The following is a 288,358-nucleotide window of genomic DNA, read 5'->3' as shown; positions in this document are numbered from 1 at the left end:
GTACATGCATACAACACTGCCCCGCAGCCCATTGTAATCCATCAAGAAATCTGAATGCCAGTGGTGCTGATAGGCACCATACTGGCTGTTGTCCTTGTTCTCCCTCCAAAGGCAAACCTCCCAAAGCATGGGGTCAATTCCAAGGGGCCAACGGGTAACATCAGCAGAAGGTGGTTTAAGAAGAGTTGAATCTGCTGCAGAAACTTTGGGAGCGATTGCTCTCCAGGATTTGGCCAGTTCAGATGTTGCAGACAAAGTAGGCATTAAGGGCTGGGCAGAGGATGCCATGGGCATGATGGGCTGGACTGGGGCAGGCATGATGGGCTGGACCAGTGAGGGTATGACGGGCTGGACTGGGGCAGGCATGATGGGCTGGACCAGGGAGGGTATGATGGGCTGGACCGCGGAGGGTATGATGGGCTGGACTGGGGCAGGCATAATAGGCTGAAGGGTTGATGACTTCCAAGGCTTCATGAGGCAAGGTTTCAAGGGATGAATAACGGAGGAATCTGGTATGACAGATACACGAGCAATGATGAGTGGTGTTTGAGAGTCCACTGGGAATTAGTAGGAAGAAAAAAAAAACACATTATGCTGTCTATAGATCTATATAACTTTTGTTTACAGTCTACATGGGTCTTACCCGTGCTTTTCAATGTTAAATTTCTCCTCCCATCTCTTCTTTATCTTTCCACTCATGTAAGGGCTTATAGTCAAGGGTGTTTTGCTAACATATCAGTATTTTGTGTCCATAAACCTAAAGCTGAGAACAGGTTATTTAATTTGTCAGGCCATCCAAACCCTATAAGTTCTCCACCATCTCTGTGGGTGGAATACGGGGCTCCTGCTAATTAAGCCTATGAGGGGGAATGAGGGAGCCAAAAAAAAAAAGAAAACAGGTATAGGACCCATGTATAGGACCCATTATCCAGAATGTTCGGGACCAAGGGTATTCCGGATAAGGTGTCTTTCTGTAATTTTGATCTCCATACCTTAAGTCTACTAAAAACTTAATAAAGCATTATATAAACCCAATAAGTTTGTTTTGCATCCAATAAGGGTTAATTATACCTTAGTTGGGATCAATTACAAGGTACTGTTTTATTACTACAGAGAAATAGAAAATCAGTTTGAAAATTCTGAATTATTTGATAAAAATGGAGTCTATGGATAACGGGTTTCCGGATAAGGGATCCCATACCTGTACTATATTGTGCTTATACTGTGCCCACACTACAGTCAGTGAACTAACTCCTTCTCCTATTACATTCTAGGCAGGCCTGCCATGCCTAGAAACACTGCACACCATAAACCAGTGCACAGTGGTATTTCACTATATAAATCTTCCTCTCCACCCATTTTCTCAATTAAGAAGCCTCACCTTTTAGAACAGGCAGCCCAATGCCCAGAACTGCCTTTCCGTTGAGATCCATATGCTGCGTTTGTACTGTCTGTTTGTTTTTTGCATCCAAGAGCAGCTTCTTTCCATCATCCACTGTTATCTGAGCCCGCACTGTTGTTTGCACCTTCCCTTTATTCAGTTCTGTTCCATGTCCCTCCTCTATTGCCTGTGAAGTATCTTTTTGCAGATTTCTTCCCTGTAGCTGATCTGCTTCAGCAATTGTGTCATCCTCACTTGGGGGATCTTCACTTTTCTTTTGCACCTTTAATGACTTATGGAATTTATTTAAAGGCTCTTCCTGTCTCTTCTGGTCCTCCTTATGCTTTGCATTGTCTGACTCAAGAGCAGGTCTTGGCTTAGTGTCTTTACTGTCCCATAACTGAGCCTCTTTCTTGTTTAAGTGCTTTCCTTCCAATAGTGGAGACTTTCCTGATTTTATGGCCTCTTCTTCTGGCCCTGGCGCTTCTTGCTTTTCATCTGTTGGGTGTCGAGATTTTCTTGTCTTTTGTTTATCACATTCTAGTCTTTGATCATTTATCTCCTTAAGCTTCTCCTGCTCCAGCCGTGGTACACTACTCAGCTTAAGCTGATCTTTCTCCGTTTGGGACTCATTATCACTGGAAACATCCTCTTCCATTACCTCAAATGTAGAAGCACTGTTTTGTTTTTCAAGCCCTTCTGAAATATCCTTGTCATCATTAACAACCACATTAGGTTCCTTGACAAATTCATTACTTTCCTCAATGTCTCTTTTTTCCAAATCATCATCTTCCTCATCCTCCTCCTCCTCCTCATCATCATCTTCTTCTAATTCATCTTCCACCTCTTCCTCTATGTTCTCTCCACGATTTGCCCAAGCTTCAAGGATCACACTTTTCTGAGTAGGAGTAAGTTGTAAGGATGTAGGGTGTGTTTGCAGTATGTGGTTTTTTATGTCAGCCAGGTTAAGGCTGGGTAGGACTGTAGCACACATCATGCAGTGAAGCTGGTTGCCCTGACAATCATAATCCATGAGAAATTCAACTCTGAACCACTGCTGAAGTGACTCATTTAAATACTGCTCTAAATGGCTAGTGTCCGGTGAAGAAGGTTGTATAATTTCAGGTCCCGCTAAGGGCCGCCAGGTTCCTTTACTAACAGGGGGGAGGCGTCGTCGCCTTTTCTTAGGAATGGGGATGCCAGGGTCCTCTGCAAGAAAAGAGCAGACTTGATAAGCAGATACCTCAAACAGGCTTGTGTGAGGGTCAGTTTATGCAACAAAATCTAAGGATATTAGCATTCAGTTGTATTATGACAAACACACTGTTATTCAAGACAATCTGCAATTTGTTTCTGTTTCTTGTGGCTGAACTGTCTAAAATTCAGTCTGATTCCAACGCATTTCAAATACTTTGATTAGATTCTCAGTGGGCATTCAAATATTGATGACTTCTTCTCTCACTTCGCCATGCAGAAGTTCTTCATCCTCCCATAGGAAATAAAGAGATTTCGCCAGGTCTATGCTAGTGGAAAAGGTCACCATTATATTAGCAGATGTAGAAGTTGCTTATAAATTGGGCAAAAACAAATTTAAAAAAGTTCAAACTTCTGTTGAGGTTGTACCAGAGGGAAACATTTTCAAAGTTGCAAAAATGTCTAATTTTTCAAACTTCAATGCTTTATAAACGAGCCCCTAAACTCCAGACTGAAGAGCTGCAAAACAAAAGCAAAAATAAATAAACTACAAATTTTCTTAGCGCTCTAAAAATGAATAGAGCAGTTCACCTTTAAATTGACTTTTAGCATGATGGAGACAGTAACATTCTGAGACAATTTACAACTGGTTTCCATTTTTTTTTTTTTTTAATTTATTTAGCAGCTTTACAGTTTGAAATTTCAGCAGCTGGTAGATATGGTCCAATGCAGTGCTATGAAACTGGAATATAAATAACAGAAGGCCTGATAAGTAAAAAGTTACAATAGTCTTACAAACTTTTAGCTTTTTAGATGCCAGGGTTAGTTATTCTCATTTAAAAGCTACAAAGAGGCATAAAAAAGCAAATACTGCAAAAACTATAAAACATAAAAACCAATTAAAAAGTAGTTATGAACAGGATATAATATAATAAACTAAAGCATAACTTAAAGGTCAACCACCCCTTCAATTGTAAACATCATATGAGAGCAGGAGTGGTCTGAGGGTGGGAAATATGAGGTGGTCTTTAACTATACACCTGAAAGCTGAAATAGTGCATACTAAGATGCATACTAAGGCTTGGAGGGGAAATGACTACAGGAAACAGTAGGTAGAGAGGAGTCACCCAGTGACTGTGAGGGGAACCAAACTGCAGTTGGAGATGAGGAAGCAAATAAAAGCTTTAAGTTATTGCACACATCCATCAGTTGAGGAGTCAGATAAAGTGAGACAAATAATAGCTGAGGGTATAGAAAATGGAAGAAACCAAAGGCAAGGAACAGGGGTCTGCAGTAAACCTGGGCAAGCCCTATGGAACACATGGCATTTTCTTTACCGGTGTAAAAACGCAGGACAATAGGTGGGCGGCCTGCATATAAAAAGTGACAGAAAGGAATAGGACACATCTGTTACTGCAGATGTTGGTCAGGACACATCGCCCATTTCTATGTTGCCATTTTTTTTTTTCAAAAGTGGAGAAAAATCTGTGCCTTAAGCCCAATAATAATGGAAAGTCATGGTTTATTACCTGCAGTTGTCAGCGTTTGAGCATCCACAGAAAGGTGTGCATCCCAGCTGCCAATAATGACCTCTTTTTCACTGGATGTCCAGTTTAGGGAATAGGGGTGTTTCTGCAGAATATGACGTTTGATGGTGCTAAGTTTCAAAGTAGCTAATGAACTTCCACACACCATGCAGATCATGCTGTGACTGCGAGCATTGAAGTCCATCAGGTATTCAAGCCTCCAGTGATTGTGGTAATAACGGCGGTGGTCCTTCCCAGGAATGCGGCTGTTCCCAGGCCTGGAAGCCCTCTCTTCACAATGGTCAGGTGCTACTCCTCCTCCAAGTATCTGGCCATCTCCACTAATATCTGGGGAACTCCAGCAACCAGGACGAGAGGATGAAAAGAGTCCTGCCCCTTGTGACTGAGATAGGTCTGGGTACAAAACATCTGTAAAGCTGCTGTCTAAAAAATAAACATATAGTTAAGGTTAAAAAGGAAAAGCATAACAGATTAAAGGAGAAGTCAAATCAATATATAATTTTTTGCCTCAGAAAAGAAAACATAATTCTAAGCAACTTTGCAATATACATTCATCACAAATTTGCAATGGGTTTTTACTTATTTGTAGATATAATTGCTATTAGAAGCAGTGTTTGCCAGTCTTCTTCTATTCTCTGTCCTGGTGGCTCTGACTGTTGAACCAATATAAAACAAGCCAGCAGACTGACAGACCTGACCTGCTGGAGGAGACTCACCTTGGCAACATTGTTTGAAAAGTAACAACCAGGAGTTCAGCAAATGTTGCTTTCAATAGAAGTTACATTTACAAATAACTATTGAAGCACGAAAAATTTTCAATACATTTACACTGGAAAGCAAACTGAGCAAACTGTCATTCCATTATCCCATTAGTGTTCTGTGGTCCCCTAGTGCAGTTTTAGCTCTGTGACAAGGTGCAAACACAGCAAAAATGAACCACAAGGTGTCAAACTGCCAGATGTTTCTTTTCCCCACTTTATGTGCTTTGTCTTCCTATGACCACGATCTTTGTTTTTAAGAGCCCTCGAAAGTTCCCTCATTAAGCCATAATTTTGGGAGTTTTATTAAAAAATGCCTCAAACAATTACCTTTCCTTACATTTCCCCCAGTCCCCAGCAACCAATGTTCTCTTGTACACAGACATTATTAGGCCAGTGGACACAACAAATTGTGGTGTGACAAAGAACTCTGCATGATGTGCATGTAACAGGGGTAGGCTGATCAGAGCATAGGGGCTGGTCTCGGCCTGTGCTATTTGACAGAAAAAAAATGTTTTTTGCACTCAAAAGTAAATGCGACAAAAACGCCCGCTCAATCCAATGCATATGGTGCGAGGAAAAAAAGTGATAAAAGAACACCCACTGATTTTATGCATTTGGCATGAAAAAATTAGCGAAAAATGTCAACTGACTCCAATGCATATAGCATGAGAAAAAAACACAAGGAATAAATGCCCATGGTAAGAGAAAAAACACATGACCAATGCATTTGGTTAATTTTTCCATGGTTTTTCGGATTTTTTGGGCAAAACACAACAGTATCAGTGATCACTAGTGGCAATCCTATTCCCACTCTCCATAAGAGGACATTAAAATGCAGAAGGGTTCGCTAAAGGCAAATCCCCTACCCGAGTGTGCCTTAAGTGCTCATACACATGGTGCAATTGCTGCATGGTAGAGTTTACATGTGTTCTATTTACATGATAACATCATGTAACTCAATTACATCCACATTCACATGCCCTCGGTTACAGACCCACGGACACACTCACATCAGTTCACACCTCGAACTTAAAAAAAACCATCACAGAACAAATGCAGATACAAACACATGTGTAAAGGTGGCCATACACGCACCGATATTATCGTACGAAACCTCGTTTCGTACGATAATCGGTGCGTGTATGGCATGTCAGCGAGCCGACCGATATCGCAGGAAGCTGCTGAAATCGGTCGGCTCCCTGATCGGCCAAGTTAGAAAATTTTGATCGGGCGCCATAGAAGGCGCCTGACCAAAATTCTCCCTTCAGAGCTGAATCGGCAGAAGGAGGTAGAAATCCTATTGTTTCTACCTCCTTACCTGCCGATTCAGCCCTGAATGGTGTGTGGCGGATCTGACGATGTTTCGTGCGACCGATGGTCGTACGAAACATCGTCGGATCGCCACGTGTATGGCCAGCTTAAGGCACTGGTGAGCAATTATATCTGTTTGCTTTGCATTAGAATTGCAAAAGTCAATATGCATTTTTTCTTTTTTTGGGGGGAATGCAAAATGCATTGAACTCAAAGGGTTTTTTTTCATGCATTTTGTGCTGCATTTTTCTCACAGTGAAAATTTTTATGACAAAATGTAGGCATGGTTTCATGAAAAAAACTGAAAAGCATAATTTCCCTGCAAATCTGTGCCTGCTGAATAACTTTTCTCATCTCTAGTGTAATGAATAGGGTTGCTAACTTTTCTGGAAAAAAATACTGGCCTTCCTATATTTTCGCCTTTCCTCCCTATTAATAACCTTGGCATCAAGCATAATTATTTGGGCCAGGGTGGCATTATATTTGTAGCCAGGGGGGAAAAACTACATGTGGCAGATCACCCTCAGGATTGCCGTTAACCTTTACAGTCCCACGCTCTAGCACTGAGCTATCAAAGGCATCACCAACTGCAACAGTCTCTGGCAGGCTTATAACTATGCCATATTTGCCTATTAAGTAGCAGAGAAAACCAATTATAAAAAGCAAGACAACCCCAAGCAATGACTTTAGGTGAGGTAAGAAAACCAAAACACGTTTTAACTTTAATAGGGACTTTCTTTTAGTGTATTTTATTGCCTGTTTCTTCTACTATAAGGTTACGAGACCACTTGAAAATTTAGGGACAAGTCTAAAAGTCAAGCTTTAACATGCAATCAGTGCAGCCCTGCAACATACATGCAGTAGATGTACTACCACAAGGCAAATGCATATACAAAAATAAAGAGAATAAAGAATCCTACACCAGGGAAGGGTCAAGAATGGGCTGTGGGGGTAGTGTGGTAAAATTATAGTAATGCCGACTAAGTCCTCACATAACTTAGGGGCATATTTATAACAGTGTGTAAGCCAACATCAATGGTGATGTTGCCAATAGCAACCAATCAGATATTTGCTTTTGTTGTCAAAAAAAATCTAATTGCTGATTGGTTGCTATGGACAACATCACTGGTGATGCTGGCTTACACACTGTAATAAATATGCTTCTGCTGTAAACACACCCTAGTTTAGCACATGTATAGCAAACACTATATTCAACCATAAGAACCTTATCACATATGTAAACCATAGTCATGACAGTTTCAAAGTTTGGGCCTGCTTTGCGGTCTCTGAACCAGGACTGATGGCCATTATCAACAAAACTATGAATTCTGAATTGTACCAGCAAATTCTACTGAAAAATGAGAAGAGTATCTGACTGTGAACTTTCAACAGAAAGTGGGTCATGCAGCAAGACAAGTCCATCTACCAAAACAATGGTTAAAGCAGAAACAGTTAATGTTTTGTAAAGGATGAGTTACGTCCTGCACTTTATCCTATAGAAATAGTGTGGGGGGCCTGAAGCGGGCACTTCATACAAGGAAGCCCACTAACAGTGGTCTAATGGTTTAAAGATGGCCATACACAAGCCTATAAAAACTGCCGATTCAGTCCTCCAAGCTGATGTTCAAGACTGATAAGCAGTTATCAGAAATGTTTAGTTGTAGTTATTGCTGCCCAAGAAGGGTAACTCCAGTTTGTTACTGGAAACAAAGGTTTACATCTTTTTGCCAACCAGAAATAAGTTACTTTGGTCATTTTCCTCAATAAATGAACAAGCATTATATTTTGACTCATTTTAAGACATCCCAAAAAACATCATATGTTTGTAAAAATACAGAAAATTCAAACCCTTCATAAGCTTTCAAGAGTCACTGTAAGTATTCAGTATGTCTGGAGAGGCAAAAACCCTTATAACCTATGGCCAAAACTGTTGCAAGGCTGACCAGATATCAAAAAAGTTGCAGAAAATGTCTTTAGTGCCAGATGGATATTCTTATAGTGCATGTGAATCGGAATGTCTTGGCTTTGCAACAAAAAAATAATAATGGTAAATACCCAATACTTATTTAATGTATCATTAAATCATTGTCCCACTGGTGACAAAAAGTAAAAAGGAGACTCCTTCTCCCCCCCCCCCCATTGTGGATAAATCTGCTCTTATGCACAAAGTTTATCCAGGGACTGGCTCGCCTGCCCTTTTGGAATCAGAATAAGAATCAGAAATGTCAGCTCCTCACCTACTGATGGAAGCCACCAGATTTTAGACAGTGGGGGGGCAGAATGGGGGTGTAACTGGGTGGAATACTTGGGCAGAGTTTGGTGTGGTCAGGGCGGATCATGGGGTGTGGCTTAATAGCTCCAGACATATGATGTAGGTTAGGGATTGAAATGGTTGGAAAGAATGGGATAAAGGTGAAAGTACTTCAGTAAAACCCCTAAAACAGTTTGCAGCTCTCTAGTCCTCTAGCAAATGTCCTTTTCTCCCCAGGGAACAAGCTAAATCTCCTCTGTTGTTTCTGCACCCCGAGGCCCTTATCCCACCCCCCCATCACATTATCCCGCATAAAGGTGCTCATCTGTTCTCCAAAGTAGCACCACCCTCTGCTTCTCAGGTACCACTTTCCTAACAGCAATGGCTGCCCACTGGTGCCATGAATTCCATTCATTTCAGATGTGGCCCAATTCTAAGCTTGTCCCATTTAAATCCTTGTGTCCCACCTCCAGGTGTGAGCCACTAATGAGTTGCCCCAGGTACCCCATATACCCTCATTTATTTCCCTCACACACCAGTCTCCCCTGTGTGGCATGGGGGGGGGGGGGGGGTAAGCCCCGAGCAGAAGGTAATATTAATCACGTGATGAATAAAGAGCAGCCCGGGGGAATAGCGGAAGCGCCCTATCAGGAGTAGCTGAGTTGGTGGGCAGCTTGCAGAAGCAGCCCGCACTCTATGTATTTGATACTACCGCCTCTTTGTGCAAAGGCTAATTCCCATCGCTAGGTGTCACCCATTGGTATATAGGCTCCGCCACTTACCCCCCGTGGCCTCCTCCTTCATGCTAATCACCGAGCTTTCCTGCTCCAGGAGACCGCTCCTCGATGCTTGTTCTTCTTCTGGGCCCACTTGGGGCCCCCCTGTCACTTCATGCCCTTCTATCGCAGTTGTCGCCTCCTGCACAGCGGACACTGCCTCCCGCGCTTCTTTTACCTTCTTTCTTTTCTGTGCCCCCCGTCGGAACATTGGGACCTGAGACATCACAGGGCCAGCTTTACACAGCGCTCAGCACCGCACAGGAGGGCGGGGCTTACCGGAGACGTAACAAGGGGGCGTGGCCAGGCATATCCAAGCGCCGCACAGGACTGAGAGGCGGCGATGCTGTTTGGCAGAGAGAGAGGCGGGGTCTGCCCGCCGCGCCGCACAGGACTGAGGAGTTGTGGGCAGAGGCCATGTACGGAGGCGGGGCCGAGATCCAGCGCCGCACAGGACTTTATGGGTGGCGCTAGGATCGTCATCAGGGGGCCTAGGGGCAGATGGAGCCCAGATGTGTGTGCGTTGCTGCCCTCAGTTTCTAATGATTGTATTGCGCTTACCACACGAATAAAGCCCTTGTGCAGAAAACTCACACACTATCTGTACTGTACTTAGCGTTACAGTATATTGCAAGTGAGGAGAGTTGTAATGACTGTGAGATCCGTTATACAGCGCTAAAGGCACATAGTGGGATATGTAGTTCTACTGAAATGTGACGGCTTGGGAGGGATGTGTCCCTGGGTGAGCGGAATGGTAGGTTTATTCCTACAGGCAAGTGAGGGCTACCCCATTAGTGTAACTGAGCAGCCACAGGCTTCTACTCATCAACCTCCTCTTGTGGAATGTACTCCCCTTACCCTGCACTCACACTGCCCTTACCCTGCACTCACACTGCCCTTACCCTGCACTCACACTGCCCTTACCCTGCACTCACACTGCACTCACACTCCCCTTACCCTGCACTCACACTGCACTCACACTCCCCTTACCCTGCACTCACACTGCACTCACACTCCCCTTACCCTGCACTCACACTGCACTCACACTCCCCTTACCCTGCACTCACACTCCCCTTACCCTGCACTCACACTGCCCTTACCCTGCACTCACACTGCCCTTACACTGCACTCACACTGCGGCCAGTTCCCAAGCTGGGCGGCCCCGCCCCCGGGCGGTAGAGCTGATGAGGGGCCCCAGTGAGGAGGCCAGCTAGGGTGGGATCTGGCTAAATGGTGCAATTAGCTAGGTATTTTCCTCATGGCCAATTGTGCTACAACTAGGGATAATTCTCATATATTCTATGTGATAATGCCTGATCTACAGCAGGATGGTTGCTAGGGGACAATGGTTACCTATATCCTATTGCAAGATATGAGAGAGAGTCATAGAGTAAAATGGGCAATACAGTGATACAGCTGTGCTTTCTCCTCTCAGCATCCAAATTCAGCCTGTGCCATGCCTTGTGCAACCCTGAGCATGAAAGCCCACCTTAAAATTTTCAGCTTTGTAGTACAGTTCATTCTGTCGCTATGGTAACGGGGCCCAAGAAAGGGACTGGGAGTAAAGCAAAATTTAACTGTTCTGCTGCCAAGCAAGTATAAAACTTTGTCACGCTTCCTTTTCACTCCTGCATTGTGTTAAGCCCTGTTGCCAATTCAGTTCATGTATTATATGATGAACATTTAAAAAATAAGTCTATGTACATACAAATAAATGGGTGCTTACGTGAGTTTTTGATGGGTTTAGGGGCATTTTTAAGTTAAATGCTTAAAAGATATTTGCTCATAGATTTATTTTGGGTCCAGTGCTGCCCTATATATTCATATATATATATTTGTATGAATACACGAGGGCCACTCCCTAAAGGTGCTATATAGAAAATACAGGCCCGTAGCTGTTGTTGAACTGCAGCTTTCAAAATATTTAGGTCTGTATGTACCAAATAGGTACTTAATGGCCTGTGCCTAGGGCAGCAGTTTTAGAAAGATGGTTCTTGGTGCCTAATAAAAAATTTCCCAAACCAGCAGAGCTGAGGGGGTTCCTTTGTCATTGCAAATGCACAGTACAACAGGACCACCTGAGCATGCGTCAGTGACCTAGAGCAGTGCTCTCCAACTTCTGTGGTAGCGAGGGCTGGAATTTTTCTAGCCTACATGGTGGAGGGACAATAATGGAAGCCAGTTTTGACCACTCCCCTTTTTAAAACCACACCCACTTCAAACCACACCCATGTTGTTATCACAACAGCTTTTAAGACCAAACCCACATTAATGGAGAAGGAAAGGCTAAGTCACTTGGGGGTGCCAACATGTTAGGCACCACAAAGTGACTTTAATCACTTACCTTGTACCCCGGGCTGGTCCCCCTTTTCGGAGAAAACCGCACCAGCCTGGGGTAACTGCAGCTTCCTCCTTCCATATTTCTTCTGCCGACAAAATCCCTGGGCCTTGTTAAAGTTCAGCTTTTCACTCTACTGCGCAATCGCAAAGAAGGAAGAGTTGAGACGCATGCTACAGCTACCCGGGCTGGTGCGTTTTTCTCCGAACAGGGGCACCAGCCCAGGGTACAAGGTAAGTGATTAAAGTCACTTGGGGGTGCCTAACATTTTGGCATCCCCATGTGACTTAGTCTTTCCTTTTCCTTTAATGGTGGTAGCACAGCAAAAACCCAAATGGTTGGTGCTCACTTTAGGGACTTTTACAGTCTAAGCCTGAGGTGTGAACAATGCAGGGACTAATAAGTGTGAAACAGTACAGGGGATTACATGTTCAAACAATACAGGAGTTTAGAGCCTGAATATAAGATGTGAACAATACAGGCCAGGCAGAGTATGTTATACACAAGCAGAGTAGAGCAGGCAGAGTATGACATATACAGGCAGCATAGGACAGGCAGAGTATAGCACACACAGGCAGCATAGGGCAGGCAGACTGTGGCATACACAGGCAGCATAGAGCAGGCAGAGTATGGCATATTCAGGCAGGGTAGAGCAGGCAGAGTATGGCATATGCAGGCAGGGTAGAGCAGGCAGAGTATGGCACACACAGGCAGAATAGGACAGGCAGAGTATGGCTCACGCAGGCAGCATAGGACAGGCAGAGTATGGCACACACAGGCAGCATAGGACAGGCAGAGTATGGTACACACAGGCAGCATAGGACAGGCAGAGTATGACACACACAGGCAGCATAGGACAGGCAGAGTATGGCACACACAGGCAGAGTGCATGGCACACAAGAAGAGTAGAGCAGGCAGAGTATGGCACACACAGACAGCGTAGGGCAGGCAGAGTATGGCATACACAGGCAGCATAAGGCAGGCAGAGTATGACACACACAGGCAGCGTAGGGCAGGCAGAGTATGGCACACATGCAGCATTGGGCAGTCAGAGAATAGCATACACAGGCAGCTAGGGCAGGCAGAGTATGGCACACAGGCAGGGTAGAGCAGGCAGAGTATGGCATACACAGGCAGGGTAGGGCAGGCAGAGTATGACACACACAGGCAGCATAGGGCAGGCAGAGTATGGCACATACAGGCAGCATAGGGTAGGCAGAGAATAGCATACACAAGCAGCTAGGGCAGGCAGAGTATGGCACACAGGCAGCATAGGGCAGACAGAGTATTGCATACAGGCATAGGGCATAGGGCAGTCAGAGAATAGCACACAGGCAAGGTAGAGCAGGCAGAGTATGGCACACACAGGCAGCATAGGGCAGGCAGAGAATGGCACACACCGGTACGCTAGGCCAGTCAGAGTATGGCACACACAAGAAGATTGGAGCAGGCAAAGTATGGCACAGGCAGTGTAGGACCGGCAGAGTATGGCCATTACCCCCTCTTTCTAGTGGGGACAAGTGACATGGTACTTCACTGTACTTTTTCTGAGAAGTACCATGGTTAATGTGAAGAATCTCCGAAGACATGTTATTCCCAGAAATATATATGCATGCCCTTTATAATCGTCCCTCCTCCTTTTATTTATTTTGTACTAAATAGTAAATGAGGCCCAGCATATACCAGAGAAGTAGATAGACTTGGACAATCCCCTGCCAACAAAACAAGGTGACTTCCACAAACAAAGGTGATACAGTTCAACTACAGTTCCAAATATGCCCTAAAATTCTTATACAAGTGAATATACAAGGCAATGCAATGTGTATAGCATCAGGAGTATGTACATAACCTCTACTACATACAAAGGCTTTCACTGAATCTCTTCTTATCATAATCAACACATACTGAGAACACCACTAAACAAATGACCATAAGGCTAATGTCAATATGTGTTTTCTCCACTGATGGAGAAAATGCTGTCTCGGCCTGGTGCCTCCCAATGTGTGTAATAAATGACATGATGGATATCTGCCTGTCAATGCACACACGGGGGCCAGAAATGCTAACTTATGGATAAATCACATAGTGTGACAGCCTAAGGGTGCAGGTATAAAATAAATAATGCATTTAACTCTGCTGCTGCTCATTCACATATTTATCTACCGTACATGTTGTGACAAATCTATATAAACAGCAATACTTGCCATTGTAATGCTCTTCATAGACCCCAATATTATCTTGACCACATGTCAAATGAGCAGTTCCACAGCTGAACTTTTTTTTTGTTTGTTTTCATGATATAACATTTTTACTGCAAATATCCTGAATGCGTAACATAATTTGAGTGCCCCCTGCTGCTCTGTTTGGGTAGCTGGAAAGATGCAGAAAAAATCTTAAAGGAGAACTAAAGCTTATCTCATTAAGCAGGGCAGAAATGTAGTACATTTTGGGGTCCTGTAACAACCCAAGGCACCACAGCCCTTTATCAGGGAAGATCTGTGCCCCCAAATATGCGCCCAGTAGCCCCCCATCTTCTTCTCTGCTGATTCACTGCATATGCTCTGTGCTGCTGTCACTTACCTGAGCTTAGGGACAAACTCACAATATACTGTATATATAGAATATAAACGTAACAATATAAGGCTGATAATTAAATAATGCAGATTATTACTGCATGGCAGCTCTGAAACCAGTGCAATTAGCATCAGAATTGAATAATTAGCCCTGTATCACCACCCTCTTTGACAGACAAACCTCTTCTGCTTGATCATTTGCTATGACCCCTAAGCTTAGCTTCTCAACAACTGCTCAGAGCACACTGAGCATGTGAGTGTTGCAGACACTTCTAACAGATTCCAGTATGGTGACTCCCTGTGACAAATATGAAGGCCTGGATCATTACTACTATAGAGATGCTGAATCTTTAGGCTGTTGCAATAAGTATGGTAAATAAAATATGGCATTTCTAGCCATATTCATTTTTATGGTTTAGTTCCTCCTTTAACTAACTGATAAGGGAAGGGTTGCTTCATGCTTTTCTGCTCAGTTTTGTCTCTTAACATGACAGGAGCAGAGAAGCATCAGGAGACTCTTCAAGCATCAGTAATGTAAGCGCTTTCACCAATCTGTTCTGCCAGCCTCATAGACAGAATAGCAGGGAGCATGTGTTACACTTTCATGATATTAGCAGTTTAAAAGTTACAAACCTCATGAAAACAAAAGAAAAAAATAAGGTGGATTGCAAACTGCTAAAGTTACATTATATTATTATAATTATAAAGCAGCAACATTTTCTTCAGTGATGTTCATAAGTGTACATGGTTTACCAACAACCTGATACATGAGGGCCCTGCCCACAGGCTTACAGTCTATACATAAAGTTGCCGTTCTTTAATAGATTAAGACCTTATTTTTGTTTCCTTATTTGTGCTGGTCTGCATCTAGAGCAGGGATCTTTAACCCATGGGTAAATAAACAAAAGTGGATTTCCAAAACCATTTAGGGTGGGTCTTTTTTAATAATGTGAAAATTACTTCAACATGAGAAAATAGTAATTAAAATATGGTATGTGGCCATACATAAATTGCTTATTTAATCCTTCTGGACTCAGCTTTTTTTTGTCCCTTGTATGGGCCCCTCTGACCATTATCTGGCTGAAAATGGGACAGACATTGATTGGCCAAGTTTAAAAGTCACGGAAAAAGATCAATACCAGCATGTTTGCCCTGCCCTAGAGACTCCACTATGACTGTGCATGTCTGCATAAGAACAATAAGTTTAGCCAGCAGAGGGAGATAATTCAGCACTAGAGGCTAAACGTTTGCACGGGTACGCATAAGAACAGCACAGAGGTGATGGGTGGGATGGCCACCAAGGAGAGCATTGGTGCTTTTGGATCTATTACAATGCCATCATCCCTCAACCCATGCATTTACATCCAATGCTAGGATGGCACCTATGTGGGTTTGTAAAAATCCCAGCGATAACCCATGCATTGGGTAATTATCCGGACTCCTTGTTTGGCCCAACAATCCTTGCCCGAAACAACTACAATAAGTCCCATGCCTCACTGTGTAAATAGTTCATTTATTACATAACTAGCAGCAGAATGAGATTTCACTCTTCCAGAAATTAGTGGATAAAATGTTCAATCCCTAGGGGATTGTTGGTCAGGAGCTGGACACTAATATAATGAAAAATAAAAATAAGGATAATGGGGTTGATTAACTAAAGTGCGCTAAATTTTATCGCACGTTTTTTTGCGATAATTAGCGCGTGATTCACAACAGTATTAAAGTGGTATTAAATTTTGCGCTACCACATGCGTTAGTTTTAACGCATGCGTTAATTTTCGCGCAGAAATTAATACGAACGCATGATTCACAAACACTTAGGCGCGCTAAATATCACATTGGTCAATGCGAAAATTAACACCTACTTCAGGCAGGCGATAATTATAGAAAAGTACAGTTAATGAGTTTTTGGCAATAAAATATGGACTTAGCAGTGTTATTTATTCAAGTATGTGTTTTTTTTACGAAATTTTACTAAAGTCTTGGCATGTATGGAATTTCGCCATAATATGCAGTACTATAGCGGTAAATATTTAGTCGCCATAATATGCAGTACTATAGCGGTAAATATTTAGTCCCCATAAATACTTTATTAGGTATATTTTGGCGACTCATTTGTCGCGACTTTGTAATCTCGCGACTTGCGGACATTTTGTAGTGACTTTGTAATCTCGTGACACGTGCGACTTGCGGCCATTTTGTGTTATTGAGCCTGCAGTCACACTACAGAGAGCATCATGCCTGGGGTTTCTGATCTGCTACCAGGGGAGAGGCGCTATATTGTGACCTTTTTCCTGCGCTCAGGATATGACATCCTGCCGCTGGGGCCCTTAGGGGTCCACGAGAGGAAGAGGGCGATCCTGCGCGAGCTCAAAGATGGGTTGCTCACCAGGTTTGCCCTTGATGTGAACCTCCGCCTGCTCCAGCGCATATGGTCGGACCTGAAGCGTAGGAATTCAGATCTGGTCGCTGAAATAGCGGAAGGTAATTATTGTACTTTATTATGCTTTTACAGAATACGTTCAAGTAATTTGAACTAAAAGTACAAATGTAAGAAATGTCAGGGATGACAAAATAACATAGTAACATAGTAAGTAAGTAAGAAAAAAGACATACGTCCATCACGTTCAACCATAATGCCAGTGAGGAACTGAAACGTTGGTCACAATAAACCTCTGAATATTATTTCACATCTTCGTGACTCCTTGTGAAAATCCTGTGTGTGCCATCACCCCATGCCTGTCTAGATTTTGATTTGCCACAGGCACCCAGGTATTATTGTTCCTTATGGTGTGCAGCTTCCCAGCACTTCGTATTGTATATATATATATGCATAAATAAGTTTAAAGCAGGGGGGAAGCAGCAGGGAGCGGCCCATAGTATGAGTCATTTGGGGAAGGGCCACAAATGTTTTAGGGGGCCCTGGCTAACAATGTCTGTGTGTCCTTTGTATTGATGTGAGGGTTCACAGGGGGAGGGGCCAGTGGGGGCGTGGGAGGAGGGGGGCCCAAAAAATGTTGTTGTGAGGGGCCCCGTTATTTATGATGGTGTATGAATGTATATATATATATACTGTATGTATAATATATTACACAAAATAACATCTTGCAATACTATCTCACAGAACTTCAGCTGGACGTAGCGCCTCATCCCCAGGCTCAACCCCAGGCACCCCAGGCTGCAGAGGCTCTTCAGGCCCCCGAGGCCCCACAGACCCCTGAGGCACCACAGGCCCCCGAGGCCTTACAGGCCCCCGAGGCACCACAGGACCCCGAGGACCCACAGTCCCCCGAGGACCCCCAGGCACCCGAGGATCCACAGTCCCCTGAGGACCCCCAGGCACCCGAGGACCCCCACGCTGCAGAGTCCCCCCCGGCTAAACCACCAGGTCTGGACTCTCCCCAGGCCAAACACTGAGCACCAGGTGCTCCACCCTCATGACAGACCGAAGATGTGGGGACCCAAACAACACCTGGATGGACTGACCCCACACTTCGGTCAGTGCAGGAGGACCTGAACACTATAAAGGCCCAGTTGGCCAAGCTCCGGGGGGACATGGCCCAGCTGCAGCAGGATGTGGGGGAAATCAAGGCCAGCAAGGCCTAAGTTTTTAATGTTTTAAATTTTATTGTTAAAATAAAACTTGTTATTTTTCTACTTTTGAACTGGGTAATGTCTAATTATTTAGCCTTCCTTGATATTGTATTCTATACTTTCATGTAGTTTCTCCTACACTCTTACATTTATCAGTATATCAATATGCTATATGGTTTAAATGTTTGCAAATAATCTGGCAACAATTTTGTCTTTAGCCCATTTTGCTGAATAGTAAAACTTGCGTTAATTAGTATGTAGCGTATTTTCTGGCGAGTGTGATAACTGCCAATCAAATGTTTTGTTGCCAGAATAATTGCAATATTATATTTGTTCCCATTTAATAAAGTGCCCATAACAAATTTGCCATTTATTCTGTGTCTAAAATCTCCCACTTAATTTAAGCCACTTTAGCAAACGGACCCCTAAGTATTTGGCTAAATATTCTTAAATACCCCCCCTATTTTATTATCTCTAGCACTTCTTTTTTTTTCTTACTTCTATTTTTATTGTTTTTTTTTTTTTTTTTTGCAAATAAACATTTATACAGCACCTCTCTAGCACTCTGTGCTCTCCCAGGGCAAAATGTCGCCAGTTTTATGCTGCCGATTGTCGCGTGCGTAATGTCGCGACAATTAGCGCTTGCGATAAATAGCGTGCATGCGAAAAATACCACGCACGCTATTTATCGCGACAAAATTATCGCATGAAATACCGCGCGTAAAATAGCGCAAGTATGCTTATAGTGAATTGTGCGAAAAGTTGCGAAAATTAAGACGCGATAAAATTTTTACCACACGCTATAAATATTGCACGTTTTATCACACTTTAGTGAATCGGCCCCAAGGTATGTTAAATACAATGTCAGTTTCTTGCATAATAAACCCAGAACAAATAGCAGGATACATCTGAAAATGCCAGCTTCATGTACAATACATCCTTATGTAGAAAATTAATTGGTGTTGGTTTAGGGTCTGTGGAGTCTCCCCAAGCCTTATTTATAATCCTCCTATGATAATGAGTCAGAACATTTGAAAATCTCACTGACCACCAATAACATGGAGAAATTGGGACTCGACTGTTGAGTTAACATTTTATGAAGTTTACCAGAGGTGGCAAAAAGCAGCTCCTGGTATCTTAAAGAGCAGAAATTCATATTTTTAAATCCAAATGTCGTCTCTTCTAGTGCAGAGTGTGCTATTGCGCTCCCCTAGTAATGAAAGGAAGTCAGGATTGTATAAATCTTTTTTTTTTTTTTCAATTCTTTATTTTAGATTTTACGATTATGGGAAGGGGTACAGAAAGGAAAAAGGGGGTGGGGGAGGGAAACAATGCTCTTATACAATATGTCATTGCTTAACAATATAAAATGTAGGGAACAGCTGTCAACAAGTCATTGTTAGTAAAAATATAATAATATAGAAAAGTAGATAGGATTGTATAAATCTTTAAACTGATATTTTATTATCTAGATCAGTGCTGTCCAAATGGCGGCCCGCGACTCCCCTCTGTGTGGCCCCCCACCTGTCTGGCTGCTTTGATGGCTTACCTTTGTGTAAGCTTTAAATGGTATTAGTACTGTGATTAACTGCCCCCCCCGCATGGTTATCACCTCAGATTCAGGCTGTAATCCCCCTGTATTGTTAAAATATGTAATCCCCTGTATTGTTCACACTTTTTAATCCCTGCATTGTTCACCCTCTGCATTGTTCACACCTCAGGCTCAGATTGTAATCACCCACATTGTTCCCCTGTTCACACCTCAGACAGACTGTAGGAGCAGTAAAAAACACACAAATAAACCCTGCACACTATAAAAAGAACATATACTGAGGTGGTACTGCAATTAAAAGTTTTTAATATATAGTTATTGTGCAGACTGTAGGAGCAGTGCCAGCAATGCGTTACTGTATGCTCTCTGTGTGTGCCATACTCTGCCTGCCCTATGCTGCCTGTGTGTGCCATACTCTGCTTGCCCTATGCTGCCTGTGTGTGCCATACTCTGCCTGCATATGCTTCCTGTGTGTGCCATATTCTGCCTGCCCTACCCTGCCTGTGTGTGCCATACTTTGCCTGCCCTATGCTTCCTGTGTGTGCCATACTCTGTCTGCCATATGCTGCCTGTGTGTGCCATACTCTGCCTGCCCTACCCTGCCTGTGTGTGCCATACTCTGCCTGCCCTATGTTGCTTGTATGTATGGCACACACAGGCAGCATAGGGCAGGCAGAGTATGGCACACACAGGCAGCATAGGGCAGGCACAGTATGGCACACACAGGCAGTATTTACGATTTTAAAAGCGATCCCTCAAATTGCGTTTTAAAATATATATATATATTATGTGCAAGCTGCAGTAGAGAGAAAGAGCAGACCATGTGGTCTTAGATAACTGAACTGATTCTAACAACATACCAATGAACATATGTTGTATAAAGGGAACTAATAGACTGGACAAAATGATACCTCTCCTATATAGATAAAGCAACCACAAAATGGAGCAGTCAAATGACCAGGCAGGAATAGCATGTGGAGACAATGCCAACCCGAAATATCCTGTTCCTTTCATCCATTCTTGAATGAGACAAGTAAGAAAGGAACCATCTTTTACATTTCACTGTAAAATAGGCTTTCTTGCTCTCCTTTTCACACTGAATAAAGCCAGTGTCGGACTGGCCCACAGGAATACCAGGAAAATACCCGGTGGGCCCAGGGGTCAGTGGGCCCTCCTGCTTGTAGCCATTTGGCCTAATTCATGGTCACTACTTATTTTTCTATGGGAACAAAGCAATATATAGAAGAATAGATTATAGTATATAAAGAAAAAAAAACTAAGAAAGTACAGAAACTGAGTTGGAAGTTGATAAAAAATAGTTTGGACAGCGGGCCTATGGTCTATGGGGGTTTTCTGGTGGGCCCCTGGCATCCCAGCCCAACACAGAATACAGCTGCATTTGTGCTTATACCTAGTCAAAAGTAGAGGCCTGCATCATAAACTGACCTGCAGATGCTGTCCTAAGCAACTTTGTTGCTGAATCCTTATGGGTTGAGCTTCTCATATAGTCATATCATCATAGATAGTAAAGAATCTACCAAACTAATTGTAGGCGTATGCTATAGACCCCCTAATGTAAGTGAAGAGGAAGAGGCTCAGCTCCTGTTGCAAATAGAAAAGGCTGCTAGTTTGGGGCAAGTGATAATAATGGAGGATTTTAATTACCCTGATATTGACTGGGGCAATAGTACTGCCAGGACAGTAAATGGGAACAAGTTTATAAACTTGCTGCATGACAACTTTATGTTATAGGTTGTAGAGGAGCCAACCAGGAACCATGCTATACTGGATCTAGTGATCTCTAATGACCCAGAACGTATAGCAAATGTGCAAGTGGTTGAACCCCTGGGTAATAGTGACCATAATGTTATTTCATTTGATGTTTGGTGCAGGAAACAAATTTACACGGGGGCAACAAAGACACTGAATTTTAGGAAGGCAAATTTTAGCTCCTTAAGGGCAGCGCTTCAGGGCATAGATTGGGGCATTATGTTTTCTGATAAAAACACAGAGCAGAAATGGTTGTCATTTAAAATGATATTAAATCATTACTGTTCTCAATTCATTCCATTAATAAGAAAAAGTAGAAGTGTTAAGAATCACCCTATGTGGCTTAACTCTGAGGTAAAGAAGTTAATAGGGAGGAAAAGGAAAGCTTTTAAGAAATATAAGTCAGAGGGGACAGTAGCTGTGTTTAATGATTATAAACACTATAACAAGTGTTGTAAAACAGCAATCCGGAAGGCAAAGATAGAAAATGAGGAGCGCATCGCGGCCGAGGCCAAGACTAACCCCAAAAAGTTTTTTAAGTATATTAATAGTAAAAAGATGCAGGTTGAGGGTGTGGCCCCATTGAGTTATAGTAACAATATGGTTACAGCGGATACAGAAAAGGCAGATGTGCTTAACCAGTTCTTTTCTTCTGTGTATACAGTAGAGGAGTCAGAGGGCCAAGTCCCACCCAATAGCTGCACTGTTGCCTCAGCTCCAACTACACAGTGGTTGGCACAGGATATGGTGCTTAAAGGGTTACACAAGATAAATGTAAACAAGGCACCTGGGCCAGATGGAATACACCCTCGGGTACTGAGAGAGCTAGGGGCAGAATTACAGTGGCCCTTGTTTCTGATATTCTCAGACTCTCTTTCATCAGGTATGGTACCTACGGATTGGAAGAAGGCGAAGGTCATTCCTATATTTAAAAAGGGAGTAAGGTCTCAGCCTGGCAATTATAGGCCTGTAAGTTTGACATCCGTGGTGGGCAAGTTATTTGAAGGCTTGTTAAGGGATCACATTCAAAATTATGTAGTGGAGAATGCCATTATGAGCAGTAATCAGCATGGCTTTATGAAGGACAGGTCATGTCAGACCAATTTAATTGCTTTTTATGATGAGGTAAGTAAGAAGCTGGACAGTGGGGATGCAGTAGATATAATCTATTTGGATTTTGCCAAAGCATTTGATACCGTTCCCCACAAACGACTGCTTTCTAAGCTAAGGTCTATTGGTCTTAGTGAAGTCTTTTGCACATGGATAGAAAACTGGCTACAGGATCGGGTACAGAGGGTGGTTGTTAATGGCACATTCTCTACTTGGAATAAGGTTCTCAGTGGGGTCCCTCAGGGTTCTGTACTGGGTCCACTTTTGTTTAATTTGTTCATAAATGACTTAGGGGAGGGTATTATGAGCAATGTATCAGTGTTTGCAGATGACACAAAACTCTGCAGACCAGTCAATTCTATCCAGGATGTGACATCCCTGCAGCAGGATCTTGACCAACTGGCAATCTGGGCAGCTAAGTGGCAGATGAAATTTAATGTGGATAAATGTAAGGTCATGCACCTGGGATGTAAAAATATGCAAGCCCCGTATACCCTTAATGGGACTGCACTAGGCAAATCCATAATGGAGAAGGACCTTGGAGTCCTTGTAGATAATAAACTTGGCTGTAGCAAGCAATGCCAGGCAGCAGCTGCAAGGGCAAACAAGGTTTTGAGCTGTATTAAAAGAGGTATAGATTCACGGGAGGAGGGGGTTATTCTTCCCCTTTACAGAGCGCTGGTAAAGCCCCATCTAGAATATGCTGTTCAGTTTTGGTCTCCAGTGCTCAAACGGGACATTATTGAGTTAGAGAGGGTCCAGAGAAGGGCAACTAAGCTGGTAAAGGGTATGGAAAGTCTCAGTTATGAAGAAAGACTGGCCAAGTTGGGTCTGTTTACACTGGAGAAGAGGCGCTTAAGAGGTGACATGATAACTATGTATAAATATATAAGGAGATCATATAATAACCTTTCTAATGTTTTATTTACCAGTAGGTCCTTCCAACGGACACGAGGGCACCCACTCTGTTTAGAAGAAGGGAGGTTCCATTTAAATATTCAGAAAGGATTTTTTACTGTAAGAGCTGTGAAGTTGTGGAATTCCCTCCCCGAATCAGTCGTGCTGGCTGATACATTATATAACTTTAAGAAGGGGCTGGATGGATTCTTAGCAAGTGAGGGAATACAGGGTTATGGGAGATAGCTCTTAGTACAAGTTGATCCAGGGACTGGTCCGATTGCCATCTTGGAGTCAGGAAGGAATTTTTTCCCCTCTGCGGCAAATTAGAGAGGCTTCAGATGGGGTTTTTTGCCTTCCTCTGGATCAACTAGTAGTTAGGTAGGTTATATATAGGCATTATGGTTGAACTTGATGGACGTATGTCTTTTTTCAACCCAACTTACTATGTTACTATGTAATATACATTAACAATTTTGAAATGCTGTAAAATGATTTGTAAATGTTATTGCAGTTGAAAGCTGTTTCAAAAAAGAGAACTTCCAGGGCAGAGAATAGAAAAAGGTAGAAAAATACTACTCTCATTAGCAATTACATTTACAAATAACTTCAGGCTAATGCCTGATAGGTCTAATTCTCTAATGTCATGTGTCTGCACTAGGAGCCACTGAATCAGCCCAGTGCAGGAACATAGAGAGTGTTTCAGGACCGAAACACGCGAGTATGCATTTCAGCAGCAAATTCCATTCCATGTGTCTGCATCTGGGCCGACGCAGTGACTACTGAAAGATTATAATCAATGTATATTGGAAAATTGCATAAAATTATAATTTTTTTTTAGCATGCAAAATTTTATTTTTGGATTTACATTTAAACAATAACCTTTATTCCTACCATTGCAGAATGAATTCATCAAGCTATAAACCCTATTGCTAGGTAGCATAAAAGCAGGAAAGTTGCACCTAGCCTTGGCCCCCCCTCAACCCCCCATCTACATCTTAACCCCCCACAAACATGCGGATGCACATCCATTTAACTCAGATATGGAGCAGTGGAGACAGGACATGCTGAAGTTCCTGCGTGTCCTGTCCCCATTGGTCCACATGTGAGCAAAGTTTAAGTTCGGCTTGGGTGGCATGCCACCCCTAAATTTGTGCTGCCCTAGGCCTAGGCCTTTGTAGCCTTGGCACAAATCTGGGCCTGAAACTGCCTACAGACAGTACTGATGGACTCTGGTTTAAGCTGCCCATTCACTCCCTTTAGATCGAGTTGGCAACTTATCTGCCCATTTATGGAACCTACAAATGGTCTTACCCAGATATCAGTGGGGTATGTGTTTAAAAATCTCATCGGCAGAAGAGTGCATTGACACGTTGATGCAGTCCTTGTCCAACAGGTCTCCATAGGTCCCAGTAGATGGAAGACTACACATGTCTGGCAAGAAACAAATATACCTCCCAATATTGTAGATTTAAAAAATGCACATTTACGCCCAGATGTTTCCAAATCTGCCCAAAGCAGCACAAATTTTCTATAAAAGACACAATTTGGGACTTCCGGGGGGCGGACCCAAGAGATGGCCGCGTTTTAGATGAGCTCCGAAACCAGGACCTACGCCATCAGAAATTAGCTCTCAAATTGAGCCCAACCAAAGCTCAAACTAAAAGCTTGGTGAGTGGATAGTGAGGGGACCCGGACCGGACAAACTAGCGCCAGCAATACCCGGCTCACACAATAAAACAACATCAAAGCGGTACAGAGCAGCCCGCACCACTAAACATCACCACTCACAGTAAGTCACAGGAAGTGCAAGCCAGACCTTCCTCGCGCCAAGTGCGCCGCACACAGCAGCGCCCGCACGGCGAAATTAACCTACATTTGCCACGCTATATCTCCCCCAAAAAAATAAAGCACCCTGCTAAAGTCAGGTGTAAAAACTTGAACCTACTCACCTTAAGGCCGCCCATACAATAAGTGTAATAGACTGAGACTCTGTACACTGAATAAATTCTGCACAAACGGATCTCCATAACAAAGCCTAACGAAGAGGCCTTACATATACAATAGCAGAATTATAAAAAAACAAACTCTACTGACTTCAGTCCGGAAATCATATCTACCAACTTGGTGACAAGAAAGCCAACCCCACATCAAAGTGTGCTGAAATACAGTCTAACATAAAAACAAAAACTCTATCCCTTCACATTGGAGTAATCACTTCAGCTGCACAAATCTAAATATAAATAATCATTCACTGCCTAGGCAGAGGGACACACTCATCTGACTGAACAAATCAAGGGCAACGGAAACATCTAAACATAAGAAGATCATAAACAACAAACCAACAAAACTACTTACCTATCTACCATCTAAAACAATTACATTAGCCTGGTATGGAAAAATACAGTACCTAGGCCCAACGACCACCATGCCGCAAAGACAACCGAAACAAAAACCAAAAGAAAAAAAGACAACACAAGACCCAGAACAAATGGAGACATAACAATGAAACAACAAACCAACAACCACAAACTACTCAAGCTCAAGATTTAGCACAACTATTAGGCCCACTGCTAGACCAAAAATTAGCGAGTATAAAAGAATCCATGGCAGAAATTCTGCAACAAGTCACCAACCAAACACAAAGAATGTCAGAGGCAGAACAACGAATCTCCACATTGGAAGACGAACTCGACAAAGCCCAGAAATCAATAGATCTGCAACAACACAAAATTATTATAATGGCAGACAAAATTGACGATCTGGAAAACAGGAGTAGCCGAAACAATCTACGGTTGGTAGGCTTACCAGAATCTGTTAAAGGCCCAGAACTCGAACAACTATTAAAAACAGAACTTCCAAAACTGCTTAAAATGGAAGAAACACAATCTCAATATCTAATTGAAGGATTTCATAGAATCGGACCTCCACCATCCAAACACATAAACAGACCAAGACAAACAATATTTAAACTACTTAACTATGAAAACAAAATGAATATCCTAACAGCATACCGGAAAACAAAAGATCTTCATTACCAAGGGCATCGCCTCCTGCTCTTCCAAGACTTTTCGGCTACAGTAGCAGCAAAGCGCAAGGAATTCTCACCAGTATGCAGACTTCTATATGCCTCAGGACACTGATTCTCCCTACTGTTCCCAGCAAAACTGAAAATAATGGACAAAACCACTGGAAAAAACGTCTTTTTTGAAAACCCAAAACAAGCCATGGACTACTACAATGCGACAACACTAAGAGAAGACGAACAAAACTAAACATTTTTTAAATAATAAAATGATCTCTTGACCCAAGAACACACATTACCAGCCCCTACCAACTGGTTAGAAAAACGGAAAACCTGAACTCAATATTGTTCTTCAGCATATCAAAACTTAACCAATAGCACGGCTTCCGTAAAGGATCGGCCAGAACTCAACTGACACTTCGGAAACAGGCAGATCCCCACCCCTTCCCTTACCTTCTCTCCCCCTCCCCTCTTCCCCCCCCCTTTTTTTTTTTCTTTTTTTTTTTCTCTCCCCTTTTTCCGCTTCCTTTTACCCTCCCCCACCCACCATACCCCCCCAGCCTGTATTGCATAACTTACAATGTCCCTTCTTATAAAACATTCGTTTACGTTAATAACATGAAAATCTAGGCAACTAGAAATGTTTCTTTCTTTCTTTTTTTTTTTTCTTTATCTGTGTAAATATGAAATTGTTTATTCATATTAATGCAAAATCCCAACCCCAGCTAACTAATTTTGCTCATATGCTTAACATACAATCCCTTTATAAACAAATTATCTTAAAGTCTCGTGAGAATAAATACCGGAGTGACAAGCCTGCTCACTGGGACAGGATAACCCTCCACATAACCTGTATAATCGCAATCATATGCCCTAAAAAGGGCATTGGGTAAATCTCCCCCTGTTTTCTTCAGATGGCAACTGTCACTGAAACGTTAAATGCTCCAACCCAACCTATCACCGAATTTAAGGTACTCTCCTGGAACGTAGGGGGCCTAAATGCCCCAATAAAAAGACGGAAGGTTCTAGTCCGAATACGCAGAGAAAAGGCCCAAATTATCCTCCTACAGGAAACTCACTGGCGCCGAAAAGAAAAGCAAACACTTAAAGATAAATGGCTACATACTGTAATAGAAGCATCTTATAAAACTAAATCTAGAGGAGTAGCAATTCTAATAAGCAAAGACCTTCAATGTACTCTTTCAAAAATCTATAAAGACAAAAATGGTCGTTATATAATTGCTGACTTAGAGATATATGGTATAAAATACACAATAGTAAATACATATGCGCCAAATAATGAAAACAAATATTTCTTTACAGATGTACTACAAAAGATTGACTCCTGGGGGGCCACCAATATCATACTAGGAGGCGATATGAACTTAACCTGGGATGACTTCATGGATAAATCAGGTAAAGCCACCACACACTCCAAAAACAGAGCGAAATCTCTACACAACTTATTGACATTTTATGTGACACTACACTACACATATCGATATCTACATCCCATAGCTAAAGATTACACTTTCTACTCGGGAGTACATAAATCCCATTCGAGACTGGACTACATCTTTGTCTCCCGGGCAATGCTGCCGACGATCTAAGCGGCTAAAATAGACACAATTGACGTATCAGATCACGCCTTAATTTTTACTGGATTAAAATTACCAACGCCCCAGCCACGCTCATATAATTGGAGATTCCCGTCATATCTGTGTTCCAGTGGGGACTTCTTAAAAACTAACTGGGCAAATTACATTGACGATAACATTAATCACTGGGACAATCCACAGCTACTTTGGGCAGCGGCAAAACCAGTCCTGAGAGGACACATAACATCATACCTAATACGACAAAGAAAACAATATAACGACAAATACAACCTCCTCCACAAACAACTAACATCACATTACACAGCCTTCAAACTCACAAACTCACAAGATGATAAAAATAAATACACAGAAACCAAACTACTTTTTAATACTTTATTGACGGAAAAAGCATATCAATCATTGAGTTACACAACACATAAATTCTATAGACACGGGAACAAATCAGGAAAGCTTCTAGCACTTTTAGCGAAAAACTCAAAACACCTGAGGGTTGGACACAGGATCCGAATCAAATAACAAATATAATAACCAATCATTTCAAAAAATGATATCAGACAGTAGAAAACGATCCACAGGAAGGCTTACAATTCTTGAGAGAAGCTGAACTCCACAAACTCTCAGTGCAGGACCGCGACATCTTAGACGCACCTATTACAAAAACAGAGATATTAGAGACAATTAAAACATTAAAAAATGGGAAATCGCCATGACCAGACGGTCTCCCAGTAGAATTCTACAAACAATTGGCATCTGACATAGTCCCCACTTTAGAAACATTATATAAGACCACTCTACAGGGACACCCACTATGGCACGAAGCCAATGTTGCTAGAATAATACTAATCCTCAAAGAGGGCAGGGACATAACCGAACCAAACTCATATAGACCCATATCACTGCTAAACCAAGACATAAAAATAATATCCAAAATAATGGCCGGCAGACTACAACAGATCCTACCAAAAATACTTACATCAAACCGGATTCCTCAGACAACGACATCCCGTCCAAGCACTCAGGAAAATACTCACTGTAGTCTACCAAAATAACCTAGAGAAAAGAAAACAAGAAATGTTAATAAACTTAGATGCCGACAAAGCCTTCGATAGAATATCACATGCACACCTACGTCGCCTATTAAAATTCCAACACTTTGGTATTCAAACATTTAACTTATACAAAAGCCTATATAGCTCACCTAGCACATTCATAACAGTTAACAATTGCAACTCGCATAGATTTATCATTGGAAGAGGGACACGTCAGGGGTGTCCCTTATCCCCCCTCCTATTCAATCTAGCCATAGACCCCTTGCTGAGACACATAATGAAGACCCCTGAACTGAAAGGAATCCACATAGGCCGAACAATTCTCAAAGCAACAGCATTTGCAGATGACATCCTACTATTCCTAAGCCAGCCCCAAACGGAAACACAAGTAATTCTATCCATAATACAAAGATTTGGAAAAGTAGCAGGCTTTCAAATAAACCTTGAGAAATCGGAAGTCCTACAACTTACCCAAACGACAGCCTTTGCATGGCCCACACAATTCCCGTTCAAAAAAGCTAATCACAGTATAAAATATCTAGGCATAACCATACCTTCAGACCATAAAAAGACATATGCACTAAACATAAGAAAAACAACACGCCTTACAACAAGAAACACAAGAATGGAAACACATCAACCTGACCTTCTCTGGCAGAATACATTTCATAAAAATGTTCCTTTTCCCAAAACTATTATACCCAATGCAAATGCTGCCATATTATATTAAAACCACAGACTTAAAGAGGCTGAATAATATCTTTAGAACCTTCATCTGGAACAAAAAACGTCCCAGAATAAATCTCGCCAAACTGGAACAGCCTAAACACTTAGGGGGACTCAACCTTCCCAATATCAAAGAATATAACGAAGCAGCCCTCCTTAGATATGCAGGAGACTGGGTATCAAACAGAAATCTCTACACAACAACAACATTAGACCAACATTTAATCTGAAGCTATTCCATCAACTACCTACTACACACACCCCCAATACAACTTCCACATACTATACAAAATAATCCCCTATTCATAGATACCCACAAAGCATGGCATGCGGTAAGATGAAGACATAACATATCATCGAACATCTCGCCATATCTATCATGGACAGGAAATAAAGACTTACCTACGTGACTTAATAACCCCACTCTAACTCAATGGAGTAGAAACGGACTCTATAACATCCAGATCTATTGGGAAAGGACTATACAATCATATCACAAACCGACTTCAAAATCAAAACATATCCATTGACTGCTCCATATATGTACCTACGCATACAAATAGTCCATTACGCAACACAAATTGTAAAACAACTAACAGACAAAGATAAAAACAGCCCAATAAATAGAATCTGGAAAGATAAAAATACAAAACAAAACATTTCCGTTATATACCAAACTATTAGAACACTAATGAACATAGACAAAGAAAAACAACACACTTTCAAATGGACAACCAACATCCCAAACACAAATACATCTGACATCTTAAAACAACATACAGGTGCCATGAAATTGATCTCCGTTAGTAAATACCAAGACATGACAATACAAATTCTCCACAACGCTTATCTTACCCCAGACAGGAGACACAAAATGGGCAGTTTACCATCAAATGAATGTCTCAGATGCCACTCCCCAAATGCCAATTTAATACATAATCTATGGTTGTGTCCCAAAATACCAATTTTTTGGAAAGAAATAGCTTCATACTGGACGCAGATGACGAGAAAACCCTTTCAAATAAAACTAGAATGGGCACTATTTAGCACTACTACAACCTACACACAACTAACCAAATCTGAGAAATCACTGGCGGGAAAACTGTCGGCAGCAGCTCGGAAGACAATATTACATCAATAGCTAACCTCAGATGTCCCATCTATAGCACTAGCAAAACAAAAATGACACCACATTTTTTACATGGACTGGCTCGAAGCAACAACTAGGAAAGAACAAATCACCGAAAAATTTTTCAACACATGGCTTATATACATATCCCTCTTACCCCAAACAACTAAATATCTTACAATCTACACATTTAGACAAACCACATGGTATGACACAGAAATACTTAAGGAACATCCACTTTTAGTCGAAGCATCCCAGTACTTTCAAAACCTACAGCACCAAGAAACTGACCAGCAAAACTACAGACCCCCCAGGAGCCAACAAATAAACAGAATGTTGGCCATGCACCAACAAGAGAACTAACCCTCACGAGGCTCAGGTAAATTAGCTATGAGCAGAATGTTCTAATTTTGTTATACTGTAAATGTTAAACTTAAATGTTTTTATTACCAATATCCTATTACTACCAAGATGTATGTAAGACAATATTTCATCACAAATGTTGTAATAGATATATTTGAAAAGATGCAAATAAAAACAATATATAAAAAAAAAAAAAAAAAAGACACCATTTGTGACTGCTCTGCAGAAATCAGGAACACTGCAATATATTAAGAGTAAATGCTTTTGGTATGTTCAATATCAAGGATGTAGTGCCCTGAATGCAAGTATATTTATCTTTATTGTTTACACAGAATTTAAACAACTCAGTTTTTAACAATTGTAATTATATGTATGTATAACCCATATTACTCCTGTATGGCTATACATGCATTTGGTCTACATTTAACCATTTCAGCAGTCCCACACACCTCTATGTGTACATTTAACCAATACTTCTAGTTATGCCATAGCTGGCTTACCTTGCTCACCTATCTCTGCCATTCCTTCCAATTCAGTCATCAGCCACATGCAGACATCACCCATGAGCAGACATCAGGCGTGCATATGGATTAACAAACAAGGTAGTAGTGCTGTATTTTTTACGGACTTAACCAGGAACAGTTCCAGAGACTTCCCTTTTAGTGAACGCACTGTCCTGGGAAATTAGAAAAATTTAGTCATCTTAACTTCATCAAAAATCACAATGTTTTACTTATCCAGATTTTTTTAGCCCACAAAATCAACTATCATATAGTGACACCTACTGGCCTAGGAAACACTAGTACATTTACTAGTATTTCTAGAGACTACAAATAGAAAAGTAAGGGATTTAAATTGACAGTGATTTCCAGAGCACACATGGGGTCCAGGCACCTAATCACAACCCCACATCTGGACTGATAAAACAACTATAAGATTATTATTCAGTAATCAATAGAAAGCCTTATCCATTTTGTGCTATAAGTAGCACTTAATCATAGCTGCGCTACTACAGAATATTTATTATAAAACGTGCAATGACCAATGGGGGAACCATAAATAAAAAGGTAAATGCTAACACTTAAATATTAATTATACATTAACAAATTATATACATTATGGAAAATTACTAATTGTAGCATGTGTGTTAGTTTGTGCCCAAGGCTGCAATGGGCGTGCGTACTTTGATTGTCTTGGCGCACACTTTGTTGCAGTCGTGTACACGTTCTGACACATATGCACAGTGCGTAAATAGATACCAAGGCCTGCAGTTCACTGCAAAGTGATTGTACTTTCTGGCCTGACACAAGTGCTGTTGTTCCTCTTCTGATTCCTGTTGTGACCTCGGCCTGTTTTGGGACTCTCCTTGGTTGCTGCCTGTCCTGACCCTTGCCTGTTCTATGGTTTCAATTTCTGCCTCACCACTACTCGACACTACTGGTGATTTTGGTGCCAAGTATCATTCCTTGCTGGCATCTCTGCTACTCTTCATCTGGGCTCTTCCTGTTCACATTACTAGGCGTTCCATGAGAGGCAAAGGGGAAGCTACTTTTCCTCAGTGACTTCTATCAAGTCAAGTAAGAAAGTATCACTTCACCAAAGTATGGAATCTGATGAAGGACATTCTACTGCTTTGCTGAATCTCCTGACTCAACAATTAGCAGGCCTTACACAAACGGTTCAGGATTTAAAAGGAATCATCAACAGTGCTGAGTGCTAATCCTTCTGCCTAATCCTTTGGCTCCAACAGTTCTCCAGCCACACCACCCTGAACCATAGGTTCCCCTTCCTGAGGAACAGATGCCAGTTTTAGACTTTTTTATTATAGCTGCCCCCTACTATTCTCATTACATCCACCAGGGCCGGATCTAGGGGTAGGCAGAAGAGGCAGCTGCCTAGGGCGCAACGATTGGGGGGCGCCAGGCAGGAGCCTCTCCTGCCTACCCCTAGGGGCTGATTTACTTACCCACGAATCCGACCCGAATTGGAAAAGTTCCGACTTGAAAACTAATATTTTGCGACTTTTTCGTATGTTTTGCGATTTTTTCAGATTCTGTACGAATTTTTCGGATCCAATACGATTTTTGCGTAAAAACGTGAGTTTTTCGTATCCATTACGAAAGTTGCGTAAAAAGTTGCGCATTTTGCGTAGCGTTAAAACTTACGCGGAAAATGCGCAACTTTTCGCGTAAGTTTTAACGCTACGCAAAATGCGCAACTTTTTACGCAACTTTCGTAATGGATAGGAAAACTCGCGTTTTTACGCAAAAATCGTATTGGATCCGAAAAATTCGTAAAGAATCCGAAAAAATCGCAAACCATACGAAAAAATCGCAAAGTACCGATCATTACGAAAAAAACGCAATCGGACTCCATTCGACCCGTTCGTGGGTAAGTAAATCAGCCCCCTAGTCTGTGCTACTTTGTCATTGCCCCCGCCGCTTGTAATTAGTGGTGGAGGCAATGACCGATCGGGGGAGAGAGAGAGAGTGCCGAACACCAAAACACAGACGCGGGGGGGGTGCAAGGGGGAGGTGGCCGACCGGTTTGCCTAGGGCGCCCGGTCGGCTTGGCCCGCCCCTGACGTCCACAGACCCATGTATCTGTATAGACCAAGGTGGGAGTAATGATCTCATTGCTTCCAAGGGAACCCCAATAATGGGCCCATCACCTTTTAGACTGCCAAAGTCCCATTCTGAATGATTTCAATACATTCTTTCAAACCATGGCCCAACTTTATGATGCTCATAGAAGAGGTCGTGGTCGGAAGCTTCCCTTCGGGGCCTATCTTAAGGATGGCGTTGTAAACTTGCGGGATTCACACTCTGTTCACTTTAAGGCAGTTTATTTACCACAGGGCTGAGCAATTCAGCATACAAAACACAAATCATAAAAATAAACCCAGCCCTCTGGGCACTACCTTCACACATTAGATGAGCTCCCTTACTAAACTGGGCCCCTTGTGGACTACCGGTAAAAACACAAATGGTTGGAGTCACCCCTGTACTCATGATACTTCTTTGGGGGGAATTTCTCAGCCTTCTGGCTTTTCTTTCAGTTACTCAGACACTCAGGCTCTCAGTCATTTTGTAAAGGGCTCCCTCTACTCCTTGCAGTGGCAGCAACTCCATCCCCTTCTGGGAATTTCAAACATAGACAGCTAGCCTTCCTTACACACATTCTCCATACAATTAAATACTTTCCACAAGACAGCCTTTCTGTGGAAAGTGAGCTCCAATATGTGAGCTGGACTAGTGAAATGGATCCCCAATCTGCCAGTTCCTTCCAGAATACTGTAGGTTCCCAAACCAGACTGCACACAGGGAAATCATCATCTCCCATGAAGCTTACATCTCCCACTATGGAGGGAAAACTCACATTTTTACTTATTTGTTTTTTACCACAGCGTCCAGTTGAAAATTATGTTTCCAACTCTCGCAAATATGCTTCAGACAGTGAGTGGAACGATAGGGCTTTGAAACACCAATTTTGTATTTCTGCCTCTCAGGACCTAGAAGGCCTTATTGATTTTTCTATCCAAATTGATTGAGGTCTAAGGGAGAGATGGTCTGAAAAAGCAAATCCAGCTCTGTAACCTTGTCCTGTTGCCTCTACTTCTTCCTTCACTTCTGCCTCTGATACGCCTGAACCAATGCAGATTGGTCTATGAAAACCCGACTCCCGAGGAGAAAGCCCATAGACGTCAACTTAACCTGTGCCTTTACGCTCAGGACATTTTCTAAAAGACTGTCCTACTCGTCCAACAGCATTCCTACCAACTGTCCCGATTTTTGCGAGACAGTCCCCTCTTTTGACAGCTTAACCCGCAGTCCCGGACTCTTACTGAAAAGTCCCTCATTTTCCTTTGATCTCCTGCACTGAAGCTAAAAAAGATACAAATTTAATTAAAAAGTAGCTTTTGGCAGAGAGCCCAGAAAGTTAACAAGCTTCACCTGCACTTAGATACATTGTTTCTCACATTTAATTAAAAAGTAGCTTTTGGCAGAGAGCCAAGCTCAATCAGCCTAGAATTTCTTTGTTTCTGCACCCATCCTTAAACACCCATTTCCTTCTCTGCCATATTTTCTGGAACAGTGATACCCAACCTGTGGCACATGGACAACCTGTTGCTCACCACCCCTTTGATGTTGCTCCCAGTGGCCTAAAAGTAGGTGCCCATTTTTAAATTTCTGGCTTGGAGGCAAGTTTTGGAAGCCCAGAGACACAGTTTTAGTCCAAGTAGAACCTCCTGCAGGCTAGCAGTCCACCTGGGGCTACCAAACATCCAATCACAGCCCTGGACCCCAAAATTTCTCCATCCTATACAGTGGCATAACAATAGAGGTCAAGGGAGCCCAGGGAACTTGCTAAGAGACTTATGGGGTCAATCTCTCTTAATTTAATTGTGGATTTACCTCTTTCTCAAAGAAATAACACCATTTTTGTGGTTATAGATCGATTGTCCAAAATGGCTCATTTTATTCCTCTTTCTAACAATCCATCTGCTATAATTACTGCTAAAATATTTATCAAAGAAGTGGTCCAGTTACACAGAGTACCTGATGAAATATTTCAGATTGTAGAGTTCAATTCACCTCTAAATTTTGTAGAAGTCTTTGTCAATCTTTGAGGATTAAGCTCTTTCCACCACTTTTCAGCCACAGTGCCTCCTTTCTTTAGCTGAATTTGCTTATAATAATTCTGTTCATTTCTCCAGGAAACTTCATTGTTCTCTAATTATGGTCTTCACCCACAGATTCTGCCTAACTTCCCCAAAGAAGTTTTAGCACCTGCAGTTCAAGATTGTCTTTCTTTTATTTCAAAGTGATTAAGGAAACTATGAAGCAAGCTCAAGAAAATTTAAAGTCTTTGCTGACTGAAAACTGAAGAATGATACTGAATATAAAGTCGGTGATCTTGCTTGTTGTCGACTCATCACGTCAAACTACCTGTTCGGGCAGGAGTTCCCTTTATTCATTGAACAATGTAGCTTTCAAACTTAAGTTTCCTCTTTCCTACATGATTTATCCTGTTTTCATTGCTGCTTTATTGAAACCAGTTGTGAAGAATACTTTTGTGGGTCGATCTTCTCCTCCTTTGGTTCCTGTCGTTGAGGAATTTGAGGTAGAAGCAATTTTGGACTCTAGAATTAGAAGAGGTCACTTGCAATGTCTGGTTTGTTGGAAGGGTTATCCCCCTGAAAAGAGTTCTTTGGAATCCACATCTGACATGCATACTTCCACTTTTTAGAATGATGTTTTCTTAGGTTTATACCTAAGCAAGTCGATTAATCAAAACCCCAGCATTCAGATATTTACAAACTTCACAATGGTCCTCAGTCCAAGAAAGGGCCGTAAAGGCAGCTCTTTGGACAAATCATGCCTAGCTAGGGTGGGAGGGCATACTGAGACATGTACACCTCTTGGTCACCCATGATTTCCTGACACAGCATGGCCTCCAGCATTTTATGACAGGCACAGAGGGGTCCTAGCATTTTATGAAAGGAATAGCATGTTTTCATTCAGTGACAGGCACAGAGTGGCCCCTAGCATTTTGTGACAGGCACAGTATGATCTCCAGCATTTCGTGACAGGCATAGCGTGTCCCCTAGTGTTTAGTGACAGGCATAGCGTGTCCCCTAGTGTTTAGTGACAGGCATAGCGTGTCCCCTAGTGTTTAGTTAGCACAAGAAGAAAGGGGGGAAAAAGGCACACAAAACGAATTGCTGGTGTAAAAAAATACCTCCAACCTGTTTATTGCGGAGTGCACATACAGACCAAACGTTTCAAGAGCTACATGCTCTCTTCATCAGTGGAAAAAGTACACACTGTCTTTTTCCCCCTTTCTTCTTGTGCTAATTATTATAGGCACCTGGCCAGGTGCATCAGGAGGATTTGCACCAGTGGATAACGGACTGAGTTTACAAGGAACCGTCAGTGTATGGACTTACTTTGTTTGCCCTGGTGTTTAGTTACAGGCATAGCGTGTCCTCCAGCGTTTAGTGACAGGCATAGTGTGTCCCCCAGTGTTTAGTGACAGGTACAGAATGTCCCCCAACATTTAGTGACAGACACAGAGTGGCCTCCAGCATTTTGCGACAGGCACAGAGTGGCCTCCAGCATTCAGTGACTGGCACAGCATGGCCTCCAGCATTCAGTGACAGGCACAGCATGGCCTCCAGCATTCAGTGACAGGCACAGAGTGGCCTCCAGCATTCAGTGACAGGCACAGCATGGCCTCCAGCATTCAGTGACAGGCACAGCATGGCCTCCAGCATTCAGTGACAGGCACAGCATGGCCTCCAGCATTTCATGACATGACAGAGCATAGTCCCCTGCATTTTGTGACAGGCACAGCCCATTGTGTCTATTGCACAATGTTGGGAAATGGATGGGAATTGCTCCACTTGTGGGTACTTGTGGCAGGGAAGAGATATCCTCATGCCGTATTGTAGATAACTGCCCCAAGTTGGAAATAATGGAACATGGATAGGGTATCATGATGTGGCAGGTTATTGCCTCAGGTTGGAGTATGCTGGGACAGGGAATGGATAATATTATGCTCTGTGTTAGGTTAGTGGTGCAGGCATAGGATAGCATAGATCTGTATAATAGTTTATTGCCAAGGGATGGGGTAGGTGTATTGCTATGGTCTATGGAAGGTTATTTCCCCAGGTTTGAATTACTTGCTTCAGGGATGGGTTATTATTATTAAACAATAAGTTATTGCCCTTTTTGGCATATTCTGTTGCAGGCCCAAGCTGGGGTGGTTATAGGAAAGAAGAAACATCCTATAATATACCTTGTTTATTTCTGTATGTGCCAAACACAAGTTAAGAATCTAGCCTGTGGGCAGCAAAAGGCCACTCCCGATAACTTTCAGGAACAAAATTCTGTTTTTAAAATCAGAACAGAGGTCTAGTACAGAGAGCTCAATTAAGTTTTCTGTACTACTAATTCAGCCTCCCCCGACCCACTCTGAGGTAAAAAAGTTTAGTGCAGAGCGGTAAGGCTGCCTCTGGGTGGAACAGTGGCCAGAATGATCCCTGTTCAAGCATGTCTCCCCCAGAGGGGAACCCATAACAGTTTTGGATATTTACATACCTTTCCAAGACTTGCTGTTTAGGCTATTTAATTGCACAGCAGCAAGCCCTCAGAGCCCAGAAGAGAGAGCCAGAGGCATAATGACAATTGCGGCCAGTTTGCAGCAAGTGTAATTGAGTTAATATTGACACATTGCCCACAATTGTGTCAGCTGCACTAAACCCTTGTGAATGCAACAATCTGAATTCAGGGGGAAAATGCTGCATTAAGGGGAAAAAAAATGAGATTGCGTTTGAAATTGCACATGAATGACCCCTAATATGAGAATAACTCAAAAAATGGTGGTAGGTCCTTGGCAGATTCAACTTTTGCCCATTTATTAAAGCATCCCTGACTAAAGATTCATACCAAAGTACTTTTTTTTAGAAGTAGAAATCCACCTTATACCAGTGAATTTCCTGGTTTCGCCAGTGGTTCTCTTTTGCAGTAAAAAACACAGAAAAATTGCCAATGTCATTATTATATGCCCCTTGCCTACCACAAGAAAAAATAAGTTAGAGATCTGAACTCTCCCTGTCTATATACAGAAAGGAACTGACTGAGGGACCATGTTTGTAAGAAACTGAAAACATGGGAGCCATTTTCCCATAAAGAATAGTTGTAGCAAAGTGAAAAGGAGCTTCTCTAACAAGGTAGGGAAATGTATATGTCATTGCACCGCTAAAAATGCCTTGCAATATAATTTCACTTTTTGATTCCCATTGATTTCAGTGAACTTTTTCTGGAAAAGCAAAATGGGAACATGTTTTTCTCTTCACTGCCTAAATCTCTTGCAAGTACAGTAAGATCAAGTATATGCATTTTGCATCTAGAAACTGAAACATTCAAACAAAGTTCCATATAAAAAGGTTTTATTCAATAAATAGCTTAGTTTCACAATAAATAAAAGCTAATTGTTCCCACAGAAAATATTGAGAGCAATAAAGAGTTTGGGGTGCAAGGGGCCACTTGTAACTGCCCTCCAGATGGGATACAATGGAGGCAGCCCCTATATCACAGTGTAAATAGGGATTTAATGCCCGAGGTAATCCGGTCTCCCTCATGGAAGAGATTTAAGACACAGGTAAAAGGAAGAAAACACATGGAAATACACCCAAAAGGGGATGAAGAAAGAGGGTGCTACATACCAGGCAATACCCATTCCCGCACATTTCCCCATTATAAAACACGTCACAATTTTAGCATTTCTTATTGCACATGATCAGTTTGTTGCAAAATACTTTTTAAAAAATATTGTTCATTTTCCCCTTTAAAAAAAACCCTGGCGTATTTGAGCTTTCATATTTCAACTTCTTTTTGTTTTACAAAAACATGAATAAAAATAAACAGAAATGACGGTTCTCTTCTTGATTCATTCCCTTAAACATGAAGACAATTCTGAGATTCAGAGTGAAACAACGAAGCAGCAGAGTCAAATGTTTCCTCAAATGGGCTCAGTGAAACAATACCCCCATCAAAATATCCACCTCTCTCAGCATGGATATCTGGCCTGATCATAGACCTTGGGGTTTGATGACCACCTCATCATCACCTTTAAAGGGGTGGTTCTCCTTTAAGTTAACTTTTAGCATGTTATAGAAAGGCCAATTCTAAGCAACTTTTCAATTAGTCTTCATTATTTGTTTATGAATTATTTGCCTTCTTCTTCTAACTCATTGCAGCTTTCAATTGGGGGTCACTGACCCCCGCACCAAAAACGATTGATCCATGAAGCTACACTTTAATTGTTATATTACTTATTTTTCTGTTCAGGTCCTCTCCTATTCATATATTGATCTTCCATTTAAACCATACCTTGGTTGCTAAGGTAATTTGGATCTTAGCAACCAAATGTTGCTGAAACTTCAAGCTGGAGAGCTGCTGAACAAAAAATGAAATTAAAAAACTACAAATAATAGAAAATGAAGACCAACTACAAATTGTCTCAGAATATTTCTCTCTACATTATACGTAAAGTTAACTCAAAAGTGGACAACAACATTGAAATGGCTCAATATGATATCAATAAAACATTTGTGCAATTCTTAGTAGGAGTATGCTTTAGCTTTATATCATGGATATGGGTTGTTTCAGGGCAGGCCCAGATTGGCAAAACAATGGATACTGGCAGTTGATCCAAATTACATAAAAATGTCATAGACAGTCACTATTTATTGTGCTGATGGGCCTCTGTACATTGAAATGCCATTATATCCCAGGTACCTGGTTCAGGTACTGGACATGTCGGATGGTGCTGATACACCATATCTGCTAATTATGAGGCACTGACAAATGAGAAAGTGAAGAGCAACCATAGCTCCACTTCCTGAGGTTCTGACAATTCGGGATTTTGCCCAGTTTTGCGGTCAGTCTATTCTGCCAATGGTATCAGCCAGTTTATAGCAAACTTCAGGCAGCATAATGTTACACAAAAACAGAGTGGCTTAATGCATACCTGTAAAATGATATGTAGATGATGCGTTCAACTGTATGCACCATTAAAGCCTGCACTATTTGTTTACAGTAGCAGTTGTCTTTCTAGGTTGGGGACAAGGTCAGTCGTCATCTGTTGAACTTCAATGTCCATTTGTACAGCTAAAAAGCACAAAGGTCAGCCATAGGCAAAATAGCTACAAAGACACACTTCAACTGGAATGTCGATCAACTCAATGACCATTCATTCTCTTGAATTTAAAGTTGTAGCAGAACTGAACACACCAAAGTCCAGAGGTCCAGGAACTTTCACTTCTATTCATAAATGGTGCTTAATGTTTGAAACTAACTCTTGCCATGCATAGTTCAGTATTGGCATTACTCAGATTTACTGCTACACAGACCTTGGCAGAGGCCTATGAGCAGACTGACTGCCATTACATTCACAGTGATTAGCTGCATGAATTTTAAAGCTTCTATGTAAAAAGCATGCCTATTGTAGGCCACAGGCCATAGGAAATTATGCATTCTGTTGGACCCCTGATTCCAATGATATTCCCAACCAGGCATTTGCCAAAAAGTTCTTATAGGTCAAAAACCCACATACCATGTGTATGGTTCTAAAATGTCTGCCTACAGAATGCAGTTTTATATATATATATATATATATATATATATATATATATATATATATATATATATATATATATACAGATTGCCAATAAGCTGCACACCATAAAGATAGACAATACCTGGGTGCCTGTGCAGAGAGTCAGATATCCAGGGATGGGGTGACGGCACTCTCAGGGATTTACACAACGAAGTCTTTGAATTTTGCAAAAAATGTGAGGCTTTATTTAATCCAACGTTTCAGTTCCAAAATGGAACTTTCATCAGGGATAGCAACACCACACTGTGCTACAAACTTATATAGACCCAAAAAAGGCGCCCAGAAGCCCCTTATGGGCTACAAAAGGGGTAACAGCCTACGGGACCTACTAGTCAAAACTGACTTTAAAAACCCAGAGGTCAATTCAAAAAACTGGCTCTCTGGTTATAAAAAACTTGGGTGCTACAAATGCCCTGACTGTGTCACGTGCAGGTGCCTACTTGTTGGTCCGGATTTCCCACACCCACATACGGGTAAGAGACTAAAAATTTTGCACCGACTAGGCTGCCTCTCCACCTTTGTTGTGTACATCATTACCTGCCCCTGCGGTTTATACTATGTAGGCAAGACCATTACCACCTTGAGAGAACGCATTGGCAACCATCGCTCGGCGATTAGTAAAGCTCTTAAAGAAGGCGAATCCAATCAACCGGTCGCCAGACATTTCTTACACATGAGACACTCTCTGCCCACCTTTAAGTGTATGGCAATAGACTACCAACCCCCCCTATCTAGGGGTGGTAACAGAGACCTGGCCCTGCTGAGGAGGGAATCCCGTTGGATCCATAGATTGGACTGCGTGGCCCCAAGGGGACTTAATGAGACTTTACCACTTGGATGTTTTACTTAAATTTGCCTCTACAGCACTTCTAATAAAGTGTTCTTCTGATAGCTTTGATGCTGATCAGATTCCCTTCTACAGTTGTTCAAATAATGATAGATTGTATATATCAATTTGGATACTTTGTATGTTTCTTTTTTCTTTTTTGGTTTTTTTCCCTCTGTTACCATGTATCTTTTCCCTAGTAACTATGTAACAGTTCTCTCGCTGGCTATAGCTCCAACCTTTTAAGTGTTTCTCTGACCTCTAGTGGCAACCTCTGGCTACACCATGTCTCCTCGTACGAGCCTTTCCCATGGGTAGCAGGTGTACCCTAGCCCAAAGACTTCGTTGTGTAAATCCCTGAGAGTGCCATCACCCCATCCCTGGATATATATATATATATATATATATATAAAATTAGTTTGGTCTTAATACCAACTCATAATGGAAAAATACACTTTATATGGGTTATCTTCTATGTCAGTCATTGCTGTCTAACTTGTTCAATGTAGTGGGCTGATTAATTCTTATACAATGTGAACTAGGACCAGAATATATTAAAATGGCAATGGCAAATTAATACGTATGTGGATCCCTAAAGCAAACTGGGGGGCATCAAAATCCTTGGGCCTCCAGTTGGACAGCCCTGTTCTATACAGGACACATCCTCTATACTGTATGCTTGATTGATTTAGTAAGATCTTATTGCAGTTGTGTCCAATGGAGAATCGCCTTGCTAAGGCTAACAATATGAAAACATGCACAAGTCCATGTACATTCAAATATGTACAGGAGGATATGTTATGTGCACATTAAGTTGTTTTCTCATACTGTACTCCTACTCATACTATATTTTTATGGGGAAAAATATAAAGATATCAATCTACGTATATTATATTGAGGAGAAATATAATAATTACCTTTCTTCATTCCCCTTTCTCCTTTAGCCTTTATCTTTAGTTTTTAAATAAATTACATTTTATTTTAAATCATCTCATAGTTGTATTCTTGTGTGTGTATATTATATATATATATATATATATATATATATATATATATATATATATATATATATATATATATATATATATATATAATGTGAATGCATGAACTCATTTATTCCTTATCTGCTACATATGAATTTTATAATATAACTGGTTCACCAAGGAGTCAGAGGCTTTAGGAAAAGGTTGGTATAGGTTTAGTCTCTGTGGTTATACAAGCCCCTGTTATAAAATAAATATCTCTGTTTCTTACTTGTTTCTTTTTTCCCCCACAAATTATTCAGCCTCAGAGGCCTTTTCCCCTGTGTCTTTCCAGTGCCTCAATTCATTTCTCACCCCCATTCTCTTTTACTGTTATCATGACTCCATTCACACATCTGTCTCAAGACCCCGCAGCTTGGGGACCAAGATCCTTGGGGTGACTCCAGCATTCAGATCTGATTCAAACTCCAGCAGCTGTCCCATGAAGTTTAAGTTGGGGGAGATGATTGGTCGCTTCCCTTTGACAAATTTATAAGCGTCCCCCACTGTCATCAAGGTGTGCTTCATAAGGTATGCAATAACAATGGTGGCAGATCGTGAGACCCCTGCCTGGCAGTGGATCAGTACTCCTTTTCCTTCCTGCTGGGCCTCTTCTACAAATATAAAAAAAAGGAAAATGTGTTACATACTGTACATATACTAGTATAAAAGGTCAGCTTCACCAATAAGTAGTTCATAATTATGGAATATGGAATAATATATTGGGGTTCTTTTGCCAACCCCCCTTAAGACCACTGACGGAGCCCTTGCCCAAACAGAATTGGTGATACAAACTGAATTCTGCACCTTGATATAGATTAACAATACAGAACACAGTGTAAAGTGCAGGACTAGGAACCCTGTATTTAATGACATAAGCAGTAAATACTGTGCTTCTCAGCACCTTGCAGACCATGGCACTCCCTAGTTTACACAGGGGATACCCATGTGCCTTTACCTTCTGTCCCCTCGGGCCATCATCATTAATGAGTAAAAAAAATAGGTTAACACAGGATGTTTTATGCCCCAGTACAAACACCCTTTACAGCAGAAAGGTGTTTGGCTGCTTAAATCAGCAGAAACTGTGACCAGTTGACACACACGCTTTCCTGACAATGATCCTAACCAGTGGTATCATTTTTTTGTGCCCCTTTTAAGTCATTATCATGCATCTGACCCACATAAAGCCCCATTCCCACTCATTGTCTTCTGACAGTTATTCCAAAGTTTACAACAGTCAGGAAATTGTTGATAAATGGAAAAAGTAGTGAACTGATGGGAGTCCTTCAGAATTCCACAATTTGATACTTAATAAACCATAGTGTTGATCACTAAGCATGGAAATTGATTTCTGCTTTGTATAATAAGCACAGAAATAAACAGCATATAGGCGATTTAAACTACAACCCTATTAAATTAAGGTGTGTAAACATACGGGCAGGTTAATTTGCCTAATTAAGTGTATATAGTGTGTTGTGTAAATGTGATAAGAACCTTAGACCAGGGTCGGACTGAGCTGGTGGGACACCGTAAAAAAGCCAGTGGGCCCCAGTCTCCACGGGCCAGCGACCCAGGCCTGCTCCCACGTGGCACTATAGATGCTCCATCACCTCTTGTAAAGAGGGAAGGAGTGTACATCAGGTGGGGGGCCCTTGATGTTGCAACAGGGGCTCTTGAAGTCAGAGCCCTGGTGGGTCCCCACTCTCCAGTTCGATGCTGCCCTAGACTGTAAGCTCCATTGGGACCAATCTAAATTCCTACAGTGTTGGTGTTATTTATTAATTAAGAATAATATCAGCAGTTCTAAATCTATTATCATTTGTAAGGAGAAATGGCCATATATGGGCAGATTTAAGCTGCCAGTCCGGGGGCTACATCAGCTCATTGATGTGGACCACACCAAACAAGTAAATCTTAACGTGTATGGTCACCTTTACACAGTAGACTTGCATTTATAGAACATAATCTCATGGTTAATGTTGTTCTATAATAGATCAATCTCTTACCTATGAACTCAAACGCTTCCTCGAAGTACTGCCGAAGGTCCTGCTTGCTGTTATCTGTGGCTGGCAGTCTCTTGTACCGGAGGGCCCCAGACTCAACATGATATAGGGGCAGATGGGTTGTGACATTTAAAACATGGCCAATGTTGAGGTTAACCATACGATTTAAATCTTGAGCATCTTTCTCATTGCCAAGAAAGAGGAAAGGCAAGATGGAACTCAGCTCTGCTTTCTCCAGGTCAGGAGACAGTGGTGCAGCAAGTGATAATTCTGTTGGCAAAGTGCATTCATCAGCTGGGGGCTCAGGCAGAGCTGCAAGAAAAAGGGCAAATGATATAGGTTAGAGGGCTAATTACATACTTTGTAATATTTTGGATACTTGGAATTTCCAGCCATACCAGACTATTGTAACATTTTGAAGGCTATTCTGCATTCCATCCCTAATAAATTTGTTAATTTCTCTTTGGAGAATATTGATGTACTGAGTTGGGAGAGTTATTTGTAGCATTATGAAAAGACTCTCCAAAAGAATTATTGGGAGAGCATTCCACACTAAAGACTCTTGTAGACTCTTCTGTAGTGAATAAAATTTCTATTTATGAATGTATAAATACATTAAATAAATAATTGTAATGAGTTTGCTTTACAAAATATTGTGACTGACCCTAAAGGATATATATATATATGAAATAGAGATTTCTAGATTGCTCCTTTGCAGCATATTAATAAATAAGTCTGTTATATTCTAGTGGGGCAAACTACAAGAATTACACAAATAAGCAAATAAGCTCCCTAATTAAACCTTCAAACTGTTTGTGTTGCTCTTCTTCATGGGTCCCCTCTACCTGCTACCATGCAGGGGGAATGACAGGTTACATTTCCGAAATGAGCTGACTTTGTGCAAAACAATTGGCAGAATTGCTTTTTATAACTGGGATATGCCATTAATGGAAGCACTGGGAAATAGGAATAGAAAATTGTGTACAAGTGACATTACCCCTTAGTCACATTTACATTCAGATGCGCTTGTCATACAAATTATTAACTATGTGTCACCCATCCTGCATGCTTCACTGGTGTGTAAGGAAGATTCTCAGAGCATGAGGTAGAGAATAGGGAGTCCACGTACACATCAAAAGATGGCAATCCACAGATTGCCAGTCCAGGCCTGGTGTTAATAACAGCTGACATTCTAAAGGTTGGAAGCTTCTGATGAATATAAAAGTATAGGATCTATGCTTGGAACCTGGAGAAAAGAAATATTTCTGTAATTTGGATCACCATACCTTAAGTCTACTAAAAAATGTTAAAACATTAAATAAACCTGATTGGATTGCTTTGATACCAATATAGATCCATGCAGCTTAGTTAGGATCAATACAATGCACTGTTTTATTATTACAGAAGAATAGGAAATCAGTTTTAAAAAATGAGAATTATTTTCTTAACATGGGAGATTCTGATATTGGGATTTTGGTTTCTAGAGAAGAAATCCCAACACCTGTATTATAATTAACAAATTATTCAACAGGATCGCAAGCTAATATAAACTTTAATACTCTTATCTATATTTTTAAATCTAAAGGGCCCTTGTATATCTGGGGGCCCATGGTAAATCATGTTTCTACAATACCCTAAGGGCTCTGGCACACGGGGGAGATTAGTCGCCTGCGACAAAACTCCCTGTTCGCGGGCGACTAATCTCCCCGAGTTGCCATGACCCGCCATCCCACCGGCGAAACATGTAAGTCGCGGGCGGGATGGCACACGCAGCTGGGCGATTTGCACGAAATCCCGCCGCCGCGAACAGGGAGTTTTGTCGCGGGCGACTAATCTCCCCCGTGTGCCAGAGCCCTAAATCAGTGCTGTCCAACTGGCCCCCAATCTGTCTGGCTGCTGTGACTGTTTACCTTTGTGTAAGCTATAAATGGTATCAGTACCGAGATTAACTGGCCGCTCCCTAATTGTTTACACCTTAGATTTAGATTTAGGCTGTAAAGAAACAGCCTAAAGATACAGTAATTCTAAAAAAATTATAAAGTGTTTTAAAGTAATTAAAATATAATGTAGTGTTGCCCTGCACTGGTAAAACTGGTGTGTTTGCTACAGAAACACTACTATAGTTTATATAAATCAGCTGCTGTGTAGTCATGGGGCAGGCATTCAAACTGGAATAAAGAAGAAAAGGCACAGGTTACATAGCAAATAACAGATAAGCTCTGTAGAATATAGTGGTATCTGTTATCTGTATCTGTAACCTGTGCCTTTCTCCTTTGAATGGCTGCCCCAATGGCTACACAGCAGCTTTGTTTATATAAACTATAGTAATGTTTCTAAGGCAAACACACTAGTTGTATCATTGCAGGGTAAGGGCTCTGGCACACGGGGAGATTAGTCGCCCGCAACAAATTTCCCTGTTCGCGGGCGACTAATCTCCCCGAAATGCCATACGCGGCGCTGCGATTTCACAGAAATCACGGAGGTTTCCTCTCAAGGCAACTTCAGCGATTTCACTGAAATCGCGCCGCCGTGTATGCCATCCCACCGGCAATTTACATTTTCGCTGGTGGGATGGCATTTCGACTAATCTCCCCGTGTGCCAGAGCCCTAACAGTACATTATATTATTTTTTTAATACAATTTCATTTTTTTGGTGTTTACTGTTCCTTTAACCAGGCATTATCAAAATTACAAGTTTTAATTTGTTCCAGGAATATGATGTTTCATAGAGCTTGGCAGGGAAGATATGATTCACAGTGATGAAAATGTTCTAGTCACGTTTGTGCTTGTATAGAGCAATGTATTTCCTGTTAGTCATGGTGTCATGCCTACTTCCTTCCTTACAAATCACAGTACAACTGTCATGTATTACACCTGACATTCAAACTCTAAAACTGTGTGAGAGAGGAGACATAATCAAAGGCAGTGGAACAAAACCCACCGGTGGGTCCCCCACACCCCAGTCCAACTCTGGATACCTTAAAGGGTTAGTGCCACCACTTATCTATTTCAAATATGCAAGGGTTGTTTCACCTGACTATGAAGAAGTGACTTCAGCAGTTAGATTGGTGAACCATTTACAGCCATAGGGGTCTCCAAAAAGCTTCTGTTGTGGACACTGCCCCTTTCAGGTGTCAACCTGCCAGATCTGAGTGTGCCCAATGGCATTACTGCAATGCAGCAGACTCTGTTACTGCTAGGGGGCCTGGGTAGAGGGGGCCAATAAGGACTGTTTCTAATAAGGATTGTTACCCTGCACCCCCATTCCTTTTCAGAACTGTGTTACCTTTCTTTTCACAACTGTTTTCCTTGTCATTGAATGGTTCCAGAAGGAGATACAAACTTTGCAAGTTACGGTTTGATCCTCTAATTGGAGACAAAGGTGGAGATGATGATGGTGGTGGTGGAGGAGGTGGAGTCACTGATTCATCTCCCCGTATAGTTGTCAGCCCCCTGCAGTCTAGAAGCATTGGTGCCCCCCCAAGTGTCCCTCCTCTGGTTTGTGACATCATCTTTCGGGCAAGTTCATCTGGCCAAATGGCTCGCACACTGTAATCATCATCTTCATCATAGCTAACCCTTGAACCACCAGTAAACTGGGGGTCAAATGTCACAATGGGGTCACAGCTGCAAGATGAGCCCACAGATTTCCTGGATGGACGCAGAAGACGCCAGCAACCTTTGCAACCACATTTTAGGGGATGAAGAGCCCAACGAAAGCAAGATGGGGAACGGGGAGAAGGTGAAGGAGGAGAACACCTTCTCCGGGAGCAGAGTTCCCGAGTCCATCGTGCAGAGTGAAGATGGGGTAGGGGTCCAGGAAGTGTAAGGTCAGCATGAGAGGGTGCACGGTGTCCAAGTTGGAGTCCTCTGACTTCTGGGGCTAAGCGAGGGTTAGGAGGAGGTCGCAGAGGAAGAGAACGGGGACGGGGCAAGGGGGCTGAACGCTCTTCTAAAGGCACAGGAGGCATAGTGCTGAGGGCAAAAAAATAGGATAAATAGATTGATATAATATGGTCCTTTTATCCCACCTTCCTATATCTTTCTATTTTCCTTTTTAAAAGGGAGTTATGAATGAAAGGGTAATATAAGTTTCATCTCATGGGAATAAAAAACTTTCTACATACAACCCATTATCCCGTTTCTGAAATATTCAAGTTACTCTTCAGTATCCCCCTCTCAGCAATCTGGTTCTCTTCATGAAGAAGTGTAAGTCAGATTTCGATTGAAGGCTCTAAAACATATTATAGGTTGGGGGAGCTCCATTTACCTAATACATATATTAGAGCTAAATGAAATGAAGACTCCAACACAGAGTCTGTCTTTCTTTATACAGGATTGGTGTCAGAGTCTGTTATTTTTTGGGTTTGTTTTTGAGTTAAAAAATTGTATGCTTTCCTAAGTAAATATCACCTAAACTAAGATTCAGATCTCTACAGGTACAGTGGTACTGCTGCTGCTTCTTCTACTATAGATTTGCTGAGTATTACAATTCAGGTCTCTGTACTTTCCTCCTCTGCCCATTTTCCTGTCTCTCCCTATTACCCCTTCCTTCCCCCTTCCTTCTGAAGCCCAGCCATAGACTGCAGTGCCTGTCTCCCAGCATCTTATTATTGCTATAAGCCTTGCCACAATAACGCATACAGATATCCAGAACATACTGCAGGGGAAGTGCAGCTTCCCTGCCTGCAATTCAACCCAGTAAATCAAATACCAAAGATGTAAACATACAATGACAAACAATGCATGCATAATTGAACCCTTCCTATATATTGCTCAGGATAACTCAGGATAACATGACTTCATCATGCAAAATTATTTCAATGCTAAATCTTTTTAGGACCTCCACAACAAAAACAAAGATTACCATTTCCCCACAGTTAATGATATTAGACATTAATCTTCATCCCCTTGGGGAGCCCGTTGTACGTGAGGATCCCCCAGCTATCTCGCCACCGCTACTCCCCTGTATGTATGTGTGCACATTTGTTGATATTTATATATATATATATATATATATATATATATTGTGTTATATCAAATGTATGATCACAACAGCCAGTGTTGAAGAACATTCAGAGGTTATGGAGTGACAGCTTGCCTGAGTACACATGCCTATGTGTGTATATTAAGCTGTATCAGCACATTTGGCAGTGCATAGACACAAAGCACAAAGCGCGCTATTATGCATTTCATGTTTCTTTTAAACACACACCACAATATGACTGTTATGTGTGTATGTTTGTATATGCTCAGACAGGCATAAAGGGTTACAGTAAGTGGCTGTTACATTCTACTATACATGTACACACGCACACATACACCCAGGGGAGCAGAAATGCATAGCATAGGTACATACCTTTGTCAGCTTCTCCCTTGCTCGGTAAATATGGGTCCCTGTGTAATTCTCCTCATTTGTGCATGACTGGCTTTTGTGTGTCACAGAGTGTGTATGTCCTTTGTGTGTGAGCCTGTGTCAGCGTGTGTGGAGAGGGTGACACTGAATGACGAGGAAGGTATCCCCCTCCTCCTCCTCCTGCACAAGGGATGACATCACCTCCAGCCAATCACAGGCAGCCTACATTATACAAATAACCAGACCGGTCTGAGCTAATTACTGCCTCTCTGTTGGCTGATTGTATATATAGTTATATGAGTGTCTTTGTGGGTTTCTCTGGAATGGCTTTCTGTATATTTGAAACACAGGCAGTATCGCCCATCAGACTCTTGGGTAAAACATAGAGACCAGCCCAATTCCCCCAGTCCCTAAAGAATAATCAATGAAGTAGAAAATGTAGTAAAGGGATGTGAATAAGATGTCCAAATTAAGCAGGAAATGGATTTATTGTTAATAATGTTGGCAATTTATTCACCTCCCTTTACTACATTTGCTCCTCTTGTATATTTGTAAAAAATAAAACCAATAAGGATTATGCTGTGATTCACAGTGTGTGTGTGTTTAGTACAGATTTTGTGTATAGGAACTGTACTGTAGGATTGTTTTGCCTCCAATAAGGATTAATTATATATTTGTTGGAATCAAGTACAAGATACTGTTTTATTATTACAAAGAAAATGGAAATCATTTTTAGAAATCAGAATTATTTGATTAAAGTGGTGTCTATGGGAGGTGGCATTTTGATAATTTGAAGCTTTCTGGATAACAGGTTTCCAAATAACAGATCCCATACCTGTACAGGTATAGGACCTGTTATCCAGAATGCTCGGGACCAAGGGTATTCCGGATAAGGGGTCTTTCCGTAATTTGGATCTTCATACCTTAAGTCTACTAAGAAATCAATAAAACATTAATTAAACCCAATAGGATTATTTTACATCCAATAAGGATTAATTATATCTTAATTGGAATCAAATACAAAGCACTGTTTTATTTTTACAGAGAAAAAGGAAATCAATTTTAAAAAATCTGAATTATTTGATTAAAATGGGGTCTATGGGAGACAGGCTTTCCGTAATTCGGAGCTTTCTGGATATTGGGTTTCCGGATAAGGGAACCCATACCTGTAATAAGAATAACAATAACTTGTGCAGGCATAAAAGCACATTTATGAAGGAAATACAAAAAGCAGTAATTGGACAATCTCCATTTTTTTTTACCAATAATGTAGGGTAATCCCCAAGATTAAAGATAAATACAATATTGGTACCAAGAAAAATAGCTACAAGTTACTTAAGGTAGGTGAAATTTGGAGTCTCTTTTCCTACCCGTCAACCCACCCCACCCACTTTCTTTAATGGGGATGTTTTGTAATGCTGTAATTTCCAGAGCTGCCAAGTGTGTTGTCATCCATGGGCAGCGGTGCTGCAGCCACGAGGCGAGTTGAGACACTTGCCTCATGCGGCAGCGCGCAGCAAGTTACCAGGGGCGGCTTCATGTACCTGCACGTGGGCAATTGTGTGCTCACGTACCTGCACGTGGGCACACAATTGCCCACGTGCAGGTACATGCAGCCGCTATCCAACAACAAATGCCAATTCTCGCGGATATCAGTTGCGTGTACCTGCACCCAGAAGCAGCGAAACTAGAAGATTTTTTTAAGCATAGAGGTGGATTGTCAGCCTTTGCTTATGAACAGGTTGAATATTTGCCCCTTGTGCCATTGCCCCAAGTGTCTCATATGCTTTTCTTGCTGCTATACCCCCAAGTGACTAGGAAAAACCTGGGTTCATTAGTTTATGGGGTCTATGGGAGACAGGCTTTCCGTAATTCAGAGCTTTCTGGATATTGGGTTTCCGGATAAGGGATCCCATACCTATAATAAGAATAACAATAACTTGTGCAGGCATAAAAGCACATTTATGAAGGAAATACAAAAAGCAGTAATTGGACAATCTCCATTTTTTTTTACCAATAATGTGGGTAATCCCCAAGATTAAAGATAAATACAATATTGGTACCAAGAAAAATAGCTACAAGTTACTTAAGGTAGGTGAAATTTGGAGTCTCTTTTCCTACCCGTCAACCCACCCCACCCACTTTCTTTAATGGGGATGTTTTGTAATGCTGTAATTTCCAGAGCTGCCGAGTGTGTTGTCATCCATGGGCAGCGGTGCTGCAGCCACGAGGCGAGTTGAGACACTTGCCTCAGGCGGCAGCGCGCAGCAAGTTACCAGGGGCGGCTTCATGTACCTGCACGTGGGCAATTGTGTGCTCGCGTACCTGCACGTAGGCACACAATTGCCCACGTGCAGGTACATGCAGCCGCTATCCAACAACAAATGCCAATTCTCGCGGATATCAGTTGCGTGTACCTGCACCCAGAAGCAGCGAAACTAGAAGATTTTTTTAAGCATAGAGGTGGATTGTCAGCCTGTGCTTATGAGCAGGTTGAATATTTGCCCCTTGTGCCATTGCCCCAAGTGTCTCATATGCTTTTCTTGCTGCTATACCCCCAAGTGACTAGGAAAAACCTGGGTTCATTAGCTTATTTTGCTATATTGTTTCAAAAGTCAGAGCTAGATCTACAGAGCAGATAAATAAAACAATAAACAAATACTGGTTTCAACAGCAATTACATTTACAAATAACTTTGATTCCATTTAATTATTTTAACAAATGTACTTTGGAATGTTGCTTAGAATTACATAACCCTTCATTATGCAAAAGAGAGCTTTAGGTAGAGGGCCCCTTTAGGAAACGCTTACCAATTATGAATTGTTGGTAGCGCAATATTATGTAAAAGACCAGTTAACATGGTGCTGTGTTACCAGAACAAACAAAGAAAAGAAATTCTGTAGATGTTGTGTGCAACTGTGCTGTTGCTGTCGTACATATGTTATGCTAAGGGTAAGAACCCACAGAGCGGTTGAGTCACCCACGATTGATCTCTGCTATCACGGGCGACCAACCGCTCAATAATGGCTTTCCACTGGCAATGATAGAAGTCACTGGTGGAAAGTCTTTGCATTGCTCCTGAAGGGAACTTAGTGCGACTTCAGATTACCGAAGCGAGGTGAAGGTCTATCCACCAGCGACTCATATTGTTGCCGGTGGAAAGCTTTTTCAGAGCGGTTTACCACCCGCGATAGCAGAGATCTAATGCGGGCGACTCAAATGCTCCATGGGTTCTTACCCTTAACTTACCTATGTAAATTGGATGCAAATCTTCAGTGTCAGGGAGGTCTTTTCATTGAAATTACATTTGTTCATAACTCATAAGTGCAAGTATGTTGTCTTTATTGATGTGGACCATTGTGGGACCCTGGAGCTATCGCCACTTCAATGGGTCCCGACTTTAAAAAGATGCACTTGTATCGTACCACAAACTGGCAAGGGCCCTTACCTCTCAATCTGCCCGCTCCAACATTTCGGTAGCCAAGTCTTCAATAATAGACACTTTATTATTACCAGCTCACAAGGGCAAAATCTCGAGCTTGTATAAACAACTGTATAAACCACAACATGTAGACCCTGAAGTGCGAGCATGTGATGCCTGGGAGGGCGAGTTGGGGGCCCTCTTTGATGTTCAGTGGGAATGGATACTCTCCACCCCAAAACTGGTCTCATTCGCTAATAGACACAGCCTGCTACAATTGTATCTTATCCATAGAGCCTACTACACAGTACAAAGAATGTATGCTATGAAAGTACTGGACTCACCTCTGTGCCCAAGATGTGGCTCTGAGACCTCTACACTAGTACATACCCTATGGAGTTGCCCAAGTCTAAAAAAATATTGGGGTGAAATAACAGGGTGGCTTACCGCTGCAATCCCGGGCTGGGCAGCGGGTACTGCTAGAAACTTCTTATTAACAGTGGACCTAAATGACACTCTGGACAATCATACAAAATTGTTTATTTTGAAAGCCATGTTCCATGCCAGGAGAATACTCACCTTGCACTGAAAGGACCAGACACCCCCTAAATCGCAAGAGTGGAAAAAAGCCATGGATGACACTGCTGCTTTGGACCAGACTATACTGGACAAAAGAGGGAAACTGCTCACCTACATGCAAATTTGGCGTCACTGGACAGACTGCCTTGGTACCCCAGTCCCCTTCCCCCTACGGGATCCTCCATAGAAAATAATCCACCCCCCTAAACCCTTCACAGCTCATATTTTCTGTACGACTTCTAGGTCTTGGATTTCTTTTGGATTTTTTTACTAATACCAATGCACAACTTATGCCAATGTTGTACTTGATTATCTTGCTGTTCAATAAAGATATTGGTTTAAAAAAAAAAAAATGCACTTGTGCACAATTCAGAACAGGGGGTGGATATTATATGTATTCCATATGTATTTTGTTTGCTAAAAATATATCCAACCTTTTCTTCATATGATTACTTGTACCTTTACAATACACTTTTCTTGGTGTTAGGCCTATTTATATTGGTGTATCAGGATATAATAGAATAACAAGCACCTTTTACCCTTATCAATTCCTTATTATCTATATTGTAACTCTGCATAGTTTTGGATTGTTTTATAGACAGTTATAGAATGGCTGGGACATAAGGCCAATGCCAGATGTAATGTTTTTCTGATGTATTCAGCAGGTGGAAATGCACTTATGCCTCTGTGCCACCTGTCATGGATAAATGGAAAACCTCCTGTCACTGCTAGTGACAGGTGGTGATCAGCACAAAAAATATATTAATGCTACTTGGGTATCTGATGGGCACATGTTGGCATTTATACCCATGTTCCTTATTTCTCAGTTAAAATAAAAGTTCCACCAGCACACCCATGCCTCCCCCAGTAGTAAACTTGGTGCACAACCCCTAGAACTTCCACTATTTACACAGCATGATAAATATACCCCTTAGTGTCCAGTCTATTCAGCTCACACATAGGGGCCCATTTATCAAAGTCCAAATTGTGGACGTTTAAAAGTACAATTCTAAAAATTCGAATTAAATCTGATAATTTCTGATGTGCGTTAAAAGCACGCAAATTTTGTGGTCATACAAAAATACTGTGGTACAATCTGAAAGTTCCAAAATTTTTGTATCTGAATGATTGTAAATGGCGCAAAAACCTTTCTGACTTTGAACCTTCAGTGCATTATTTTGAAGCCTCCCATAGGGCTCAATGGCACTCTGCAGCTCCAACCCGGCCCAAGGAAAGTCTCCCATAGGACTCAATGGCACTCTGCAGCTCCAACCCGACCCAAGGAAAGTCTCCCATAGGGCTCAATGGCACGCTGCAGCTCCAACCCGGCCCAAGGAAAGTCTCCCATAGGGCTCAATGGCACTCTGCAGCTCCAACCTGGCCCAAGGAAAGTCTCCCATAGGGCTCAATGGCACTCTGCAGCTCCAACCTGGCCCAAGGAAAGCCTCCCATAGGACTCACTGGCACTCTGCAGCTCCAACCTGGCCCAAGGAAAGTCACCCATAGGACTCAATGGCACTCTGCAGCTCCAACCTGGCCCAAGGAAAGTCTCCCATAGGGCTCAATGGCACTCTGCAGCTCCAACCTGGCCCAAGGAAAGCCTCCCATAGGACTCAATGGCACTCTGCAGCTCCAACCCGGCCCAAGGAAAGTCTCCCATAGGGCTCAATGGCACTCTGCAGCTCCAACCTGGCCCAAGGAAATTCACAATACCGAAGCTTGAATGAATTCCGAAACTTTCGTACTCGTTGCAACAAATACGTTTTTGTTGTACAAATTGTCTCAATGTACGGAAAAGTTGCGTAAATTAACTAAAAAATTGCAGAAAATACGCACAGTTCTAAAACGTAGAAAAAAGATGAATATTTAGGGGGAGATTTACTAATCCACGAATCCAAATCTCGAAAGGGGAAAAATCGGATTGGAAACGAATATTTTGCGACTTTTTCGTCGCCGTCGTGATTTTTTCGTATTTGACGCGACTTTTTCGTCGCCGCCGTGGCTTTATCGTATTTTGTGCGACTATTTAGTCGCCATCACGATTTTTTCTTACTGAGCAATTGTAAACGGCGGAAAAACCAATCCGATTTTTTCACGACGGTGACGAAAAAGTCGCGGAAAATATACGAAAAAGTCGCGGAACATACGAAAAAGTCGTGACGGTGACGAAAAAGTCGCAAAAATACCAATCATTACGAAAAAACGCATTCGGGCGCCTTTGGACCGTTCGTGGATTAGTAAATCTCCCCCTTAGTATTCGGACCCAATCGTACTTTGATAAATCAGCCCCTTAGCCTCATTTGATAACTCTGGTGTAAACTGCATATATGGTTGCAACCTAACACCAGCCTAGCCACTCATACCTACACGTGGAACAGACTTGACTCTAATGCCTTTATTAACTTTACATGCTGAAAGTAACACCATTCATGCATAAAACCAGGAAGAAAATCAGTGGTGTAGCTAGAGGCCTATGGACCCTTATGCAAAATTAGAACTGGGGCTTCAAGCTTTCAAGCAACCATATGAGTCTTAGTGACTGTGACAAAGGAAAATCATGGCCCTGCTTCCAACATCACAACCCACCCCCCTGAAATGACATCACACATACACCTATTAGATCCAGTGACTAGGGCAACACCGGACCTAAATACACCCCTTCCTCTCCACTGTGTGCGTGGGGTTATTCTTGGCCCAATTCTGATTTCAATTTAAGAGAGAAAGGGGAATGTGCAGGTCTGGACTGAGATTCAAAATAAATGTAGGGACCCAAAGGGTTAACATGCCCTTATGGCTTTATACCCTTCAACTTCCTAGTTTATGCTGTTACTGGGCAAAGACCCAAGTATCCAGTTTATAGTTTGCACATGTGCCTTATTGGTTTACAGGTTGACTCCACCCTCTGCACTCCAATATAGTGTTTAGCAAAGGGGTGAGTCTTCCTCTTTGGCTGCCTCTGGTGTCTCAGGTGGAAGGTTCATTGCGCCTGGGATCAACAAGGCCCCAGTAAAGCCATTTCTACCCTTGAGTACCCATCTATACTCTAGAGAAGTCGGGGACAGGGACCCCATGAATGAGGACCAGCTAGACAGTTACACTCCATAGAGCACTTTTTAGGAAAGTGAGGTAGTTAGGCAAGGAAGCAAGAGCAGTTTCAGGCTCCAACCAGGAGGTTAGCTGGAAGTACTCTACCAGTGTTACTGAAGTTCAGTGGTGACGTCACTGAAAGAACAGCGCAAAGCCGAGTGCGCGGAGTCCACGTCTCTTTCACTCAAAACCTCTAAGTAAGTTCCCGGCCGGGACTGGGGGGTTGTTGGTATGAGGCAAGTCTCTTAGCAGGCTCTCACCTTAACTATAACATTAGCGATAGCAACTGGTGCACATTATTTATCAATTATAAGTTAATAGATAAGTAAAGGTTTTTGGGTTTTTTCTTCCCTTCCTTTCTTTCTCACATCGGTCCCTCAATGATAATAAATCCATTTTTACATTGATAAACTATATGAAGCGCGGATAAGGGTCACACATATGGAAGTACCCTACCAAACAAGCAATGTTGCCTTAGCATTGGCCACGGTTAAGACACAGGATAGAGGCTAGTACCTAAACCCTGATCCATAGTTGGCTGTAGGACTTGTTAAAGCTAAAGGTATTCAATATTTGAAAGGTATCTATCCAGACTGCCCTCCATAGTGGTACCGAGCTGACCAGGTGCCTTTACCCTGCCCAGACTCCCAAAAGAGGTGGGATAAACTGGTGGGCATCCTCTCTTGTTGTCCACAGAGTGTACTACTGTTGTTTCTGCACTTGTGAGTATTATCAACCCTGCATACCAATTGTCTTTGACAATAAACTAAGTTATCGTTTGTTCATCAGCAAGAACCTTCTGGCATCCTTTATTTTCTATTTTACTTTGCACACCGCATCAGTGAGTTGTAGTTGCACGTCACCCACAGAATATTTCCACTAAGTGAGGGATTGAGTGCTATGTACAGCCAAATAGCATACCCCCCAACTGTCCCGCTTTTCGCGGGACAGTCCCGGTTTTTACAGCGCGTCCCGCTGTCCCGGATTGTTTAATGAATGTCCCGCATTACAGAAATGCAGAACATTCTTTAAACTAAACAGGCCAGCGGGACGCGCTGACGTCACACGTACGCACGGGCGCAACCTTATAAAAGGGCCTGTTGCCGCCGTAAAAGGAGCCGCATAAGGAGCAGGAGCCACAAGGAGCAGCAGCGTCTATTGGGGGCACTGTGTATGGGGGGCATTTACTATTGGAGGTACTCTCTATGGCAGCGTTTTTCAACCACTGTTCCGCGGCACACTAGTGTACCGCGAGATGTTGCCTGGTGTGCCGTAGGCAGGGCACCAATGTACTAGGGGGGCACTGCTCTTGGCACCAATGTACTAGGGGGGCACTGATGCTGGGCACCAATGTACTAGGGGGGCACTGCTCTTGGCACCAATGTACTAGGGGGCACTGCTGCTGGGCACCAATGTACTAGGGGGGCACTGCTGCTGGGCACAGAGTTAAATTTTTTAACATTTTCTAATGGTGGTGTGCCTCGTGATTTTTTTCATGAAACAAGTGTGCCTTTGCCCAAAAAAGGTTGAAAAACACTGCTCTATGGGGCAATTGGGGGCTACTGCGTATGGGGGAAACTGTGTATGGGGGAAACTGTGTATGGCGGGGCACTGTGTATGGGGGAGCACTGTGTATGGGGGGCATTGTGTATGGGGGGCATTTACTATTGGAGGTACTCTCTATGGGGCAATTGGGGGCTACTGTGTATATGGGGGCACTGTGTATGGGGGGCTACTGTGTATGGGGGGCTACTGTGTATGGGGGACACTGTGTAAGGAGGGCTACTGTGTATGGGGGGCACTGTGTATGGGGGAATTGGGGGCACTTTCTATGGGGGCATTTAAAAATGAATTTTAAAAAAGGGGTGTGGTAATTGGGGCGTGGCCACAGAGACCCAAAAAGACCCCCAGCCAACTAAATAGTGACAGTGCAATGTCCATGGGTGGCAGCAGCCCCAGCAACAGCAAAGGTCACAACAAAATGGGTGACTTTTTACAGGACTGTTAGTGGTGCAATGTACATAGCACAGAATGACTGGATGTTCCACTGATATGAAAGCAGTGCTGCATGAATACAAACTCTTCCCTTTTACAATATTAGGGGAAATTTCGTTAAATATTTTCAATAACAAATTTATAACACATTAACTATTTACTCCTAATACTAGTTTTATTACGCTAAAACAAATTTCCCACAACGGTGAGAATACACATTCTAGGTCATACACAAAGCACAGACTGGGATTATTATGGAAACCGTAAATACAGTCCACTTTAACGCCTCCTATAAACGCTGGTTGGCGGGAATATGATTAACGAGCCATTTGGCAGATACCTAGAGGCGTGGCTTACGCTTACTAAGCAGTCAAGGCAAGGGCGGGCGTAATTTATTTTTTAGGGCGTGGCCTTGCGATACAGGCGCCGATAGAGCGGAGGGGGTGGGGATAGGAGGCGGAGGGTTGGGAGGCGTGGCTTTGTGGGACTGGCGCCGATAGAGCGGAGGGGGTGGGGATAGGAGGCGTGGCCCTCGGGTGTCAGGAAGTCACGGAGCGCGGGATTTTTCAATCAGACTGATGAACAGATGAATACGACGAAGAGCATGGAGGCAATTCTGGAATTTTTTGTGCTGTGTGATCCAAAGAAGCGGCCAGTCAGACTGAACCGGTAACCATAGCATTCGGGCTGATAATATTTCCTCGCTAATGCTGTATTTATGTCTTTTCACAGCGCCATGCATACTGCACAGAGTAGTATGGGCCTGCTCTGGCAACCTGCTGTCCTATTGCTCCATCTGTTTTATAACTTTGCTGGATTTTATTTGATTATATGCCTTATTTGGGGTTGCACCAACTTTAAAGGAGAAAGTAACTTAAAGTTTAGTCGGGGGTTTTCTCTACTTCTCTCCCCTCCCTATTAAGACACAAGATGATATCCCCACTGAGCAGCTGAGATGCAAAATAACAGTGGCACCTGATATACAGTGATGCCCCAACAGGCCTAATAATGAGTGACTATGGCAGTTTACAGCAACCTCTCTGGGACATACCAGAATATCCAGATTGCCAGCCCCTGTACCCCATCAGGGATCAAGGAACTAGACATTCAGAGGCCAGTCAGGGCTCTGCCAACTCTGTGTTCATGTAATGGGCGGAAATCGGAATATTCTGGCAATAGCAAGCGTGGCTGTAAGATGTCACGGATCAAGGTTTGTTATTGGGTCCTATACCATTGTATTTATGCACCTGTCTATTTGAATTAGGGCTATCCTGCCAGGTTACAATTCCGGGGTGACCAGTAGATGGTGCTCCCAGTTAAACATTTAATCTCTTTTAATTACATTTGACTCTGCTGATTAAATTATATCTGGTTGCTAGGTCTGTGAGTACACCATCAGAAAGCGGCAGATTATGAGGCAAGACTTTGTAATTAATTAACTTTTGATTTGTGTCCTCATTCATTTAGCAGTTTTTCTCTAAACCATTGCCACACAGTAAAATATAATGTGCTTGAGCCGTGTTTGTATGTTTATTGCTAATGCTGCACCGTAGTGTTTGTGATAAGCTATAAAATTAACATTAATACGGAAGTAAAATAATCTGTTAAAAAAAAGTGCATTTTTAAGACTACTATACTATCATCTCCAGGTTGCCTTCTGTACCAAAGGATGCACTGTGTTATTCTGCCCTGCTGCCATCTCCTCTACCATCCCAGCTGTTGATCTTTGGCTTAGGTGACTGGTCAGGGTTATCTGGAGGAAGCACAGTAGAAGTGAAATTGGAAGGAAGTGGAACCAAAGAGCACAGACTGGGAACGCTGACTCCTGAGTCAAGGTGAGCAAAACCATATCTTTTAAAAAATGTCATATCTTTTTACTGCCATATAAATTTTCTGCACTGACATGTTGTTTAATAGAGTATTTTATATTGCTGTGGATCATCTGCCCACATCTGTCCCTTACAGTAATGGAGCATGGAACGTTTTGTCACCTACTTTATTTCTCACCTGCAGATGGGAGACAAATCATTGGATATTGCTTAAAAATAGACTGCATAGCAGGGCCATCACAAGCATGAAATCACATGAGAGAAAATAAATGCACCATATGTCATTGTCTTTAAGGACATTTTATGTTGAGGCTAGTACCAGCAATGCTGCATTCTGCAGCTGTTAGGGAGGTGACAGCCGGGAGATTAGTTGCCTTGGGCGACTAATCTCCCCGCAATGCCATCACACCGGCAAGAATGTAAATCGCCAATGGGATGGCACATGTGTCGCTTGAGAGTTTCCTCTCAAGGCAACTTCCGATGCGTATTCCATCCCACCGGTGATATACAAGGTAAAAGTTCTTGGACCTTAGTTATTGGTCTGATAACCTGATTAAAGCCTATTAATTCTCTGACAAGCTAGTAGCACTGGCCCATAATCAGCATGGCAGTTGAGATACACTATAAGCAAAGTCTACTCTTTAAACAGTATCCACTGCCTTGCTGTTATTACTGGTCTTAAACAGGGATTAATTAGTTCATTTTTGGCATTTTTCACTTTGTGGTTACACAGGAGTGCTGTAAGTAATTGGTAAAAAAAAAAAAAATAGTTGAAATCTCTATGTCATGCTGGTGTGATTAGCTTTTCCCTAGAGTTCACTATCGCAAATCTATATAGATTTCTACTTGATATATATTTAAGAGACCCCCTATCCATGGAACAAAGACTTTAAAACTACCATTACCATTAAATGGTTTCAGATATGGGGATCCACTGCCAGCTGCTCTAGAAATATTTTATCTTCCTGGCAGCCAAGATGGCAATTGCAGATTTCTGAAAATCAACTTGTATCCCCATTTCCCATTTTAAAGAAACTTTAAACTGGGTTATGATTAATGAAAGGCTAACCAGTATACTTACAAATAAACGTGAGAAATTCATGAAAATATAGGAACCCTGGTATACCTATTCTATTTCTGAAGATGAGTCCATGTCTTCCTTCTCACTCTAGATCAGTCTTTGAAATAAAAGCCATCATGTAATACAAAATGTCAATAAAAACTTTATCAAGGCCATACATAAACCGCTCTCCCACAGCTGCCCTTAGAATTTCTCATTCTCTGTACCATGGGACCTCAAAGGCATCATCAGATCATAAATGTAAGATAACTCTCATCTCTAATTCTAGTTTGAATAAACCATCGAGTTAACTTCATAGTTCTTTACTCAGTTCCTCCATTTTCACAAACCCAGTGAGCTTTACTTGAATTGTCCTCATTATAACAAGCCATCATGAGAGGGTATATGTAACCAATGACCTAAGTAGATAAAGTATCCTTCCCTATCACATGCCTGATATAAAGGGTATATTTGAAGAGATACCATACGATACTGTTAGACAAGGGTAAAATTACCCTACTATAACAAAAAGTACAAAATCTTACTCACAAGGCAACAAATATTCTTCTGTGAAAGATTTTCTGCTATTTTTGCAGTCAATGCAACCATCAAACTGTGCCTTATATCTACAGTCCTCAGCAGTCCTGTCTCCTGTCTTCCTTACAGATGCTTCCTGTGGGAATCTGACCAAAACCCCGACACCAGCATAATGTTACAAGAGGGAAAGCTGCATATCTGCATGTCGGTTAAAGGGCAGGTAAGGTATAGGGGAGCTGTATGAAGAAGATATTTGTCATTTTCTATAACTGGAGTGTGTGAATAATGCTTGCTATTTTATTTTTTAGGTCAATATTAATTCTACTAACAGGAAAAAAGAGCATGGAAAGCGCAAGAGAATTAAAGAGGAAGAGGAAAATGTTTGTCCAAATAGTGGACATGTAAAAGTGCCTGCTCAAAAACAGAAGAACAGTAGTCCTAAGAGTCCAGCACCAGCAAAGCAACTTGCTCATTCTAAGGCCTTTTTAGCAGCACCAGGTGAGAAACTGCAGTGCAACCCTTGCATTTTCCCTTTTCACAAAATATGGCCTCGGAACCCCTATGGATTCTTGTCAAACACAACCACTGGCAATTCTCATATAATTCTTGCTTTAAAACCCAGAAAAAAGTCCTTACTCAAGAATCACATGATAACCTTTTCATACAAACATCATATTGCATCCATTACTGCTTTGCCTTTATTGTTTCTGATACTTGGCAAAATCTTGACTTCCTAGCTGAGACAAAGGAAGCTGCTGGTCAGGTTTGTGTGTGACTGACCAATGCGTGATAATGTAAAATGACCAATCTTCTACACTAAATATTTCACAGATTACATGTCATTTAAGTTATGTGCATCCCAACGTTTATTAGAAGTGTCCTTGATATTGATCATGTAACCTTATCTTTTGCTGACTGAGGGCCTGAGGTTCTGCCTCTTTACACAACCAACTTTTAAAATGCTGGGTCTGACAGTTTTTTGCTTTTTGATATCTGCTTTTAAAAGAAGTCAATAAGGTATTTGTTTAACTTTACTCCTTCTTTAATGATTCCCCCAGTAAGTCAAATTCTATTCTTGTGGTTCAGGCCGGTGTGTTTCTTTCATATACCTAACCTGCCTGGGGTACTTGCATGCAAAGACTTGAAGTGTGCAAGTGCATATATTTTTAAAAACGGGGTTTTTAGGGGTTCTGGTCATGCAATTGTCAAGCTACCATACCATGTCTGGGTAAACCCCTTACCAGGGCACTGGTTTCAGTCACAGAATTGATCCTCCCCACCAATGGCTTTTATAGGAGAGATTGCCAAGACCAAACGGTTGGTTTTATATTGTTAAACCTTTCCTACTTGTGGCTTTTAAAGTAGAGAGGTTGCCTAGACTAGGATCCCCAACCTTTTTTTAGCCACATTCAAATATAAAAAAAAAAAAAAAAAGATAGCAGCACAAGCATGCATTTGGTAGGCCCTATCTGGACTGGCAGCTCTGTTTGGCAGTACATAAGTTTTTTATGCAACTAAAACTTGCCTTCAAGCCAGGAATTCAAAAATAAGAACCTGCTTTGAGGCCCTGGAAGCAACATGTTGCTTGCGAGCCCCTGGTTGGGGGATCACAGTCCTAGACAAACACCCATTTTTAAAGGCACAAGACCCCGATTAAAGGAACAGGAGCAGGGTTCTACCATCATATGGAAGTTTGTCAAGCCACCATACCACGTCAAGGTAAACCATGTATGGTGGTGCTGTGTATATAGTCCTGCACCTTTCTTTGGGATGAGGGCATTGGTCTCAGTCACAGGATTTATTTCCTCCCCACCCCCAGCTAATCTGAACAGATCAGTTGCACAATTGTCTATATATAGTTAAATTCCATCTTGTATCATATGCAGGCCCATTATATAATAGCATGAGATTTTAGGCGAATGTTGGCTAGGCCTGTACGATCTGTTGCTACAACAGTGTTGTACAATACAGGAGAACTGTTTTAATACAGTGGCCTATCTCCTAAATGTCCCCATACATGGGCCGATAGTAGCTGCCGATATCGGTCCCTTGGAGCATTTTGGCAGCTAATCGGACTGTGTATGGGCACTCCCGACGGGCCTGCCCAACTGATATCTGGTCTGAAATTGGCCAGATCTCGATTGGGCAGGTTAGAAAATCTAGTCTGATCGGGGACCGCATCGGCTCGTTGATGCGGTCCCCGCACCTATTTTGCCTATGCCCATCATTATAATTCGATCGTTTGGCCCCAGGGATTCTCCCGATATTGCCCACCCGTAGGTGGGGGGATATCGGGAGAAGATCCGCTCGCTGGGCGACATCGCTGGCACAGGCATCGCAGGCACTATCTTGTGCCTCCTTTGTGTTCTCCTGACAGGAGCTGACCCAGTTAAAGTTAAGCCAGAACTGGCTTTAACTGTGCATGCTTGCTTTTGGTGATCAGAGAGGAGAGGACCTGAAGAAGCAAGATACTTGCCAACCCCTCTTGGCTACTGCAAAACAGGAATGTTTAGGGGGGGCCCCAGTGGTGCAATTCCGGAGAGGGTCCAATTTACTATGCAGGCTTTAATTCTCTAACTGTATTCCAAGGGACCGATATCGGCAGCTATAGTCGGCCCGTGTATGGGCACCTTTAGCGAGGGCAACTCAATTTCCATTTCTATATTAACCAAATACAAATTGGTAGTGGACCATTGTGTGTGGAATGGTAGCATTATCTACTCTTTTTGAACAGGGACTATAAAAACCTTAATGGGCATGCAAAATTTTACCAACTTGCCATAAAGAACAGAACAGTGTTTATATCTCAAAAACCTTTTATTTGTGTGTTTTTTTTTTGTTTTTGTTTTTTTTATATTAGCTGTGCCAACTGCACGCTGGGGTCAAGCGCTCTGTCCTGTCAACTCTGAGACAGTAATCTTGATTGGTGGACAGGGAACACGTATGCAGTTCTGTAAGGATTCCATGTGGAAACTGAATACAGGTAACACATGCCAGATTTTTAAATTTTTCCTTTATTCTACTTCATAATCCATTTTAAAATTGTGTTTAAGCATGCTAGTAAGTCATATTAATTTCAGATAGGAGCACATGGACTCCAGCTGAGGCATTGGCAGATGGCCTTTCACCAGAAGCTCGTACTGGGCACACAGCAACCTTCGATCCTGAGAACAACCGTATTTATGTGTTTGGAGGTTCTAAGAACAGAAAATGGTTCAATGATGTACATATTTTGGACATTGAGGCCTGGCGATGGAGGAGCGTGGAAGTAAGTAAACTAAGTAGTTGATATCTGATCATGTTATTTGTTTTTAATTCACTTACAAGGTATGTTGCACTGCACCATCCACTCCTTGTTCTACTTTTGTATTTTCTCTTCATCTCAGGCACAGGGCAAAGTTCCCCCTCTCTCTTATCATACGTGCTCTCTGTTTCGAGGAGAGCTCTTTGTGTTTGGTGGGGTCTTTCCACGTCCTAATCCTGAACCTGATGGCTGCAGCAATTTACTCTACATTTTTGATCCGCAACATGAGATTTGGTACCAGCCTATTGTCCTAGGAAAGACCCCTTCGTCACGCTCAGGGTAAGCAGGAGAGGCATTTAGAGCAGAACAGAGTCTATAATCCTTTGGGAAATGAGTCAGGAGAGCATGTGGTTCATTTTCACAAGTGATGATGCCACCCTTAAATCAATCTGTAACTATAAGTTTTAGAGGAGATGCAAGTGCCTATTTATATTAATAACTAAATCTTTTTTGTGTTTTGTGTATAAAAACATAGTAAGTTAGGTTGAAAAAAAGATGTACGTACTGTTACCCTCCCCCCCCTTTTTTTTTTGTTACCCAAAATCAATAAAAACCATATTAAGAAAAAAAGATGTACGTCCATGATGTTCAACCATAATGCCCATATATAACCTTCCTAACTGCTAGTTGATCCAGAGGAAGGCAAAAAACCCATCTGGAGCCTCTAATTCGCCGCATAGGAGAAAAAATTCCTTCCTGACTCCAACATGGCAATCGAACCAGTCCCTGGATCAACTTGTACTAAGAGCTATTGCCCATAACCATGTTCCCTCACTTGCTAAAAAGCCATCCAGACCCTTCTTAAAGCTCTCTAATGTATCAGCCAGTACGACTGGTTCAGGGAGGGAATTCCACAACTTCACAGCTCTCACAGTAAAAAAAATCCTTTCAGAATATTTAAATGGAACCTCCCTTCTTCTAAACTGAGTGGGTGCCCTTGTGTCTGTTGGAAGGACCTACTGGTAAATAAGGTTATTATATGATCCCCTTATATATTTATACATAGTTATGTCGCCTCTTAAGCGCCTCTTCTCCAGTGTAAACAAACCCGACTTGGCCAGTCTTTCTTCATAACTAAGACATCCCATACCCTTTACCAGCTTAGTTGCCCTTCTCTGGACCCTCTTTAATTCAATAATGTCCCGTTTGAGCACTGGAGACCAACACTGAACAGCATATTCTAGATTGGGCCTTACCAGCGCTCTGTAAAGGGGGAGAATAACACCCTTCTCCTGTGAAAATCATGTATAATTTTTATTGTGTTATTGTGTCCATAATTTGTCAACATGCCTGTGGGTGATGTCTGTGACAGCATCTCTTCCTCTTTACTAGGCACTCTGCCTGTCTGTTAAACAGAGAGCTGTATGTTTTTGGTGGATGGGATACTCCTGTTTGTTACAATGACCTCTACGTACTGGATCTGGGTAAGTAACCCATCTATGTAGACACACAGAGCACCTGTTTAGTGATCATTCTTAAAGCAGGATGAAGATTACCACCATAGTGGATGTTATGTCCAGTAATAAGCAAGAGAAGCCTGTTTATTAGATCTTGCTTCATTCTAATTATATGTCATCCTAATCCTTTAGTGCAGCTGATAAATAAGTCCTAAATGCAATGCAAATGTTTTTTATTAACACCATTTTATACTTCTGCTCCCTCCCCAATTTTCCTGGCAGGACTCATGGAGTTCTCTCTTGTTGAGGTCACAGGATCCTCACCCTCTCCTCGTTGGTAAGGAAATTACCCTAATGATAAAGTTTAAATAATACCAAGGGTCTGTTTTTTTTTTTTCAAAGCTCTATTATACATAAATGAAAGGATAATTTGATATTTCTGTTGGTACGTTCTTCCACATGCAATATTGATGTGGCACACAGCATAGGTGGTGTAATAATTGCCAGGTAATACCCACTCCAGGCATATGTAACATCCCCTCACAAGATCAAAAGTGCAACACCATATCCTCAGACTTATGCAGGCAGATTTGCTTCATGTTAAAATAAAACAGATGAACAAAGTTGGCACTTATGTCATAAGTAGGTACAGTCACTTACATCATATACAGTTTTAAGATTGAAATGCAGTTTTGCATCAAGTTATCAGAGTACACAAAGAGTTATGTGTGAGTTAAGGTGGCCATACACGGACCGATTTTTTACTTACAAACGACCGATTCCCGAACGATCCGATGCTATCGTTAAGTTATTGTATAGTTGGTGGTGTACGAACGATCGTCGGCCCACTAAACGAGCCGACATTATCGTCCCCAAAATCGATCGGCCAGGTTTAAAAATTTTGGTCGTTTAACGATAAAATCTGCCAGTTGGTGTGAGTGTCAGACATTTGTCTTTCAACAATTGTTCTCTGCGCATGTCACGATTGCCAGCAGCGGAAGTCAACGACATCGATCGTACGTAGATGTACGATCGTAGGTATTTTACGATAATGATGCGACAAAATCTTTCCCGAATTATCGTTGCCCGTGGATGGCATATCGTATGGGAACTCGATCGCCATACGATCGTTTGTCGATATAATCGTTCATCGCACAACGAGCGAAATCGCCTCGTGTATGGCCACCTTTAGTCATCCAGTGGGGATACGGGGGTTGGCGTCTAGCTAGGGTTCCCATAATTTCTCAAATTTCCCAGGTCCCCCGGGCATTGTATGTCAGTTTGATCAGTGGCAATGTACCGGTTAATAGTTCAGCCCATTGTTGAAGTGTGGGAGAAATGGGACTCATCCACTTCATTACTAGCTTTTTTGCATAAAACATGAGAGAGTGTAATAATGTTCTAAATTTCTGAAGGGGCACTAATTTGTCTACTATTTTTAACAAGCAGGTCTCAGAAGACCTGATGTCAGAGAAACGGGTATTCATTTATATAGTGGGTGACTTCTGCCTAGTATGTTGTTAATTTAGGACAATCCCAGATCAAATGGAGGAAACCTGCCTCTGCCATATCATATTTCATACATTTAGATCTTTCTAGTTTTCCCATGGACTTAAGTTTCGGAGGGGTCTTGAGTGATGCAAAACAATTCTTGGTTTGTATCTTTGCCCAGACTGGGGGTGGTAATTACTTCTGGCAAAGGAGGGTGATCCTTCTTCAGTCTGTATGGCTTCTAATGAGCCCACAATTGCTGAATGCAGTACAGTTAGAAAGTTACTGTGGTCTGGATTGAACCAGTTATGTATGTAGGATAACTGGGATGCAAAGTAATAATTTTGTAAGTGAGGCAGAGCAAGCCCCCCTTTTTCTTTTGGAGCAGCAAGCTTCAGCTATGATATTCTTGAGGCTTTGTTGGCTAAGATGAAGGAGATTAGTTCACTGTTTAGTTTTTTACTTATGTATATTATAGAGTTCCACAGTGGATACAGAAATTTAGGCAAATATAACATTTTAAAGAGATTAATTCTGCCCCATAGCGTCAGCGGTTGTTTATTCAAGTGAGGGATTACAGATTTGAACTTGGGATGGGCTCTAAATTCTCATTTACGTACATTGATAGATATCTGTTGTAACTATACTACCGAGGTAGCGGAATTTGGATATTAATGTAAGTTTAGGGGTGTTTTCATCATGTTCATTTTAACTAGGGGAACAGATTTAATAACTAGGCTTATTCAATAGGAGAGAGGAGTAAGGCTTTGGTCTTAAAGGAGGCACATCCAAGCGAATATAGGCAGCACTCCGTCTGAATTCATTAAAATGTCTTAATTGTCACAATGCGGGCAGCAGCAGCAACGTTTCAAGCCTAATTGGCTCTTTATCATGCTAGAATGGGTTTAATGACTATGCTTATTCGATAGACAAGGGGAGTGAGGCTTGAGTCTTAAAGGAGGCATATCATTACTTAAAGGAGAAGGGAAAGTCATTTTGGCATTTTACTGCTAATAGATTCACCACATTAGTGCCACCTAGAACACTATATTTATTCTGCAGAAAGCTTTACTATACCTAGGTAAAGAGCCATAGAAGCCCCCTTTGATAACAGCTGCCATTTTAGCTTGGTCTTGGTAGCTTCCTGCTGCAGTTCTAGCCATTGGAAGCTAAGATCACACATTCCTAAGGGTGGGGGAAGTGAGTTATGCATTCTTATGGGAGTGGGGAGCAGGAGAAGGGAGGGGGAGAGAGGGAGAACTGAGCAGACTCAAGCCCCAAACCTGACGGAGCCCTAAAAGAGGAAGTCTGATACCAAAGAACATGTTCCCAAAAAAGGAGACAAGAAATCCTGTATTTATTTTGATAGAATGAAGAAGAGTGGCTGTATTTACATATACCTTTCTGATAAAGCTTACTTAGTTTTTTTTTTTACCTTTCCTTCTCCTTTATAACCTTGTAGGCATAAAGTCTTGTAGGCAATAATAAGTAATATATGGTGATGGTTTTACTCTGGAAAAAAACTCATCATTATCTTTAAAAATGAGTCCTTTACTGGAGCTCCACATAGATCTGCTATGGTCCCTGTTTGTGTTTCTAAAGATGGGTAGACATGTTCTAATTTTCCCTACCAGAAGCACAGTAGGAGGAGGGTGGCCAATCGCATCCCTGCAGTCACCCAAGCAAAGAAAGGCATCAGGTCCACCTACAGTGCTGAGTGCTGCTGGTTCACCTCACAGCCTGGGAAAGGAGTCAGCAAACTAGAACTGATGGATGGGACTATTAGGGTTTTTGGACATATTTTCAATAAATCAGCCCAAAAAAGGAAGCACATTCCTTCTTTATTTAAAAGTGTATAATGCACTGGCATAATTTAGTTTTTTACACAATATGTCCCCTTTAAAAATAAATATCAAAACTGTATACTTTGTAAGGATGTGAGTCATTTTTAACTCATAACAGCTAGAGCTCTTGTCATCCTAGGGCAAGTAAATGGTTTGCTCAAGTACTCTATGGCTCTGTATTAGGGTACAGTACCATTATTGCTTATTTATCACTCAACATCAGTGAGAAATATTTAGTCAAGATGGAAGGTGTATTGTTTCCTTGCTATTATAAACAGAAATCTATTTTTATTATGGTGTATCATTTGTAATATAAAAGTATAAACCCATTTAATGTGTGATTTTCTGACATTTACTTATCTGTGCCCAACCATAAAATAAAATATGCATATCATTTAGAAACTCTTGATGTCTGCTTCCCTGACTGATACTCCTATTGCTGTTATGTTCTGCCTAGTATGTAGTTTTCCCTAGAAAGCTGCAGAATAAAAAGCAGTAAAATGGTGGTAGTACTTTTTTCATTAATACTAATATTCTCTCTATTTCCACAGCTGGCATTCTGCTGCCCCTGTGTCAGATTTCCAGTTCTTGATTCACGGAGGTTATGATGGAAACCAGGCTCTGAGTGACACCTACCTATTCAACACTGGTAACTGCATGTTTTTCTTTAGTCACTCATACATCCCATTTGATTAATTTACAAATGCAAAATTAACCGTTAGTGACTTGTAGACTCAGGGAAACCAAGCAACTCAGCATTTCTTTAATCTTGAAATATTGTAATATTCCTTTTGGTTGCAAGTTACCAACGGTTCATTCTGCTTGGTTGAATACATGAATATGCATTTTCATTAATAGCTATAACTTTACACAGTCACAAAGACATGGACTTGCCTGGATCATAGTTCCTTGCCCAAGTCCCCTCGGGCCGGACACTCCATGCTATCACTGCCAGCAGTAAAAGAAGAACAAAGTGAAGAGTGCAACCCTCGGGAACTGCTGATCTTTGGGGGAGGAGACAATGAAGGAAATTTTTATAGCGATGCTGTTAGACTAGACCTGACAGATCTTCTGCCATAGAGAATATGGTGTCAGGGTATACATCCCTAAACGCTATGCTTCTGTATATAATAATGTTTGTATATAACCGTATTTTATATATTGAAATTAATCTTTGAGTACGAAATGTAGATTTAGTTTACTACATAATGGTATGGGTGAGATTTCCAACTATTAGATTTTTATTTCTATATTGTGTTGTCCTTTTTTTATGTGTAACTCTTAAATGTATATAATAAAAATTAAAAAGGAAACAAATTGTATAACGAAAAATGTTTTGTTTTTTTAAAGTAGACCTCACAAATAATAGGCCCAGACTGTTAATCAAAATAGGCCTGGCATTTTAAGTACACAAGAGCCCCCCACCAGCCCACTAAATAGTGACTGTCTGGCATCTTATAGGAGCCCCTCTGCCACTGGCCAGAATCCACAGATCCAGTCCAGGCCTGCACTAACAGATTTTGGAGTACACCATACTGGGAACACTCCTCGCTACTACCGAAGGCCACACATTCTACATCAGCTGGAAGGGACTGTGCAGCAGGATCCAAGACTGTTGTTTTTTATTTAAAAACAATATGCATGGTTAAGAGCATTACTTTAGGTCAAAATGTTACCTGGTATAAATTGGCCTATCCTAACCAATTTGTTTTGTGTAACCAAAGCATATGATTAGGCGTATCCCTAACTTGTCTTGTAAAGCCCACTATAATCCAGATGTATAACTGAAAAGAGGTGAAATGATCCTTTTTAATAGCACTAACATATTTCATAGAGCTTCATAGCACCCTCTCAAAACACAAACTATAAACAAGCTACAAACATTTTCTGCCAATAAACCTCCTTTCTCAAAATGGTAGTGCTCTAGCCATGTGCCCCCATTGCTTAACCTTTAGTTCTGGCCCAAGTTTAAGTTATACAGTGCTTTTAATGGAGCTTTGCAAAATGTATTTAACCCTGAAATAATTGTTCTCATAAGGTTCATGGCGGCAGAGAATGTGTCTGGCTAATGTCCTGTGTGCCTTGATACAAAGACAACTTAGCCTGGGCTGATGCACGTATAACAAGCCTTCCCTCAATTGCATTTAGCAGCATCTCTATGTGGGTGCCATGGAGACATTTAATATGTGGGAGGGAAAGGTCTGCAACTCTTCAGCCATCACTTAAAACATTTGGGAACATTTGTACTGACCAAGTAGAAGATTTTTGCTACTTTGTTATACGTTATTAGTGCACAGTGTTAATATAAGCAATCTTTTTTTTGCTGTATAATACGAACGAATGTGCTGGTCAGTTTGTGACTAGCAGAACAGGGACTGTAAATACTCACAGTGCAGAATTCCAGCAGCAGGGGGCACTGTTTACCTGGAGATCACTCCTAGCAAACATATTGCTCATCGTGTGCAGAGATCTTATACTTATTGCAAATACACGTTTGATAATGTGAGTTAACCTGATGCAGAGTTAGTACTTATCTATAATAGATTATTATTGGAAATCTCCTGGATATTTATTACATACTTCAAGGTGGAAGGCTTGTCTTGATTGGAGAAAGTCTATGAATCAGGATGGAGCACCATGTTGCTGGTCGACCACGATCTGCACCACAATATACAGTATTATACCTGGGCTCTGTGGTATTTTGTAGATTGTAAGCTCTTTTGGGCAGGGCCCTCTTCACCTCTTGTATCGGTTATTGGTTGCTTTATATGTTACTCTCTATAAACAATATATGAAACCCACTTATTGTACAGCGCTGTGGAATATGTTGGCGCTTTATAAATAAACGATAATTATATAATAACCATTCTGCAGTGTCTACTGAGAGCCTGTAACTGGCAGCCCATCCCATGCAGAGTCCCGGAATTTAGGGTTAGGCACAAGGGATTAGGGATGTGCGGGTCAGCCTGAAACCCACGGGACCCATGGGATGTGGCATCCATACAACTTTCACAGGATTTGGGCTGAACTTTACTATGCTCCCACCCTGCCTGCAACCCTACTATGCCCCACTTCCACCTTCACACCTCTGTATTTATAGATTTGCTTCTGTGCACTCCACCCATTTTGTGACATTAACATATGGCAAACTGAATACATTAGAAAGCAGGCATTCTGCCTTAGATGTGCATACATACAGTCCATAAAATAACATGAATAAGTCTTGTGAGTGGGATAATCTGTTGTTCCTTATATTTCTTCTCTTTGTTCCCTTATAGAAATAGGAAATGCCCATAAAATAGGCCAGATAGTTAGAATTGAGGGACCCACTGGGAGTTTTTTTCTGAAATCCTTCATTTTTTATTATTTGTAGTTTTTTAGTTATTTCATTTTCAGTTCCGCTTCTCTCCAGTGGAGTTTTGGCAGCTATTTGGTTGCTAGTGTCCAAGTTACCTTAGCAACCAGGGAGTGGTTTGGATGAGAGACTGGTATATGAATAGGAGAGGGCCTGAATAGAAAAGTTACAAAATAAGAAGTAAGAATAACAATAAAACTGTAGCCTCATCGAGCAATAGTTTGTTGGCTGCCAGGGTCAGTGACCCCCGTTTAAAACAGTTGGAAGAAGGAAGCAAATAAATAAAAAAAACTATAATAAATAAATAATGCCGACCAAGTTGCTTAGAAATGGTCATTCTATAACATACTAAAACAGCTTAAAGGTGAACCACCCATTTAATATGATATTTCATTGAGTGTGATGGCGTGTAAATCAAAAAATCCACTTGGTGGGTCAGAACCTCCTGAAAGCTTCAGAGCTATTTCAAGAGGACAGTGTGCCATGTCCATGGCCTTTCTAGTATAGCAAGGTGAGTAGTTAGCCTACAATTGGCTGATGAGTCCCACCACTATTGTTTATGATTGGCTGGCAATGCTTCAATGCAACATGCTGAGATCCACTGGCTCTCCTGAATGGGCATGGGAAGTAGGTGTATAAAGCAATGGGGAATAACTGAGACTATGGGGCTCCATAAAACCAGGAGGTAGAGCTTAGTGCTGCCTGGGAAAGGCCATGATTTCCCATGGGATACGTGCAGTGTCTGGAGTCCCTGGGTAGAAACACTGTTCAGAGAAGCCTGACATTTGGGTGAGAATCTTGTCATTTGTGACATTTTGCACTGACACAGTCCCACAGCAATTGTCTACTACACAGCAATGTCACACCCAAGAAAAACACTAATCCTTTAAGTGCTAGGGTTTAGCCAATTCTTTTATTCTATTTAAAGCATTCAGCTTTAGATTCACTTTTAGCATGGAGCTGAGTTTTCTAAGGCAAGTTCTTTTCATGTTAAATAAACCTTACAACCAACCTTCGCTCTGGTTACCGGGGGTCACACACCCTAGCGACTAAATTACAATTAACAGTTGAGAACAGAAATGAGTTATGGAACGAAAAACGCTAAGGGGCAGATTTAGCAATTTTTTGTTTCAAAAAACTTTTTATTAGTAATTAGGAAGGCATATAGTAATACAGGCATTGCATTTGGTAGTTGGTGTTACATTAAACTGTCAATAAAATATTTCTAAATCTCACCGTCTCTTTTCTCAATACAGGAGTATAGTTTTCTAAAGCATTAGGTACAGGTTATAGCATAGGCAGGAAACCTTTTGGACATTAATTGTACTGCAGCCTATTGCAATGGAACTTAGATTTCAATAGTTTTCAATAGTTCATTTTGCCAATATTTGTGCCTGTTGAATCACAATGCTTTTATGATCTTTTGCCCTGCAATTTACATGAATTGCAGCAGACCATGATTTTATAATAATTAAATCAGCCCCTAAATTTGCCCATGTGCAGTAACCCATAGCAACCAATCAGCAGGTAGCTTTTACTGGTCACCAGATCAAAAGCAACCATATTATTGGTTACTATGGGTTACTGCACCCGGACGAACATAGTGGGGGTCATGTACAATCCAAGTACAGTAAGTGAAGGGCAATTTCAAATGCAATTACTATGTTGTATGTATGTATAACTTTATTTATAAAGCGCCACAAGGTTACGCAGCGCTGTACAATCTTACAATATACAAAATTACACACAGGGAGGACAAGTGTTATAATAAATAAATACAATAAATATATATAAATACACAGGGAATAAGTGCCATGTGGTATGACACACAGTAGGAAGGAGGTCCCTGTCCCGTAGAGCTTACAATCTAAGTGGTTGGGTAACATATGTTTTTTCCCTTAATTCAGCATTTCCCCCAGAATTCCAGCTTTGTTGCATTTATCAGCATCTTGACTGTTTTCCAAGTCCTGTTGGCATCATTTGCAGTGTTTGGACACAGAGTGCTGAGGGAACCCTTAAGCTACCACTTGGTCCAGAGTTGGTAGTAGCTCCAAGGTTCCTCTGCATCAATAGGTACAACTGTGCTCGATACAGAATGGAAGGCAGGAAGGACTGAGCGGCACTGAAAGCAACTATGCGGAAGTACAAAGAGAGCATTTTGACACCTTTAGTTAACTGGGTTTTGAGTGCAACTGACTGTGGGGAAATTTGTGCAAATGCAAGTGCGCTTGCAGTAGTAAATGACACTAGTGCCTTTTATTACATATGGGGCATAGACTCTATATCAGTGTAAAATGACCAGTGTACTGTAGCTGTGGCAGCTGTGTGGCCAGCATAGCGCCTATAAACATGACATGCCATAGAGCATTGCCATAGCTCAAATGCAGGGCATGTAACTGATGGACTGAAACTTTAAACCTGATTGGACATTACCTGAGTTGATCACAACTCAGTGGCCTATATACTATATATGGTTGATAAAGTATTAAAAACACAAGGGCTGTGAGATTTCTCTGGGATGGCCAAGCTGTCCAGGTGCCCTAGGCAGCCTGGTCGGCCACCTCGCCCCCCCCCCCCGCCTTTGGTGCGGAGGAGAGGGGCGTTGGGTTGCGATGGGTCATTGTCCCCGCCACTAATGACAAGCGGCGGGGCCAATGACAAAGGAGGAGGAAGACTAGCGGGCACATTTACTAATCCACAAACGTCTGAAAAGCGTCCGAATGCATTTTTTTCATAATGATCGGTATTTTGCGACTTATTCGAGCGCTCAATACGAAAAAGTCGCGACAATTCGCGAAAGTCGTAATGGCTATGAAAAAGTCGCAACAATTCCCGAAAGTCATAATGGCTATGAAAAAGTCGCGACAATTCCCGAAAGTCATAATGGCTATGAAAAAGTCGCGACAATTCACAAAATTTGTAATGGCTATGAAAAAGTCGCGACAGTTTGCACAAGTCGTAACGGCTACGAAAAAGTAGCAAAAAATACAAAAAAGTCGCATAATGTTCGTTTACCAATCCGAATTTTTCCCATTCGGATTCGTGGATTAGTAAATCAGCCCCTGAGGGTAGGCAGGTGAGGCTCCTGCCCGGCGCCCCCATTAGTTGTGCCATAGGCAGCTGCCTCTTCTGCCTACCCATAGTACATGCTTGTCATAGTATAGCTTATATATTCCAAAAACTGTAATTAGGTGACTGATATGACTGCAGCTTACTATAGTTGTAATCTTAGTGAGAGGTAACTGAGGCCACCCAAAAACTGAACAAAAATGGGATTTTTTTTTTTTTTTACAGGTATAGGTCCCATTATCCAGAATGCTCAGGACTAAGAGTATTCCGGATAAGGGGTCTTTCCATAATTTGGATCTCCATACCTTAAGTCGACTAAAAAAATTTTAAAAAATGAATTAAACCCAATAGGATTGTTTTGCATCCAATAAGGATTATTTATATCTTAATTGGGATCAGTTGCAAGGTACAGTTTTACTACTACAGAGAAAAAGGAAATCAGTTTTAAAATTATCAATTATTTGATTAAAATGGAGTCTATGGGAGACAGGCTTTCCATAATTCGGAGCTTTCTTGATAACGGGTTTCCTGATAAGGGATCCTATACCTGTATATTTAATTATTAATCGTGTATTATACAGTAACCAGTAAAAACAAGGGTAATGAATCAGCAAATAGTAATAAGTCAACTGCTAGAAGACTACAGGAAGCAAAACTTTGCTACGATTCAAAACTACTTTTCTAAAATCCTCCATTGTAAACCAGAAAAATGTTCTTATACCAAATTCACAAATATTTAAGACTATGCTAAAGGCATAGCATTTATTACCAGAATGATTGGGGACCTGGCGTTTACCCATTTATATATGAAATAAACCCAACAGGATTGTTTTGCCCCTAATATGGATTCATGCAGTTTAGTTACCATTACGTACAAACTACTGTTTTATTATTACAGAGTAACTGGAAATCATTGTTACAAGAATTATTTGCTTTAAATGGGCTCTATGAGAGATGGCCTTCCTTTAATTTGAAGCTTTCTGGATAACAGATCCCATACTTGTATACAGCTTATCATACGTCGTGGCACAGGATGAGGACAGAAGAAAACATTTTCTCTAAACAGCTATAAAAACAAAAGCCATGATTCACTAATTGCTCATTACTCATATGTACATGAAGTGTTCTCTTTCAGACAGAATTTGCTTATCTCTCCTGCTCTTATTCCTTATTACAATTATTTTTTTTTGTGAATATCTCAGTGTGTCAGGATAAAAATTAAAATCACCATAATTTCCTTTTCATTCAAACAGCTGCGCCCAGAAAGGATTTCTCACCCCTTTCCATCAGTGATAAAGATAGAAACTAGGGATGCGCCCAAGATTCAGCCTTTTTTCAGAAGGATTCAGATTTGGCCGAATCCATGCCCCTGGTCAAACCGAATCCTTAAAATCACGTGAATTTTTGTCACATAAACATAGCCCTTCCTTGATTCGGTCCAGATTCGGCCAAATCTTTCACAAAGGATTCAGAGTTTGGCCAGATCCTAAAATAGTGGATTTGGTGCATCCCTAATGGGGACCAATGTCCCTCATCCATGCAGTGTTAAGGCTAATAGCACACAGGGCATATTTACATTGCATACTTATGAAGTGTATAAACACAAGCAGATTCAAGTCGATTTCAGGATTTTCTTTTTACTTTCCTGTACTCCATTGCAATTATCTGCATTGCATCATTGAGTTTGCCTAAATACATAAACATAATAAACATGTGGTGGTTACCATTGTGTTTCCATTGCCATCAATACTCACGGAACGTTAATTCCCTTTTTCAGCCCATCAAAAATAAATGTGTTTTCCATTTGGCTGATACAATGGATTTCAATCTGAATTAACTATTGGTGTAATTACACAGTTATGGGAATTTTTTAAAAACACCACATATGGCATTAGTCTAAATAGATGTTAACCCAAACAGTGTCATACTGGGGATCTGGGGCTCTCCGGGGCTGCCACTTCTGAGCACCCGACCACCAGCAGGCATGCTCTGACCTGAACCCACCCTCTGCCAACTCAGACTTGGTCCAAATTGGCATGCTGTGATCTCATATAGCAACCATGTCTGATATCACTGAAGGCAGGGTGGGCAATTGTGCATGAGAGATTGACAGATAAAGGCAAGTGAGTTTGGGCTGGAGGGGCTCATAAGGACAAGTGCCAGACAGATTTTTTCGTGGTACCCCAGTGGACTAGTCCGACCAGCACTGCCTCTTTGCTGCTCTGAAGCAGGCAAGTTGATGTTTACCCTCTTTACCCTCTCCGCCCCCGTTTTTCACATCGAAGAAGGCAGAGGGGCCCAAATCTATATCCCTGAATACTGCAGGTTTCTATTAAAATTATATCAAAGAAAACAGCCGGCTTTTTTGTGTACCCATTGAGAAGAAAGAAAAAGCAGGAAGAAGAGGAGCGCTTTGTGGTGCTCGCTAGTAAGTATCACGGGGGAGGGGGGGGGTTGGTCTAACATTTGGCAACCAGAGATTTTAAATTTAGTTCCCCTTTAAATAAGGAATAGCAGTTTCCCTTATATCAAGCATTGACACACGTGTGCAAAATTATTAAAGAACGCAATAAAACTGTTGAGATGAATTGTGTGTCTGGGATTTCAACAAATTAAATAAATAGAATCTTCTCTCTCTTGTGGTACAAGTGCTTATGAAGTGGCAGATAATCAGGGAGATCAGTTCTGTATCTGTGGGAACACATCTGCCTAATGAGCATCAAATTAATATGCTGCATAAAGTATCATCATGTAGAAAAACTACAGCTGCCTGATGCCTCCAAACCTAAATGTATAGTGAAAGGCAAGACTTGTTTACATATCTAATGTGGTACATCTAACATGCAGTATTCAATATGCTATCCTAATAAATGCTAAAGCATTTATGTGTACAGGTATGAGACCCATTATCCAGAATGCTTGGGACCTGGCGTATGCCGGATAAGGGGCCTTTCATTAATTCAGATCTCCTACCTGCTTAAAAAATTATTTATAAAGTAATTAAACCCAATAGGATTGTTTTAGCTCCAGTAAGGATTAACTATAACTTAGTTGGGATCAAGTACAAGGTGCTGTTTTATTATTATGGAGAAAAAGGAAACCATTTTTAAAAATGTGAATTATTTGATAAAAATGGAGTCTATGGAAGATGGCCTTTCCGTAATTTGGAACTTTCTGGATAATGGGTTTCATAAGGGGTCCAATACCTGTATATTTTATATCATTGTACAGTGGCATAACTACAGAGGAAGCAGACCCTGAGGCTGGGGGAAGGGGGTGGAGATGCAGGGGACACGGGGGGATGAAATTGTGTCCCAGACCCCTCTTTACTTTTAGCACTAACAGGATTATACTATTTTTGCTTCACTCACTCTGACACCCTCTTCACACTCAGTATATGGTCCCTGCTTGTATACGCAGGTTAGCTCAGACAATTTTGTCATAGAACTTAACACACACTTGCACAGGGTGGTTTCAGCCTATATATACAGGATACTAGTAAACAGAATTACACTTTGGGCTGAAATTGACATGAGTGTGTCTATTTCTGTACTGAAGGTTATTTTGGGCCTCCCTAGAAAATTTATATTTATTCTCTGGCTCCAGTACCTCAGCAGGTGCAAAGGAAAAGAGAAATGATGAAATGATAAAAGACTGTAGGGGTCATTTAAGAATGCAGTCACAAGTGACACAATAAACTCCACTATTGTGCTTACTGATGACGTTCACACAAGGTACTTGCATTCAAACACACTCGTACAGTTTTGGCAAATGCCAAAGTTCACCTGTCTACCCTTATCCTTAACATGGCACTAATCAAAAAAAACACACACCACCCTAAGTGAGTGACCCAATGTTAACTGCAATTTGTGTCCAATTTACTACTGCTAGGGATGCCACAGCCTGGCTTAACCCCCCCCCCCCCCTTCCAAATTCCCAAATTAAAACATGTATCACCGCTATTACAATTAATGAAAATTTGACTTCTAATTAGGGTTTCTGGATAACGGATCCCATACCTGTATATTTTCCCACACACTGACTATTATGTAACAAAAGACAGCAATATGTTTTATTTGTAAATTATTATATGTATTTCAAAGCACATCTTATGCATATTTTCCATGATGGTATATTTTTCCTTTTGCTTAAGTATATTCCTGTATTTCTTGTGCTTTTAAAATAAAAAACAAAACAAAACAATAAAAGGTTATTGTAAAAAAATCATTTAGACATTGTGAGAGATGCAATGGGAAAGATCATTATTTGGCGTGTTTGCCAGTGTTGAAGGTGGGATAAACTGCCTGGTTCTGCAGCAGGTAATGCTGTGTTTAAGTTACTGGCTTAGGAAAAGCCAAATTAATAGGTCCCTGAAGTGAATGGAGGGAAAGCAGGAGAGACCCTCCCATTCCATACTCCACTTAACATATTTTGATTTGGCCAGCTGTAGGTAGCTGTTGGGAAGAATTGGCCCTAAAATAAACCTGTGTTTTGCCTGAAGATGTGGTATCCCTGTCTCTATGCTCCAGATCCTCTGCATGCCTGCCTACCATTGATAATTCCCCCAGAATTGCGTGTACAGGCAGTCAGCATGTCACAATATGTAATAAACACAGTAAGATTGTTTGACAACCAATAGGGATGTAGTTTAGTTACCATCAAAAGCTACTGGGAAAAAGGATATAAAAAAAAAAAAGAAAAAAATAGAATTATTTTGTTAGAATGGACTCTTTGGTAGATGGACTTTCCATAATTGTGACCTTTCTGGTATTGTGTTTCACACACCTATTGTTATCCTGTATTTTTATAGCAGCAGCAGAGCCTGCATTTTTTTTCACGCTGCGCATGCGATTTCAGCAAATCGCCGAAGTTGCCACGCGAGGCATTTTCGGCGATTTGCCGAAATCGCGCCGCCGCGTGTGCCATCCCACTGGCGACTTACATTTTCGCCGGTGGGATGGCAATTCAGGGAGATTAGTTGCCCGCGAACAGGGAGATTTGTCACCTCTAATAGAGGCGTGTGCCATCCCACCGGCGACTTACCCCCCTCTGTGTGGCCCCCCACCTGTCTGGCTGCTTTGATGGCTTACTCTTGTGTAAACTTTAAATGGTATCAGTACTGTGGTTAACTGCCCCCCCTGCATGGTTCTCACCTCAGATACAGGCTGTATTGTTAAAATATGTAATCCCCTGTGTTGTTCACACCTGTTAATCTCTGCATTGTTCACCCCCTGCAGTGTTCACACCTCAGGCTCAGGCTGTAATCACCCCCATTGTTCCCCTGTTCACACCTCAGACCCACAAATAATCCCGCACACTACAAAAAGAACATATACTGAGGTGGTACTGCAATTAAAAAGTTTTTTGATATATAGTTATTGTGCAGACTGTAGGAGCAGTGCCAGCATTGTGTCACTGTATGCTGTCTGTGTGTGCCATACACATAGGGCAAGCAGAGTATGGCACACACAGGCAGCACAGGGCAGGCAGAGTATGGCACACACAGGCAGCACAGGGCAGGCAGAGTATGGCACACACAGGCCAAGTATGGCACAAACAAGCCAAGAATGGCACACACAGTCAAAGTATGGCACATGCAGGCAGGGAAGGCAGAGTATGGCACACACAGGCAGGGTAGGGAAGGCAGAGTATGGCACACACAGGCAGGGTAGGGAAGGCAGAGTATGGAAGGTTTTTGCTGTACTACAACCATTAATATGGGTGTGGTCATGTGATAACATGGGTGTGGTTTCAAGTGGGTGCGGTTTCAAAAAGGAGAGTGGTCAAAACTGGCTTCCATTATCGGCCCTCCACCAGGTAGATCGGAAAAATTCCGGCCCTCGGTACCACAGAAGTTGGACAGCACTGCTCTATGTTATCTTCAGGTGCTGTTGGCTAAAGACAAGCCCAACTGCAAAAAGGTTGCCATAAAGATAGTAAAGAAAAGGAAGCTGCTATCAAGCATTACAGGCAATGCAGCTGCGACTGTTGAGGGTCAGGTATGGAAGTTGCCATTATTACACTGAAGTCTGCGTATTTAACATGCCAGTATAGATAAAGGAAGACGTCAAGGTCACAGGGAGTTCCATGAATCTAATAAATGTGACTATATCAGAGCTGGGGTGGGGACAAAGCTGCGTTCATGGTTGGGCTGTATCTGGGCATTGTTGGGCAAAACTGGGAATGGGCCACTTTGATACAAACTTTGGCAGGCTGACATCTCTACTTTGTATGATTAGTCTAGTGCCAGATTCTGGTGACTTCCCCAGTTTTATATTACAATTCTTATTTTTTTGTTACAGGATTATCTTTTCTTTGTCTTGGATTATTTTGTCGGGACATTACATCATTTTATGTCTCAAAGAGCACCCCCGGACAAAGAGCAGCACAGTGTAAGTATTTGGGATAAGGATGTAGATATCCAATCAGCCCAGTTAAGAAAGTCCCTATATCTTCTGCAAATCCTAGGCTAAGTTTATGGTGAAAATAATGAACCTACATGGACCCATTAGGCACATTTTGTTATATGAGTGCCACATATGCAGCCAGGAAGAACTAGAACAAGTATATATCTTATTTGCTGATTTTGTACAGCTGAATTCTTTGTTCGTCGCCTCTACCTCCCGCAGATGCGTATGGGAATTCTTTCCCGCCGGCCAGAGAATGATTAGCGCTGCTCTGCATTATGAAGGCAGGGAAGTGCAGGGTTGTTTCTCACTAAGATTTGCCTCAACAATATATAATACAAAAAAATAAAACAACCCCGCTCTGCTTCCCTGCGCTTGGGAATGCAGAGCAGCGCTGATCGTTTCCTTAGGCTGATGCCAGACGTGGCGTTTTTACGCTGCGTATTTTCTCCGCCTAAAAACGCCGCACAACCCACACAGCCCCTGAGTATGGCGTTTTTCAGCCTGGCCTTTTGCCTAGTACTGGTGACGCGGCAAATCCCGTTTCCCATGGTGCTAATAGTGCAAAATAGTAAAAACACTGCGTATTTCCGCAAGGTCTGGCAGCTGCCTTTGTGTACACATAGGAATAGGTTGCTTTGCAAATAACGGCGTATTTCGGCAAACACATGAAAAGTCCGCGGTGACGCGTTTTCTAGCGTATTTACGCATAGTGTGTTTTCCATCGAGACTGTTTAAGTTATTACTATGGATGATGATATTGTGCGTTTTTCAGCCGCCAGAGAATTAGAAAATACGCAGCGTAAAAACGCCACGTCTGGCATTAGCCTTACTACTCTGGCCGGCCAGCCAGCTGGGAAAGGATTCCTGTATGCAGCTTCAGAAGGGAGAGGAGACAAATGGAGTTTCATTTGGATCCTACCAATTTAAGGTATTTTAATTTTTTTTTCTCAATTTATCAGATTCTTTGCTGCTGAAATTTCTCCGGATTGAAATTCTTGCACGACAGTGGAATCATTTACAAGTAAATAACTGTTTTCCTATATTAACTATATAAGTATATCATTAATGATATTATCCCTTAAACCAGGAGTACCCTATTAGTCTTATGTTTCTGTTTCCTGTGGAGACCTATGCAGGAACATGGTGCTATAAACACCTGTGGCCTGCCAATCCCATACCCAATAAATATAACTGAAGACTATTATTTCTTGCATACGCTTATCACTTTTGGACAGTACAACCATTAGATATAAAATGTACTAAATGGTACCTATATCACACAACTCTAAGGTAGAAAGAAAAGAGCTGATGAGATGTGTCATACTGTTGGGCCCACTGGGACATTCCCTGGTATCCTGGCCAACCCCGACGCTCATCTCTGCTTAGCGGCTCTCCAAATCCTACCCACTCATTAGCCATGCTCCAATGTTTTGCACTGATAAGATCTAAAAGATCACAACAGACTGCCTGCAAGTTTGGATCTATGGTCCTGAAATATCATGCTGTATCTGAGCTATTAAACCAGCGTTTTCAGGTGCATATTTGGCCCAGGCACATCAAGAAGCAATTTGCATGCCTCCAACCATAACTTTTTATGTGAGTAAAAACCTCTCAATTTTGGTCTAGAAGGCAGTGCTATGTGTATACTATGAGGCATTCTGTTTTCAGATGGCTCGCTTTGTTAAGGGCTTTTTGGCTCCTTTAAGCCCTTCTCATCCTTACCAGGTCGGCTTTTGCTTTGTTCATCCTTTTGTTAGATATGCAGATAAACCTCCCAATTTTTGTCTTTGCAGAGACCTAAAAACCATCAAACATCCTGCTGGACACTCAAGGTCACATTAAAATCGTTGATTTTGGACTGGCTGTTGAAAATGTGTTTATGTTGATAAATCTAGAAAATTTGGCGGAAACCCTGTATTATATGGCTCCTGAGGTAAGAAATACATAATTTACTAAATCAGCACAAAAAAGTACTAATTGTAACATTTCCTCCAGAGTGACTATGCCCGAAACATTCAACATGACACAAATTAGAGGTTCAAGAACTTCCTTATAATTTTCCTTGTCCATGACTGTTAATATTTTTTTCTTGCCATTGTTTTGACAGATGCTTAAGAAAGAGGCATTTAATTTTGCTGTGGACTGGTGGGCACTTGGCGTGATACTGTATAAGATGGTCACTGCCAAGTTTCCATTTTTCACAGAGCAAAAGAATATAGAATTTGCAAAGTTAGTGGTGAGAGATACACCAGAGTATCTGGAAGAATTAAGCAATGACACAAATGACATCATTAGTAAGGTGAGTATGGGAAGGAAAAAGTTATACAGAGCCCTAGTAGTAGATGAGGTAGGAAGCTGAGGTTTTGTGGACAGGCAAGTAGAACTGTAATTGTAGTGGGAACTGGCCAAGTACAAGGGGTACTTTTGGACTTGGAAGAGAGTGTGATGGTGCCGATATGAAGAAATTTGATTGAGGATTTCACAAGGGTGGAATGGCAATCCTAAAGCTAAATAGAGATGTCCATGTCTCCATAACAGGCTGTACAATTTCATGCTATCACCAAACGTGAAGTGAAAACTTTTCTGCTTTTTCCCCATAGCTTTTTGTTAAAAGCCCATGTGATCTGCTGGGACAGCTCAATCTACAGCCATCCTTTTTTTTTTTTTTACTCCGTTGACTAGATGAAGCTAGAGGATGGTGATATTAGTCCCTCTTTTTCAATGGTAAGTGTTTAGGTAGAATCAGATTCCAACATATCTACAGAATTCTGTTACTTGGTAAGTACAAGGGGTTGAACATGTGTGAAACAATCAATTTTAATTCCTAATTTTTATGTGATACAGTCTGTTCCCATGGAGCTGAAGAAATTCAACTCATTGCAGCCACCAGAGGAGGAAATAGAATTTATACCATGGGAGAGCCCATTCACATGTGTTGAAACCAAAGAGGCACCTATATCTCCTGATGTCCAAAAGGAATTTGAGTGCTTTAACTTTGTGAGTCCAGAGTGGAACAACAACTAACGGCAGTAGCATGAAGAATTCTCACCAGGATAGATGCAAACAACCTTGCACTGGTGCCTATATTGACAATCAGAGGTAGGATATGGGGGATCAAATGTAATTAAATCATTGGTAATTGTAAGAGAAGCCCTCTGGGCCACTGAGCTTAGTTGCATCCTTCTGGTCATCAAACAGGTTCAGATTTGTTTCCTAAAATTGTACTATTATCTCTTATATGTGAATATAAAACTACAAGAATATTTTCCATCACAAACCTTATGGCTTTCTCTGTTATGTTTTCCACGGTACCTTATTGGTACTAATCCTTTCTGGCACCATGGTGAAAGAGGAACTGTACGGACGCCCACTACAGAAAATTCCCTGTAGATACACCCTGTGCAGAGACAGAGGCCGCAGCTACATGCAGCAATGCATTCAATACAAACAGCATCTGTATCACACATCCTTCCATCCAAAACAATGACTTTTTTGTGCAATGCCTACACAAGCATTGCACCAAACTTCAATAAATTAGTCCAAAGTGCCCTCTTCTGCTTTAGACTTAACGATGAGGTCTTATGAGGAAAAGAAAAAAAAAATATATAATGTAATACTTTTATTACTTCACCATGTGCACTCCCATGTGCTGTTTAACACCAGTGATGACTTTTACTTATATCACCCTTTTGTGCCCAGTTGTGATATCCCTTTCCGATTGCCAATCTACTTACAGACCCCCTTAGGTTTATATGGCATCCAATTGGTTTGCTTGTAGCTCACGACTCTGCTTTCCCACCTCTTAATTTCAGGCAGTATTAGGAACCCCTGAGGGCACTTTGGAGTATTTTATTAAACTATTTGACCTGGGACACAAGGTATCTGAAGTGAGGAGCATACACTGACATTTATATTTGTCCAATGTATGAAACCCACTTATTGTACAGCTCTGCGGAATATGTTGGGGCTTTATAAATTAATGTTAATTATAACAATAATTTGTAAAAATTGCACCAAAGTGTCAGCGAGTCTAGTTGATGTTAAAAGGATGGGCCAATGCAGGTTTTTTTTTTTTTTTTTTTTAAAATGTAATAAACAAACAATAAAAGAACATCTCACAATTGATTTCTACACATGTAGCCAGTCATAAGGCGGCAAAATTAAATGAAATTTAACTATAGAGAACATAATAAAGAACACATTTGGAACTGAAAGTCAACATGGGTAAACTGTTCTAAAAAGGTTGGTTGTGCTTAGAATGCTGGATATTTAAAAACCTAGCCTTTCATGGGAAGTCAAATTAGTCAGATAAGCTTATTGAACCAAACAATGGCAAATTCCTTAGAATTTGCAGTAGCAATAAGTGAGTTTGATGCTATTTTCAAAACACTTATATGAAGTGTGAGCTATAATGAACATCTTGGGAGCTCAACACAAAATTATATAATCCAGTTACTAGTTCTTCAAATCATGAAGATATTAGCACATTTATATGTAGAAAAATACTACTCGGTCATTCTGGATTATACCCCCAACATAAAAGCACCTTGCTACACTTTGTCACAGTAAGAGAAAGTAATTTAAAAGGACCCTGTCATTTTCCATAAAATGAACACATTTTGGGATACATTAAATGACATAAGATCCACCTTCAACATCTGCAAAGGTTATAATAATGACTCCAATATAAAAGCCCAAGTCAGTGGTGTATAAGTTCATTTATGAGGGATTCAACTATTTGTCCCTTGCAGTTGCAATCTATGAAATCTTATTGCTGCTTCTGCTTGTGTGGAAAAAGTGGTGATTTTGGTCAGTCTCCATGTTTTTTCTCTGCATTTACAAACTGGTGTAATAATTCTTAAAATCACCGGGGTTTAAACTGTTAAGTGCAACACACTGGGCAAGTCAGTTTGATGCTGTGAAGCAGGGGTCCCCAACCTTTCCTTCTCATGAGCCACAGTCAAATGTAAAAAGACTTGGAGAGCAACACAAGCACAATTAAAGTTCATGGAGGTGCCAAATAAGGGCTAAGATTGGCTATTAGGCAGCCTCTATGCACACTATCAGCTTACAGGAGGCTTTATTTGGTAGCAAATCTTGTTTTTATACAACCAAAACTTGCCACCAAGTCAGAAATTCAAAAATAACTACCTGGTTTGGGGGCACTGAGAGCAACATCCAAGGGGTTGGTGAGCAACATGTTGCCCCTGAGCCACTGGTTGGGGATCACTGATATGAAGGATATCTAGAACCAAGCTGGAAAGATTAAAGATACCCTTACTAGAGATGAAGAAACATAACTTATATTTTATGTGGATCGGTTTTATGCTATTAAATATTATCTGAATTCAATAGATACACAAATAAAAGACTGCAAGGAATAAAACTTGATCTTTCTGGTGCAATTGAGCAGTTGGAAAGAACAAAGTTGTTTCTGCAAAGGTAACTGGACTGATAAAGAATATGAAAAGACAGCACAGATCTTGGCAGAGGAGCTGCATCTTCAGACTCATTTTTCCACTTGCAAAGGAAAGAAGAACTCACCACAGGATAAAAAACAATTTCATTATCAAGCAGATGTTGAATAAATTGCTGACCCAAAACAAAAGTTAAACATGGATTTCTTTTACTATGTTCTAGATTGTGCCATCCAGTCCATGGAAGAACAATACCTGCAGCTGAAAGAACAAAGCCGTTCAGGTTCCTCCTCAATGGCCCAAATCTCAAGACTTTAAAATTAGAACTTCAGCAGTAGTGTGATGGGCTTGAGAAAGTGTTCTCTGATGGTGGACTGATACTGATGCAGCTGACCCAAGTTATGAACTAAAAGCACAGAACAAATATTTGCTTTTAAAGTCACTGCACCAAAAGGAGTTCTTGAGTACATCTGCAACAGCAAAAAGGACTGCATCTTTTCCAATAGCTGCACTACTCTTTTAATCCTTCTTACACTTTCTGTACCGATTGGCGAATTAATCTTTTAAAAGTAATAAAAATATACCTATGTGCAGCAATGACACAGGAAAGGCACGTTGGCTTTTCTGCTAGATCTGTTGAGCATGAATTCACCCAGAAACTGAATCTTAAAGAATCAACTGCTGCATTTGCCACTCAGAAAGCTAAAAAGAAAAGCATGCTATCCAGGCTGTTTGAATTATCTTGCTGTATCACAGCTTTTACAAAATTAAGAGTTGTGCAAGTTTTAAAAAAATTGTTCTGATGCATTTCATCCTTCGAAAAATCCTGCTGCACATTCCTGTGGTAAGTCTTTATTTAGTTGTGAAATATGTAACTATCAAACGGGGATTTACTGTCAAATTATTTTTTTAACATGACAAATGCAAAGTAAAAATATAGTACTGTGTTTATCATTTTCTTTATAGCCGTGATTTTTATCCAGTCAGAGCCAGTGTCCCACAAGACAAATGGCAATTTGGGTACCCTTTATTTGAAAGGCTCTTCACTGCTGCCTTTTGATGGAATCTTTCTTATGGAACTGAGCAAAATGAGTTGTACTCCTGAACTTTTCATATACAGAAATACACTTTTTTAAACCTCTGATCTGATAGAATATTACACAGCACAATAGAAAACTTTGTATTAAATAAAAAATTAATTATATAGGCACCCGAGGACTGCCCCCACTGAATCTGCCACCCTAGGAACAAGCCCATGGGTGCCTAAATATCAATATGGCCCTGCCTGCAGTGCATTCCACACCCTCACCTTGTGGTCCCGGTTCTTTATTCTTTTCTATGGGAAATAAGATTTTGTATCTGTAAATAGCAGACAAAGAAAAATAATAAGTGCTGCAATTTACAGCAGTTCAACCATTGCCTCAGAAGGGAAAAGACTTTATACTTAATATATAGTTTGAATGTAGCCAATTGTGGCACTGAGATACATACTGCATATCAATAACAATCACAAACAACACTGTGTGTCAATATTTTGGTTTTAAGTTGTTTGTGCTACCTCCATTTTCTCTCCCTCAGGACTGGGCACAGTTATATAACAGTCTATTTAATCACACTCCTTTTCACAGTCTATCGCTCCACCCTGGATCCACATACTAATTATATGGCAGCATGCAAAGAACAGGCTTCTAAAGTATTTCCCATGAATATTTCTGTATCTAATTGTAGGTTGTACAGACATAGCCTAGGTGACTAATATACAATTAAGCAAGGAATGCAATGCATGAAAAATCAATTAAGCAGCCTCTAGCATGATAGCATAGGGTCTACATTACCCATACCATCTCTATACTACGGGTATGTATAAGTGCTGGAGCACTAGGGGCATAAATATGTACCCCTTAGAGTGTCATACACTAAGCAATTGCAGCTACTAGTGATGAGCAAAATTTTTTTGGCAGGCATGGATTCGAGGCAAATTTTGCGTAAAATTTTCTGCGTAAAAATCGGCACAGTGACAACTCAATTAACCACAGTAAGAACACTGCATAATGGATTTATGAAAACTATAAAAAAATGGGATAGTTATATTGGATTTGGCCCCAATTCCCATGTTCACCCAAGATTCCAAGAAACAACAATATAAGGAAAGCCAAGGTCCAAGGTAAAACATAAAACAAGGTACAAACAATTTAATAAATTAAAAACAGAGTCTGTGACTAATTACTGCAATAGTTAACAGGTGAAGGCGGGAGGTAAGGACCAGACCAGAAAGCATGATTCCCAGTCATGATATTACATCATCCAATAATTAAAAGATAAATAAACTGATGACTGACTTCTCAATCAAGGCTCTCAGCCATGATTGACTATAGTAAGTCAGTTATCAGTAGAGTCACACTGTGACCCTCCCCCCCGGCTTACTACTTAAACAATGCGGACTGTGGAGGCCTGGAGGTGCCTAAACACTGGACAGAGATGCCAACAGGCCAGGTGAGCGCCAATTTCCAATTGCAAATTGTTGGTACGGCACAGAGGCAGCAGGCCAGGCAGCCAGTACGACTGTAGCAGCTGGCCGTGAGCTAACAGGGCTGGTACGGTACAGGTAACACAGAGTGCCCAGCATCATCCTCGTCCTCCATCTTGCGTGTGCAGGCACTGGCAACTCAGGCACGTATACGTATATCTGCTCGGACCACTCCATTTGAAACATTTAATGGGGGTGGCCTGTGTGGCACTGGAAGGAAACAGGTTCCAGGGTGCAAAAAAGGGCAAGGAAAACGGGTTCCGGTGTTCGGGGCCCCCATTGGTGCGGGGCCCAATTGGCCTAGGGCCGGCACTGAGGGGAGGTCTCTGATCCTGCCCTCCCCCTTTCTTACAGAGCGAGGAGGGGGGCAGGTATCTTCCTCCCGGGGCCTAAGTAAGATGTTAAATAAGTAAGACGTTAAATTCAAACCCCAAAACTCATCAGCACCCTTTAACCCAAAAAATGCAAACCACACAAAGCGTAAATACGCTAGAAAACGCCTTAGCGCGGAATTTTCAAGTGTAGGCCGAAATACGCCAGTATTTGCAAAGCAAGCTATTCCTATGTATATGCAAAGGCAGCTGCCAGACCTAGAGGAAATACGCGGCGTTTTTTGCTATTTCACACTATTAGCACCATGGAAACGGGATTTGCTATGTCACCAGTACTAGGCTGAAAAACTCCATAGTCAGGGGCTGTGTGGCTTGTGCGGCGTTTTTAGGCTGAGAAAAAATGCAGCGGAAAAACGTCACGTCTGGCATCAGCCTTAAGGGCACACACCTTACAGAGACCAGCAAGTGCGTAAAAGATCCCCAGCCTCCACTGAACAGCAAGTGCCCCAGTATTCAGGCAAGAACTGAATAAACTCCTGCATTTAATCCTGTACAAAGAAAAGAATAATGCTTCCCAGCGCATCCCAATATTCACTCTGTGGCACACTGTCCCACTACCTGTAACCAGCCATCCTCTCCATAGCAACCCAATACTCACTCAGCACTGTGCCACTACCTGTAACCAGCCATCCTCTCCATAGCAACCCAATACTCACTCAGCACTGTGCCACTACCTGTAACCAGCCATCCTCTCCATAGCAACCCAATACTCACTCAGCACTGTGCCACTACCTGTAACCAGCCATCCTCTCCATAGCAACCCAATACTCACTCAGCACTGTGCCACTACCTGTAACCAGCCATCCTCTCCATAGCAACCCAATACTCACTCAGCACTGTGCCACTACCTGTAACCAGCCATCCTCTCCATAGCAACCCAATACTCACTCAGCACTGTGCCACTACCTGTAACCAGCCATCCTCTCCATAGCAACCCAATACTCACTCAGCACTGTGCCACTACCTGTAACCAGCCATCCTCTCCATAGCAACCGAATACTCACTCAGCACTGTGCCACTACCTGTAACCAGCCATCCTCTCCATAGCAACCCAATACTCACTCAGCACTGTGCCACTACCTGTAACCAGCCATCCTCTCCATAGCAACCCAATACTCACTCAGCACTGTGCCACTACCTGTAACCAGCCATCCTCTCCATAGCAACCCAATACTCACTCAGCACTGTGCCACTACCTGTAACCAGCCATCCTCTCCATAGCAACCGAATACTCACTCAGCATTGTGCCACTACCTGTAACCAGCCATCCTCTCCATAGCATCCCAATACTCACTCAGCACTGTGCCACTACCTGTAACCAGCCATCCTCTCCATAGCAACCCAATACTCACTCTGCGGCACACTGTGCCACTACCTGTAACCAGCCATCCTCTCCATCCCGAGAAACCACTGAGGAGCGCACTCACCTATGATAAGTCATTCGAAAAAGGCGCCGAAAGTTACGTGTTGGAGACGTCGCCACGTCTTTACGTGTCTGTGACGTCACGCGCGGCCCCTTCGCCACTAGGAACTAGCAGCTACCCTGCCAAGACGTTAGGTGGCTTTCCTGCTTTTGGGGGGGGCGTGCAGGCTGCTAGCAGCAAAACGTGAATGTGTCAGATGTTGTCCTTGGCCTAGTGCGGGGCCGAGATACGGGGCTCCCAATCTGCCCCTGGGGCTTGTTTCTTTCCTGCCATGGTTGTGTCTGCATTCCTTACTACATAAGCAGTATCTTTACTGGGCATGAATATGCCCTAAATTTCTCTTTTCCAACATGTGTGTGTGTTGGAAGTAAAAGCCAGTCCCCTAGGGGATCACATTGGTAGGCAACAGTTCAGTTGCTTTTTTTTTTATTTTTTGGGCTTCTTTTCTGCCAGTAATACTGTAGGTGTGCCTTGTGAGGGCTTATTGGAAGGTAGTGGTCTCTCTCTGTTCCCAGGCACTGCTCTTCCTTGTGCAGAGAGGTCTAACCAAACAGTTCACTTCATTATTAGAAATTATTGGTAATTGTATTATCGGGATGTTCTGCCTGAGGCAACTGTAAGGTAAAATGACCACCAGGACTCCGCTGCCGACTGTAAATGAACGAGATGCTGACCAGGTACGTGTTGAGCCCAACCATCTATTTCTTTATGTTGTGCATTTTGTTTACATGCTCATGTGATACTTCTTTCCAGCTGTAATCTTAGTGGTTTTGCACATTTTGTGTAATTTGCATGTCGTTCTTTGTTAATTATTAATGTTAATGCAAATATGTATGTATGTTGCACGCTATGGGGTAATACATTAAAAAGGGAACTTTACTTTTACATGTACGTTTAGTATACATGGATCCATTACTTAGTGCCTTTTCACTTGGCCTTGATTATCTAGTTTGTATCGGTTTTGAATCCTCAGTCTCTGTTTTCTGGTTCTGCAGCTTTACTGCAGCTTAAGATTCTATCTTGTTGTCATGGTCACTGACCCCAGCAACCAAACATCAGATTGACTTTGAGGCTTGAGCTACGGTGTTCTTATTTTTCTTTTTAGACCCTGAACAATTTCTCCACCACTGTGATTTCAAGACTGACCCCTGGTTGTTAGGGTAATTAAACTCTAGCAGCTAGAAAACAATTTAAAATTCCAGAAAGTTGCAGAACAAAAAAACTGTAAATTTAAAAAAAAAAAAATTATGAATAGTAAATAAATACAAAATAAACTGCAATTGCAAGTTGTCTTGGTGTTCTCTCTACAGCAAACTAAAGTTTTAATTAAGATGAGGCCTCAGCCTAATGATTTTCTGATCGGTTTTCTTATTTGCATGCTCCTTCCCTTTAAAACAGTTATCAATCAATCAATCTACTGGTCCATTAATCTTTCCCATTAACATTTTTTTGATAAAAGGGGCTTCATGGTGAAATTTCTGTGTCCCAACCCATGCACAATTGTTGTAGTTGTGTCGTTGTTTCAGGCCACCCCCCACTTGAGCATGTTATTTGATCTGTAGCCTAGCTGCCATGCATTTTCTCACATTTAAAATTGATAAGGAAGGTAAGATGGATGAAACATTGGAAGTTTAGGCACTTAAATGTTTAAATTGTTGCTACCTTACCAAACTGATGGCAAACAGTGCTTTTGTTTTTATAATATGTGAATGCTTTAGGTAGCTTTAAGGTACCAGTGCTTCAAATGGTACAATTACCCTGGGTCCAAAGCATTCATGGTAATAGAGCCTATACCCGTACCACTTAATGGTAATTGCCTGCCTTCGCATTTTCCCACGGTTAAGCCATATTGCCATGAGTACTAGGTCTTACTTGCAGTGATCTTAATGTTATGCTATGGAAGTTTTTTTTGGGAGATATGTCACCTGTGAAAGTGGAGATTTAACTATGGGCTTTAACCATGGGCAACACATTTTCTCATGTGCCATCACCCTTAATTGTAATTTTTGTAGTATCCATTCATGACTTTGTTGCACAATTCCACCTCCATGATATACATATATGCACTATGAAGTTGAAAGGGGTTAATTTGGCAAATAGTGTAGGGGTAAAATGGTGACATGATGCAGAACATATATAGTTATTGTGGACATCAATATTTGTAAAAGATACACTTAATGGGCAAAAGCATATAAAAGATACATTTTAACCTAAAGTATTCAGGTACCCTGTCTAACAATGGTTTAAGTTCTAAACTCTCTTCAGAAGCCTATCAACCCAATGTGGTTTTCTTGTCTTATTATCATTACATAATTTTTGTAAGACACACTTTTTGTGTAGACACACTTTTATTGTTGGCCATTACTGCAGCTTTCCTATAGACTTGTCCATTGTTGTCCCCCAAAAAGTTGGCCATGCATGGAGTGATATGGCAATTTGGATGTTTTTAAATGAATGATGTTTGACCAAGAGGCAGTCGTGACCTACTTTGGGTCTTTTAGGGTAGTAATGGGGCAATAAGAGCAAAAAATATTTTCTGCTGGTGCTTCCAACTGGGTATTGTATAAGGCTTGTGAAACACAAGGTGGTTTCTGTGCCAGCAGACAAAAGGTCAATCCTGTGCCTTCTGATTTCAGCACAGAAACACAATATATTTTTTGCGCTGAAATCTGACCCATATGTCTGCAGTGCATGCAGAAAATGAGGTGGAAGGTAGTGGCTTTTTCCCACTGGCATTTTACATAGGTGAAGAAAACACAAAGGGGCACATTCATTAAAGTACGACAGGTCCGTTTACAAAAAAATTGTATTTTTTCTATAGTTTACAACTTTAATGTATTTTCTGCAACATTTTTGTTAATTTGTGCAACTTTTTCATACTTTGACAATTTGTGGGACAAAATCGTATTTGTTGCAACGAGTACGAAAGTTTCGGATTCATTTAGGCTTTGGTATCGTGACTTTCCTAGGGCCAGGTTGGAGCTGCAGAGTGCCATTGAGTCCTATAGGAGGCTTCCAAAATCATGCACTGAACGCTCAAAGTCAGAAAGGTTTCGCGCCGTTTACAATTGTTCGGAAATATCGTAACTTTCGGATCGTAATACAATATTTTCGTCCACAACGCGACTTTTCGCAAAATTAATGCACATCAGAAATTATTATATTTAACGCAAATTTTCGCAAATCGTACTCGTCATTCGTACTTTAATGAATCTGGTCCAAAGTGTGTCACTAGCCATAGAACCAAAAGTTACAGGATACCACAAATATTACATTTTCTATGCTTTCTGGTGTCTCCTTGAATACCTTTGAAACAGTAACCATTCCTAACAATAGGAAATTTCAACCGCTCTGTATGTTGAGTTCTAGCACTTTTATATGCATGTAACTTCCGGGTGATGCCCATGTTTTTCTGCTAATGCCCTTTGATTGCTCCTGGTGGCTCCATGAATAACTTTGAAACCTTCCTAACAGACAAAAACCCATGCTGCTGCTGAACAATTGCCAGCATCTCACCATCATTTCAAGGACCTGGAATACTGAAGATAGACCATAATATTTAGTATAGTTATATATATAATCATATTATAATTGTGTGTTTGACTTGAGAATCAGTGAGTTGCTTGGTCTCACATCACCAGTCTCTAAATTGTGTGATAAATGCAGTTGTAGCAAGTTGCAAATGTAATGCATTAGTACAAGTCACAGCAGCAGTACTTGTTCATGTAATCTCTCTGTTTGTTATTTGATGTTGCTAGGTAATTACTCCAAAACTGCCTAAAATATTCTCCAGTCTTCTAAAGCAATGTTAATAAATTGAATCCAGCTGATTCATTTTTCTGGCAGTTAATTGGAACCTGGTCTTATGTTGGGGAGTCACTTATAATTTTGGGATGTCTACAAGATCTCGCCTCCAACGTATACATTTTTTTTTGATGAGGCTGTTCATTTTTTAAATCAAATGTTGTTCGCAATTATTGGCTATGATTGTCAGTAGCTAGCACTAAAATAAGTGATTAAGGAGAAGGAAAGGTACAATACCCTGGGTCGGTGGAAAGCTACACTTGCCCAGGTACCTGTGAGCGATCCAGTTTCTTTTTCTGTATTCGTGCCACTTGAGCATGTGCAGTGAAGTAAAAAGCTGAACTTTTTTTTAAAAAAAAAGCCAGAGGAAGAGGATTGCTCGCTCACAGGTTCCCCGGACTGGTGCAGTTTTCTCCTTTAAAAAAAAAAAAAAAAAAAAAAGGACCAGACCGGAGAATTGGGTAAGTGATTACAACCAGGGAGGGTGCCTAACAGTTTGCACCCACAATGAATGCACCTTTTCTGCTATTTTAAGGTACAGGTATGGGACCTGTTATCCAGAATGCTCGGGACCTGGGGTTTTCCGGATAAGGGGTCTTTCCATAATTTGGATCTTCTACCTTAAGTCTACTGAAAAAAAATATTTATACAGTAATTAAACCCAATAGGATTGTTTTGCCTCCTAAAAGGATTAATTATATCTTAGTTGGGATCAAGTACAGGTACTGTTTTATTTCTACAGAGAAAAAGGAAATTATTTGTAAAAATGTGATTTATTTGATTAAAATGGAGTCTATGGGAGATTGCCTTTCTGTAATTTGGAACTTATTGGATAATGGGTTTCCAGATAACGGGTCCGATATCTGTACTGCCACTTATAATTTTGTTATTCAGTATAGGAAGCATGAGTTACACTGGACTGTTCATGCTATTTAAAAGGCAGCTAAAGTGGGGGGAAAAAAGACAGTCTCTAGGTTTATTATTAGTTGCATAAAATTGTTGTATATAGGAAATTGTACAACAGCTCTGTATATTGAGTTCTAGCACTTTTATATGCATGTAACTACCTGTTGTTCAGATGGCCTTATTTTTCTACTAATGCCTTTTGATTGCACCTAGACTGATGTCATGGAAGCTTCATACTGAGCATGAGTGACTTTATGAGCAGGGTGGCCCCAAAAGGGCTATTTATAGGGTTGCTGATCTTTGCAAAATCTGTCGGTAAGCTTTATTTAGGAATAAGGTACAGCTTTTTTTTCTTCATGTAGTGTGAAATTGTTCAACAGGATCTTCAAGATAAAATCATTTGAATATAGATGGCACACACAGGATATGAGACATCACACTCTGCTGTCAGTTGTAAAGTTCTCGTCCTCACCCTGCCCTGCGTCAGCACAGTCAGGCACATTTTTATACCAATGGTGAATTAAATATTTTATAAGCTGGAAGTACTTGTCCTTGGAATGTGGCATAACTAGACTGACTTATGGACATAAAATTTGGTTCCCAAGTAAAGCTATAATATATAAAAGGAAGATGTGCTGTCAAGTTTCTGGCAATTCTCTGCCATATCAAAAAACAATTTGGGGAGGGGGGAGAATATATAGTATAAAATGGATTCCTTACTCCAGTGACTAGCAGGCCTAGACTGGTCATAGTCAGTCACGATTTATTGGACCTCTGTGTACTGTGCTTGTTTTGTATCCCTGTCTGGACCTGGTGACTGGTGCAGCTATAGCTGGCAGATACTTCTCTGCCCCTCTATTGTGTACATTGAGCACTAACAGCATATATATAATTATTAAACAGCTGTTTAATCATTAGTTAATACTCTGCACTGAATATCTGCTGCTTGCCTTTGTTTTTTTAAGTGTTGGTTGGAAAGGGGCAAATTTAGGAACAGAGATCTCGGAGATTAACATAGGGCAAAAACTAAAAGTACATTGGAGGAAATTAGATTGCTGGAAAGCTGATGTAATACCAATATTTGAGAAGTGGTAATGGCACTGTAAGAGCTGTATTTATTAACGCAGCAACCAGTCAGATCTTTGCTTTTGTTTTCTTGTAGGTGACTGTTCATATCTAATTGGTGATTGTTTGCTATGTGCAACATCTCCAGTGAAGTGTGTCTCCTATGTGTGCCAGTTGTTGAAATTTATTAAAACTCACATTTTTCAGACTTTTTTTTTAAACTTCCATAAAACTAATTTCTGCGAATGTCAGACATTTATCAAACATCTGATCAGAAAAAGCTTGATCGCATGATAATTGCAACTTTTTTGTATTGTTGCACAAAAGCAGCCGGCAAAAATTTGAAAACCTCTAAAGATTTGAAGCAAAAAAAGATCTTCCAAGGAAGGGAAGGGACATCTGCTATTGACTTCTACATGATCTCGACAAGTTTTAGATGGAGTATTTTAAGATTTGAAATTGTTTGCCGTTTTGTTGTGTAATAAGTTTTGGAAAATGTTGACTTGAAGGACAGATCACGTCACTTGCTTTTTTTGATGTGGTTCACTGGATAGTGGTGTTGCAGTAGGAATGGTCTACTTCAGTCTTTTGCAGTCTTTTTTCACCTAGTGTAATCAGCTTCCAGACCAGGAAGTGCAGCAGAATGTAGAATCTACCATCTGTGGCACTTACGTACTTTTGTCCATAGAACGTAGATTCTACATTCTGTGGCACTTAAAGGGTTAATGTTACCTTACCCAACCTCCTTTTAAAGGAGAAGGAAAGGCTAGGTCACTTGTACTCCAGGCTGGTGCCCCTGTTCGGAGAAAACTGCACCAGCCCAGGGTACCTGTAGCGAACACTTCCTCATTCCGTGTTTGTTCTGCCGGCAAAATCCCTGGGCCGGAGTATGCGAATTAGACTTTCTTTTTAAAGTTCAGCTTCTCAGTGTACTGCGCAAGCGTGAACACGGAAGAGGAAGCGCTCGCTGCAGGTACCCTGGGCTGGTGTAGTTTTCTCCTAACAGGGGCACCAGCCCGGGGTACAAGGTAAGCGCTCAAAGTCACTTGGGGGTGCCTAACATTTTGGTTCCCCCAAGTGACTTAGCCTTTCCTTTTCCTTTAAGGAAACTTTTAAATTCGATATATGATTACTTCCCTACACTCAATGACATTAAGATATAATCCAAAGAAGACCAACAAAAGTACCTTCAATGTTTTATTGATATATTCTTAAGATATTTTGTTCTGTATGAAGAAAGTCATTTTGCCATTGTTTACATCAGAAAAAAAAAATCACTTTGGGAGTATTATAATTATTTATAAATATATGGGGGGAACAAACAATAAACTCTCAGATGTCTTATTCACCAGTAGAACTGTACAAGGAAGGACAGTGTTTCATTGACATTTCAGTAAAACGGACCAAAGTTGTTGAATGCCTGGGCACTCCCTGAACACATGGAAGAAAGAGCCTACTGACAAGTTGCATTTGGGGGTCCAATACGGCAAGTCTGTGGGGTGTTAGGTAGGCACGGTTAATACATTAGATTTGAATGAACCTGTCTCTGACATTGTAAGTTCTGGGATTTGCTCTAGGCTAGGGCACACATTGTCCCACATTTTGTCTTGAAGATCTGGTATATCACTTTGCCATTTCCTTTTTAGGGCCCTCTGAACCCATCTTTATTCTGCAACTTTTGCTTGTTAAATCATTTGTAATAAATGTGTAAAGTGCTTATGATGATGGCATTGCTTTAATAAAAGAATGTTATGTTGAGAATGTAAAATGTATTTTCCTTAACTTTGACCTCATATATAGTTAAAGGCACTGAGTTTTCTAGAGCAGTAACCACTAGCAAACAATTAGATATTTGCCTTTAAAGGAGACATATTGGATATATGGAATAAACACCTAACCCTGTAGGCAATTATGAATAATATCCGGTGCTGGTTTCCCTTTGGGCTAAACATTAATCCTCTCTGTAACAATGGCCCCTTTATTGGAGCTCCCTATAGATCCTCTCACTTCTCTGTCCGAGTTTGAAATGAAGAGTGGGCGTGTCTTAACGGTCCCTGCCAGAAGCACAGTAGGAGAGGGACAGCCAATCCCAGCCCTGCACTCACACAAGCACAGAGAGGCTTCAGTTCCCTATCAGGTCAGCCTAGCTGCTGATTGGTTCCTATCCTACAGTGCAGTGTACGGAGGGCCGCCGGCTCCCCAGCTCATCCAGAGAATTCAGCCAGCAGGAAGTGGAACTGATGGGCGGGGCTAGTGGGGTTTTGGGGGAATTTCTCAAAAAATCAGTCCAAAACACAACATTTTTAAGCACAATCCTTCTATATCTAGAGGAGTATAATTCACTGGTACATTCATAATTTTTATAGGATATGTCTCCTTTAACAGGTGACCAGTAAATGTGTTCTGCTGATTGGTTGCTAGGAGTTACTACTACTGGGCAAACTAAGTATCTTTTTTTTTTTTTTTTTATATAATTTAACCCCCTAAGTATGATGTAGGCTATTTTATTGTTTTGTGTTTTTATGTATCTATTTTATTGGGCAGTTCTCCAGTTCAGAATTTCAGCAGCTATCTGGTTGCTAGGGTCTAATTTACCAGTGGTTTGAATGAAACTTAAGAAGATGAATAGGAGAGGACCTGAATAGAAAGATTTAGTAATAAAAAGTAACTAAGTATACAATTTTAGCCTCAGCAAAGCAATCATTTTTTGGCTGCTGGGTCAGTGACCCTGATTTGGCAGTTTTAAAGAAGCATAGGAAGAAAGCATAACAATTTAACTTTAAATAGAGACACTTTGCAACAGAAACATTTCACTTAGATTTCACAGTTGGTATAATATACTATTATAAGCTTGGTGGTGAATGTGGGATCTCTGTCAGTAAAGTTGTAACTAGACAAAAGTCAAAAATATAAAGTTCTTCAAGGTGGCTAAAGGGCATGGCTAAGAGGAGGATAAAGTACATGTGAAGCCTACAGTCTTACCCTGATTAAACAATCATGGACATGTCTCATAAGCTGATTTCTACTATAGATGAGCGATAGATTCAGTTTTTTGGCCAGGATTCTGTCACTGCCTGGTTTGACAGTGAAGAAAGAAATTATTTTTAACCCCTTGGTCTATATTTCTATAGAAGAAAGCCAATAAGTATATCTTCAAAATGTATTAGGAATGAGGTAAATTAACTGTATATTCATTGTATATACTCACCTCATTATTTTGGTACTGTGTACTACTGTTTGCAGCAGCTTCATCTTTGCATATGTGATAAACACAAAGCATGTCTACAGAACCACATATTAAACTGAGTATATAATTCAATGAGCAATAAGTAACTGCTGTGCCTATTCACAAATTGACAGCATACAATGACAAGTTTTTCGCACAATTGCAAATAGTGTACCTGTCAAAGGCCTCTTGAAAAATCAGTGTGTATCATGTGTGTTGTACATAGGTACAGCCTTGTAAGTCTGGTATTAGCCAGTTGAGGCCCCATTCTATCTTTCTACATAACTAGTAAATGGTTAAGGGATGCCCTATAGTGTTTTTGTTCCATAGATTACAGAATTTACCTGTGTGCCAGTTCACTAGATTTCCAGGCTAGCATGTGTGTTCTCTGCACTACTGGTTATGACTCCTTGAACAAGGTAGCAGTAACTAGTTTATTAACAGACCTGAAGGGGAATTGACTTATGTTAAAATGTTTCAGGATTCAGGACTGGACAATAGAAAGGAGTAGACAAATACCTGCACTGCATTCAAAAGCACATTTTAAACCGTATACTGGAAAGTTGCTGTTTTTGGGTGGAGGACTTCTTGAAAATAGTAACTTAAGTCTCTCAGACTGTGAGAGGTGTTTGTGAATTTGGTGAGACCTGAATGTGGGACTCTTTGCTTTTCTTAGATTTCTCCTTAGATTATAGGATAAAACATTTATTCGTATTGCTTCCGTTACAACCTTTCAGTTGTGACTGTGGCATTGTAAACATGTATTATGCAACAGTCATGTTTGTAGCCAGCTTCTGCCCTAATTGTCATTTAATTACCAATGCTTTAACTGGACGAGGAGTTTGTGTTGATTGCACGAGGCCTTGTTGGCCCACTAATAAGGACTTGACCAGGGGTTTCCAGTGCAGCATGCTTGTGTGTCTTGATTGCCAGCTTTCCCATAGACCAGTGATTAACCTACCCCCACCAGTGAGTTGAGAGGAACTTGATGCTTACCACTCCCTCCTCAAAGGGCACCTCAATGTAGGTGCCCATTTTTAAATTTCTGGCTTGGATGTAAGTTTTGGAAGCACTCAGACACAGTTACTCCAAACAGAGCCTCTTGCAGTCCACATGGGGCACCAAATAGCCAATAACAGCCCTTGGTTTGGCATTCTCTAGTAACTTTTTTCATGCTTCTGTGGGCTTACCAACACTATTTACGTCTAAGGGGTATATATGTCATTCTGTGTAAAAAGTAGAGTGAAGCATTACCAGTGATGTTACCCAGGTCAACCAATCAGCAATTGGATTAGAACAGTTAGAAAACCAAAGCAAAGCATCTGATTGGCTGCTATGAGCAACATCACCAGTAATGTTTTACTCCTCTATTTAAACAGTATGATAGATATCCCCCTTGCTGTCACTCATGAGTGAAAAGGTTGGGGATCCCTGCCATAGACTGTACTTAGAGATATCTAGGAATTTTTTATAATACCTTTTCTGTGGAAAGCTCCACGTATGATGTGTATTAAAACATAATAGACATTATAGTAGCAATTTGTGGCATCCTTATAGCCACTACAGATTAATGTGAAGGCATCTGCTTTATTTTGTCCTAGAGGTCATCAGTCTTATCATATTTCATTGGCAACAGCAGCTTGGGTCTCTCTGGCTCTTAACGGCCAGTGCCCTCAGCATGGAGGACAGTCTGTGCCTAAGGTCTAAAAAGAAGGAATTGGCTTCAGAGATGTTATGCATGATATGAACAAAGTCAAATCAATTGTTGGATGGCGACTAAAATTTTCACAATGTGCGGAATGATAGGTAAGACAATGAGATTTCCAATAGAACATTTGGGATTACTATTTTTTGAAGCAACAAGTTTAGCATACAAAGTGGTGTGTATAAGGTACTATGGTACATAGTGGTATTAATGAATTTATAGGTAGAATTGTTGGTATATCCAAAGTCGCAGGAATGTATATTAGTTTACATTCGTTCATTGTGGCAATCATGCATTCTCTACCCCAAAAACTAATTGGGGAAATAGCTGGGAGCCTTCACCCATACTTTTGTGGTTCATGCTTAGCATGTTATAGAACGGCCAATTCTTAGCAACTTTTCAATTTTTTCATTATTTTATTTTTTTTAATAGTACACTGTATTTAAATTATTGGCCACCTTATTATGACTCCAGCTTTTAAATGGGGATCACTGACTCCAGCAGTCAAAAAAAACTTTTTTTGGCAATTTTGGGTACCTGGAGTCGGAGAATTTATCTACCGACTCCAGAGCCCTGGTTACTAGGGATGCACCGAACCCACATTTTTGGGTTCGGCCAAATCCCCTATGGATTCAGCTGAATACTGAACCGTATCTGAATCCTAATTAGCATAGGATTCGGATTTGCTTCGGTGCAGAGCAAGGATTCGGCCGTAACCGAATACTTTGAAAAAGGCTGGATTAGGCCCGAATCCCGAACCAAATCTGGGATATGGTGCATCCCTAATTGTTACTTTTTATCGTCTTTCTATTCAGGCCCTCTTCTATTCATTTTCCACTCTTTCATTCAAACCGCTCTCAGGTTGCTAAAGTAATTTGGACTGTAGCAACCAGAAAGCTACTGAAATTACAAACTGGAGAGTTGCTGAACAAAAAATTAAAAACAAATTAAATTGTTCACCTTTACACATTTGGGACATCTTACTATAGTGGGTAGGGTGGGGAAGCTAACAAAAAGTGAACACTCATGAAAAACATAACTTTTTAAAAAATCCAGTAACACTGAAAAATACTTTATAAACTGTTTTTGATTTTATTTATATTCTCAGTGTTATCTGTGGGGGTGTTTAAAACCCTGAATAACTGGCAGCATGCATTTTAAGTAATTGTATATACAGGGCTTATAGCACTTCCCAAGCGAAATGGTAGAACGGTTTTGATTGCAACAGAAATCATGTGCATGGTACGTATGCCTTATCCCTAAGAAGTGTTCATCCCATTGGGAGCGGTGAATAAGCTTGATGTGTTCGAGGCTATGTAATGATCTTATGACAGTCTTTATTAGTTTGAGCTAAGCTGTAGGTACAAGCACTGGCATTGTAATGATAGAGTTCCTTTATAAATGCTGCCGATAACTCTTTCTACGAGAGTTTATTACTTAATTTATGTAATGGAAAACATCCAGAATACGTTCTCTCACATTCCTCTTTCCCAGGGGTGACAATAAGCTTTAAGTGAGTTATCTGTAACCTGGACCTTGTATCTGCATATCCTCTTCCTGTTTACTTTTTTGTAATTTCCTCTCTTGCACTAACTATGCAGGCTTGACTTGCTCTTTGCAGTACACGCTTGCTAGAAATGCTCTAGGTCGTGTAAGCTAATGCCGTTATTACGCTTCATAGACAAGGTGGTTTGTTTCATCAATAATTTATAGTAATGCATGATTCCTTTCTTTCAGAAACCCTTATTTATTTTTTAAAATGAAAATGTTATTGATATTCTGCCTGCATGCTCTGACAACATCCTCTTGTACTGCTTGGTCTGCCGGTTGCATTGTTTGCCTGTGCTAGTTATCTAACTAGCTAATAAGATGTTAGCTGGGGACAGCTCCTGAACAGTTTATAATACCACCACCACACATGCAATAAAAACTCAATTTTACATCACCTGAATTTAGATTTTCCCCTCATTGAACATTGTTTTTATGTGGCCCCACCAAAATATAATGCATTTGCCTGATTTTATATTCTTCTGGATGTTTTCTGGCCCCCTGAACTGTAGTGAAACTAGGAAGGTGTAACATAGTGTAATCTTATTAAATAGACCTCATGCTAAACTTACTTTTTGCCCTGTGTTTTGATTAGGAAATATATATGGCTTTCATTTTTTTTTTTTTGCCCTAAACAAAGCAAAATCTGAAACTGAAAGTAAAGTCACATTTGTGTTCTTTTGAGCACAATAAACAACCCCCCCCCCCTCCCCTAGCTTCCTACCATTGGTAAGTTTTGAGGGCTTCTCAGTGGACTCCTATTTTGTTTTGATTGTGGTCATACAAACAGGAAGTAAAATTTGACTTTCCTTTGAATATAAGATTTTGCCCCATTATTATTAACATTATTATTAACATTTATTTATAGAGCACCAACATATTCCGCAGCACTGTACAATAAGTGGGTTTCATACATTGGACATACAAAGTAACATATAAAGCAATCATTAACCGATACAAGAGGTGAAGAGAGCCCTGCCCAAAAGAGCTTACAATCTACACTGCAAGAAATATTAGAAATCATAGATTTTTTTAATTAAAACAATAGGCAGGACCGTATCCACCGTATAGACACCCATGGCCATCTGTCTGGGCGGGGAGCTGCATTAGGGGGCGGCTAATGGTAACTATATGGTAGAGATGCTGGCAGGGTGTGGTACCCGTTGCTCTTTTGGTCAGAAACATGTGCAAAACAGATGGACTGTCTTTCCACGCGCCAGTTATGGGAGTTGGGGCAGGCTCTTACAATAGCCAAAAAGTATGTTCGGCACAAGTCCTATTTTGAAGAAGTAGATTATTTATGTTTCTTTAAATGTTTTCCTGTGTTCCCTTGTTGAAATGCATTATGCATTTTCTACAAATATCAATTTGCTTACAATGCTTTTGGCAATAAAAATGTGCTTTCATTCATTTTACTTTTTTCCCTGCATTAATAAGCAGTCAAAATGTGTTTATAACTCCATTATCGTAGAAGAGAAAGGTATGATGATTGTGTTACAAATGCATTGAAAATGCAATACTTAATATTATAATACACTTCCTAAGACTGCAATATTCATTCTTAAGCATGGCAAACACAAGAAATTGGACATGCTGTTTTTAGGAAAATAAATTCAGACTCTTAAATAATGCTTCCTTAATTCATGGAATTAGCGCCAGTGTGTATCAGCCCTAACTACTAATACAGTGTGACCTGCTCTTTTGTGATATCAATGTTGACTATGTGTGTGTTCTGTATTTTTGTGTGTCTTTTTCTTATTAGTGTGCATTGCGGCGGTGTTTACAAGCAAGTACTGAATTATTCAGCATTCTTGTGTGCAAATATTACAGTGCTTTGTTGGGTATATCAGTGATCATAGCAACAAGACAGCAGTTTAGTTTACAGCATCTTTGTCACCTGAATGCACAGCTCCTGGCAGTGCACAGGTTGGGTAGCCTGGCAGGGTGTGTAGCTAGTGGTAATAAACAACAAAGGAGAAAATAAGAAACTTCTGTTTACCTGACCCTGTTATTCTGGTTTTGGGGAATTAGCAGTATCCTTCTGTCTAGCATTGGTACATTTATGCAAATGTGCCTGCTTAAATATTTTGAGTGTTGATGATGAACCAGCAATTGTCCCCACACTCTTGTAAGTTTACATCAGAATCCAATAAGATTGCACATAAACAGAAGTGTTTGACTTCCAGCTCCCCCGGCCCATTAGTAAAATTGGTTTGTTTTAAGCACCAGAAAACAAAGGCAAGTAGAGAACTGTCCTGAAGGCTATAAATGGGCAATTAGAGCTTACATATCATAAATAAGAATGTATGGATTTTCTGCTAATTCTAACCTTGCATCTTTGCTATTTTGTGGCATCGATATTTGTACTGTGCCCCACTTTGCTTCTAGGGTACACCCCAAGCTGACATTTTCACTGTAAGTGGAAGAAAGTCTATGGCGTTATAAAGAAAGCTGACAGTAGCAGTTTTATAAATTCTAAGGAAAATCAAGATAGTAGCATTTAGTAGCTGTGACAAATATCTGCTACTAAATAACTCTGTCTGTCTTTGCCCTAAAGCAACAAGTTTACAATGGTTTACAGTTTACAACATTTTACAGAGCTTTGGTACCAACTGCTCGTAAGGCACAGTTGATGAGAACTATTTTAACTCCTGATATGGAGTTCTTTTCATACTTTGATTCAGCAATGCAGTCTAGGTGTTAAAATTGAAAGCTTACAGCAAATCTGTTATTACATGATTTGAGATAAGAAGGAAAGAGGTATTATTTTTTCTTACCTGTTTAATATTACTTTTACTTTAAAGCAGCATGAATTTTTTGCCCCATCTTTTTAGTATCTTGTATGTGGCATTTTGTATTTGAGGGCTGGGTTTTATAGATATGTGTGGCCCTTTCTCTGCATGTACAGCATTACAAATGAAGAGAGAATGAGGTAAGAATAAACGTATCTTTTCCTTTTTTACCTAAGCCAATTTTTATTTATTTTGTATTGCTTATTAACTTTTCTAAAGCAGTACCTCCAAGTGATTTTTATGGCCTTCGGCTTGCCAAAAAAGCCCCAGTCAATTAATTTTTATGACTTTTTTACATGAGCTCATTTAGCTGGGTTTGTGTACACTATCAGAACTTTAAAAAATAAATTAAAATGTATTATTATTATTTTTATACAGGCATACCTGAAAGGAAACCATAAAAGCCTGTCAATGTGTTTTAATTGTGTGTGTTTTTCAGTGCCGGATCCCCTCTAGAGTCTCACTGAAATTTAACCCAACTCATTGTTCCATTGTGAAGTGGTGGATTCTGGGACTTAAAGTCCCTCTTCTTTTTTTCAGAAAATGTGCACACAGCCCATCATGGTTAAGTACATGGACTACAAGTTCCAGAATTCATTACTTTACAATGGAACAATGTAATGGGGGGGGGGGTTGCATCATACTTTCACCACAAGGGAACTTGGGAAACAGCTCATTGGAGTTATGATGGTGTCCTTTAAACTGTGGAATCAAGTATGTTTGTGTAAAACAAAAATGCATTTATATTTATTTCAAGTTCAGATACAGTTTATGCACCTTTTCTACATAAACCCAAATTAATGGACTTTTTTTTTTTTTTTTTTGCTAAACTTAATGAAAGCTGGCCATCGAAAGTGTGTGAGTAACTATACCAAATAGAAACTTTGTACTTGTATTGCTTTTTGTGTGCTGCTCCTTGCATTCACCTAAACTGCTTTCTGTACAACCACTCTGCTATTAAAATAAAATAAACTGTATGTGTTTTCTCATTAGCCGATTAGAAGCTGCGATCTCAGCCCCTAGACTGATTAAAGGTCCCCATACACGGTAAGATCCACTCGCTTGGCGAGATCGCCAATCGAGCGGATCTTCCCCCGATATCCCCACCTACGGGTGGGCGATATCGGGGAGCTTGAAGTTAAAAAAAAAAAAAATAATCCGGCAATGGGGCAGTCGGTTCGGGGACCGCATCAACGAGTCGATGCGGCCCCTGATCCGACTGAATCTTTTAACCTGGCCGATCGATATCTGGCCAATTTCAGGCCAGATATCGGTCGGCCAGCCCGCTCGTTTCTGCCCCTACACGGGCAGATAAGCTGCCGAGTTGGTCCAAGGGACCGATATCGGCAGCTTCTATCGGCTTGTGTATGGGGGCATTAAGCAGCTTTTTGGCCTGTGTGGCCCGGCTCGTAAAATTATTGGCCCGTTAAGGTCCCCAAACACCTTAAGATCCGCTTGCTTGGCGATGTCACCAAGCGAGCATATCTTCTCCCGATATCCCCCACCTATGGGTGGGCAATATTGGGAGAATCCAGGCTAATTCGATCCTGGGGCCAAACGATCGAATTATAACGATGGGTATAGGCAAAGTCGGTTCGGGAGCCGCATCAACAAGCTGATGCGGTCCCCGATACAACTAGATTTTTAAACCTGCCCGATCAAGATCTAGCCGATTTCAGGCCAGATATCGGTCGGGCAGGCACGTCGGTAGTGCCCATACACGGGCTGATTAGCTGCCGAATCGATCTAAGGGACCGATATCGGCAGCTCGAATCTGCCCGTGTATGGGGACCTTTAGGGTCCATTGTGTCCAAATCAGGCAAAGGTTGCCATCAAGCGGCTCTCAAAGAGTCTTTAGTCGCAAGTACCTCTATGGCAGTGATCCCCAACCAGTGGCTTGGGGCAACATATTGCTCACCAACCCCTTGGATGCTGCTCTCAGTGCCGCCAAACGAGGTAGTTATTTTTAAATTCCTGACTTGGTGGAAGTTTTGGTTGAATAAAAACAAGATTTACTCTGAATACAAAAAAAAAACAAGATTTACTACCAAATAAAGCCTCCTGTAAGCTGATAGTGTGCATAGAGGCTGCCTAATAGCCAATCTTAGCCTTTATTTGGCACCTCCATGAACTTTTATGGTGCTTGTGTTGCTCTCCAAGTCTCTTTACATTTGACTGTGGCTCACGAGAAGGAAAGGCTGGGGATCCCTTGCAGCCAACTTCCCTGGGTTTCCTGTCTGTTTGACTGATAACCTCTATTGATGTATGTTGACTAATAACTCCCTACATCAAATATTGTGCCAATTCCCCTTATGATGCAAGTCAGGAATATCCGCACTGAAAACCTGAAAATCCCTTAGGAAATCTGCAGACCAGCTATAGCTGGCAAGGGGAAAATCCATAGCTTGCCCAGTTTTTGTGAGCTTGGTATTGAAATACCAGACTGACTTTTACATATGTTACATATTTCATGTAACATTCACTAAAATAAATAAATAAATTCAAGCAACTGGCTTCTAATACCTTGTACTATTTTTATTAACCCATAAATGAAGCCACTCCTATTTTGTTTCTTCATTCCCAGGCATGCTAGGGGTGTTTTAATGTAGGCATGTCATACCTGAAAAATATATTGTTTGCTTCAGGCTAAGGATAAAAATGTAGCTGTTTGCTTAGATGTTCAATGGTGTGTTTTTATTCTCTATGTTCTAATGGGGTGTGCTATGAACATTTTTATGCAAAAGAAAATCTAAGAATGCAAATAAAACAAGCTTTTCCAGTTGTCATGAAACATGTCTTAAAAAGCTTTTGCTCTTCCATGCCGTGTGAATGTTTACAAATATCTGAGAATGTAGATGCAATAAGATAACAACCATAAGCATTTCTATACAGTGGGGCTTTTCACATTGTCTCCCATATTTATCACCTTACTGTATTATCAGTGAATACAAATATAGCAATGTTACCTCCTTAACCCCCCCCCCTTTTTAATGAAGACTGATAGTCATATATCACTAACATCATTTTATATTGGATAATGATACCTTACAGAAAACATAAATTATTTAGCACAGTGGTTTTTACTTTATACCCAGGGCACCATTCATTTTACGGTACTACAGGTACTAATATCAGTCTTTTGTTTTACACTTTGCTTTACAAAGAAGTCTCTGTCCTATTGGTCTAATTTTGTGTTTTGAGGTTTAGGGGTAACTAAATCTTAAGTGGATTTCACTACAGTAACTGTTGCTGCATCCTCAGACTATGGGTAGGTTCAGGGGACTTGAGACTTCCATACACACATTTACCCCTGACAAAGGCATGTGTGTTGTAAAGGTGCCCAAGGGTATTACGCACCCTGCATCTGTGTACATGGTATGGTTGTAAGGGGTCCAATTTGACTTTAGTGATTACACTTTACCTTCTACTAACGGATTGAGCATGGACTCCTTGTGTCACATGGCATAGCAGAGGGGTTCCATAGAACTCCAGTGGTTGAGTTTTAAGCTTAGTTTTCTCTGAAATCTGCTTGATTGTTGGTTTTTCCTGGTGAACTAATTTCCTCCCACACTTAAACACACATGAACTTACAGATACTGTAGGTTAATTGACTCTTGATGAAACCTTGATGGTGTGAGGCACATACATACGTATGTACATAGGAGTGACTGTGATATGAGACTACAAAGGGGGTTTTGTATAACAGATATTGGACTGTAAACTCTTCTGAAGCAGGAACAGATGTGAATACAAAGCCCTATGTAATATGTGGGCATGATTTAAATATTTAAATCCTGTGTGCACAGAAAATTTCTTATCTGCATAGATAGTGAAAACTGCTATGTTGTATGTTATTGTAGACATAAGGAAATCTTGACCTGGACAGTGAAGAGGATCTGTTTGTGACAAAGTATTAAAGTGTAATTATTATTATTATTTTTATTTATAGGGAATCTTTAGGTTACACATAGACAAAAGCATAAATACAAATACACCAATAAGGATTAATCTGTGTGGAAAATAAAGCTTGCTGAGTTGCTTCTTTAGTGATGCAGATGTTAAAAGGGGAAGTAAAGGCCTCCCCCAAAATCAGACATGAAGAGTGTAATTCTATATTAATGTAAAATTATTAATCTTTGGGTTACCTTTTCAGTTCCCTTTTCTATAGAAGACCATGGACACATGGGACATTGTGGACCACTGTCCAAATAAAGTGTCCTCTACCAGTAGGTAATATCAATGTTCCCTGTGAAGGTGGCCATATTGGCCATACGCAGGCAGAGTCAAGCTGCCAACCTATGTGTGTGTGCCGACAGGCCTCTCTGACAAATATCTGGCCAAAAATTGGCCAGATATTGATTGGGCAGGCTTGATTTTTAAATCTGATTTTGGACCTCGTTGGCTCTTATCCCTGTAGTTGTAATTGATGACCAAGTGATCTAATTGGCGCGTTATTTCCCATCTCAAGGTTGGCATATCTTTGAAAGATCTGCTACGAGTGGATCTTACCGTTTGTGACCACCATTAGTTTGTACAGTGGGTGCACAGACAATTTATCATGCAGAAACAAAATGGAACATGTCAGCACACTACAGTTTTGTTGATGAAATATGCAGCTAAACTGAAACATAAGTTTCAAACAGTTTCTGAAAGTTTTATTTATTGGTACAAACAATGCAATTGAATATAATGTATTATATAAATGAATATCATATAATGTAATATATAATTGAATATAATGTATAATAAGAGCTGGTGTTTTACACTTTTACAAACATCGTCAGATCTGCCACACACCATTCAGGGCTGAATCGGCAGGTAAGGAGGTAGAAACAATAGGATTTTTACCTCCTTCTGCCGATTCAGCGCTGAAGGGAGATTTTGGTCAGGCGCCTTCTATGGCGCCCGATCAAAATTTTCAAACTGGTCCGATCGGCGAATCGGACGATATCAGCAGCTTCCTGCAATATCGGTCGACTCGCCGACATACCATACACACACCGAATATCGTACGAAACGAGGTTTTGTACGATATTATCGGTGCGTGTATGGCCACCTTAAGGGGGGCCATTTACTAAAGCTTGAAAAAAATATTGTTAGTCTTGATTCGGATTTTTCAGCTCCAGAAGCCGCAGAAAAAAAAAAAACCGTGAATTATTCAAGAATTACTATGCATAAAAATAGATAAAATTCTGAATCCAGCAGATGTTTTTTGCCTTCCCTAGAGGATCCTTCTTTTGCTTCAAACTGTAGAGATTTCAGATTTTTTATGCTTGTATTTTGTGTGAAAAGTAGAGGCTTGGGTGGGAAAATTTTAAATATTTGGAGTTTTGTGACTTTTCTACAGTCTTTCTCCATTCAGACTTTTTAGTAAATATAAGGCATTCATAGAAACAATTTTATTTGAACTTTAAATAAAAAAAATGAAATGAGTTTTAGTAAATCTGCCTCCATGTGACGCTGCTATGGAGAATGGTAATTACGCCCATATAGGGTGCTAGGATTGGAAGTGCCAGCAGGTGCAGACCTGTGAAAGTTTAAAATTGGGCATACAACCTGCACCTAAACTCACAACCATTTTTACTGGTTTTAACCTACTACCTGGTGTGATGTATGTATGTATATCTGCAGTGGCTCAACCTGACCAGCCACCCGCCATGGAAGCTTATTTTTTTTTTTTTTTTCTTGTAACTTGACCACTTAACCATTGACCTGATATTTCTCCACCTGCCCAATATCCACATTTTTGGTGTATGTTCAACCTACTGCAGGACTACCAGCTGCAATTATCAATTTACATAGAGATTTTATATGGGCTATACTTGCTCCTTAATATACACACACACATATGGGATCCATATCCAGAAAGCTCTGAATTATGGAAGGGTCATCTCCCATAGACTTCATTTTAATCAAGTAATCCCCATTTTTAAAAATGATTTCATGTAATAATAAAGCAGTACTTTGTACTTGATCCAAACAAACATATAATTAATCTGTATTGGAGGCAAAACAATCTTATTGGGTTTACTTAATGTTTTAATTGTTTTTTTTTGTAAAATTTAAGGTTTGGAGATCCAAATTATTATTGAGATCCCTTATCCGGAAAACCCCAGGTCCCTAGCATTCTGGATCCCATACCTATATGCATAGATAGTTAAAATGTTGTGTAGGGAAAGGGATAGATTTAGTAATATTAATTATTATTACTATATGATGTAAAACTGTAACATGGGTGTGTGTGTGTAATGGTGATTTTTTTTTTTTTCATGGTGCATTGTGTGCCAATGCTAACCTGTACTTGGAAAACTCCTGATTGTCTGTTTTTGTTTTTATAGCCCAATCCTCTTACATTACAGTTCATAATGGAGATAAACACTGGCATTTTTACAACCTATAGCTTAAGGGCTGTGGCACACGGGGAGATTAGTCACATACGTGGCGCCGTGATTTCCCCGAAATCGCGGAAGTTGCCTTGAGAGGAAACTTCTGTGATTTCGGGGAAATCACATCGCCGCGTATGCCATCCCACCGGCTATTTACATTTTCACCGGTGGGATGGCATTTAGGGGAGATTAGTCACCCGCAACAAGGGAGATTGGTCGCGGGCGACTAATCTCCCTGTGTGCCAGAGCCCTAAAGGTGTGGTGCTTATTCCATTGTATTGTAAAGACTTGCTCTTACTATAGAAAAATATCCATGCTGATATAGATTTAGGTTCTGAGTTAAACAAATGTGAAAACCTAAGGATTAATGTCTGCATTGACAACAGTCATGTATAGTCTGTTTAGGTGACAATGCTGTGCAACTTGTCTGCGGATATTTATACACACACACACTTCTGTGGAGTCACTGGGAATCCTGTTTGGGGGTGCATGTGTGCATACATAGGCATGTCATTTAGTCAGTGTTGGTGTTTATTGAACAGTGACAGTGTTCAAACAAGACTGGCGAGTGTTTGGTTAGCATTTTTCATTCTGTATTTTACAGAATCTTTAATAGGTATTTATGAACAGTTTCCTGTTGTGCTGAACATACTCAATAAAAATACAGGTATGGGATCTGTTATGCGGAATGCTCTTTACATTAGATTTACATTGATTTTGTTAATAAGTGGCGTACATGTACTAGAAATTATATATAAATTATGTATTATACATCCTGACGATGGTCCCAGGTGGATCGAAACGTGTCAAGTTAATGGCTACTTAATGGAACAGTAAATATTTTTATAAATATATATATATTTTTTTAATGGTATTTATTTTTGATTTCCCTTTCAAGTTAATTTTTACTGTGTTATAATCGCGAGTCTTTTTCGGCGATTTGCGCGAAATCGCGCCGCCGCGTCTGCCATCCCACCGGCGACTTACATGTTCGCCGGTGGGATGGCAGGGGGAAGGCAACTCAGGGAGATTAGTCGCCCGCGAGCAGGGAGTTTTGCCGCGGGCGACTAATCTCCCCGTGTACCAGAGCCCTAAGGCTACAGTTTTACTTTTATTGTTACTTTGTTACTTATCTTTCTACTTAGGCCCCCTTCTATTAATTTTCCAGCTTATTCTAAAAATAAATGGTTGCTAGGATAAATGGGTATTAGCAACCTGGTAGCTGCTGCAATTCCAAACTGAAGGAGCTTGTTTATAAAAAGCTAACTTGTTAAAAAAAAAAAAAAAAAAAAGTGAAAAATAAAAGTTTACTACAGTATTGAAGCCGTTGGATTCCTGCAGATGATAAGCTTTAAAGCGAGAATACAATTCTGGATATAATTTACCAAATTGTTTTCTTGGCTGTGTTGTGAGGTTATCTAGTCCAGAGAACTGGTTTCTCTTGTAATGTTTCACTGTGTTTGGGGGCAGGGAATTTTCAGTCCAGCATTCTTTAGGTCTTTACAGAAAGGGGGTGGAGGGAGCTGATCACCGCTGCATGCTTTTTTGTTATTCCTAAACACACTGTGAAATACTTTGCCTCCTAAGTATTTATTGCTTTGTCTACTCTCCCCCTATCATTTTCCATTTTATTTTTATTTATGCTTTCACTTTATATGCGGTTTATCACCATTTACTTGCTGTCAGATCCTTGTGGCTGATGGAAATTACATTTGAAAGACATTTTATTCTAGTGTTTAAAGTACTTTTTAAAAGCCAATTACATTTGAAACTTTATTGGGGGAGAAACTGTAATTTATAGGTTTTGAACTTGTTGCATGAACTTGGATTTTATTTAAGGGTAAAGACACACTGAGCTACTAGTAGCAGCTACTTGTTGTGGCTACTAAAATAGACAATTTACTGATAATTGTCTCTACGTGTGTTTTAGCAGAGGCAATTCTCAGTATTGTCTATGCATGCTGTATGTCTTTTTTTATAAAGCGCTACTTATGTACGCAGTGCTGTACAGTAGAATACATTAATACAAACGGGGTTATTGAGATAATAGATAAATACAAAGTATAACAATAAATACAAGATACAGTTGCAATATGTTAAAGGTGGCCATACACGCACCGATAATATCGTACGAAACCTCGTTTCGTACGATATTCGGTGCGTGTATGGTATGTCGGTGAGTCGACCGATATCGCAGGAAGCTGCTGATATCGGCCGACTCGCCGATCGGACCAGTTTGAAAATTTTGATCGGGCGCCATAGAAGGCGCCTGATCAAAATCTCCCTTCAGCGCTGAATCGGCAGAAGGAGGTAGAAATCCTATTGTTTCTACCTCCTTACCTGCCGATTCAGCCCTGAATGGTGTGTGGCGGATCTGACGATGTTTCGTGCGCCAGCTTAAGACACAAGAGGATGGAGGCCCCTGCCCCATAGAGCTTACAGTCTAGATAGTCTATGGCAGGGGATTTTCTGGAGTTTAGTAGCTGTAAAAAGTAGCTGCTACTAGTAGCTCAGTGTGTCTTCCTCCTTATAGTCTTCTAAACTACGATCATTCTAAACATAGATTAGTATATTTAATGGTAAAATATTTTTATTTCTAGCACTTTTTTTTATTACACATGCACTGCTATCCCTGCACTGTTATGCCTGACTACTGAATTGTTATAGCAGTTTTCCAGCTTTGATTATGCATGCAGTTGCTAAGCATGACAGGAGTTGTGAGGGAATTGTTTCCAGTGGCACAATAGAATACAGATAAAGAAACGTCCCTGTGCCCTCCCCATACTCACTGCAGCAGTAGCAGCCCGGGCAGGCAGAGCTATAGTGGCTTTAGTAGGAAGAGGAGGAGCAGAGCATGCTTGCATAGGGGGAGGAGGAATTCACTTGTGTCTGAAGCAGGCTAGCTTTGCAACACTTGCATCCTCTCGGCTGCCAAGCAATCTTTCCGAATGCTATGATGTCAGTGAGTAGTTCGGCAGCTTTACCTGCCCTTGTGAGGAGGGGACAGGTTCTGCTCCACTCCCTTGTTGCGTGATACTTCAGGGAGGCAACTTCCTGCTTGTGAGTTTAGTAAGGAAGGGAACGTGAGCAGGCAAAAGTAGGCGTCCCGACAACCTTTCAGGTCTGATCTCCGGATTAACAAGAAAGGGGGGGGATACGCCGAAAATCTCATTTCAGCCTCCTTATCTACATGAGAGGGACCTGCTTTTCGGAAAAGAGATGTTGGAGGATATAGCAGCAAAGCATCGTGATCACCCGGACTCCTGCACTAACCCCCTGCTCGCTCATGAGGTCTGTAACCTGTTTTTATCCATCTGATCTTGTCTTGGCAAGCAGTGTAGGGCAGCTAAAGTGCTTTGCCCTCGCATTGTTTCAAAAACCACCTAGAAATGGTTCAGAATATTCCCATATCTGGTTTGATAATGTGCTTCCTGGTAAGTCAGTGCTCCTGTGCAATTTATTTTTTTCAAATTCAAAAAAAAATATTTATATTACATTATATTTGCTTATGTAGTTTGTCATTACAAATAACTAAAGCATTGATATGGGAAGCTTTACATACTGTTGCATTACAGTAAAAGGTTGTTCTGACTTTTGTCATGGGTCATTGCTTTGTGCTGTATTCTGAGCTTTGTATTTTCTAAATCCTTTTTCATAATGTGCTCTGAAACCTGGGGTTGATAAGAAGCTAGAAAAAATGAATGAAGAAATACATTCTTTGTAGTTTGAAGTATGCGTTGTTAGTTTGAACTTTCTCTGGTATTTACACGGTTAAATGTCGCAAAGTGTATCCTACTGTGCTTTCTGGTTTAAGACAAGGTGTACGCCCCATGGGAGCTTAGGAAACAGACTCCTTGATGTGGCGTCCATAGTAATTAAGGTAAAAGTATTAAGACAGAGTATCTTGTTTCCGTTTTGAACACTGAGAAAAGTATTAAAAAAGCTAAATAATGTAAATTCCATGGTGCTTGAACTTTGGTCCTTCAGTGTCAGCGCCATAGAATTTCTAATCTTGGAAACTTGAATGGTTTATTTTACAGGTGATAGCTTGTAAAAAGACTTGACAAAATGCCTTGAAAATACACGCATTAAAATCTACGCTGACATGTCACAATGGTGTATCTAGCCACGTTTTTGATTTACAGTTATATGCATTCCTTTTAACCCTCTCTTGGCCACTGACATAAAAGCTACATTGCTGACAAGGTAGAAAAGGAAAGGGGTTACATTGTTATTTAGTTCATATCGTTAGGGCACAGGCATTATTGTAAATCTTTGGCGGGGAATTATATGCATCCCATCTTGACTTGCAAGGCAACTTTGGGCTTCTATGGGAAGCATAGAAAAGTACACCAAAGTACACTAATACCATTTGTAAGAACGGTCACCATTGCTGGAGAATATTAAGCATCCGCAACAAAATGTCCCCTGTGCCCTTAGGGAGATTTGCTTTAATTTAGCAGGTATGTTATCAGTTCTGACATTGGTTTGGGGGATTTAATATTTTATATTTACAGTTGCACCAAAATTACAGTATGCAGTGTATATGAACCATTGAAAGAGTAAATTGGTGTATTAACCCTGTACATACCACTGCATTTCTTAATCGGTATTTATCGGGCACCCTGCAGAATACTTACAGCCTGTAAATAATATTAACCACTTAAATTCAGTTTTGTGTATAAGAAATTAATTGTACTTAAGAGTGCTGTCATACACAGGCATCTGATAACTGATCTTCACTTGAAAACCAGGGCAAGTAACCTATTTTGTTCTGCTGTATTGTGTGTTGCCTTGTAAATATTTCTTCAGTATTGACCAAAGAGCAGTCCAGAAATATAGAATCCGTGGCATTGACTGTATGGTCCTTTAGGCTAATGCCACATGAGGCTGATTCTTGGACTGCCGATAAACCCAGAAGGGAGAATCAGCCCTTACTCTGGCATCAGCCTTTCCCTTTGCCTGGTTCCTGAAATCCGCTCTGCCTGCACCTGGGCTGATGCTATTGGTCTAAGTGCAGGCACAGGCTGATGTCAGCAAAGGGGCTGATTCTTGGCCTTGTTTATCCACTGGCCAAGAATCAGCTCCATGTGGCATTAGCCTTAAGGTGGCCATACACGGGCCAATTTTATCTGCCGATATCGGTCCCTTGGACTGATTCAGCAGCTTATCAGCCCATGTAGGGGCAGAAACGACGGCCATACCTGACCGATATCTGGCTAGAAATTGGCCAGATATCGATCAAGCAGGTTAAAAGGTTTAGTTGGATTGGGGACCACAACAGCTTGTTTATGCGGTCCCCAAGCAGACTGTGCCATTGCCGCCGTTAGAATTTGATCGGTTGGCCTACATTTCCCTGTAGGTGTGCATATTGGAAGAAGAACCGCTCGCTTGGTGACCTCTCCAAGCGAGCGGAACTTAACGTGTCACAGATTCTGAGATCCATGCCACTAAAAAGGATTAAACACTTAGAACCACCAGAGGAAATCACCAGCTTGTGTCATACAAGAGAAAGTATCATGAGAAGATATTGATGGCCAGGTTCTCTCGCAAATGTCATTTAAATATGCCTTACTGCCATAAAGAAACAAGAAAAGCAGGTACATGTATTTTAATCACTACAGTTTTTCTAGAGATACTTGTGGAGGTAGACACTACAGACTAGACAATTCTGTATAGAGCATAGCGTTTCCCATTCAGAAGAATAGTAAGGGGCTGCCTTATGTAGGTAAAGACACAATGTACACACGTGACCATCAGCGCCTAAATCACCCCTAGTGTCCCCTATTTCTGCATCTCAGTTGGATATGAGTTCTGTACTTGCAAGATGGGGGTCATACATCGCCACTAGTATTTGCTTGCCATTCAAGGGAATGGGAAACATAAACATGCCAGATGTGATAAATGAATCATGGTTGGGTGATTAATAGGGAGATACTGATACATCAGATACATGTCTGATACTTTTCATATCTTCGCAGGCTGCAAATTTACCTTTCAAGTGCTTGGATAGGGGCTACTGTGGCAGGTCAGAGCTTAGTCTTTGGTGAGAGCTGCAGTAAATGAAATGCTTGTGACTTGTGCCATGAACCTTGGTGTTTAGTAGGACTTTTTAATGACAACATATTTACTGAGTGCTGTCTTCTGTTTTACCAGTACATTCTCTTTATAGAAGGTCACTAATGGCATAATGAGTATATACTAATTTATTAGCATTCTGTTCAGGATGTCTGAATTGTTTTGCCAGAAGGACATCACAGGCAAAGCAATTATGCACCTGGAATAGTTTCCCAGGTACTCACTTCCCTGTAAACTTGTCCTGAGAATTCTACCTAAAACAGCCACGTCTGGAACAGCTGATTACTGCTTGAAAACCTTCCCAATTATTGTCAGGCCAGAAATGGTTGACGTACCAGTGCTGGCACATGTGATTGTCATTTATACTAATGAAAGGTGACGGGATGATTTCATTTGTTTTGCTGTGTGCTGAAAAAGACATTAGGCAAAACACCTGAAATCATCTTCCCTATTTTGTCCACTGGGACTGATAATCTGGTCTTGATATAACTAAAAGTCTTCCCCATGCAAGCACAAAAAATGTATAATGTATATTATATTCCCCCCCAAACTTTCCCTTACAGTATCCTTTTTACCCTGTGAAACATCCGTGGCGGCAGGTTACTTGTACAGCAGGTTGAGCCCAAGTGCTGTATGGGAATGACTTGCATTTGGCATCACCTGTTGTGTAGTTCTCTAGCACAAAGACAGAACTGAGGTGTGCATTCTACTGGGGGATATATTGTGAGACAGAGGTAGGTTACGTACTTGTGTGAATGGGGAGGTGTGCCCTCTGTTTGATGTAGGGTGTGGTTTGTTGTGTGTCTGTTTTCAGTCCTGAGTTAGTGTACTGTGTAAACATGTAAATTTGGAGGATGTTATCCACTCAACTCAGTTCAGTCACCTGGCTATCATATATATATAACCCAGAACTATGGCGCGCAACACTCCAGAGGATATTTCTACCCCGATTTAAAGGTATTTTTCTTCCCCATATAAACCACCATTACCTAGCCTTGTCCCTGTATTGGCTCACCGGGCATTTCTTATTTTCTTCTGCCTTACTCATTTCAGTGTGCGAGTTGCAGTTCAGCTACTCGGGTTTATTTCCTGCACCTTATTTCTTCTTATTTCTTTTCTTCTTTTCTCTCTTCATACTCTTGTTTTTCACTTATATTTAGGGTTATTCACTGATATTCTAATTTGTACGGAATATGACTTTGGGGCACTGATTTTGTAATATACGGGAGGTGGTAGGTGATTGGCCATTCATGGTGTGACGTCATCAGCTACAGTTTGTAAAAATAAGTAAAAATAAGTAAAATTTTCAGCAATTATTTCCTTCTTCTCTGTAATAATTAAACAGTATCTTGTACTTTATCCCAACTAAGATAAAATTAATCCTTATTGAAGGCAAAACAATCTTGTTGGGTTTATTTAATGTTTGATTTACTGTACGGTAAAGGTCCCCATACACGGGCCGATTCTAGCTGCCGGTATCGGTCCCTTAGACCGATTCGGCAGCTAATCGGCCCGTGTATGGGCACTACAGGCGGGTCTGCCCAACCGATATCTGGCCTGAAATTGGCCAGATATCGATCGGGCAGGTTAAAAAATCTAGTCGGATCGGGGACCGCATAGGTTCGTTGATGTGGTCCCCGGACTGACTTTGACTATACCCGTCGTTATAATTCGATTGTTTGGCCCCAGGGCCAAATGATCAAATTAGCCTCAATTCTCCCGATATCGCCCACCCATAGGTGGGGGATATCGGGAGAAGATCCGCTCACTTGGCGATATCGCCAAGTGAGCGGATCTGAAGGTTTATGGGCACCTTAAGCCAATTTTAGGAAAGATTCCTTATCTGGAAAACCCTAGGTAATGAGCATTCTAGTTAACAGGTCACTTACCTGTACCAATTGTGTCCTTGTCACACTTCCGAAAGTTCCCACTCAATACCATGTACATTTTTTGCTACATTCCCCAGACTTTTGTTCTTTGCTGATTTTCCAGTAAAAGTCCATAAAATCACCCATGGGGATTTAGGCCAGTTTCACAGCGATAACCAAAGCTCTGGTGCTTGGGCTATGTTCTTAGTGATGTTCCAGGGTGGCTTGGTGGTTTTTTAACCATAAAACATTTCAGTGGTCCATCATAATTTTGCCTGTGTGCTGCCTTCTATTTACTAAGTGCTACTGTAGAAATGCCTTGCAGTTTATTATTTCTTGTGTGCTTTAAAGTGAATGGGTCCATGTGGCAGCTTATTTGCTCCTCTATGGTGACAGCCTGCCAGATATCAATCGGACAACAGTTTGCATAGCAGCCTTGCCAAATGAGCGAATCTTTATGTGTATGGCAGGTATCTGTCAATTTATATAATAAGGCACAATCACTGGAAAAGTGACATGCTAAATGGGGGATTGGAAAGATGTCTATAGGGCAAGTTTTTAAATTCTGTCAGCCGAGGACCACGTCACTTGTGATCCGATGCTTGGCCAGGGACCAAAGGATTAGACCTGCCCGTTTGAGTCATCACCTAAGTTCCTAAATTGGGTAAAGAGATGTTCCATTTAGCAACCTTGGCCAGCTTTACTTCTCCTCTTACGGTTTGCTTGCCATCAGTTACAGATAAGAAAATAACATTCGCTTTTGTGTTTTCCAGGCCCGACCTCCAATCCGCTCCGCGCTGTGTGCCCACACTCAGGCAGTTGCCATATAAGACAGGTACACAGAGGAGCGTACGGAAGCGGATCTGCTTTTCTCAGCGTGGCAGAAAAGTGCAGGGCTGAGAGAAGTGGATACATGCTTGCTCTTACTGTGTATCTTATTGTAACTAGTTTTCATAACAAGATAAAATATATCAAATATATTTGATATAGAATATATTTTTGTTACAAATCTCTATTTATGTTGAATGATTCCATTCTAAACACTTTGTATGTACTGTCTTTCCTTTGTAGGTTTTAGTGGCCTTTGCCAGAAGCAGTCTTGTAGTGTGGGTGTGGTTTTTTTTTTAATGATCCTATTGCAAACTGCAACCTTATCTGTTTACTTTGCCTGCCTTACTTGCAATGTGCTTGCCCTTTGTTTGAAGGTAAAATGAACACATTCTACTTCCTTATTGACCTTGTGTAAGGCACTGTTATCCTATCTGAGAGAGGTGGTAAAATACATTGCTAAGTAACTTCTCCCCTATAAATCTGTTGTCTATGTTTACATTTTTTAGGATACCTTCTTTATATGCATGACTACCTTCTTTTATTGCTGCTTTATATTGGTTTTATATATAAATTAGGACCTTTTATACTGCACATATATTTTGCCATTTGTCTAACATAATTATGGGGTGCAATAAAGGGTTGACAAAACCTAAATCTTACAAAATGTATATTGGCTAGGCTCCTGGCAGGGCTGTTTTAATTGGTACACTATTAAAAGTAAAACGTAAAATAAACAAGTAAAAGTGATGGCCATATTACTTTTTTTGTAGTATGAATTACGGAAAATAAAACAAAAACCACACCAGTTTAAGCAGAAATCACAACCCTCAATGCCTGTTGGCATCACTTTGACAGACTTCTGTTGGACTTATGGTGGCACAAACATCTGATAGGCTGTAAGACCTGGTTAACAGCCTCCCAAGTCTGTCTGATCTTTATATTGTTTGTGTGGTGCTTCTTGAGAGTAGTTTTGCTGACTATTTTCTCCCCAAGCTTTTGATGGTATTTACTGCCTTCCCCCTTTTCTGCAGTAGAAATGATACAGTAAAGCCATGCACTCGGAGTATACATACATTTATAGCTTAGACAGCAAACAAATGTTTAAGCACTTATAAGGGCTCTGGCACACGGGGAGATCTCCCTTGTCGTGGGCGACTAATCTCCCCAAAATACCATCCCACCGGCGAAAATGTAAATCGCCGGTGGGATTGCATACACGGCACTGCAATTTTCCCGAAATTGCGTAAGTTTCCTCTCAAGGCGACAACTAAGGCGGGCGACTAATCTCTCCATGTGCCAGAGCCCTTAAGGCAAATGGGGGCACAGTACACTTATTATTTTTATACGTTGCACAACAGTCTGAAAATTAAAGGAGAATTTACCTTTAGTTAAACATTTGGTATGTTAGATTGAAAGACCTTGACAAGATATTATGCTTGTGCAGAATATGAATATCTATCTATCTATCTATCTATCTATCTATCTATCTATCTATCTATCTATCTATCCTTTTATAATTATTTTTTAATGCCCATGGTATTTCCTGCCTTTTAAGGGATTTTGATAGAACAACATTTTCCATTTCTCAACTGGAAGCAACTATTTATTTTAAGGGACTTTGGTCACAGGATTTTTATGGGGGACCACACTCCTTAAAACATTTAAAAGCAAAAGCCTTATTACATTTTTTTCAGCTAGGAGGCAGGAGCATAATCAGCCTTATTATGCATGGTAGGCTTTTTTTTATCCCTTTGCTTTATTTTTTAGTCTCTGAAGTCAGCTGAGTTGACTTAAAAAGCCTGAAAAGAATTACAAGTGGATGGGCTTGGAAAGGGGAGGTTCACAGCAGGGAATTATGCAAAATAAGGCACAATTTGGGTTTAGAGCCTCTGTAGAATTTTGTTTTTAATTGTCCCAAAGGAATTATTAGTGGACTTTATACATTTTTGTGAAAATATGTTTAAGTAGGAATCATGTAGATGACATGAGCTTATATTGGTTTATTTTTAGGGATTTCAGATGAGCAATCATTAGATCTTAAAGGTCGTGGAACCTGAAAACATTTAATTTACATTAAAATGATTCAAATTCAGTAAATGGAGATTAAAGGTGATGCCCATGCGTATAGTGAGCTCTTTTGTATAGCTGTAGGGAGAAAGAACATCATTTTTTGCTGGGTGGAACAGACAGGGATTTAAGCCCCCATAATATAATTGCTTATACAGTATGTGGGACCCTTATTGTTTTTATGTTTGATATCCTGCAGTATAACCCAGTAGTTTAGATTGCCGTTTCAGCACTTTCTGGCTACAGCTTTTTGCATCTACACAGTTCTGTGTATTTGTAATATTGTATTTTTTTAATCTTGGTAAGTAACATGTATTTTGATCTCATGATGATGGTGAAAGTTTCAGGACACTTTGCTTAAAATGGAAGCAGTGTCAGCGCAACTACTATTCATAGGTAATGTGAAGTTTTTATGATTAATCAAGGAAACAAATCTAACCTCACCGAGCATTAGCTGGGTGATGTAACTGCCATTGTGGATCTTTATGCCCTGCTCAATGTAGATCGTTATTCCCCTGAGGAAGTCACTTGATGACGAAACGTGTTGGGCCTTTTGATTTTACACTATGGGAATATGCCTTTAGAACAGGGGTGGGCAAACTTTTAGGCTCAGGGGCCAAATTGACTTTTAAAATTTGACAATTGGGCCAGGCCAGCACGATCTCTGTTCGTCAGTCCCCTAAGTTTTGTGTCGCTACGCTTACATGCGGTCTTGACGCCAAGTCTCGCGTGATGAGACTTGTGGAGTCGGGATTTTCTGAAAGACAGAAGTGTGAGGTTTGTTGTCAACTTTTTTGAAGGCATGAGTAGTGATCTGGGACTGCAGTCTCTGTTAGGAAAAGTGAGACAAATCAATCCTCTGCAGGCCAGACGTGGCCCGCAGTTTTCCCACCCCTGCTTTAGAATGATTGCCATTTTTGCCATCTGGCAGTCTGAAGGAGGTCTGGGTTTGGCCTGAATACATAATGCCAACAGTAAAGTTTATTGTAGAAGGAATAACAGTCTTGGGATACTTCCCATGGTTTGGATTAAGGCTCCTGGTTAAAATCAAGGTCTGGACAGAAGGGACTTGCTGAGATTGGAGTTGGAAGAACTTTACTGGCCTGCACAGAGCCCTGACCATACCCCAACTTAAAATCTTTAAGAGAAATTGGACCATCTCTGGTCTGCAATATCAGTTTAAACCTTTCTAATGCTCTTAGAAGTGAAGTAAAGCAAATCCCACCAACAGTTTTCCAAAGTTGAAAGTCCCAGAAGATTAAAAGCAGTTAAAGGGAGGACATACTTCATATCGATACCCTTGGTTATGGAATTAGATGATGTGTCCACATACTCTTGGCAATATGTAGTATTTATCACTCCATGAATTATATGTCTTGTAATTGATCATTCTTCTGATTTGCTGGGTCTTAATGTATCACATCACATTTCTAGTAAAAGGAAAAAGAGAAAACAAAGAGCCTATCAATCAATGACATATGGAGAACTAATTGATTAAGTGTTATTGTGTTATAGCTGCTTTGTTAGGTCTTATTGGCAGTATTGTCTTGTATACATGAACTAAAATAATTTTCAAAAGCTTGACATCCCTAGGTTGATTTTCAAAGTGACATAAAAAGAACATAATGTGAACGCTATGGCAATACAATTATCTGATGACTTATTCCTTCCAGCTCTAATGCAAAATTACAGTTTTTTCTGAGATTATACGGTTTAAGATCTACCCAGAAGATTTCAGTAATATTAATATTTAGGACTGTAAATGCAATTCCTCAACATTAATCTTTAATCTTTGGAAATACCTCCTTTTTTAAAAACATTTTTGGTTTCTTTTGGACCACTATCTTGTAATGGCTTCTTTTCAGTTTCAGGTTAGGTTGATAGGTAAAATCCATTCTTCCCCCTACCCACACACTATATTGTTTGCTGCTTTTTGCCTCACAGCGGAATAGCACAGAACAGTAGATGTAAAACATGCTTAAGAGTTGGCAAGGTGTTCTTTTCTTTTAATGCTTCTCTTTTTTGCTCCATGTGTGCCATCTGATGATTGTAGTAAAACAGGTCCATTTCTTTTTTTCTGACCTTATCACTTAGTTCCAAATTGCCTCTGGCATTGCATACTTTAGATGTTGGCTTTTATAATGCAATGATTTGTTTACTTTGACTATTACATGACTAGTCTATGTGCAGTTATATAGCAGATTCATTTTTCTTAGTCTTTCATAGCTAGTATTCCACATTTCTCCTAAATTTCTACTTCTTAATGATATTTCAAATTGCAAGCAGGAAGCATTTTGTTATTATTTTTGTGGCCCATTGCGGTTGATAAGTACTACACTCAGGGGCTGCAAAGGTTAGAAAAATTAAGATTTTAATTGACATCACCTGACTTGGATTAATGCTTAAAATGGAACTGTCATTGTAAGAAATAATTTCAAATGTATTTCTACCATGTTAGTTGAGCAAAAAAAACTGTATAAATAATATAAAGTTTCCTTCAGTCTTGGAATTCTTAATCACAGCAAGCAGGCAGGAGCCATTTTGTGTACACTGTTAATAAGGCATACTTTGCAAAATGCCAGAATCTTATTTATGTGATAGAATGAAGGACCAGATGCCCAGGCCCATGCAATGGCTACACAATTAATTCGATAGTGAGGAAGGAGGGGGAAAGTGAGGCCTGCCGGAAGTGCTGAATAGAAAGTTAGTTATTGTCTGCCCCGCCTCTTTGGAAGGCTGAAATCATAATATAAAGAATGTGTATTTCCTTATTAGTGTACAAAAGGGGGAAGAGAGTGGTCAGGATGGTGAACATCCCCTTTAAATGGCCAGGGGTTTGGTAGAAAATCTTTACCATGAAGCAAAATTGCATAAATGGCGAAAATGGCATACATGCCAATGAGCTATAAAAAAAAAAAAAAAAAAAAAAAATGTGGTTAAAGCTTACAAAACCAGGAAACACAAGAAATAATCTTATCATAGGAGGAGGGGTAAAAACACTGGTTTATTAATAAATACAATAATTACCCATCATTATGTTCTTAGTTATGGTTTTTTTTTTTGTTTTTTTTTAAATGATGGCATTTAATTGGATGTATAAATTATCTAGTGTTTTTATTTCTTTTTGTACTCCCTTCTTGCTCCTGTTATGAGTCCCTGATATTAGGAAGATTTTTTTTCTAATGGTGGCTGTACAGTATAAAGTGAAATTATAGTTTTATTAATCAGCATTCACATTGAATATATTGTCTTCAGCATTGTATTACTTTTGCAGGCACCTTCTGTGCTTCCTTTATACTTGTGCTTGCATGTAGACCTGAAAATATCACAGCCGTGGGAGGCAGTGATTCAGGCAGCAGGAGAACACATTTGGTGTGCAATATTTATCATGGGAAGAGCATAAAAAAGGATATATTCCCCCAACTCTTTTTCCAGCAGACTTTCCTACAAAGACTTGGAAATCCAATACTTCATTAACAAATTCACCAAGTCCTGATAGTAGGTATTATCAGCTTTATATACATAGTTTATAATTGATGTATAGAGAGTTTTTACAATAAATCAGCCAATAGCATCACAAAATGTAACAGCCTATAAATACTACCGTTTGTTGTTTCATTCTTGCTTTTAGCTCTGGATGGTAATTTAATTGCAGGCCTGCCCAAATACCCATCTCCTCCCTGTTTGCACCAGTTTTCATCACTACTGATCATCCACACCCATAACCATTGTAATGTCACCAACATTGTGGCATTTGACACTAGGACAGGGATTTCTATCTGGATGGCTGATTACTGGATTTGGCCAAGCAAACCGATTGCCCCCACTAACCTGCCAAGGAATATTATAGAATTCTATGTATAACAACATTATATTATAACCCACTCCCTAACATATGTGTTGAATTGAATGGAAACAGAGATCTAAAACGCCTGGTGCCAAACATTCCAGATAGATCCTATACCTGTAATTTAAGCACAAATGTTTGCAGTAAGGATTTAGCAGTATAGACAGAATTTTAACTTACAACAGAGGTGACTAAAACTTGTAGTAATTAAGATGTGAAAATGTAGTTCTTTACATACTGTATACAGATATGGGGACCCTTATGTTGAATCCTCCCAATCCATGACTTGATTGATATCTGTTTACATAATTTTGGAGTGGTTAATTCTATTTTAACAAGTGCTTTCTGTTCAGGGGGAAGTTTGAGTTTAAACTCTAGCATCTTCCATTCAAATCTTGGAAAGGGGGAGGCCCTCTCCTACAGGAGGGTCTATATCTCAGTCTTTAAGGATATGACAACCAGGATGCAACTGGTTTTCTTAAGAAGAACTCAAGAATAGCAAAATGACAATTAACACTTAATTATTTTCATTTTTAATTCTGGCACAGGCACTTTTTCACTTTTCAACCTTACCCTGGTTGACTGTCTGGTTGTCCCGTCTCCTATAGTTTTGGGCCCGCTAGGTGAACAACCTCATGGTTTGGGAACCACTGATCTGTCCTTATAACTGAATAAGCAGCATGACTTAACTGGAAAAGACAGGCTATTTGGCGGCCCTGGTTTTAACTGTATATAGCTAAGGTGGACAGACATTGATCAGATAATGTACAGTTTGGTTATGCACGAGTAACTAAAAATATAACTTAAAAGACATGATTCCAGAGGACAGTGAGGCTTCTGCCACTTTTAGATTGACCACTTGTGCACTATATTTAAAGTGGACCACACATAGCCATTTATAATACATTTTAATAGGCATTTAATAAGAAAAAATTCCAACCTTTTCTGTGTGTCACATGATTGCTTTTTGTGTCTTTTAGGAATAGCCTATAGTTCCCCAATATCGCTAAATATCACTACATAAATATGAGTATGTGGCTGTTGCATACTAGCAGATAACACATTACATGCTTCTGACATAACCTAATAACTCAAAGAGTTTCTTTGAGCCCAGACACTATCATAACCAAATGACAATATGAAAAAACTCTGCTTTCCAGTGTCCACAGACAGCAATAGTATTGCAATTTGGAAATGCTGTAGCCAGTGTATTTATTTAGCTACCACAAACCATTCCCGTCCCTTTCACTTGGGCTGTGAGCTGTTTCTCCAAAAGTTATGTTTACTGTTCTCATGCCTGTGGTAGGTATTCTGTTGCCATTTTTTCTCCTGGGATTGCCATAATCCATTTTGTTACACCTAGAATTTGTTGTTGCTCTAGAGCAGTGCTGTCCAACTGGCGGCCTGCGACCCCCCTCTGTGTGGCCCCCCACCTGTCTGGCTGCTTTGATGGCTTACCTTTGAGTAAGCATTAAATGGTATCAGTACTGAGATTAACTGGCCCCCTGCATGGTTCTCACCTCAGATTCAGGCTGTAATCCCTCTGTATTGTTTAAAAATGTAATCCCCTGTGTTGTTCACACTTTTTAATCTCTGCATTGTTCACCCCCTGCAGTGTTCACTCCCATTGTTCACTTCTTCGCACCTCAGACATAGGTACTGTAGGCAGAGTATGGCACATACAGCCAGCATAGGGCAAGTAGAGTATGGCACAAACAGGCAGCATAGGTAAGGGAGGGTATGGCACACACAGTCAGGGTAGGGCAGGCAGAGTATGGCACACACAGTCGGGGTAGGGCTGGCAGAGTATGGCACACACAGGCAGCGTAGGGCAGGCAGAGTATGGCACACAGAGGCAGCATAGGGAAGGCAGAGTATGGCACACACAGGCAGGGTAGGACAGGCAGAGTATGGCACACACAGACAGCATAGGACAGGCAGAGTGCTGCCTGTGTGTGCCATACTCTGCTTGCCCTATGCTGCTTGTGGGAGGTGAACCTGGCAGGGGTTTGTTGTGGGAGTTTGTTAGCAGTTGGAAATAGCCATTAAATGGTCCCTAAGGTGTGTAATTATGTACTGGGGGTTGCTCTGCTATCCACAGGGGAGGAGGAGGCATATGGAATTTAAGGGTATATCTTAATATGACATAATTCTTTCACATATGAATGACGGTTGATATCCCCACAGTAAGAACCAAGCATTTGGGATTTTGTTGTGCTACCACCATTGTGATAAAATAGGTGTGGTTTGAAGTGGGTGTGGTTTTAAAAAGGGGAGTGGTCAAAACTGTCTTCCATTAGCGGCCCTCCACCATGTATGCTACAGAAATTCCGGCCCTCGGCACCGCAGAAGTTGGACAGCACTGCTCTAGAGGAATTGCTGTCTTGTAGGAAGTGCCTGTGACCCATTGCAAAAATCTGTGGCACTCAAGCAGCCAAGGATTCAATACCAAAACAAAATTAGCTTTAGGCTGCTTTGTGTTTAAAAGAATACCAATAATGGATTTGCAGAACACAGAGACAATGATATCATTCAGGCCTATGAATGTCCAATTGTTGTGACTTTGAATCCACCTTTACTTCTTTTGGGGATACTGTACCTTGAAGAAAAAAAGTTGAAGTGAATGATGTCCTGCTTGTAACAGTGTTTAGTTTGTATTTTTGTCAATATTCTGAAAACTGAGTTTATTACATTGTGACTGCTACCATTACTAGTTTTATTCCCATGTTTTTGTTTTGTTAGTGTCTACCGGCAGTTTGGTGTATGCTTCCACCTGGCTTATACTCCCTGAAAGGGAGACACACAATTTTAAATTAGAGCTGTTAAGAATTACTGCGTATGATATGTGTGCTGAAATCCAGCCCCTCCATATTTTGTTGAATTTTTCATAACTACCTCTAGCTTTTGGGTAGTAAAGGCATCAAGAATCAACAGTTTGTCTGTGTTGAGGATTTTGCCATTACCAGATATAAATGTTATCTCACTGTAACAGGTTATAATCATAAATGTGTTGGCACTGTATGAGTAAAGAATATATTAATATAATAGGTGATGTATGATCTGCTGATATTTATATCCACAGTTTAGGCACAAACCCAACCTGGGGTTGGTGAATAATTTTGTTTATAACCCTGTTAACCTGTTGGCCAGGATATTAGCTATATTTTTTACATCACATTTGAGTAATGTGGGGTTTACACACACATGTACATGTATTTATTTGCCCTGTTTGTGTTAGGTAGAGATGGGCTACACAGCAGAATGCTGACTACAGAATTTTACGTTAAGCCATATTTAACGAAAGCACAAATTAGGTGCGATACCATTAACTGACAGTGCTGTCACACAAAAAGTTCAAGAGTAATGCCAGTTGTTGCTGTTATTTCTTCTAATGATATATTTCCCTGAAATTACAGAAGATACATAGAGAAAAGCCTAGGGCAATGGTAGTCCAAACTTTGGCCAGGGCACAGATATATTAAGATATCAGTGAATCGTGCATTCAATCTGAGAATGCCTAGGACAGTAAATGCCTATTCACCCAAAATCTTGCACTAATTGACTTTCAAGCTAGGCCTTTAGTTGTATCTATGAGTGTTAATTCTCACCATAACTGTCCTTCAAGCTGATCACCTCCTTTCACTGCTTCCAGTAAACCAGGGGAAGAAAAGTGGGACAACTCCACAGTCTGTAAACCACTGGTCTACAAAAGGTTCTATCCAGATATTTCCTATGCTCATCACAATCTTAGGCAGCCATAAAGCAAAATATATTTTTATATATTTGTGGCTGTCGGTAACATAGAATAATCCCCCCCCACTCAGGCAACATTTTTACCTTTTGTTTTGCTCGCCCAAAGCAGGGAATCTTTTTCATGGGAGTTCAAGAGCTTGCACAAAAATCATTGCATTATGAGACCTCTCCACCACAAACCATGCAGAAAAGTCTATCATAGCCATAGTCACACCATAGTAATTTACTTTGGTTTGTCGTACCTCATTTTGTATTGGTAAGCCACTGCTCTAAAATTGCTTGTTGTTTGCCTGTTGAAAGTGTAGTCTTTAGTGGCTAGACCTCTAAAGTCACAAGTCAAAAGGCTGTGATAAACAGAGATGGCAAATACGCAAGTCTTTAAAGCTGAAGCCTATCAGCTTGCCAACTAGCCACGATCCATACATTTTATAATGGTTACTAAAATGCTGCTGCAGTCAACTGTGTGCCTGACATGGTAACCCACAGTTCAATATAGCAGCATTCCGGTCAGCGTAGTCTGCTATAAAAAGAACATAGGACACTGTGTTAAACCCTGGTGAGGAATACCCATCTATTTATGCCCCTTTTATTCTACTGTTTTTGGTTTGTTTGTTTTGTTTTCTAAATTTTTTTTTTTTTTTTGCACAGTTGGTTAAATAACTTGCAAAAGTGTTGTATTTGATTTGGATTGCGGTTTAAAATTAAAAAATGCATTGTTTGATTTTGTCCTATAACTGACCAAAAATATTGGCACCTTTTGCACTTTCAAATAATGCACTATAAAGTAACAATTTATATTATCTTACTGACACTTTGCCCTTGCCATAGTATCTTATATCACACAGAAATACTAAAACATAGTGGAAAAAATTAGTTGCTCCTTTTAATAAGTAATAAAAATTTCAGTTTCAATTAGGTTCTCTCAGCTGGTTTCGCTCGAAATTGAACTTCGCTTTCTGTACTTGCAATCATAAAGGACCTCTAGTGTATACCTTAAGTTGCCCATGGACCTGAGCCCTCAGGATACGTTTCATTCACATTTTGTTTACCTTTAGAGAACCGAATGAAATAACTGTTCAGTGTAAATAGTGTAACAATAATGTTTGAAAAACTGGTTCGGTCAACTTGAAACTTATTTATGCTGTAGATAATTTTTTGTGAGTTATTTAATACAAGTGCAGGGGTGCTGATATTTTTGGCCACGATTGCATTCACTGTAAAGCACTCGTAATTTTTAATAGTGTGCAAAGGGCAGTAGGCAAGAGCCTGCTTTTCTGTAGTGGAGATACATGTGGGAATTTCTTACAGTGGTAATAAATATTTGCTGTAGTCATTTAATTTATAAGTAAATATATATTAATGATGTCTTACAGATAAGTCTGTGGAACACATCCCGGGAGGGCTGTTTCCAGTCCATGGGCCTCAGTCTTGATTTCCATTAACCTTTTGAATACCATTGTTCTGATATGTAATGTCTCAGTATTACACAGAAAGTAAGCAGTTAGCTTTTAAGACACTCCAGCTCAAAGAACATGTACAATACCATTCTAAAAATGTAATTATTACATTGTCGGGGTAATGACTAGTTTAGCAATACATCTGAAGCAGATATTTGATTTTCCTTCTTGTTTTAAAAAGTGGAAGCTTTTTCAAGATCAGTATTGTTATCTTACCTTTGCTAATGTAGTGTTTATCCATTTAATAAAGAAAAGCCAAAGATTAAAGATCTTAAAAGTATTCTGGAATTAACATTTTTTTCTAGCTGTTGACATAATGTCTCTCCAGATTTTACTTGAGCAAATATTGATAAAATGACAACAATATTTAAATTAAGGTATACGTTAACCTTGAAACATACAGTGCCCTTCATCATCCTTTCTTTCACTTATGCAAGTAAACATAATGTATAAATAATTTTTACGTGTTAAAGTTTCTGTGCTTTTTTTTTTTCTGTGCTTTTCTTCACCAAATAAATTGTTAGGATGCTTTCCAGCAGTTAAAAATAATGTAAAATTATAGTATTTATATAAATGCATTATATAAATGCATTAGTTTTTGGAAAAATATCACAGGAATTCGGTGGGAGGCAGGTTACTGGTTAGTAGATCTTGACATATTGGCCAACGTTTGAGCTGCATTTGTATTTTAGCTTTTGTTGTCCTTTAACCTGAATTCATTACAATTAGTTTGCTGTAGGATTGCAGAGTTGCATGTTGCCCATAAAATATTACAGAAGTGCAGTAAATCACTGATTTGCCTAGAAACTGTGTAAAACACTGTGGTGTACTTTTATGAGTTAAACATTTCGATTGCTCTGTCCAGAGTCTTTAGCCCTTTTCAGAATGATACCAATTATCATGATCTCAGCAAGTGCTCACCAAACTGGATTAGACTGGTAAGTAAAACAGGTGGTTTATTCAAAACAGGACTAACAGGTTTTGCCAAAGGAGCAAGATGCAATTTATGGTCTGTTGAAGGAAGTTTTAAAGGGAAACAAACACAAAAAATATTGAGTGCCCTGTTACATTCTGTATGGTAGCATTATAATATCTATTATCTGAACATAGAATTTTGTAGATTTGTTTTGTGATCAGTCTCATCCTACCTTTTTAATTAAGTTTTCATTACGTTTTATGCTATGCCTCCTTATCATGTTTTTTGTGCTTAGATTTATTTATTTATTTGTAGGCAGTCCTTTCGTTATGGTGGTGGCCCCTGTCCTTTTTGCCTTCCTTACTCCTGGTGGTTTGTTTGTTTGTTTCTTTCTACACTGTACCATTATTCTGTCCTGATTTCATGGGAAGCTAGCTAGTTGCCCTTAAATGTTCTTGCTAGAATTTCTGAATATATTCTTTCCACCTGCCTCCATGCTAATTTTGCATGTGTAGGTTTTGGTGATGTTGATATTGAAACTGTGGTGAGACTTCTTTCAGGGCATGTTACTTTATGGACCAGTTTTTCCCATTCTTTTTCTTGTAGAATCTAAATGAAGTTGCATAATACAGTATGTATTTTTGAAACCCATTATGCAAGTTACCCACAGGTTAAAAATATCATCTCTGGGCAGAATTAATGCTCTTGTGAATTTATTGTACACATTTGCTTTACAACTTCTTTCCCTAACTAGTTATCTCATTCCTTGGGGCCACTGGTGGTAGAATGGTTTCTCCTCTGTAGATCTGGGTCTGTTGTATGGGGTGATCAAGTTATCTTCTTTCTTTTGCTTTATCAAACTAAGATTTTGCAAGAAGAAAGCAAGGCTTTCTTAAAATCCATACTCCAGGTTGTGGCAGATAAAGAATTGTAGTTCAGCTTTAGCTGATGTTGCTGAGTTGCAGCACCTTTTAACAGTCTATGGGTTTCTTACTCTTCTCCCAAGCCCCCTATTTCTGCATCTCCTGGTTTTTCCAATCCGTCCTTCAGCGGGTGGAGTACCCGAAGTTTACCCACACAAATTTGATTTAGGGTGAAGACACACCGAGCTGCTAGTAGTAGCTACTAAACGCCAGAAAATACCTTGCCATACACAATACTGAGAATTGTCTTTCCTAAAACACACATAGAGACAATTATCACTAAATGATCAGCATTGTCTATTTTAGTTGCCACGACAAGTAGCTGCTTCTAGTTGCTCCATGTCTCTTCAGCCTTAAGGGGGCCATACATGTTAAGACTAAATGAGTGCATCGTCTCTCAATCTGCCCACCTAAGGTAGACAATATTGGGCTAATTTGATCGTTTTGTTATAGGGTCAAACGATTAAATTAAAACGACGAATATATGGGCGTTCGGATTGAGGACCGCATCAATGAGCCAATGTGGTCCCTGATCTGATAGGAAAATCAAACCTGCCTGATCAAGATCTGGCTAATTTTAGGACAGATAACGGTCAGGTAGGCCCATCGAGGGTGCTGTCCTCAGTCTGAAGGGGGGTCAGGTTGCAGTTTTCATATATTGCAAGTTTTACCCCTTTATAAACCTTTTTTTTTTTTTATGCCTTTTTTTTTTTTTTTTTGCTCCTGCCCACATCTGATGATGAAAATTCAAGTTTAATGGCAGTCAGTGGGTCAGGTAGTGTATCCAAGTGGGTAAAAAGTTGGGTTGTGGGTTGAGGTTTCCAAAATTCAACCTAATCCGGACTGTGATGTGAGACTTTATTTCTCTATAGTCTGTGTTTTTTTTTTTTTTTATATATGTTCAGGTGAAGATATGCCTGTTTGGAGACCTCTACAAATAGGCTCTTGCAGTGTTCAAGCTACTTAAGTGCTTTTGCATCTTTAAGATGAATTATGGAATTTGTGGGCCTTACTTTCCCTGATGCTACTTTCAAAAGATGAGTGCAAGTCTGGACTGGCAATCTGGGGGTTTTGGCCAGAGGTTCTGCTGTAAAATGCCACAGACAGTCACTATTTAGTGGGCTGGTGGGGGCTGTTTGGGCCTCTGTGTACTTGATATTGCCTATTTCAAATCCCGGTCTAGGCCTGGATGAATGTGTGTGCAAAGAACCATGTTGTGGGCATTTCAGGCTGTTTTATTCAATATCAGGATGTACTGAAATGAAGAAAGATCAAAAGATAAATCAGTTGTGAACATTAAATCTCCACATTCATTTGTCCACAGATTTCCTTCCAGAATAATTCAGTTGAATCCAGGATTTTGTGCATCCTTAAATGAATAAAGTAAATGTTTAGATCATCATAATCTGGTGTTCTGGCCCTTAATTTATTGTATTGCAAGTTTCAGCTTGCCTTGATTTTATCTATAACCTTTACTGCTTGACATTTGGTACTTCTGCTTCTCTCCTGTGACCTAGCCTAGAGAGAGAGTTACGGTTAAAGGAAGGAAAGGGATGTGTGTTTGATGTATTCATAAATTATGTTTCATATCCCACATACAATGTGTATTTTTGAAGATGGCAAGAGGATATACAGCTAGCTAGAGTTTAAACTACCAAAGGTTTATTCTAACTTCAAAAAACATATTAAAATTCAGGAGTGGATTAGGATTTCAGGCAAAATAACTCATCTAAAAAAAGGTAGAATGGTTCACATTTTCATTTTGACATCCGTAACAAAAACAACCAGTTCTTGGTCATTGTGTAAACAGTTCTGAGGGGTGGGATAGAAGGTAACTGCTCAGATATAAAGAAATATTTATTTGTTCCCAGTTAACTGTTTGTATACACTAAACTGGTTTCTGTCTGGGCAAATAAATATGTGAGCAACTATATATGTAGTGTGTTGTGCTGTGGTGCTAGGTTCACATACAGCAAGGAGACTATATACATAGAGCTTGAATATTCTTCCCATGCTTGAGTAGGTTCCCCCAGTTATTTGGGTTTCGTACTACAAAAGAGTTTTATGCCTGGCAGTTTCGCATTAAAAAATTAAACTGAACCCCTCCACAAAAAATCCCAATTGCAAAATTTCTCACAGTGTCACTGTCTACATCAGTGATCCCCAATTAGTGGCTAATGGGCAACATGTTGCTCACCAACCTCTTGGATGTTTTGGTTGAATAAAAACAAGATGTACTAACAAACAAAGCCTCCTGTAAGCTGAGATCATGTATAGAGGCTACTAAATAGCCAATCACGGCCCTTATTTGGCACCCCCCTTAATTTTTATGATGTTTGTGTTGCTCCCTAAGTCTTTATACATTTGACTGTGGCTCACGAGTAATAAAAGGTTGGGGTCCATGGTCTACATTATACCGCAAGGTAAGCGGGAAGTGTATAAGAAAGGCAGAAGAATAGAGATCTGTTTAGATGATGGGAAGGGGAACCGAAAAGTGTTAAAAAAGGAAGAATTCCTAGTTCTGTCAGTTAAGTATGAAGCAAGTTTATAGGCCTATTCTTCAGTGGTGTACATGGTGTGTTGTATTGTAAATTCATAATAATTAGCTATTTTAAGATATCTAGGAGTTGCAAATTACATGATAGCATTTACTGTCTATTTTTAAATATAGCAGTCCAAGGGGACATATAATATCTATGCACATATCAGTGTAGTGGAGGAGGTTGAAAAAATAAAAAAATTACATGTATTCTCAACCTTTTTGTCAAGTGAATCCTTCATAATTTCTGGTTGATTCTAGAGGACGGCAAGAAAACTGCATTGCAAGCAGTTTCCAGTTTTCCTCAGATGGGTAATCTGCCCAGTCGTTGGCTCCATTTTATGCTAAAATAATGTTAGTAACTTTGATTTTTCACATTTGTTAAAAAAGGTATGCATCACTTTCTTGTAACTGTCTAATGTATCTGCCAGTATCTTCCAGTACAACTGCTCAGGAGAGAATGCCTCATGTTCATAGTTTTCACTGTAAAAAGATTCCTTTTCGTACCTTAGGATTTGAACCCCCATATCTCTTTATTTAATGGGATGTCTTTGCTCCATTCAAAAAAACAAAAACAAAAAAAACACCCGCCAATATTTTTGAGATATCATTATGCATATCATTGTACCTCCAGTTGAGGGTGCTGGGAATCCTTTTGCTCGTTACATAAGGGTTTCTTAACCTGTTTCTCAAGGGAGCCAGATTTAGTCTTGGATTCAGGATCTGATCCAGGGATCCTGGTCTGATAAGACCTACAAATGAATAAGGCATCAAAAAATGTAATATATGTTCCTTTTTATGTAATAATACAAAGTATATAAGTGTATCCCTATTTTAACACCTCTCCATTGTAAAATAATCTCTAGTTCGTCAGAATGTTTTTATAACAAATACATATCATTTATCACCTTAATTGATGTTCTCTGGACTTTCTCTGTTTCAGTTTTGTCCTATTTAAATACTGAAGACCAAAACTGTACTGTGTGTTCTAAGAATGCATAGCAGTACTGTTCTCTTTCTTCATATGCCAAACATATCTTGCATTCCCTCTGATTTCAGCTATGTGGTACCATAATACCTAGTACAGGTATGGGATCCCTTATCCGGAAACCCATTATCCAGAAAGTTCCGAATTACAGGAAGGCCATCTCCCATAGACTCCGTTATAAGCAAAGATTTCACATTTTTAAAAATAATTTCCTTTTTCTCTGTAATAATAAGACAGTATCTTGTACTTGATCCCAACTAAGCTATACTTAATCCTTATTGGGGTCAAACGAATCCTATTGGGTTTATTTAATGTTTAAATGATTTTTCAGTAGACTTAATGTATTGAGATCCAAATTACAGAAAGATTCCTTATCCGCAAAACCCCAGGTCCTGAGCATTCTGGATAACAGGTCTCATACCATGGCACAAAACATGCTTCCATTTTCCAGAAAACTAAAAAGTTGTGCTTAGAATTGTAAGATTATTAGCAGGGTCCCAGCCTATATATTATAGAACATCTGTCGACTGACATGAAAAGTACTGTACACAGAATATGGTGTCTCTCAAATGCAGGTTTACTAAGGTGATAGAGACCTACTGTATACAAGTACACTCATTCAGCCATGGCACGGAAAGGTGTTTTTGCCCATTTAATATTTCGTTAGAAGACCTTCTTAAAATTAAATAAGTCTGACATAATTACCCTTGACTTTATCCTGAGATCTGAAAATTTATTGAAGCTAATATTTCATAGTTGCTGCTTATACCTTTATCCAAATACTGAAGACTTGCTAGTAATGTTCTTTTCAGGGTATTGTGTAGCATTGTATTCAGCTGAATTTGTAACAAAGGGTTCGGGGTTCGGCCTAATCCTGAAAAAGTAGATTCAATGCATTGCTACTTTGAACTTTCACTTTCTGGCCACTCGCATGAATGTATCTATGCTGTGTGAAAGTGTCTAAGAGGTGTCTAATGACCACATGCATACTCCTGAGTAGTTGATACAGCATTTTCCCTTTATTGCTTGATCAGCTTTCCAAATTGCTTCATCCAGGTAGGTAGGCAGCCACACTGTTCCCCTTAGTGATTCAGTGTGGACAGAGGTTGTCTATATGATCCGAGATATCTGTGTGCACTACACATAAAGGGTCATTATACTTCTATATTCACCTTTTCCAAAAATGTTTGTGGTAAAAATTTATCCTGTTTAATCCTTCCACCCCTCCATTTCCCTGTAATCAGCTGAGTTGGTTTAGAGATAATGAGAATAAGTCCCCTCTTTTTCCTTCTGTTGTGTCTGTGTCAGTCCTGTACCTATGAATACGTGTGCAGTCACACGAAACGGGTTTTTATTTTTAAATAAATTTTGAATTTCATCCACTGTCCTGGAGTCCGATGAGTTCATGCTGTTTTGTGTTGGATATTGAAAGTTCATTATGTAGGTGAAAGTATCAACTATCTTCTGTGCCTCATACCACAATTGCTTTGAAGAACCAGGAAGCTGAAAAACGAAAGCACTGTTGGTCTTACTTGTTGCCCTTTTTAGTGCAATAAAGAAAACCATAAATTTGCTTAGTAGGTAACAGGTATGTTCAGCACAAGCTCTCATCAATGGTCTTTTGTTGCATAATGTACATTGCTGCTTCTGTAAAGTGAAAAGAGATCCACAACTATTCCAACTGTGTTTATGAAGTCTTTGTCAGCATACTATTTTGCATACTAATTAACTAAACTAGGGCTGGCAATAGGATCAGTTTATATTCTGCTCAGGCCGTGGCTTACATTAGAGAAGATGTGGACCTGAAAGCCTATTGCTGTTCCCTTTTTGTGGATTAACCTTTTATGGCCTGAATATTTGCTTTTGGGTTAAGTGTTGCTTTAGGCAGAAAACTTCATGCTTGAAGGAGCAGATCTATAGGAGAATGAAACTGAAAAGCAAAAACTATCAGAATTTGACTCAAATTTATTTTGAGTATGTAAGTCCTTGTTAAAAAGTAAGATATTATATAATATGATTTTTTTTTTTAACACACAGACAATGTGAGGGAGGGGTTGCATTATGCTGTGAGCCTAAGGTGGGTGTGGAACTGGTCTCAGCAATTTCAGTCTGTATAATCCATGTTTAAAAAAAAAAAAAGTGAACAAAAGCTAATACTTAATATTTGCCTGTGTGGCCCTAGGTGGACAATGGTTCACTTTTTTAATTGTTGAGATAGGGACAGTGGCGTACAGACTACAAGATGTACAGAAAATGCAAATGCCACCAGACCATTGAAAGGCACAATCCCCACTTTCTCACTTGCACTTTCTTTGTTGCAAATCAGGCTGAATTGCACTGAATATTTTCTGGTCTGTCTTGTTACTCACATGCCGTATACCGGAAAAGAAACATGTGGCCGTATTCTTTCAGCGCAACTTAACTGCAGCAATTGATGCAGGGCACTGAGGAAACCCTGGAACTACTGCCTGGTTAGGGAGTCGAGGTAGCTCCAGGGTTCTCTTGCATCAATAGGCGCAGAAGCAGCAGTTTACAATGGCAGCCAGAAAGGACTGAGCAAGGCCAAGCACAGCTATAGAGAATAGTGATGTGCATGCCAGGCTGAGACCTGCGGGTTTGGGATGACTTTCGGGCATGAGTCTAAAAATAAATGTGGAACCGTGGGTTGGGTGTAGGTCAAACAGATTTGTCGACCCGCATATCACTAGTTGGTGCATTTTGGCTCAAGTACATTTAACAAACGTAGGCCCACTCTCAGCTGACAACTCGACTTCTTTGACATAGATATGAACACACCTTTTTACCATTTATGTTGTACTGATTATTTACTATCCTTGCTGCAGATACCATTTTACTTTTTTACAAAGTTTTTCCTTTATTTTATTACATTTATGAAGCACTTTTAAGAATTATTTTTGGCTCACCTGTAGTCAGTGGTATAACTACTTGAAAGCAAACCCTAGTAAGGCCCTGCGTTGCCCCCCTTGCTTTCATCTGCTCTGTCCAGTCTGTGTTTTCACGGTGAAGGGGAGGTGGCACAAACATTATTTTTGCCGGAGGGCCCAGGGTGTTACACCTCTCTCTGTAACATTGTATAAATGAGAATCACAATGGGAAAATAGAAAATGAGTTATCTGTCATGAGCAGTGAAGTGTGCATTGGGTGGGTTTTATAAATTAAAATTGGACAGAGTGAATGGTATTCTTAAACTTCCTCCAATTTCTTTGTACCTGAAAAAGCACATCAGTGTTGCATGTAACCACCTGATGAATCAACCTGGCAGCTGTACTGCTCCCTGTTTATTTTATACTTAATTGTCATGTTAACCATGTTTTCCCCTCTAACTAGCTGTAACTGGTTGAAAGGGAAATTAAATTTCATTAACACTGGATTAAATAAACTGGCTCCTTTTCATGGCTCTTGAAATCTCTCAGCATACTGAGATCTTAAAGAAAATGAAATTCCACTATCCAAGCTGCTTACTACTTTTTTTTTTTTTATTATTATTATGGATGTCTTAGTCTTGTGAGAAGCAGGATGCTTTTCCATAGCCTTTTTTACCATACAGAGACAGAGTGTGCTATATGCAGTATTGACTGTAAATACCAAAACCATAGAGTGGATTATTGGAAATGAATGGAGCTGCAAGAGCCCCTAAAACAAATGTGCTGGTTGTGCTTGTGTTGCCATACATTTTACTCTAACTATTATTGAATATAACTCAGTGTGGCAGCTTCTCTAGTGTGCCTGCATAACACTGAAATTATGTGAGACGGTCTCTCTTCTGACCCTTGCCTTAAAGCCAAGAAAAGCATCAGGCAGTCTCTCCAGTACAATCAGTGATATTGCCTTTAGCCCTATGAGTTCATTGTTCTTTTGTAAATACATTTAGAACAATAGAGCATAGAACATTTAGGTCAAAGCTGCATTCTCAGGGAAAACTGAAGGGATCAAATACGTTTTACTGTGTGCAAATCATGTTGCTTATGGCACATGGGAGTTGGCATAGGGCAAGTATCGTAAGAAAACACAAACACTAATGGCCTCCTTTGAAACTCAGTATATTAGTAACTGGCAGCACATGGCGGTTGGAAATTTAGACTGTGGTGTCCAGGGCCCACCGGGGTTGCCACCTTCCTCAGGAAAAAATACCGGCCTTCCTATATTTTTATCTTTTTTCCCTATTAATAACATTGGGATGAAGCATAATTTTTACTGGCCAGGCCAGTAAAATACCAGCCAGTTGGCAACCCTATCCACACTGCTGCAGCTGCTACTTCCTCTCCCCGGTGAATGCTTCCTCCATGTGACTGCGCCAGTCGGTGGGGGGGGGGGGAGAAACACTCAGTTCCTGCCAGAGTTCAGGTCTGGGCCTATGGGGCCCATCGGGTTTTTTCCCAGTGTGCCACCGGTCCTGTCAAACCCTGGTTGGTTGTATATTGCAATTCTTGATTATTTCCTTATGTACACACAACATAACTGCAGATTGAAACCGTTGGTGCCCTGAAGACGTGTATGTAGGGGTGGTGGGGGGTATAAGATGTTTTCAGAATGACCCTATGCTGTGCTTCAATACACATACAATTGTAGCTGGTTGTGCTTGAAAGGCTTAATTGTATGTGTTGCATTGTCTCTTAAGCATCTTCACGACATTTTGCTTTGGGAAAATTTCAGTCCACACGATGCTAATAAAGAATTTAATCTCCACACTCCACTCATGCAGTACGCCCACTTGAAATGTGACACACAGAGATGTCTGTGTGTTTCCATGGTTATAGAAAAAGGTGCGTCTGGTATCAGGAAGGAGGCCTGTTTGGTCGGAAGCAGCTGATAGTTTTAATAGAAATGCCAGCCCTGTTTAGGAGCAGGGATGCTGCTTGATGTGGGAGTTAAATTAGAGCATCTGTGCTTTCTGATTTTTTTCATTGCTCCCATTTCTGCTAGTTTAGTGAAAAACTTGTGGCCAAATGCTTCTAAGGCCTAAACCACTATACAATACAGTTGCAACAAAGAGAAGCTGCCACAGGTTTGGGACATTACCTGGTTTGGCAGGTTTGAGAAAGGGCCGGTGCCTAAACATTGCCTAGTCTTTGGCACAAATAATAACCTTCTCATCATTCGGAGTGCTGCAGCATGATTATTCTGCACTAGTTTTAGGGAATATGTGCTACTTAAAGTCTATGTGTACATTCTTAAATTCTTCATTCTAGTGGAAGACTTGCATCGCTGGCAGATGATTTGAGCACCGCACCTTTGGTCGATTGGAGTTACAATGTAGATTGTATAGTCAAAATTCAAGTACATGATGTATCACTATACTTGAAAATGGTTACATTAAAAGCCAAGACGTGTACTTTCAGTTTTAACCCTTTAAGCGCCAGGAGCCCCATAAATTGGCATCTACTCTGGTAATTCATGTTCAAGAATTTTTGTATGAATAATGTCACTTTCAGCGTGGAATTCTGGCAAAAGTGTCTCCTTGTAAGATATGATCTAACCATTATATTTAATAAAAGGCACTTAGTTTGCCCAGGTGCCATAACCTATAGCAATATCAGTAAGATGTTTGCTTTTGAAAAGGTGACCAGTAAATGCTACCTGTAGATTAGTTGCTATGGGTTACTGCAACTAGGCAATCTAACTTTTATTACATAACCCAAAAAATACTTTAGTTAGAAAAACATAAATTTATAAAGAATCTGTCAGACATATTTTATATCCATGAAATTGTAAATGAATTGGAAAGCCCAATATCTTCCATGCATGCCAATACCAAATATTTATAGTTTTTTAGTCTCCTGACTTGCAGATCATTTATCACGCATCAGTACAATAGTGCATTTTAAAGTGTTGCCCAGTATAATAAAGCAGATGTTGTGAAGTGCAGGCTTTATAGCAAAGACTATACACCCTTGATATGAATGGCAGGTTTCTAGTAAACATATGTCTACTGGTGGCCACTTGTTCCCCTTGCTTGTTCTCTTGGGTGAAGGGAAACCAAGCTTGCAAACCAGGCTTGCAGTCCCAGACATCCTGCAGGTCATAGAATCTACAAACTTGAGGCACATATGGCTTTTTTCACAGATCAGATTCTACAATCTGTTATACTAACGGTTAACATTTATTAAACTGCATGTGACTCAAGCTTCTTAAATTTGTTTGTTACATAATCCTGCAGCTACCTACGTCGCTTGCATTTGATTTTTGTCAATTCCTCTTCTGTGCATGAGGCAAAATATTGAGGGAAAGATGTACTTTTAAAGTGTGCAAACAGTAAGTAACAAAGTAAGTGGGAGCAAAGATTAGACACCCCCCGTCCATTTTTACTAATATAACAGGACACCTTTGAAAATACATATATTTTCTTTATAACTATTTCTTTTAATGTCACGTTAATTAGAAAAAAATAAGCTAAACCAGAATCCAGTTTAATGACCTGCAGAATTATTGTATGCCTGCCAAACTGCTTGAATTTCAAGAAGCTTTGAAGGAAAGATTTGTAGCCACATCTGTAAAATCTGTTAAAATGTGTTTACAGCAAAGAAAAATGTTTACCTTTGAGCTTAAAAGGGACCTGTCACTCAGACATTAAAAGCTGTATAATAAAAGTCCTTTTCAAATTAAACATAAACCAATTTTTTTTATACTTCCAGCCCTGTTAAAAACTGTCAGTCATATTTTGCCTTTTCAGCCCCTAATAAAACATAGCAATTACTTTCACTTTCGTTTCTAGACTTCCTTGATGTTACTAATTTTCTCACCCCCCCCTTCTTGTTGTCTAAAGTTGTATATAACTCCATATCCTGTTCATGAGCTTATACAGCAGGCCCTCCATATTAGATTTTGGGATAATACAAAACTTTGATAGTTTGCACAAAATGGTGTCTGCCAGTATGCTCTAATTGGGAAGAATTTAGGAAGGGTGAGCAGGGTGGAAAGCACTCTAATGAGGAAGTGTACCCATACATTCTCCTGAGACATTGAAACGTGAAGGAGAACTATACCCCTGGGTGCAAAAAGCCCCCATTATTTATATAACTATTATTGCCTAGACGCCCCTCACCTCTCCCTTATCGCATAGTTTTTAAGTTTAATGTCTGTCCCTATTGCTAACCGCTAGCTAAAACTGTGCGATAAGGAAAGGTGAGGGGTTCTAGGCAATGCTGGCTAAGGGGGCTTTTTGTACTGGGGGGGGGGGGGGTATAGGACTCCTTTAAAATCAGGGTATGTAAAATGTAGGTTTCACTGTATATATTTAAGAAGCTGCCCCTTCCCAAATGGTTCTTCAAGTCTCTTGAGTGATGTATCTAACTCCTGTTTCCATTTACCCTTCACCCAACAATATTTTAATGCTTGCTTTTAAACGGGATCTAAGTCAGTCCTTCTCTGCACTTCTATTTCATGTTCTAACTCATGAAATGTATCCGAGAAGTCAGCTCATCACCAAAACCACCAGAACAGCACGGAACAGATACTGATAATGTTTTTAGTAGTCATTTTTTAATGAATGTACATTGGAAAGCTGCCTAGAAGTATATTTCCTCTTATTACCCATTCTTGTTCTCTTATTCTGGTTTATTTTGTTTAGCATTCTTTCTATGTTCTGCTGGGGCAGCCATGTCCAACTTTTTGCTTTTTCCAAAGTATATAAATGATATCTGCTTGCAGGAGTGCTACTAAGTGTGAAATCAAAACAGTTCTCCCATTACTGTTTTATATTGATAAAAGAAAAAATAATTTTGGAGTAGTTCAAGCAATATTTGTTTCTTATTGTTTTTATTTGTTAATATAGTGCAGACATGTTTACTCTGCACCTTACAAGGATTGTTCATTTCAGTCCCTGACCCATTTACAATCCATAACATTGATTAGGCACCAGTCAGCCTTCCAATATGTTTTGGAGGGAGACGGCAAACCATGTAGACATGGAGAGAACATATGAAACCCTTTCACATAATACCCAGAAAAGATTTGAACGCAGGGCGTAAGTGCATCACAGCAGTAGTGCCAACCCCTTAGCCAGAATGCTGCCATTGTTGATCCTATTACCGCTTAAACTTCACTTTTTCTCTTTACCCAAGGTTACCTGAAGAGGGCAGCAACTAGAGAGAAATGGATTTTTTTTTACTATTAATCATTATTGAACAATTGACCTATAACGATCATTTGACGTTTTACCTCAACGATAAATTATTATTATTCCATAATAAATCAAACTGAATCATAAAGAATTTATCAAATTTTAACAAATATTGTTTGATCCACCTCAGAAAGGGGATTCACTATTTATAATTTACTAATATTGATTGAATATACTGGAAAAGAATCTAAACCTCACAGATAACCTACTATATGGTTATGGAATAAGTAACTGTTCTTTTCAGTCTGGCTCATTAATGAACACTGGGCAAATCTACATCTGAGCAGTAACCCATGGCAACCTATCAAATGTTCTGTAACGGACTGAAAAATGCTAATCATTGATTGGTCACTATGGGTTACTGCCCAGGTACAGTTCTGCCCAGTCCTCATAAATGAATCACACCGTGTGCATCCTACAGCAATAGATTTTTTAAAAAGGTAATTCTGAGCATTAGACTTTATAAATGTGTGTTTTGTGATTTTGTATGTACAAAAATATCTTGTTTACATGTCCTTTCCGTTGACATTTGTTTCGCAGTGGTCAAGTTTATTTTTTGCAGGCTTCCACTTTTCTATTAGCGTTCATTACTTGTAGCTATAAGGCAGTAATGAGGCTGGCAAAGACTAACTTTGTATATTTAATAGGAAAAATAGAATATTTTATGCAGGGGGTTATAGTAGTTAACTGTGTGCAAATGGGTTAAAGATAAACTTCGTCCTGCTCTATTCTTGATTTCCATCTGTTCTATTTGGGTAAGTGTTCTGTCTCCATGGAGATGCCTTCCCATCTTATACACGTCTACAGACAGAAGAGCCATGTGGCTTTAAAAATGGCTTTTTACTTGCAGAGTTGGCCATGCCTAGATATGCCTTAGCTATGCTCACACCACATCAACAGCAGTGTATCATCACTTTGCTTGCTTACGATCCAATGTAAAACTGACAGTCACCTTTTTAGGAAAGTGGACTGTTCTGTCTGTGATATTTAAGTAATGAACTGTATGAAAAAGTAATTTCCTTGTGCTTTAGATATGTTTTAAATTGCGACATACCTAGGGCAATCTCTGATATCTCCTCTCCACCCCCCTCCAAAATTCTGATGCAGTTTCCTGGGCTACAGTAATTGCCTAATGCTATTGTAATAGTCCATGAGTGACTGCTCATGGAAACACAGTTTATACCTGGTGTCCCTTATGCTTCTCTCTCGCTCTTTTTTTTTTTTTTTTTTAATAATTTGCTGTGTGTCAAGTTGTGACGTATGCAGCAGAATGTAGGGATAACACATTCTATTAACATTGCATCTTGCTTAGGCTTGCCCCTCATTCTCACATGGCTGAGTCACTGATCACCTCTTTGCTTCTTCCCATGCACGGCTAGGAAACTTTCTTGGCTCGTATTCAATGTATTTTTTAATTTGATTCAGCTAAAACCCCAACCATTATGCTTTACACCTAAAATTTGCCTATGATTTGTATTTATCAAAGGAGTTAGTTAGCTTCATTAATTTTTATTTAATCTAAAGTTTGGTTGGTCCTTTTCTTGTGTTTAAGTAATTAGCAGCACGTTTCCAGATTCTTAGATTTGGTTCATGTGTAACTTATTGAGCCATTGTTATTACCAGTATGGGACCTCGTTTTTGTAAGCAAGTGCCACACATTCTGCAACGCTGTACAATAAATAGGTATATACATTGAACATGTAGATTACATACAGAAACAACCAGTAACTGACACAACAGGTATAATGAGCTCTGCCCAAAAGAGCTAGGTATCTGGAATGCGTGGCACCCAGGGGCTCTTTGTGTTAATTATTTATGTTAACCATTTTTTTAAGACTAACAAAAACATAAATTATTATTATTAAGAAAACAACATGGATATATGCAGTTAAGTTAACTTTAACTGCAAGGTAATGTTTTAAGAGGAATCATAAGAATTTAGCGGGTTATGTAAAATAAGGAGCAAAGTTTGATACAGTTTTTATCCCCTACAGCAAACAATGAAAACTTAGCATTTACTGGTCACCTATTCAAAAGTTAACTATTGGTTACTGCACCAGGGAATACCTTTTGTATTTTATTACATGTGGGACGTATTGAATTGTTGAAATAATTGTACACTTCTGGGGAACTATTCTGTCATTTTGAAAGTTTCTGGATAATGGATTTCTGAATAATAGATTCCCCCATATCTGTATTAATTTTATTCCTTTTTCTGCACTTCAACTTACCTTTCAAAAACTTACTATAAGATGTTGTGGTCTTATGAATATTGAAAGTCTCTAAAGCAGTTTGTCAGTTTAAAAAAACACTGGGTATTTTCAGGTGAATGCATTTCCCAGAACAATTTATATCATATGATACCTAGAAAGTGGCCATAAACTCTGTTCACTTTGATACACATCTTATGGCCATTCTACGGTGCTTATACTGTACGAGCAAAGAATTATTATTTGTAAAATGCTTTAAATATGTATTGTGGACTTCTGCTACTCTCAATCAAGTATTTCCAACTTTGGAATTCAGTTTCTAAAAATGTTACATTTTTATTTTAAACAGGTGCAAGATAAGAAACAAAAAAATGTGTGTTTGTGTTTTTAATATTAAGCAGTGCTTATGAGGCTTTAATATTAAGCAGTGCTTATGAGGCTTTTATGTCAAAGGGGATTTCTTTAAAAGAGAATGTATTTATATAATATGGCATATACATTTGTTTGAGCCTTCTGGGTAAGACTGGGCCTTTTGTTGTGCCTTGATGGCCTGTGCAAATGGTACTGACCTTTTTCCCAGGACATTAGTAAGCTCTTGGCAGTTTTACTCATCCTGTCATATGGATTGTAAAAAATTGTTCTGACAGCCTTAGGGAACATTTTGTTTTTAACATCTTTTCTCTTTAAACTTGTGAGGGTATATTTAAATAGATACTTATGCTAGTGTATTAGTCTAAAAGTCCTTTTTTTTTGCCTCTGACACAATGGTGGGTACTGTCTGAGAAGAAATAGCAGCCTTTAGGCAAAAGAATCATCTATAAAAACTGCTTTTTCAACTCTACCTTTCAGACTGTATATTTCCCTCTCTTTTTTGTGTGTGATTATTCTACTACAAATAAATCTTCTGAATTAACCCAGTTTTCCTCCTCCCTTTTAATTGCATCTTTATAGTGTATCAGTGCATTTAAACTTCCAGAAACACCAAAAATAAAAAGGAATAATGTATTTGACATAGCATTTATTTCTCCTCTGTGCAGAAGTCATACCTTCTAGAAATGTTGCTACATTTTAGCTTTTAGGGCATTTTATTTTTCTAGTGGTACAGTTATGGGATCCGTTATCCAGAAAGCTACAAATTAAGGAGGGCCATCTCCCATAGACTCCATTTTATACAAATAATTAACATTTTTAGAAATTATTTTCTTTTTCCCTATAATAATAAAACAGTACCTTGTACTTTATCCCAACTAAGTTATAATTAGTTCTTACAGGAGGCCAAACAATCCCTCTGGGTTTATTTAATGTTTAAATGATTTATTAGTAAGCTTAAGCTATGGCGATCCAAATTACAGAAAGATCCCTTATCCAGAAAACTCCAGGTCCCCAGCATTCTAGATAACAGGTTCCATGCCTGTACTAGTAATTATTTTATATGCATTGATAAAAGTACCTTTTCATTTTGTTAAAAAGAGACAGCCAGAATTGCAAAATAACCTAGAACTCTATGTATCATTCAAGTCTAGTTGATTTTATCATCATCTTCATCTTTTCATGAAGATCTTTCTAAACTCTCAGGCCAGTTCTTGTAGTTGTGTGGTAGCAATAGAAGTAGAATATATAAACTGGGGAATGTTTCTGATCATCCAGCATTTGGGGACACATAAAATTGTCTCGGCTAATTTAGTGTAAACAAGGCCTATTACATTTGCATTAGGCACATAAATGGTGTGATGGCGGTTGGTTAACCACACAATATTTTGATTTTCATGGTCTTTCTACTGCATAGCCTAAATAAGTGTGTAAAACTCTTACAATATCATCCACATAAATGGTTAAAAGAAGTTCAAAATAATCATAAGAGACAGTTATGTATATTTTTTCCCAGCTTGCCAGAATTGAACATGTGACTTGTACAGGAATAATAAACTGGCATGAATTTTTATTCTATTTACTCTTTTACATTGGTAGAATACTTTTATATTGCAATATAAGCCTTTTCTCTTCTGTTCTTTGCAGCCAGCACTGGGTCATGCGGATCAAAAAACAAGCAGCAGTGGCAGCAGCAAACCTAACATGCTGCGATGCCGCACATCTATCGCCACAACAGCTGATGAACAGCCACACATTGGAAACTACCGGCTCCTCAAAACCATTGGCAAAGGCAACTTTGCTAAAGTTAAACTTGCACGGCATGTACTGACTGGCAAAGAGGTGAGAAATTCTAATGCTGCGATACGGGGTTCTTCTTAAAGGGACAGTATACGCCCATAAACACTATTCACTGTGCAGTAATTGAGGGCATTTTTTGGCTCAAGGTCCTCCGGTTAAATTTCTTAGCCCTATTTAGTAAGCAATAATGGCATCTGTTTATTGAACTTTCCTTATTATATGATGCGTCTGGCTGTGCTTCTTAGCATCTTTCCTGGCACTTAATATGTCTTCCTCTGCATTCTGAACACTGCACAAGTTAGCGTTTTAAAACCAAGATAAACATTTTAAAGTATAATATGTTGGCAAAAAATGTAATACTTGACTAGCACAGGACAAATAGCTGTGAGGTGAGAAGGTAATAGTATTGAACTAGCCTTGATACATGTATAACCAAGGCATAGGGGCATGGCTGAGCACCAGATTGTTAAAATATATCTTTTTTTGTAAAATACAGTAGTTGAAAACTTATAAAACTCTGAAACAGAAAAGAATGGTTTTCTTTTCCTTATCCCAATACTGTTGGGCAGATTTATTAAATTTAATCTCCCCAAATTGTATTTTTTAACTCTAAAAATTGTGTTTTTAAAGTAATTACTCAAAAACACAGTTTTTGTATTTATTAAGTTTAAAAATCACTAAAAGCACAATACAAAACTATGCAATCAAGGTCATATAGAAGTCAATGGGAGCTGCCCTAAGCTAATAAGCAAATTGTAACAATCTTTATTTAATTTGAGGTTTTAGAGGTTTTTCTAAAAAAAATTTTTTGTATTCGCTCCAGGTTTTTATTTATTTGTGCATTTTATATTACGTTCTTTTAATAAATAGGTCAACATTCGTGTTTTTTTAATTTGTGAGATTTTTCATTGTAGTAAAATGAAAAAAATGAAGAAGAAACCACCTAGGCAGTTGCCTGCCAGTGATACCTTCATAGATGCTTGGGATAAAGAGCAAATGTAAAACAAATATACTTTGACTTCTATAAAGGTCTCATTATGTCAACCCACAAGTTTGTTTACTGTTAGGCCAATGCTTTACAGGGCGAATTCTCAGCCTGTGGAAAAGTGCAGGCCAAGAATCTCCCCTACGCTTTCAAAATGTGATTGTCGTTCCAGCACCTGGAACGATTGTGTTGGCCTAAGTGTAGGCACACTAAGCAGAATTCATGGTGAAACTGCTCATGTATGCACTTTCACTTTTTTTCATGTGCCTGCGCCGGCCCAACATAATGACTCTGGGTGCAGGCCCAACATAATGACTCTGGGTGCAGGCCCAACATAATGACTCTGGGTGCAGGCCCAACAATCAGATTTTTGAAGTGTAGGGGTGGATAAGTGCAGGTGAAGAATCTGCCTGTGTAGCATGCGTCTTAGATATGCAACATTGTAATAGGGATACATTTATTTCTTTTTATCTGGTGCCCCTGCCACATGGTGCAGCCCCAGCTGTTTTTCATTTGGAAAGAAGTTATGTCAGGTAGGGAAGGGTGTTTGAGAACTGCAGCTGTCAAAACTGACAACTACGGCGAATGGGAAATTTATTTTTTAGTATCACGCACCATTTTGTTTTATTGAACCCCCCCCCCCCCCCCAAGAAAAATAACATTATTTGTAATTAACTTATTGGTAATAGGCAAAAGATAAAATTTAAATCTCAGCTGACTGATAGCGTTTTAGGTTGGAAAGAGTTAGAATACAGCGGCAAATAAAACAAAAATATGAATCAATACAAAAGTTAATTAAATTAAAACTGCATAATCTAATGTATAGTCTAATTTATAGTTAAAGTTCTTTTTTAAAGTTAAAGGAACAGTAAAACCAAAAAATGAAAGTGTATAAAAGTAACTAAAATATAATGTGCTGCTGCCCTGCACTGGTAAAAGTTGTGTGTTTACTTCAGAAAGTCTACTATAATTTATATAAATAAGCTGCTATGTAGCCATGGGGGCAGCCATTCAAAGGAGAAAAGGCACAGGCACATAGCAGATAACAGATAAAACACTATTGTATTCTACAAAACTTATGTTATCTGCTATGTAACCTGTGCCTTTTCTCCTTTTTTCCAGCTTGAATGGCTGCCCCCGTGGCTACACAGCAGCTTATTATATAAATTATAGTAGTGTTACTGTAGCAAACACACCAGTTTTACCAGTGCAGGGCAACAGTGCATTATATTTTTATTACTTGAAAGCTCTTTCATTTTTTGGTGTTACTGTTCCTTTAAGATGGCTCCGTACAGCTCTTTTCTCTGTATAATTTCTTTAGAATTAATAGTTTAAAAAATAATATGTTTTCATTTACTTTTCTTCTTTTAGGTTGCGGTAAAAATTATAGATAAAACACAACTTAACTCCTCTAGTCTACAGAAGGTAAGAAATCATGTAGTATTACTAAAGGCAAATGAATAAATTTTTTTGAATAGCTATAGAAATGTGAAAGTAAAGTCTACTATGTTTTCTACGTTTTAAGCTGGAGCTGTACAAAAATGAATTTTTTGCAGAGTGAAACTGTCATGCAAAACTGTATAAAACTGATGTACAGATGCAAAGATCATTTACAGATGTCAAAATACTGTTAACCATACCAAGTGTTTTGCCGCATAAATGATTTCAAGCTTTGACGGGTTACAAATGTCCATGACAAATGTCCTGTTTTATTTTAGATGTTTTCATTCTATAGTTCCCTATCACAGTTTCAGCTTGAATGCCTGCCACCATGGCTACACAGCATCTAATTTATAGGAACTGTAGTATATCCTATCCTACCAGTGTAGGGCAGCAGTCCATTATATTGAGATGCATGCAAACACCTTTTTAGCGGGTCACTGCAGTCTGGTAGATCTCTTCACATTATAACACAAAGGCATTGGTACCAAACTGTATTGATGGCTGCCGTCCTTTATTTGGGAAATGCTTCAGTCAAACCAGTGGTGAATGTTAAATAGGTAGTTTGCTTTTTAGTTTAGTTGCATGCTGTAGACCCTATATTCTCAGACTATTTGCAATTGTTCTTTGTGTTTTATGGGTTATTTGTTCAGCAGTTCTCCAATCTGAAATTTCAGCAGCTATCCATTTGCTAGGGTTCAAGCTGGCAATACACGGGCAGATTTAAGCTGACTAATTTGGCCCCTTCAGACAGGCAACTTCCTTGCCCATGTATTGGTCCTTCCCAACAATGGTCTCTATAGATAACTAGTAGGGTAAAAAATCCTGTTGGGTGATGACCTCTTTTGCATGTTGATGCTGTCCTCTCGGGGCCAAATGATTGGATCATTACAACTTTGCTCTGGGTGGCTTCAAATTTATTGTTATTATAATCGTATTTGGCTGCCGGGGTTACAGACCCCATTTAAAAGCTGAAAAGAGGCAGAAGAGAAAGGCAAGTAAATAAAAAAAAAAAAAAAATGTGAAATTTGCTAAAAATAGGAAATTTTATCATATGCTGAAAGCTAACTTAAAAGTGAACTGCCCCTTTTAAGACAGAACTTAATTGTCACTGTTGTGTGCCAGAGGCAGTGATTTTCCCATTCACTAGAATATAAAGCACAACCAGACTGATTCATGGAGTTTTCATTGGTTCTAACTAACATGATTGCTACAATCACAGGGCCTTGGGTGCTACACCCATAACAGTTGTTTGAAATGCCCAGTCTTAACTTTTTTTTTCTTTATTCCAGCTTTTCAGAGAAGTGAGGATCATGAAAGTTTTAAATCATCCTAACATAGGTATCATCAGTACCTTTTTTTTTTTTTTAATCTATTCTGTGTTTTCCTGAAGCTTTAGTTGCTTATGGCTGGTGGCACATGAGGGAATAAGTTGCCCGTTATAAATCTTTGCTACCGCGGGTAACTAACCTCCCTTAAATGACTTCCCACTGGTAATTTTCTGAGGTCGCCCGAAGTTTCCTCATGGAAAAGCGAAGCCCATCAGTTCTATTCAGTCGCTTCACCTATTTGTGATTCTTGCATGTTTTTTGCTATACTGTTTCTGTTCCCTACTGGTTTGCTCTTCTTCATTTTTACATATACCTCTCTCTTTCAAGATGTTTTCTGTGTTTATATTTTTATCTCAGATTATCTTAATTATTGTCTACCTGTCACTTGCCCTCTTTTCATAACTCTCCTCTCTTGCAGTTAAGTTATTTGAGGTTATTGAAACTGAGAAGACGCTGTATCTAGTTATGGAGTATGCTAGTGGAGGTATGATCCTTTCTTTTATTTGAAAATAAAATAATTACTGTGTAAAATGATTTATATGCATTTGTAGTCTTCAAATTCCCAAGGAGATTTTTACAGTGGACATTTAATTTCTGTCAGGAACAAACGTGATTTGTAATATCTGTTTATACACTTTTTCTGAGCAGAACTCTTTTAGTGATAGTGTACTGCCTTTATATATTGCTGCTGCATTTTTCTGCATAGTATAAGCTTGTTTTTGTTTTCAAATATATATTTACTCATGATTCACTTTCCAAAAAATTTCATGTATCTCAGGAGAAGTGTTTGATTACCTTGTTGCACATGGACGTATGAAAGAGAAAGAAGCCCGTGCCAAATTCCGGCAGGTGAGTGCCTTTAGTTATTAAGGCTTATCTACCATAACCAATAGTAGTTGGAAACCCCTACTTTCAGTAGTGTTTGCTTCATTCTTTGTTATTCTGTTTGTTGAAATTTTAGACATTACCATATAAATGGCTACATTTATGCATACATAATATATTATTTTGTTTCTTTTGGCCACAAGTCTGCTAAAGACTACTACAGGCTTGTTTGGATTATATCATGTAATTAATATTTTAAAGGAGAACTAAAACCTGAAGATGAATTTGGCTAGAAATGCCATATTTTATAAAATAGACTGCACTGACTTTCAGTATCTCTCTAGTAGTAATTATATAGGTCTTTACAGTTGTAAATATATATTACAGTATATTGTGCGTCAGTCCTTAAGCTCAGGTAACTACTGTGAGCTACTGGGGCATCTTTGGGGGCACAGATCTTCCCTGCTAAAGGGCTATGGTTGCCTTGGGCTGGTACAGGAGACCAAAACATAATGTACCGCATTTCCACCCTTCTTCTTTAGTTAGGCTTTAGTTCTCCTTTAATAAAATCCTACTGACATGGTTGCAATTAATCTGGCTACAACATGCAGCTTGTCTGTTGTCTTTTTTCAGGCCAATATATATATATATATATATATATATATATATTTTTTTTTTTTTTTTTTTAACTATGAGCATTGAATTTTCTTTATTTCAGATTGTATCCGCTGTACAGTATTGCCATCAAAAGTTAATTGTGCATAGAGACTTGAAGGTAGGTTGTTGCAGAGGCAAGGTACATGTAGTCTCTGTTAAAGTTTGAGATAATTTTAGGTTGCAAACAATAAAATATATTGCTTTCAATTCTGTATTGTGTTAATCTCAGTACATGTGGATACAACCCTTGAGGAAAACACAAGGTCAGTTATTATATGCATTGATGTACAGTGAAGAGACAGAACAACACCTCACTGCAAACACATTTAAAAAAACAGATTGTGACCTTTGTTTGTACCCTTAGTGCAATGGCACACAAGGAGATTAGTTGCCTGCAGGAAATTTGCAATACTTAATGGTGACAAATCTCCTGAAAATACATTCCCATCTAGGTCCAGATTGGGGTTCAAAATAGGCTTTAGCATTTCAAATATGCAGAGGCCCAAACAGACCCCATTAGTCCAATAAATAGTGTCTTTCTATGGCATCTTACAGCAGCCCCTCTGGCATTTGCCAGAATCTAGTGATTGTCAGTCTGGGCCTGTCCCTATCTAGATCCATTAGATTCACTGCATGTAAAACACTTTACATTCGCCAGTCCTGGGAAATCACAAGAAAATGCCTCACATTTTTTTTTTTTTTTTTTTTTTTTTTGCAAATAGCTGAGATCACTGCATGTAAGGTGCTTGACATGCAACAATCCTAATGGGTCCAGATGGCCTGGTATTTTTTCTGCAATTTGTCTCCCATGGACAGATTTGCTATGTGTACAATTGCCCTTCAGTAGATCTTGGGGCACAGTAACTTTTAAGTTCCGTTTTTTGAATAGGTACACTGTCTGATCCCATACAGAAGTTTTAGTGCAGTCTTGTGCCAAAGGAATTGTCCCCCTCCAAACTTCTTTCGGTTGCTTACATCCTTCTACTGAGACATCACATGCATGCCTGGCATGGCACACGTGCTCTTGTGGAATTGGGTGCCAGGATGCTATACTGCCAATACAACTCTTTCCTTGCTTAATAGAGAAAGCGAGCACTTTTGCAGGAACCTGAAATGATGTCCGGTGGTGGAGGATTACTTCTTTAACATAGGCCTTCTGTCAGGGGGAATTATTATAACATGACCACTGAAGTGATATCATTTTTTCTTTTGGCTGTATTGTTATTTTACTTTTTTTTTTTTTAAACACAGGCCGAGAATTTGCTGCTAGACTCAGACATGAACATTAAAATTGCTGACTTTGGCTTCAGCAATGAATTCACGTTTGGGAACAAGCTAGACACATTTTGTGGAAGCCCCCCCTATGCAGCACCGGAACTTTTTCAGGGCAAGAAGTATGATGGTCCTGAGGTTGATGTATGGAGTTTGGGTGTTATTCTCTATACACTGGTTAGCGGTTCTCTTCCTTTTGATGGACAAAACTTAAAGGTAAGAGCTAACAGAAAAATGTATTTAATTAAAAATAGTACAAAGACAACATATCTAATGTTAAAACAATAAAATTTTCTTAGTTTAATGTAAAATATATCCTCATTTTAAATTTGATGCCAGCTTTACAGATCATTCTCATCCCACAATAGAGCATCCTAAAGTCCCTACTATGCACTTACGCTTAGAGATAAGTAGGGATGCACCGGATCCACTATTTCGGGATTGGCCGAACCTCGAATCCTTCACAAAAGATTTAGCCGAATACTGAACCCTAACTTGCATATGCAATATAGGTTATGGCTAAAGAACACTGTTTCAAATTTTGAACCTCTGTGCTTATGTGACAAATAGTCACATGACTTTAAGCAGATTCGGTTTGGTGAGGTACGTAAATTTAAATCCTGCTGAAAAAGGCCAAATGTTGGGCGAATTCTGAACTGAATCTTTGGTCATCCCTTTGGGCATCCCTAGAGATAAGCACAATGGTGTGGGTGCTGTTATTTGTTTTCTTACTTGTTTTTTGCCCTCTCTTAGGAGTTGCGTGAGCGAGTATTACGAGGCAAATATCGTATTCCTTTTTATATGTCTACGGATTGTGAAAACCTGCTAAAGAAATTTCTCATATTAAACCCCGCAAAGAGGGGTACACTAGAGGTGAGCATAATTGCTTCCAGCTATTATCACATGTGCAGTTTTTAATAGATTAGCCCTGAATGAAAATATAAGGGACACATGCTGTAAGACTATACAATTTAACCTTACATACTGTAGCAAAACAAAAAATCACAATGTTTTGACTTTTTTTGTTATATAAAATGAAAAAAAATACTTGTATAATTGTATTTGCACTGCAGCTCAGGTTTATATTCTTTCATGGTAACTTTATTTAGTTGGGGATCAGACTGGCCATTATCCTTTTATATAAATCCATAAAACACAAATGTTACAGTACAATATATATTTTTTATTCTTTGAAAATTACAGGTAAATTGATGTTTCCTCCTCCATTGCTTCAGTCACTTTTAGCTAACCCTTTAAAGAAAAATGTTAATCAGTTTCTAAATATTGCAGTGTCAAAATTGTATCTGTATAATTCACTTTAGCAAATAATGAGGGATCGCTGGATGAATGTTGGACATGAAGAAGATGAGCTAAAGCCCTATGTGGAGCCTATTCCAGATTACAAGGACCCCAAAAGAACAGGTCTGTTTGTTATCTAGCTGTCACTAGTGTTGCTCAGCATAATGCAAATTATGGATTTTTGCAAAACTTGTTGACTTAGAGCAAAACATCATTTTGTTTGTTGCTGGGTTTTTTGCATCTCTTCCATCCTCCTTTGGTAGGCTACATTTTTTTGCATAACCTACCTCTAGAATTTTAAGAATCCTTCCTTCGTGTGAGCTGCGTGGGCAGCAAGGTATTCTTTGCACTGAGGGAGATGTTCTCAGTGTATTTTTGTTTTAAAGATCTAACTAATCCCATTTTTCCAAACTATAAAGATTTAATCCATTTCATGCAGATGTTTCTCACAGGGAACTCACTATATAAAACCTTTTTGTATTTGGAAATACATTCTTTTAATTTAATGAATTGAGAATGTATTCTTAAGATGTTATACTTTTACCATTCTAAAAGCAAAAATCTCATTAAGTCTTGTTAAACAGACATTTTCTTTCATAAATATACAGGAATGGGATCAGTTATCTGGAAACCTGTTGTCCAGAAAGCAATGCATTACGTAAAGGCCATCTCCCATAGACTCCATATTAAATAAAGAATTACAATTTTAAAAAATGATTTCCTTTTTTTATGTACTATTAAAACAGTACCTTGTACTTGATCCCAACTGATATAACAAAAGGTTTGTAGATCCAAAGTAAGGAAAGCCCCCTTATCTGGAAAACACCAGGTCCAAGGCATTCTGAAAAATAGGTCCCATACCTCTACTGGAATAATCAGTCTTGCTTTAGGGGAGAAAATATTTGATAATGCAGATACTTTTAATAAGTATGATAAAACAAAGACATTCTGATTCATAATAGCCTGCAGGTTAAGGACAATAGCATACAGGCCATTTTTGAGTGTTTTGTCTCCCAGGCATCTTTTAACACTGAGGGCAGAACAGTCAAAACTGCATCTCCATTCGGCATGACATTGCCCTAACAGGGCAGAAAGAACTCTTTTGGAGACTGCACAGAATTTCCTATTTGTTAAGATGAAGTGTTCTCATATTTTTCTCCCTATACTTTAAGGACGATAGTGCTTTTAAGCCAACTTAAAAGCTCCACAAACAACTTCCTGTAAATGTACTTTTATTTTAGCTTAAAATGCTCTTGCTAGTATATTTGGGCTGAAAACATTCTGCGCCCATTGGTTTTAGGTGTTTCTCATTCAAGCGGGTTTGTAGCTGGTCCTTTTCTTTTTGAATCTAATTACTAGTAGGTACATTCTGTAGCCAGTAAGATAGTCACAAGGTAGAGGTACAGGTAGAATAGAAAGCAGCTGCCATTAGTGTCAGTTGTTTATGCAGTATGCCATATTTAGAGAATAAAAAGTAGACCATGTGGATCGAAATAAAGGATATTATTTTCCATAAAATGTATTAGCTGGCCTTGTAAGAGCAATTTTTATACAATCTTTACATTGAGGTATCTGATCATTTGCAGTGTCACTAAAAGAGAACCTTAACCCCTTCTGTATTTTCTTAACTAATATCACCTTCTTGTAGTCTCCTCCCCACAACTGCATTCTTGGCTCTCTCACTGGCTATGGAACTGTAGAGCAGCGAACTGGGGTTCTTGCTTCCCCTACGCTTTTCAAAGAATCACCAACCCGAGAGCCAGAAGCAGTATGTGACTAGGTAGAATAAGATGGCCACCAACCCCGCTGTGCTACTTTGCAGTTCCTTAGGCTGTCCAAGGGGCCAGGTAACTTTTAGGTGCAGGCATGGATGTAGGTAGGGAGGGCGTGCTTCTGCAGGGGGATGTTATTTTAAAAGCATACAGCAATGGAATGTTTTTTGTTCTAAGAGTAGTTTTTCTGTTTTCAGTAGTTCTACTTTAAGTGTGTACATTTGGTTATGATAGCTTTTTCATGTATATTAAATATTTGTTTTGTGAATTTTCCATAAACAGAGTTAATGATAACCATGGGTTATACCCGAGAAGAAATCAGCGACTCTCTAGTTAACCAGAAATATAATGAGGTCATGGCTACTTATCTACTGCTGGGTTACAAGTCATCTGAGGTATGAAATTCTACTGCTGTAGCTAGTCAGCCTATGATTACCTGATGATAATTGTGTCTGTATTGTTGAAAAATATACTAGTGAAACCAGAGTTTTACATATTTAGAGTTACAAATGTTGACTATAGGACAATGAAGTGTTTTCTGCCTTTTTTATGGCTTAACAAGAACTACAGACATTACCAGTATAAAACATAATGGCATTGTAACCAAGTTAAAACCATAAAGTGTGGTTCTAGAGAGGGCTTAGGTTTAATGGATACTGCCAAAAAAAAGTTGCTTGAAATCAATGCTGAATAGGAGCCGCACACACAAATACGATTAAAATGCACCTCCAAGTGATCTGCCATAGACAGTAGTTATGTGCGGGTTGGATATTTTTTGCCCAATCCTGAGAAGGGACTTTTATACTTGTGCCTGACCTGCCTTTTATGGTGACGTCAAAGAGGGCAGGATTGGCACCACGCTATCCCGACAAGGAGTCATGGGGATACCAGCTGCAGTGAGTTAAATTAACTGTGAATTGCTGCTGGTAAAGACACAACCTTGCCTGACCCAAACCCATTCTAGACACATTAGGTGATGCTTACAATTTTTTAATTATGGGCTTGTCCGACTGAAGACCCACAGGCCAGATGTGGCACTCCAAGAGATTGCGTTGAGTTCTTTGAATTACATTTTATTGTAGTCAGCTGCCTATGCATGTAGCTTATCAAATTATCAGGTGAAACAAGGGAGCTGATATTGAACTTTATGCAATAAAAAACATTTTTACATTCACTGGATAGACAAATGTATTTTTGGTGTAACTTCCCTTCTGTTGTGACAGAAAATATGGCCTGCACCACATTGTGGTTTCTTATTTATGTGAATTCTCATAACAAAAAAACTGATTTTTATCTTTTTGGACTCTTGAATCCAACAGTCTAATTTTTGTTTCTGTTTTTATTCTCAGACGGATAATGACAACTTAACTCTGAAGCCCAGACCCCCACCAGACGTCACTAATAGCATAGCCCCGTCACCTGCTCACAAAGTGCAGCGCAGTGTTTCAGCCAATCCCAAACAGAGAAGACTCAGTGACCAAGGTGGGTGCTTTATATTTTAATAAATATGTATATTTACTTTTTATTCCATTCCATGTGATGGATTTGTTTGTAAAACTGTAGGTGTGATTATTTGAGTTCTTCTCTGCTGCAGATTTCATGGCATCAGGAGTAGGTAGGTCGCCCCCTATTGGGCTAACTATGCAACAGATGACAAGTTTGTCCTTTTGCATTTCTCCACAGGAGGCAGTGAATACTTTCTTTTGCAAATTGTTCTTGCCAAAAAAATTGCTACCACAGTGTGGCAGTGAGGTACTGCTTAGCCATACAACCAGTTTACATGAAACAAAGGGCTGAGAGTTGATGATGAAGGGTGAGCCAACCCGAGAGAGACCAGTGCTGTTTTTTTTTAACATTAAAGTAAAATTTTCCTAGCAACAGGGCATTAGCCTCAGAGCAATAGTTTTTTTGTTTTGTTTTGTTTTTTCCTAAAATCATCATTTTGTGTTATTTTACTCTGAACCAGCAATACTTGCAGCAGAACTTAGTTCCTAGTGTGCTCTTTCTGTCCATTCTGCTGGTTTCAGATACCTTGCTCGATTTCCTGTGAGGCAGTGAGTTTTTTTTGTGGTTTTTTTTCTCCAAACAATTACTTAATCTATTATTCTGGTTACTATTTGTTTTTTTTTTTTTGTTTGTTTTTAAATGTTTTGCTTGATGTATATTTGATTACTTTTATTTCATTAGAGTTGCTACTATATCCAATTCAGTCCCTGTTACCAACATTGCCCTATGCATGTATTTTATATTTGCGGTACTTTCATCATATATTGTAATAAAATGTGCTTTTTATTATTTTGTTGACATACATTCAAAATGAATATTCTCTGCTCAATCGTTCAACAATTGTTCAGACCTATTTTTGGGTTAAAAAAATTGATAAATCGTTGATCAAATGGTAAATTGATGAACAATACGTCCATAACATTATTTGTCTCTCTCAGCTGGACCAGCCATCCCCAACTCCAATTCCTACTCCAAGAAGACCCAAAGCAACAATGCTGAAAACAGGCGATCTGAGGATGACAAAGAAAGTGGGCGCAAGTCCAGCAGTACTGTCCGAGTTCCACCAAGTCCTCTTTCTGGGCTTGACAGAAAGAAGACAACACCAACCCCATCTACGGTCAGTTCTTGAAGACCCAGTGTTATATTTGCCTGTATTGTTTAATATTACTTATTGTGTGAGAATGAAAGAGTCTCTGATATAGTACAAACAATGTTTTTGTGTTTTTTTTTATGGTAATTAATTCAGGGAGGAGTTGATGTCACAGCCATGGGCAACATTCAGCACTCCAGGTTAATGGCCGCTAACTTTAGGGTATATGCTTAATTAAACAGTTCTATAGTTATCTTTACATTCTCTTTATTATGTAGTATTTTTTTTTTTTTTTACAGTGAACTAATCAAAATGTTTATCAGTGAAGTCATTGAAATTAATAGAAAACTAAACAGATAGCAAGGGGTCAGATTAATGTATTTATTTTATGCCTAAGGTGATATTAATTTTAGAGTAGTGTTGGTTAAACAAGGCTCTGGCATGCAGCTGATGAGTTGATCATGGACTGGGTCCATATACACAAATTTTCAGATATTTTCTGCAGAGCACAATAGGATATTTATTATTTGCCAGTGCTGGTTTGTATTTAAGGTGTGCTAGCTTTGTGCCTTGCTTAGTCATAACATGACCAGAAATACAGTATGTAGTGGATTATGTAAAGCAACCACCTTCTGACAATTGATATTAATGGTTAAGTACCCCCTGATGAATTGTTTCTTCACCCTTTGATGGCAAAGGAAAGGGAAATTCACTTGGGGTGCCAATGTGTTAGACATCCCCAATGAACGTTATCCTTAACTTCCACCATCTTGTGCAATGCTCCTCTGTGCTTTCCAGATAGCGTACATGTGCAGTAGAGTAAAATTTGTGACTTCAAAGTTTAAGCCTGGTCTTTACTGTACTGTGCAAGTGCGGTATTCGGATGAAAATCAGTGGGGCATTGGCAGCAGTGTGCAGCAGGAATACACCCAGGGCAATCTAAGGTAAGTGATGATATTTACTGGGATGTGTCTAACACATTGGCACCCTTTGAATTTCCCTTTTTCTTGTCCTTAAATACATAAATAAATAACTTCTGATTGCCAGTCACTTTCCTCCTTACATAATAGCAGTGGTTCCACAGGACTACTTGAAACTTTTAGATAATTAAAAATGTTGGAGTAGTTTCTGTTTTGTCCTGGCTAGACTCATCTTCTTAAAACTGTACCTAGTATGCACATATACAAAAAACAATTGTTTTACCTTGCAAATCCTGTGGATCTCTGTGATACTGCTCTTAAATAGGTTATTCTAAGAAGTAGTATTTCTAAGACAGTAGGGCTACATAGGGTACTGATTTCTGTACCTTGATTTTAGCTTTGATGTTTAAAAATGTTAATGTACAGGAATTCAAAGTATATCTGCAGATATGTGAATATGTAAATTGTGTGCAAATATGGCTGACTTTCATTATATAAATACCCTTGCAAATTATTTTGCTAGAATATCTATCAAACCTCTAGTGTCCTATGACTGCAGTCCATGCAGTTGTGTTCATACTGTTTTTTTCCTCAAAGTGGTGAGAATGTTGTTTTTGTGCATAGAGAGCATTGTGTGAGTTTTAAATATCAGATGCTCTTCCCCTCTACATTCAAATAGTCTGTTTAATTGCTGTTTTTTTTTTTGCCACTTTGCAGAACAGTGTACTTTCTACTGGCACTAATCGCAGTCGCAACTCGCCAATGCTGGACAGAGCCTCACTTGTGCCTGGATCTGTACAGAATGGAAAGGATAGGTAAGAAATTTGTCTTACCTTAATACTTTATATTATTCCATGTCTTTCTTCTTCTAGTAGTCTGGTATAACAAAGGTGTCAGATCTTTAGTCTAAGCTACTGATAGCTGTGTTAGGCTCACAATGGAACATACCTTCTGCAAAACGCTTCTATGCAATTCGCTACTTTTATCATTTATAAGCCTTCAATCACAATGAAACACATTTATATTTGCTACCATGAACACGCCAAGATTGTATCATCCCACAAGTGTCATGGAATATTATTAGCCCATGTTGTATCATCAGTGCATTCTCACCTTGTGATCTCTAGAAAATATATGTCCATAATACCTAGTCTTGTGTATCCCCCAGTGGAAGAAGTTCATTTTGTGTTGAAAGCCTTTTCATTACAGAAATCTCAGTGTCTCCCTTCCTCATTCTTTCCTAGTCTGTGTCTCCATTTTCTGTTTTGTTTCTCCATTTGAATATCACTCTCAGCTTCTCTACACCTGGGTCCCGTGCCTCCACCGCTTCTGCCCCAGCCACCTCTGCTCGGATCCGACAGCACCAGAAATCCATGTCCACTTCTGTGCACCCTTCCAAACCCGCTCCTTCCCTGGATGGAAACTGTGAAGTTCAAAGGCCAAGGCAAGTCTAAAAGGGACAAAAGAGCATAGATGAAGAACATAGATTATAACTTAACTTTTGCAGGCAGTGACTGGAGAATTTAGTGGCAAGTAATATATTCTGTATGACCGATGTAAATTTAGATTTATATTTATTACACATCATCATATTATTAACTGATATAATAATGTACAAATATGTATTTCCTTTCAAAGGGCATGACAACCCCCTTCTCCCCCCCCCCCCCAAAAAAAATGTTTGCCAATAAATTTACAAAAACATAATTCTAAACAACTTTCCCATATACATTTATTACAAATTTCAGTGGTTTAACAGTTATTTGTAAATGTAACAGCTATTACAATTACATTTGCTTAACTTCTGGTTATGACAATTTAAACAATGTTGCAAAAGTCAGTCTCCTCCAGCAAAGGTATGCCTTTTAATCAGCTGTCTTGTCTTACTGTTCCAAAGTCAGAGCCACCAGGGCAGAGAACAGAAAGGGACAGACAAACCACTGAAAATTTCTAATGAATTTATATTGCAAAGTTGCTCATGATAATTATTTTTTTTATTAGGTAAAATGTTACTTTTCTATTGACATGCCCTTCATTTTCAAGTATATGTTAGGGTTCACCAAACTATTTTTTTAACATTATTGTAGGTGTGAGCATATAGAACTCTTCATTCTACTTACTCACTGTACCAAGCATTTCAAAGTTCAGTATATAGAAAAAATATGGTTTTGTAAATCTATATATCTCAAGTACCGTAATAGTCAAAAGGGCCCTTTTAATTTTAGTGAGTGAATTTCTTCTCTAATTAAATTTCATCTCTAATTGGTTGCTGTGGGTTACTACGGGGGGCAGATTTGGGTGGTGTTTTTAAATAAACCACTCTGGGGATCCTTCGCCATCATTGGACATTTAAATCATAGGCAAGAGAGCCACTTGTCTTTGGCAATTGGCTCACACGTACAGTTAGAGGTCAAATGATGTGCAGTGAGGTGCAGGGGGTTGTTCAGATTTAAATTTGACATGAAGTCTAGGAAAGCAGAAGATAACACATATTTTGCTAGGTTAATGTTTAAGCAAGTCATTCCCCTTCCAAACAAGAAATCTACAGCTTTTGAATCAAAATGCTTTTTTTCTAGAATGATATATACAGTTCTCCTGAGATATACTGTGATCAGTTTATTGGCCTCCTATCTTACAAAAATGGTATTGTCACCACTTGGTTTTTAATCTGTAATAATTAAAAAGTACCTTGCAGTTAAAATTAACTAAACTACCATAATCAGTGTTAACTGCAAAACAGTCATATTGGTTTAAATTGTAATACAGGTATAGGACCCGTTATCCAGAATGCTCGGGACCAAGGGTATTCCAGATAAGGGGTCTTACCGTAATTTGGATCTCCATACCTTAAGTCTGCTAAAAAATCAATAAAATATTAATTAACCCCAATAGGATTGTTTTGGGATCAATTACAAAGTATTGTTTTATTACTACAGAGAAAAAGGAAACCAGTTTTAAAATTCTGAATTATTTGATTAAAATTGAGTCTATGGGAGATGAGCTTTCCGTAATTCGGAGCTTTCTGGATAATGGGTTTCCGGATAAGGGGTCTGATACCTGTACTTCCTTATACAGGGATATGCTTTCAGGTTAATGAAATAAAAAATCTAAAAAACTAAAAATAATGTCATGCCTGTATTATGAATAAAGTGTTGTTATAAGAAGGGTAACATTGATTGAACCTGTATAGTTTTTGCACATTTTCAAGAAAATATACCTCTCAGTAAGTAAGGTGGGTGCTGTAAAAAGGGTTCTCTGTAGGTGTTTTTGTTAAATTAAAGAACTAAAGCAATTAAGTAACAAAACATATTGTATATAGATACACCAAACACACTTTCAAAAGAATTCAGACCCTTTAAATCATACACATCATATGTGATATTTTAAAGCCCTACAGAAGACATTCTGGGAAGGTAACTCCGTATCGCTCCTCAAAGCACTTTTACTTTTTAAAAAAAATATATATATATTTTAATGTAAAGTCATACACTAAATCACAATTAATCAAATATGCAATTTGCATTAGTATTCACTCCTCCCACAGTAATATTTTGTATAGCCGCCTTTGCGTATGTACTGGCTTTGCACACTGGGAGTGAGTTTGGGCCATTCTCCCAGGCAGATTTGCTCCACGTTGTTAGGTTAGTCAGATGACATTTGTGCACCTCAAGTAGGCGTACCTTACTGCTGCGAGACGGCTTTTCATCAGCAGGGACTGAGCGTCCTGTTAAAATAGACAGAAGAATGGTTGGTGCACAGTACAGGTAATTGGTGCAAAATACAGGTAATTACTATAAGAGAACATGTTTCAGTCTGTTAAAGAAAAATGAGGCTTGAGGGAAAATTCATCTCTCAACAGAATAACTATCCCAAACAGAAGGCCAGGGTAACAACGTGAATGTCTACAATAGCCCAATCAAAGTGGTGATTTCAGTACAACTGAGAATCTGTTGCAATATTTGTTCACAAAAAATCATGTGGTTAGAATAAACATCCTGGAGCATATCTGCTAATAAAACAATGTCACATAAGAAAAAATATGTTTTAAGTTTCACTGCATTTAGTGTTGTACCTCAGTGTATAATTTCTTCAGAAGAATTTGTGTATAGCCAAAGTACCTTTGCAAAGTACCATGGTGTCTTTGTGTGTATAATATAATACACACACCTATGAGTGCAGTGCTTTTTCTTTTTATAGTTCTCTTTACCTGTACCCAGGACTGTTCAAACAAAAAATACCTGTCTCCTCAACTCAAGGATTTTGAAATGAAACACTTTTAACTATCCAGATTAGACCAGATTACCTGTAAAGGCTCATGGGACACAAGCAACTTGTACTACGTGTTTTTTTTTTTCTTTTGGTAGAAAGTCTGTGGAACAATTTATAATATAACTTCCCTATACATTATAATGAAACCCAGTCAGTTACTGAACTGTCAGTATTACTCTTTGCTTCAAAGCCACCATTACACCATTAATTGCCAGTTTATAAGCACTCCAGATGCTACTTATAGCTTCCAGTCAGTTTGTATAGAAGCTAAAATACAGTTAAAGCTGGCCATACACAGTGAAGTCTGCCACTTCGGCCACCTACATGTTGGGCTAAATCAAGCTGATCACTCAGTCACTTATCTCTTGAAAATCCAGCAATATGCATTTTGGAGCGACACAAGGATCAAAGAATCACAATGCTATTCATGCATTTTGTCACCTGTACTATAGGCGATCTTGGACAGAAGACAAATTGCCCAGGGTGCCATTACTCCTTTAAGGGGCTGCTGAATATTTCAGTAGATTTGATCTATTTTTCTAAAGGCTGCTTTATGGAGTGCAATATATCTATGTATATACATATAGTACTGCTGTGAAATTTAGTTCATTTATACTTTGGGAGGCATATGTTTATGTTTTATAGAATATATGTGTGGGACGTATTGTGATTTGTTATTTTTTTTTTATGTCCTCCACAGCACAGCCCCCCAGAGAGTGCCTGTAGCATCCCCCTCAGCTCACAACATAAGTAGTGCCGCAACAGAGCGGACCAACTTCCCTCGTGGTGTTTCCAGCCGCAGCACATTTCATGCTGGCCAGGTCCGCCAAGCTCGGGACCAACAGAACCTGGGATTTGGAAGCGTCTCACCTGCTTCTCCTTCTGGGAACAGCCAGGGGCGGAGGGGGGCTACTGGGAGCATATTTAGCAAATTCACATCCAAATTTGTGCGCAGGTAAGTGTGTGAAATCTTATTTACAATAAAAAAAGGATTGCAACAGGTTGGGGATTATGTATCATGTTACTTAAATGTTTTAAAGTTAGTATTTATTTTTTGTTCTGTAATTTTTGTGTGTTTATTTACATTGGGTCAGTTTTATGTTATTAATATGCAAAGCCAGTGCTTATTTATGTTGTTTGCTCCTGTACTTTCCACCAGTCATTAGCAAATGTTAATGTGGGGATTTGAACTCTGTCCAGCAGTGAAGGGGGTTAAATACAGGGCATGTATGTCATTTTAAGACATATTTTATTATTTTCTATTCCCCCTACTTACCTGTTTTTTTTTCTGTTTTCCTCCCATCCCTCTGTTTAGAAATCTGTCTTTCAGATTTCCAAGAAGGTAGGCATTGATTTCCCAACTATTCTTAAAACATATACGCCCTCCTTCCCATCTCTCTCTATCTCTCTCTCACCCTTTTGTTTCTCCCAGTTACTAACAGCTCCTGCCACATAATTTCCATGCTTTTCTCTGGGTTAATGTGTGTGTTTGTGGCTCAGTGCAGAGAACTGTGGCAGATAATGGTTTATTCACAAAATCTACAACATGCACTTTGTGCATTATGCTGTATAACACTCTGCCTCGTGTCTCTGACAGTCTCTTCTTGGGCATAGCAGTTTGTTTTTCAGTTTTCTGTACCTTTCCACTCTTTTGTGCTGTGATTGCTGAAGATTTTGTAGTTCTTTTTCATATTTCTCTTTGCACACTGCAGTTATTTTGTTCTTCCTTCAATGCAACGTCCTTAAGCATAAAGTACTCTGATGTGTAATTATCAGTGCAGCCTTGATACTGATGCACACATAGCCCAGTTATTATAAAGAGCTCTGTTTCTTCCATTTCTAATGTTCAGCAATACAAATATAGTTCACATTAAACACCAAAAGCCACTTGCATTCCATGTAATAATGACAACCAGATTTAATTTCTATTATGTTGTGAACACCGAAAAAGTAATTAGAATACAATATACTGTTGCCCTGCTCTGGAATTTTTTCTGTTATCTACTATGTAACCTGTGCCTTTTTTCCCCAGACTAAATGGCTGCCCCTGTGGCTACACAGCAGCTTGTTTATATAAACTAAAGTAATGTTTCTGAAGCAAACAAACCAGTTTTACATGAGTAGAGCAACAGAGCATCATATTTTAATTACTTTAAAGCACTTTTATCTTTTGTTGTTAGTTTTCCTTTAATTGGATGAGGACTTTCAACATAATTACATATTCTCAAGGGGAACAACATTTACACCTTTGCTCAACATATCAATGAATTGGGTTTATTTAGCTGAAATGGAAAGGAATACTGTCATGGGAAAACATGTTTCAAAACACATCAGTTAATAGAGCTTCTCCAGCAGAATCCTTGCATTGAAATCTGTTTTTCAAAAAAAACAAACAGATTTTATTTATATTTAATTTTAAAATTTTACATGGGTCTAGCCATATTCTTCATTTCCCAGGGTGCCACAGCCATGTGACTTGTGCTCTGATAAACTTCAGTCACACTTTACTGCTGAGCTGCAAGTTGGAGTGATATCACCCCCCTCCCAGCAGCCAATCAGCAGAACAATGGGAAGGGAGCAAGATAGCAGATCCCAGTAGGTATCAGAATAGCACTCAATAGTAAGAAATCCAAGTCCGGCTTGGGACTCCTCCAGTTACATGGGAGTAGGAGAAACAATAGGTTACCTGAAAGTTAATGTGTAGCGCTGGCTCCTTCTGAAAGCTCAGACTCAGGCACAATGCACTGAGATGGCCCCTACACACCAATATTACAACTAAAAAAATACATTAGTTGGTTCAAGAATAAAATGTTAGAGTCAATGATTTTTTATGTAAATAGTGTAATTTAGAAATAAAAAGTTCATAAAATCATGACAAAATCCCTTTAACTAAAACTAAACTTTTTTCCACTACGTGGCACACGTGGCTGTTTGCTATCTGCCGCTGAGTAGCAGCAATGGGAGCAGCAGGAAGGATTTTGGCTTTGTCCCACAATGCGTTTTCTCCATTGGCTGAGATGCCAGTTTTAGAGCCAGAAAAAGCACATTTGAGCATGCAAGAGCTACAAGGAAGCAATACTTATGGTGTCGCCTATTTAATAATGAATCGAGCCATTAAAGTCCCTTCAGGCAGTAACAACATTGAGCTATGGATGTGCCATAAATTAGTTTAAAGGGGCCACTATATCCCCGTGAGCTCAGTGAATAGGATGTTGTGCTGGACAATCTTTTTTTGCCTATTAAAAAAAAAAATAATACATAAAAAGTATATACAATTTTTGTTTTTTCTTGCACTAAACAAAACCTTTTATTTTCTTCCAGTTAGAAAATAAAATGCACAGTCGTTAATTAAATGAATTCCAGTAAGAAAATAAGTTACCGAATAGTCTGCAGATAAGCCTTCAGTATAATGAGCTGTTTAACACAAGCTGCTTTTTAGGAAATGGAGGAGTTTGTTTATACAGAGCACCGTGACATTTGAACAAATGATCCTGTATACAGGGAAAAGAAATGGGGATTCAGGAAAAACAAAACAAAGCAATCTATTTTGTACTTCCGTTTAGCAAAGGTGTATCCTGTCCCTTTGTGCATCTGAGCAGTGTATAAGAGCTCACGCAGTCTGCTATTGATTTCAGATTTTACAGGTGTGTTAAATCCAGGAGTCTTAATGCAAGGTTATACTGCTTACAAGTACATCAGTCTATAAAATGAAGTAACGCTGCTTTTTAGTGATTACAGTGTTACTGCACATCAGTTCTCTCCCCGCACTAAGCCTGCATTCAGATTAAACTGTTCAGGGCAGTGTCAGAGTAAATGCCCAGATAATAAGCTTGATAAAATTCCAACCCGTTATTTGTTGTAATGTGCTGCAGTGTTCCAAAGATTGTATCACTTTGTGGTGCTTGGCGCTCTCTGCCAGCTTTATGGGAAAGTACAGAGTGGGTCTTGTATTTTTATTTTACACACACCCTCCCAGGTCTTTGTATACCCCTTCATTATCATACTCGTCTCTCTGAAATGGCATCTGGACTTGTGCGAATTGAAGAGTCAACTGCTTATTCACGGCCGCTGCCTTACAGCATCGGAGAAACAATCGGGGCTATGTCCGCTACTGCAGCATATACCAACCGCTAACCTGGGACCTACGGGGGAATGTAAAAAAAAAAAAGGGTGGGAGGAGCTCAACTTGCCATTTCTTAAAGCATTCAAAGTATCCAATGTTGCTGTTGTTTGAATAGTCTAACACTGCTATGTCATATACACTAAAGGGTCATATATATACAGTGTTCATATAAATAAGCTCTTTGGCGACAGTGGAGAGGCAGCCATTGAACTTCCAGTAAAGCAGTAGGACCAACTTTGCATAACAGATACTAGTTAGAATGTAAAGTTTAAGTTCTTAACTGGTAATAAGGTTAAATGTCATTTGTGGCTCCACGTGCCTATTTAAAAACTTTTTTTTTTTTTTTTTTGTAAAATGGGACTGTAATATATATTATTTTGTGGCCAATGCCACATGGGGCGGATTCTCAGCCTGCAGATATATACAGGCTGAAAATTCACCCCTACATTGCAAAAAGCTTATTGATGTGCCTGAACCCAGAGCCCATTGGCCCATGTGCAGCAACACAGAGAGGAATTTGCCGTTTGGGCCAATCCGGGTACAGGCACAACAATCTGCTTTTTAAAGTGTAGGGGCAGAGTCTCAGCTTGCTCTTATCCACAGGCTGACAATCTACCTTGTATGGCACTGGCCTAAGGATAATGGCACACATCACATTTAAAGCTAATACTACAGCATGTGCCAGTAATTTCACTAGAATATGCCAATATAGCTGAGCAATTGCTGTTCTGGATATATAGCCATTAGAACTACCTGTATTAATCACTAGCCCTTGCCTTTTGTGTTAGTATGTTTCGCCATGTGAATTCTGACCTCGTTTGTAGTGTCTGCTTCTTTGCCTACTGATACAAATTTCCCAGGATGTACACCCCTTCACTGCTGGTTGCGCAGGCATTGCGTTTGGGCCACCATGAAAACATATTTCCCATCCCCCGTGATGACTAAGAGTAATGGCAATGGGGATCTTTCTGGTGCATTTTAAGCAACCTCAAAATTTTACTGCCAGAGCGCTCGAAGATCCGTTTTTAGGCAAATGGGGGGGAAACAGATTTCAGGTAATTTGACTTGTGGGTTATTACCATCAATTTTTGCCGTATCCATGAACTCCTGTTGTAATTCCATTGTATGCAAGGCCACTACCCGGTGCTTGTAAGGTGAGGGGAACATCAGACACCACTGGCTTTAGGCAGTCAGCAAACACTCACAGTTGTACTTGAGATCATGTCAGATCAGTGAAGTAACGAGGGGCCAGTTGGTCCTGATTTAAAACAAATGAGGGTGAAATTGACATGGACATATCCATATCATAGAGTACCAATGTATCAAATAATGGCAGGCTTAACCTCCCCCACAGAAACAATTCATTTCCTACAACACCCAGGACTGTTGTGTTTTGGGAGGTAAAATTGGCATATATTTATGCTATGATCATTTGTTCTGGGGTTATTATGAATCAAAAACACAATTCTCCGCTGTCACCATTTTTATTTTCCTAACTTCCTGTTCTCTGTTACTTGCCTTCCTCACGTGTGCAAGGTTTAGGAAAGCTTGCCAGCGTGACCCTGTCCATGTTAGGCCTCCCCTGGAACTCTGTATGGCCAAAGCCTTTACTGGGAGCAGACTGCAAACTTACATAGATAGAGAGGCATTAGGGCTTTCATACACATATGCAACTTTGGCAGTGGAATCAAGTGTGTGTTGGGGAACAAGCGAGTGGGATGGAGAGTTGGGATTACAACTGCACAAATATATACAAGTGGTTTGTGATGCAGCTTTTTAAAAGGCATTACTAGTACCATTAGTACTGGGTGGCAGTGACTTTTCTGCTGGGTATGTAATGATTAGGGACTTTCACTCTCCTTTATATCATGTAAGTATAAGTTCCAGTCTTTTTCAGAGACTGAAATTTAAAGTGTCATTCAAGCACAAAATATATCAAAGATCTGAGAAGCAGTCTGTATGTCTCACAACCAGGAGCTTGTATTCCAACTTTAGCTTAAGGTTTTAGCCTTGGCTTAGCAGCCATAAGCTTCCTTATCCACTCCATAGTCCTTTTTCAACAAGAAGCTGAAATGTACCATTTATATAAATATAAGATACTGTGTAGCCATGGGGGTCTCCATACTAATTGGGCTAATGCCACACAGGGCTGATTCTTGGCCAGTGGATAAGCGCAGGCCGAGAATCAGCCCCTATGCTGGCATACGCATTTCCCTGCCTCCTTGCGCCTGGAGGTACTGCATCAGTCTGGGTGCAGGCACATAAAGTGGAATTTGGCACTTTATAGTATTTAAAGTTGCTTGATAAAAGTGTTACGGTTTCTATCTTCTAGTTGTGTTGTGATTACTATTACTAATACTTGGACTGTCACCATTTTTCTTTGCATTTGTTTGCCATTGATATAGCATTTACAACCATGGTCACATATCATTGTACATGTAAGCCTTTAAGGCTCATTTACTAACACTGGTTACATTTATCTCCACTGTTCTAGCAGAAGGCTAACTAAAGCAAATTGCTTGTAGGTTGCAATGGATTTAATGTGCAGATTTGCCCAGTGTCAGTAAGTAGGCACCATTGTTTCTCCCAAGCAACTGGAAATGGGACTTTTCTCACGGTAGAAGAGCAGAGTCGGTGTTAAGTCCGATGGCAGAAGGGGGAGGGTGCAGAATCTGATAGTTGCCCCCCCCCCCTCCCCCAGGTATATAGGTGATTTGTACAATTTAGAGTTCACACACTGAAAATGTCTACCTCTCTCTTTTGAGGAATCCAAATGAACCAGAAGGGAAAGACCGAGTGGAGAGTACAAGGTGAGAGAGCCCTTCCCACTTTCCCTTTTCATATGCCCACTAAACCCCAATTCTCTCCATGACCATTTGTCTATACGTCCTTTAACCCACTGTAACCTTTATTGTGTTATGTACATGCCATTGCCATTGTGTACCCATTCCTGTTTCTTGTCTTGCTCATGGCTCCCATCCCCATTTTCTGTCCCCCATTTCACTTCCTTTGGGCTCTTTCTCGTTTTCTCTCTCTTCTTTTGGGCAGACCTCCTTTAGGTTCCCAGTCTAATTTGGCACTATAACAATAATTTGTCTAATCCATTTCTAATGTTTGCAGGCAGATACAGCTACAGAATAAAAGGGCCCTGTGCTGTATAATACAGGAACACTCAGTCGGCACCAACACAGGCTCCTGCATGGGCCCGGGTGCAGGCACACAGAGTGGATTTTGCCAAGGAAATGCTTGAGTATGCATTTTGGTGCCGAAATCCACTCCATGTGATGGTAGCTGGCTGATACAATAGCTCCGGGTCAGGCACTTCAGAAGTTGTTTAGGGCAGATCCTTGGCTTGCGTTTATCCAACTTGGGGGGCATTAGCCTTAGAGAGGCAGTGACAGCGCTGTTTTACCTTACAGTCTCTTCACAACAGTAAAGACATAATAGAGCACTAATACCCTGAAAGTCTTACTTTGGAAAGGGTAAGATAACAGATAACAAATTTTAAATCCAGGTATGGGGTTTGTTGTAGAAAATCCCATTATACAGAAATCTTAGAGATGGGACTGGGGGACTTGTGTCCCACTGGAGAATATGACTTTGAGCCCCAGTCTCCAGCAGCCACTCCCCAACCCACCACTAGTGCTAGCAAGGCTATGTAGATAGATGAGCCTGGGCCAACAAAGCAGACTGGGATTTCTCCCAGATGGCCAGTCTGACCATGCCCAAGATGCTGGAATGCCATTTAAGCAAATTATTCTTATATTTTAATGTTTCCTTTTTTCTCTATAACAATTAACAGTCACTTTTACTTGATCTCCTAACTGAGCTGTATAGGCCTCGGTATAGGAGGCAAAACAGGTCTTTGAAATGTTTTTTTTTTAGAAGCCTTAAGTTAATGGTACTGCAAATAATATAAAGCCTTTTGTCTGAAATCCCAAGCAAGACCAAGGCTATTTTTGGTATATGGCATTATTATCCCTTTGCCTATTGTCAGGGGCATTGAATGTTAAGCATCAAGTTTAATCTCCAAACCTTGCATTTGGGGCTACTAAAAGCTAAGGGAAGTGCTGAGTGTTACAGAACTACTGAATTAAACTAGTCTTAAAGGGGTTGTTCACCTTTAAATTACCTTTTAGTATCATGTAGAGAATAATATGCTAGAACAATTTGCATTTGATCTTAGTTTTGTACTATTTGTGGTTTTTGAATTATTTCGCTTTTTGTTCAGCAAATTTGGAATTTTTGCAATTCTAGCAGCTATCTGCAGGGCCGTATTTATACTACAGGCAGCCCCGGCCCTGTGCCTAGGGCGGTTTAATTAAACCCTGCTCCCCCAAAAAAATGAAGACCAGCTGAAAAGTTGCTAAGAATATCTCAATTCTGTGTAAGTTACTAAAGGTTAATTTGAGGGTGGACCACACTTAAAATATAATTTCACTGGGCAAGTGGCACCTCCAGGCCAGTGTTAGTTCCTGGGCACCCCTGTGCCTGTGTGCCGGGTACTTTGCACCTTGCACCCAACCTGTGCTTGTAATAAATGTGTATTGGTAGTGCCTAATGTTGAACTTGTTTGGATAGAAGTCAGTGTTTCAGAAGCTCACTACCTGAATAATGAAACAAATGTCTGTGTGAGGTGCAGCCTATTTATTCAGAACATGATTGTGCAGACTTTAGACTTTGCTTATACACCTTATTTTCTCAGGCCTCACCTCACAGTGCTAGACAAGGAGAAGGATAAAGAAGACCATCGGGACTCCAAGCCTCGCTCTCTGCGCTTCACCTGGAGCATGAAAACCACCAGCTCAATGGAGCCCAATGAGATGATGAGCGAGATCCGCAAAGTCCTGGATGCAAACAACTGCCAACATGAATCACAGGAAAAATATATGCTGCTCTGCGTCCACGGGACTCCTGGTCACGACAACTACGTGCAGTGGGAAATGGAGGTGTGCAAGCTTCCGCGTCTCTCTCTCAACGGTGTACGCTTCAAGCGCATCTCTGGCACCTCCATCGCATTTAAGAACATTGCTTCCAAAATAGCCAATGAGCTGAAACTTTAACATGGCTCTTTCTCTGTGAGGGAGAGAAACACAGGACTGCAAAAAGGCCCAGCCACTCCTCACACCCCTGCTCTCTTGTGGCACGAGATTGTAGGAAATTACTCCCTGCCGCCACGTTCTGGAAGTGGCCAATGCAGTGTGAGGAAGAAAGGAGAATTGCGGGGGGGGGTGGATTAACTGCTCCTTTCACCATAGAATTTGAGCATATTTTATTTGGAATAGATTTATAATTATTTTTTTTTTCTTTCCATTTTCTTCAGAGATTGGGGGCGGGACTCAAATTATATTCTAAACAGAGAAGTTGGCAGGGGGTGAGAAACAAAGCTAAGGCGTTTGCCCCCCCATTAAAATGTCAGCTGTGTGCTGCTGTTATCTCTGGTACAGATTAGAAATCACAGGCTGAGAGAGAGAAATTTCAAGGCTTGAGGGCAAGGATTTCATGAACCCTTTTTCAGTCCAGACCAGTTTCACTTTACATATTACAGAACTTTAAAGGCATGTCTTAGACACTGAAATAATAGCTCAGGGTGCCCATAATACATCGGTACAGAGATACGCAGGCGACATGGGAGGGAGTGTGTGTAGGTGACTGGATTTGTATGGAGGAAACCTTATGGGCAACTGATGTTTTATAAATAAATGAAAATGCAGGTTTCCTTTTATTTTATTTATTCCCATGGAAATTGAGCGTTTCAGATGCATCTGCAGGGCATAGTCAGCTCTTCCAATGAGTGCTTGGTACATGTGTGATAATACCCAGGTTCACACTCGCACTAGATAAATACCCTTTTCTTTTTAATTCACCTTTTAAATTTCTAATACTGAGATTTTAACTTCTTGCCGTGCCCAGAGTTTAATGTGGACTTTGTGAGTGGCACGCAGACCAATGCCACAGATATCTACAGCCTTTTATTCATAACAGCATGCCTGCACCTTGGCTTCTCTCCAGTGTTTCTATCCAGAAAGGTTTCCTTCTCCAACTCGGATCCTGCTGGCTTGTTCCAAGATTAAAGACTCTTCTCCTTTTTTCCTGCCACTTTTATAGAACTGTTTTTCATTTCTCTATATCAAGGTAAAATCCAAGGGCATCGATGGCAGTGGGAGCAGTTTTCCTGCAAATAGGGTTGAGTGTGCCATGGTATGTATGCTTAGCGCACAAGATATAGGGAGATATGAACCCCTCAGCTGCAGGAAGGGGACTGTAACTGTTGTATATATGTGTCTCGAGCCCTGCCTGCAGCGGAGGGGTACAGTAGTCACAGACACCCCAGATGCTGATCACTTGCTGGCATTATAGACTTTAGTTTGTATATTTTTTGTTTCTGTTTTTTTTCCCCTTCGTGTGAATGATTCAATCGCTGTTTGGAAAAAAAAAAAAATCAAGAAAAGCTTCATATAAATAATAGTGGTTTCTATTTTTCGGGTGGGTTGCAGTTTTATGTTTTTTTGTACCAAAGTACCTGTGTGATACTCAGATTCTGTAATACAGAAGAGTCTAATTTATAGATCTGTCACCAAATAAGCAGTTCTTTCCCCAAAATGCCCATCTTGATCTGATTGTAAATGCAAACCTTCAGGACAAGGGCCACATTAACAAACCAATGCAGTCCTTGCCCTGATGGAATTTTTAAACCTGTCCAGTCAGTATTTGGCCTACTATCGGCCCGATGTCAGCGGGCAGGCCCATTGGATGCCCCATATTTGGGCCACTAAACTGCCAACTTTGACTGGAAGGACAAGCTTTTATCAGCCCATGTATTACCACCTTAAGGCAGTGACCCCCAACCAGAAGCTTACAAGCAACATGTTGCTCACCGCCCAGTTAGATGTTGCAGTGACCTCAAAGCAGGTTCCGTTTTGTTATTCCTGGGTTGGAGGCCAATGCTATGGGCACACAAGTTACTCCAAGCAGAGCCTTCTGCCGGCTGGCAGTCTCCCAAATAGCCAAGCACAGTGTTTATTTGCCAGCCCCCAGGAACTTTGTTCATGCTTGTGTGGCTCAGCAGCACTTTTTACATCTGAGTGTGATTCACGGTTTAAAAAAAATAAAAAGATTAGGAACTCCTGGTCTAGAGACTATAATGCTATATATGCATTTTGTTTAAATGTTCTTCTTTATAAAAGTGAACCAATCCATTTATTCATATAGGAGTTATATGTCTGGACCACTTTTACTTCTATTTATTTTACTCTTCTCATCCAGTTTTCTCCTGTCGCCATAATAAAAAAAAAAATCTAATTGACTTATATAGCATCAGCAAATTCCAGTCATAATTTAACAAACAGGGGTCCCCCAGTACATTAACAAGCAAGTGGCAACAGCCGGTGCGCTCTAACTACAATAATAACAACAAGGGTTACATGCTATTATATTGATCATTTATGGGCAGTAACCTGTACAATGAAAGGTGCTGCCTATTGACTTTTAAAACTGCCATGACCCGCAACCTCAGTGAATTTCTGGGCCAATTTTCCCTTATCAGAGGGGATGCCATCTGTATAAAAGGCAGAAGTGGTCTCACCTTTCTGTGGGGGATCTGTGAGGTTTAGAAGGTTCAGATCTGCTACAAGTTAGTTCATGTGTTTGCATTCATGTGCGATGTATGGTTTGCACTGCCAGTCAGAAAGGCAACAGGTTCCTGGCATGTCGGGTACATACAGGTCAAATATCTAGTCACTGTCTACAGCATCTTGCAGCCGCTATTCTGGCCTACGTCCCCCCATGGTAATCATTCCCTTTAAACTTATATTTAGTGGCTGCTTGACAACCATAGCCGCTGCCTGTTCTCCCTGCGTGTGCAGATCATTGGTGCGCCAGAGCTGAGCAATGCTACGCCCAGTTAGAGTATATAGGGGGGAGCTATGTAAAAGCATTAGTGTTACTTCCACCATGATTGCTCCTCGCGGGACTAGAAGTGTTCATTAATATCTCAGCACATTAGGCATTTAATGGGGATGAAAAGCCTTTACATAAATGAAATATGCAGGAAGTGATCCCCTGGGCATTTTCAAAATTGTTTTTTTTTTTTTTTTGTCAATTTTGAAAAAGATTTAAAATTGTTTTCTGATAGCTGCAGCAGCCACTGAGGCTTTGTGCAGGGACAGGGGCTGAAGGGTTAATGGTCTACATAAGGGGAAGCCTTGATTCATAAATGCTTGTGTCACTGTGCTGTGTTCTGAATGTTGGGTGGCAGTGTCCCCAAGCCCAGCACAGTGTTGTGACATTATTTCTGTCTGTTACAGGGACACCAGATGTACATAGTGACAATGGGATTATACACAATGTGAATACTTGGTTGCTACTGTCGAACTCGGTGGTTCCCAAAATGGGGCTGGGCTCCCTTGGTAGGCAAAAACAGTAAAGGGGGGGGGCTAAAGTGAGAGATTTGGTGTGAATGTTCCGCCCTAAGCGGGGTAGCTGCTTCCCTTCACATCTTTATTTCTTATTTTAAAGGGAAAATATAATCCCCTTTCTGTCGTGAGTTTATTCAGACATAACCACAGACTAAAAGCCAACCATGATAGAATGTGTGTGTGCTCTGTAAGAGCAGTTCCCCACCCTGCTTAGGCTCACAGTGTAATGCAGTCTCTCCCTCACCTTGTTCCATTGGGAAGTTTCACTGCTTTCCATGGTGGGTGTGGAAAAAAGATTTTCTGGAAAGACATGTGGAAGGGCGCTGTGGCGTTGGTAACCCTCTCAAATTTGATTGGCACATTTACATTACGCTCTATGTATGCACTGACTTGAAAGGAGCTGGGTGAGGGAGGAATGATTAGGGTGCTAGCCACTACTAGCCACTACTACTAATCACTGCCACTAACTCATGCAATACACGGGGCTCAGCAAGCAGTACCCTGGCCTGGTGCCGTTTATTTCAAGAAAAGGTAGCAGGGAAGTGACTAGAATAACTAGGGGGCACCTCCCAGAGATTTGTACCTTTACATCTACTTTAAAGGAAAACTATACCCCCAGAATAAATACTAAACCAAACAATAGTTTAAATCATATTAAGTGATCTATTAAAGAATCTCACCAAACTGAAATATATATATATCAGTAAATATTGCCCTTTTACACCCTTTCTCTTGATCCACCATTTAGTGACAGGCTGTGTGCTCCCTCAGAGATCACATGACCAGAAATAATGCAGCTTTATCTGTAACCGGAAGTAGTGTGGGAGTAAAAGGCAGAACTCTGTCCATTCATTGGCTGATGGGGCCTAGCATGTATGTGTGCCTTGGCTTGTTTGTGTGCACTGCGAGTCCTATGATCCCAGGAGGCGGCCCTTAATTCTTAAAATGGAAATTTTCTGTTTAGGAGTACCCAATAGCACATACTACTAAAAAAAAACCTATATTTTTATAAAAATGGTTTATTTAGATGAAGCAGGGTTTACATATGAGCTTGTTTATGCAATATATTTTTTAGAGAGACTTGTTTGGGGGAGTAGTTTCCCTTTAAGGAGGGACCGCCAGAAAGTGAACATTGCCTATACCAATATGTCTGTAAGGCCAGCGGCACACGGGGAGATTAGTTGCCCGCAATAAATCTGCTGTAATGAAGATTTGTTGCGGGCCGACTAATCTCCCCGTGTGCCGCTGCCCATAAGGAATACAAGTTCTGCCCCCCCCCCCAGACATGTTCAGTTCAGGGATCTGAGTACAAACATCTTCCCACGACTGCACTTCCAGCTGTGGGACATAGTGGGCCCAATTTTGGTGGAAGAACACTTGTTTTATCTGTTATAGGAAAGGCTGGTCACCTCCCCACACTGCCCTTCAGTTGGGTTACTGGATGCAGATATTAGAAGATCAGCTGTGTATCGATGTGTCGGCCCTCCAGCGACTCAATGCTGCTGCTAAATAGCCCCCATATTTGCATTGCATTCTACAGATGTACAGTCTTCCCATTAAGTTAAGGGGTTCTTAATAATATATATGCATTTTTTACTTTTGTAAAGATATATGATCTAGTTCCCTGTATACCAACAGGCAGCCTCAGCCAGCTGTAACCAAAAAAATGTCAGCAGCTGCTGATTGTGCTGCCGCCACAGAGAATGCACATCCAGTGGCCATATACTTGCTTCCGATTGGCTCCTGTTGCACATGGGAGATTCTGCAGTAGGAGACCAATCAGATTACTTCAGAATTGAAGCAGGGGCTGTCTGTGGTAACAGAGGAAACCAGACTGATAGATATTTGCTAATAGCAGGCTTTTAGCTCGGTGAAAACAGGGTTAACTGAAACCAGGAAGTGCCTAGAAAATGCCTAGTTAGTTATGGTGGCACACTGAGCCTTCAGCTGAACTGACAGCCTGCCTAGCAGTGTAAAACTTCAAATATCGCACAAACCACTTGAAACAGAAAATGAATATAATTACTATAGTGCCCATAGCACCACCCTGAATAAGTTTATAGCAAATTTATTTTTGGGGGTTTAGATCCCCTTTAATGGGATGGCTATATATTTCCTCTGTCAGACAAATGTGAGTTAATAGGATTGTAACATTTATGATCTGAGGGAAAAAAAAATTAGATTGTAAATCTTCATCTCTTCCTGGTTCTGATGCAAATTGCTGCTTTGATCCATATCCTTCTTTATCCAGAACCCCTTAGGCAGCGAGGTGAGGTCTGAACTTGCACTTCTGGGATCAGCGCTTGACACAGGAGCCGTGTGACAAATTTGTGGTTTTTAGTTCTAATGGAAAAAGTTGTTTTTTTTTTTTCCTCCAAACTGAACTCTTCCCCCCTCCCACCTCCTTTAATAAACCAGCTTAAGTGTTCAAAAGAAGATAGTGAGCTCTGAGTAAACAACCCCCTTCCTACCCTAAGCTGCAGCCATTGAGAGAAAGAGCAGCTCATTATACAGAGGGCTTCTCTGCTTGGCATGAACAGGATGTGTTGCATAATAATAAATTGGAATCTCCTTGCTGTGGGATTTCATGAAAAAAAAAAAAAAAAAATGTCCCAGAACCATAGAATGGGTTCAGGTTTCTGTATTGTACACCAGGTGTCACAGTTCTGGATATAGCCTGCACTTTATAGAGATGCACCGATGTGAGGACCTATTTATTAGGGAGGCACCAACTCCAACATTCCATTCGGGATTTGCCCAAACAGGACTTTTTGCAGGATTCCTCAGGAACTTGGCACATGATTCTGCTAATCTTTCCCTTATCGTGGGGCGCTGGGCTTGTACATGCAATATATGCAGCAGTCACCTCAGTTTAGTAAAGTTGGAGTGGCTATCAGTTCTACCTACAGTGGCTTGCAAAAGTATTCGGCCCCTTTGAACTTTTCCACATTTTGTCACATTACAGCCACAAACATGAATCAATTTTATTGGAATTCCACGTGAAAGACCAATACAAAGTGGTGTACATGTGAGAAGTGGAACGAAAATCATACATGATTCCAAACATTTTTTACAAATAAATAACTGCAAAGTGGGGTGTGCGTAATTATTCAGCCCCCTTTGGTCTGAGTGCAGTCAGTTGCCCATAGACATTGCCTGATGAGTGCTAATGACTAAATAGAGTGCACCTGTGTGTAACCTAATGTCAGTACAAATACAGCTGCTCTGTGACGGCCTCAGAGGTTGTCTAAGAGAATATTGGGAGCAACAACACCATGAAGTCCAAAGAACACACCAGACAGGTCAGGGATAAAGTTATTGAGAAATTTAAAGCAGGCTTAGGCTACAAAAAGATTTCCAAAGCCTTGAACATCCCACGGAGCAGTGTTCAAGCGATCATTCAGAAATGGAAGGAGTATGGCACAACTGTAAACCTACCAAGACAAGGCCGTCCACCTAAACTCACAGGCCGAACAAGGAGAGCGCTGATCAGAAATGCAGCCAAGAGGCCCATGGTGACTCTGGACGAGCTGCAGAGATCTACAGCTCAGGTGGGGGAATCTGTCCATAGGACAACTATTTGTCGTGCACTGCACAAAGTTGGCCTTTATGGAAGAGTGGCAAGAAGAAAGCCATTGTTAACAGAAAACCATAAGAAGTCCCATTTGCAGTTTGCCACAAGCCATGTGGGGGACACAGCAAACATGTGGAAGAAGGTGCTCTGGTCAGATGAGACCAAAATGGAACTTTTTAGCCAAAATGCAAAACGCTATGTGTGGCGGAAAACTAACACTGCACATCACTCTGAACACACCATCCCCACTGTCACATATGGTGGTGGCAGCATCATGCTCTGGGGGGGCTTCTCTTCAGCAGGGACAGGGAAGCTGCTCAGAGTTGATGGGAAGATGGATGGAGCCAAATACAGGGCAATCTTGGAAGAAAACCTCTTGGAGTCTGCAAAAGACTTGAGACTGGGACGGAGGTTCACCTTCCAGCAGGACAACAACCCTAAACATAAAGCCAGGGCAACAATGGAATGGTTTAAAACAAAACATATCCATGTGTTAGAATGGCCCAGTCACAGTCCAGATCTAAATCCAATGGAGAATCTGTGGCAAGATCTGAAAACTGCTGTTCACAAACGCTGTCCATCTAATGTGACTGAGCTGGAGCTGTTTTGCAAAGAAGAATGGGCAAGGATTTCAGTCTCTAGATGTGCAAAGCTGGTAGAGACATACCCTAAAAGACTGGCAGCTGGAATTGCAGCAAAAGGTGGTTCTACAAAGTATTGACTCAGGGGGCTGAATAATTACGCACACCCCACTTTGCAGTTATTTATTTGTAAAAAATGTTTGCAATCATGTATGATTTTCCTTCCACTTCTCACGTGTACACCACTTTGTATTGGTCTTTCACGTGGAATTCCAATAAAATTGATGTGACAAAATGTGGAAAAGTTCAAGGGGGCCGAATACTTTTGCAAGCCACTGTATAAGGCAGGGGGCTCAAACTCAATTTACCTGGGGGCCGCAGGAGGCAAAGTCAGGATGAGGCTGGGCCGCATAAGGGATTTCACAAAAAAATTGGCTTTCAAGGGATAATGCAAGGCACGGCGGGCGGGAGCTGCTGATTGCGGAAATGACGTTATGCCATCATAACAGTTATTATGGGAAGACGTTCTGTGTGCACAATTAGCTGCTAAGGAGCTAATTGTGCACACAGAACGTCTTCCCATAATAACTGTTATGATGGCATAACGTCATTTCCGCAATCAGCAGCTCCCGCCCGCCGTGCCTTGCATTATCCATTGAATCGCAATAAAAATCGCGATCCATTCATTGCTTTTGAGAAGGCGTTGGTGCGGGCCACAAAATACTGTACCGAGGGCCGCGAGTTTGAGACCCCTGGTATAAGGGAAACCTAACAATCCAGTAACCAATGGAGCAGCCTTTGCTTTCCGTGCAGCAACAACACCAGACCAGCAATGGCTGATACCTGAGCTGGAGATGGGATTAATCGCCATTTGTACTCCCTGAAGTCATTAACAAGCAGCACCAGTAACCCATTTATGAACCAATATTTTTTTAAAAAAAAAGAACATGCTAAGTTGCTGGGGAGAGATCCAATTTGTTTGACACCCCACTGTGACCCTTATAACTTACCTTCTACCCCAGGCCTGCAGGGCCCTTTCCTGCCTTTCCCTGTCATCTTGCCCCAAGTCTCCCCTCTGTAACTTGAAGAACGTGCAGTTCAGAACCTTTCTGTTATGTCTGAACTTACTCAGGGGACCCCTGTGGGCAAGATACAATGCCCTGCTTAAATATAGCAAAGTCTTCATTGCAAAGCTGTTTCCTACACTTAATCTGGGACCCCTGAGAAAAAGAATCAGTAAACACCTAAGATTTGGGAAAAAAACTCATTTTATTAATTATTGATAGTTAAAAAGTCACTACTACATCACCGGACAGTGTCCCACGCCACACAGCACAGTCACTTACTGACAGTCTAATGTATGCAACAAACATGAACAAACACTTCCATCACCAGCTCTTACCCCGACAGAGCGAGCATTGTAATAAGGGTATAGCACCATCTACAGAATGGAATCCAATAGTGTTAGAAGTTCCTTGGTCCCATAGCTTAATGAGGGGCAGGCGTATTCCTATCCACAGTATCATCAGTACATACACATATGGAGATCTACCATTGGAGGGTGCTGTTGTAACAGATGTAGGCTGAACGAAGAAAGGAGCCCAGTTGAGGCCCTATTACTGCAGATATTCTATCTGGCCAATCTAGTGGATTTTGTACATACGGTTTAACCTGTTGCCTAATCACGCCGCTCCCAGGGAAGGATCTCTTGATATTGAAGGAACAGTTGGGCTGCAGTCTGTCCTTTGGATAAAATACTTTGATTTGCAAACTTCCTGCCCAGTATTGCTCTTGGTTAGTCACATGAATCTGAAATGACCCATTTTGCCATAAAGCTCCAGTGAGCAAGTCCATTGGTATAGTACGGCCGTCCATGAAGAGAGTTGCTGCGCAGGAGGTATGCGGAGGAAACCACACAGTAACACAATATGCAATTATATGATAAAACTGACACTGATGACCAACCTGCAGTCGCCAGGAGATGTTGAACTACTTTTCCCTGCTATGAATTGTAGTCCAACAGCCACAGGGGCAAAAGGATAAGCATCACTACTACACACAGACAGGTCTGCCATTTGGAAAGCCTTGTTAATGCTACAAATCATTGGTCAGCGATATCATCTTTCTGACTCCTGCACCCTGCTCAGTTTTCATGACGTTTATTCTTAAAAGGCCTGTAGCATTTCCTAGATGTAAGGGCATAAGTTAAAGAAAGGTTTGGATTCACAGTCATTTCCTGCCATAGTGGCAGACTAAGAAATTCTCTTATCAGTGCTGTCCTGTGAAATAAACAGACATTGGACTCTGTTAGCTTTAAACAGTACTCTGTGCCACAAGAAAGAAAGAAAAGTTCTCAAGAGAGATTCCCCATTTGTAAACTATATAGTACATGTGCGTGCATCAGCTCCCCTACTCACACTCGCCAAGTCCCATTAGTGTAGCCATAGTCAATGGCTGCCATCTACTGTGCATTGCCAAGGCAGCCAATACATTTTGTAACTACCACAGACCAACAGCAGAGGGCACACTGTTACTTTCCTTTCCCCACTGAATGCCTTTACAGTTTATTCATTTAAAAAACGACTGCACAGTGAGGAATGAAGTGCGTAGGGCAACATAAAGGTATGAATTCTCTTCCTCCAGTACAGACTTACCTATAAAGTAACACTGATAAAAGCATTTTGCACGCACACCCGTGGCTGCCATGTGTTCACTTAACCCATGCACATTCTGGCAGATGCAATGCTATGCAGAAGTCCAGTTATTAAATATTTTCAGTGTTGTCCTCCCATAAATACCCCAACCCTCAAAAAATATCCATAGGAGATAACTGAATCAGTTCCTCAAGAGAAAGTCGACTCAGCATGACTTCCCACCAAGGCCGGAGGAGCACGGGGGCTCTGCCGAGGGGCAGGACGTACAAGTGGAGGAGGACGGGGCTGCAGGAGGCGTCCGGGCTGGAGTGGAGGGGGCTGACGGTGCAGCGTGGGAGCAGAAGGAATAGCCGGGCGCAGAAGCGGTGGGGGGAGCGAGAGTGCAGCAGCAGGAGGTGCAGGCTGGGAGGAAGATGATACGGAGGTTATCTGCACCTGTGGAAGACATGTCAAATTACAAACAATGTAACTTCAATTCATACACCCTGGAAACCAAGTTCAGGCTTATTCACTATAACTACAGGGAATGAGCAAAATCTATGCAACATATTTAAAAAAAAAAAAAAAAAAAAAAAATCTTCTAAACTGATATTATGTACTATTCCACAAGGCCATGGAGAATGAAGAGAAGTAGAAGACATCCTTTAAGAAAGAGTTCTGAAGAAGAGACAACTGGAACACCGTACTCCTCACCTCATCATCCTCCTCACTTGGAGTCTGAGATGAACCTGAAGTCTTATTGCTAATGTCAGTGGATGCCGGGGAAGGGCTGTGCTCCTGTTCAGCCTCCCACTCCTGGAGCACCTCTTCCAAATTAAAGCGCCTACGGTAACTAATGAAGAAAGTCTTCACCTGAGATGGTGTTTTATTGCCAAGAACCTCCGAGATGGCCTGGAAATCCTTTCCGTATTTTCTCACCGCTAGAAGAGAGCGAAACAACTGATGAGAGAGATGTACTACATGTAGCGCCTCAGCTATTACAACTAAGTCATCTCATCAACATCCTCCCTAGAACCCATTATCAGAGTACCATTACACTTCCCATACTACAGGACTGTCCATCAAGAGGACTGCAGGTCAGTTGGGGTCCACCAAAATATTATTATGGTCCAAGCTTGCCCCCGGGTTCCAGTCTATTGTGATATCCACTATTAGCCAGTGGCCACCAAGGATCCCATCAGTGTCTCTCTGGTGCAGGAGTTTTTACACATTTGGGGTTCAGGCCCCCCAGTCACAGCTCAAAGTTTTTTGTGCCCCCTTAGCTCAATACAAAGTCACAAATATATGCAACCATGGTTGTGTATGTATCTCACTTATAATGGCAGGGATATTTCAAACAGTTACACATTCGTCTGCACAGTTCATGCCAATAGGCAAGCAGGCTGGGTACCAATGGCTGCCTTAAGGTATAATGGACACTTTATGTAATCATGTGACCATATGGAATTGATGTTATGTGTCTACAAAGGTAAATCTGAATGTCTGGGATTCGTGTTACCCTTTAAATACACACCTTGCACAGCCAGGAGTTGTTCGTCTGTAGTCCAACGGGCATTCAGCTTAATGTTCAACTACAACACAAGGTATTCAGCTCAGAGTCAGAGAGGAGGTTGGCAGAGATGGGGCTTGCAGAGATCACATGATGGATAAGGAATTCATACATAAGGTTTAGCCTCTTACCTCTGGGGGTCTCATCTCACTGATTCCTCCCTCGAGGCTCTCCTTTAAGCTACTATTCATCTGTTTGATATTTTGAACCTGAAACAGAGAAGGAAAATAAATGTATCAAGCTGATACCCATCATGGGGCTCATTTATAAACACTGCTGAAATTTGCACCAGGGCAGTTACCCATTGCAACCAATCAAATGTGTACTTTCATTGTTCAACCTGCAGGTGGCTAAAAAAAAAAAAAGCTAATCACTGATTGGTTACTGCCCGGGGCAAATTTTGCCAGTGTTTATAAATGAGCCCAAAGACTTTATAGACATGCTCTTCTCAGCTGTAAAGGCCTAAGGAATACTGGATGGGCTTGTTATAAGGGAAGCACCAACTCCTGCTGTCACTCAGCCCTTCCAGTCAGATATGATAAATGAAATGTGTTCATTCCCAGTCAGTTTCCCACTTCTCCCTATACAAAGCATCACCTATCCTCTCTTCTGACCTGGCGTTTCAGTGAGATAAGTTGTGTCTCCAGCTGGCACAAGGCAATTGCTGGCATTTCTGAGCTGGCACACACAGCTGAAACGTCACTTTTGTTGAGGTGTATGCCTTTGGGGGGCCTTCGGCGGGAACGCAGGGGGTGGTGTCTGTACTGAGAGACTAATGGTTCCTTTCTGACTGGTCCGGTTTTCCCGCCCAATACTCCTGAGACAGATTTCTGGGTGTCGGGGGCCTATAAAGAAACAGAAAAGCCAAGACTAAAGAGAATGTTAAGAGATGGGTGCCCTGCAAGATACAGAATGCAGGGGGTTCATAGAAGAATCCATTACAATACAATACAATAAAGGAAAGATGGTAAAGTCTGGAAACATTTATAAGGATTAAAAAAAATAAGACTCACCTCTCTCTTTGTCTCTGTAACATCTGTTTCGTTTTCACACATCTTGTTCGGCTCCTCTGTGTCGTCCATGCTAAGGGAATAAGTGAGCACATTAGCAATGGGTCCAGAGTCCCCTTAACTAAAGATACAGAGCTTGGTCTTGTGCTTGTGTCAGTCTGCCTTGTTTAATCCAATACTGTATATTTTGTGATCCCTATGCTGCTAAACCTATTGGCCCCCTTAGTTCCTTCTTACCCTTCCTCCCTTTTGGTTTGCAGCCGCCGAGCCTGCCTGTCCATAACACTGGTTCTGCTGCGAGTCTTCTTCCAAGAGTAGTAATACTTCACCAGACTGGGGATCAGCTTATCAGGGAGCTGGGGGGCAGGGAACAAAGAAATAGCAAATTGAAACTATTGGAAAAAAAAATAAGGTTTGTTTACCCCTAACTCATTTGTAGCATAAATACAGAAAGGTCTTGGGATAGACAGCCAAATCAATTTAAAGAGCAAACTAGCTAAAGAGAAGCAGGCTAAGATAAAATGCTCACATGATTAGAAACAGAAATAAGTGGTCCCCCATGGAAGCCACTGCCACTCACCATTTGCTGGATGCGCTGGAAGCATTTTCCATGGAAGCTGAATGCCTGCTCAAAGAGAACCTTGTCTTCCACACTCCATTCTTCAGGGAAAGGAGTAAAATTCGCCAGGTCAGCGAGGGAACGCTCCACATCGTGCTTGTGCCACAGCAGCATCCCCAGTGCCTGCCAGCAGAGAGGATATGTGAGATAAATGGGTAATCACTGAAAAGGCTACAGAGAAATCTAATGGGCTAATTTAGCAGCAGAGGAGGGTATGGGACACTTCTATACTGTACGGCTCAATGCATATATTAGACAGTTCCTCAGTTTTACATGACATATCTTAAAGACAACACCGTCAAATGGTAATAAATTGGGAGGCCAAAATCCTATTCCCTGGCTAGTGGGCCCTCTGAGTAGCCAGATTATGAATTTAGGCCAGCTTTGCTCTGGGAAGCCTGTGTTTGATTTTTATGCTCCTCAAGCAATAACATTTAGATTAAAACTTAAAAAGCACCTATTCTATTTTCTCAAGAATTTCACACTGTATTGCTTTGCCCCCTGCACTGGGAGCAACACATCCGGCAGCCCTGCTGGGGCACACACACGTGCATAAGAAGCAAGTGTCCCAACTCAATCAATATTTGTCACCCCATGTCATGCACATACTGAATGAGCCAGGACACTCATGTATGCCAGCACTGCATGTGCCCCAGGCTTGAGCTCCATGGGCAAATGCACAAATATTCCAACACCAGCACTGTCTGAAGCTAGGGCTACATAAAACCAGGCTGGACTGGAACATGACTAGTACATCTGGATGCTCCTCCATCATTTAACTGAAAATAACTGCAGGTAAATGTTCTACACTCCTACAGGCAAGCAAAGTTATTCTGTCCTTTCATTGTGAGCCCTCTCACCTGCTCCACATTGTATCCATGCTTCTCTTTAGCCATAGTGATGTATTCATTCACTGAGGGAGGGAAAGAAGTGCCAGGTTTAGTTTGCGGCAGAGAAGAAGTCACGAGAACAAAGGCAACATAAACAGCACTAAATAAACTTACACTTTGCATCAGAAACAAACTGACTGGGCGACCAAACCAACATTCCCTTTAATTCCACGTTGCTGGATGGAGATGAATACTCTGAAAAAGAGAAAGAAACTTCTATGGATAAAGTATTTACCTGGGCAGGCAAACCTATCACTTTCCAGTTGCTCAGGGCTATGTCTCCCAGCATCCCCTGAAAGCCTTAGGAAGCCCTGGCATGTAGGAACAGCAACTGAATGGCTATAGTTTTACTCCCATGTCATAAGTAAACAAACTGAATTCTGGGAATCAGAATTGACAACATGAAGTGACACTTTGGCCAAACACAGTAACCAAAAAAGCAGATCATTGCTTGATTTGGCCAGTAGTGGGCCAAACTGAGCTAACCCCATTGTCTGGCCTCTGGCCAACAGTCAGATAACATATGGGCCCCATGCAGAAGCTGCATCCACAGCTCAACGCATTCCTCACACAGTAGGACTTCCCAGTCTTCCCAATCAATCTGTCTGTTAACTGAAGTTGTTGCTTTGGCCCAATAAACAGGCCAATATGCTGCAGCTAAGTCAGCAGCCAATCGTGGTTTGTGTATGACCAGAATAATTTGATTACATTGTGCATAATGCCCTTGCCTCTGGAAATGTATCTAGACAGAAGAGATACTGATGAAGGGCTTAGGTTTAATGATGTCTGGAGCCTCATTCATGGTTAGCCTGGCCTGCTAGTGTACCAGGGATCTCCTAGAGGGGCCCCAGGGATGCCATTTGGTATCACTTTCTCCTCCTAAAAGTCAGATTCTCTGGTGTAGGAGGCCCAGGCTGACTTTGTATATAAATAGCTTTCATTCTGAATAGTATAAAATACTAAACAATACAATATTAAGCCTAATATAAATGAAGCATTAAAGAATTGTGAGCCCTATCCACACCCAAGAAGATATAATGAGCTCTCTGTGTGCTCCAGAAGACATGGGAAGATTGGTGAACAAATAATGGCACTTTACTAAGGTGGCTAAACCCCCAGATTGCATTCCAATTACCCCTAAGAGTGAGGTCCCCTATACCATTATCCTTATTTGACCATAGATCCCAGTGAACCAGTAAAAGGGACTTATGGCACAATATATTGGCATACAATGTGAATATGGCAATTAACGCACCTGGTTTACATTCAGGAATCTGAGCTTGGTAATCAGAGCCTACTCGAATCATGCTGTCTGTGGAAACAAAAAATATATACTAATTAAAGCACTGAAAAAATACATAGAAAAAGAAAAAGCATTTGCCCCTAAAGGTGGCCACACACGTAGCGATTTTCGATCGTTCCCACCCTCCACAGACGTTTAGGGCAATAGGAATTCTACCTCCTTCTGCCGATTCAGCCCTGAACGTAGATTTTGCTCGGGCGCCAGATCAAAATCTTTTAATCCACTCAATCGAACAATATCCGCAGCCTTGTGCGATATCGGTCACCTAGTCAAGCCGCCATACACGCACCGAATATCGTACAAAATATTGGTGCGTGTATGGCCAGCTTAACCCTTACAAGCAGAGCCCTGATAAGATTAAAGAAGTTATACACAACAGGGCAAATTTCAGCCTGGGATGGAGTGCCCAAATGTGCAATGTAGCCTGAAATGGAGCAGGTCTGTCCCTATCAGGAAATGTACATTTATGTATATCCACCTACCCTATAAACCATTACATGAGAACTAAACCCCAAATCAATGGCAGCTCCAACAGTGACCGGCATCACTTACATTATACATCATGCTCACTGGCCTAGGATACACCCACTGCCATCTTGCTGCATGCTCCTGGGTATCCCCCGCACCTAATAAAGCCAGGTGCATTCACAAGGGGTAATGGAGGCAGACAGCTTGGGGAAACTAACCTAAACCTATTAAAAGCAGAGGAGTGTTGGCTTAGGGTAGGAGGCTAGTTTTGGTAAAACCCAGTATTAGCCAGGGTGCCAGTTTGTTAGTCAACCTTAAAAGGAATTTTGACTACAGCTGACAGCTGACTACTAGACTTCCACACGAGTAGAAGGGCTACATTGCTTACAGACATATTGCTGTATAAAAGAAGCAATGAAAGTTAAAAAGGCATAATGAAGCAGGTACGTAACAAAAACACCCTATTAGTTAAGAGAAAATGTACAGAAGGCAGAAAGAATGTAAAAATAAAGGAGAACATGGCAAGTGAGCCAGGGGGCGGGAAGCACTGGTAAGCACTGGAAGGCCCAATCTAAGGATCTAACAAACTCTCTCATGCTTTTGGCACCAGCAGAATATTATCAAGGATACAAAGGAATCCCTTTGTAAGAAGAAAGGAGTTTCACCTTAAGTTGAGAAAATTGTTTTTTTACAGCAAGAATTATGGAACTGAGATTCTGTGGCTTTCCATGGTGGGTGGGAAAATGGAGGCACTGGCTTCCCAGTCCAGAATCCATCACTACCTAATGGAAGTGTAGGGTGGGTTAAATGAGCAGACTATTATGGTTTCCTCTCAGTCTAAGGAATCCTTATGCCTGCGTTTAGATGCAAACATCTGATTGGATGCTATGGGTTCCCACCCCTAAAGCATTAACATGCCCCTAAATCTCATTATAACAACGTATTCTCCAACAATGGCCCCAGTTATTATCTGAAAGCACTTCATTACATGAATGCAGAATTCTGAGCCTCTAGGCAAATAAGGTAGAAGGAATCTGTCAATCATCAAAGTCCACACTAAGAGAACTGCTTCATTTAAATATCCAATGGGAGAGGAGTGCTTTGGATTTGTAAGGGAAACCCATCCAATATGCTATTTGTGGCAGGCTTGTGACTTTAAGAGGGTCTCACTAGATAAAGTGAGGGGGTTGTGTTTGCAGTGGTGAACTAGAACACACAACTGGGATAAAGACATCCTTTATGGCTAAAATACATGAGGAAGATAAGGGCCACTAGAAATGATACAATAAACAAGTCAGATTTCAGCTAATTAAGCTATTAGTGATCAGTGTGTCCAGTTAAATAATTTCCAATTTGGACTGTATGGCTGCTGATGCGGGTGTTGGGTCTCCGAGTTCTAAGAGTACTGCATCTGCATATGAACTGACCCCCAATATAAAATTCTAGTTGGCTGGTGCCCCACACAGACATCTGTACGATGCCACTGGCCAATCTGGAATTCTATGGGGGTCACCTGTTTGTCTGTACATTATCCAACCAAACAGCTTGTGAGAAGGTAGCACAAAAAGAACGGAAGAACAGTGTTGCCTAGGGAGAGGGTAAATATGGCAGTACCAATGAGGGTATTAAATAAGTGTAATTTGCTAGAAAGACTATGCGTGTGGCATGTATGGGAGCAGAAACCAAATAGAGAGAAAGTCAGAGGTGAGCGACAGAGGCACGAAAGGGAAATGGGGAGAAAGGAAACACGAGACACTGGGTGGGGTGGGGGGGTGAGGTGCAGGAAAAGGGAGAGAAGCCCTTGTGAGCGGAGCTGCTACGGCCAGGCACAGTAGCATGAGAATTCTTATGATGAATTACAGAATTCTTATGATGAAGAACAGTTTCGCTGATTGGGAAGGGGTTAAGTAGAAGTTTAAGGGGTGTATGTCAAGTTGGGGTTAGCGGGAAATAAAGAGAAGCAAAGGAAATGAACAGGGGTGAAAGAGAGAATGAGACACCAGGAGAGCGCAGGAAGAGAGCAAGAGAATCCCCCGTGAGAAAAGAAGCTGCAGACAGGCAGACCAGCAAGGGTAAGCTCACACTAAATTCACCGTTAGCCAATCAGAGAAAAGATATGGATAGAACAGCATTTCCTAATGTAAAAGGGGTTAAGTGAGACTGAAGAGAGCTGCCATTGTGTGATTTCCAGTCCAGCCTCGTGTACCTCTGCATTGTATGTGCAATGGCAGCTCTTCCCACTGCTGGGATATACTATCAGATCTGCCAGTCTGCCTTTGGGTGGGCTCCAACTCACACCAACTCACAGACAGCAGCAACTGTGGCACTAGTGTGCCTTGGGACTCACCCCATGGCACACTTACAGCCAGATCCTCTACTCTAGCAAGCGACTGGACTGTTACTGCACATAACATGCACATCAGTGATGTTCCCCTGTTCTGCCTGTCCCTTATAGGGGGTCTTTTACTCCCTGCCCCACAGGAGACAAAAATAATCTTTTGCAGCAGCCATGCACTTTCTTTCATTTCATCTACCGTGGTGCCATTACACCCTTTCACTGCCACAGCCCTGTGTAATGCCTTTATACCAGCAGTAGGCTTTAATTATTCTCACCAGAGAGCACAACACAGTCTTTTCCTGCAGAGCATGGCAGTCATTAAAATCCTCCTACAGAGCCTGATGCAGAGGAGTTTAACCCTTCTACTACCAATGCACCCCTAAAGCCTCTAGGCAGACTTGGCTATCCCTTCTTCCAGCACTAGTCACTAAATTATATAACTAGTGGTGCAATGGGCCCTACAGATAAATTATTTAAGGGTGCCTCAACATTGAGAATAAGATATCTATCTATCTATATATTAAATATCTATATATTTCCTGCCTCCCCACCCCCCTTATTCTTGGGAATTTCAGTGTCATCTTGGTACCTTGTGTCACATACTGAGTCTTAATTAACCCTTAATATGGCACACTAGACTTTGTTTCAGATTTAAAAACTGTTTGGCATCTGCCTGTCATTGGTAATGACAGATACATTTTGGCCTAAAAAAAAACAAAAACACCCAAACATTCAAATATGCCTTTTCCAGTCTGTAACCAGCAGGGACAGCAAATCACAGTGCCACGAGTAAGATGTCCCTTTACCTCCTGTTTCTTAACCTTGGATCCCCAAATGTTTCAATACTAAAGCTGGCCACACCAAACAAGTGGATCTCCAGTTGGGCTAATTCTATCATTGGCCAGGAGTCCAAGGATCAGATCACACACTGAGCCTGCAGAGACCCATCACCCAAGGCATCTGCACGCCAATGCTGTCCCTGCCCAATGGAATTGTTAAACCTGTCTGACAGGTAGCTGCCCGATTTTGGGTCAGATATTGCCTTGGCATTCCCTCCTTGGGTCCCCATACTCAAGCTAATAAGATGTCAACTGAGTTTGGCAAGGCCTAGTCAGCATCTTTTATCAGCTCATGTATGGCCAGCTTTCAACTCCCACAGTCCTCCAAATTTAATCAGGTTGGGAGTTGTAGTACACCACCATCTGGGAACAGAATATAAAAAAACAGTGTCTTACCCCTTGTAGAAAAGAGCTGGATATTCGACCTCAATCACAAACCAATGCCCATCAGAGTATGACTTAACCCTTCCTTGCCCAACGCTGCAGCATAATGTAGTACAACAGTCTGATACCACCAAACTGCATGACTCCTGACCATCCCAAGGCTACCCTGGCAATGTGTAGGTTAATCTCTTACCCCGTGGAGCTTCATCCTCGCTGCTCTCTTCCTCAGAATTGCCCAGGCTGTCGGATTTGACCCTGTTGCGGGAGATAACAGCAGAGGAGCCGGTTGACTTCTCCATCACAGAAGGCATTGCTCTTCTTTGCGTGCTGACAGAACAAATATTCCCCTTCAGCGGGCTGCTTGAAACAGAGATAAAGATAAAGTCATTTTGGAGTATAAATAATCCATAAAAAATGAAAAGAAAAACTAAAAAGGGAAATCCCAGCCTGGGGCCCCCCAGCTGTGCTTGAAATATTCCCTGAAGGGCATGGCTATCTAACCCCGGACTCCCAGCAGCCTCCACAGCAGTTTGGCTCTCAGTGGATATTGGGAGAAGTAGTCTAGGAGCTGGTGGGCCAATATTCTGGAAAACCCTTAACTATAACTATGTGATGGCCACTGGCATTAGAGGGGAGCTGCTGCACCACAGGGCATAGACAGTAACAGGGGCTGCCCCATTCTCACATGGGGGGGGGGGGGGGGGTATGACTGAGCTGAACCCTGGGATGAATGGATACTGAAGGTGGGAAAGTGGGGGAGTGGGGCAAGTAGAGGTTATGGGGATAACAAACTCCATGAGACTACATGGGGTGAGAGAAAGAATGCCCAGAAGGTACGGAAGGGAAATGAAACAAAGAGAGCCGGTAAGAGAGTTGGCAGCGATGGATAAAGGATGAAAGTATGGAATAAATGGAAAGGTGGGCTGAAATGAGCCTTGTACCTGCCTCTCAAATCTTTGGGTGCAGGGAATAAAGTTGCGCGGAGTTTGCCCTGTATCTAGCCAAGGAAGGAAGCTTGGGATGGGATGCACAGAGAGGAGTCCGGCAGTTCCCTGAGCTGCTCAGTCACAATGAGAAGCAGCCACACACAGTCAGCCTGCTTGGGATAAAGTTCCGGCTGAGCCGCTTTACTCTACCGGACACATCCCTCCGCCGCCTAGACTGCTCTCTCTTTTTCTGCGAGGGTGCACAGCTGCCGGCATCACCCAATGTGACCTCCCCTCTCTATCCCCCCCCCCCTCACTTCTCTCAGGGGCCCCCTCCCCCTTTTCTTCTTTAACTTGCCATCCCTCGCTCCACTACCAACCGAACACACATTTCATACCCAGTTCAAATGTTTTTCAATTATCTACCATCCTGTGCCAACTAATTTACCCATTAGTTTTGCTCTCCAAGGCCACCCCCCCTTTATTGCCCCCTCCCCCGAGCATTGGGAGGCCTTTCACTAATTCGCCCCCCCCCCCCCGCCAAGCTTTAGAATCACCCCCGCCTCCCCCCGTCTCCATGGGATAATAAAGCATAAGCCTCCCCAAAAATGAGCCCATTTGCCACCCACCCCTCGTGTAATGATGAAAAAAGCTACTCTTCCTACTCCAGCCATTTTATTAACCTTAGGTGTAGCTACCCAATACCCCCACTAGTGGTAGGTCTACACGTATTTATTTGGGGGGGGGGGCATTGCCTGCTGCAACAAAGGTCAAATTGTGTTGTGCATGATGCTTGCTAATCATTTTATTATCTTCCTGCCTTTAAAATAAATGATGGCTATGATCAAGGGCTGTCAATAGTTGTATTTAGTGTACCTTTCAGGTACATACCCTCCTATAAATACATAGGAATGAGTGGAGTACAAAGCACAAAGCCCAACTTGTGGCCCTCCTGCTGAATGACCGGCACCCTACTGAAAGCAAAAGACTTCAAATGTTCCACAGGATAGCCACCATATACATAGGCTGCTGTATTTGGGGTTAAATAGGAAGAATACACCCTGTTTCTCCCCATTGTTATTTTTTCACATATTCCAGCTCTGTTGTCCTGCCCAGTGTTGCCCCTTTGCAAGCATGAATACTATGGTTTCTTTCTATAGTATTCACTCTGTTCATTTTCTCATCTGTGCCTTCATATCAGTCTCCTCTCTAGCCCAACATTCTTACATCTACACCCTGCCAGCCAACTCCCATCAATATGCTTGCCCATTCCCTTGCTATCTCTGATTGGGGCTATAACTCTTTTGCACTTAGATTTCAACTTTTCCCTCCATGACATCCAGATATTTGCTTCTCTCCTCTCTTTCCCTATGCCATTCAATGCTACCCATATATATTCTGCCCCCCCCCCCCCCATCCTTCCATTATCAGGATCATTACTCCTCTCTGGCATAATCACTTCTCCACTGCATATTCTGTCACCCCATTTATTGTCTTCATCAAGACCCCACCCATTTTTGCTTTTCAGACACCTTTGCATGTTTGTTATGAATCTCTCACCCCTTCGGTGCTAGCCAAAACTCATCATTGAAACCACCCAGACATTCAGGAACTATTTGTTATGGTGGAGGGAGAATATAAAAGGAGGCTATGTTAACCCTCAGCTCCCCATTGCCTGCAAAGTGTTAGATACAGTTGGCTTTAGCTGGCATTGGTAGGAGACAGCCCAAGATGTGATTGTGGCACAGTGTGTAGAGGCATGCATATTATTATGAGACATAAATGACATGCATTGCTTCTGTATATGGTACCACATAAGAAGGCTGGTTTTTGAGTGAATGTAGGAGCACAGAAATGATGTGCAAGCTGTTCATGGCAATTGAAGCTGGCACATGGGGCATTTAGCACACAGAAACAGATTAGAATGATAGCAGAACATTGAAATGGAGGCAGCTGTTGGCCATGGCAAAAAAGAGGAGGATATATAAACTGCAATGCACAGTGATACTGTATGTAAATGGGGAATGTGGGAGACAGGAATCAGTTTGATACTGAATGCCCATGAGAAGTAAAAAAAAAAAGAATGAAAAGAAGCAGTGCTACATTCTTTGTGCCCAGATATTACATACCAAAGATGCCTGTGTGGCGTGGCATATACTGGGAGAATGGCACAGGCAGTTGCTGAATGATTCTGCAGACAGTTTGTACCATGTGTTTGACACTGCATAAATACCACATGGGTATGGCAATGCAACACACTGTGCGTGGGACTGACATTGCGCGTTTGTGGGAATTAGACAGACTGTGTGTGGTGCCTGGAATAGTGAGCTGACCATGTGTGCCTGTCTTTGTGCTTCTGAATGGAGTGCCATGTGGGAGACAATCTAGGTACACACCCTGTGTATATGTGTGTAGGCACCATTGTACAATCAGGGTGAGCTTAATGTTATCAGGAGGGGGCTAGATATTAATTTATGGCAATGGATCCTATCCTTTACCAGGGGGTTAACTGATAATTACTGGCTTGGTGCTGGGCGGAAAAAGGAGACCTACACTCAATATGAAAAGTGATAGGGTGAGGGTGCCGGGCACTGTAGCACATACAATAGTAAGGGGAAACAAAAAGGTTTCAGGATGAAAATACTTTCTGTAGCAATAGCATGCAGTGGGCAGCTCAAATAACAGAACGCCAAGCCTTAGGAAGAGAGCTGCCTACTGAGGAATGGAGGACTAGTGCAAAGCATGAGGAACATGCAGAATATGTGTCTGAGAACTGAATAACAAAGCTGCTACTTGATAAAATGAGATTCAGAATCTGCAAGAAGAATAACACAGATTCCTGAGAGATAGAAAAGCGCCCTTACTTTGGTATAACAGAAACAGGGACTCTCACAGGCAGTGGGAGACTGATAGGAAGGCACACACACAAGCAGAAGTGAGTGTGGGGATGAGAGATAAAGTGTAGAGGATATTTGCACAAAAATACAAAGGTTTGGGGTGACTGGGAATAATTATAAACCCAAAATATGGAGATATCAGGGTACACAGTTTTGTGCAGAGCATATTTTTGGACAAAACATGTAAAAAGCTAGTGGGGGGGAAGTAAGGAATGCTCATACAATTATGAATGAGAGTAGGAGTCCACCATTGCTGCCTTGCACTACTATGGTCCAGGGTTCAATTCCAGCCAGAGCACTGTTTGTATGTTCTCCCTATATCTCTGTGGGCTTCCTTATGTTGTTTCACTTTCTTCACATCCTCTGAAGATAAATACACAAGTTTACTGGCTCCTGAAAAAACTGGTCATGGTGTATATGCATGTGATAGCAAGTTCCACTGTCTCAGATATTGATGCAAATGATGTATGTAAAGTGGTGTAGAATATGTACAGATGTGTACTGTATAACTAAGAATATAACAATTATGAGTGGTATAATCTCATAGATCTACAAGTATTTATGATGGGGTAAAAGATTCATACTAATATGAATCAGTGTCGAAGTGATGAGAATTAAGCCCCTCTATCTAATGTTGCTTGCTCCTACACTTCAGTGGGGCTCACTGGTTGTGTGGTGATGGAGGTGATGTCCAGGAGCATACTAAATTCTGACAATGAAATAAGATGTGCTGGAAACCCTCATGGAGTATTATATCACTTGCCAGTGTAGGCTTGGCACTTCAGTGTTTCCCAGGCAACAAGTGAGTATTGGCAGGGAAAGGCTGCCTCCAGCGTTCAGGAAGAAATGGCATGGCTGCAACCTGGTTCCAACCATGATGGACCCTGACAAGCATTAGTGGTACATTTCCCATGGTGATTTAATGAAGCAAGTCACCCTTTCAATCAGAATTAACATAAAAGATTAGAAAATACACAGAATCTTTGATTATCTGAATGGAAGTGATTAAATGGAAATAATGTACACTTATCCATGAACACGGCCATGTATGGCAGAGAGGTTTTGCAAACTGTTTGGTTCCACACCTTATAATTTCCCCTCCTTATATTAAATGTTCTGCCATCAGACTCACATTTTAGGTGTGCATACCTGCTCCCTACTGGCTCTAGACCTGTCCATTCTTTGTCCCTGATCGACACATGGATCGTGCACCCTGGAACAAGGTGGCAACCCTTGATGTGGCCCTAAGAAAGACTGTTATAGTCCATAGGCTGAACAAGGGCTTCACTGACTTTGTATTCATTTTAATATAATGCATCTCTCAAGCATGCAGCAAAAGAAAAAGAAATAAGTGGCAAAAATCACAGCTCTGTAACATGCCAATAGCATAGTAGGTCCCAGTATTGCACTGTGGCCCAAGCAGCCCCCCCCATATGACAAATAATTAGTGATTGCCTATGACATCTTACAGTAGCCCCTCTGGCTAAAATTAAGTATAAGCCATTACATGAGTAAGAATTTTGTCTCAAATACAGATGCACACACTTTTTCATACACAAGTCTATATATCCTTTGGCTGTTTATATAAACAATTGTCTTCTATACTTCTTTCCCTCCCCCACATCAGCTCTCAGTGGCTTTCTGCTGTGTCATTCAATAGTCTTATTATAGGACTTCCTGGCTTGTGTGGTCAGTAAGTCTGGTGTGCATGAAACAATAGTTTCCTCCAAATCTTCATCTGGATTTAATGTTTACTATCTTTTATTGATATAGTGCCAACATATCATACAGTGCATTACAGAGAGTTATTAATCTGTCTCACTAGTTCCTGCCCTTAAGGTACGTTTATGGGTATGTGCACAGCGGAAGGAGAGGCAACTGATATCATCAAAGGCCTTGGATATTGGTCATCTCGTCAATCAGACTCCTGCTTGACAAATAACAAGAATTCCAAATGGATAATTTAATGTACTGCTAGTCCAGCATTATCAGGGGTCCTAAATATGCAAATGAGATGTAAAAATGATTTAAACGTTAATGGAATTTGGCCAATGCACATAGAAGGCCACACTACACCCTGGGATTGAAATGGTTCACTGGGCCAGCAGGAGGGGTGATGAGAGGGAGGTTTGATTGGCAGAGCCCTAATAGGCATGCAACATAGAGGAGGTAAACACACAGTACTTGGTTGCAGCTCTGAGAGTGAAGAAAAAGGTAATAGCTACAAAAAGATGATGCTGTATAAAGGGAAAGTGAAGTGTGAACTGGGCTGCTCCAGAGTCCATTCAGATGAAGGCATCAAAATGGATCATTGTTGGTCCAAATTTTTATTAGTCACTCAGCTTTGGTGCAATATTAAGGTGGCCACACACGTGGTGATTTGCGATCTTTCGTGCGACCATCGGTCGCACGAAAGATTGTTCAATCGGCCACTAACGTTCAGGGCTGAAACGGCAGATAAGGAGGAAGAAACAAAAGGATTTCTACCTCCTTCTGCCGAGGTTTCGTACGATATTATCGGTGCGTGTATGGCCAGCTTTAGTAAAGACTAATTTGCTAGATCATTTGTTTTGGGTTGATATATATGTGAAAAGATTGCCACCTCAACCCCTCAAAACCAGACACATTGAAGCCTATCCTAGGCTAATAATCACCTAATTGAGATGGACAAATTGAACACTATATTGATTTCTGTGTAGCCATGCACGATGTCCAGGGCCTTAATCAGAAATCAGGCCCCATGACCACAACAAGAACACAGCACTGAAAATATTATGCTACCCCATTTATAAGCCACTTCCACTGTTTTTGGAACCCCCCGGTCAGGCCAGGCCAGGCCACAATGTCTGATACATGTCAATTAATTATAGGTAATATAAACTCTGCCTGTCAAATTGTCAGTTAGTAGTAAATTCAGGACAGCAAAATCATTGGTAGTTAGGAACTCACTAGTCTTTAAGTCTAGTCCCTGCAGCCAGGCCAGAAAATAAGCTCCTTTCCTTTATGCTAAAGAATCAGGGGCATAACTACAGAGGAAACAAATCCGGTGGTTGCAGAGGGCCCAGAAGTGTTAAGAGACCAGTGAGGCCCTAGTTAATGAGCAATTTCAATATATATGGGTAATGACAGGTCAACCTACCAATGTTTTGGGGCCCTAAATTGAATTTGCTGTGGGCCCCTGTAACATATATTTATACCACTAGTTAGCATGTGCCAACAGGAAAACAGTCTGACTGACCAGGATCATCTTTCTGAGGAAATATATTACATGTGTATCCTTTGTGTGCATAGGATATCACAGATGGCTTTGGCCTCTGACCACCAGGGTAATTTTAATTGTGGCACTGCTAATATGCTGCTTCTCCATGTCAACAGAGCAGCCCTACCCATAGATTTGACATATACAGTCTGGACGACCTCTTGCTGCCATGCTCTTTTGCTGCCATACTAGCCAGCCTGCTCATAATGGGCAAGGTCTGTGCTGCCAGACAGCAGACCCCTTGCCAGTGCTACCGCAAGCTAGATATAGCCTGCCTGGTAAGAAATGGGAATCTAGTTGCTAGATGGCCCCTAGCCTAGATTATTCTGTATTTATCAGTACCCCATAGACCTGTAACTGTAATGAGTCTGGCTTTAAAGAGACAAATTGCCCTAGAATGACTCACTGTGCAGAAAAGAAATGCTCCATATCTGCATTAATTTTTACTCCTACTATAGTTAAGGTTGCCACTTTTTCTGAAAAAGATTACTAGCCCAACATTAGCATCAAACATAATTTTTACCAAGTATAGTTTTTATTGATGGGAAAAGTGCACAAAACGGGCACAATCCCCCATTTTTTTGAGGAGTGCAGAGATATGAATTTATTAGATGAATACATTGTTGCCTGTGTTTGCCAATGCTTTAATCATAAGGGGCGAGTTGGGGAAAGCACAAAGCTATGCCCCCTACCAATCACCTAACAAGTATATCATTATTATACAGGTATAGGACCCGTTATCCCGAATGCTTGGGACCAAGGGTATTCCATATAAGGGGTCTTTCCGTAATTTGGATCTTCATACCTTAAGTCTACTAAAAAACAATAAAACATTAATTAAACGCAATAGGATTGTTTTGTATCCAATAAGGATTAATTATATCTTAGTTGGGATCAAATACAAGGTACAGTTTTATTATTACAGAGAAAAAGTAATTCCGTAATTCGGAGCTTTCTGGATAACGGGTTTTCTAATAATGTATCCCATACCTGTACTGTATATAGAGGATATATAAGAAAGGCATGGGTGTACCATATAATCACCTAAGGTGCCTTGGGTGCTGGCACTGCTTAGGGCCTGGGCATGATCAGGGCTTCACTACGCCCACAGGCACTATGCTCTGCAACTTGTGTAAATTTTCCCAGAGTGAAAAAAAATGAGTGGACCTTCTTTTGATATGCCCACATAAGGATATTCGGCGAAACGATTGAATTACAGTGACTGGCATAGGAGCTGTCAGACAGAGGACTGCATCAATCATCAATCAATGTGGTCAAACGGGAGAATCAAACCTGACTGATCGACACTTTGCCAATTTTCAGCCAGATATGGATCAAGAAGGGCCGTTTGAAGGCCCCATGCATGGGCAAATAAGCTGCCAAATTGGTCTAAGGGACTAAAATCGGCAGCTTCATCTGCCCGTGTATGGCCATTTTAAGACTATAGAGTTTGATAAACAATGTATATTAACTAACTCCTAAGACAACATATTTCATAGTGTTTAGGTCAGGACCTATTATAACTATTTTCCTTTCTTAGATTTGATTGCCAAATGTATCACATTAAGGTTAATGCCCCACTGAGAGATTAGTCGCACCCAATAAATCTCTGCTCCTGGGGGCAACTAATCTCCCTAAAATGCACATACACATCGCACTATTTTATCTTAGTTGTGTGATGTTGCCTGCAGGAGGAAACTCTGTGCAACTTTGGAAAAACAAGGTGATGTGCAGGCCTTTCCACCAGCCATTCACTTTTTTGCTGGTGGAAAGGCATTTCCGGGAGATCAGTCTCCTGTGGTAGCAGACTAATCTCTCTGTGGGGCATTTGCCTAAGGGGCCCATTTAGGTTTTTTGAGAAAAGTTCAATTTTTTTTCATGTTTCTTTTTTTCGAGATTTACGCATGCGTATTTTGGCCTTATACGAATGTTTTATTCTGGGTATTTTCTCAAAAAATGTGAGAATTTTTGTAAAACTCTCGAATGTTCGAGATTTGTAAAACTTTATGTGACCTTTTTAGACTGACAAAAAACACACTAGGTATAACAGCCGAGAACCATTGACAGCCTGCTCTTGACACATTTTCAAGGAGAAGTTAAACACATTATTATTTTCTATTTCACAAAGTTTTAAGTGAAAATTAAACACATTATTGTTTTCCAAGAATGAACACCATTGCTTCTAAAATGGCCACTGGAAAACTTCCTATTTGGAAAAAAAGAAGAATTCAAGGAAATGAACGTCCGTTTAAAATTTGGGATTTTTTCAAGAATTTTGTGCAATATTCTCTAAATATTCAGGAAGCTTTTACCAAACTTCTCGAGAAGTATAATTCTCAATATTTTCATATGATCAACTTAACAAATTATCGTGAAAATTAATAAATACATAATTGATCAAATGTTTTAAATAAAACAACTCAGGAGTTTATGTGAGTTTCTAAAAACACACACAAAGATTTTTAGTAAATGTGCTTCTAAGGGTGATGCAACTGATCTATAGTAAGGCTATGTGCCATACATTTAAGGATCCCCTTGTCTGGTAATTACAGCTCTTTGCCTGATTTGGCCAACCACGTTCTGGGTCAAATTGGGTTGATCTGTTCAGCGTCCCATCAGGATTTTCAAACCTGCCCCCATGCATTTTGACCAGACATGCAGATGGCCAACATGTACTTATCCATCATTTGTGGCAAACAGAACAATGAGTTCAGACAAAAGCAGTGCTTTGTTTTTGATAGATGATTTCACACACCCACTAATGGGATTTCATCAGCAAACGGAATTTTCAGTCTTGACTAAAAAGTCATTTGGGGGGGGGGGGGATTTCACAAAAGTGGCATTATTTGGAGTTAAAGTAATAAAATGTTTGTTTACACCAGAAAACTCCAAATTCACAATCATCTGAATTCCAAATGTATGTCTTTAATTCATTCTACAACAACATGGTTTTTTTTGTGTGAAAAAGTTGCAGCAAAGCTTATACCAGCTTTACCAGTTTACTTCATATTTCTGAATTTTACATTATCTACAACAAAATGGAGTTAATTGGGGTCATTTATAAACATTTGGCAAATTTGCCCATGGACCCATACCAAGCAATCAGTGATTGGCTTTTTTCAGCCACCTGCAGGTTGAACAATGAAAATACACATTTTATTGGTTGCCATGGGTTACTGCCCATGTGCAAATTTGCCCAGTGTTTATAAATGAGACTTAGGGGTACATTTATCGTGCTGTGTAAAAAGTGAAGCATTACCAGTGATGTTGCCCAGGGAAACCAATTAGCAATTAGATTTCAACAGTAAGAAAACCAAGGCAATGCATCTGATTGGCTGCTATGAGCAACGTCACCGGTAATGTTTTACTCAACTTTATACATAGCATGATAAATATACCCCCATATGACTACAAAAAAACGTATCCTAATTGAAGTTTAGCATAAGTTAAGAAATACCAAACGTCTGCAAACTAATTTGGAGTACAAGATTCACGGAAGATCAACTGAACTCCAAAGTGTACAAAACCACCAAATTTCCAAAATAGACAAAGTCTTTTGTAAATCTGACTTTAGGAGTCAGAACTTTGCAGCTGGATGGAATGTATCCAGTATTAACAAACCTAAAAAGTGGGCTGGAGTTTGGAACTGGATAGGCCCTTTGAAAAATGGGTCTGTTTACTGAAAAGTGGCACCCTACTTATATAAAGAGGATGTTAAGTCCACAATAAAAGTGATGTTTCCCAGAGTTTCCTGATAAATTAGTGATCATTTCTGGTACATGACAGATTGATGACAAGATCCAATAATTTAACTTGTGGGGGACAAAGAAATTTGTCCTCAGCTGCACAGTAATAATATTAGCAGGGTGCTTAAAGGAATACTGTCATGGGAAAACATGTTTTTTCCAAACACATGAGTTATTAGAGCTCTTCTGGCAGAATCCTGCATTGTAATCTGTTTTTAAAGACGCATACAGATTTTTTTATATTAATTTTAAAATTTCACATGGGGCTAGCCATATGCTTCATTTCCCAGGGTGCCATAGCCATCTGATTTGGAGTGATATCACCCCCCACCCCAGCAGCTAATCAGCAGAGCAATGGGAAGGGAGCAAGATAGCAGATCCCAGTAAATATCAGAATAGCACTCAATAGTAAGAAATCTAAGTCTGGCTTGGGACTCCTCCAGTTACATGGGAGTAGGAGACACAATAGGTTACCTGAAATCAGTTCTAATGTGTAGCGCTGGCTCCTTCTGAAAGCTCAGACTCAGGCACAATGCACTGAGATGGCCCCTACACTAAAAAAAGACTAAAACAAAATACATTTGTTGGTTCAAAAATAAAATTTTAAAATAGTAGAGTGAATTATTTGCTATGTAAACGGTGTAATTTAGCAACAAAGACTGCACCATAAAAATCATAACAGAATCCCTTTAAAGGAAAACTATACCCCCAGAATTAATACTAATCCAACAGATTGTTTATATTATGTTAAAGGAGAATGCAAGTCAAAATTTAAAAAGCATACTGCCCAAAAGTCCTCCTATTGTTTAGTAAAAACGCCACACTTTGGGCTCACCTAATCAAATATTTACTCAGTCACACTTACTTCACATTTTCTAGAACAGGCAGCCATCTCTAAAAAGGTATTCTCCCTTCCTTTCCCTCCTTGCTTCATACTGTACATGTGTTTCATTCCCTCCCCCCCTCCCCTCTGCCAGATCCGCTTCTGATTGGTTGGTGGGTATGTGTAGCTCAGAACAGGAGACAGGATCAAGTTACACACATGCTCAGAGAATAGGAAGGCTGCCGCTGGCACCTACAGGAAGGGGAGAGAGATTTTAGTGATGTCACTGTAGTCTTCACACTGCTGTAGGCTGCCAGCACCATATCTCAGAGAAGCAAGCAGGCATCTGGGAATTTAGATATGCAGTAAGTAAGAATGCCTTTAGACTTACTTTTAATTTATATTAACCTTTCATTGTCCTTTAAGTGACCTAGTAAAGAATCTCGCCAAACTAGAATATATATATATATGTAAAAAATGCTGATGCACACCAGGAAAATTTTATCAGCATTTTTTACATATTTACATTGTTTATCTGATTTGCACCCAGGTTGTTATCCCTATAAGTGTGTGCCTCAGCCTTTTTCTATATATATAATATATATATATATTATTGTGCAGGTGGACTCCCTGCAATTTGAGCCTGTCTAACGCACCCATAGCACTATATTATATTATATTAAGGTCTGAGTGCATCGTACGTTGGTTTTTATATATATATATATATATATATATATATATATATATATATATATATATTATATGTCCATTAATTGGCTGATGTGGCCTAGCATGTACTGCACTGTGAATCCTATGATCCAATCCTAGGAGGTAGCCCTTGATTCTTAAAATGGCAATTTTCTATTTAGCAGTACCCAATAGCACATACTACTTAAAAAGTATATTTTTATGAAAATGGTTTATTTAGATGAAGCAGGGTTTACATATGAGCTTGTTTATGCAATATATTTTTACAGAGACCTACATTGTTTGGGGTTATAGTTTTCCTTAAAGTCAGCAGGGAACAGAGAGGAATACAGCAGCGGCACCTCAGTATATGTTTAATTACCCTGCAGCCACCAACACAGGAGCTTTAAGGCAGAGTTGTTAATTTAACAACCAGATTTGTAGAAATAACTGAAAATAAAAATGTATGTATGTATGTATATATACATGAATATAGTTTTATTTATATAACACTACAACAAACAGGGGTCAATACAATATTAAAACAAGTAAATATAAATTGCAGTTACATTATATATTAAAAGATAGGTGTCAAAGAGACAAGAAGGCGGCAATCCCTAGCCCATGGAGCTTACAATCTAAGTGGCTAAATTGCAAAAGTACTCAGAAGCACTGGCGTAACTATAGAGAAACCAGACCCTGTGGTCTCAGGGGTCCTGGACCATGTGGTCCTCTTCCTATACAGTTAATAAAAAATCCACTCCCCCCAGCCCATCTTCTACCTTGACATGAGTGCGTGCTGATGCCAGTGAAGGGCAGCAGCGGAGGATTTGCTGTGCTTGCCAGGCACCTCTGAAAATTTTGTGTGGAGGGGCTGGGCACTTATCTTTATGTTACTGCTCATAAGAGTACACTGAATACGTTTGCTTTAATATAGCCGAGAGAGAGGTCCATGTCTGAAATAAAATGGCATTACACTATATATATGATAAATATGATACAGTATATATAATATGGTGTGGTGGCAGTGACTAGACAAGGAGAACCACCACACAGCATGGAGAGATATTGTAACAGCACAGTGTAAGGGGAAATTCTCCAGAGACACTGTATTGTCTGAGGGAGCTAATGGGTGGGAGGGGGAGATGAAGGCAATATGACAGTAGAAATGTTTAATGAGGGGAGCAGAGCAGTGCGACAGTGCTGGATTAAGGGCCTCAAAAAGGCCTGAAGCTGAAAAATTATAATGGGCCTATTCCCAGGCAAAAAATAAGTGTGTGTGTGTGTATATATATATATATATATACACACACACACACTTATTTTTTGTATAGTTATATATATATGCTTTCTGGTGGTCATGGTTGCCACAGAAATATTATTTAGTAAAACACAAAACTGTAAAAACAGTAAACAGAAAACTGGTTGACAGTATGACCGAGAGAATAAGCTGTCCACAAGGTTAAGAGTCATACAGCAAGTATCTGTAGGAAATCAGAATAAATCCACATTTATACAGCTTGGTTCATGCTCACTTTGCGTACCCATGAACACACTGGCACAGTGTACTAATTTCATTGCAAAAGACATACACAAACCTACAGGGCTTATTTATGACTGAAACCACAGTTGCAGGGGTGATCCTGGCCCCTCTGCCACCCGACTTGGCTTTTCTGATGCCACCCCCCTTTTTCCCCTGCGCTAGACTTTTCAGTATCGGAGGGGGACAAGGAGGAGGGGGGCTGCATTGCTACCGCAGAGAGCCCAATTGTGCTTTTTTGCACCTGGAGAGCAGAGATTCCAATTAAAAAATTGGAATTTCAGCTCTTTAAGTAACCTGGAGCTCTTTGTCGCCCTTCGTAACCCACTGGGCACTGCCACCTAAAGCAAGAATCTCAACTTGCCTCATCGGAGCATTACCCTGCGCAGTTGCAGTTGTGCAGCCGCTATTCTTTAGAGGTACTTACATTTCCTATAGTTAGCTCAGGACTGGTTCCTCCATCCTGCCTCCTGTTCTGAATCATAGGCAAGTGTGAGTATTAACACAGGGAAATCCTGGAGCTACCAGCGCCTTCAGGTAGATGGTAGCTCCAGAGTTGCCACAGCAGCAGCCAGTCTCAAGGCATAAAGCGGATTTGCACCTAAAAAACCACACATGCATTTTGGCACCAAGTGGGGGAAACAATGGCATGTAGAAAATCTTTAACGTAATTGCGTCTCACCGCATCCAAGGGATAATTTTGCACGTTTTGATGCATTAGTCATAACTGTGTCGGACACAACTCTCCTCTCGGTTGCAATCATGCTGGAGGTATAGGGGGGGTGGGGAAAAAAATCAGCCCTTACTGTTACCAGGCAGATTGCCGCCTGAAGCAGGAGTCTTACCTGGCCTCATGGCCTAAACAGCACTGAGTACCTCATTTAGCAGCAGCTGCACAAAGACTGCTTGTACCCCATGGTTCAGTGGCAGATGCACTTTGTCGTGCTTTATAGAAATCACAATGCTTTGCACATGGTTATAGAAGGCAGAGTTTGTGTGTGTGTTTATCATGGACAGGTTGATATTCTAAAGCCCTTAGCAGCAAAGAACAGAATGCTCCATAAGGAACTGACATTAGTGGTGCTTACTTTTGGCAGTTTTTTTTTTTTTTTTTTTAAATTAAGCCTTGTAGAATTTTGGCAGGAACTTGGTTAAAAGATTCTGACAAGGAGGGGAAAAGTTAACTCAAAAGCAGTGTCTCCCTCCACTTTGGACTTGATCCAAACGCATGATTGTCACTACAGGTCCTCAAGGTGCGCTGGCAATCCCCATTGCAACCTTTAAATTAGTTCATTTAGCCTATAAATTAAGAGGAGGACTGTGTAAGGTGCAGATGATGCTCTACAGCGGGGCTGTCAAACTGGAGACTAGCAGCATGATGTGGCCCTCCACAGGCTTTTTTTGGCCCCCCAGTTTGTTCAAAGGCTCCATAGACTTCACTATATGACATCATTATTTTCATTTAATGTGGCCCTCCAGTATCCTGTATGTCTGAGGTAAAACTGTGTCTCTACACTTAATAAGTTGGACAGAACTGCTCTACTTCTAACATCATAGGGTATAAATCAGGCCCAGACTGGCAATCTGTGGATTCTGGCTAATTTCAAAGGGGCTACTGTAAGATGCCATAGATAGTCACTATTTATTGGGCCAGTGTGGGGCTGTTTGGGCCTCTGTGTACTTAAATTGCCAGGGCCTATATTGAATTCCCTATTTTGAATATACACATTTTAATTCCACCAACAGTGGGGCTAGGGAGCAATGATGGAATTATACAATCCTCTGTTTAGCCAGACAGACAGACCTGAGAGAAACAGATGCTCTATGTAGATGCCTTTGGCAGGGGTTAAGTGATGCAACAAGGTGGATGGATTCACTCTATACAGTGGATGCAAAGATGGTGGATGCAAAGATGGTTGGAGTGGGGTTATTTTAAACTGCAGTACTGCACATGAGCAACAATAACTGGAACTATCCATCGCTCTGGCAAGGAAGGGGGTTAAGTGATGCTCTGCAGGGGTCTGGCAGGAATGAAGCTAACCAATCCTCAATGTGGTTCTGGCAGTAGAGGGTTTAATTGATACTCCACAGGACTCTGGTAGAGGTGGGGTCAGTGAATGCTTTAGGTTTGTATATAAAAAAAAAACAAAAAAAAAAAAACAGCATACATCTATGGATTTAAAAGGGTCAGGTTATAATCATTGATGTGATCAGAAATAATGATGAACATCACTTGCTATTGGCAGTAGAAGGGTTATGTTGCACTGCGCCAAACATCGGAAAAGAGAGTGTAAATTGCTTTGGAAGGGAAAGGATTAAATAATGGCCTGAAGTAGGGCAAGGGTTAACGTTTGGATTTGAACAGATAATAATGTACAGACCAGAGCCTTTCATAGAGAAGGTTAAGATCATTTGAATCTGCCTTATATAAATATATGTGCCACAGGCACCCCGGTATATACCCCCCCTACCCCCCCACCCCCCACACACATCCTCCTCCCTCTCTCCTTCCTGCTCCTTGCCATGGAACACCACACATTCCCCAGAGACACTGGAAAGGGAGAGGGAGGAGGTGTGCGTGGGGGGAGCGGGTGTGACAGGGATTCAGCCAGCAGACTGAGAATGTTCTCTGCAGGAGCACAGCTCAAGGCAAGGGTGGGGGCATTATGAGAAACTGAGAAGGGGCGAAAGAAGGAGGGATTGTAATAGATAGGGAGACAAGGTGAGCACATTTAATTGACAAATAATATTGATGATGACACAGAAAGGAATCCAAATTAAAACTGAATTAGTAAGTCTTAAGCTAGCCATACAGAGTAAGATTCGTTTGTTTGGTGAGGTTGCAGACTTTTCCCCCAATATGCCCACCTAAGGTGGGCAATATCATAGTAATCCAAACATTTGGCCCTTAGGCCAAATGATTGTATTACAACAACCGGAATACGAGCTGTTGGAGCAAGGACCACATCAATGAGCTGATGCAGTCCCCAATCCCAAGGGAAAATCAAACATGCCCAATCGATACCTGCCCAATTTTCGGGCAGATATCAGTTTGTTGAATCCATGGGGGGGGGGGGTCACAATACAAGGGCGGATAAGCTGCCAAATTGGTCTAAAGGACTCAAATTGGCAGCTTAAATCTGCGTAAGACCACCTTTAGTAACATAACAGGAGATTATAGAGGAGTAGGAAGAGAATGAAAATAGAGACATTAATATTATTATTAATGCTGCACTGTCCACAGAAGAAGCCTAGTGGGAACTGTGGGCAACTGTAATAAAGTCAGAAGAGAATCAGTTTACAAACCCATTCCTATTCATATATGGTTTAAAGTAAAGGAACGGACTTTAGAAAAGACTAGTAGATTTTGTGGTCTCCAAGCCAGTTGGGAACAGCTTTGATTTTTTATTTTCAGAACTCTGAACTCCGGACAAGTAGTTTTAGACCGGACTGCCCATGTTTAAAACTGGACTATCCACTTCAAAACTGGAGAGGTGGTCTAGCCTACCACAGCAGCCTTTCTAAATCTATTGGACAGGTTCAGAAGGGCTGAATCTGCCTGTTTATGCGGTCTATTGGCTCTGCAGAGGGAGAGAGGGTGCGGCATCCAGACTGCTGCCTCAGGTGGCAGCAGCCCCAGGATCAGCACTGGATCCAGGGATTGGGCCAAGTGCCATCTTGGAGTCAGGAAGGAATTTTTCCCCCCTGAGGCAAATTGGAGCGGCATCAGATTTTTACCTTCCTATGTATCAACTAGTAGTTAGCAGTTAACTTGATGGATGTCTTTTTTCAACCTAACTTACTATGTTACATTACAATGTATGTTAAGTTATGTTTCTCAAATACAGGCACAGTCTCCTGTGACAAATAAGTCAAACTAAAGTTTCACTGCAGTTATACATTAGCCCAGTTATTCAAGATGAATCTAGAACTTAATTTGGGCTTCTGACAAATCCCAAAATATTATTTTAAATATTGCTGAAAGTATAGAATTGGAATTCTGTGGGGAAAAACTCTGCATTCTAAGCTCCAACATTGCATATTGCACCTTTTCCCACTGTTTTTAAATTAGGCCCATTATCTTTTTCTATAGTTCAGTTTTGGTTCAGTGTACATGAATAGCATTCTAGTTTCTCAGTCTAGGCTGGAATCTGATAAGGTCCTGACTGAGTCCTTAAGGCATTACAGGTGACAGGCTGATTGTGATTGGCTGTAGGAAAGGTCACATGAGAGAGATTATTTGCTTTATGTGACAATCTAAAAAATGAATATATTGTTCACAAACAGTTTTGACTTGGCTGTATCTTTCTGACAATTGGCATGCTTCTTTGTAAAACAAACAAACAAACAAACATTGTTAGATATTTCACAGATCATCTAGAAAAAGTTAGACTGAAATTCACGAGTGTCACATACACTTAGGTCAATATGTCCCACAAAATTGTTTAATAACCATGTAATATTATTCTTTGTGACATTACCCTAAGCATGTATGATAGATAAAAAGCTAATCCAGTCAAATGTTATCTTATTTTAGTGTGAGGTCGGTGTGTCTTCACCCTTAGGGATCTACTTTGGTGGTCCCAAGTACGAAAGTGGCCAAACCTTTGGCCGAACAACTGGATTATGTGGCAGTGATTGTATGCAGCAATAAAGCATACAGGATCTGCCTCACCTGTTGGGTAATGGTATGACATACATTTAGCCAGAGATATAGGACAGGTTAATGCAACCTCACCTAAATATCAACCACTGTTGTAGATAGTAGAGTAGAGGACATGACCCCAAATCTAAGAATTTTATTGATTTTAAAATAACTTGTAAATGTAATGACTATTTAAAGCAGAATCTGCATTTCCCTTTCTTTTCACTTCATGCATTCACCTCCCGTGCAACTAAGACAGTTTCCACAATTCTTGCATGTTCTGTGATAAACAGTAGCTTAACTACTGGATGGCAAATCTGGGCAAGAACAGCATCAGGCCATGGATAATGTCCTTTCCTGCACAAGCCGAGAATCTGGGTGGTCAAATCAGGCAAAGATGCACTCACCAAAGGAGCAGATCTTAGTCTATATGGTCAGCTTAAATTGAGGAAACTATTGGGGGGAGCAGGGGGTGAGACTGCACTAGGGCCTGCCCCCCTATGGGGCCTGCTGTGAGGCCATCAGCAGAGCAGCAATGCTGCCAGGAGGTGTGCTGGGCAGCAATGAGGAGGGGGGAGGTGAAGGTGGGGCACAATTTACACTGGGGCCCTGTAAGGCTTTGGTTACGTTACTGTGAGGCCTATTATAAAGCTGCTCACAGTACATTTATTGTTATTACAATATCATTGTTCTGACCACGTATTTTCCCATTTCTTCCATCTTATTTTGTCTTTCTTTTGTAGGCTACTCTTTGTATTATAAAAAAACTCTGAATATACACAAACACATTACCCTTAAAAAGGCAAATGCAAATGTAGAGAAGGAATGTACATTGTATATTGCTTTTCATTCAACTGAAATGTTTTTTAGCTTTTTTTTTTGTAAAATTTTGCACAAAGATTTTTTATACTTAGTTTTTAAGATACGGATGTTTAGAAGCTGGGGAGTAATGGAAGACCAACATCTGCCAATGCTTAACTCTTTATTGAGAGAACAGTCTTTTAATCCACCCCACACACAGGAGAAATTCAATTGTGAATAAGAAAACCTATTGCTAATGTGAATAGTAATAGAAAAGTAACAGTAGGTTACAATGGGTTTAGAACTGGTAGTAGTGTCTTAAAAAGAAACAGAGAGATATCTAAAATACAAAAAAATCCTGCTTTCATTTGTGACATAAGCCCTGCCCCTTTTTTTCACAAAAGGCCATCTGCTCTTTCTGTCTGAGGCACTTAAAAGGTTAAACAGACAAGCACGCTATTAATACTGGCTATCTACCATCCTGTTGTTCTAATCCCTTAAACTCAGGCTCCTCTTCTAAAAGAAAGCCCCATACAAAGTATGATGTCCCCCACCCACAACCACTATTATATTCCCTTCCCCAACAGCAAATAGAACTGTTATACTGTCCTGCATTCATGCACAGACATACATAGAAACCATAGATAGAAAGATATTAATGAGATTGATTGAGATTAGGATTCTGCATGAAGTTTGTATGTAGATTGCAGGTTCGCTCAGGTATTCTTACTCTGGCAGGTTAGCTGGCTTCCTGGTTAATTGCCCCCAGTGTGTGTGCCCGTGAAATTAGCTCCACTGGGACGGGGCCTGGTACAATGACCAAACATTTTCTGTAATGCAACACGCTATATATATGTTACCATATGCAGATTCGAGTCAGATTCAACTTCAATGAAGTTAGAATTGGTCTCAGTTACTATTCAGTTTGCACCTGCTGAAATGCCACACACAAAAAACTGGAGTTATCTAGTACTTAGTTCAGTGGTCCCATTACGTCTATCAACGTGCAAGGCACAGTTCACAAAGGTGCCACAAAGCCCTTTACTTTATTACTGCCATTAACCAGCTATAATATATGCCCATGCCCATGACTTGCCACTGTAATGCCTATTTAGTAAGAGGTATAAGTTTTATGCCACCAACACTGCTTAGTTAAATTCTGTGCTGGTTTGTGATGGGTGCAGTTAAAACATAAAATAAGTTGGGGTCCTTCCCTCACCTCAGAATAAGACATATAAACTGTGACCTTTTCTCCCTTCACTGAACCAAATTTTATGCCATTCTCTTTTGTTAGTGTGTGACACAGGCAGATGGGCATTATAAATCTGTCACCCATCTGTCATGTGACCCAGAGATTTGGGAGTTGCTTGGTCTCCTTCCATAAGCACACAGTAGAGGTTTTTCCTCCTTTCATATGGAATTAAAAAAAAAAGCATAGTGGAATGTTAGTTTGTCCCTCCTTCCTTACAGTGAGAGACACGAGCAATGTAAAGGGCATTTATTACAGGAAAATTATTCCCCCCTCTCCCAGAGGTTGCATTCCGGTTGGGGGAAACAATACTGTTTATTATTAACATTCATTATTAACATTTATTTATAAAGTGCCAACATATTCCGAAGCACTGTATGCCCCAAAATGCTTATAGAGAGCATTATCGAAGGGAGCTCCTGGTGCAGGCAGCCTTGTTTGGTGACACGCATGCGCATAATGATTATTATGCATGTGACGTAGGAACAATGTTCCTCCTCCTCCCCCCCCCCCCCGATCTTACGTCACATGCATACACACACCCCCGTTAAGTTTGCCCAGGAGCAGTAACCCATAGCAACAAATAAGATGATTGCTTTTAAACAGCTAATCTGTAAATGCTACATGCTGACTGGTTGATGTAGGTGATTAGATTGGTAGCAAACTTTGCTCCTTTTATTACATTTGCCTGATAATGAGTGAGCTAAACTTGCGTGTGCCCCAACATGGCCACTGACACTGAGAGCTTCTTCGCAGTTAAAGGAGAAGGAAAGGCTAAGTCACTTGGGGGTGCCAAAATGTTAGGAACCCCTAAGTGACTTTAATCGCTTACCTTGTACCCCGGGCTGGTGTCCCTGTACGGAGAGAACCGCACCAGCCCGGGGTAGCTGCATGGTCTCCTCTTCCTGCTTCTGCCTTCGCACGCTTGCACATGCCCAGTAGAGTGAAAAGCGAACTTTAACAAAAAAAACTCTGCTTTTTCACTCTATTGCGCATGCGCCGGCCCAGGGATTCCAAGACAGAAGAAATAAGGAAGAGGAAGCACTCGCTACAGGTACCCCGGCAGGTGTGGTTTTCTCCTAACAAGAGCACCAGCCCAGGGTAAAAGGTAGGCGATTAAAGTCACTTGGGGGTGCCTAACATTTTGGCACCCCCAAGTGACTTAGCCTTTCCTTCTCCTTTAAAGGAGAAAGGCTTATAAAGAGTTAATCTCAAGCTGCAGGCATACATTCAGTTGTCTCAATAGTGCCCTTAAAGGAACAGTAACAACAAAAAATGTGTATAAAAGGAACTACAGTATAATGTACTGTTGCCCTGCACTGGTGCAACTGGTGTATTTGCTTTAGAAACATTACTATAGTTTAGTAAATGAAGCTGCTGTGTAGCCATGGGGGCAGCCATTTAAAAGAGAAAAGGCACATCTTACATAGCAGATAACAGATTAGTTATGTACAATACAATGGTGTTTTATCTGTTATCTGCTATGTAACCTGTGCATTTTCTCCTTTTTCCAGCTTGAATGGCTGCCCCCGTGGCTACACAGCAGCTTATTATATAAACTATAGAAGTGTTTCTGAAGCAAATTTGCAAATTTTACCAGTGCAGGGCAACAGTGCATTGTATTATGATTACTTAAAAACATTTTTATTTTTTGGTGTTACTGTTCCTTTAAGTCTCCCCATATTTCACCTGTTTAGAAGATCAGAAAGCAAACAGGAAAAAAAATGCAACGATCCTCCCCAGACTTGGCGATTGGCACTGTAGGCGGCGCATGTGCACACCTCTGGAGCGTCTGGTTGCTATGGTGACGCAGACCTGGACAGCCGGCAGGAGGAGAAGCAAGAAGCGAGGCGGCAGGTGCAGGGAGCCCAATTCAGTGCCAGTGTGAGTGTGAGTCTGTGCTGTAATATGCTTTAGGCTGCCCTCTCACTAACGCACAGTATGACGTTGGCGAACAGCCAACAGGTCCCCTCATTAGATACCGGGTCTTGTACCCCTGCCCTAAATATTATAATCGGCGAACCGGGGGAGGGAAGTTGGGGGCGGCTGCAGTAGCGGTTTGTTTGTGAGCCGGCTGGTGCTGGGATAAAAGGGGGGGGGCATCACTAGTGGTGGTTTCTGAGCCGCCCGGCGCTGTGATAAAAGGGGGGGGTAGTGGTGGTTTGTGAGCTGGCAAATGCGGGGATCACAGCAGGGGGTGGGGGATATGGGTTTGTGAGCCGACTGGGATCAGAGGGGGGGGGGTTGTGCTTTCCAGCATTAGCCCATACAGGCATGCTGGACAAGATGGTGGCGCCGTTCACTGCAACAAGTATGTTTTTCTAGAATGTGTATCTCTGTAAATCTTTCATTAGGCAACCCAGAAATATAGGGTTTTTACTCAGCAATAGTAGTACTATTTAATAGTGTGCTTAATAGATTTTGACTTTCCTTGTCCTTTAAAGTGGCTAAGCGCTTTTTGGAAAAACACTATTTAAAGTGTAGAGCAGTGGATCATCACTGGTTAGAGATCACTGCTCTAGATCAGTGCTGTCCAACTGGCGGCCCGCGGGCCGCATGCGGCCCTCGACCCCCCTCTGTGTGCCCCCCCACCTGTCTGGCTGCTTTGATGGCTTACTCTTGTGTAAGCTTTAAATGGTATCAGTACTGTGATTAACTGGCCCCCCCTGCATGGTTCTCACCTCAGATTCAGGCTGTAATCAGGCTGTATTGTTTAAATATGTAATCCCCTGTACTGTTCACACCTTTTAATCCCTGCATTGTTCACCCCCTGCAGTGTTCAAACCTCAGGCTCAGGCTGTAATCACTCCCATTGTTCTCCTGTTCACACCTCAGGAGCAGTAGAAACCCACAAATAAACCCTGCACACTACAAAAACAACATATACTGAGGTGGTACTGCAATTAAAAAGTTTTTTAATATATAGTTATTGTGCAGACTGTTGGAGCAGTGCCAGCATTGTGTCACTGTAGGCTGCCTGTGTGTGCCATACACACAGGCAGGGTAGGGAAGGCAGAGTATGGCACACACAGGCAGGGTAGGGAAGGCAGATTATGGCACACACAGGCAGGGTAGGGAAGGCAGAGTATGGCACACACAGGCAGGGTAGGGCAGGCAGAGTATGGCACACACAGGCCAAGTATGGCACAAACCAGCCAAGAATGGCACACACAGTGAAAGTATGGCACACAGGCAGTGTAGGGCAGGCAGAGTATGGCAAACACAGGCAGGGTAGGGAAGGCAGAGTATGGCACACACAAAGGCAGGGTAGGGCAGGCAGAGTATCGCACACAGACAGGGTAGGGCAGGCAGAGTATGGCAGGTTTTTGCTGTACTACAACCATTAATATGGGTATGATCATGTGATAACATGGGTGTGGTTTCAAGTGGGTGTGGTTTCAAAAAGGGGAGTGGTCAAACTGGCTTCCATTATCGGCCCTCCCCCACGTAGGTCGGAAAAATTCCGGCCCTCGGTACAACAGAAGTTGGACAGCACTGCTCTAGATGATTGAAAGGGTAGAATTTCTAGATGATTCTAGATGAGTGCAATGAATAGGACTGGTGCTAAACATATTTTTGCCTGGTTTTTTAACCATAGACAATCTATGGTTTTTGTTATTTCTTGAGCCTTGCCTACCTGCAAGGACCAAACATGGAGTAGCTTCAGTTTATATGCACAGAATCATGGAAGTCACCAGACTAAAGATATTACTATCAGATATTATATGCAGCTTCTGTACAGGACCAGAACTAGGGAAAGTGCCTAGGGTGCAAACCATGGGGGGGGGGGGGGGGCACTAGGTACATGAATCTTCCTTCGCCTACCCTTTGTCTGGGCCCTTGTTCCCCACTTCCACCTTTATATGCCACTCCAGTCTGCGATCCAACCCCCTCCTGCAGCGTTACCACGCATACAGGAGCTCTGCAGGGGGTGGGGGGTGCATGCGTTAGGGGGCCGGCAGGGGGCCCAGATGGCTTGGCCCAGCTCTGCTTCTGTACAATATTTCCAGGGGAACAACCCTCTACCTCAGGTACAAAGTAGCTTCAGTTTCCCCGTTTGCCTTGTTTAGCTCAAGAAATAAAAAAGAACATAGATTTTTTTGCGAATAGCACAATATATAAAAACATGTTCGACCCTATATGTTTAACATTAATTCTGCCCCTTCCCACCCTGCTTGGGTAAATGCCCCTGTTGACAATTAAGCAAAGCAGTTCTGCTCAAAGACATGAGGACAATTTTAACTTGCCTCTCCTTCCATAAGGTAACAGTCAGACTTGGGGACATGAATTTGTGCCTCGTTGCATAAGATGGTGCTGTTAGTGCTGAGTCACACCCTCTTCAGCAGGGCATCAGAGACATTACTGAGCTATGCAGAAGGAATTCTGGGAAAGAAGCCCAGTATCGCCGCCAGTCTGCAGTTAGGAATCTGATCAGCATACTGCCCTGGCTGTGCTTTAGAACCCAGTGGGTGGGCTTTAGCTTCCAGGGCAGACTCGGACTGGCAATTTGGAAATTCTGGCTGATGCCAGAGGGGCTGCTGTATGCAGCTATAGACTTGAAATGCCAGGACCTATTCTTAATCTTAGTCCAGATATGCTCTAGGGGTATTTCATGTCAAATGATATATTAGGAATGATGCTGGGCTTTCTTCCCAGAATTCCTACAGCTTTGCATACAAATGACGATACTCTTTGACCAAAATGCAATTATTTGTGGATTACTGAGTTATAAACTTGACCCTTTTCCAGGCGCTGATGAAGACACAAAGCTATCCATATTTTTTACAGAACGCTACTAGTAATATTATAAAATTAGAAGGTATAAATCCTCCCAACAAATTACATGAATGACACAAAATGGTATCTTGGGCACTTTTTTGCATTATGAGACAATAAGGATGGTGGCCATGGGGTTAAACCAACCCGGAGACAGTGCAGAGGGCACCCTCTGCAGGTAGGCTTCAGGCCTTAGAATCCTGCTGCATTAACTCTTTTGCCACAGCCCTACAGCAGTCATTGGTTAGCGCAGAAGCTGTTTGCAATTTACAAAATCCTGTAAAGCATCTCTTTTCTAGAAATTAGCTTTAGTTAGTCATATATGAGATATCAAGGTAAGCTATTTGTTCCTATATGTAGAAAATAGGCAGCATAACAGAGTAGATTAGAAACCAAAGTTACATGTTTTTCTAGTCGGTTTTATGTTTCAGGGTCATCACTTAAATCTCTAATACAGTATCATTTTTGTTTCCTATTTTCCTACTTGAACCACTTAGTACACATACAAAAGGAGTAATTTGCAGAAGTCAATTGAGCACCACAACAGGTACATTTTTTGTTACCTGTTAGTGCCAGAGAGAAAAAAACTGTGTGTGTCCATTTATAGATTTCTGCACATCTCTGCATTATTTATAAAAGTCCCTAACTGATGGGGAATGTTATTTCCTCCAGAAAAGAGTGTCGCTGGCACCGTGGTATATTGCTACTCTTCTCCATGCAGGGTACTACAGGAAGGGAAGTCATATTAGTGGCATATCCAGAAAATATGTGATGCATGAAGTCCTGGTGTTGTGATTCGAAAAAAGTGATAAAGGAAGAGGAGAGACTTAATTCATGCATGGTGTGAAGATTAAGTCGCAGTGAGGACTAGGAGATCAGAGGTAATGTATGGAGGCGCCAGACTGTTGAAAGTTGTAAATGAATACCAGTGCAGAGACTAGAAAAATGGGTAGCAGCTGTGGAGCGAGATGAACGCATAAATCTTGTTGCGATATTAAGAAAAGATTGGATTAGTGGAAGAGAGGTGACCCCCTTATGCTCAGGGCCTAGTAAAAGAAACTGAGGTACCTTGTGGAAGAAGGTCTGAACCTGTCTCACTTCTCATAGTGTCATGTGGAAATTTACGGGCCCCTCATTTTTTGCCTCATTCAGTTACATTGTAGGGACTTGCCTTGCGAAGGCACAGAATGGGCATGTACACATTCCATCATGTTACAAAAGTATATTGTGGGCCTCTGTGACCTACTTAATTGTAGTAAAAATGTATTTTGTGATGCCGGGGGTAGTCAGGTCCTCTAGTGGGCCCAAGGGCCTCTAGTCTGACATTGGATATATAGAAAGATAGACGGATAAATAGATAATAGATATGCTGGCATAAGGAAGAATGAGAGAAATAGCTAGATGGCAGCTAGGGGTGTCAATAAAAAAATTTAATCTAGTTTGTTAATTTATTACCACAGTTTAGCAGAATATATTTTTAGAACACACTATAACCCCATGGTTTGTGTCTTGCTGCCCCCTTCTGGTAACACAAGGAAATGATGTACCAATAATTTGCTTGTGAAAAGCTGCTTTTTATCAGCTTTTATAGTTGCTCCAAATAAGAGTCCACTTGTCTGACATACTATTGTACCATTATAGCTTGAATAAAATATTATTTTAAATTCACTAATATGGGTTTGGGTTCATATACTTCAAGGCAGATTTACTCCACTCCAACACAGCTGGACTTATAATGAGTCTTATAATAACTAAATATTGTGCACATTACCCCTTTAACAAGCAAGAAGATCCCATTGATCCCAAGCCTCTGTTATCACATCTGAAAGGAGCAAAATGTGCTTTCCCCCCCCTAATGCTACTATAGAAATACACATATAAACATAATACACAAAAGCAATTAATAATCTGTGTCAGAGGACAGGTGGTAAGTTCTGAACCCTGTTGTGGCCTGCTTTCCTCTTCCCCTCATAATTACAGTAATGCTGAGGGAAGCAATGCATTATTTTTAAGGGCGATTGCAGGTCTTTGCATTCTAAAATGGAGTGCAGAGACCTAAGGCAATTCAAGTAGTGTGAAAGGCATGAGGCAAAGTGCCAAAAAATAGCAATTTGCAACTATGTTCTTTGAACCATGCCCTCCACTTTGTAATGATCACTTTCATATAAGTTTTGGGAAGGAATTCTCTGTCTACCATGTGTTCAAGACATGATATAAAAGTGATGCAGGGTGTGTGATCTCCATATTGGGATTATAGTAAATATTGTGGTAAAAGCTCCACCCTAGAATAAACAGGGTACTCCTCAAAGAATCTAAAATCTGTGTCTCCATTTCCCAGTAAGGTTTAGTACAATAAAGAGCGTGAGTTGAATTAATTGAATTAAGTAAACAGATAAATAAGGTTATAGTAAACAATTAACTATACGCATGCATACTTGTATACCCATTCCTGACTGTTCAAACAACATATTAAAGGTGTTGGTTAACTTAAAATTAACAGTATGGTGTAGATAAGTGGTTTTGAAACAATTTGCAATAGGTCTTTATTTGTTATTTTTTGGGTTTTTTAAATTATTTAGCTCACAAGTTCACAAGCTCTCCAGTTTGAAATTTTAGCATTTGTCTGGTTGCTAGGGTCTAAATTACCCTTGCAACAAGGCAGTGACTTGGTTGAATTATTATTAACATTTATTTATAAAGCGCAATAAGTAGTAAATAGGTTTCAGAAAGGGAATCTACTAGTTATATCCCACTGAATAAGTCCTGAATCAGTATAAGAATAAATAGCAAAGATTTTCAGTGGAATAAAAACAACAACATTTATTGGCTCAGAGCCAGAGAGATCAGAGGATGAAGCGCCACATGGTGCGAAACGCGTTAGGAGATTAGGATGCACCTGGTCATTGTTTGGTATAGTATGCTTTTCATATAATTTATGTTTTTGTTAATTTGAGCCAATAAATGTTGTTGTTTTTATTCCACTGAAAATCTTTGCTATTTATTCTTAAACATATTCCGCAGCGCTGTACAATAAGTGATTATAAATAGGTAAGGACGTGAAAAGAAAGATAAGTAATAAAAAATAACAATAACAGTAAAATCATAGCCTTGCAGATGAATAGTTTGTTGGCTGCTCAGTAGTGATGGGTGAAATGTTTTGGCAGGCATGGATTCTCAGTGAATTGGTGGATTGTTTCACAAAATGGATGAAAAAATTTGCCGCGCATCCAAAAATTGTCACCCCCGTTAAAACAATTGTCAGCGAAGCGAAACGGGACAGATTCGCTCATCGCTACTGCTCAGTAACCCCAATTTAAAAGCTGGAAATGTCACAAGAAGATTATACAAAAATTATACAAAAAAAAAGTTGCTGAGAACTAGCCAGTACTGATAGACTGAAGCACATCTCATTTGCTAAAATGGACCTTTCTTGAAGTTATCTAATGTATTTGCCAGTACTTCAGGAGCATACCATAACAGCTCTCACTATAGAAGAAAAAGTTATTTTTGTACCTTAAGATGGAACATCAGTCTCAGTGGATGTCTTTGTGTCTGCTGGTAGATAAATAAAGAATTAGAAGGTTTAGAAAGGGTATAAGTGGCTTGCATATATAAACAAAAATGGTAGTTGTCCCATGCAAAACACCAGCCAACTGTAAGGGGCAAACTGTGCCACACAACTGCTTAAATTAGGAATTCAAAAGTTTCAGTGAGTTTTGTGACACAAGTTACATCTGTCTATAATAACTGAGCACTGTTTATATAGGGAATAATGTAGAAAATGTTAGGTTGTCACCAAGGAGTTTCATGTCTCAGTCAATAAGGTTATTGCTAATAGCCTCATGTTTTGGGAATTTACAATATATATTAAAAATATTTAAAAGATTTAGAGATATTTGTAAATGTGATTGCTCCTAAAGGCGGTATTTGTTTATCCCATACCAGTCTCTGCAATGTGGTTCTGCTACAAATGTAGCAGCAATGTAAAGATTTGGGTTGAAGACACATGGGATGATTAGTCGCCGTGTAAGCCAATTAGTCGCCCTGGTTTTTTTAAGAAGTTGAGGCAACTGATCGCCCCGTGGGTCTTCGCCCTAACACACTTGCATGCATGGTATTATGTGAATTAGAACCTTGGCTGGAGGAGACTTGGCTTCTGCTCAATTGTTGCAATAGTCAAAAAAGCACTGCAGAAAAGGATAGACAAATATTGCTTTCAGTTGTATTTATATTACAACACAAGGTATAGGATCTATTATCTGGAATGCCTGGAACCCGGGGTTTTTAGAGATAAGGCATCTTTCTGTAATATGGGTCACAAAACCTTAAATCTGCTATAGCATTGTTTTGCCACCAATATGACTTCATGCAGCTTAGTAGGGACCTCTTATCCAGAAAACATTGAACCTGACATTTTCTATATAAGGGGTCTTTTTATAATTTGCATAACTATACCGTCCACAAAATAAACCCAATAGCATTGTTTTGCCTCCCATAAGGATTAATTATATGGTAGTCTGGATCAAGTACAGGGTTATCTTATTATTAAAAGAAAACCATTTTAAAAAATGTGAATTATTTGAATAAGGATTAATTACATGGTAGTCTGGATCAAGTACAGGGTTATCTTATTATTAAAACAAAACCATTTTAAAAAATGTGAATTATTTGAATAAAATGGAGTCTATGGGAGATGGCTTCCCGTAAAGCTTCTTCTATATATTTCCCGTAAAGAATCCGGGATAACAGAACCCATACCAATGATTTTATTTTCTATTAATGTATACTCAAAAGTTCCAAATTACATTTGCCTTCACTATAAAAGATACATTCAGGATTAAGTTTCCCTTTGGGTAGTAGTACTTTATTTCTTATGGTGCACAAGTTTCAATGAGACCTAACCAGCACTGGCCCATAAGGTAAAAATGACACCTGATATCAATGTTATTAATATAGAAGCAAGACCAATTGAGAAGGCTGTTTTCTTCCAGAAATTGTGCTTATTAACTTCATTCTCTAGTGCCAACATAGTAGACAGCATGACAGAGAAAATAAACTAATTTTGCAGCCATGACAAAGGCTTTTACTTGCTAGACTTCTTGTTTTCATAGTTTTACTTTTGAAAGGGGTAATTGACTTTTAAGTTAACTTTAAACATGGCTATGCAACCCTAACGCCATACTTCATACCCTGCAGCTGCAGTTACACTACTGCATAAGCAAAAACGATTGGATAATTATCACATAAGGCCATTGGGTGTAGCTGGAATGTTCTGTAGTCTAACGTCTTGCATTTTTTAACTATTACATTTTGCACCTTTGAATTAATTCAAGGTTAAGTTTTTTATCTGAATTTCAAACAATCCATGTATCAAAAAAGATAAGAAATATACAGCACAAAGACATCACTATGGAAACATTCAGCCCCACGCTTCATTTTGGCCACGCCCCAATGACTCACGTCACGTCGGCCGCGCTTTCTTGCTTCAGACAAAGGGACAAGGAGAAAGGGGCGTGGTAACGCGGTACCTTTCCCCGCCAATGTAAAAACGAGGCGTGAAACGCAAACGTATCTCACGCGTAGACTTCATTTTCCTTACTTTTACACAGGGAATTAGCCGGGTGGGCGTGGAACGTATCGTGCGTGATGATATCAATTGCCCCTGCTCCACCCCTTTGTTCTTCTCTTCTCCCTCCTCTAGCACCGAACCGGACCGGGACTGATAGTTTTACGTCATCGGCTACGTCATGGGGGTGAGGAGGGAGGAGAGTGGGGCAACTGGATAGTAGTGGGGTGTAGGTGAAAGTAAAATGGGACCCCATTTATAGGAATGTAGCCTGTGGCAGAGGGTTGTGGGGATGCCATTGTATTGTAGGAGCAGAAGCTGGATGCAGTTTGTTACTTTCAGAGATTGAGGGGTGTTAATGGAGGACACAGAGGGGTACAATTAATGGATGTAGGGGCATTTAAGGAGTTTTAATGTGTATTATGAGAGGGAAATTGGAGAAACTCAGTTACTGTTAGATTATACTGTACATAGGTGTACTATAGGATATATATAATATATATACATACATACATACATACACACACACAAAGGAATGAAACCTAATCTGATAGTTACATATATGATGCCTTGGCATGTATCTAAAATGTGCAAGGACAATGCAGATTAGCATATGTGATATCATGTAAAAGAGCCGGCTTTGAGTAGTCATTTGTATCCATGTAATGGAACCTGCTGCCTTCCAGCACTTTTAGTAACAACTCCCAGCATCCACTGGCAACTAATTCAGCCAGGGAATAATGGGAGTTGTTCTGCAGCAGTGGGAGGACTGGGAGTAATCTTCCTTCAGACTTTATACACAACTGGGTTAATTATCCACCTGTAATTTCATATATCCATTCATCATTATTGTAATTGTTTGCAAGCATCTAATATTAAGCACTCTACAAACCTAACTGTATGACCAGAAGGGGTGATTACATTTAAATATAGTTCCAAATTAAAACCTGACTACATTTTTTTGCTACATTTTTTAGAGGAAGTCTGTTCGTGCAAAGGAGAAGAAACAAAAGCGCCTAGAGGAACGGGCTGCTATGGCAGCGGTGTGTGCCAAAGTTCAGGCAGCCAACCAAGTAAGTGATATTCTCTTTGAATAGATACAACAAAAAGGGTAGGGTTGTTTATACAGAGCTCATTATTTACACTTATAGTCAACTGTTTTCTGAAGAAGGTTGTAAGTGTAAAAACTAATCTATTAGGGCTTTGTAATTGTAACCGGAAACTTATACTTTATCTTTGAAGTTTTTCTTCTCTTAAGAGAACTGGTATACAGGGACTTAAGAATGGTTTCCAGCTCACTCCTGCATTTCTGAGCTGTAATTCACTGCACTTCTAGAATCTTACTGTTCAAGTGAGAGGAGTGTTTTTTTTGCCAGCAGCAAAACACTGAATTGCCCTGTATACCAGTGCAATAATAGAATAAAAATGTCCTTGCATTAGCTACCCTGTGCTGACATGCAACAGCTACCTGTTTCCTGAAAGTCGATCCTTGTAAGCATTCACTTAACTTAACCTAATTCTATTATGGAGTAACATGCAATAGATTTAATTTAGACTGCAATATGCCAGCCAATTTTGACTGTTGTTATTAATGCACAAATATAAAGACCTAACATGTCCATCAGTGCTGTTCAGTATAAGGGTGTGTATATAAAACATACATATTTCCTACAAATACTTACCATATAGGAGGGAAGAGTTTTCTTTGCTCCGCTTTTAATGCATCGTATATATTTTTGTCATAATATAATTTTTTAGACTTAAGAGCAAAGATTTTTGCTACAAGAATTTTCTGTATTGTTTCCACATTATTTGTCGTAAAGCCGTTTACTATATTCTTCTGTATATTGTTCTTTCCTGTCTAATTATGTTATTTCTCTCTGTAGTTAGGGGACCCTCTTAGTGCTTTTCCTGTCTTCAAGAAGTTTGACAGGAATGGGTGAGTGAATGTTTGCTGTAGAGGAAAAAAGTATTTGGGGGTAAATAGTTTAGTTTCTATAATCCAGTTAGTTTGTTTCTCTTTCACCTCCAGGTTGAATCTTTCAATAGAGTGTTGCAAAGTGTCTGATTTGGATCAGAAGACTATAGACTGGGCTTTTGAACTCACAAAGACAAATATGCAGCTATTGTAAGCTTGACTCTCACCCATCTTGCAGTGAATTTACCACACTGTCTGTGCTCCATAGGGAGTGATTGCTTTCCTTTGGGGCAGTCCTGAGGGTTCATGAAGCGCTGATGCTATGATTTTTTTTCTGTAGGTATGAGCAGAGTGAGTGGGGATGGAAAGAAAGGGAGAAGAGGGAAGAACTGACAGATGAACGTGCCTGGTATCTCATTGCCAGGGATGAGCTTGCAGCTCCAGTTGCCTTTGTGCATTTTAGATTTGACGTGGAGTGTGGAGATGAAGTCCTTTACTGGTAAGGGGAGAATGTTTCTGTTAGCACTTTAAATATAGGTATTAAGTTGTTCTCATAAGGTAGCACACTTTTTTTTATACCCTAACATAATAAGGGGCAGGAGCACACTGTGTGGATCATCTGCTCTCCTCGGTTTAAAGTGCACCTATCACCCTTAAATTGTTTCCTCCACCAGAGGGCTGGCTACCTGCACCGGGAGGGCCATGTTGATTGGCACGCATGCACATAATGAGCAAATCTCCCCCACTTGCTTACTATGCGCATCATTATGCCCATGTGTGCGACATTGAAGGATGAGCATCATCCACCGCTCCTACATCACACACATGCGCATAATGATGCGAGTTGTGTACCCTCCTGGTGCGGGTAGCCCAGTGCTGGCAGGGGCAGTTGTTGTTTTTTTTTTTTTAAAAATAAAAAAAAAAACAACAAAACTATTGTTTCCCCTATTAGGAGTGCAGGCTCTATTAGCCCGCACCTTTGCTGGGGAAACAAAATAGGGGTGATAGGTGCCCTTTAAGTTTTGTATGTAGGCAGAGGAAGACATCGTAAAGCTCTATTAACAGGCACATCATTGGCCTGTGTGGAGCTACACTAAGTGGATTTCAGCATGAAAATTATAACTTTAGTGTGCTTAGTGTCTGCTCAGTGTTGCTCCACAGAGGCCCCTTTTGGAGACTGGTGGGTCAGACGAGAGTCTAAATAGAGGGGGACTTGCCAGGTTGAGTAGGTGTGGGCTGGTGGGAGGGCTGTTTAGGCTCAGGTGCAGGTCGACTTTTAGTTGACCCACACATCGCTAGTGTTGAAGGGTAAAGGGGGCCTTAAAGGTGGGCAGAAAGCCATTGTCTCATGTTGATATGGCTGCCAACACTTTGCTTTTTTTCCCTCTTCTCTTTTTCAGTTATGAAGTTCAGCTAGAGACCCATGTCCGCAGGAAAGGAGTAGGGAAGTTCCTGGTACAGATCCTACAACTAATGGCAAATAGGTTAGTAAGCAGAATGTTTTTGGAAGGACCAGTTTATAGTTGCCTTCATTTAGATGCAGGTGCACAGCTGGCTTGTTTAAGTGTGTAAAAGTTTATATTTGTATATATTTATTATAGAAATGCACAGGGATTACTACGGAATTCAGCCAAATGCCAACACTTTTTTGTAGGAATTGTATTTGACCAAATTGTATATTGTGTATCTTAAAACACTGTGCAACAATTCAGCTTGACATACTTTCTTTCAGATCACACTGCTTTGGTTCTTTTTTTTTTTTCCAAAATTTCAATTTGCAAAGTTTGGAATTGGTTCACCATTGGGCCAAATCTTTTGTAATGGATTTGGTAATCAGCTGAATTACAAAAAAACCCCCAAAAAACTACTTTTTGGTGTGTCTATAATTTTATACAAAAAACATTTTTGAACAATTTTGGGGTTTGGAATATTGGCATATTTGCAATCATTGCATTGCACTCAGAGGATTGTTTTCTGTTTATAAATATAAAACAACCCGTTCACTCATGGGTTCCTCTAGGTTGGCATTGATAGGTGATTGTATTTTCTGTTCTTGGATACAAACTTGACTGCTTTGCCCCGTTTCAAATTATTTCTATATTCTGCCAGTCAGAACTTACTAAAGCTGCAGTCATTTCAGTCCTAGTGTTGCCTATAGATGCACTGTAGTAGGACCAGCTATCGCTACCATCAGTTGGATCAGAGTGCTCTGAAGGACATAATCTCCCTACCATGTCCTGTCACCTATTACCTATTCCTTTTGTTACCAATTTCTAGCACACAGATGAAGAAAGTTGTCCTTACAGTGTTTAAACACAATCACGGTGCTTACCAGTTCTTCAGGGATGCCTTACAGTAAGTGTCTTTAATTTACATATCTTCTCTGCAATTCCTCTCTTTATCTTATGCATCGTTCCTCTTCTCTCCTTTTAGGTTTGAAATAGATGAGACATCTCCAAGTGTATCTGGTTGCTGCAGTGATGACTGCACTTATGAGATTTTAAGCAGAAGAACAAAGTTTGGAGACACCCCTCACTCACACACAGGACATTGTGCGGGTTGCTGTCACTAAACAAAGTGGAGGATGGACATGGGAGGGGTTGGAATAAGCAGTTGTCTTTTTGTTTCTCTATATTTTCCCCTTTTTTATTTAGTTGTTTGCTTTGCTACTGTGCACATGCGTGTAATTCACACGCCACACAAGTTTGTTTTAATGGTAAATAAATTCTCATTGGAAACCTGACTATTTTATACTTAAATAAGTTGTAAGCCATCTATAAAGAGGCAAATGGTAATTGGCTTATGTAATCTATATAAATGCCCAGTATGTAAATCATTTGTTCCTTATGGCTAGAGGCCGGTACTGAGGTTTGGCAGAATCTCCCATTATATTTGCAAGTAGCAGTGTTTGAAATTTAAAAATCTATTTTGATTTCTCATTATTTTCTCAGATTTTGAGGCTAATATATTACCAGCTATTTAAACCAAGCAGTTTCGATTAAGGGATACTGTTGTTGTAATAACAAGTAAAAACAATTTGTAATACTGTGCAGTTTTGAGGAAAAGGTTTTTTTCTTTAATTTTGCTGGAAAACTGGCACTTTTAAAATGAGGGAATACCCAAAGTGCTCAATGCTGCCTCCCATTCACTTTTTAAGGTCTGTGGGGTGGGGAAGTGGGGGGTTGTTGACTGTCACTGCTATTTAGGTAAAACCAGCTGTGGATAAAATGCCCCTTTCTAGCAATATGAAATGAAAAATGCAATGACAAATGCACACAGAGCAAAGACAGATCTGCATGGCCAAACTCTCACATAAGTGTTTTTGCTGCAAAGGTCTGCCTTTCCCTTGCGCCACCATTTTGTGATGTCTGTGTTCTCTGTCTGTGAGATCAAAAGATGGCCATGCACCATAAGATTTGCTTATAAACAAACTATCTGACACAACACATTCTAATAGTGTCATGTGGAATTTTACCAGGCTCTCACTTTACAGGAGTGGCTAATGGTCTGAATCCTTTGCTATTCCATTACAAGGTAAAACTGGCAAAACTGTCTGTCCCTTCCTTTTTTTCTGTTAAAGGTAGGAAAAATTGCAGGTTCTCCTGTTTGGAAGAGTCGTTCCCTATTTCCCTGTAAATATTTCACTCCTGTCTCTTCCTGTGGACATTTCTCTTAAGAAAACTGGGCAAAAGTAAAATTAAGTTCACTTATAGGAGAATGTGATGACTGTAATAAAATACCCTTAAAGCATTCAAAGTGTCTTGGTTTGGTGAGGCAAGTTTAATCAGAATTCAGAAATGTTTTCCATTACTTGACCCACTTTAATATTTATGTAACATATACCATTAAAAAAATGTTTGTGATACAGCAGACTTCTAAGTTGATGAATTGATTAATTTAAAGACCCACTGCAGATTAAAATGTTTCTTTCTTTGCCAGAAGTTAACCAAAACACTCTGCCGTGACTATACTAGGAAAATGCCTGCAAAATATACTTTGAACATACAAGTGCTTTGTAATTGTAATGTTAGGCGTGATTTCACTAATTGCATCTAATGCAAGGCATTGGTTTCCATTTTCTATTATGATCTTTCTGGTATGACTGGGTTAATGTAGTGCTCTTTATCCATTTGCTATAGTGATCTAACTGGTATATCCAGGCATTGGCAGAACTACCACGGCTGGGGGAGTGCATTTGCACCCTTATTGGAGCCTCAAGTGTGTGTAACTCTGGTCTAAACTTGTTACCTTGCACCTGGATCCCTTCAACACAGTTGAAGGTTAAGGCAGTGCTCATTATACTTATTGTACAGCGCTGCGGAATATGTTGGCGCTTTATAAATAAATGTTAATAATAATTATCCATTTAGTAGAGTGATATTAGAGTGGATATTGGTGTGAAAACACAAAAGTGTGGATCTGTTCAGTGTAGCTCCACACAAACCAGTGCTGTAACTGGCAACAAACTTACATAAAGGATTGCAGGACAGCAGATTGTTTTTTCTCCACCTGCACTCAAAATGTATGCAGAGTAAAGTAGATGAGCTGCTCTGTGTGCCCCTAGCCTTACTGTTATGTAAGATCTCAACCCTGTCTGCACAGTGACAGGTAAATTATATTTTTGTCAATGAGAAATAATCAGGATGGTACAAGGGCAAATAAAATGTTTCTGGCAGAGAAGCTGATGCATGAGACATCAGCCTCCCCACACATAAAAATCACCCTCTGCCTATGCCTGGTGGTCAGATCCTTCAGTGGACCCAAGGGCCTTGAGTCTGACAGATCGATAGGCGCCATAAAGTCCATTACTGTACATTGCATAGAGCAGTGCTGTCCAACTGGTGGCCCGCGACCCCCCTATGTGTGGGCCCCCCACCTGTCTGGCTGCTTTGATGGCTTACCTTTGTGTAAGCTTTAAATGGTATCAGTACTGAGATTAACTGCCCCCCTGCATGGTTCTCACCTCAGATTCAGGCTGTAATCTCCCTGTATTGTTTAAACATGTAATCCCCTGTGTTTTTCACACCTTTTAGTTTCTGCATTGTTCACACCTCAGGCTCAGGCTGTAATCACCCACATTGTTCACCTGTTCACACCTCAGACATTGTATATACTGCCTGGCCTATGCTGCCTGTTTATATGGCACACACAGAAAGCATAGGGTAGGCATAGTATGGCGCATAGGGCAGGGAGGGTATGGCACACACAGGCAGCATAGGTTAGGCAGAGTATGGCACACACAGACAGCATAAGGGAGGCAGAGTGCTGCCTGTGTGTGCCATACCCTCCCTGCCCTATGCTGCCTGTGTGTGCCATACTCTGCCTGCCCTATGCTGCCTGTGAGAGGTGAACCTGGCAGGGGTATGTTCTGGGAGTTTGTTAGTAGTTGGAAAAAGCCATTAAATGGTCCCTAAGGTGTGTACTTAGTTGCTGGGGGTTGCTGTGCTATCCACAGGGGAGGAGGAGGCATATGGATTTAAGGGTGTGTCTTAATGACATAATATGACATAATATAATTCTTTCATATATTAATAACTGTTGATATCCCCGCAGTGAGGACCAAGCATTTGGGTTTTTGCTGCACTACCACCGTTGTGATAAAATGGGTGTGGTTTGAAGTGGGTGTGGTTCAAAAAAGGGGAGTGTTCAAAACTGGCTTCCATTAGCGGCCCTCCGCCATTTATGCTAGAGAAATTCCGGCCCTCGGCACAGCAGAAGTTGGACAGCACTGGCATAGAGTATATAAAATGAACAGAGGGTTTTAATGTTTATAACAAATGTTTTATTGTAATTTTGTATATATTTGTGACATTTGTACACAGAGGAATTGGGGTAAGAATATAATTAGAAGCACTTTCTGTGCACAATTGAGGGGCCGGCTTCATCATATTCCTGCTTGCTGATCCACATCTGTTGGAAGGTGGAGAGAGAGGCAAGGATGGAACCTCCAATCCATACAGAGTATTTACGTTCTGGAGGAGCAATAATCTGTGGAGAAGAGAAAGTACTCAGTTACAAAGTGTAAAAGTGAATTATTGGAAGGATACGTTGATTTAATTACAGATAAAATCTATCCTACATGCTAAGTATATTGGGTGCAATTTACTGTTTTCCCTAGAAACAGAACTAGTCTATTTACCTTGATCTTCATTGTGCTTGGAGCAAGGGCTGTGATTTCCTTCTGCATACGGTCAGCAATACCAGGGTACATGGTGGTACCACCAGACAAAACATTGTTGGCATAGAGGTCCTTACGGATGTCAATGTCGCACTTCATGATGGAGTTGTAAGTGGTCTCATGGATACCTGCAGACTCCATACCTGGAAGAAAGAGAAATAAAAATGATATAATGATACCAGAACACTGGCTTTTAACATCAAGCTGGAAATTCCATGGAAATATATGAATTCTCACCAATGAAGGATGGCTGGAAGAGTGTTTCTGGGCAACGGAACCTTTCATTTCCAATGGTAATGACCTGTCCGTCTGGGAGTTCATAGCTCTTCTCCAAAGATGAGGAAGTGGCTGCTGTTGCCATCTCATTTTCAAAGTCCAGAGCCACATAGGCAAGCTTCTCCTTAATGTCCCTCACAATCTCCCTTTCAGCTGGAGGGGGGAAATTATATAATTAGTTAAAAGGACACTATATTGTGCACATTGGTTACACAATAGTTGTTATATTTTATATTAGCACAACTAAGAGCCATGGAAGACCCATATCTATAACATAATGCAGAAGCCTTTTTCAAATACTTCCTGCCTTTACTAGTTCTACAGGCTTTTGCATAAATGTATTTGTAGCTGCTGCAAGTAGCTCTACAAGTATATTTATAAAGGAGCGTCTATATGTTTCAATACTTCTCACCTGTTGTGACAAAAGAGTAGCCTCTCTCAGTCAGGATCTTCATGAGGTAGTCAGTCAGGTCACGTCCGGCAAGGTCCAGACGCTGGATGGCATGGGGCAAAGCATAACCTTCATAAATTGGCACGTTGTGGGTCACACCATCACCAGAGTCCAAGACGATACCTAAAATATGATCATTTTACTCATAAGTGTCTTTGTTATAAATGAGATAACTGGATGCAATATGCCCAATAACCAATATAAGAAAGCTGTGTTTCTCACCAGTGGTACGTCCAGATGCGTATAAGGACAGAACGGCCTGGATGGCTACATACATTGCTGGAACATTGAAGGTCTCAAACATGATCTGTGTCATTTTTTCACGGTTGGCTTTGGGGTTAAGAGGTGCCTCTGTGAGCAGGGTGGGGTGTTCCTCTGGGGCCACACGCAACTCATTGTAAAAGGTGTGATGCCAGATCTTTTCCATGTCATCCCAGTTGGTGATGATACCATGCTCAATTGGGTACTTGAGGGTCAGAATACCCCTCTTGCTCTGGGCTTCATCCCCAACATAGGAGTCCTTTTGGCCCATACCAACCATGACACCCTGAAATAAAAAGAATGGAAAGGTTATGAAAACTGATTACATGGTGAGGCAGATGTACAGCTTGGTTAAACTAATGCAGCTGATGACCAGGGTGCACTGTGAGAGGAGATTAACTGATAACATTTGATGCTGCAGCACTAAGTTGACCAAGTAAAAACAAGCACTTTACATTAGTGCTGGAGGGCTACTACACAGTTCTACATGTAGGGGACTTTTATTCTATGGACTATTGTAGTATCATACGCAATGTGTTTGTTAATAATATGGCAATATTAATAATTTTCATAATATTTAATGGAATATTTATGGAGTAACTCACACTCCCTACACTTAATGACGATGCCTTGCAAAAGGATTCCAAACCCATTGCCAGTTCTTTCATTTAACAGAAAAAACAATCATACACTGACATTTGATTCTCTGTGAAATATTTAAGTCTCATTACTGGACATTATTTTCAAATTTAAAAAAGGCATAAACAATTAAACTGTGCTATTTCCGTGCCTGGAAGAATGCAACCATGTGCCACACAGACACATGAAACGCAGGTGGAATGCATCTTGAGTGTTTAAGGGTACATATGTGCCAGCTTTGCACATGATTTAGGAGTGTTTTGCCCTATACTTGCAAACAGATTTGCCGACACTTGTGCTCCTTAGCTTTCAAACATTGCTGTAGATTCTCATTTAATTTAAAGGGGATCTCTTCTAAGCAACTTTCTTGTATACATACAAATGTCAGTGGTTTGAAAGCTATGTGTAAATGTAGAAGCAATTGAAAAAAGCCCTTTCTGTTCTCTGATTCTGACTCATACGATAATGTAGCTCTCGTCCACATGAGATGTTTTTCTATATTGTTTCAGGAGTCATAACCAGAAGTGCAGAGAATATAAAACAGCCAGACAAATACAGCTTTCAGTAACAACTGCATTTACAAATTGCTAAATTTGTTTTTTAACTTTATGAATATTTTACTACAAATATGGGATCTATTTTTCAGAATGCTTGGGGTCTAAGGTTTTAGGACCTTTTTATAATTTGGACCTCCACACCTTAAGGCTAATAAAAACAGTTAAACATTAAAAAACCCAATAGGGTTTGTTCTGCCATATAGTTATGCACATTAGGTATCATCAAGTAAAATGTACTGTTCTATTATTGCAGAACAAAGGGAAATCAGTGAAAAAATAAGAATTGCTTAAACAGGACATAGTACAGAGGTGATTGTGGCACTGCATCTGTCAGTCTGTTTGATAGCTATACTTTCCCTATGACAAGCAGTTACTTAGTTTTAGTGAAGTCTTACCTGGTGACGAGGACGTCCCACAATTGAGGGGAAGACAGCACGGGGAGCATCATCTCCGGCAAAGCCAGCTTTCACTAGCCCAGAACCGTTATCGCACACCAAAGCGGTGGTCTCATCGTCGTCACACATGTTTGAGTCTGGAGAGGGACTGAGACTGAGAGAGAGAGGGTGAAAAGATTAGAATAATGTGTTTTATGGCTGCTATGTATACACTGCCATTCCCTACACCTGTCTGACTTTGCTAGCCCACCTGTCTCTCCCCATGTGTGTCTCACTTTTTATTTCTCAGCTGTTCCTTTCTGTCACTTATTTCAGCTGTCTCTGGCTCTGTCTCCTCTAGGAAGTGGATAAGTGGTTATCTGAGAGGGGTTTGCAGGGGTGTTGGGAAAGTGATTATGTGCAGTGATGGCATGGTAAAGGCTACATTATACTTTACAGACTCTCACTGGAGACAGGATTAATATAAACATTTATGAGAGAAAACTGAGGTTTACCCCCTTATACTGCTCTGGAAAGGGAACAGCAAGGTAAGGTCTAAAGGGGTCTGGGTAGAGAGAAGCTAGGTATGTTTCTGAATAGATAAAATACAGTCATTCTCTACAGACCTCTGAGATGAAAGAAGCTAGGGCTCTGAAAATTGAGACACTTAGGGAGAAGACACATGGAGCTAGTAGTAGCAGCTACTTGTCACGGCTACAAAAATAGACAAAGCTGATCATTTACTGATAACTGTCTCTACGTGTGTTTTAGCAGGGGCAATTCTCAGTATTGTCTATGGCAGGGTATTTTCTGGCGTTAAGTAGCCGTAACAAGTAGCTGTTACTAAGTAGCTTCATGTGTCTTCACCCCTAGATTTATCTTCAAGACTACAGCTAGAGATGCAAGGCATGTTCTACAGGGCATGGGGAGGGGGGCATAGAATTATATACAGGGAGTACTGGTTATGGCATAGGAGAAATATGCAAGTTAAGCAAGTTGTAAGTTCTGAGGAGAAGAGATTAAAGGCAAACTTTACTCCTAATTTATATTAAGAATGGAGGAAAGGACAATATTTGAGCAGGGTAGGCATGCATGCATTGTAGTGGATCTGGTGGGGAATGGGGGTGAAAAAATACACTATTAAGTATGAAATGCATCCCCCGGAAAATAAGTTAAGGAGGAGAGAAGAAAATCATGGCAGGGAAAAAAAGTTATGGATGTTATGGATGCACAATCTGACAGGAGAGGAGTTAGAGGGATAGTTTACCTTAAAATGTACTTTAAGCATAATTAAGATAATTTGGAGTCTAAGAAAAATTTGCACTTTGTCTTATTTTTTTAATTATTTGTTATCCATTATTTATATAGCTTTATTCAGCAGCTCTCAAGTTTGTTATTACAGACATTATCTGGTTGCTGTGTTCCTATTTAACCTAGCAACCAAGCAGTGGTTTGCATACTGGAATAAACAGGAGAGGGACTGATCAGAAAGAAAAGTAATAGAAAGTAACAATAAAACTGTTGCCTTAAAGGTCAACAGTTTTTTCTGGTTGCAGGGATCAGTAACCCTGACAGCCTGATTGTATTTTATGTTGAAGTACTGGAAGAAAAAATAATTTTAAAAAATGAAGACCCATTTAAAAGTTGCTAAGAATAGATGATTCTGCTAAAGTTATCTGGTTGAGCTACCATTTTATGGTTTGTGCAGGAGAGAAGTGTTTTCTGCAAAGATATTGGGCAGAGGCCTAACAGAAGAAAGGTTAATCGTGTTCTGCAAGAACAAAAGGTACAGGATATTTTTCAGGATTCTGGTGGAAGAGAAATGATCTCCTAAAGCAAGGGGTTAAAGTGGTGTTGTGGCAGCCTTACCTTTTGCAGCAGGGAGAGAGTAGGAGTAGCTGTGCGCTGGACTGTCTTGCAGGCAGCTATGTATTTATACCCAGGGTGGCCCTGGAGGTGCCCAGGGAAAGCCCCACACTCAGTGAACTCCATATTTGGACAGAAGCCAGAACTGACTGGCCTTGTGAGGGTCCGAGCCGGGGTCTGACTACTGAGTGACCAAATATAGTGGGCTCTCCCTCCCCTTCAACCAATATACAGATCCAACATACACATTGCTATTCCTGGATATAGAGCGGGACAGGCTTTACTTAGAAAGTGCTGTGTGTGTATAGATAGAGAGCAGTAGGGAGAAAAATGTATAGATTTGGTATAAAGATGTTATTTATCCACAGACAGAATAATGCAGATAATTACACTGTCATCATGAATGGAAACATATATATTAAATGAAACAAAACAAATGCACAGTGAGGAGGGGTAGCTTTACGCAGTATCTGTTGTATATATTGTACAAGCATTGCACTGCAGAGATAAAGGGCTAGTTATTAATACTACAGAATTATTTGTAACTTGTTTCTCTTTTCCATGTAGTTGCAAATACATAACCCAGGAACTCATTTCCTTAACAATGCTTAAGCTTTTAAAGAACTATAACTCCAAGAATCCTGTTATATTGTATAGGCAATTCCATACCCATTGAGCAAATAACGTTCTGCACTTCAGCTGTTGCAATATGGCAATCTGGATCCTACAAAAATGTGTAAAATCTGTTCCTTGAGTGGCGAGAAAATAACCATCAGCTGTTGCAGAACTGCACCTCCCAGTATCCTGCTTAACATTGCATATCCCAGGAGCAAATAACCTTCGCTACTTTAGCTTTAGCATATGTTTTATCATTTGATATTTAATTTGATATCCAAGGTGCAAATAACATTAAACTGCAACTTTCTGCTGTTGTAAAACTATGACTACCAGAGTAATAAATAGGAATGCATATTTACAGAGCAAGTAATGTTCAGAGGTTCATCTATCCTAGATATGCCCAACAAGTTGATTAATACAGCATTATCAGTGGGTAAATAACATTAGCTCTTGCAGAACTACAGCTCCCGGTATTAATGGGGTGATTCACCTTAATTTAATATGCAACTTTTCAACTGGTTTTCATTTTTTATTTCTTATAGGTTTTAAATGATTTGCCTTTTTCTTGTTTCTCTTTTCACCTGTCAGAAGGGAGTCGCTGATGCCAGCAGCCAAATAGCTATAGCTCTTTGAGACTATAGTTTTATTGTTTTTGTTTTAATTATTTATCATTCTATTTATCCCCTCTCCTATTCATATTTCAGCCTCTCATTGATACCACTGGCTAGTTACTAGGGCAACTTGGACCCTAGCATACAGATCCCTGCTGAAATTTCAAACTGAAAAACTGATTCTTAAAGGTACAGAACATGGTAGGCCTCCAGGTCCTACTTCCATGCACTATTTATACAGATTAAAACTATTATACAGGTTAAATCTACTTATTTCATTTTATTCCTTCTATCACAAGGTTTCTCCATTCCTGTACAGTCACAGGGGGTAACCTTAGGTTACACACAAGGGCCTGAGGCGGCATAGGGCCCCCTCGCTCTCCCCGTTCTTAGCTTTTTCACGTCAGAGTGGGCCAAGGAGGTTGCCGCATTCCTAGTGCAGAGAGCACAAAATCATAATTTCTGATCGGAAAATTACCAGGAGTTGCTTTTTGCTGCCTCATGGCAACAGCACCCCTGGATGTGCCAAAATAGTGAAGTATTGATACTTTCAATCTCTAGTGTTTAACAGCCTCAGTGATGTCACAGGCACTACACTTACTAGTGTAAAGCTGCCGTGCACACCTTGTTCCTCACCACTCTTCACACTTATTCACCACTCTTGGCCAGCATATTGTCTTAATTTCTGACTACCTTATCTTGTTTGCTTCTGTGTGTTAATTGCGTAAAAGAGAGGAGATTTGTCCCGGGCCCTCAGTATTAGAGGGACCAACTACAGAAAAAATGCTGTGAAAAGCAGGGGGTAATTTACAATGACCCCAATGCAAGTCCTAAAGCACTAAGGCTAATGCCAGACAGGCTGATTCTCTTCTTTCCCTGTGCCTGCACCCGGCGCCATTGTGTCAGCCCAGGTGCAGGCACCCACAGTGGATTTTGGCACCGACAAAGCAATACACTCTTCACCCATGCTGGATAAAAAAAATCTATGGTAAAGGGAAACCTGTTTTTACAGGACTCTATTGATGTCTGAGTGCTCCCTAACTTGGGCTTCATGAAGGGCGTGAGTGGGGATATCTATGTGCCTCTCCCCTAATGCCTCTCATGAATACAGAACTCTCAAACACAGACAGCACTGTATTCATAGGGCAGAAGCAGAATCAGTTGCACTCAATGTTGCCTTCTACTTGCCATTAATTGGTTCCCATCTACATGATTGGTTTGTGCAGCAGCTGGCATTATCATTCCACGCTGTGCCCGGGCGCATATTTGAGCGCTAATTGACAGTGTTCACTATTGTTTGACAAAGGCAGACTTGAGCTGCACAGTCCTGTACTGCAATAGACAGATACTGTAGTTTCTTGATGGTCAAAAGAATATTTCAGATTTTCACAATTTAGGGCCTCAGGGAAAAGAGGGCCCTGTGTGAGTCATGAGTCATGAGGCTGGGGAAGTTTAAAGGGATTGTACACCTTTAAGTTAACTTTTAGTATGTTATAGAATATTACTCTCCCCATCATACTAAAACTTAACTCAAAGGTGAACAACCCCTTTAAAGGAAAGAAAAAACTCAGAAGTGTCAAATTTGCAACTTTCCAACTGTTTTCAGACTTAAACCTCTAACACAACCCCCATCAGCCTTCCTGCAGCTCAACGACAGCTGGAGGGCCACAGGTTGGGCATCCCTAATGTAACTAAATATAGCTAACAACTGATACATAATACTTTTGTACTTTTTGCAACATTTTTTCTTCACAAGGGACCATTAATGTGTTTTTCTATATAAGCATCTGAGGACTCGTGTAGTAGGTGGCCTATTAGTGCTTGTATAGAAGGGGGGAAATGATATAAACATATATATAGAGAGAGTAAGAGAGCCAGCCAAATTGCCAGATCACTATGGTCAGTTTTATAGATCCCATTATTAGTTTGGACATCTATGGTCAGTTTTATAGATCCCATTTTTAGTTTGGACACCTATGGTCAGTTCTATAGATCCCATTATTAGTTTGGACATCTATGGTCAGTTTTATAGATCCCATTATTAGTTTGGACATCTATGGTCAGTTTTATAGATCCCATTATTAGTTTGGACATCTATGGTCAGTTTTATAGATTCCATTTTTAGTTTGGACATCTATGGTCAGTTTTATAGATCCCATTATTAGTTTGGACATCTATGGTCAGTTTTATAGATCCCATTATTAGTTTGGACTCCTATGGTCAGTTCTGTAGGTCCCATTATTAGTTTGGACATCTATGGTCAGTTTTATAGATCCCATGTTTAGTCTGGACATCAATGGTCAGTTTTATAGATCCCATTATTAGTTTGGACATCTATGGTCAGTTTTATAGATCCCATTTTTAGTCTGGACATCAATGGTCAGTTTTATAGATCCCATTTTTAGTTTGGACATCAATGGTCAGTTTTATAGATCCCATTTTTAGTTTGGGCATCTATGATCAGTTTTATAGATCCCATTTTTAGTCTGGACATCAATGGTCAGTTTTATAGATCCCATTTTTAGTTTGGACACCAATGGTCAGTTCTATAGATCCCATTATTAGTTCGGGATTCGGCTGAGATTTGGGCTTTTTCAGTCGTCCATGCCTCTGGACGAACCGAATCTAAATTCTTAAAATCATGTGACTTTTTTTGACACATAAACATGAAAGTTGAAAATTTTTCACCACACACTAAGCACATGGTTGTCTTTAACCCAGGGTCGGACTGGGCTGCCGGAACATTAGGAAAAAACGGTGGGCCCCAGCGGCCCTGACCTGACACTGTTGGAGATTCCCCTGGCCACCAATGTCCTCCCCTGATGCATTCACATACGCTCATTAAGGGGTGGACATCGGGCAGGGGTCCCTAGGGGGGGGTTAGAGGTGTACAGCGGGGGCCCCTGCAGGGGATGTGTACCTTGGGGGGGTGGGGCCCCCTGGGCGGGGGGGGTGGGGCCCCCTGGGCGACCCTGTTTTAACCTTTCCTTGTCCAAATTAAGATTCAGAATCAGTTCAGTATTCAGCAGAATCCTAAAATGGTGGATTCGTTTCATCCCTAGTTTGGACATCTATGGTCAGTTTTACAAACTCCAATTTTTAGTTTGGCGAGGCATAAAGGACATTATCAAAATATGTGCATGTGTGTGACATCACAAGCATAATGAGCAAGCTTATAATGTGCATACAAGTCAACAAACATGGCCACTCGCTTCCCTCCAGTGTGGGGGGGGGGTCAAGTTCTTGCAGGAGGGATGCTTAAAAAAAAAAATCATATTTTTTCACCCAAACAGAGTGATGGGGAAACAATATTTTGACAATAGGTGCTTATAAGTCCAGGTCTTCTATGGTGTGTTTTACCCAGTGTATTTAAATGCAGTTAACTGCCCTGTCACCTCACCTGTATGCCTACATGGACTAATGCTGGCAGTCTTCTGGAATAATAACATTTTAATCATCGTATTTTTTTTCCCATAGCAATGTAATTATATTACATAATTATGAACGAAAACATTCTAAATGAAAATACATCTATCAATCAATATACTATATATATATATATATATATATATATATATATATATATATGTGTGTGTGTGTTTTATAAATCTTATGGACTTATTAAGCATGAGGGAAGAAATGCTTTTGCCAGGAATTAGCCCAACACTGCCACTTTTAAGGATTACTTCCCACCGAAGCCTTTCTAAATCACTTCAGTATGTACAGTATGTGACATGGGTAAGAGGCTGCACATCAGTGGCTTTGAGCCTAATACTATTTCTACTGGCTAAACTGAGGCAATCTGAGACTATTCCTGGTGTTTGGTTGAGCTGAAACTTCCCAAGAATGCAATTGGCCCAAGCCCGCATAAGGCCTCGGGAATATGTGTGATTTATGTGCAATAGCAGTCATTCCAACTGCTCCTATATTAAACTGAATGATAATGCTCCCAGGGGCAGAAAGCGCATATTAATATTACACAAATTATTTAAACTGTACAACTGGTAAAGTTGCCCCTTGTACTCTGGTACCAGTGTGACACATAACAGCACTTTCTGGGTGGTGAGAAAAATTGGTGACAATTATGTCTTATTTGGCAACATTTTTTGGTGCTAGTCGAGACAGCTTACATAGCATGGATGACGTAACACAGGGATATCCAACCTTTTTTAACCGTAAGCCACACAAGCATAAAAAAAGTTCTTTGGGGATGCCAATTAAGGACTGTTATTGATTATTTGGTTGCCCTGTGTGGACTGGTAGCCTGTTGGAGGCTCTGCTTGGAATACAACTGTGTCTCTGTGCTTCCAAAACTTGCCTCCAAGCCAGAGATTAAAAAATGGGCACCTACTTTGAGCCACACTGGATCCAAACACACTTGCCTTCACCGAACACCTGTATATATATATATATATTACATCTACTGCACTAGTGGTAATAATGCTCTTGTGGTTTAATTAAAACAAATCTCACCAACAATGTTCAACCAAGTTGAAACCTTAGTGGACAGTCTGTCCAGACACTTGACCTTCCCTTAGATTCAGCCCTGCACTTAGCAGCCAGGTCACTGTAACAGAAATTTGTGGGATGCATTTATTTCTCCTTTATATTGCAAAAGTGCTTGTTTATTATGGGTATGCTAGAGTGCTAAGGGTGGTTTTAGCTGTGCTCTGTAACTTAAGGTGGCCATACATGTTGCAAAACCAGGCGAGGTCACCAAACGAGCAGATCTTCTCCTGATATGACCACCTTAGGTGGGCAATATCAGGCTAATGCAATTGTTTGGCCCTAGGGCCACATGATCTAATTAAAATGGTGGACATAGGTGCAGTTGTACCCAGTACCGTATCAATGAGCTGATTTGCTCTCCAATCCAATGAAAAATCAAATCTGCCCAATCAAGATCTGGCCAATTTTAGGCCAAATGTCAGGTAGGTCCATCCCATACAGGGGGTAGATATGCTGCCAAATCATTCTAAAGGTCTCGAATCGGCAGCTAAATCTGCCCGTGTGGCCTCTTTTACTAGCCAAGGTGCATATTGCACAAAAGATGCCTCGACTTAACGCTTGCCTTGAGCAGGTGCTAGAAACAGGGATCTGGAGTTCTCTTACTCCACTGTCCCTCTTTCCTTTGGCCCCCTGATTGAATCCCAAAGGGAATTTGCCGGGGATGGCCACATCCCTCCCACGTATTACCATTCAGATGTGCAGGTTATGAAACTCAATAATAGCAGGCTTACTTCTTGGGGAAACCACTCTGACAATCACTTAATATCCTTGTATTTGTGACTCTTCAATGTTGTGTATTTGTAATCTTTAATTTGTGGTCAACAGTACATTTACATAATAAATTAATTTACATAATAATTAATAATTCTAGCATTTTTAAGCTTGCAGCTTACCAATGACAGAAAGTCAAAACTATAAATATGTTGAAATACTGATAAAGATTCTCTCAATTTGGCCAGAATGTCATCATCATCGGAGGTCCCTGGACTTCACTGAATCAACTCCACAGGAAGCACTTAAATCCAGTACTGGGCCTCACATTCCAGTTGCAGCAAGTAGCAAACCCTTGATTAAGACTAAGAAGCCACATGCAAAAATGGCAAATGGCTTCTTTCTCCCCCTTGTCTGCTTTTATTTCTCTACTCTGTTTCAATCAGTGTTTCTTTTTCTCTGAAAAATGAATAAAATAAGAGTTAAAGAGTTAAACTAGTTGGGAGATAATGGTTCCAAGTTTGTTATCTTGTGCTAATGCACAGGCATGTTTATCCATTCCACTGTGCTGTAATATTTATTTTTTATTCTGGCAGGGGGGTGTCTCCTGGATAAGAACAGTGGATTACCAATACATATTTGCTACTGAAGATAACTAAAATACAGTAAACTTATTTTTCTATGACAAGTAACCCAGAAATTGTTTCTAATTGTATATATATATATATATATATTTTTACATACTTTACCCAAAATGCTCCAAAAAATTACATATTCATTATATATGTGTATGCTGAAATGAAACAATATAAACTTTTTTTGAACTGGGCCCTTTTAAACTGATACTGGTTGTTTTCTATGTTTCATTGTATGTTTAATGTATATACCATTTATTTTACAATTCTGTGGAATATGTTGGTGTTTTATAAATATGTGTTAATAATAATAATAATAATAATAATAATAACAACAACAACAATAACAATAACAATAATAATAATAATAATATAATTTCTGTGCATTTATGGAGGTTTTCCTACAAAAATACTTTAATTCTATACAGTTGCCAGCAGAGTACAGTGTATCCTGCCCAAGGCAATATTAGCAGTGCAAATGGTATACACAGAAACATTATAGAATATAACAAAACTTATACTGCCATTTGAATAACTACAAATGGTCTATGAGAGTACAAGCCTACTGGAGGCCCTGTATAAGTTAATCTAATTTCATCAGCTTGTGCAGAAATGTTTTTTGTGGTGAGGGGCAAACTCATCAACCAAAAGAAATCTATTTTTTACGCTAAGTCCGTATACAGGGGTTAAAGGACAATGAAAGGGTATAAAAGAGTTAAGCTCTAATAAAAGCCATACCTATATTGATGCCATCTGTCCTTTGCATTCCCCTTTTGATTTAGCCCTTTTTCAATTTTTTTCAATCTTCTTCATTGCAGGCAAAACCGCTAACTTAATTAATAAAAATTCCTGTGATTCGTCTCTATTTCAGCAAGACCAAGTAAGACTTTTGGTAAAAGTTGAGGGGGCACAGGGGCAATAGTGAAACTTTCAGAGGGAACTACAGGAGAAATAAGTGGTATTAAAAAAAATGGTACACACAAGGGGCCTTGAATATACTGTGGAGTCCTTGCCTTTCCTTGTCCTTTAAAGGAACAGTAACACCAAAAAATGAAAGTATATAAAAGTAATTACAATATAATGTACTGTTGCCCTGCATTGCTATAACTGGTGTGTTTGCCTCAGAAAGACTACTATAGTTTATATAAGTTAGCTGCTATGTAGCCATGGGGGCAGCCATTCAAAGCAGAAAAGGCACAGGTTACTTAGCAGATAACAGATAAACCCCCATTATATGGGGCTTATCTACTAGTTATCTGCTATGTAACCTGTGCCTTTTCTCCTTTTTTCCAGCTTGAATGGCTGCCCCCATGGCTACACAGCAGCTTATTTATATAGTAGCTTTTCTGTAGCAAAAACACCAGTTTTTTGCAGAGCAACAGCACATTATATTTTAAATACTTTAAAACACTTTAATTTTTTGATGTTACTGTTCCGTTAAGGTAGTGCCAGATTTTGTAGGAAAAATAATTTTTTGGTTAAGCCAAGAGAGTTTACAGCTTCTGTAATTGTTTAACTAGGGGGCACAGTTTAAATAGAGAGTAAAAATCAATAGCATGTGTTACACTTTATATACAGTAACACAGTAATAGGTAATATTATTATTATTATTATTATTATTATTATTATTATTATTAAGTTTCAGTTTTTCAAACCAGATATTTGGCTCTTCGAGTGCAAGAAGTGCAATGGTGCTCTCTGCACTAGCGATGCGGCCCCCCCTAGACCCCCCTTCAGCTCTGAAAAGGTAAGTACGGGGGTCCAAGGAGGGGGGGACTGCATCATCTCAGATGGCATTAGGGCTGAAAAACGCTAGAAATGCCCCTGCTTATGCCACAGTCCTGCTATTCACATGGGCCCAGGTTTAATACCCGTATCAGGGGATACGGGTCAAGGGAAGGGCTGGGGAGGTCAAGCTGAGGTCCAGTGCCTAGGGTGGCACCGGATCAAAATAAAGTGCTGTCAATAGTACAGATGAAAGAAATACCAGAAACTTGCCATTGGGATTTCCAGGCAGCAGAGAAACAAATAATACAGATTTTATTCAATACTGGTGAAGAAAAACCTAAAATAGTTTCATTTACAGTAGAAAACAGAGGATCTGCGGTCTTAAAAGTTGAAATTTCCTCAGTGGTAAAACTATTCCAAATTACACAGATATATCTCTCTAAGTCTCTGCTAGATACCAATATTGCATACATTCATTATTTAATAGAGTAACCACAACCAACCTTTGGCGGCCTAACAGTTAATATCTAGGGGCTGCTGGGGCTGTGAGGGTAAAGCTCATGTGGCTACATAAAACATATAATTTTAAGCATTTACTTTTAAGTATATTTAAACTGTACAATTCAAGGTTCCACAGCAAGCAAAATTAATCATAATACATTGCATATATGTATCAATATATATAATTTGTATTATGCACTGAATACAGATTCCTGTACGCACAAAAGTCCCTTGAGTACTGTGCCCCTTAATGTTGTGCTACGGTGGCTGACAGTCACGAAGGAATGATGAGAGTGCAGCAGCTGACAGGCTAACAGTGGCTAACTAAAGAGAAAAGCAAGTGAGAAAATAAAATCTATTTCTGAACACACTGAAGGCTTTTTTGTAGCTCTGCTCCGCTCCAATGTTAGTCTTGGAGTCACTTCCAGCACTGTGACAGAGCAGGCACAGCCAAACAGGGAAGGTGACTGTCAATCGGTTACAGGTCACTGCTCTCAGACAGAGAGAATATCTGGCAATATAGGTGAAAAGGGTTGTGAAGGTCCCAGTATATGCTAGACCAGCAGATAGCTGGCAGGGAATACCTGGAAGGTTACCATTCCACAGCGCAGTACTAAAAATGGTTTTGTACACTGGACAGATATATGAAACACAAAAACAACCAATAACCAATGTGTGAGAGATACAAGCAGTAAGAACACTGTTTGGTGTATTTTCCACCATTGTTAAAGGTGGGATACATGTAGGACCAGGCCCGGATTTGTGGAGAGGCCACAAAGGCCCGGGCCTAGGGCGGCAGAAGTTTAGGGGCGGCATGCCGCCCCGCCGCAAGAACATTTTTAAATTTTGCTCCCATACGGAGCAGTCGGGACCTCTCCCCACTGCTCCGTATGGGAGTTAAAAGGAGTGTTCGCGCATGCGCAATGGGGAGATGGCGCGTTGCGTATGCGCACTGGGGGGGGCGCCTTTGCGCATGCGCACTGGGGGGGGGGGGCGCGTTCGCGCATGCGCACGGGGGACACCCACAGGGGCGGCCTCGGGGCGCACCGGATAGAAATCCGGCCCTGTGTAGGACCAGGGAAAATGCCTGGTTTAGCAGCAGCTAATACTGTATTGATGGAAGTGGATTAGGAAAAGCTGGAGAGGTGAGTCCTGGAGTAAATGGAGGGTTAATAGGATAGGTCCTCCATTCCATACTCCAGTTTAGCATTTTGATTTGGCCAGCTGTAAGTAGCTGCCTGATTAGGCTGCAGATGAGCTGCACATAAAACATCTGTGGGATTAGACAGCATAGGAGAGGGGTGATAGGTAATTAAGGTTGGGGACTCAGAGGGGTTCAATCTCAGAGTGGGCACAGAGCAGGAAGGCTGGCTGCCTGTATTAGGAACTCCCAGAGGAGCTAGGAGCAGAGGGAGCACTGCAAGGAGCAGAGGGAGCGGTAACCAAGTGTGGAGTCACCCAGAGAAGTGCCAGGAGTCACTGAAAAGTCTCTCAGAGCAGGGCACAGGGCACAGGGTAGGAAGGCTGCCTGTGTGAGGAACTCCCAGAGGGGCTGGTGGGGTGCTGCCTGCCACTGCAAGGAGCAGAGGGAGTCGTGACCACGTGTTTGAGTGTCGGAACGTTGAGTCTTGGTGAGAAGCCTAAATGTGCCAAAAGCTGGTGAGCTGGTATCCCAGGAGGGGAGAGACAGCAGGACTGAGTGAGTAGCCTAGAGTGTTCAAGAGTGTGAAAGTCACTGTGGATGTGTGAAAGCCATTGGGGATGGTGAGTAGCCTAAGAAAAAGGTTCCAGTGTGAAAGTGACCATGGAAGGTGAGAGCCCTGAAGCAGGGACAAATCATAACCATGTTTGATGAACTGTTTATGAACTAACTGTTATATTTATGTTGGGAGGAGTTTACCCCAAATAAACTTATGTTATTGAGAAAGAAACATGATGTCACATGTGGTGTCCCTGTCTCTTATGCTCCAGATCCTCTCCATACCTGCCTACCATAGCTAATTCCCCCAAAATTACGTGTACAGGCAGTCAGCACGTCACATATGCAAGACATAAAAGAGGGCCCTGCTTGTTATTATCTGTGTTTTTATAGAGCACCAACACATTTCTGCAGGTCCAGTCTATGGTCCCCACAGTACCTGGTGAAACTGCTTTAAGTTTATTGCACCACCAAGTGACAGTTGCTGGGCCCCCTGCAAAAAACTTCTCAGGGGCCCGGTGCACACAGCAACCCCTCCCAGCAATCTGACCCAAGCGCACGCCGGCCCACTGTGGCGGGCACACTAATTTTATAGTTACAAAGTGGCCAGGGAATTTCTATTCAATACGAGTTGATCCAGGGACTGGTCAGATTGCCACCTTGGAGTCAGAAAGGATTTTTTTTTCCCCTTTGTGGCAAATTAGAGAGGCTTCAGGTTTTTTTTGCCTTCCTCTGGATCAACTTTATAGACATATAAAGTTGAACTTGATGCAAATGTCTTTTTTTTTTCAACCTAACTTACTATGCTACTATGTTACCCTGTGGTCTGGGCCCCCCTGTCCACCGTTTCCCCATGATGACAGCGTCCGCTTCCTCTATAGTTACCTGATTGCTGCTAGTATCTCACCTCCCTGTGATTGCTGAATTTGCACATGAGCAGCTGGATGGACACTAGCAAAGTGACATCATCAGGAGAGTGTTATGCATCTGCGGGTACAGGTCAAGTGTGTGTCCTAGAATGAAAACATTTTGTGGGTTGGGTTTGTGGGTTAGGGTCAGGTATGGATTACGGTTTTCCCGGCACGCCCACAGGTCTGGATTGATGTTCAAAATAAGCCATGACATATCAGATACACACAGATCCATTCAGCCCCTCTCCAGCCCAATAAATAGAGACTGTCTATGGCACCTTATAGCAACCCCTCTGGCATTTGCTAAAATCCACAGATTTCCAGTCCAGGCCTGCCCAAGCATTACTACCAGGCAGTGCTGTATTTTGGTCCGGTAGAACAAAAACTTTCCGGCCAGGGGAAGATCAGGTGGGCCCCAGTCCTGTAGGGCCCCGCTGACTGCTTGCTATTGTGCATCTGATCATTATTGTTTGAGCCGCACAGTCTGCCACCCCCTGCTGAGCACCACTTCAACCACCCTTGCCACCCCCCAGCTGGGCCCTGGCGAACACCAACGCAACAACGCCCCTTCTGGGCCCGGCTAAACACCACCGTAATGCCGCCCCCCATTATGGGCCTAGCCAAACACCATTGTGATGCCTCCCTCCCCTTCCGGGCCCCTCCAAACACCACTACAATGGGCCCCACCGAACACCACTGCAATGCCCCCTACCTTTTATTTTGGGCCCCGCAGAACACCACTGCCACCGCACCTGCTGAGCTCAGCTAAACACCTCTGCCATTCTATGAGGCCCGCTGACAGAGTGCATGCCTGCCTCCATGGTGGCCCCATCCACCACTGCCTTTCTAAGCTATGCTAACCGACTGAATCTCCTGTAAGAAGGGAGTGAAAAAATTAAAGATGGCTGTGCATTCCACTGTGGAATGCAGGGCCATCTATAATTTGATTTACAGGAGTTTTACCATATGTAGGAGGAAGAGCAAGGCAAGCAGCATAGGAGCACAAAAAGAAAAAAACACTTGTGGTATTCTACTTGTGTAAATGTAGGTGAGTTAATGCTTTCCGTCTAATGCTTAATCTTTAATGCTTTCAAAACATTCTGTAACCCTTTCTTGGCACACTCACTTATTTTGGGCTGTAACAGGAGAATTTGTTCTCTTTGACTTTAAAGATACTGGTACCTGGGATTTTAGCGCAAGTGCCTCCATCTAGTGGACACTGAGGAGCACACCTCAAGGGATTTTCCACTAGTAATAATCACACACAGTTTTGCAGCAATATCAAACTTTATATAACTGTTGGAAGTAAAACAACTTTATGGATAACTGATTATCCTGCTCTGAGGAACCTGTACAGTCTATCCACTGCTGGCACAGTCAGTCTCTATAGGTGCCCAGTCCCAACTTGGATCCAGATAAACCACAACCCTTTTTGTCAGTTCAGTCCCTTCCCCAAGAGCTCTTAAGTCCCCCCAGGTAGCGCTACCTGTCCTAGAGTAACTTCCCCTGTGGAAAGGTGGCTGCTCCCACGTAGCAGGCAAATGAGTAATACCTGTTCTCACCAGGGGACACACACAGAGATTCCACAGAGGACTTTGTACTCCCTGGCAGCCCAGCAGACTCTTATCCTTTCAATCTGAATGCACAACATTTTGTACCGGCTTCTAACTCTGTATCTCTCTTCCAACCACTGGCAAAAAAACAACAGGGACTCCCTTTATCAACTGCTGGGCCCGCCCCTAGATTTTTGGCTCCAAACCCTTAAGCACACCTCCTCCCAGAGGTGCACTGCTGCATCCAGCCAATCGGGTCCCTCCTCAGTCTGTACAGTCGTGGGCAAAAGTTTTGAGAATGACACAAGTATTAGCTTTCACAAAGTTTGCTGCTAAACTGCTTTTAGATCTTTGTTTCAGTTGTTTCTGTGATGCACTGAAATATAATTACAATCACTTCATACGTTTCAAAGGCTTTTATCGACAATTACATGACATTTATGCAAAGAGTCAGTATTTGTAGTGTTGGCCCTTCTTTTTCAGGACCTCTGCAATTCGACTGGGCATGCTCTCAATCAACTTCTGGGTCAGATCCTGACTGATAGCAACCCATTCTTTCATAATCACTTCTTGGAGTTTGTCAGAATTAGTGGGTTTTTGTTTGTTCACCCGCCTCTTGAGGATTGACCACAAGTTCTCAATGGGATTAAGATCTGGGAGTAGGCCATGGACCCAAAATTTCAATGTTTTGGTCCCCGAGCCACTTAGTTATCATTTTTGCCTTATGGCACGGTGCTCCATCATGCTGGAAAATGCATTGTTCTTCACCAAACTGTTGTTGGATTGTTGGAAGAAGTTGCTGTTGGAGGGTGTTTTGGTACCATTCTTTATTCATGGCTGTGTTTTTGGGCAAAATTGTGAGTGAGCCCACTCCCTTGGATGAGAAGCAACCCCACACATGAATGGTCTCAGGATGCTTTACTGTTGGCATGACACAGGACTGATGGTAACGCTCACCTTTTCTTCTCCGGACAAGCCTTTTTCCAGATGACCCAAACATTTGGAAAGTGGCTTCATCTGAGAATATGACTTTGCCCCAGTCCTCAGCAGTCCATTCACCATACTTTCTGCAGAAGATCAATCTGTTCCTGATGTTTTTTTTTTGGAGAGAAGTGGCTTCTTTGCTTCCCTTTGCTTCCCTTCTTGACACCAGGCCATCTTCCAAAAGTCTTCCACTCACTGTGCGTGCAGATGCGCTCACACCTCCCTGCTGCCATTCCTGAGCAAGCTCTGCAGTGGTGGCACTCCGATCCCGCAGCTGAATCCTCTTTAGGAGACGATCCTGGCACTTGCTGGACTTTCTTGGACGCCCTGAAGCCTTCTTAACAAGAATTGAACCTCTTTCCTTGAAGTTCTTGATGATCCTATAAATTGTTGATTTAGGTGCAATCTTAGTAGCCACAATATCCTTGCCTGTGAAGCCATTTTTATGCAACGCAATGATGGCTGCACGCGTTTCTTTGCAGGTCACCATGGTTAACAATGGAAGAACAATGATTTCAAGCATCACCCTCCTTTTAACATGTCAAGTCTGCCATTCTAACCCAATCAGCCTGACATAATGATCTCCAGCCTTGTGCTCGTCAACATTCTCACCTGAGTTAACAAGACGATTACTGAAATGATCTCAGCAGGTCCTTTAATGACAGCAATGAAATGCAGTGGAAAGGTTTTTTTGGGATTAAGTTAATTTTCATGGCAAAGAAGGACTATGCAATTCATCTGATCACTCTTCATAACATTCTGGAGTATATGCAAATTGCTATTATAAAAACTTAAGCAGCAACTTTTCCAATTTCCAATATTTATGTAATTCTCAAAACTTTTGGCCACGACTGTAGCTAGGCTGGATGATGTCACAGACTGAGAAACAGGTGACAGGGTTCTCTGATCCCCTACAATTTCTATAGTGATCTTACTGGTGTGTCAGGAGTTAATGTAGGGCTCATTTATTTCTGTAGTGATCTTACTGGCACATCAAGGGTTAATGGGGGGTGTTCTCATCCATTTCTGCAGTGATCTTACTGGCATGTCTGCTGTTAATTGAGTGCTCATCCAGTTATGCAGTGATCTTACTGGGATGTCATGGGTTAATGGAGTGCAATGGATGTTGGGGGGCAGAGTAAGGAAACAGCAAGGAACAGCTTGTCAGTATGTTGCTATAACTGGCAGTGCAATTATTCACTATATGGTATTGGCTAGTGGGGGGCACAGACGTGTGAAATATGAGAAAATTGTCCAAAAATAACCAACACAGTCTACAAAATGCATGATTTATGTAGAATAAATAATTACTGACACAAAAATGATTTACAAAAAAAGATACATATCAAGGTACGGCATAGAGTACCGCCCTTTGTAACGTCACAACATGGCTTCCCTCAGCTACTGGCGAACCCCTATCACGTGACGGAGAGATTATATAAGCGCGGAAGCTGCGGCCTCTGGTTTCATTCCGATTGACCTTGTTGGAGTGAAAAGCTGCTGCTCACGCACACGCACATATCCGCAACATGTCTGCTGCTCTGGCTCGTCTCATCCGGCTCCCAAACCTGCTGCAGGCGCCTGTGAGGAGAGGGATTGCCACAAAGCCCGCCAAGAGCCCAGTGTCTGCCGGGGTGAGAGAAAATTAGCTTCCGTGGGCTCTGCCTCCGTGTCATTCATTGCTTAAGGCTTAAAGCCGGACAGACATGGCAGTACTGTAATACTGTCTGGCCTGGCTGAACGGTACCATCGCTTGTATCAAATCCCTCTGATAGTAATAGCTGTGACTTTATCTGCGCCTACAGTAGTATTAGTACAGTAGTATTAGTTCAGTGGTATTAGTACAGTGGTATTAGTACAGTGGTATTAGTACAGTGGTATTAGTTCAGTGGTATTAGTTCAGTGGTATTAGTTCAGTGGTATTAGTACAGTGGTATTAGTACAGTGGTATTAGTACAGTGGTATTAGTACAGTGGTATTAGTACAGTGGTATTAGTACAGTGGTATTAGTACAGTGGTATTAGTACATACTCGTGGTTTTGTGCAGGAAGATGGCCATTGACATTTGTAGATTTCATTTCGTCTCCTTGAAATGACTTTGGCATATGCGGAATGTATGGGCTTTGCCCCTTTTAGCTGTAGCTAAAGGGCGATTATAAGCGTTTTTGCCACCAAAATATCCTCCCCCGGCCCCTTAAAAGTGGATTAGAATAGCAATATTAGTTTATAGTGTCAGCAAATCAACCTGCTCTTTAAAAGCCACTGCGACTAATCGCCGTGTGTGTCTTTGCCCTTAGAGTATAGGGCTATTTGTCACAGCCAGGACTATGGCTACTCCAATGGAGCCTGGAAGGAAAGTTGTTGGAATTAGCTAGAAAATAAGATGGGCACCCCATCTGCCTGTCAATGCACACAACAAAATCAATAGAAGGCGGTGGAGGCAATTTTGGGTGCTTCGGAGTTGAAATATGCCAGTTGATGCCCGATGTGCCATCAACATTTGGTATGGTATCAGTTGTATTGTACTTACAGTAAGGGGCTAAATGTTGGCCTCGAATGGGGCAAATGAACCTAAGGTAATCAGGTTGTAGGTGCCTGTTAAGAATTAAATATATTCTTTTGTCTGCTGCCCCCATATTCCCACATGACTTGTTTTCTTGAGCTTCTGTTGATCCATTGGTTGAATGGAACAGGAAGAGGTAAAAACCCCCAGAATCCTTCACGGTTTATTTGATTGTGAATCACCTGGACGCGCTGTTAATACACCGGATGCAAAATGGCCACAAATACATTGTATGTCGTAAAACAAAAATACAAATATTATCCCTCCATTCTGTCTTATGTTCCAACATTTTTTTGTCACCTTGTCCCTTTCCCTCAGCTGCCATGTTTTCTTCACCATTCCTCTTTGGATGTTGGATGTAACAGCTGATGGACTTTTATTTTTCAGGAAGCCGTGATTGGGTTTTCCACCTTCTTGGTCTGCGCTCTGGTACCAGCTGGATGGGTTCTTTCCAATATGGAGGCATATAAGAAGAGAGACTAAAAATGAAAGAAGTCATCTGCCTCTGCAACATTCCTCCTTCTCCATAAGACTGACACATGCAACTGTGCTGGTCCATAAAGGAAATGCTTGCCCCTTTTTCGTTAGATTTCTCCAGCAGCCTGTTACATTAAACTGTTTACTTCAATGTATTATTTTGTCTTATTGTTTTTTTGGAGACATTTGGTATATTGTAGCCTTTCTGTAGCCCCTCTACTAAGTGGCAGCCGGACGATTGATGGGTTGAGGCTAACTTCTTACAGTTCATTATGTGTAAGATGGCTAGTGCTACCAGCATTTTCACAGTAGCAGTGTTACTGAATTTTTTAGGCAAGAATTAGAATTTTTTTGTGGTCCCACCAATATATAATATATAATGTATAATGCCTGGATTTAAAATTTTGCTTCATTTTATACCATCGATTCTGGTCCCCTAAAAAACATACGTTTACTGTATCCCTAACATCACATTACCATATATATTACAAGTGCAGTAACCCATGGTATTCAGTCAGTATTTACAGGGGACCTGTCACCCCTACAGAAAGCTGCATAAAAAAGCCCTTTGCAAATTAAACTCCAGACCCAAAGTATGACTTTTACGAAAACATCCATACCTGTTATAAATGCACTTAATAATCTGAGCTGTCAATCCTATATTGTCTGCCCCGCCTCTATGCCTCCGGCATTCCATTCAGCACTCCCTAGATGTCATTGCATTTATGTATTCTATACATGCACATGGTACCAGATTGTGGACATAAACACAATTTTGGGATGATGCAAAGCTTGTATTAATAAGTGTTTACAAAATGGCAGCTGCCTGCTTGCTGAAACTGTGTACTTGCAAGACTGAGAGAAACCAGATTTAAATAATTTATGTAGTGTATGTAAAGTTTATTTTGTGCAGGTTACATAAAGGGATTTGGAATTATTTCTTAAAGTGACAGGTCCCCTTTAAGCTTTAATTTGATTTAATTTTGTTTTACGGTAATAGTGCAAATTAGCCTCTTTTTAGTAAGTTAGCCACAGTGTAGTCAGACAGTGGCCTTGTTACCTTTGGTTTATTGCATGGATAGTGGAAGAGGTGAACCTTGTAGAAGTCATCTGCTACTGAGACGAGAGTCATCCCACGAGAGTGAGCAAGAGCATTAATATCAGACCCGTGAGATGAGCATAAAAAATGAAGTATAATGATAAATACATTCAGCTTTGTTTGCATTAAAGAAACAATAAGACATTTAAAGATGTTTCTGTATAAATTGATAGACTGACTAGTTCTGCAGACAACTTTTTTTAGAACTTTTTTTTTTTTTTTTTTAAGAACTTCCACGATTGTATTTAGCAAAAGATGCACAATATTCTAAAGGATATCTATTCAGGGTGTTAAGGTGGCCATACAACTTGGCAGGGTTGCCAGGCACACAGATTTCTACTCTATTTGGCCACCCACATGCTGGGTGAAATCTGATCATTAGCCCTGGCGACGACTGGATCATACTGTACAACTTCATGGAGCAACTTAGGTCCTTGGTCAAAAGGATTTTCACACAGATATGGTCAGGCATCCGCTGGGAGGCCTCAAGAAGTGCAATGTCAGCATGCTGTTTTACAGAAATGCCGATTTAACTGCATTTAACTTCAGATATTTTTTTAGAATGTAAATAAACAGTACCCATTCCCTATAACCTATCCTTATTTAAACCACAGTAGTGTCAATAAGCCAGCTATCAGATTTAATCAAGCCAGTGTTTGGGGCCCTCTGCTGTGGGGATATAATGGTAACTGACAGCATATAGAGATCACATGATATGTCCGCCCCCTCGCTTTATACTTGTTTTACATTATTTACACAATGTTACACTTTGCCTTCAGTTTACAACTCACTTTACAGTCTCAAATTTTACTTCCAAAAATGACCAACTTTCTGGAATGTACCCTCACTGCAGTGCGTTGCTAGACACAAATGGTTGCAAGTAGCCATCCAGCTCTCTATCCACTACAAAGACTCTCTATCCACTAAAACAGTGCTAGAAAACTGAAAATATATATTGTATGTAGGCTATCAGATCAGTGTTTAGCATACATCTTAATTTTAAGTTGTCAGATATATGACCTCCTTACTGAAATGGAGCGATCCTAATGTAACTACAGGCCCGGACTGACAATCTGTGGATTCTGGCAAATGCCAGAGGCGCTGCTGTAAGGTTCCATAGACAGTCTTATTGGGCCTGCGGGTGCTGTTTGAGCCACTATGTACTTGAAATACCAGGGCCTGTTTTAAATCCCAGTCCAGACCCGTGTATCTAACCCTATTAGATACCACTTGCTAAAGCATATTAGTCAAAGTTTGATCCCAGATAAGCAATCAATCTGATCTGCTTTTGGATTTATAAACATTTAAAGTCAGGAACATTTTAATGAATCAATATATTTACCATACAAAGGCTGATACCTGTGTCAGTTCATGAGAATGTGCCTGAGCATATGCAATATGCTTTGTGCATGGCAGATTTGGAGGATACATATTAATTTTACTAAGCTTCATAATGATCATTTAAAGGTTAAAGTATTTTTCTATAACAGGAATAACCCAGTTAGTACATATATCTGACTACCTTCACTAGGCCTATTTTTCCCACAGCGCCTGGTTGCAATTTTAGTTTTCAACTAGAAAGGGAAGTTTGAGAACTTCACGTTGTTTTGAAAAATGTGAAGTTAATGAATGAAATCTGATTGGCTGTTCTTGGCTTCACCCAGTTTTTCTAAACTTGGACCACAATTATATAGTAAAAACCACTGTGCAAAGTTTGGGGACTCTGGTTTTAATAGCGTCTGAATGGCAGCAATTGACATTTCCCCACTGAAAGTCAATGAGTGATGTCTGATTGGCTGTCTGTGGCTCCACCCACTTTTTTTTCAAACCTTGAATTATTGTCACCCAGTCACTAACTCTGCAAAGTAAGAATGGAACAGCAAATATTATAAGAATGGCAGCATTTTAAATTTAAACCAAATAAATGTGTTGATGGCTCCACTCACTTTTTGAAACCTAAAAATGCAGCCCCCAAGTAACCAACTGTGAAGAGTTTGGGAACCCTGGGGTTAATACTGTGAGACTGGCAGCAGGTTGCATTTCCCCATTGAAAGTCAAAAAGTAAAATCTGATTGACTGTTCGTAGCTTTACCCACTTTTGGGCATCCAACAAATATATTCTCATTCAGACTGACAATTAGCCCGGCCTGCTGTAAGTGCTACTGCACACGTCTCTGTGCCTCATCACTCATATATTTCTATTCACTGCAGCACATCAGCATTGGAAGCAGCCGTGCCCAAACTGTGCATGAAGTAATACTCAGGGGGAGTAAGAAACAATGTCAGTAATCCCCTGCTTAGGAAAGATCTTTGAAAAGGCTTATTACGGTCCATTGCCAATTGGAAAGGTGATATCTACTAAGCCATTCATTTTTGGTAATGCATAAAGGGAAGATGTCTTAATTACATGAAACAATTAAGCCTCACTATTAATTAAGCAAACTTTTTTACTCCATATAGATCCATAGCAATTTGATTTATTAATGCTCCATATTTCTTATGGATCAGATAAAAATGTGCAATTATTTCATTTTGGGGTTAAGTAACTCTATAATCCCTACCTGCTATTTACATCAGGGATTAATAATTTAAAGGGGTGTTAAAACCCACATTGTAAATCTGCAAATAGGTGATCCCTTTAAATGCATTTAGAAGCATTTGTAAACTTGAAACACAGTATTCATTGTTGCTCTGTTATCGGGAACGCTGCTACCATGAGAAACTCGCCTCAGGCGGCAGCACCCCCAAAGTTACCAGGGGCGGCAAAAAGCTGTTTATAAAACAGCAATTCGGCTCTGATAGTGCGGAGAGTGCAATTACGCTTTCTTAGGGGCCAAAAACGCCCCTGTGTGTTATTCATTTTATCCCATGATCTGACTCTTAGGGGCTGATTTACTAACCCACGAATCCGACCCGAATTGGAAAAGTTCCGACTTGAAAACGAACATTTTGCGACTTTTTCGTATGTTTTGCGATTTTTTCGGATTCTGTACGAATTTTTCGTTACCAATACGATTTTTGCGTAAAAACGCGAGTTTTTCGTATCCATTACGAAAGTTGCGTAAAAAGTTGCGCATTTTTCGTAGCGTTAAAACTTACGCGAAAAATGCGCAACTTTTCGCGTAAGTTTTAACGCTACGCAAAATGCGCAACTTTTTACGCAACTTTCGTAATGGATAGGAAAACTCGCGTTTTTACGCAAAAATCGTATTGGATCCGAAAAATTCGTAAAGAATCCGAAAAAATCGCAAAACATACGAAAAAATCGCAAAGTACCGATCATTACGAAAAAAACGCAATCGGACTCCATTCGACCCGTTCGTGGGTAAGTAAATCAGCCCCTTAGGCCGTGACATTAGGGTTCAGCTTCATATTTGAAACTGGAGGGAATGTATAGTATTAGCCTGAAAAATGTCTGCGCATTTAATGCGTCATGTACAAAGTATTAACTTGGATTCATATGGGGCAAAGTTTAAAAAACAAAAAAAAATCTCTACTTTGAGATGGAATTCATTTAAATATTCTAATGAACACCTCTGTACACAGACAGGCACACACATACATCCCGACCACTTAGCAGCAGCTGTAATATTCAGTCTTACACAGCAGCACAACAATATCACAAAGGCTGGAGAGAGGAATCGCAACGAGAGAACTTCTGTTGCCCTAAAAAATGGGTCAAAAATGTATTTTTTCTATAAAGGGAGGGGACAAGCAGTGCAATATCATTGTGTTTGTACCAGGATAGAGGTGTAATGCTATAGTAAGTACACATGAGCAGGGCTGTACTGCTGCCTCTAATACAATCTGCATTCTCCTGCAATACATTTTTTTATTCTAGTTCAGACCTTAAAGGGGTGGTTCACCTTTAAATTAACTTTTAATATGTTACAGAATGTCCTATTCCTAGCAACTTTGCAACTGGTCCTTATTGTGCATTTTTCTATAGTTTTTGAATTATTTGCCTTCCTCTTCTGCATCTTTCCAGGTTTCAAATTGGGGTCACTCTGTCCCCGGCAGCTAAAAACCTATTACTCTGTAAGCTTACAATTGTATTACTATTGTTACTTTTGTTTCCTTATCTTTCTTTTCAGGCCCCACCTACTTATATTCCAGTCTCACTTTCAAACCACTGCCTGGTTGCTAGGGTAAAATGACCCTAGCAACCAAGGGTTAAAGTGCCATAAACTATAAGATCCGCTCATTTGGTGAGGTAACCAAGTGAGCAGATCTTCTCCTGATATGCCTACCTACAGGTGGGCCATACCAGCTAATTTGATCATTTGGCCCTAGGCCCAAACAGTCAAATTATAACGGCGGGTATAGGCACCGTTGCAGTCCCGGATCCGATGGAAAAATCAAACCTGCCTCATTGAGATCTGCCCAATTTCAGGCCAGATGTCAGTTGGGGAGGCCCATCAGTGGTGCCCACACATGGGCAGATGAGCTGCCGAATCCGTCTAAAGGACCAATATCGGCAGCGGAAACCTGTTTAATGTCACCTTTACAGCTGTGAAAATAAACAACATAAGGGCTAATTCACTAAAGTGCGTTAAAACGTGCGTTATTTATATCATGCGTTAAAATCTTTATCGTGTCTAATTTTTCGCGTCTTAACGCACGATTCACTAAAAGCATACTTGCGTTAATTTACGCGCGATGCTGCTTGCGTTATTTTAGTCGCGAAGACAATTTTCGAGAGGTATTTGACAGAACAAGCGCTAATCAATGCACCGCATACAAATATTTGCCGCGTGCGAAAAAATGCACGTCATGTTAGCCATACATGCCATTACTTTCGGAAAATTACTGTACTGAAAATGACCATTTCCCTGCAAACTGGAGGCTGCATCACTCTAGGGCCAACACAGACTTGAATAAATCACACTGCAAAGTCCATTTTATTGCCAAAAGCTCATTAACTGTACTTTTCTATAATTACCGCCTGCCTGAAGAAGTTGGTAATTTTCGCATAGACTAATGCGATATTTAGCGTTTCTAAGTGTTTGTGAATCATGCGTTAGTGTTATTTCGGCGCGCAAATTAACGCATGCGATATGCAACTTAATGCATGCGGTAATACTGTAGCGAATCGCGCGTTAATTTTCGCATCAATTTTAACGCCAGCATAGTTTTATGCGCAACAGATCTTGCCAGACTAATTTAGTCGCCTTTTATGAGGAGGTGAGTAGGAACCTCGATGCTGGAATGGCAGTTGATGTCATCTACTTGGACTTTGCTAAAGCGTTTGATACAGTACCTCACAGAAGGTTAATAATCAAATTGAGGAATATTGGCCTAGAACATAATATTTGTAATTGGATAGAGAACTGGCTGAAGGATAGAGTACAAAGAGTGGTGGTAAATGGAACATTTTCTAATTGGACCAGTGTGGTTAGTGGAGTACCGCAGGGGTCAGTCTTTGGTCCTTTGCTTTTTACTTGTTTATTAATGACCTGGAGGTGGGCATAGACAGTACTGTTTCTATTTTTGCTGATGACACAAAATTGTGCAAAACTATAAGTTCCATGCAGGATGCTGCCGCTTTGCAGAGCGATTTGACAAAATTGGGAAACTGGGCAGCAAACTGGAAAATGAGGTTCAATGTTGATAAGTACAAAGTTATGCATTTTGGTAGAAATAATATAAACGCAAACTATCTACTGAATGGTAGTGTGTTGGGGGTTTCCTTAATGGAGAAGGATCTAGGGGTTTTTGTTGATAACAAGTTGTCTAATTCCAGGCAGTGTCATTCTGTGGCTACTACAGCAAATAAAGTGCTGTCTTGTATAAAAAAGGGCATTGACTCAAGGGATGAAAACATAATTTTGCCCCTTTATAGGTCCCTGGTAAGGCCTCACCTTGAGTATGCAGTGCAGTTTTGGGCTCCAGTCCTTAAGAAGGATATTAATGAGCTGGAGAGAGTGCAGAGACTGCAACTAAACTGGTTAAGGGGATGGAAGATTTAAACTATGAGGTTAGACTGTCGAGGTTGGGGTTGTTTTCTCTGGAAAAGAGGCGCTTGCGAGGGGACATGATTACTCTGTACAAGTACATTAGAGGGGATTATAGGCAGATAAGGGGTGTTCTTTTTCCCATAAAAACAATCAGCGCACCAGAGGCCCCCCCTTTAGATTAGAGGAACGGAGCTTCCATTTGAAGCAGCGTAGGTGGTTTTTCACGGTGAGGGCAGTGAGGTTGGGGAATGCCCTTCCTAGTGATGTGGTAATGGCAGATTCTGTTAATGCCTTTAAGAGGGGCCTAGATGAGTTTTTGAACAATCAGAATATCCAAGGCTATTGTGATACTAATATCTACAGTTAGTACTAGTGGTTGTATTTATAGTTTATGTATGTGAGTATATAGATTGGTAGGTGTGGGTTAGGTGTGCTGGGTTTACTTGGATGGGTTGAACTTAATGGACTCTGGTCTTTTTTCAACCCTATGTAACTATGTAACTATGTAACTAACTATGTAACTATGCAAAAAAGCATGCAATAAAAATTAACGCACTTTAGTGAATCAGCCCTATGGTGTCTTCTGCTCTAACAATCAGCCCCAGCCAGTGAGCATACTTGCCTCTGATTGGTTCCTGCTGCACACAGAGGACAGTACAGTAGGAGAGGGATGGGATTACAGCAGAGATGAAGCAAGGAGGTGGCAGGCTGCCTGTGGGAGCAGAGGAAACCAACAACAGTAAAAAAAAAATGATGCATTAAAGGAGAAGGAAAGGTTAAGTCACTTGGGGGTGCCAAAATGTTAGGCTTAAGTGACTTAAGTGACTTAAATCGCATACTTTTTACCCCGGGCTGGTGCCCCTGTACGGAGCGAACAGCACCAGCCCGGGGTAGCAGCGAGTGCTTCCTCTTCCGTACTCACTGCGCGCGCATGCGCAGTAGAGTGAATAGTGGAACTTAAACATAGAAGTCGGCTTTTCACTCTACTGTGCTTGCGCCGGCCCACGGATTTCGCCGGCAGCGCGAAGACGGAAGGAGGAAGCGCTGCAGGTACCCCGGGCTGGTGCTGTTGTCTCTGAACGGGGGCACCAGCCCGGGGTACAAGGTAAGCGATTTAAGTCACTTGGGGGTGCCTAACATTTTGGCACCCCAAAGTGACTTAGCCTTTCCTTCTCCTTTAATATTGCAAAGTTGCTTGCTTTAGGGATTTTATCAGAATCCCTTAAAGGGGTGGTTCACCTTTAAGTTCACTTATAGGATGTTGTAAAATGGCTATTTCTAAGCATTTTTTTGTTTTCAATTGGTCTTCATTATTTATTTTTTATAGTTTCTGAATACTATACCTCCTTCTTCTTACTCTTTGCAGCCTTCAAATGGAGGTCACTGACCCTAGCAGCCTAAAAACTATTCCTCTGTGAGGCTACAGATTTATTGTTATTGTTACTTTTTATAACTTAGTTTTCTATACAAGTGCTCTCCTATTCATATATCAGATTCTCATTGAAATCACTCCCTGGTTGCTAAGGTAACTTGGACCCTAGCAACTAGATATCTGCTGATTACTCCCAGTGTAGGTTGGTTGGAGCAAAGCTGGCCATACTTGTACTAATAAAATCACACAAAACATAGTAGTTAAGATTTTCAGTACATGTATGCTGGGAGATGATTCAGTCCAATCACTTTGTCACATAAGCTGGCCAGACGCAAAGCAACTTTTCCCCCTGCTCACTCTGTGAACCCCCACAAATTCTACATTCTTACAGCATATAAAGTAAAAGCCAGTAACCTTTACAGGTTTTGCCACTAGTACTTTATTGGTGAATTATGGGCACACTCGAGGGGGGCACTGCCTATTGAATGATATTTAGTGTATATATTGCATGCCTAGGGTATAATTAGTTATGCAATATTTAGTCTGCTGTAGGCTAAATGGAGCAGCCTAGACATGAAGCAGCAACAAAGTGCCCATAAGGGCAAGGACAGACAAACTGTGTATCTGCTTCTCGTGCCTGTTTTAAAGGCTATGGCAACGGCCCGAGTGTATGCACGTGGAGTGAATCGGACATTGGCCAGGAAAATGACCTCCACTCTTTCAGTGCAGGCACACAGAGCATCTTACAGAAGCGAATCTGCTTCTCCCAGCCTGGCAGAAAAACACAGGCTGAGAGAATCGGATATACGCTTTGCCTGTCCTCGCCCTTAGGCAGGGGCGCTTCTGCCATTAGGCGAGTTGAGAAACTCGCCTCAGGCGGCAGAAGCGCCCCAGTTACCAGGGGCGGCAAAAAGCCGCTCCTGGTAACTTTAACAGACGAATTTCCGGTTTTTAAACCGGAAATTCGGCTCTTCTAGTGCAGAGAGCGCAATTGCCTCAGGCGGCGATATGTCCAGAATCGCCCCTGCCCTTAGGCCAGTGAGGCACAAGGAGATTAGTCACTCCTCGATTAATATCTTTTAGCAGTGGCAACTACTCTCCTCTGAATGCTTTCCTAGCGGCGGTAATGTAAATCGCTGAAGTCGCCTTGCAGGAAGTTTTGATTTGGATAGCCGTTCCAAAAACCAGGCTGTTCTGGTGGCAACTAGGGATGCACCGAATCCCTTATTTTTGGGTTCTGCCAAACTCCAAATCCTTAGTTAAAGATTTGGCTGATACTGAAACAGATCCTAATTTGCGTATGAAAATTAGGAAAGGTATGTATGTAAATCTATATTTATAAAGCGCTAGTTATGTGCGCAGTGCTGTACAGCAGACCCATAGATTAATACAACATGGCATTATTAAAATAATAAATACAAAGTATAACAATAAATACAAGGTACAGTTGCAATAAGTTAAGAATCAAAGAGACAAGAGGCTGGAGGTCCCTGCCCCATAGAGCTTACAATCTAAATGGGAGGTAAGGGTTAGCTCTGTTACCAGCTGAAGTCATATGATGTTAGAAGAAGGCATGAAACTTAACCGGGTTTACCGTGCTGTCAGAAGGAATGTGGGTTGCCATAGTAACTATTAGGGAGTGAAAGTATATAGGCGACCAGGTTATACAATTATCAATCTAAAAATCAGCACAAGCAATGCACAGACTAATAAATTCAAGCAACAGAGCACCACAGTGTAAGTGACTTGTTCCAGCCCCATTGTCCCAACAACATAGAAGTAACCATTAAACAGCCAAAGCTTATTTTGAGTCAGGTTAGTACTCAAAAGTAGTCTATGAGGGACTGGTAGCTAGTAATGTGTCAAGTTATCCACTAGGTGGAGTCCATTAGGCAGTAAATTGGACCTTGTTGAATGGAGCTACAATGCCAACTAGGGGCATAAATTACAAAATGTATATGCAGCACTTTGGTTACTATAATTTTCTCACCAGAATAAAAATTATTTAAGTTTTGGGGACAACTACCAGTTATATATTAAAAAAAACAAACAAAATTTCCTCATCTGCACCCAAGCGAGTTCTTATTTAATGTTCCAATGTTCCAATGTTCCAATTTACCTGCCATTCTGAGAGCTTAATCCTAAACAATAGCATTTGTTTTCTGGCCATCAAAAAGAGAATTAAAGCCCTTATGGACCTAGATGCAGAATTTGCAACTGGTTCCTACACACCACTATATGACCCCCTATTTTAATTACATTTATATTGGGTAGCAATTGTTAGATATTCTCTGTTTATACAAAGAGGATATCAAGCCTACCCCCTTTAAACTGATGTTGTCTGCTCATTCCAGCCAAAGATATAAACCGTGGTAAAATACAATCCAACATATACCTCTAGTGCAGCCACATAGAGGTACAGTATAACAGAAATTCTCACTCGATTAAGATCCTGACAGCTAGGGTTGCCACCTTTCGCCAAATTTCTTCCCGTACAGGGCGGGGGGGGGGGGAGGGGGATCACAAGGGGGTGGATCTGTGATGTTTGGGTGGGATAGTGCCAAAACATGGGGGGGGGGGAGCATGATGTCAGATTCTAGGGGATATGGTGAGCAGGGTGTGTTAGAAAGGGAGCTAAGAGAGGGAATAGCAGGTGGGACAGGGGCAGATTGGAGGCAGGTTGAGAGTGAAAGACAACTTAGTTGCTGGTAAATTTGTAATACTGGCCCCGGCTGGTATTTTACGAGTTAAGTTGGTAAAATACCGGCTGGGTGGCAAGCCTACTGACAGCATTGCCCTTGTGTGCCACTTTGTATCTCACATAGACGACTGCTACTTTCTCACAGGGGAAACACAAAGAGGGATCCATTTTAGAAACTGGTAAGTAGTTTGTGGGCTAGCCCAAAACCCACAGGATCTGCGGGTGATAAAGGAGGGCTGCTAGAAATCTTTGCAAATGGCTTTGAGAGTGAATGGATTCCATGGGAAGAGCAGTACAGAATTACAGAATTCCTGGTTCTTACAAAAGCAACATTTGACTGCAACTCTTCTTCTGTGCCAATCAATCCATTGATATGGGGATTGTGATGCAGTAGCAACCTTTGCAACTATACCCTTGGTTGCTCTTAAAGGGGTGGTTCACTTTTAGTATGTTATTGAACACACCAATAGGCCAGTTCTTAGCAACTTTTCAATTAGTCTTCATTATTTGTGGTTTTTTTTATAGTTCTTTTATTATTTGCCTTCTTCTTCTAACTCTTTGCAGCTTTTAAATGGGGGTCACTGATTCCCTTAGCAAATTATAAGCATCATTCTTAATGACTAGGCTATTAAAACGCCAGCCGGGTAGCAACCCTTCTTTGCTCCACAAGTTCATTGACTAATTCTGTGTAGTTTTCACCAGTTAAATAGTCCACTGACAGTGGAAAAACCTGACTGTGCTTTAAAGGGGAAAACCACCCAAACACAACTTAAGCTTTTTGAAAAGTAAAGATAATTTCAAGGAACTTTGCAATATACACCAATTAAAACGTGCACCAGTTACAGGATTTTTTTTTTATATATTCTTTATTTTTGATTTTTCAGAGAAAATGGGGTACAGAAAAAAAGAAGGGAATAGGGTAAGGACATTTGAAATGATCTGCATTTACAAACAGGTTGTGAGGTCAGGAGTAACAAAAGTTATTACTTTTAATTTTAAATACATTTGAGAAAGAATAGAAGCAAATAAAAGATAAAACATGTCATCAGGGACTTGTTAGTTTTTTAGAGTAGTGGTTCTATAGGGTCTTATGTCAACGGGTTTGTGTATGAAAGTTGTTGATAAATGTTAGCCAGGGTTCCCACCAGTTACAGGATTTTAATGTAATATTGTGGTTTATAACAAAGCCTGGCCCCTGTTGACTTGCTGATCTGACTACTCAAACCAATATAACAGTAACTGACTGTCCTCCTCCTTCAGCCTGCATGCTCCAAATCCCACAATCCCCTGCACACATCAATAAGTGCAATGCATTGTGGGTTATGTATTTCCTGCATGCTATGTGTAAGCTGTGGTGATGTTACAATTTGTAACATCAGTGTTTTAGTCCCTCTTCCCCTGGCAGGATTTTCAAATGATACAGAAAGGGAAGATTGTTTTGCAGCTGGATTTCATTATATAAAAATGGCATTTAGTCATACTTTTTTGAAGAAACAGATTACAGTAATAGGTATATTATATTTTGTGTGTTGTGTGGGGCTCTCTAACAAATCTTAGTTCGGAAGCTGACGTTCCCCTTTAAAGTAAGGAACACTTGGTGACATAGAAAGCTCAGTGAGTATTACAGGAGACTAGTCTAGCACCACATATAACCAATGAAGTATACATAGCACTAAAGGTATTCAACTATCTCGTGCTTAATACAGCCTGCTTAGTATCGCCTGGCTGAGCGCTTTATTCTACTATAAACTAGCGAACAGTTACTATAGGAACCGTCTCATCCGGCGCTGTGCTATGAAATTAGGGAGGGACTTCCGGTTTGTAGTCTCCCGGAAGTGATTGGAGTGGCGGCGGTCGGTTGGAAATATGGCGGCGGAAGAATCTGAGCGGCAGCAGCAAAGTGATTGTGACGGTGAGAGAGTTAGTGGCTGCGGGGTGTACCTGCGTGTTCCTATCGGCTTCTCACAGTATAACGGGGAGTGGGAGGGAGGAGAGAGGTGCGGGTACAGGCTGCAGGGGCACACACAGGGGCACATACAGGGGCACATACAGGGGCCATACACAGGGACACACACAGGGGCCATATACAGGGACACATACAGGGACCATACACAGGGGCCATATACAGGGACCATACACAGGGGCCATATACAGGGACCATACACAGGGGCACATACAGGGGCACACACACAGGGGCCATATACAGGGGCCATATACAGGGACACACACAGGGGCCATACACAGGGGCACACACAGGGACCATATACAGGGACCATATACAGGGACACACATACAGGGACACACACAGGGGCCATACACAGGGGCACACACAGGGGCCATATACAGGGACACACATACAGGGACACACACAGGGGCCATACACAGGGACATATGGACATACACAGGGGCACACACACAGGGGCCATATACAGGGGCCATATACAGGGGCACACACAGGGGCCATATACAGGGGCACACACAGGGGCCATATACAGGGGCACACACAGGGGCCATGGGATTCATATGGAAATGCACAGCCCGCTTGCATTAAAGCTATCTGCTCTGTACGTCTTTACAGGGCTTTGTTTATTTAAGGAAGGAGATATCAGATCTGATATCATGCATTCTCTCCCTGGAGCTGATTAAGTTAATTGTCATCTCAATCTATATATATTTTTTATTAAATGCACCAAGAATGGAGGTACCACTGTGACAGACACATCTGCTGCTATCACCAGAGCTGTCAAGCCCCCCCCTCCACCACTTCTTTGGGAGTCAGACGATTTCTCCAGTCCCCCAGCAGTGTTTTTCCATTTTTGCCGAAGTCCTGAAGTGAATTTGATGCATGCATGTATAGTAAGCGTTCAGTGACGTAAGTTGATGCATTTGTGCGTCTGTGGGGGAATTTTTCAGCTTCAGCAGCGATTTTGCGCATGCCGTCGCTTCGAGAGGCCTGCGTGACGTCCATTATGTCACTTCCAGGTATGGGGGAACATTTTCTGTTCCCCTGGAAAGCCTAGATGTCAGGTTGACAACTCTCTATCCCCCATGTCCAATACAATAATCATAAAGGTGGGCGAGGCAAAAGAATTCCTAGGGATGCTGATTTGTTAGGCGCCTCTCGGTAAGTATAATCGTGCAGCGTGTTCGACCATATTTTGTGCAGAAGCACAAGGGTACCCTAGATGGTAATATTTTTTTTTCAAAGAATATCACTGGGTTGGGGAATTCAGTTACAACAAACCAGCATTCCCTGCTTATTTTTGGTTGGTTCTCCTTAAGGGCAGTGACACATGGAGAGATTAGTTGCCATGATTTTTACCACACTTCCCGTTACACGCACATATATACAAGTTGCCATGTATAGTGGCTACTCGCTCAAAAAGAGTCCAGTGGCTACTTGGACCTTGTGGAAAGGGAACTTTGGCGATTTGTCACCATGATCAGGCTTTTTTCAAAATCTCCCCATGTATCGTTGCCCTTAGGGCAGGGGTGGGCAAACTTCTCGGCTCAGGGGCCACATTGACTTACAGACAGGCCGAGCCAGCGTTACGCCATTTCCGCTCGTCAGTCCTTTGACACCAAGTCTCTCATGACAAGACTTGTGGAGTCAGCGGGCCGGATTAAAAAGACCAATGGGCCGAATGTGGCCCGCGGGCGTAGTTTGCTCCCCCCTGCCTTAGGGTAATGGCACACTGTATACTTTATAGTCCATGTGAAATCGCCTCTCTCACAGACAACAAAGCACCTAAAATAAATTGCATTTGGTAACAGCAAGAATCACTGTCAGGGGCAAATTTGGGACCAATGTCACTCTGAGGCTGCCTTCCCAATGTAGCCTCCCTCACCTCCTCCCCACACACCCTTTTAGCATCAGAGAAACTTAATAAGCCCCTGGTAACCTACTGGGCGCAGCCTCCTGAGGCAAGGAGCACCCTTCATCACCATGGGTGATATGAAATGCGTAACCACATGAAATTGCCCCCTTATGCACTTTGGCTGATTACACAATATATATGTTTTACCTGCGCTAATTCTTGTTTGTGGAAATGGTATTTTTTAAGGACACTTTGTTACCTAACGATGAATGCAATTTACCACAATTTGCCCAGTGTTATATCACCCTTCATTGGGTAGTTCACCATCAGATTAACTTTTTGTTTACAGTGGTATTCTGACACAATTTACATTTTGTCTTCATCTTTTCATTCTTTGTGGATTTGTTTTTTTTTTTTTTTACCCTGGAATTTATTTCTGCCCACCATGCCTGGGCTTAGGCCCTACAGTTCCAGGGCACAAAGAGCCCCTCACAGGGCCCAATATAAAGCACCAGTCTGTTCTCAGACATCTTGCAACTGAAGCTTTAATTCTTTCTGGTTTGCAAACTATTTAACATTTTGTTCCATACCTCTACAGTTTGGGATTTAAATGATCTGGTTGCTAGGGTCATGCTTATACTAGCAGCGAGCAGTGATTTGCAGACTGCAAGATGAAAAGGAGAGTGCCTGAAGAGGAAGTTACAAATATTAATAAAACTCTTGCCTCAAGATTTTTTTTTATAAATTAAAGTTTTTATAAAGTTTTTATTTAGGATTTTAACAACAAAAAAATAACAGTTTAGAGAAAGAAAGCAGGAAGAAGAAAGAGTATAGAGAGTCTTGCCTCAAGATTAATTTGTATTTTTGCCAGGGTGATAGTATTATACATTTCAGACTAGCGAAAAGTATCACTGCCAGTATAACTTTGCTAAACCTTCTTCTTTGTTTCTTTTCTGTTAGTAACTAGTAATTCTATTCATCTTGGTGCACATGTGACCAGTTGTGTGGTTGCAGGGGTGGTGCTTTCTTTGGGCGCCCCCTGCCCTAGGCCCAGCACTGGCTGTACATGTTGTTGTGTGCCTGCCTTTTCCCCCAGCTGGCTAGCACCTAGTGAGTAGGTGAGGAGCCAAAGCAGTTTGCATGGGGCTGCATTTACCGCTCTATAGGATAACCTGAGCAGTTGCTGTTAAAGAAGAAGGGTAGTTATTTAACAAAATCACTTTCCACTTATAGGGCTGAAGTGCCTTTATGAGCCACAGTATTAATTCTTTGCAGTGCTCTTTTGCTCTTTCATTATGCCTATTTCCCTTTATGAACTTGCACTGATTTTGACTATATCATGATCACTTTCTGTAATCGCCGTTTTGTCATTTGCTCATACTTGACAAAGGAGCCCATGTTCTTATTTAAACCCCTGCAGCCACCCACACCCACTGTTCACAAACTTCTAGCCTATAAATAGAGCAGAGAGTGATTGGTACATCTTAATTCCCTGTTGGTGGCAAGAACAATAAAGGTGGTCCATGCAGGGTCTGTGATGAATTGTGGTGTGTCATGGGCCAGTGCGTCATCGCTGAGAAGCTATGGAAGCGAGAGCATGGGCAGGGCTTGGATTTATTACTTTGCACATGCTCTAACACTGACTAGAGCAGGGATCCCCAACCTTTCTTACTCAAGAGCCACAGTCAAATGTAAAAAGACTTGGGGAGCAACACAAACACCATAAAAGTTCATGGAGATGCCAAATAAAGGCTAAGATTGGCTATTAGGCAGCCTCTATGCACACTATCAGCTTACAGGGGGCTTTATTTGGTAGTAAATCTTGTTTTTAAGCAACCAAAACTTGCCCCAAAGTCAGGAATTCAAAAATAACTACCTGGTTTGGGGGCACTGAGAGCAGCATCCAAGGGGTTGGCGAGCAACATGTTGCCCCCGAGCCACTGGTTGGGGATCACTGGACTAGAGGGTTTGCTCAGCATGCAAGGAATGGGCCCATGTTATCCTAGTTGAAATTCATGAAGGCAAGTCAAATGGATTGCAGTGTCTGGATTCTAATAGCTTTGTATTACTTACCCTTTAATATGCAATAATTTGCACACATATATGTGAGAGTGATAAGATAATTCTTTCGAAGAATTTGTTTTTATTGGATTTCTCCCCATTTATTTTAGGTGCCTATTCTTATATAAATACCACTTACTCAAATGTACTCTTTTCTCTAGGTGTGAACTGTCTTACTTACGATGAAGCAATTATTGCTCAGCAGGATCGTATTCAGCAGGAGGTGAGTGACAGGATCAATAAAACTTTCATTAAACAAAAGTTAATAGAGAAGTATTTTCTGTGAGGGTCACTGACAGAGTTGTACAGGTATGGGATCTGTTACCTGGAAGCTCATTATCCAGAAAGTTCAGAATTACAGGGAGAACTCATCTCCCACAGACTTCATTATAAGCAAATCATTTTTAATTTTAAAAATTATTTCCTTTTTCTCGGCAGTAATTAGGAATGCAGCGAGTCCAGGATTTGGTTTGGGATTTGGCCACGATTCAGCCTTTTTCAGCAGGATTTGGATTCGGCTGAATCCACGCTCCTAGTTGAAGGGAATCCTTAAAATCACGTGAATTTTTGTCACATGAACAAGGACGTTGGAAAATTTTCACCGTGTGCAGCACTCTAGGATTTGGTTCTGTATTTGGCCGAACCTCTTACAAAAGATTAGAGGTTCAGCCAAATCAGAAATTAGTGGACTAAAGGGCCAAACGATCAGATTGTACCGGTGGGCATAGGCACCGCCTGATCGAGGATCGCATTAACGAGCCAACGCTGCCCCTTATCCGACAGAAAATCAAACCTGCCCAACCGAGATCTGGCTAATTTTAGGCCAGATCTCAGTTGGGTAGGCCTGTCGGGGGTGCCCATACACGGGCAGATAAGCTGCCAAATCGGTCTAAAGGACCCGAATCAGCAGCTAAAATCTACCTGTGTATGGACATATTTAGATATAATGAATCCTTAATGGAGGCAAAACAATCCTATTGGGTTTCATTACTGTTTAAATTATTTTTCAGTAGACTTAAAGTATGGAGATCCAAATTACCAAAAGATTCAGAAAACCCTAGGTCCCAAGCATTCTCGATAACAGGTCCTATACCATACTTTGCACTGATTTCGACATTGAAACATTTTTCTTGTTCTTTTAAGTAGCGAAAGGCTACTGTAATGTGTATGTGTGATGGGGGGAGAGGTATCATTTTGAATCCACTAGTCACCCCCCAGTCTCTTACCTCTTTTTTTTCTGCTGGATCTCCCCTTTAGTTAATGCAAATTGAATGGCCAGGTAGCCATATTTTACCCAGCAGCTCCTCCTTGTCAGATCTGCTACTGCTTTAAGACAGTACCCTCAACTTCATGCATTACAGAATGAAATGGGCAGTAAGGGCTAATGCACACGTACAGCCTTTTAGCATGGAATTGTTGTTCAGTTATGTGTTCCAGCAGTTCATATGGTTGTTGTCTCTGCTTCAGATTGCTGGTCATACTCCTTTGCTCTCTGAACGTTTGGACCTGTCTGTACTGTACCAAGAGTATGCCCCTGATGACCAGGTGTACCAAGAAAAGATCAAGGTATGTATAGAACATTACTATGCAAATATTGCATATTGCACCACAGGTATTTAGAATTTAGGGTTGGTGAGTCAATGTATTTTCTGATCCTAGGACTTACATAGAAGATATAATCACATACGACGTACACGGCCAGATGGGAACTGTTTCTATCGAGCGTTTGGCTTCGCTTATTTAGAAGCTTTGCTTGGAGGAGGCCCAGAGCTTGCAAGGTGAGAAAGACTTAAAAGTAATTTAAGAGATGGGAAGAGCTCAGACTAGTGTCTAAAGTAAACTAAGTAGGACTTTTAAGGCACGTAACTGGCCTTGTCAATGAAGGGATGCTTAAATGGGAGTTCACTTTCAGATTAAAAAATATCTATTCAATATGATACATCTTTGTGTTCATGTTTGTATTTCTTCTGTTGCATGCTTTGCTTATCTCCATGTTTTTGCCTGTGTTTGAAGGACTCTATGAGAATCCGTTTCTATGGCTACTAGTTGCCACCAATCTTTGATTTAATTCTAGAAAGGAATGTAGCTATGCTTCCAGTGTTATAAAGTACAGCCCTGCCTTGCATTTTGCATTGCTCAAACTTGGTATATTAAATTGTGTGTTAACCGTATATAGTGGCCTTTTGCAATAAAAAGTACCGTATATACTCGAGTATAAGCCGATCCGAATATAAGCCGAGGTACCTAATTTTACCTAAGAAAACTGGAAAAACTTATTGACTCGAGTATAAGCCTAGGGTGGGAAATGCAGCAGCTTCTGCTAAGTTTCAATAATCAAATAATTAAATAAAGGAAGCAAATTGTCCAATCAAAGCTTATCCTATCACCTACATCTAGAGGATATCCCGGGCAGTTGGCACCCATCAACAGGATCCCAACTTACTAGTTAACATACATAACAAAAATACTGTCTGTGTGTTTCATACCATTGCACTAATGTGGTCCTCACCTGACGTGTCTCCATAAGCCCAGTAGATGATCCAATTGTAATGACCACTTCCTTATGTCAAGACATGCTCTGGCCCCTCAATGTGACCATCTGCCCCCTTGATGTCATGACCCTGCCCACTTACGTCTCAGGTCCGCCTACTTGACATTACAGCCTGGTATACTTACTTTAAAAATGAGGCAACCCTAATAAAAAGTGCTGTGGATAGTTGTCCAGAATGAGTGGGGGGAGCAGCCTAGATTCCAATGGAGAGGCAGTGCCAAGGTAGTATCCAACAGTAAATGAAGGGAAGCCTTATGTCTAAGAGATACTTGCTGCAGACATTATAAATTCAACTTATTAAAGGGGACATCATTTAAATTCCTCCCTTATAGGCAATAATGAATGCTATATGGTTCCAGATTCAATCATCTGGGCTAAAAATAATCTCTAAAAATGTCCCATTTATTGGAGTGCCTCACAGCTTATCTGTGGTTGAAATGAGTGGTGGGTGTGCCCTAATAGCCCTACAATCAGCAGATATGCTGGTGATCATATATATATATATATATATATATATATATATATATATATATATATATAAGCTCTTCGCTTTCCAGGGCTCCATGGTTTTTATATTCTCTATCACTGCTGGCAATTATGAAGCCATGTGCGCCACTTGTGACACCTTCCTAGCAGGCCATTTATTCCATTGCTTGATTATAGCCGGAGCAGTGCCTCTGATCAAACATGAGATTTCCCTCACTGACATTTACTTTGCTGCTGGAGGCTTCATGTTCCTGCATGTCTGTGACCATGGACTGATTGCACATTTTATTAGTATTGATTCTGCAGTCAGTCCTATGAGTGCGACTACAGTCGACGGTCGCGTATGCGCTTCTAAAATATAAGCAGCACTTAACTTTAGGCACTCTGATCACTTGTGGAGAACGGTTGGGGAATACAGACTGCTTGCGTGCTGGCATCATTCGTCGCGCATTGCGCACGCCACCCCCACCCCATGTGCACTCGGCGGTCACGTATGCATGCGTATGGCCGTGCGACGTGCGTGCCGAATGACAACGCAGCCTGTATTCCCTGAACGTTCTCCACAAGTGATCAGAGTGCCTAAAGATAAGTGCCGCTTATGTTTTATAAGGGGTCCAGGCTACTACAGTAACTCTAACACTGGCAGCTCCTTGATCTAATTCTTTAAGTCACGGGGGGATGCGTGCCAAATGCCAGCACGCAAGCAGCCTGTATTCCCCAACCGTTCTCCTACCGGAAAGCTGCCAGAGAGCGAGAAGCCCTTAGTCCCTCCAGCTGTGTAATTTCCCAACAGTGCGGCGTGCGTGCCAAATCCATATTCACTCGAGTATAAGCCGAGCATTTGTTTTTCAGCACATTTTTCGTGCTGAAAAACTCGGCTTATACTCGAGTATATACGGTATACACCTTTCTTGTTTTTCATATGTAATTGTAATGCTTTCTTATGTTTGGGGTCTCTAGAAGTAGCAAATTTGTTGTACTATATCACTATGTGGTGTCATTTTATTAGGCTGTAAAGTATATTAAAGGGGTAGTTTACCTTCAGATGTAGACCAGAGCCGGACCAAATAACCGGTGCCCTGGGCAACCAGACCAAACAAATCTACCCCACTCCCACGTGTGCAAGCCCATGCACACGCGCAGCATACATAGTGGCATCCAGGGAGTGTTGGTGGGAATTAACAAGGGGGCAGTGGGGAGCAGCCTGCATTGGGATTGTGCACAGGACTCGAGGGCTTGGATTAGGGGTAGGAAGACAGAAGAGGTACGTGCTTAGAGTCCCTCCCTCTGTTGCGCCCTAGGCATGTGCCTCTTCTGCCAACCCCTATTTCCTAGGCCCTAATGTAGACAGTAATACTCTGTGACAATTTACAATTGATCTTCATTTTTTCATTTTGTTTGTGTTTTCTTAGCTCTCCTGTTTGGAAATGTAATTTTTATTTAATCTGGTTGTTAGGGTCCAATTTACCCTAGCAACCAGGTAGTGGTTTGAATGAGAGACTGGAAGATGAACATTAAAATCAGTTAAAAAGTTGCAACTTCTATAAGAACAATTCGTCCTAGTGCGAAAATGGGAGAAATTTATGGACACTTTATGTTCTGTCTTTGTACCCAAGAGAGTGTGGGAAATATATATATATATATATATATATATATATATATATATATATATATATATATATATATATATATATAGTTCCAGTACTGGAAGCACACCACATACAAAGTGTTAATTGCCCGGGTGCTTATGCAAAAAATACAAATAACAGAGCAATGTAGGCCAGCACTCACGGGTCTTTTCTGGAATCACACTTCAATAGAAATAAAATTTAAGCAAAAAAGAATCTTTGTTACTACATGGTTTTTTATTGATCCGACGTTTCAGTTCCTAACAGGAACTTTTTCCCTGATGAAAGTTCCTGTTAGGAACTGAAACGTCGGATCAATAAAAAACCATGTAGTAACAAAGATTCTTTTTTGCTTAAATTTTATTTCTATTGAAGTGTGATTCCAGAAAAGACCCGTGAGTGCTGGCCTACATTGCTCTGTTATATATATATATATATATATATATATATATATATATATATATATATATAATTTTGGCAAACAGTGGAAGATTTTCTTTTTAGTTGGGTGTTGAGAATCTGTTTTGGTTTCCTGCATAAAATTATTTTCTTCTGTATAACGAAAAACCTAGGTTTCTATAAATATATTTGGAGCCACATTTATTGTTACTTTACTGGAATTATTCACTATTTCTGGCACGTTGAGAATATTAAAAATTGCTGAAAAGGTGCTTGTGGTGAGCACATTTTTGTTAAATCGTCTGAAGTGATAGGATTAATAGGTCATTTTCTTTTATTTCCACTCTCACTTCTCTTCATTCTCTTCCCTACCAATTTCCCTAGGTTCAAGGAGGTGTCGTTACAAAGTAAGGATGAACTGATAAGGCAGGGATTTACAGAGTTTACTATAGAAGATTTCCACAATACGGTGAGTAAGTGGAACAGGACAAGCAGCTTGATAGTCAGAGTTTAGATGTGGCCTTTTGTTAAAAGAGAATCTAAAACGCATTTGATCCCTTCACTCTCCCAGTTTATGGAACTTATTGCGCTTGTCGAAAAGCGTCCTGCTGTTACTGAGCTCTTAGCTGCATTTAATGAGCAGACTGTATCGGACTATGTGGTGGTGTATTTACGTCTCCTGACATCTGGTCACCTGCAAAAAGACAGCATCTTCTACCAGCATTTTATAGAGGGAGGAAGAAGTGTCAAAGAATTCTGCCAGCAGGTAACATGACTGCATGCTAAGTCAGGCTTGGGCAAATGGAAATGCTTTACAAATTTCTATTCCATCTACAGGTTAGAGTATGAAGGAAAATATTTTAGCTTATTTGCCGTGGTCACTTCTTCCTGAAACAGTACAGTACTCTTTGCAATTCTATGTATACATTATGATGTATATAGTTAATGTTTCAAGCAGCTGTCACACTCTACCCAGTGTGCAGCACCAGTGCTTCTGTGTGACAGCACAGCCTCACTTTGTGTCTCTGTTCTCCTGCCCACTATCAGTTTAGTAGCTGAAGAAGTGTATTGTAAGCAAGGCTGAAGGTGGCTACAAATGGACAGTTCCTTGCACTCGACCCTTGTCTTTGCAGTTCAGCCTCTTGTGGTTGGCCACTATCAGCTTGTTGGATATACAGTGTCCCCCCAGGAGCTTTTATCTGGGTGCTTCCCTAGATTTTTTTGTAAACCACCAACTCCCAATGCTCTGTTTGTTTCTTCCCATGAAAGGCGCCATGCTCTTGTAAACTTGTGGGCAGCAAGCTGCAACATTGTTTACATATGGGTTGCCAAAACAATAGCTCACAGTGGCTTGATCTCACTCATACATCTATTTTCCCCCACCCACCTACTTTTTCATTGACCCCTGCTGAAAACTTTTTCTGGGTAGAACTTTGGTCAAATGTCCAAAGGGATAGGGCTGTGAATCATAGTTCATAGAGCTGCTGCTGCTGCATAGAACATCAGTAGGACAGTTCAAAAAAGTCAGATTAAAAACTTCTAGAACAAGGCATTCCTGCATATGGTCTTTATTAGTATTTTTATTTGACTTCCTCACATCACTCAAGTACAAATATAAATGTTAAAATACTCTTTTTGCATCTGTGTGTTTGTGTCCTGTGAATAGCCTCACCCCCTATATGTGTATACATGTGTATGAGTCCATTCGTGCCTGTGTATTCCGGTTAGTACATATGTGCTTTATGTATCCCTGTGATGCAAATGACTAATATGTTTTTTTCCTTTCTGCCCATTTAGGAGGTGGAGCCCATGTGTAAGGAAAGTGACCACATACACATCATATCTCTGTCCCAGGCCCTAAATGTCTCCATCCAGGTTGAATATATGGACAGGGGTGAGGGGGGAACCACAGTCACCCATGTTTTCCCTGAAGGTTCAGATCCCCCTCAGGTCTTTCTACTATATCGACCTGGACACTACGACATTCTCTACAAGTGACCTGATTCTGCACTGTTCTGTAAATTCCTTACTGCAAAACTGTTCTCTCCCCCCCTCCCCTACCCCCCTCGCCTGGTCTCGGCTTTCCCTCATCTCCCCTCTCTGTTACGTTTTATCTCTACGGAGAAAAATAAATAATAAAATCCACCAGCGGTGTAGGTATTACCGGTTACTTTGCTTAAACCTGTTTGTTACGTATGTAGTTGGAGACAAATTGATTGACTTGTAATGCATTAAAGCTTGCTTAGTGGTTGATGTTAGAGTGCTAGTAAATCAGTTTATAAGTATGGTGAATGTGCACATAATTGCACCTATGAATATAAGTCATGCAGAATAGGGATGATGCTAGCAAATATGAGCCTAGTGGGTTGTTTATTCTGTATGTTTTGTCCTCCCAATTATAAGGTACTTGCCCACATAAATGACTCTTCAGTCTGCTCTGATAATGCGCAAGGGAACCTTAAAATTACAGTCAGCTTGGCCCTGCCTGTAATATTAGGGTTCCCTTAGTAAGTTTTCTCAATACCCACAACTGACTTGTGGAAAGTGAATCGGATGCTATTGTTCTTGGCTCTCCACTGTGAAGTGAAGCGAAGCCATGTATGGGATTTTCTGAAACAGCCACTAATTTGTGTCCGTATTGGTGGATCATGCCCAAGTTGTGGTAGATCCATCTTAGTGCTATGGTAATTTATACTCAGCTTGTTCTAACAGATGGTAGACTCCCTTGATTGTGTAGAGCTTAAAGGGGAAGGAAAGGCTAAGTCACTTGGGAGTGCTAAAACGTTAGGCACCCCCAAGTGACTGGAATTGCTTACCTTGTATCCCGGGCCAGTGCCCCTGTTAGGAGAAAGCCGCACCAGCCGGGAGTACCTGTAGCAGAGCGCTTCCTGCTTCCACCTTCGTTTCGCTGCGACTCCGGGTCTGGCGCATGCGCAGTAGAGTGAAAAAGCCGACTTCTCTGTTAAAGTTCAGCTTTCCACCCTACTGTGCATGCGCGCGCACGCGAAGACGGAAGGAGGAAGCGCTACAGGTTCCCCCGGGCTGGTGCTGTTCTCTCCTAACAGGGGCACCAGCCCGGGGTACAAGGTAAGCGATTCAGGTCACTTGGGGGTGCCTAACATTTTGGCACCCCCAAGTAACTTAGCCTTTCCTTCTCCTTTAAAGGAGTAGTTTATAGAATGCCCTATTCTTAGCTCATTTTTATGTGGTCTTCATTTTTTTATAGTTTTGTAATTACTTGCCTCCCTCTTTCTGCTTTTGAAAAACTATTTCTCCATGCTGCTACAATTGTAATGTTATTGTTACTTTTTATTTCTTTTCTTTCTATTCAGGTCTCTCCTCTCATTTAAACCACTGACTGGTAACTAGTGTACATGTGTACCTAGCAACCAGATAGCTGTTAAAATTCCAACCTGGAGAGCTGCTGAAAATAAAGATAAATAATTCAAAAGCCACCTAAAATAAAAAAAAATGAAGACCAAATGCAAATTGATCAACATATCACCTTCTACACCAGTGATGCACAACCAGTGGCGCAGGGGAAACATGTTCCTCACCAACCCCTTGGATGTTGCTCCCAGTGGCCTCAAAGCAGTTGCTTATTTTTGAATCTCTGGCTATAAAGCACATTTTGAAGGCATAAAAACATGTGTCCTGCCAGAGCCTCCTGTAGTCTGCCAGCCACATTGGGCTACAAAATAACCAATCACAGCCCTTTTTGGTCACCTCCAAGGAAACTTTTTTCATGCTTGTGTTGCTCCCCAACTTTTTTATGTTTAAATGTTGCTCACGAGTAAAAAAGTTTGGGGATCCCCTGTTCTACACTATAGGAAGTGTCAAAAGTACTGACAGTTCTCTGTGATTGTAACAACTGCTGGCTCAGATCGCTACTTTAAGTGGTGAAAGTATATTGTGTTTTACGCTTAAAGGAGAAGGAAAGGCTGAGTCACTTGGGGGTGCCAAAATGTTAGGCACCCCCAAGTGACTTGAATCGCTTACCTTTTACCCCGGGCTGGTGCCCCTGTACGGAGAGAACAGCACCAGCCCGGGGTACCTGGAGCGCTTCCTACTTCCTATTCGCTTGCGCGCGCATGCGCAGTAGAGTGAATAGTGGAACTTCAACAAGAAAGCCGGCTTTTCACTCTACTGCGCATGTGCCGGCCCACGGATTTTGCCGGCAGAAGAAAAAGGAAGGAGGAAGCGCTCTGCTACAGTTACCCTGGGCTGGTGCTGTTCTCTCCTAACAGGGGCACCAGCCCGGGGTACAAGGTAATCAATTAAAGTCACTTGGGGGTGCCTAACATTTTGGCACCCCCAAGTGACTTAGCCTTTCCTTCTCCTTTAATGCTAGTGGCGTGGTGGCATTTGGCTTTGCTACAGGCCTGGCACATTTGCATAGTTGTAACCAAAAAATGTTGCTATCAGTGTTATACACAAAAGTTGTATGTGTGTGCCATATTTTTGGGGTTTTCACTTGTCCACAAAGGGAAACCAATGGTGATGCACTTTTGTAATGGTTTATGAACACTGGCTATACTCAGGAATTAGGAGGCTGTAATACCAATTATACTTACTCTTTACGTTCATGCTGGGATTCTGTTAGCATGTGGATATATTTGTATGTGAGAGTGTTACATTTATAGTCTTCCCTCTGTCCTTCATGTTTCAGATACATAAGTGACACATTGAGTGCTGCTAACAAGTTGTGCCCAATATAAATGCATTATATGCATCGTGATCTTTCAGCTCTGTGGGATCATCAGTCCCCTGTTAGCCCATAAGAATGTTACAGATATATGAAATCATGGTTGTAACAGTCTCTTGCAGTGGCAGGGATACCCAATGTAGGAAATAGCCAATTGGGGTGCAATTTGCAGGCAAATGCCTGTCATGCTGGGCCCCCTTTCTCTGCTTGGGGCCACCTAGCAACAAAGCTAAGCAACCACTGATCTAAATAAATCCTCCATCAGTTCTCCTCCGCTTCCACTGAATGTAGGAAGCACAAACTAAATGCTCTAAATGAACAAGATGATGTTGCGTCAGAAAGGCAGTATGTAATGGCAGCAGCATCTACAGGGCACCAGCTGTTGTTATCCTTTATTTGTATATTACCACTGAGTCACAGCGGGGCTGCAAGCACATCAACGCATATCCATATACATATATAGGATGTGGACAGTGGAGGCTGCTGTGCCTGGATCTAAAGGTCAATAGGCCGCATACAATGTGTTCCCTTTAATTTCTTCTGTGTGCACAAAATATTTTTTCTAAGAGTGGGACCTTGAGGTCAGGTTCTCTGTTAGGCCCTAGGAGGCCCAGTTTGGCTCAACAATACCATCTTCTCTAAAACTGGGTGCCATATTCTAAGATTTTTTTTTTTTGCATAAATTTCACCCATTTAATTACACTACCCCCCTTTTTTAACTATACAGAAAGTAAGTGCCCCCAAAGTATCTATTTAGTCCCTACAGTATTGGTGTCCCTTCTGAATAAATATCTATGCAACTCCCCTCCCCCAAATTTATGTAGGCACAGCCATGATCCCAAGCCACATTGACCTATTTTGGCCATATAGTGTATAGTATGAATATATGTGTTGAAAGCTTCATCATCAAATACGGACTCACAGCAGTGTGTTATTTGGGCAGCTGATTCCAAGGAAGAATGCTTTGTGTAGGAATAACTAAGGCTGCACATCTTGCTCAAAATGTCCATGATTTTTTTTATGCCAATTAAATTTATACAGAATGGCATATATATACAGAGTATGAAGAGGTGGATTAAAGAAACAAGGTGTGTGGGAGTCATTGATGGAAGGTTAAATTGAAGGGCAAGTTGTATCACTAATAATTTCAGCATTTTCCATATAGAATTAACATCCATGGAGATTCAGACATTAACAGTAACCAAGCGAATGTGCTGGCCAATCGGCTGTTTTATAGGGGTCAGGAGAGTCTATAAACAGTCAGACAGATACTACTTATAGTAGTAATTACAAATAAATAATCCATTTTGCCAGTAAATTTGCACAGCATTTCCACTCTATGTCAGGGTTCTTGAATGCGCTTTTTAAGACCTTGTGGATGTACACACGTGCGTACACAGGGGGGGGGGGGGGTTGCGCACGCAACAAATGACATCTTCAAATCCAAATACTCGAGTATAAGCCGAGGGTGACTTTTTCAGCACATTTTTGGTGCTGAAAAACTCTGCTTATACTCAAGTATATACGGTATATTCTTTGGGTCACCTTAAAGCTCCATGACCATTGGAGAGTGAAACCTCCCTGAAATAATTATTGTTCTTGTGCCAAATTAATGGTCCTTTTTTTTAGCAAGATTTTTTTTTTTAAACAAAACCAAACGCATTGAAAAAATTCTAGCACAGATTCCTCAAAAATCCAAATTTTGCCTTGAATCTGTATCTGGTGAACACATTTCTCATCCCTATCCATGACCTGTATAAAAGCACTTGCCTTTCAGCCTTGTCCCTTATGGTCATGAAACACCTTGGTGACTTATA

General features: G+C 40.8%; 8 protein-coding genes and 1 long non-coding RNA gene across 22 annotated transcripts in view; 5 read left to right on the top strand and 4 right to left on the bottom strand.

Annotated features, from left to right (window-relative positions):
- The window catches only part of c11orf95 (chromosome 11 open reading frame 95), a 15,131-nt gene extending 5,439 nt beyond the window's left edge, over positions 1–9,692 (bottom strand). Inside the window, exons 1-4 of one of the 2 annotated variants that reach the window (XM_004919174.4) lie at positions 9,228–9,692; positions 4,105–4,545; positions 1,382–2,590; positions 1–509 (exon numbers count right to left, since the gene is read on the bottom strand). The exon at positions 1–509 is cut by the window's left edge and continues 178 nt beyond it. In XM_004919174.4, the coding sequence (XP_004919231.1) occupies positions 1–509; positions 1,382–2,590; positions 4,105–4,545; positions 9,228–9,447 (2,379 nt within the window). In that variant the 5' untranslated portion in view covers positions 9,448–9,692. Of the gene's footprint in view, positions 558–1,381; positions 2,591–4,104; positions 4,546–9,227 lie in introns of both variants that reach the window. The other variant, XM_002941744.5, reaches the window with a different exon arrangement.
- A 29,211-nt stretch (positions 9,693–38,903) lies between these two features.
- On the bottom strand, positions 38,904–50,496 carry dusp10.2 (dual specificity phosphatase 10, gene 2). The gene is made up of 4 exons (XM_004919175.4): positions 50,362–50,496; positions 48,289–48,977; positions 45,006–45,314; positions 38,904–43,613 (listed from the first exon to the last, which is right to left on the bottom strand). Exons 2-4 carry the CDS (start codon positions 48,971–48,973, stop codon positions 43,348–43,350), a joined length of 1,260 nt encoding a protein of 419 aa, XP_004919232.1. The 5' UTR covers positions 48,974–48,977; positions 50,362–50,496; the 3' UTR covers positions 38,904–43,347.
- A 9,453-nt stretch (positions 50,497–59,949) lies between these two features.
- On the top strand, positions 59,950–72,234 carry LOC100145144 (rab9 effector protein with kelch motifs). Its single transcript, XM_002941741.5, has 11 exons — positions 59,950–60,109; positions 61,090–61,275; positions 62,996–63,086; positions 63,175–63,364; positions 65,727–65,849; positions 65,947–66,134; positions 66,253–66,449; positions 67,503–67,594; positions 67,850–67,904; positions 71,454–71,551; positions 71,777–72,234. The coding sequence occupies exons 1-11, from the start codon at positions 60,027–60,029 to the stop codon at positions 71,980–71,982; spliced, it is 1,509 nt and encodes a 502-aa protein (XP_002941787.1). The 5' UTR covers positions 59,950–60,026; the 3' UTR covers positions 71,983–72,234.
- Positions 72,235–93,556: 21,322 nt separating this feature from the next.
- On the top strand, positions 93,557–180,679 carry mark2 (microtubule affinity regulating kinase 2). 7 transcript variants are annotated; one of them, XM_012953538.3, is made up of 19 exons: positions 93,557–94,173; positions 152,562–152,756; positions 155,071–155,124; positions 156,432–156,480; positions 156,889–156,954; positions 157,249–157,319; positions 158,014–158,070; positions 159,204–159,440; positions 159,978–160,097; positions 160,547–160,646; positions 162,578–162,690; positions 163,645–163,777; positions 164,740–164,918; positions 166,529–166,626; positions 167,106–167,255; positions 170,781–171,035; positions 171,396–171,422; positions 176,969–177,013; positions 178,909–180,679. In XM_012953538.3, exons 1-19 carry the CDS (start codon positions 94,123–94,125, stop codon positions 179,264–179,266), a joined length of 2,358 nt encoding a protein of 785 aa, XP_012808992.1. In that variant the 5' UTR covers positions 93,557–94,122; the 3' UTR covers positions 179,267–180,679. The 7 variants fall into 7 exon arrangements, with proteins under 7 accessions (XP_012808992.1, XP_031755983.1, XP_031755985.1 ...); XM_012953537.3 differs by lacking the exon at positions 93,557–94,173 and adding an exon at positions 117,780–118,219; XM_031900123.1 differs by lacking the exons at positions 93,557–94,173; positions 167,106–167,255 and adding an exon at positions 117,777–118,219.
- Positions 180,680–188,025: 7,346 nt separating this feature from the next.
- On the bottom strand, positions 188,026–229,664 carry rcor2 (REST corepressor 2). Of its 6 annotated transcripts, XM_012953532.2 has the most exons (14): positions 229,639–229,664; positions 227,692–227,733; positions 199,023–199,189; positions 194,753–194,809; positions 193,612–193,692; positions 193,468–193,520; positions 192,569–192,730; positions 192,226–192,344; positions 191,992–192,061; positions 191,593–191,823; positions 191,110–191,187; positions 190,943–191,000; positions 190,123–190,349; positions 188,026–189,864 (listed from the first exon to the last, which is right to left on the bottom strand). In XM_012953532.2, the coding sequence occupies exons 3-14, from the start codon at positions 199,138–199,140 to the stop codon at positions 189,619–189,621; spliced, it is 1,500 nt and encodes a 499-aa protein (XP_012808986.1). In that variant the 5' UTR covers positions 199,141–199,189; positions 227,692–227,733; positions 229,639–229,664; the 3' UTR covers positions 188,026–189,618. The 6 variants fall into 6 exon arrangements, with proteins under 6 accessions (XP_012808986.1, XP_012808984.1, XP_012808985.1 ...); XM_012953530.2 differs by lacking the exons at positions 227,692–227,733; positions 229,639–229,664 and adding an exon at positions 199,771–200,113; XM_012953531.3 differs by lacking the exons at positions 227,692–227,733; positions 229,639–229,664 and adding an exon at positions 199,771–200,041 and having other exon boundaries at positions 199,023–199,186.
- Positions 229,665–229,823: 159 nt separating this feature from the next.
- On the top strand, positions 229,824–235,534 carry naa40 (N(alpha)-acetyltransferase 40, NatD catalytic subunit). 2 transcript variants are annotated; one of them, NM_001126933.1, is given in 8 exon segments: positions 229,824–229,931; positions 230,722–230,817; positions 231,631–231,683; positions 231,777–231,872; positions 232,003–232,161; positions 233,063–233,146; positions 233,940–234,017; positions 234,096–235,534. In NM_001126933.1, coding segments are annotated over 8 exon segments (711 nt in total). In that variant the 5' UTR covers positions 229,824–229,925; the 3' UTR covers positions 234,235–235,534.
- A 1,893-nt stretch (positions 235,535–237,427) lies between these two features.
- Positions 237,428–242,296, bottom strand: acta4 (actin alpha 4). Its single transcript, NM_203745.1, has 7 exons — positions 242,268–242,296; positions 240,420–240,573; positions 238,790–239,114; positions 238,529–238,690; positions 238,078–238,269; positions 237,802–237,983; positions 237,428–237,650 (listed from the first exon to the last, which is right to left on the bottom strand). The coding sequence occupies exons 2-7, from the start codon at positions 240,546–240,548 to the stop codon at positions 237,507–237,509; spliced, it is 1,134 nt and encodes a 377-aa protein (NP_989076.1). The 5' UTR covers positions 240,549–240,573; positions 242,268–242,296; the 3' UTR covers positions 237,428–237,506.
- Positions 242,297–258,151: 15,855 nt separating this feature from the next.
- On the top strand, positions 258,152–259,919 carry LOC100492571. The gene is made up of 2 exons (XR_209135.1): positions 258,152–258,358; positions 259,675–259,919. It is a non-coding gene; the product is annotated as an uncharacterized LOC100492571 (long non-coding RNA).
- A 12,769-nt stretch (positions 259,920–272,688) lies between these two features.
- otub1 (OTU deubiquitinase, ubiquitin aldehyde binding 1) lies at positions 272,689–284,006 on the top strand. The gene is made up of 7 exons (XM_004919176.3): positions 272,689–272,805; positions 276,934–276,995; positions 278,240–278,338; positions 278,432–278,550; positions 282,221–282,305; positions 282,408–282,602; positions 283,634–284,006. Exons 1-7 carry the CDS (start codon positions 272,760–272,762, stop codon positions 283,832–283,834), a joined length of 807 nt encoding a protein of 268 aa, XP_004919233.1. The 5' UTR covers positions 272,689–272,759; the 3' UTR covers positions 283,835–284,006.
- The last annotated feature ends 4,352 nt before the right edge of the window (positions 284,007–288,358 follow it).

This window comes from Xenopus tropicalis, chromosome 4 (genome assembly GCF_000004195.4).
Source record: "Xenopus tropicalis strain Nigerian chromosome 4, UCB_Xtro_10.0, whole genome shotgun sequence".
Taxonomy (NCBI): Eukaryota; Metazoa; Chordata; class Amphibia; order Anura; family Pipidae; genus Xenopus; species Xenopus tropicalis.
The sequence above is the reverse complement of the archived record's forward strand: the minus strand, read 5'-3'. Positions and strand labels throughout refer to the sequence as shown.

Coding starts and splice junctions, on each gene's coding strand:
- dusp10.2 (XM_004919175.4), bottom strand. CDS start 48,973: ATGCCTCCTGTGCCTTTAGAAGAGCGTTCAGCCCCCTTGCCCCGTCCC. Junction 45,315..48,288: donor AAACAGTTGTGAAAAGAAAG/GTAACACAGTTC, acceptor TTTTTCTTGCAG/CTCTGCCTGAGCCCCCAGCT. Junction 43,614..45,005: donor GGAAGCGTTTGAGTTCATAG/GTAAGAGATTGA, acceptor TTATATTTGTAG/AAGAGGCCCAGCAGGAAGGA.
- LOC100145144 (XM_002941741.5), top strand. CDS start 60,027: ATGAATACGACGAAGAGCATGGAGGCAATTCTGGAATTTTTTGTGCTG. Junction 66,135..66,252: donor GGCGATGGAGGAGCGTGGAA/GTAAGTAAACTA, acceptor TCTTCATCTCAG/GCACAGGGCAAAGTTCCCCC. Junction 71,552..71,776: donor CACCTACCTATTCAACACTG/GTAACTGCATGT, acceptor AACTTTACACAG/TCACAAAGACATGGACTTGC.
- mark2 (XM_012953537.3), top strand. CDS start 118,148: ATGTTGGAGGATATAGCAGCAAAGCATCGTGATCACCCGGACTCCTGC. Junction 163,778..164,739: donor GAGAAGACTCAGTGACCAAG/GTGGGTGCTTTA, acceptor TGTCTCTCTCAG/CTGGACCAGCCATCCCCAAC. Junction 177,014..178,908: donor GACCGAGTGGAGAGTACAAG/GTGAGAGAGCCC, acceptor TTATTTTCTCAG/GCCTCACCTCACAGTGCTAG.
- rcor2 (XM_012953532.2), bottom strand. CDS start 199,140: ATGCCTTCTGTGATGGAGAAGTCAACCGGCTCCTCTGCTGTTATCTCC. Junction 194,810..199,022: donor CGAGGATGAAGCTCCACGGG/GTAAGAGATTAA, acceptor TTGTTTCCACAG/ACAGCATGATTCGAGTAGGC. Junction 189,865..190,122: donor CAAGTGAGGAGGATGATGAG/GTGAGGAGTACG, acceptor TGTCTTCCACAG/GTGCAGATAACCTCCGTATC.
- naa40 (XM_012953533.3), top strand. CDS start 230,779: ATGGCAGCGGTGTGTGCCAAAGTTCAGGCAGCCAACCAA. Junction 230,818..231,630: donor AAGTTCAGGCAGCCAACCAA/GTAAGTGATATT, acceptor TTCTCTCTGTAG/TTAGGGGACCCTCTTAGTGC. Junction 234,018..234,095: donor TTCTTCAGGGATGCCTTACA/GTAAGTGTCTTT, acceptor CTCTCCTTTTAG/GTTTGAAATAGATGAGACAT.
- acta4 (NM_203745.1), bottom strand. CDS start 240,548: ATGTGTGACGACGATGAGACCACCGCTTTGGTGTGCGATAACGGTTCT. Junction 239,115..240,419: donor TGGGACGTCCTCGTCACCAG/GTAAGACTTCAC, acceptor TTTTTATTTCAG/GGTGTCATGGTTGGTATGGG. Junction 238,691..238,789: donor CGCATCTGGACGTACCACTG/GTGAGAAACACA, acceptor ATCATATTTTAG/GTATCGTCTTGGACTCTGGT.
- otub1 (XM_004919176.3), top strand. CDS start 272,760: ATGGCGGCGGAAGAATCTGAGCGGCAGCAGCAAAGTGATTGTGACG. Junction 272,806..276,933: donor GCAGCAAAGTGATTGTGACG/GTGAGAGAGTTA, acceptor TCTTTTCTCTAG/GTGTGAACTGTCTTACTTAC. Junction 282,603..283,633: donor TCAAAGAATTCTGCCAGCAG/GTAACATGACTG, acceptor CTGCCCATTTAG/GAGGTGGAGCCCATGTGTAA.